We start from the raw sequence: 251,643 nt of genomic DNA, 5'->3' as shown, positions 1-251,643 counted from the left end.
TTGCTATGAGACTGGAAATTGAGCTCAGGTGCATCCTGTTTCCATTGATCGTCCTTGACATGTTTCTACAACTTCATTGGAGTCCACCTGTGGTCTATTCAATTGGTTGGAAATGATTTGGAAAGGCACACACGTCTATATATAAGGTCCCACAGTGCATGTCAGAGCAAAAACCAAGCCATGAGGTCGAAGGAATTGTCCGTAGAGCTCCATGACACGATTGTGTCGAGGCACAGCTCCGGGGAAGGGTACCAAAAAATGTCTGCAGCATTGAAGGTCCCCAAGAACACAGTGGCCACCCTCATTCTTAAATGGAAGAAGTTTGGAACCACCAAGACTATTCATAGAAACTGAAACCTGTTGAACGCTGAAACCTGAACTAAAGACCTCGGTATAAAAGGCAGCAGCTAATGGGGATCCATAATAAATACAAATACAAATAGAGATGGTCACCCGGCCAAACTGAGCAATCGGGGGAGAGGAGGCTGCTAAGGGGAGGACGTCTCATAATAATGGCCCGAATGGAATGGTACCATTCCTAACACTCCATAACATCCATTATTATGAGCCGTCCTCCCCCCAGCAGCCTACACGGGTATGTACAGTGCATTCGGAAAGTATTCAGACCCCTTGACTTTTTCCACATTTTGTTAAGTTACAGCCTTATTCTAAAATTGATTAAACAGGTTTTTTTTCTCATCAATCTACACACAATACCCCATAATGACACAGCAAAAACAGGTTTTGCTAATTTATATATAAAAAACTGAAATATCACATTTACGTAAGTGTTCAGACCCTTTACTCAGTACTTAGTTGAAGCACCTTTGGCAGCGATTACAGCCTCTTGGATATGACGCTACAAGCGTGGCACACCTGTATCTGTTATGTGCCAGCTGGGATTGTATGAATTGCAAAATATAAAAGATGTAACATACAGTTGAAGTTGGAAGTTTACATACACTTAGGTTGGAGTCATGAAAACTTGTTTTTCAACCACTCCACAAATTTCTTGTTAACAAACTATAGTTTTGGCAAGTCGGTTAGGACATCTACTTTGTGCATGACACAAGTCATTTTTCCAACAATTGTTTACAGACAGATTATTTCACTTATTATTCACTGTATCACAATTCCAGTGGGTCAGAAGTTTACATACACTAAGTTGACTGTGCCTTTAAACAGCTTGGAAATTTCCAGAAAATGATGTCATGGCTTTAGAAGCTTCTGATAGGCTGATTGACATCCTTTGAGTCAATTGGAGGTGAACCTGGATGTATTTCAAGGCCTACCTTCAAACTTAGTGCCTCTTTGCTTGACATCATGGGAAAATCAAAAGAAATCAGCCAAGACCTAACTGAAGTGGCGTTCCTAAAGTGGCGATCCTAACTGACCCAAGACAGGGAAATTTAGTTTAATGTATTTGGCTAAGGTGTATGTAAACTTCCGACTTCAACTGTATGTTAGTAGGTGATGTTATTCTTCAATAACACAAACCCCAAGGCAAATCGGGAGGGGGGTAGGTTTATTCAAATAGGACAAATCATGCTTGGAAGTAGATGGTCATTCTCCCCTGTCCTCAGTGATTCTCTCCAGCGATTCTCTCCAGTGGTTCTCTTCACAGAACAAAGGGACAGCATGTAGTTTTATAACCCAGCCCTAGCCTGTGGTTGACCAATTAGAATTCCTTGCAATAAAACTAGCCAATGGCCAAATAACAAGTATCCTATTTCAGAAGACATATTCCTCACGTCTCTGAACCATTGATCAATAATTCCCTATTACAGAAAAAACACTTTCCATTGATCGTTAGTTCTTGTCCTCTTGACCACTCATACTCTGTCTCTGCGTTGTGTATTTATCTTCGACATATTCTTACACATATCACATGAAATGGATGACATTGTACACCATTTTTTGGGACCGATTTTGGCTCGTGAGCTCTACTTTCAAAACTATTGGCTAAAAACAACAAGTAGAAAAAAGTAATGTTATCGACAACAAATTGCCTATAACAGACAATACATGTATTTATAAACACGAGGTTATGTAGAATACTATTAGATGTAAAATCCCTAGAGTTGACATTTTCACTGTATAGGATGGTTGAGAACAATCCTTTTCACACAGGTAACAACCAGCTTGATATTATCAAGGTTTATGTGACAGGAGTGTCTGGCAGATCTCACCTCTGACAGAGGGCACAGGCATGAAACTGGACGCCACCAGCACTTCAATATTCAGTAGCATCACTACCCGAAAGGCTACCCGGGCCTGTAGACAGACAGTACAAATGGTACTGTTACAGTATATGAGTTTAAAACCCCCGGAGCACAGCTAGTCAGTCCTGGTAAAGACATGGTGGGTTAATGTTAGAGGACCTCATGGTATGAGACCTACGACCATGCCTCAGGACTACCTGGCCTGATGACTCCTTGGTGTCATGCTGCTGCTCCAGTTTCAACTGTTCTGCCTTGCAGCTATGGAACCCTGATCTGTTCACCGGACGTGCCACCTTGTCCCAGACCTGCTGTTTTCAACTCTCTCTCTCTACCGCACCTGCTATTTCGACCTCTGAATGCCTGGCTATGAAAAGCCAAGTGACATTTACTCCTCATGTACTGACCGGTTGCACCCTCTACAACCACTGTGATTATTATTTGACCCTGCTGGTCATCTATGAACGTTTGAACATCTTGGAGAACTATCTGGCCTTAATGGCCATGTACTGTTAGAATCTCCACCCGGCACAGCCAGAAGGGGACTGGCCACCCCTCAGAGCCTGGTTCCTCTTGTCGTGTCTTTGGCTATGCCAGATTAAGTGATATGACATGCTATTCTATAAAATTATTTCTCTGTAATTAATTTCACCTGATTGAGCTAATCATGTAAATGTAATTACAGTAACTAGAGAGTCAGGCACCACAAAATAATATTTATAGAGCTGTTATCTTCTGAATAAACTCTTAAAGACCTAGTAATACAGTATTTTACATCAATAGCAGTCAATATCAACCGTCACCTTAATTCCATCTCATCTGAAAGTTGTACATTCTGTACGAACCCTGGCTAACAATTTGAATCAGCAATACAAAATTGGGTTTAATTATTTATTTACTAAATACCTAACTAATCACACAGAATTACACATACACATAATTAAATCATAACTTGATTACAAATCACATCATAAAGGAAAACGTCCCTAGCGGGCGGAACAAATATAACAGCTTGTTACACAAAAGAAAAGGGTCTGGGTTTGAGTGAAAGAGCGGGAAGACTGAGGAACAAAGGCGAAGCTGTGCTATCGTAAATACAGTATCTTATGCATTCTAAATGACCGCCCATTTGGAAAAGGAAAATGCAATAAATATTTACTCTGAGCTGCGCTCTGGTAGGTTGGTGGTAGATGGAAGGCCTTGTTGCCCAACCAAGTCCTTTGAAGAATGTCTCTGGCGGTCAATTGGATACGTTGTAGTAACGTCGTTGAGTGGTAGACGGGATACTCTGTCTGTTCCTCCCTAACCTGCGTTTGCAGCTGCGGTTGCTAACTCAACGGCTAGGACGTATCACTTCTGTAGTGAATAAGAGTTCAACGTTCATACCATTCGCAACCAAAGCTCACGCTGACGTTGGCTTCGTTCTGTAGTTATTATCGGAACCATTCTGACATAGGACCGTTGTCCTACATCCCCGGAACAGGAAGTTCTATTGTGGTCATGGCTTATATAGGAAGGGAGAAAAGGGGTGTGTTTCATAGTTTACAACCTCTGTCTCTTCACGTGGGTGGGCCACTGAGTGAGCAGCCCTATCTTATGAAAACCCACATCTCACATTTTAGAAGCTAAAATCACATTTCATCCCATCACAAATAATTTCATATTCAAACATTTATATTGAACAACAATTCCGTGTGAATCCGATAACTCTGATGTGTAGACTTTCCACTGTAGAGTTTATGTCATCTTATCATTGATGAGAATGTCTCAGATGACAACCGAACTGACATCATATTCATTAAGCATATGTTCCATTGGTCGGATTACCAGAATATAGTTAATTTCCCCTCACCTTCTGACGTTCCCAGAATCTCTATGTTAACCAAGGGTTTTGCAAATGTAACCTCAGTAGGGTAGAGAGAGGAAAAAGGAGGGAAGAGGTATTTATGACTGTCATAAACCTATCCCCCAGGCCAACGTCATGACACTCTCTAGGTTTCTTCCTAGGATCATGCCTTTCTAGGGTTTTTTTTCTAGCCACCGTGCTTCTACATCTGCATTGCTTGCTGTTTGGGGTTTTAGGCTTGGTTTCTGTATAGCACTTTGGGACATCTGCTGATGTAAATACATTTGATTGATTGATTAGGAAAGCGGGTCAACAACTGGAAGGTCAGCAAGTCTGACTGGAAAATCAAGTATTCTTCCTTGTGTTCTTACCAGGAAGTAGTGGTCAGTGAGCAGGATACAGGACTAGAAGAAACCAAAGCTGGGGGACAGGTCCTCTTGCAGAGTGAAGAGCTGTTCTCGAGCCGCCGACCACCCTGCCACGTCCTGACACACACACAGGTGAACATGCACACAGGTGCACACACACGCACATGCACGCACGCACACACACACAAAATAAGAGGCTGCATATTATCACCTGAACACCGACAGAACTAGTATTCCAAAGATCTCAGTAAATAATTTCTATAGTGTGCTAAATCAGGGTCACACAGAGTGTTTCTTGGTAGTTTTAAACAAATCTACTTTGAAACAAAAGTATAACCTCACACACATGGTTATGGGCTTAAAAAAAGAAGAAACATGTACCATGTCAGATTTAGTTTTTGAGTTTGCATACCGATATTACACTTTATATACACTTTATATACATCACAGACGACTGAAAAACACAGAATTTTTGGCTGTTTAAAAAAATATGTTTATTAATTATATAAAATTATAATAACAGTCCACCCTTGAGGCCACTAGAGGGCGATTTGGTCACTTGACTGCTGGAAAGGGCTACCAACAAAGGGATAATTATAGTCTTATATACAGTAAAATAGGATTGGTATTGTTACCTCCAGTTTGACTGTGACAGTGTGCAGCTCAGTGTCGCGTCTTTACTATCATTAAATGAAGACTTTTAGTTTTTATCAAAGATTCTCTGTAATTAGTATTACGCGATTAAACTGATTAATCATGTACATGTAACTGTAACTAACTAGGAAGTCGGGGCACCAAGGAAAATATTCAGATTACAAAGTAATATAACTTTTCAGATAATTTCATATCTGATCAATAGTCTTCTGATTAATGAATTATTCTTTACCTCACGTTAGTCTCATTCCAAACGTCGTAAATTGTTGGTTATCTGCACGAACCCAGTCTTCACTATGAGTTATCCATACATCAATTGTCTTAAATAATTTATTTACTAAGTAATTCACAGAAATGCATAAACAAACAGTAGATAGTTACACGGAAATAATAACGGAGTTTCCCTGGTGGGATAAACCGGCATCGCGGCTTGGTGTACAAAAGGGAAGTGTGGATCAACTGAGATAAGACAACACACAGTTGATAATTATAACAATTGAAATGTTAATCCTTTTCACATGAAGGTTCACTCATTCGGGAACAATTGCAATCAATTAATATATTTACGCTCAGTGTGTCGTCGGGGTCTCTGCTGAAAAGTTTGTTTCTGTTGGAGAGTTTGTCCACCCTCTCCGTGGTTAGAATGGATAGTTCAGAGTGACATTCATTCATGTCATTATGGATAGATGTTTCGGCGGTTGTCGGTCTTCCCGTTCAATGATACCGAATTCCTAGCTGCAGACTAGTAATTAATATCAAAGACTTGTTCTTATTCTGTCGGTATTGATAGTCTAATCAATAGTCTAATAGTTTAACCACGTGGGATGGTTAAAAGATTCAGCCATCTGGTCTCAAACCTTGGCCCTCTCGTTATTGAGGTAAGCTGGTCTGCAACCTTAGTCCTCTCGTAATTGAGAGCAACATGGTCTGTTGAGAAATTCTCAAAGTGGGGGTTTTATTCAGGAGTTGCAGAAAAAGGCTGTCTCATGACACCAGGTCTGAACTGGGCTCATGGGCGGTCCTCTGATATAGTTAAACTCCAAAGGGAATTGGAGTTTCCTTCATTAAACAGTCCAAAATCACATTACACAATTTTACAAACAGTATCATCTTCACTCATTAATCTTAAACAACAATTAGATGTAAACCTCATATCTGAGGCTATTATATAAACAGCATTATGGTAATTATGGTAATGTAATGTATTGTCTCCCATGAGTTTCACAAAATTGTACTAAACGGACCAGTTCGTAGCTGGATCCTTCACCTATCTTTTATACCTTCTCCAGAACATAAATGTTGTTTGGACCTCAAGTTCTGTGAGGTGGAAGAAATTCCTTTGTTCTCTATGAAAATTCACTCTCTCTATACTTTGGCCATGAGGAGATAATCTCCTCCAGGAATTTACGACCTCTCTCTGACCACAGCAGCCTGGGTGTAGCAGACAGGGAGAGGGGGGTGGGGCTTGCTGTACCCAAAGAGGGCAACGTCATGACACCAGTGAGGTAGCGTGAGGGGTCACATGGCACAACATACAGGGGCCCCCAGCCGACCGGCCTTTACCCAACTCCACTCCGTTAACAGTAACTTGAATCGCTTTGACTGGGGCATCTCTCTGACTAGGGCCAGAGAGACCATGGTTATGATCCTAATGGGACCAGAGATACTAGGCTTATGGTCCTGAGGGGACCAGAGAGACCAGGGTTATGGTCCTGAGTGGACCAGAGAGACCAGGCTTAGAATACAGTACAACATAGGGAAAGGTCATCAAACACATCTGCAGAGACAGGGGAGCCAACATGAAAAATGTCTGTCCACCTAACAGGTGACCTGACAGATGTGAAATGGAGAGCAAGGTGGACTCCCTGTAGCATGAGGTATAGTGGCAGGTCTATCACAACATCCTGAAGAGGTGTGACATCTGCTGAAACCATGCTGACTAATAGAAGCTTCCTCTCATATCCTCTTATTCATTTCTATAAAGAGGAAACCAAGAAGGTCCTATTAGGGTTGAGGGATTGTGTATTTATCTTCGACATATTCTTACACATATCACATGAAATGGATGACATTGTACACACACACAGGCAAAAATGACAAGGTTGTTATAACAACCATGAGACTTCCATAGTTACCAGATAGTAACTTGTTTCATGGGGTATTCTAACTTTTAGAAGTTGTTCTTTGTCCTAAACATATCCATATGGGATGAAATTGAAATGCTGTGCTGTATTGGGTGTTGGCATTAGAGATACAGTAACCAGGAGAGCAGGGAAACCAGATTGACTCAATAGAAACTTAACCCACAAACATTCTTCTGCTACCTAATCACCCCTCACAACCACACACACACACACCATTGCTACCTCATCACCCCTTTCACCCCTGGAGGAGGGGAGATAACAGTTGAAGTGGTATAGTGGCCAAACCAGATGGACTGGTTCCAGCTGTGGCTCTCAGTCCTGAAGGATGCCAACAGATCCATCTGGTACGGTCATGTATGGAGTTATATAAAGACATGCTGTAGTTATTATGCAAATAGGCTGTACGCAGGGGTGGGCAACTCCAGTCCTCGAGGGCCTGATTGGTGTCACAATTTTTCCCCAGCCCCAGCTAACATACCTGACTCCAATAATCACCCAGTCATGATCTTCAGTTTAGAATGCAATTTCATTAATCAGCTTTGTTTGCTAGGGAAGGAGATAAAAGTGTGACATCAATCAGGACCTCAAGGACTGGAGTTGCCCACCCCTGCGTAATGTCTGTCTTATTTATTTAAGTTAATGACATGGAGTAGGAATAGATTAGAGTGGAGTAGAAATATTATTCAGATGTGTTGAGCTAGCCTGGTCCCAGATCTTTACAGCCAACTTCTATGGTTGTTGTCATGCCAAACAGATCTGGGACCAGGCTAGTGTTGGGCTGGTTGTGGGCATCCTCTACCAGGTTGAGAATGCCAAATAAGTTGAACGGCCGCTTGGGTCCAGGGGTGATGGAAACATCAGCACAGATCAACCTGAGGGGGTCTTGACCAATCACTTTAGATCTTTTCACATCATATCTTGTTCAGAGCTGATCTGATTGGTCAGAAGACCAATTAGTAAAGAAAACAATATGAATTGGTCTGCCTGTGTGAACTGTTCTACCAACTGCCTGTTGGTAGAAAGCTAGACATGAATGTTGTATTGTAGATAATAGTGTTTGTAATTCAATACCAGTGGAGGGGCATTAAGCAGTGAAGTGACTGACTGCTCAGCTTTGAGGTGAAATTCACAAAGAATGCACATATCTGTAGGTCTGTGGTTTCTTTACCTCATTGTAGAATCTACTCCAGTCAACTGATTGGCCATGTACAAATATAGACATTTATCGCCCAATTCGGTGTAGACAGCCTGACACTGCCTTGGGGGTGTCATAGCTCTCCAGCACCCAGGAAGCTAAGCACGCCAGAGCCAGTCCGACAAGAAGTAGCGCTCCGAAGCGCTTGGGCATCCTGTAGTGACGAGAGGGCGGTGGGAATCTACTGGACAGAATACTGCCAGGACTGGCGAGAGCAACATGAACGCACGGTAGGCTAGCCACGTTAGCTACACATTAGCTACTAGTTGGCGTTCAGACCGTTTGATTTCCATTGGCGATCATAGCTAGATCGAGCTAACTGTTACACACGAAACGACTCCTCTCAAATTATGCTTTGATGTAGCTAAAAGGAAATACAACAGAGTTGTATACTGTACTGTCTTGTGCATGGATACGTAATCGATTAGTGAAATCCGGGATCCTTGGGATGTCTTTCACTTCTGAAAATGTATGCACAAATAGATAGGTGTAAGCACTGTGAGAAAATAGCACATGCTCATATAACAGGTCAGCAATAATCAAGTGGCAAGAATTTGAGGTAGATGTAGTTGTTTGGGATTGGCTCCAAAAACTATATGAGCAGTTTTGAACATTCTTATCAAGCTCCTTTGAAGTATTTACCCCTAAAAATATAAATTTCTTAGCTGTCAGCAAATGTTCAGTGAATAGTGGTTGTTAATGCAATAACTCTTTAAAATTGTGGTAGAGAGACAATACCAAAGCACACATGATATTGGCATGTTGCACCAAAATCTACAACGCTGTTTTATCTGGATCTTCATTGATGAAAACAATGACATGAAAATACACCAGAATAGAATAGAAGAGGTGACATTGTAATATGAGGTTTGCAAGACCTAGTAACAGTAACTAAAGTCCGGGAACTTCCTATGGAATATTGGGCGCGGCCATGTTCATGAAACATAATTACACTTGCACTAGCGCTTTAAATCACGAATGCGTTTACATAGCGAGCATGTTGCGAGGGGTATACGATCGTGAACGAGCGCGCAGTCAGGCTGGCTGATACCGTTAGTCACGTCTGGGATCTGCAGCGATAGAGAGAGAGAGAGAGAGAGAGAGAGAGAGATGCTGAGGTGACAGGGAGAGAGAAGTAGAAAAGGGACGATTAAATCAAACTCATTATGTCACTGCTGAATTCACATGTCTGTATGTAAACCTCAGCTGCAGAATCAACGTTGCATGCATAACGCGCCCGCTGCGGAATTCCACTCAATGTCTCAACATTCCGTCAAGACAAACATAGAGGATTATTTGTAACCACGCCCGGCTCCTTTCGGATCAAGGATCGGAGCGGTCAAGGTATGAACACCGCAGCTATGGAAACGGATACTGATAGCTAGCTAGTTAACATTGGCTGACGTCAACATGCACGAATGCAGTAGGCCACATTAGCTACATTTGAAAAGGACTGACGCAATGTATCATCGCTGCCAAGGTCGTCCCATAACTAGATGCATCGAGATTATATTTTAGAACGCAGTTTCCCCATAGCCTTAGTAGGTTGATTATCTTTATGCTAACCAATAGCTAAATGCAAAGAGGCACTCTAGTGTAGCCCGTGTGTGCAATCAATGTGCGTGTACGCGCAATCGTAAATCTGCTGTAGCAACGCTAGGCTAGCTACGCAGCTTCGTCAAGCAACACAGGCGCGGTGGTTACACATTGTAACACACCAATTACTTACTTATGTGGTTATTACTTTGTAACAGCTGACTGTTACTAGAGCGAATTTATATCGTGCATTGTCGTCATAACATTTTTATTCTGGTAATGCTAGTGGATATATTTGTCTCGAGCTTGTTCGTTTGCGGTATAGCAGCCCCAGTATGACAGCCAGCCATTTCTGTCAACAGACATTATTTTTGACAGTAACTCCATAGCTTTGTTTCCAATCACTCACGTCATATTATGGTTATGTTAAACTGACGCGCGTGTGTGTGTGTGAGAGAGAGGGAGTACTGTAGCTGCATAGTCATGTGTGGGACAGACAATACTTAATTCATAGCTTGTGATTCAAGATCCAGGGCAACTCATTAGTTGAGAAGAATAGCTTATCAACAGGCACATTTTACAGTACAGAATCTCACATACAATCAATACATTCTTTATACAGCAATTGAGCAATACAGTAGTCTGCAAGTACTTTAGTGAGGTTCAGATATTGAGAGACAACCCCAACGTCATTCACTACTATCATGCCTACTCACTTCTGACTGTATCACCATGCTCTCACGGGAGGCTCCAGGGCTAGGCTGCACATCTACCATTCCAGTGTTTAATTGCTATATTGTAATTACTTCGCCACCATGGCCTATTTATTGCGTTACCTCCCTTTTCTTACATAATATGCACACACTGTATATAGTATTTTTCTACTGTATTATTGACTCTATGTTTGTTTTATTCCATGTGTAACTCTGTGTTGTTGTATGTGTCAAACTGCTTTGCTTTATCTTGGACAGGTCGCAGTTGTAAATGAGAACTTGTTCTCAACTAGCCTACCTGGTTAAATAAAGGTGAAATAAAAAATAAATAAAATAGGCTTCGTGGCTAGGCTCCATGGCTAGGCTCCAGGGCTAGGCTCCAGGGCTAGGCTTCATGGCTAGGCTCTAGGGCTTTAAACAGAGAGATGACTGAACAGCCAGGCTCAGGCAGCAGCAGTTAGGGAATCAGACACTCCTTTAATCTCCAGAGGTCAGCATCCCAAATGGCACCCTATTCCCTACATAGTAGAGGTTGACCGATTTATGATTTGTCAACGCAAATACCGATACCGATTATTGGGAAGACCAAAAAAAGCAGATAGCGATTAATCTGGCATTTTTGTATATCATTTTTTACGTATGTTTTTGTAATAATGGCAAATACAACAATACTGAATGAACACTTTAATTTTAACTTAATATAATACATAAATAAAATCTATTTAGTCTCAAATAAATAATGAAACATGTTCAATTTGGTTTAAATAATGCAAAAACACAGTGTTGGAGAAGAAAGTAAAAGTGCAATATGTGCCATGTAAAAAATATATTGTTTAAGTTTCTTGCTCAGAACATGAGAACATATGAAAGCTGGTGGCTCCTTTTAACATGAGTCTTCAATATTCCCAGGTAAGAAGTTTTAGGTTGTAGTTAATGTCGTATTTATAGGGCTATTTCTCTCTATGCGATTTGTATTTCATATACGTTTGACTATTGGTGTCATGTATTGTCATGTTGTGTCTTGTTCCTGTTCTTTCTCTTCACCCTGTCTCCCTCTGCTGGTCGTATTGGGTTGCCTTCTCTTCCCCTCCTTCCCCCAGCTGTTCCTTGTCTTCTCTAACTACCTCGTTCACCCTTTTCCCACCTGTTCCCTTTTTTCCCTCTGATTGGGTCTCTATTTCTCTCTCTGTTCCTGCTTCTGTCTTTGTCAGATTCTCGTTTGAGTTTCTCATGCCAGAACCAAACTATCGTCTTGTTTGCTTCAACCTTGTCCTGTCCTGTCGGAATCTGCCTGTTCATCTGAGGCTACGTGTGATCAGGTACCTCTGTCCCCTACAACCCAGCTAATCCCCTCTGCTGCTAGAAGAGGACTCTAACCCAGCTATTCTCCTCTGCTGCTAGAAGGGGAACTCTTCTGTGATTTTCAGAAGGACTTTATGTTTCATTTGTCGCCCTCTCTGCGGGTTGTTTATTTTGCCATCATATCCATTTGAAGAGGATCTATGTCTTACCTGTGTTTCGACATTAAAGAACTCTGTTTTTGTTAAACCGCTTTTGGGTCCTCAATCACGTGCATGACAGAAGAATCTGACCAAGAATGGACCCAGCGACTTCGGATCCTCTCCACTCAGCCGTCGAGATCCAGGGAGCGATGCTAGGCAGACACGAGCAGGAATTGTCTGCTGCTCGACATACCGTTGAGACCCTGGCCGCCCAAGTCTCCAACCTCACAGAACAGATTCACCATCTCTGCCTCGATCCACCGGCCACTTCCAGGGCTTTCGAATCTACGGAGCCCAGAATCAATAACCCGCCGTGTTACTCTGGGGAGCCCACTGAATGCCGCTCGTTCCTCACCCAGTGTGATATTGTGTTTTCTCTCCAGCCCAACACTTACTCCAGGAGCACAGCTCGTATCGCCTACGTCATATCTCTCCTTACTGGACGGGTTCGTGAGTGGGGCACGGCAATCTGGGAGGCAAGGGCTGAGTGTACTAACCAGTATCAGGACTTTAAGGAGGAGATGATACGGGTTTTTTGATCGTTCTGTTTTTGGGGAGGAAGCTTCCAGGGCCCTGTCTTCCCTATGTCAAGGTAATCGATCCATAACAGACTACTCTATTGAGTTTCGCACTCTTGCTGCCTCCAGTGACTGGAACGAGCCGGCTTTGCTCGCTCGTTTTCTGGAGGGTCTCCGCGCGGAGGTAAAGGATGAGATTCTCTCCCGGGAGGTTCCTTCCAGCGTGGATTCCTTGATTGAACTCGCTATTCGCATAGAGCGACGGGTTGATCTTCGTCACCGAGCTCGTGGAGAGGAGCTCGCGTTCTCTGTTGCCCCCCTCTCCGCATCACTACCATCTTCCTCTGCCGGCTCGGGTGCTGAGCCTATGCATCTGGGAGGTATCCGCATCTCGACTAAGGAGAGGGAACGGAGAATCACCAACCGCCTCTGTCTCTATTGCGGTTCTGCTGGTCATTTTGTCACTTCATGTCCAGTAAAAGCCAGAGCTCATCAGTAAGCGGAGGGCTACTGGTGAGCGCTACTACTCCTGTCTCTCCTTCAAGATCCTGCACTACCTTGTCGGTCCATCTACGCTGGACCGGTTCGTCAGCTTCCTGCAGTGCCTTGATAGACTCTGGGGCGGAGGGCTGTTTTATGGACGAGACCTGGGCTCGGGAACATGACATTCCTCTCAGACAGTTAAGGGAGCCCACGGCCTTGTTCGCTTTGGATGGTAGTCCTCTCCCCAGGATTCAGCGTGAGACGCTACCTTTAACCCTCACTGTCTCTGGTAATCTTAGCGAAACCCTTTCTTTTTTAATTTTTCGTTCACCTTTTACACCTGTTGTTTTGGGCCATCCCTGGCTAGTTTGTCATAATCCTTCTATTAATTGGTCTAGTAATTCTATCCTCTCCTGGAACGTCTCTTGTCATGTGAAATGTTTAATGTCTGCTATCCCTCCTGTTTCCTCTGTCTCTTCTTCACAGGAGGAGCCTGGTGATTTGACAGGGGTGCCGGAGGAATATCACGATCTGCGCACGGTGTTCAGTCGGTCCAGGGCCACCTCTCTTCCTCCACACCGGTCGTATGATTGTAGTATTGATCTCCTTCCGGGAACCACTCCCCCCCGGGGTAGACTATACTCTCTGTCGGCTCCCGAACGTAAGGCTCTCGAAGATTATTTGTCTGTAGCTCTTGACGCCGGTACCATAGTCCCCTCCTCCTCTCCCGCCGGAGCGGGGGTTTTTTTTGTCAAAAAGAAGGACGGGTCTCTGCGCCCCTGCATAGATTATCGAGGGCTGAATGACATAACAGTGAAGAATCGTTATCCACTTCCTCTTATGTCTTCAGCCTTCGAGATCCTGCAGGGAGCCAGATTTTTCACTAAGTTGGACCTTCGTAACGCTTACCATCTCGTGCGCATCAGGGAAGGGGACGAGTGGAAGACGGCGTTTAACACTCCGTTAGGGCACTTTGAATACCGGGTTCTTCCTTTCGGCCTCGCTAACGCTCCAGCTGTCTTTCAGGCATTAGTCAATGACGTCCTGAGAGACATGCTGAACATCTTTGTTTTCGTTTACCTTGACGATATCCTGATTTTTTTCACCGTCACTCCAGATTCATGTTCAGCACGTTCGACGTGTCCTCCAGCGCCTTTTAGAGAATTGTCTTTTTGTGAAGGCTGAGAAGTGCACTTTTCATGCCTCCTCCGTCACATTTCTCGGTTCTGTTATTTCCGCTGAAGGCATTAAGATGGATCCCGCTAAGGTCCAAGCTGTCATTGATTGGCCCGTCCCTAAGTCACGCGTCGAGCTGCAGCGCTTTCTCGGCTTCGCAAACTTCTATCGTCGTTTCATCCGTAATTTCGGTCAGGTGGCAGCTCCTCTCACAGCCCTTACTTCTGTCAAGACGTGCTTTAAGTGGTCCGTTTCCGCCCAGGGAGCTTTTGATCTCCTCAAGAATCGTTTTACATCCGCACCTATCCTTGTTACACCTGACGTCTCTAGACAGTTCGTTGTCGAGGTTGACGCGTCAGAGGTGGGCGTGGGAGCCATTCTTTCTCAGCGCTCCCTCTCTGACGACAAGGTCCACCCTTGCGCGTATTTTTCTCATCGCCTGTCGCCGTCGGAACGTAACTATGATGTGGGAAACCGCGAACTGCTCGCCATCCGCTTAGCCCTAGGCGAATGGCGACAGTGGTTGGAGGGGGCGACCGTTCCTTTTGTCGTTTGGACTGACCATAGGAACCTTGAGTACATCCGTTCTGCCAAACGACTTAATGCGCGTCAGGCTCGTTGGGCGCTGTTTTTCGCTCGTTTCGAGTTCGTGATTTCTTATCGTCCGGGCTCTAAGAACACCAAGCCTGATGCTTTATCTCGTCTCTTCAGTTCTTCAGTAGCCTCCACTGACCCCGAGGGGATTCTCCCTGAGGGGCGTGTTGTCGGGTTGACTGTCTGGGGAATTGAGAGGCAGGTAAAGCAAGCACTCACTCACACTCCGTCGCCGCGCGCTTGTCCTAGGAACCTTCTTTTCGTTCCTGTTCCTACTCGTCTGGCCGTTCTTCAGTGGGCTCACTCTGCCAAGTTAGTCGGCCACCCTGGCGTTCGGGGTACGCTTGCTTCCATTCGCCAGCGTTTTTGGTGGTCCACCCGGGAGCATGACACGCGTCGTTTCGTGGCTGCTTGTTCGGTCTGCGCGCAGACTAAGTCCGGTAACTCCCCTCCTGCCGGCCGTCTCAGGCCGCTTCCCATTCCCTCTCGACCGTGGTCTCACATCGCCTTAGATTTTATCACCGGACTGCCATCGTCAGCGGGGAAGACTGTTATTCTTACGGTTGTCGATAGGTTCTCTAAGGCGGCTCATTTTATTCCCCTTGCTAAGCTCCCTTCTGCTAAAGAAACGGCACAAATCATCATCGAGAATGTTTTCAGAATTCATGGCCTTCCGTCAGACGTCGTTTCGGACAGGGGTCCGCAATTCACGTCTCAATTTTGGAGGGAGTTTTGCCATTTGATTGGGGCTTCCGTCAGTCTCTCTTCCGGCTTTCACCCCCAGTCTAACGGTCAAGCAGAACGGGCCAATCAGACTATTGGTCGCATCTTACGCAGTCTTTCTTTTCGTAACCCTGCGTCTTGGTCAGAACAGCTCCCCTGGGCAGAATACGCCCACAACTCGCTTCCTTCGTCTGCGACCGGGCTATCTCCTTTTCAGAGTAGCCTCGGGTACCAGCCTCCGCTGTTCTCGTCTCAGTTCGCCGAGTCCAGCGTCCCCTCCGCTCAGGCTTTTGTCCAATGTTGCGAGCGCACCTGGAAGAGGGTCAGGTCTGCACTTTGCCGTTATAGGGCGCAGACTGTGAGAGCCGCTAATAAGCGTAGAACTAAGAGTCCTAGATATTGTCGCGGTCAGAGAGTTTGGCTCTCCACTCAGAACCTTCCCCTTAAGACAGCTTCTCGCAAGTTGACCCCGCGGTTCATTGGTCCGTTCCGTATTTCTCAGATCATTAATCCTGTCGCAGTGCGACTTCTTCTTCCGCGATATCTTCGTCGCGTCCACCCGGTCTTCCATGTCTCCTGTGTTAAGCCCGTTCTTCGCGCCCCCGCTCATCTTCCCCCCCCCCCCCATCCTTGTCGAGGGCGCACCTATCTACAGGGTCCGTAAGATTTTGGACATGCGTCCTCGGGGCCGTGGTCATCAGTACCTAGTGGATTGGGAGGGGTACGGTCCTGAGGAAAGGAGTTGGGTTCCCTCTCGGGACGTGCTGGACCGTTCGCTGATCGATGATTTCCTCCGTTGCCGCCAGGTTTCCTCCTCGAGTGCGCCAGGAGGCGCTCGGTGAGTGGGGGGGTACTGTCATGTATTGTCATGTTGTGTCTTGTTCCTGTTCTTTCTCTTCACCCTGTCTCCCTCTGCTGGTCGTATTGGGTTGCCTTCTCTTCCCCTCCTTCCCCCAGCTGTTCCTTGTCTTCTCTAACTACCTCGTTCACCCTTTTCCCACCTGTTCCCTTTTTTCCCTCTGATTGGGTCTCTATTTCTCTCTCTGTTCCTGCTTCTGTCTTTGTCAGATTCTCGTTTGAGTTTCTCATGCCAGAACCAAACTATCGTCTTGTTTGCTTCAACCTTGTCCTGTCCTGTCGGAATCTGCCTGTTCATCTGAGGCTACGTGTGATCAGGTACCTCTGTCCTCTACAACCCAGCTATTCTCCTCTGCTGCTAGAAGGGGAACTCTTCTGTGATTTTCAGAAGGACTTTGTTTCATTTGTCGCCCTCTCTGCGGGTTGTTTATTTTGCCATCATATCCATTTGAAGAGGATCTGTCTTACCTGTGTTTCGACATTAAAGAACTCTGTTTTTGTTAAACCGCTTTTGGGTCCTCAATCACATGCATGACAATTGGATGTTCTTATAGGCACTATAGTATTGCCAGCCTAATCTTCAATGTTCTGTCATAATTCTGTACAATTCTGGCAAATTCATTACGGTCTAATTTAGGAAGGAATGGTCTTCACACAGTTTGCTTCGAGCCAGGCGGCCCAAACTGCTGCATATACCCTGATGCGAATACGCTTTTGTTAAATCATCACTCGTTTGGCGAAGTTGGCTGTGATTCGATGATAAATTAACAGGCACCACATTGATTATATGCAACGCAGGACAAGCTAGTTAAACTAGTAATATCATCAACCATGTGTAGTTAACTAGTGATTATGTTAAGATTGATTGTTTTTTACAAGGTAAGTTTAATGTTAGCTGGCAACTTACCTTGGCTCCTTGCTGCACTCGCGTAACAGGTGGTCAGCCTGCCACACAGTCTCCTCGTGGATTGCAATGTAATCGATTGTTATACAAACTTGAATCATCCATGGCGATTAATCGATCGACCTCTACTACATAGTGCACAATTTTTGTCCAGGGCTCATAGGGAATAGGGCACCATTTGAGTCACCCATAGAGGAGGACGTCTCTGCTCCAATAGACCAGGCTGAGGCTGCTCTAACCCACTAATGAATTAGATTAGCAAACATTGGAGGTGTTTCCCCTAGTTTAATGACTCCTATTTACCGTGTTGACTTGACACATGTTTGTGTGTGTGTGTGTGTGGATGTGTGACTGCTCAGACTAATAGGAATGGAAGTAGGCCTATCATCTCATCATGACTGCTTTATTACTGTGACATGCAGCCTAGTCTTCCAGCACATTTAAATATTCCCTTTATAGTGCACTACTTTTAACTGGGGCACATAGGGCTCACATAGGCCTACGCCTCAGCTGTCTTTAGCTATCATCTCCACAGGCCTAGGCCTCAGCTGTCATTAGCTATCATCTCCACAGGCCTAGGCCTCAACTGTCATTAGCTGTCATCTCCACAGGCCTAGGCCTCAACTGTCATTTGCTATCATCTCCACAGGCCTAGGCCTCAGCTGTCATTAGCTATCATCTCCACAGGCCTAGGCCTCAACTGTCATTAGCTATCATCTCCACAGGCCTAGGCCTCAACTGTCATTAGCTGTCATCTCCACAGGCCTAGGCCTCAACTGTCATTAGCTATCATATCCACAGGCCTAGGCCTCAACTGTCATTAGCTATCATCTCCACAGGCTACTTGACATTCCTTCTGCACACCCAGTGGTTAATGTTCTCCGTCACTGCGAAGGATTTCCGTCATATGGATTCTGAAGAGGTCTTTTTTGAGATCAGTGTCGATCCGCAACACGGGTTTGGATATGACATAGGCTAATCTAGACAGAAGCATGTCTGTTCTACAAAATATATTCCCAAATATTTTATTTTCTCTGTTACGATGTGGGCACTGAACTAACATGCATGATTGTTGATGACACTCCGATGTTCAGATGAAGGGAATTAAATAGTCTATAATGCGTACCACAGCAGCGCTCAACTCAGACAGCGGTGAGGAGCTTATTTTTGCCGCTGGCAAAGTCATTCAAAGGCTGTGATTTATCACTCAGGATAGAACTGTCCAGTGGTACTATTTATGCCATGTAATATTGTTATTAAAACTATAGTAGAATAGTTGACCACAACCCAACCAAGCCGCATTGCTTCTTAACACAGCGCACATCCAACCAGCCAGCCGCACCAATGCGCCGGAGGAAACACCGTGCACCTGGCCACCTTGGTTAGCGTACACTGCGCCCAGCCTGCCACAGGAGTCGCTGGTGCGCGATAAGACAAGGACACCCCTACCGACTAAGCCCTCCCTAACCAGGTTTAGTGGCCTCTCCAATGACCATGAGAGTTTAGTGGCCTCTCCAATGACCATGAGAGTTTAGTGGCCTCTCCAATGACCATGAGAGTTTAGTGGCCTCTCCAATGACCATGAGAGTTTAGTGGCCTCTCCAATGACCATGAGAGTTTAGTGGCAGAGTTTAGTGGCAGAGTTTAGTGGCAGTTACAAGTATGAAACTTAGAACTAATATGAAACAGACAATAACTACTTTGTAATTCTATAACATTGAAATTACTTGTTATAGGCCTACGTACACTAAATCCAAAGCACAAAAAACAGACAAGGAAATACATATAGTAAATTAGCTATATAAAGTCATGAAAATAAAGTGGATCCAATTCTTCTAGAAAGCAATCTTTGTTGGCCGAGCGATTTGGACCAGTATTTTGTTCAAAACTTCTATTCATAGCTGCCTTTTTTTTAGCTTCCTGTTCGATATTCTTCGTTTTCACCTCCCCCCCTTGAGAAGCCGTCTTTTATGCTAAAGCAATGAAATTAAAGCAATTAAATGTGTTTACAATGTAATGTAGCGTGCTCGGTGCGTTCCGTCTCTGAGCCAGGTAGTAGTAGTTCACATTACACATAAAAGGTTCTAGGCCTTGCTTTGTCCCACCCGGGTCAAGTGCATATCCCTGGAAAGCTTATCTCATTGGCTACAGTACTGTCAAGGTGCCATAGTAACCAATCCCCTGTGTAATGGATGCCTACAGCGCGCAAGCTGGCAACGTCATATTTGTGATGCGCAAAGATATAGTCACTCCGTGGACATTCAATGTTGCCATTAAGTCATACATCATTAGATAACATGGCAATAGGCTAGATTTGTTCCTACCAACCTAAGGATTCATTTGATACCCCCCCCTGGAGCTACAGTTGAAGTCGGAAGTTTACATACACCTTAGCCAAATACATTTAAACTCAGTTTTACACAATTCCTGACATTTAATCAGAGTAAAAATTCCCTGTCTTAGGTCAGTTAGGATCACCACTTTATTTAAAAAATGTCAAATGTCAGAATAATAGTAGAGAGAATTATTTATTTCAGCCTTTACTTCTTTCATCACAAGTACTTTTGTACTTGTTTCCTCCAGCATCTTCACAAGGTCCTTTGCTGTTCTGGGATTGATTTGTATTTTTCGCACCAAAGCACGTTCATCTCTAGGAGACAGAACGTGTCTCCATTTCTGAGCGGTATGACAGCTGTGTGGTCCCATGGTGTTTATACTTGCGTACTATTGTTTGTACAGATGAACGTGGTACCTTCGGGCATTTGGGGCCTTCGGGCTAGTGGTTAGAGTGTTGGACGGGCAAGTCTGTCGTTCTGCCCCTGAACAGGCAGTTAACCCACTAGGCCGTCATTGAAAATAAGAATATGTTCTTAACTGACATGCCTAGTTAAATAAAGGTAAAATAAATTTAAAAAAATGGAAATTGCTCCCAAGGATGAACCAGACTTGTGGAAGTCTATATTTTTGGATTCTGAGGTCTTGGCTAATTTCTTTTGATTTTCCCATGATGTCACAGACACAGACCAATAGCCAAGATACTCAGCTTTCCGCAGATACCCTGCTTTTGCAGATAGGGGCTACCGTTCTCATACCAGACTGAATTGAATAAAAAAATCTAATAGGATCCCCAAATATGGGGACTTTACATTTAAGAGGTTAAATTGAGCATTTCAGTTTTTCTACATAAAAATTACCCTGGGGAGGACACCGTACCCTCTAAGCAAGGAGACTGGAATTGATCAAACTCGCAGTTTAATACATGTACAATATAATCCTATTTCCCTAAAAGCATGATGGTCAGGACTTTCTGACATGAAAGAGGAGGTTAACTTGGCCCCAGACAATCAATCAGATCGATTTAAGTTTCAGTCATGGGATTATTTTAGCTTTAACCCTGTGTATATAGTACTTTACGTCAACAACAGATGTTGTACACCTGTTGTATTCGGCCCATGTGACAAATACATTTGATTTGATGTTAGTTCTGTGTTGAGGGAGCCTAAGTCAAAGCTATGTCTAAAGGTTTGGAACTTTCCATACAGTTTACATTTACATTTGAATAATTTAGCTGACACTCTTATCCAGAGATACTTACAGATACTTCATTAACTAGAGTTCATTATATTCATTATTATATTCAACAGACCACAGTGTATTGTGTTGGCGGTGGTGGTCTTATGTGTGTTCTGCCTCTCTCCCGGGCCTGTTGTTTAGGTCTCTACGGGAACCTGATGCCCGACCCAATCTAATACGGCTGGTGGTAGTTAGCAGGAGTGGTAGCAAAGGAAGACCCACAGTGAGCAGCAGTCCACCGCAGGCGGGATGAGTGCTGCAGCGATGGACCAAGCTGACATCCTCACTGTGCTTGTCCTGGTCAAGGAACGATGGAAAGTGGTATGTGTGTGTGTGTGTGTGTGTGTGTGTGTGTGTGTGTGTGTGTGTGTGTGTGTGCGCACGTGTGTGCGCACGTGTGTGCGCACGTGTGTGTGTGTGCGCGCGCGCGTGTGTGTTAGTGTGTGGAAAAAGTAACCAATTGTCAAACTTGAGTAAAAGTAAAGAGACCTTAATAGAAATGGACTCAAGTAAAAGTGAAAGTCACCCAGTAAAATACTAGTTGAGTAAAACTCTAAAAGTATTTGGTTTTAAATATACTTAAGTATCGAAAGTAAATGTAACTGCTAAAATATACGTATGTATCAAAAGTAAAAGTATGAATTATTTCAAATTCCTTATATTAAGCCAACCAGCAGGCACAATGTTCTTATTGTTATTTATTTACGGATAGCCAGGGGCACACTCCAACACTCAGACATAATTTACAAACTAAAGATTTGTGTTTAGTGAGTCCTCCAGATCAGAGGCCGTAGATGACATGGGGTGTTCTCTTGATACGTGTGTGAATTGGACCATCATCCTGTCCTGCTGAGCATTCAAAATGTAAAGAGTACTTTTGGGTGTCAAGGTAAATGTATGGAGTAAAAAGTACATTATTCTCTGTCGTAACCGGCCGCGACCGGGAGGTCCGTGGGGCGACGCACAATTGGCCTTGCGTCGCCCGGGTTAGGGAGGGCTTGGTCGGTAGGGGTGTCCTTGTCTCATCGCGCACCAGCGACTCCTGTGGCGGGCTGGGCGCAGTGTACGCTAGCCAAGGTGGCCAGGTGCACGGTGTTTCCTCCGGCGCATTGGTGCGGCTGGCTTCCGGGTTGGATGTGCGCTGTGTTAAAGAAGCAGCGGCTTGGTTGGTTGTGTATCGGAGGACGCATGACCTTCAACCTTCGTCTCTCCCGAGCCCGTACGGGAGTTGTAGCGATGAGACAAGATAGTAGCTACTACACAATTGGATACTACGAAATTGGGGAGAAAAAGGGAGTAAAATTCAAAAAAAAAAAAAAAAAAAATGTACATTATTTTATTGAGGAATGTAGTGAAGTAAAAGTTGTCAAAAATATAAATAGTAAAGTAAAGTACAGAAACTGCAAAAAAAGTACTTAAGTAGTACTTTAAAGTATTTTTACTTAAGTACTTTACACCACTGTGTGAGTGAGTGAGTGACCATTCTGTTATGCCATGTTTGTACCCCCTCAGTAACCACCAATTCATCACAACAAAGCTGTATTTGTTCTCAATGAATTGGCTCATGTCTTTGTCTTGTCCATCTCACCTGCTGACCTGGACAGGTTGGGGTCAGCTCCACGTGTGCAGTGCACATGCAGCTCCTTGCCACCAAGTGGACTAGAACTTAATAAAGCGAGAGAAGCTATTTGTAGCCACTCAGTGTGCTATTCCCAGCGCTATCCCCCTGGCTGCTCCTCTCTACCATGCTGTGGTGTGTGTGTGTGCCCGTGTCCCCCGGCCAGAGCTACCAGGGACAGGGTGCCATGTGAGGTTAGTGTAGCTGGGACTAGGACCTCTCCTGGGACTGGGACCTCTCCTGGGACTGGGACCTCTCCTGGGACTGTGACCTCTACTGGGACTGGGACTGAAACCTACTGGGACTGGGACTGAAACCTACTGGGACTGTGACCTCTACTGGGACTGTGACCTCGACTGTGACTGGGACCTCGACTGTGACTGGGACCTCTACTGGGACTGGGACTGTGACCGCCACTGGGACAGGAACATCTACTTGGACTGGGACCTACTGGGCTGGGACTGTGACCTCTACTGGGACTGGGACTTGGAATGGGACCTCTACTGGGACTGAGACTTCGACTGGGACTGGGAGGAGTAGGCAGGAGTAGGACAGCACCATGTCTACACTTCCTGTGTATATAGTATATAGTAAATATAGTAAATGTGTGTGTGTGTGTGTATATATATATATATGAATGAACAATGAACACTTTTATTTTAACTTAATATAATACATATTATGGGCTTTTGGATGGGTCTTAAGGTGATTTCACAGGTTGGTGGTATTTTTTGATTTAGCCGTTGCTGACCCCATGCTTACATCTTTATCACAAATAAGACACCTTGCAATTCGTTCCAGTCATTGGCAGCAGAGAACTGGAAGGAAAGGCGGCCAAAGTAGGCATTGGCTTTGGGGATGGATGACCAGTGAAATTCATTTTTAAATTCATAAAAAATTCTACAATGTGATTTTCTGGATTTTTTTTCTCATTTTGTCTGTCATAGTTGAAGTGTACCTATGATGAAAATTACAGGCCTCTCTCATCTTTTTAAGTGGGAGAACTTGCACAATTGGTGGCTGACTAAATACTTTTTTGCCCCACTGTATGTCTCATCAGGCTCAGGTAGCATCATGTTTGAATTGTCATGCTGGTCAAAGCTCCAATCAAATCCAGGCACATGTATATGCTTTATAATGCTTCTGAATGACACTTCCAGTTTTGGCGGGAAATACTGGGTTACCCAGGTGAAAAGTGATACCAGGAAATGATTCAACCCTAGCACTGACAGAGGAGCTGATGTTATGTACATCTGCCACTGCTAATCCCTTTGAGTTGAGCTGCTTGTGTCACACGTGTGTGTGTGTGTGTGTGTGTGTGTGTTGTTCGTGTTCGTGTGTGGATACTGATTAGAGATGAAGAAACGTAAATAGGAATGGGGGAGGAAGGTTGGATGGTGGGAAGATTGAAAAAGAAAAGAATCTACTAACCTATGTTTTTCACATTCCACTTTGCCTTGGGATGTGTGTATTTATTATTATTTTTTTTTACCTTTATTTAACTAGGCAAGTCAGTTAAGAACAAATTCTTATTTTCAATGGCGGCCTAGGAACAGTGGGTTAACTGCCTGTTCAGGGGCAGAACGACAGATTTGTACCTTGTCAGCTCGGGGGTTTGAACTTGCAACCTTTCGGTTACTAGCCCAACACTCTAACCACTAGGCTACCCTGCCGCCCCAATCTTTGTATAGACAAAGAAGATCGGCGGCGGTGGCTTTGGGGAGATCTACGAGGCGTTGGACCTGCTGACCAGGGTCAGTGTTGCTCTGAAGGTGGAGTCGGCACAGCAGCCTAAACAGGTCCTCAAGATGGAGGTGGCTGTCCTCAAGAAACTCCAGGGTAAACCCCAATTACATGTACTTAACCTTCCCTCTGACTTCAGCCCCCTAAACTCAACCATCAACCACCTGCCCTAAATTCAACCATCAACCACCTGCCCTAAACTCAACCATCAACCACCTGCCCTAAACTCAACCACAACCCATCTACCCTAAACTCAACCACAACCCTCCTACCCGAAACTAAACCACAACCCTCCTACCCGAAACTAAACCACAAGCCTCCTACCCTAAACTCAACCCCAAGCCTCCTTTAAACTCAACCACAACCCATCTACCCTAAACTCAACCACAACCGTCCTACCCTACCCTAAACTAAACCACAACCCTCCTACCCTAAACTAAATGTAAGGGGTAGAGGGCAGAGTGGGACTATGTCGGGGTAGAGGGCAGAGTGGGACTATGTCGGGGTAGAGGGCAGAGTGGGGCTATGTCGGGGTAGAGGGCATAGTGGGGCTATGTCGGGGTAGAGGGCAGAGTGGGGCTATGTCGGGGTAGAGGGCAGAGTGGGGCTATGTCGGGGTAGAGGGCAGAGTGGGACTATGTCGGGGTAGAGGGCAGAGTGGGACTATGTCGGGGTAGAGGGCAGAGTGGGGCTATGTCGGGGTAGAGGGCAGAGGCCTCTAGTTTGTTAGGCGGAAATAAAAGTTTTGACTTTGATACCTGCAATACCCCCAACATGTCTCCTCCATCCCCCAATATGTCTCCTCCCATTCCCCAACATGTCTCCTCCCATCCCCCAACATGTCTCCTCCCATCCCCCAACATGTCTCCTCCCATCCCCCAACATGTCTCCTCCCATCCCCCAACATGTCTCCTCCCGTCCCCCAACATGTCTCCTCCCGTCCCCCAACATGTCTCCTCCCGTCCTCCAACATGTCTCCTCCCGTCCCCCAACATGTCTCCTCCCATCCCCCAACATGTCTCCTCCCGTCCCCCAACATGTCTCCTCTCGTCCCCCAACATGTCTCCTCCCGTCCCCCAACATGTCTCCTCCCGTCCCCCAACAGGTCTCCTCCCATCCCCCAGCATGTCTCCTCCCGTCCCCCAACATGTCTCCTCCCATCCCCCAGCATGTCTCCTCCCGTCCCCCAACATGTCTCCTCCCGTCCCCCAACATGTCTCCTCCCATCCCCCAGCATGTCTCCTCCCGTCCCCCAACATGTCACCTCCCATCCCCCAACATGTCTCCTCCCGTCCCCCAACATGTCTCAACATTTAAAATGGCCAAAAAGAAACAAAAATAGCTTCTTAGCAAAGAGACATTTCTCAAGCAACATATATTTCCACACGATGAGGTTGGAATAACACCGTGATATTTTGTAAATGATGATAATGCTCTTTTGGTATAAGCGCTGTTTGAAAAGACTGCCTGTAATTTCAGCCTTTTTTGGTGGGATGGAGTTTTTGGAATGACTTGTGCCCTCAGTTAATTAATAGACCAATATGAAAGAGTTCCAAGAGAGTTCCTCTGACAATAACAGATCGTTTTCAGTTTTTCCCTTCCACTGAGACCACTTCTAAACAGTCCTTGCAGACTCTATTTTTGTTTATTTTTGGCCATTTTAATTGAAAACATTCACAGTAAAGTAATTAATTGTTACCCAGAAATGATTTGATTTTGAGATAAAAACGGCTGCATTGGACCTTTAAGATAGGTACCCCGTGATTATACTATGTCATAAAGGATGCTATGTTCTATTGTATCGTCCAGGTAAAGAACACGTGTGTCGCTTTGTTGGATGCGGCCGCAATGACCGTTTCAACTATGTGGTGATGGAGCTTCAGGTAAGGATGAGCCTCTTCATCACCTTGTGTGTTTAAACGTCTCTAATTCTCTATAGCGATGTCAGTGAGATGATGTGACTAAGTGTGAAGTGTTTGGAGTGATTCTGTAGGCTACGTGGGTGGTGTGTTTTTCAGGGGCGTAACCTGGCAGAGCTGAGGCGGAGTATGACGCGGGGCACGTTTACAGTCAGCACCACCCTGAGACTGGGACGACAGACACTAGAAGCTATAGAGAGCATCCACTCTGTTGGCTTCCTGCACAGAGACATCAAACCAGTGAGACAGGCAGGGAGTGTGTTTGTGAGGGTGTAGTGTGTGTGTGTGAGGGTGGAGTGTGTGTGTGTGAGGGTGGAGTGTGTGTGTGTGAGGGTGGAGTGTGTGTGTGTGAGGGTGTAGTGTGTGTGTGTGAGGGTGGAGTGTGTGTGTGTGAGGGTGGAGTGTGTGTGGAGTGTGTGAGGGTGGAGTGTGTGAGGGTGGAGTGTGTGTGTGTGTGTGAGGGTGGAGTGTGTGTGTGAGGGTGTAGTGTGTGTGTGTGTGTGTGTGTGAGGGTGGAGTGTGTATGTGCTTAGGGACTATATCTTTTTGGAATGAAGAGATCATCATCATCAGTAATTTGACATTTTCTTTCTGTGAAGGTGACAAGAATCAGACTATGATAGTTGCTATTAAAATCATTCCTCTCTTTTTCTTTATCTCTATCTCTCTTCGTCTTCTTCTTCACCTTCTCTCTCTCCTAGTCCAACTTTGCCATGGGCCGGTTCCCCAGTACCTGTAGGACCTGCTACATGCTGGACTTTGGCCTGGCACGCCAGTTCACTAACTCCTGCCAAGAGGTCCGACCGGTAAGTGTCTGTCCACATGTGTGGTTAGACACTGTGTTCCGGTTTCCCGGTATTAAGCTTAGTCCTAGACTAAAAAGCTTGCTTAATGGTGAATCTAAATTGAAATAGCTTTTTTAGTCTGGGAATAGGCTTCGATCTCTGTCCTGGAAACTGGTCATGTCTGTTTGTGTGCTATTGTCGTGTAATGTTTTACCTTGTTAGTCGTACAACAGCATGATGTGCAGTCTCTCTCTCTCCCCCAGCCTCGGCCAGTAGCAGGGTTCAGAGGCACAGTCCGCTATGCTTCCGTCAACGCACACAAGAACAAGGAGATGGGTCGGCATGACGACCTGTGGTCCCTCTTCTACATGCTGGTGGAGTTCATGGTTGGACAGTTGCCATGGAGAAAGATCAAAGACAAGGTAAGAATCTTATCTGAATTTTCCTTCCTGTACACCAACCAATCACCAGACTCAGCCAAACTAGTCAGGACATGACTCGTAATGGTAGCGTTAGCTAGGTACATGACTCGTAATGGTAACGTTAGCTAGGTACATGACTCGTATTGGTAACGTTAGCTAGGTACATGACTCGTAATGGTAACGTTAGCTAGGTACATGACTCGTAATGGTAACCTTAGTTAGGTACATGACTCGTAATGGTAACATTAGCTAGGTACATGACTCGTAATGGTAACGTTAGTTAGGTAACATGACTCGTAATGGTAACGTTAGCTAGATACATGACTCGTAATGGTAACGTTAGCTAGGTACATGACTCGTAATGGTAACATTAGCTAGGTACATGACTCATAATGGTAACGTTAGTTAGGTAACATGACTCGTAATGGTAACGTTAGCTAGATACATGACTCGTAATGGTAACGTTAGCTAGGTACATGACTCGTAATGGTAATGTTAGCTAGGTACATGACTCGTAATGGTAACGTTAGCTAGGTGCATGACTCGTAATGGTAACGTTAGCTAGGTACATGACTCGTAATGGTAATGTTAGCTAGATACATGACTCGTAATGGTAACGTTAGCTAGATACATGACTCGTAAAGGTAACGTTAGTTAGGTACATGGGTGCAGTGTTAGGTACATGACTCGTAATGGTAACGTTAGCTAGGTACATGACTCGTAATGGTAACGTTAGCTAGGTACATGACTCGTAATGGTAACGTTAGCTAGGTACATGACTCGTAATGGTAACGTTAGCTAGGTACATGACTCGTAATGGTAACGTTAGCTAGATACATGACTCGTAATGGTAACGTTAGCTAGGTACATGACTTGTAATGGTAACGTTAGTTAGGTACATGAATCGTAATGGTAACGTTAGCTAGGTACATGACTCATAATGGTGACGTTAGTTAGGTACATGACTCGTAATGGTAACGTTAGCTAGGTACATGACTCGTAATGGTAAAGTTAGCTAGATACATGAGTCGTAATGGTAACGTTAGCTAGGTCATGACTCGTAATGGTGACGTTAGTTAGGTACATGACTCGTAATGGTGACGTTAGTTAGGTACATGACTCGTAATGGTAACGTTAGTTAGGTGCATGACTCGTAATGGTAACGTTAGCTAGGTACATGACTCGTAATGGTAATGTTAGCTAGGTACGTGACTCGTAATGGTAACGTTAGCTAGGTGCATGACTCGTAATGGTAATGTTAGCTAGGTACATGACTTGTAATGGTAACGTTAGCTAGGTACATGACTCGTAATGGTAACGTTAGCTAGGTACATGACTCGTAATGGTAACGTTAGCTAGGTACATGACTCGTAATGGTAACGTTAGCTAGATACATGACTCGTAAAGGTAACGTTAGTTAGTAACGTTAGTTAGGTACATGGGTGCAGTGTTAGGTACATGACTCGTAATGATAACGTTAGCTAGGTACATGACTCGTAATGGTAACGTCAGCTAGGTACATGACTCGTAATGGTAACATTATCTTTGGTTAACTTGACTTGACTTGAGACTGACAGACTAACTCAATAACATGTCACAGCTCTGACGTCGCTGCATATGAATGTACTCATGCACGAGAGTACATCAAAAAATAGTTATAATATACACGGAGTATACCAGACACAAGCGCCATGCTCTACCAACTGAGCCATACTTCCATAACATGTGTGAACCCTCCCCAGGACCATGTAGTGAAGCTGGAGGACACCTATGACCACAGGCTCATGCTGAAACACCTCTCTCTCCATCTCTCCCTCCCTCCCCAGGACCATGTAGGGAAGCTGGAGGACACCTATAACCACAGGCTCATGCTGAAACACCTCTCTCTCCATCTCTCCCTCCCTCCCCAGGAGCATGTAGGGAAGCTGGAGGACACCTATGACCACAGGCTCATGCTGAAACACCTCTCTCTCCATCTATCTCCCTCCCTCCCCAGGACCATGTAGGGAAGCTGGAGGACACTTATGACCACAGGCTCATGCTGAAACACCTCTCTCTCCATCTCTCTCCCTCCCTCCCCAGGAGCATGTAGGGAAGTTGAAGGACATCTATGACCACAGGCTCATCATGAAACACCTCTCTCTCCATTTCTCTCCCTCCCTCCCCAGGAACATGTAGGGAAGTTGAAGGACACCTATGACCACAGGCTCATCATGAAACACCTCTCTCTCCATCTCTCTGCCTCCCTCCCCAGGAGCATGTAGGGAAGCTGAAGGACACCTATGACCACAGGCTCATGCTGAAACACCTGCCTGCTGAGTTCACTGTCTTCCTGGATCACATCTCTAACCTGGACTACTTCACCAAACCAGACTATCAGGTAAGATGGCAGATCTCTCTCCCTTTACCTACTCTATGTGTGTATACAGTATCTCTATCTTTTAACAGTTAGAACTAAGCATTTCGTTACAGTTCCCTGTGTAAATATACAGTAAGTCCCAGGACGTGTGTATGTAGTGTATGTTTTCAGACCGACTGATTGTCTGCATGACTGTATGACTGTCTGAGCCCTCTTTCTGGAGTACTGAGTATCCATCAGTCAGACAGTCAGTGATGTTGTACAAGCTGTTAGGTATCTCAGGATATGACATCATGTGACTTTCTGTTGTGTTGTAGCTGCTGTTGTCAGTGTTTGACAACAGTATGAAGACCTACAACGTGGTGGAGAATGACCCGTATGACTGGGAGAGGACTGGGTCTGATGGTACTCTGACCATCAACGCTACAGCCACCACACCACAGCACCACACGCGACTCACCCCAGCACACATGGGGTAAGAGACTGGGAACACACACACACACACACACAACACACACAGAGACTGGGAACACACACACACACACACACACACACACACACACACAGACTGGGAATCTTGAATGAACTGTTTAAAGGTCCACTGACTGTTCAGGGGATTTTTTGTCTATTTCACGATCACACACTTTTAACTTGTTTACCAGATTAATTAATTAATCTTCCAATTTAATTAATTAATCTACCTGTTGAATGAATGAATGAATGGTTGAATGTATCCACCCGTTGAATGGATGAATGAATGCATTAATGAATTAATTAACTGATGAATGGATGGATGACTTAGCGACATCAGAGTAACATTCACTCTATAATTTCAGCATGGCCAATGCATCCCTGATCCCTGGGGACCTGGCGAGGGAGAACACAGACGATGTTCTGCAGGACGAGCAGCTTAGTGACAACGGGGAGAACAACCCTCCTCCAGACCGACGCCCCGGATCCCCCAGCATGCCCCGGGCCAACCAGGAAGCTGACGTCTGGGAGGAGCTGGACCGTAACCGTAACCGCATCAGGACCGCTGTGTGGAAGGTAGAGAGGAGAACATACACACACCAGGGTTTCCATTAGCCGGTAATAGGCTAATTGCCCCCGGCTAAAATCCCGTTGCAAAATTGTTACGGTGAGTGAATGAGGACCCAAGAGCGAACTAACTTAAACAGAGCTTCTTTAATAACCAAACATAGGTAGGCTCAGATAGACCGGCAGATTCCGACAGGACAGGACAAGGTTACAGCAAACATGACGATAGTCTGGCTCAGGCATGAAACACAACAAACAAGAATCCGACAAGGACAGGAACAAAAACAGAGAGAGATATAGGGGACTAATCAGAGGGAAAAAGGGAACAGGTGGGAAACGGGGTGACGAGGTAGTCAGGAGGAGACAAGGAACAGCTGGGGGAAAGCGGGGGAGAAAAGGTAACCTAATACGACCAGCAGAGGGAGACAGGGTGAAAGGAAAGGACAGAAAGACACAACATGACAATACATGACAGTACCCCCCCACTCACCGAGCGCCTCCTGGCGCACTCGAGGAGGAAACCTGGCGGCAACGGAGGAAATCCTCGATCAGCGCACGGTCCAGCACGTCCCGAGAGGGAACCCAACTCCTCTCCTCAGGACCGTACCCCTCCCAATCAACGAGGTACTGGTGACCACGGCCCCGAGGACGCATGTCCAAAATCCTGCGGACCCTGTAGATGGGTGCGCCCTCGACAAGGATGGGGGGGGGGGGGGGAAGACGAGCGGGGGCGCGAAGAACGGGCTTAATACAGGAGACATGGAAGACCGGGTGGACGCGACGAAGGTATCGCGGAAGAAGAAGTCGAACTGCGACAGGATTAATGACCCGAGAAATGCGGAACGGACCAATGAACCGCGGGGTCAACTTGCGAGAAGCCGTCTTAAGGGGAAGGTTCTGAGTGGAGAGCCAAACTCTCTGACCGCGACAATATCTAGGACTCTTAGTTCTACGCTTATTAGCAGCCCTCACAGTCTGCGTCCTATAACGGCAAAGTGCAGACCTGACCCTCTTCCAGGTGCGCTCGCAACGTTGGACAAAAGCCTGAGCGGAGGGGACGCTGGACTCGGCGAACTGAGATGAGAACAGCGGAGGCTGGTACCCGAGGCTACTCTGAAAAGGAGATAGCCCGGTCGCAGACGAAGGAAGCGAGTTGTGGGCGTATTCTGCCCAGGGGAGCTGCTCTGACCAAGACGCAGGGTTGCGAAAAGAAAGACTGCGTAAGATGCGACCAATAGTCTGATTGGCCCGTTCTGCTTGACCGTTAGACTGGGGGTGAAAGCCGGAAGAGAGACTGACGGAAGCCCCAATCAAACGGCAAAACTCCCTCCAAAATTGAGACGTGAATTGCGGACCTCTGTCCGAAACGACGTCTGACGGAAGGCCATGAATTCTGAAAACATTCTCGATGATGATTTGTGCCGTCTCTTTAGCAGAAGGAAGTTTAGCAAGGGGAATGAAATGAGCCGCCTTAGAGAACCTATCGACAACCGTAAGAATAACAGTCTTCCCCGCTGACGAAGGCAGTCCGGTGACAAAATCTAAGGCGATGTGAGACCACGGTCGAGAGGGAATGGGAAGCGGCCTGAGACGGCCGGCAGGAGGGGAGTTACCGGACTTAGTCTGCGCGCAGACCGAACAAGCAGCCACGAAACGACGCGTGTCATGCTCCCGGGTGGGCCACCAAAAACGCTGGCGAATGGAAGCAAGCGTACCCCGAACGCCAGGGTGGCCGGCTAACTTGGCAGAGTGAGCCCACTGAAGAACGGCCAGACGAGTAGGAACGGGAACGAAAAGAAGGTTCCTAGGACAAGCGCGCGGTGACGGAGTGTGAGTGAGCGCTTGCTTTACCTGCCTCTCAATTCCCCAGACAGTCAACCCGACAACACGCCCCTCAGGGAGAATCCCCTCGGGGTCAGTGGAGGCTACTGAAGAACTGAAGAGACGAGATAAAGCATCAGGCTTGGTGTTCTTAGAGCCCGGACGATAAGAAATCACGAACTCGAAACGAGCGAAAAACAGCGCCCAACGCGCCTGACGCGCATTAAGTCGTTTGGCAGAACGGATGTACTCAAGGTTCCTATGGTCAGTCCAAACGACAAAAGGAACGGTCGCCCCCTCCAACCACTGTCGCCATTCGCCTAGGGCTAACCGGATGGCGAGCAGTTCGCGGTTTCCCACATCATAGTTACGTTCCGACGGGGACAGGCGATGAGAAAAATACGCGCATGGGTGGACCTTGTCGTCAGAGAGGGAGCGCTGAGAAAGAATGGCTCCCACGCCCACCTCTGACGCGTCAACCTCGACAACGAACTGTCTAGAGACGTCAGGTGTAACAAGGATAGGAGCGGATGTAAAACGATTCTTGAGGAGATCAAAAGCTCCCTGGGCGGAAACGGACCACTTAAAGCACGTCTTGACAGAAGTAAGGGCTGTGAGAGGAGCTGCCACCTGACCGAAATTACGGATGAAACGACGATAGAAGTTCGCGAAGCCGAGAAAGCGCTGCAGCTCGACGCATGACTTAGGGGCGGGCCAATCAATGACAGCTTGGACCTTAGCGGGATCCATCTTAATGCCTTCAGCGGAAATAACAGAACCGAGAAACGTGACGGAGGAGGCATGAAAAGTGCACTTCTCAGCCTTCACAAAAAGACAATTCTCTAAAAGGCGCTGGAGGACACGTCGAACGTGCTGAAGATGAATCTGGAGTGACGGTGAAAAAATCAGGATATCGTCAAGGTAAACGAAAACAAAGATGTTCAGCATGTCTCTCAGGACATCATTGACTAATGCCTGAAAGACAGCTGGAGCGTTAGCGAGGCCGAAAGGAAGAACCCGGTATTCAAAGTGCCCTAACGGAGTGTTAAACGCCGTCTTCCACTCGTCCCCCTCCCTGATGCGCACGAGATGGTAAGCGTTACGAAGGTCCAACTTAGTGAAAAACCTGGCTCCCTGCAGGATCTCGAAGGCTGAAGACATAAGAGGAAGCGGATAACGATTCTTAACTGTTATGTCATTCAGCCCTCGATAATCTATGCAGGGGCGCAGAGACCCGTCCTTCTTCTTGACAAAAAAAAACCCCGCTCCGGCGGGAGAGGAGGAGGGGACTATGGTACCGGCGTCAAGAGCTACAGACAAATAATCCTCGAGAGCCTTACGTTCGGGAGCCGACAGAGAGTATAGTCTACCCCGGGGGGGAGTGGTTCCCGGAAGGAGATCAATACTACAATCATACGACCGGTGTGGAGGAAGAGAGGTGGCCCTGGACCGACTGAACACCGTGCGCAGATCGTGATATTCCTCCGGCACCCCTGTCAAATCACCAGGCTCCTCCTGTGAAGAAGAGACAGAGGAAACAGGAGGGATAGCAGACATTAAACATTTCACATGACAAGAGACGTTCCAGGAGAGGATAGAATTACTAGACCAATTAATGGAAGGATTATGACAAACTAGCCAGGGATGGCCCAAAACAACAGGTGTAAAAGGTGAACGAAAAATCAAAAAAGAAATGGTTTCGCTATGATTACCAGAAACAGTGAGGGTTAAAGGTAGCGTCTCACGCTGAATCCTGGGGAGAGGACTACCATCCAGGGCGAACAAGGCCGTGGACTCCCTTAACTGTCTGAGAGGAATGTCATGTTCCCGAGCCCAGGTCTCGTCCATAAAACAGCCCTCCGCCCCAGAGTCTATTAAGGCACTGCAGGAAGCTGACGAACCGGTCCAGCGTAGATGGACCGACAAGGTAGTGCAGGATCTTGAAGGAGAGACAGGAGTAGTAGCGCTCACCAGTAGCCCTCCGCTTACTGATGAGCTCTGGCTTTTACTGGACATGAAGTGACAAAATGACCAGCAGAACCGCAATAGAGACAGAGGCGGTTGGTGATTCTCCGTTCCCTCTCCTTAGTCGAGATGCGGATACCTCCCAGCTGCATAGGCTCAGCTCCCGAGCCGGCAGAGGAAGATGGTAGTGATGCGGAGAGGGGGGCAACGGAGAACGCGAGCTCCTTTCCACGAGCTCGGTGACGAAGATCAACCCGTCGCTCAATGCGAATAGCGAGTTCAATCAAGGAATCCACGCTGGAAGGAACCTCCCGGGAGAGAATCTCATCCTTTACCTCTGCGCGGAGACCCTCCAGAAGACGAGCGAGCAAAGCCGGCTCGTTCCAGCCACTGGAGGCAGCAAGAGTGCGAAACTCAATAGAGTAGTCTGTTATGGATCGATTGCCTTGACATAGGGAAGCCAGGGCCCTGGAAGCCTCCTCCCCAAAAACAGATCGATCAAAAACCCGTATCATCTCCTCCTTAAAGTCCTGATACTGGTTAGTACACTCAGCCCTTGCCTCCCAGATTGCCGTGCCCCACTCACGAGCCCGTCCAGTAAGGAGAGATATGACGTAGGCGACACGAGCAGTGCTCCTGGCGTAAGTGTTGGGCTGGAGAGAAAACACAATATCACACTGGGTGAGGAACGAGCGGCATTCAGTGGGCTCCCCAGAGTAACACGGCGGGTTATTGATTCTGGGCTCCGGAGATTCGAAAGCCCTGGAAGTGGCCGGTGGATCGAGGCGGAGATGGTGAACCTGTTCTGTGAGGTTGGAGACTTGGGTGGCCAGGGTCTCAACGGCATGTCGAGCAGCAGACAATTCCTGCTCGTGTCTGCCTAGCATCGCTCCCTGGATCTCGACGGCTGAGTGGAGAGGATCCGAAGTCGCTGGGTCCATTCTTGGTCGGATTCTTCTGTTACGGTGAGTGAATGAGGACCCAAGAGCGAACTAACTTAAACAGAGCTTCTTTAATAACCAAACATAGGTAGGCTCAGATAGACCGGCAGATTCCGACAGGACAGGACAAGGTTACAGCAAACATGACGATAGTCTGGCTCAGGCATGAAACACAACAAACAAGAATCCGACAAGGACAGGAACAAAAACAGAGAGAGATATAGGGGACTAATCAGAGGGAAAAAGGGAACAGGTGGGAAACGGGGTGACGAGGTAGTCAGGAGGAGACAAGGAACAGCTGGGGGAAAGCGGGGGAGAAAAGGTAACCTAATACGACCAGCAGAGGGAGACAGGGTGAAAGGAAAGGACAGAAAGACACAACATGACAATACATGACAAAAATAATGCTTTTTTAGCCTATTCATTGATGGAAATACTAGTCGATGGAAATATATTTGACCGATCATGCTTATTGATCTATAGGCACATTTGCATAATTTAGTGGAATTAAATTGGCAAGTGTGTATTTCTGTTTGTCGCTATGTAGCCTATCTTATTAATCACACCTGTACAGCATACAGCATACAGAGCCTACATTTGAGTAGAAAATCTGTCAGACAGTGAGAGAGCTGCTGTTACAGCTTCTCAAACAGCTCATTCGTTGCTGCTGGAGTGAAACATGCTTTTATAAGACCAATCATTGCACAACAAATCTAAATGCAATCACGTGTTAAAAAAAAAAGTTTTCATGGCCACGATTAAAAATAGCAAATATTTTTATTTCTCAACTGGTAATTGAAACGTGCTTTCTATTCACGATTCAAGTGCATAGGCAGGGGTAGGCAGGATTCAGCGTGTCACAAACCACTTTACAATGAGCTGGAGGCCGTATGCATTTTGAAAACATGTACTTCATTGTTTGAAACTTTAAAGTTTTACTTGCTTCAAAGTAGCCTAGCCAAAATAATTTTTCTAAAGTCTTCCATATACCATTGAAACCATGTAGCCTATTTCTCTCATGTTCTTTTGGTTTTTAAATCACCTTTCTTTCATTGTCCAGTAGCCAAAGGCATTATCCTAGTCATATCAGCAGCCCATGATAGTTGTTGCCTCTTTAGATCTCACCTCTTTCGACATTTCGAACAGATATTTTCATCTCTGTCACATGTGTGGTGGGCTTTTGGCAATGGTGTTTTCCCGCTAACTGCATTATGGAACGATCATTTGCACGTAGCCTACCGACTTGTGTAGCCTACCGACTTGTGTAGCCTACCGACTTGTGTAGCTTACCGACTGTGTAGCCTACCGACTGTGTAGCTTACTGACTGTGTAGCTTACCGACTGTGTAGCTTACCGACTTGTGTAGCCTACCGACTTGTGTAGCTTACCGACTTGTGTAGCCTACCGACTTGTGTAGCTTACCGACTTGTGTAGCCTACCGACTTGTGTAGCTTACCGACTTGTGTAGCCTACCGACTTGTGTAGCCTACCGACTTGTGTAGCTTACCGACTTGTGTAGCTTACCGACTTGTGTAGCTTACCGACTTGTGTAGCTTACCGACTTGTGTAGCTTACCGACTTGTGTAGCTTACCGACTTGTGTAGCTTACCGACTTGTGTAGCCTACCGACTTGTGTAGCCTACTGCCTTGTGTATTCTACTGCCTTGTGCACATTGCTGCGTTTATAATGTGAAGAAATAAGTTTATCAACATTTTGAGCTAAATGTTCTGATCTGTTTCATCAGCCTCATTGCTTTTCTAAAGTATTTTAATGTAGCCTAGGACTATTGGTTGTATGAAATTGGCATCTATCATCACATAACTGTCCCAGAGTCTGTTTGGAATAGGCTATTTCTTTCTCGCATAGAACGTCAAGCTGACCAATAGAATAGGTCAACTTTTCTACTATGGGAGACAGCAGATTGACATAGGCTGGGGATTTTGCTGTACGTTGGCTGAAGGAAAGTACATGTGAACAGTCATTCTAACATCTCCAAACTGCGCATTGGAATTCAGTAAGAAGGATGCATCCCGTTGCACCCAATGCATATGGGTCCGGTACATTTCTCAAATGTCCAGTAAATTCAAATGCTGCCGGTCAAACGGAAACCCTGAAACACACACACCATGACGACTGAGTTCAACCATATATCACTCTATCCCCCGTTTCTCTCCCCACTAGGCAGCAACAGAGGAAGAGAACAGCAACAACCAGGGGGGTCTCCAGAGCCCGTATGCCAACCTCAGCCTGGGCTCCCCTGTCCGGGTACACTCTGAGATAGTGGGGGTGTCAGGACAGGATGGTGGTAGTCCTCTCCTCAGGAAGCTCCGTAACATCCACAGCTTTGAGCTGGACAGGAGGCTGACCCTGGAGACCAAGCCCAGTCCTGAACGGTTCATGGAGGCGTGGTCAGTACCCCCACTAACCCCCTGGCCTTCTATTCCTTCCATTCTACGCTAACATAACAACCAGGGACTAGATTCTACTGCAATTCAGTCTGTTCAGGATATTAATCAAGATGAACTAAAGTTCCTATACAATCATTTAAAAGGTTGTTTTAATGATGAATTAGTTTACTTCCTAAACTGACTGAATTTCAATGCAATAGACCTCAACCCTGCTATTGCTAACCCTGCTGCTAACAACAGCGCTTGTGCTACTGTACCAACCATCAATAGTACACTAACTACTATGTTATAATCTGCCATCGCCTGACCTGTTCAATCGGTCGGTGTGTCTCTCCAGCTCAGGGAATCAGCTGGAGGGCTGTGGGCAGCAGCAGGAGAAGGGCCTGGCTGTACCCACTGGAGGTGCCACAGGACCAGGGCGTGGTGGCACTGACCGAGTCTGGCACAACGACGAGGAGTTCCTATCCGGTGGCGGTGCCAGCGGTTCACCCAAACCCGTCTCCCCTCACTCCCACAGGTCTCTGGAACAGGGCGAGGGGGCCCCCAGCAGCGGAGGCTTCGTGGCCCTCAACCTGAGCTCCGGCCATGGGAAGGTTGACTCCAGGGAGTGGGTGATGATGGAGAGGCCCAGCGGGTCCCCAGGGACAGGAATGGGAGATAAAGCTACGACCAGCCCCTCCAAGGAGGAAGAAGAGGAGCTGCAGGTGCTGGAGGTACCCCTGGGGTCAGGAGAGGGGTCCACGGGGAACCCCAGTCCTGGTCAGATCCACGGGGACAGGAATGGGGACCTCCAGGGGCATCCAGGCGCCAACGGACGACCCCCCAGGGTGGACAGACTGGAACTGAGTGTGGGACCTACGGGAAGCCTGCCCCCCGTCACCCCCTCTAGCCCTGCTGATGCCCTGGCTGAGGGAGCACTCACACAGGTACGGACCTCACAGACTAGTATGACACAGTTCACTGTAAAATACTTCACTATTATATACCTCACAGTAAAATACTTCACTATTACATACCTCACAGTAAAATACTTCACTATTACATACCTCACTGTAAAGCACTTCACTATTACATACCTCACAGTAAAATACTTCACTATTACATACCTCACTGTAAATTACTTCACTATTACATAACTCACAGTAAAATACTTCACTATTACATACCTCACTGTAAAGTACTTCACCGGGGCGGCAGGGTAGCCTAGTGGTTAGAGTGTTGGACTAGTAACCGGAAGGTTGCGGAAGGTTGCGAGTTCAAACCCCCGAGCTGACAAGGTACAAATCTGTCGTTCTGCCCCTGAACAGGCAGTTAACCCACTGTTCCCAGGCCGTCATTGAAAATAAGAATTTGTTCTTAACTGACTTGCCTGGTTAAATAAAGGTAAAATAAAAAAAAAAAAAAAAAAATTACATACCTCACTGTAAAGTACTTCACTATTACATACCTCACTGTAAAATACTTCACTATTACATACCTCACAGTAAAGTACTTCACTATTATATACCTCACAGTAAAGTACTTCACTATTATATACCTCACAGTAAAATACTTCACTATTACATACCTCACTGTAAAATACTTCACTATTACATACCTCACTGTAAAGTACTTCACTATTACATACCTCACTGTAAAACATGTCACTATTACATACCTCACTGTAAAGTACTTCACTATTACATACCTCACTGTAAACATGTAACCAATACATTCCTCACTGTAAAACACATCACTATTGCATACCTCACTGTAAAACACTTTGGTATTACAGTACCTCACTGTACATTTCACCATAACACAACTCACGCAGGTCAAGACATATCATGCAATGTACACAGTAGGATACTACACTTTTACACAGAACTAGACACAGTAGGATACTACACCTTTACACAGAACTAGACACAGTAGGATACTTCACCTTAACACAGAACTAGACACAGTAGGATACTACACCTTAACATAGAACTAGACACAGTAGGATACTACACCTTAACACAGAACTAGACACAGTAGGATCCTTCACCTTAACACAGAACTAGACACAGTAGGATACTTCACCTTAACACAGAACTAGACACAGTAGGATACTTCATCCATCTGGATCATCAGTAGCATCTTACTGTAGTTTAAAGTAAAATGTGATCGTGATCACTTATGTCTGTGAGCTTGTTTCTTTGCTTGTGTGAGCTTGATAAAATGAAGGAAACTTCTCAGACAATGGTTTTGCATTATTTGCTCTTTATTTGCAACTTTCATTTGCTATGTTCAGTTTTTTTTCTGGGTTGACCGTTTATCAAAAGGTGCTATCTGAAGAAAGAGATAGTGATTCCTCAAGGAGACGTTTTGAGATCTCAGAATTCCTCCCACCTTTACACCCGCTCCCTTTAAGTTCTAAATATATGCTTAACTCCTCCCCCTCTCTCACCCCCACTCCTATCCACCCCTTTCTCACACTGTTCCTCCGCCATCCCACTCCGTCCTCTCCCCGACTTTACCTCTTCCCGCTCCGTCCTCTCTTCTTACAACTTTACCTCTTCCTGCTCCGTCCTCTCTTCTTACAACTTTACCTCTTCCTGCTCCGTCCTCTCTCCACAACTTTACCTCTTCCTGCTCCGTCCTCTCCACAACTTTACCTCTTCCTGCTCCGTCCTCTCTCCACAACTTTACCTCTTCCTGCTCCGTCCTCTCTTCTTACAACTTTACCTCTTCCTGCTCCATCCTCTCTTCTTACAACTTTACCTCTTCCTGCTCCGTCCTCTCTCCACAACTTTACCTCTTCCTGCTCCGTCCTCTCTCCACAACTTTACCTCTTCCTGCTCCGTCCTCTCTCCACAACTTTACCTCTTCCTGCTCCGTCCTCTCCACAACTTTACCTCTTCCTGCTCCGTCCTCTCTCCACAACTTTACCTCTTCCTGCTCCGTCCTCTCTTCTTACAACTTTACCTCTTCCTGCTCCATCCTCTCTTCTTACAACTTTACCTCTTCCTGCTCCGTCCTCTCTTCTTACAACTTTACCTCTTCCTGCTCCGTCCTCTCTTCTTACAACTTTACCTCTTCCTGCTCCGTCCTTTCTTCTTACAACTTTACCTCTTCCTGCTCCGTCTTCTCTTCTTACAACTTTATCTCTTCCCGCTCCGTCCTCTCTTCTTACAACTTTACCTCTTCCTGCTCCGTCCTCTCTTCTTACAACTTTACCTCTTCCTGCTCCGTCCTCTCCTCTCTTCTTACAACTTTACCTCTTCCTGCTCCGTCCTCTCTTCTTACAACTTTACCTCTTCCTGCTCCGTCCTCTCTTCTTACAACTTTACCTCTTCCTGCTCCGTCCTCTCTTCTTACAACTTTACCTCTTCCTGCTCCGTCCTCTCTCCACAACTTTACCTCTTCCTGCTCTGTCCTCTCTCCCCGACTTTACCTCTTCCTGCTCCGTCCTCTCTTCTTACTACTTTACCTCTTCCTGCTCCGTCCTCTCTTCTTACGACTTTACCTCTTCCTGCTCCATCCTCTCTTCTTACGACTTTACCTCTTCCTGCTCCGTCCTCTCTTCTTACGACTTTACCTCTTCCTGCTCCGTCCTCTCTTCTTACAACTTTACCTCTTCCTGCTCCGTCCTCTCTTCTTACGACTTTACCTCTTGCTGCTCCGTCCTCTCTTCTTACAACTTTACCTCTTCCTGCTCCGTCCTCCCTCCCCAACTTTACCTCTCATCACCTCTCTTAGCTCCCTACCTCTCCTCCATCTCTGCCTGAGGAGGTGTTGGCCAGGATGTCCAGTCCCCTGCTCCTGCGTTCCCCAAGCCCGCACACCCAGACCCTCCTCACCACCCTGTCGGACCCCCTGCACCAGAGGGACCCCCCAGGGATGAGTCACAGCTACTCAGCCGACCACCACAACCAGTACCTCCTCCATCCCACCTCCTCTTCCTCCTACCACGCCTCCCTACCGCCACCTCCTCACCCCGGCCTCGGTTCCGCCCGTAACCAATCACCCTCCGGGCGCAGGAAACTGCCCGCTATTCCGGCGGGCGCCGCCAGCAGCAAGTTCCCTTCCGTTATACGCATCACACGAGCCCAACTCCAGCAGGTGATTGATCAATCTACCCCTGGGCCACGAACCAATCAGACGTCTATCTATCTTGATCATAACACACCGCCTACCTAATTCCCTCCACTATTAGATACTTACTGTCTTTTTAAAATAGTTTGGTTGTTCTTTTTGTTTCCTTTTGCTGCTAGTGTGTTAGTTGTGCTGTGTTTTGTTGGGTTGTTGTTGTTATGGTTGTTATTGTGTTGAATTGTGGTGTTGTTGTGTTGTCGTCCGGCAGGGGGCTTTCTCCAGAGAAGAGCAGGCCATTGTGCTACAGACAAAGCATGCTCAGATCCATGTGTCCTGATGTCAGGGGAATAGTTAGGGTCATTTCCTTTACAATTCCTTTTCAATTCAGTAAATTCAGAGCGTGAATGAAATTGCAATTCCACTTTTCTTCATTGCAAGACAGGGACTTTTGTCTGTTGTTATTTCATATCCTCCTGTGTTCTCTCTCTTTTTTACTCAACCTGAACTGCTTTTTTACGGACCCTGACTTCCTGTCTCTTTTGTAAGCCCCTGATTAGTTGAGTGAATGTTTTTGTTGTTGTTGCAGATCTGGGTTAAATACGTGTCAAATACTTGAGTGGTGCTTGAGTAAGCATTCCAGGCACAATGGCATAGTCCCAAAAGTCCAAGCTAAATCAAACAGATGATAGATTTGACCCAGGTCCGTCTTGTTGCGCTTTTTTGATATCAACTAACAGCTTGACTGACATTGCCTTGATGATGCTGTGACATGTTATGATCATGTTATGATCTCCATTCAATATTTTCACATGATCTCTTACAATGCAATAATTTGACTCTATTTATTTGTTAACCTGCCCACTCTCTCTCTCTCTCTCTCTCTCTCTCTCTCTCTCTCTCTTTGTGTCTTTCTCCTTCCCCTGTCTCTTTCTTTCTTTATCTCTCTCTTTCTCCTTCCCCCCCCCCTCTCTCTCCCCCTTCTCTCTCTCTGTGTCTTTCTGCTTCCCCCACCCTTCTCTCCCTTTTTCTCCCTTTCCCCTCTCTCTTTAGCTGACAGCTCAGCAGTCCCCGTCTGGCTCAGACTGTGCTCCACAGGGCCTACAGCTGGAGAGACGAGAAGATGCAGCAGCTGAGGCCCAGCAGCCCCAGGATAATACTGCTACCACTGACATCTACATCCTGCCCACCCCTAGCCACACCCCTAGCCAGCCCGGCAGCCCCACCAGCCTGGATGACCTCCTGGCCGATACCCTGATCAACGGACGAGACACCCAGACCTACACCAAAGCCCACAGCCCTGTGCCAAGCCGAGCGTCCTCTCCTCGCTCCCCCCATTCTCCTCGCTCCCCCTGTTCTCCTCGCTCCCCCCATTCTCCTCGCTCCCCCCGTTCTCCTCGCTCCCCCCGTTCTCCTCGCTCCCCCCGTTCTCCTCGCTCCCCCCATTCTCCTCGCTCCCCCCGTTCTCCTCGCTCCCCCCGTTCTCCTCATTCTCCACGTTCTAATTCTCCTCGCTCCTCCCATTCTCCTCGCTCCCCCCGTTCTCCTCGCTCCCCCCGTTCTCCTCGCTCCCCCCATTCTCCTCGCTCCCCCCGTTCTCTTCGCTCCCCCCATTCTCCTCGCTCCCCCCGTTCTCCTCGCTCCCCCCGTTCTCCTCAATCTCCACGTTCTAATTCTCCTCGCTCCCCCCATTCTCCTCGCTCCCCCCGTTCTCCTCGCTCCCCCCGTTCTTCTCATTCTCCACGTTCTAATTCCCCTAAGTCCCCCCACAGCCCACTGTTCGGCCTAGTAAACGGCCATCTCTCTCCCCCAGCTAACGGCCAGGGAGACGTCAGTGGCTGTGGAGCCTTTCCAGAGCTCAAAGACCCTGAGAGTGACCAACCCCAGCCTGACAGGGGTGATGGGGTGGAGACCACTGACCAAACCCCAGCTCTGACCACCCCCTCTCCGCCACCCAGTCCCCGTAAGGACCCCTCCCGCAAGCTGAGCCGTATCCCCGTCCTGCTGGACCTTCTCCCCACCCCTGGCTCTGCCATGGAGAAGCTGCTCCAGAAGAAAGCCCCCCACCACCAGGGAGGAGGCCACCACCCAGCCCCCTCTCCCTCTATCTCCCACCGCGGCCCCGTCGTGGCCTCGCTCCCCCACGGGGACCAGCTGTCCTCCGCCTCAGACCACTCTGAGAAGGCCGATGAGTCGTTCCTGGGCTCTGACTGCCAGGGGAATGACGCCCCCTCCCTCTCCTCCTCTTCCAGCCCCCTGTTCCGTAAGAGCAAGATCCCACGCCCTTTTAACCCTACCAACCCGGCCCCAGAGCCGGAGAGTGCTGCACAGTACCTTCCACGCCCACCGCCGGGGAGACCACCCAGTCGGCTTGCAGCGGAGGGCAGGTAATAGGACTCTTCATGATTAGCTTTAATGACAGGTTTATCTCACCTTTATCATGGTAACCTGGTTCCGAGTCTGTTTGTGCAGCCTTGCCAACTCCTATGTTCATTGTCATGCCAATGTTTGGGGTTGGCAAGACAGCACCAACAGATCTGGGATGAGCCTCTACTATCATTAACTGAATTACATTCATCTACATGTTAAAGGTATATCTAAAGCTCTGAACTCATTCTCCTTCTTCCCAAAACCTCACCCCCTTCCTCCACCCAAGACTGAAGCGTTATCGTACCCGAGCGGGCAGCACAAGGGACTCAGACCTCCTGACCTGTCTGTCCCAGCTGATGCACCATGGTCAGGGTGGTGGATCTGCCCGCGGTTCCCCCCACCACGGGCACTCCTCAGCCCAGCTTGTAGGCTCCCGGATGGGCATGTGTAGCCTGACCAGCTCCCCCCACCACCATCACCACCGGAGCTCCAGTGCCTCCCCACGCAGCTGTTCCTCTCTACAGCGCTCTGTCTCCTCCTCCCCCTCTCGCCACGAACACCGCGGGGGAGAGCGAGGCAGAGGGGTTTGTTTCGGTCGCTCCTGTTCTCCTCCCAGCTTCTCTGGGTCCCCGCCTCCTCCCCGGCGCTCCTACCCCCACCATCAGGAGATTTGCTGCTGCCGCCAGGCCCGCACCGGCTCCCACCACCACCACGCCCTCAAGTGGAAAGTCTGCAGCCGCGAGGAGAGAGAGAGGAAGTGCTCCAGCAAGCTGAGCAGCAGATAGTGGGTCACTGCTCTGGCCCTGGTCCTAGCCTGACCCATAGAAACCCCTGGGCCCGTTTATTCAAGTCTCTCAGAGTAGGACTGCTGATCTACGATCAGTTTGGCCTTTTAGGTAATAATTAATACGATTACATGTACAATCGTATTCATTATGACCTAAAAGGTTAGACCGATCCTAGATCAGTAGTCTTATTGTGAGAGGCTTTACGAGTATGGCCTGGGAGTCAGTGTCGTTGCCACAGCAGAGGGTGGGATCAGGATGTTGATGCAGACCAAACGATCCTGCTCTGGATCAATGAAGACCTGAGGCTTCTGTCAGAGAATACTGAACATAATGTCCCCCCCTCTCCCCCCCCCCCCCCTCTCCTCCCCTGTCCCCCCCTCTCCTCCTTCACACTTTCTTCTCTAATTCCAACTATTTGGTCATTGTTTAGTCCCTAATTCATATGCCCACTTTAATAGTTCATACCTAATGCGAAAAGAATCTATGTGCATTATGCTATGTATAAGATGTTGGTGTTCTTGTGAGGTGTTTTCCCTCCTATCAGCAGTGAAGTGAACACACTTAGCCCTCATTCAGAATACCCTAGGTCAGTCAGTGGATGAGCACTCATTTATTCATCACTCACCAATTTAATATAGACTCAGTCTATTCTGTTTCCTCTGTACTGACCTGGGGAGTGCAAGGTATAGCAAGTCTACATTTATGGCCATGAAGCTCCAGAGAAATGTACACTATCTACAGAACCTATTTATTTACATCTTGACACACTTGTCACACCAGGTACACACTAACTGATGACATCATCGATTGATGTGTCCTCTCTCTCTCTCTCTCTCTCTCTCTCTCTCTCTCTCTCTCTCTCTCTCTCTGACTTCAGATGTACAGTGAGTGTCATTTATTTCTAAGGCATTTAAAGCAATCAATTGATCAATGATAGAAGTGATCAGTCTTTTGAGAAGGAAGTGATCCTTCCTTTAAAACAATCATATAAAATGTGTGTGTGCTCACACACGTACTTGTGCCTAATGTGTTGACTGATCTGGGGAATCTAAATGGCAAACTAAATGTGTGATTGAACACTAGTTACTGGACCATGATTCCCTTTGTATGCTCCTCTTCAGAATGGAGTCTGACTTTGTGTCCCAATTCTCTACCCTTCCTCCCTGGACTTAATAGGAAAGTAATGGTGTAAGAGATATGATGGCAACCCTCCCTAACCTTGCCCATGCTTACAACCATCCAATTCATTTAAATATATGGATGGAGGGGGGGGGGGGGGGCGGGGGGGGTGGATTGGGATGCCTGCTGAGGAGGATTGGGATGCCTGCTGAGGAGAATTGGGATGCCTGCTGAGGAGAATTAGGATGCCTGCTGAGGAGAATTAGGATGCCTGCTGATAACACTTATGGTACTCATTACCCACTACACTAGTGGTGAATACTAAGTTATTATTATCATTCATGTATAATGTGTGCCTTGCCTTGGCACTTTGAGCAGCTTCTGGTTTCACTGCAAAGTATGTTTCTCATTTTTATTCAAGGAGTCTAATAAGACTAATTTGTGCCAGCTGCAGACAGACAGTCCTCATCATGTGATTGTAGCAGTCTTATTCACTACAGACAGACAGTCCTCATCATGTGATTGTAGCAGTCTTATTCACTACAGACAGACAGTCCTCATCATGTGATTGTAGCAGTCTTATTCACTACAAGGAAAAGGAAGCCAAGTTAATGTTTTTATTTGATTTATTCAAATAACGATCATTGTTATTTATGATATTAAAAAAAGGAAATGTTTTAAACTAAAACGTAGATATCCTGTGTTGTATAAAGTTTAGGACAAGTCCAACATTTATGTCAAATAATATCATACTATTTATGTCAGTTTCCCTCCTCCAGTACCCCCAACAGCACACGTTGTTGTAGCCCCGGACAAACACACCTGATTTAGTTAATCGAGGGCGTGATGATGAGTTGACAAGTTTAATCAGGTGTGCTTGTCCAGGGCTACAATAGAAATGCGTACTGTTGTGGGTACTGGAGGACTGGAGGAGGGAAACACCGATTTATGTCATAAATATCCTATACCAAATCAATGTTTCAAACTTCCAAAGGATAAAAAACATGCGAAGAAGAATGTTGTCTTTGCTTTGTAATGACATGTTTTGTGCACTATTATTTCAAACAGTTAATGTATTGTTTGAGAACCGACCCCATTTTCTTTACTTCATAAAGATTCAATGAACACTCATTTAAAACCTCCCTCACCTAACATTGGTTCTACCTACTACACCCTCTCCCTTAGCCTGAAATCCAGAACCAGTTTTGTGCTGACATTCCACTCGTTGTACTCTGTGTCATTGTCAAGCATTGGCATGACAAGGAGTGGTATGATAGCAGAAACAGTGATACGCAGGCTACCTCTCCCCACCCCTCTGCTTGTAATACACTGTGATATAACTAACTCATGCTTCCAGCACTACTACGCCTTGCATGCGCTGCCTACCGAGAAAAACAATCAACCAATCAGTGAAGTAAGCAGCATACCAGTTCCCATAATGCACTGTGATTGTCTGAAAGGGACTTATGTTTGTTGGGTAGTACCACATGTATTTTGGTTGGAATATTTCATTTGCTTAGTTTTCCCTTTCGTCTCATGATCTCGTTCACTCTTATCGTCCCACTTGACCCACAGCATTGGTCTGGTTTCCTAGCTCTCCAATGCTCACATCTTAGGACTACTGTACTGACTCATTACTGATAAAAAAAAAAACTTCTGTATTTATTTTACATCTGTCTGATTGGCTTATTATCATGATGTGACACATGCATAGTATGGTCTGATTGGCTTATTATCATGATGTGGCACATGCATCGTAGAGTCTGATTGGCTTATTATCATGATGTGACACATGCATAGTATGAATAACGTGTAGAGGAAAATAATTGCCTTAATCTAAAGTACTTTTATCATACAACCATAATCTACTGTAATTCTGCAGTATGAGATGAACTATAATGATCTACTGTATGTCAAGTGAATTGTTTTATTGGTCCATTGTGGTAGATGGTATTGGTACCTGCCTACAGTCTGGTGACATTCCAGGTTGTTTACATTACAGACATGTTGATACAGATCTGATTGAACTAAGATAGCTACAAATGTGAAAGAGAGTAGTGTTTAACATTGCAGGAACCCCATCAATTACTTAATGATCTGTGCAAAGTGTAGGCAACCTCTCACAGAGCAATGTGTAGGCAGCCTGGAACGCCCCCTCTTTCTCACAGAGCAACATGTAGGCAGCCTGGAACACCCCCTCTGTCTCACAGAGCAACATGTAGGCAGCGTGGAACTCCCTCTCTGTCTCACAGAGCAACATGTAGGCAGCGTGGAACGCCCTCTCTGTCTCACAGAGCAACATGTAGGCAGCCTGGAACGCCCCCTCTTTCTCACAGAGCAACATGTAGGCAGCCTGGAACACCCCCTCTGTCTCACAGAGCAACATGTAGGCAGCGTGGAACTCCCTCTCTGTCTCACAGAGCAACATGTAGGCAGCGTGGTTCTCCCTCTCTGTCTCACAGAGCAACATGTAGGCAGCGTGGAACTCCCCCTCTGTCTCACAGAGCAACATGTAGGCAGCGTGGAACTCCCTCTCTGTCTCACAGAGCAACATGTAGGCAGCGTGGAACTCCCCCTCTGTCTCACAGAGCAACATGTAGGCAGCGTGGAACTCCCTCTCTGTCTCACAGAGCAATATGTAGGCAGCGTGGAACTCCCTTTCTGTCTCACAGAGCAACATGTAGGCAGCGTGGTTCTCCCTCTCTGTCTCACAGAGCAACATATAGGCAGCGTGGAACTCCCTCTCTGTCTCACAGAGCAACATGTAGGCAGCGTGGTTCTCCCTCTCTGTCTCACAGAGCAACATGTAGGCAGCGTGGAACTCCCTCTCTGTCTCACAGAGCAACATGTAGGCAGCGTGGAACTAGCTCTCTGTCTCACAGAGCAACATGTAGGCAGCGTGGAACTCCCTCTCTGTCTCACAGAGCAACATGTAGGCAGCGTGGAACACCCCCTCTGTCTCACAGAGCAACATGTAGGCAGCGTGGAACTCCCTCTCTGTCTCACAGAGCAACATGTAGGCAGCGTGGAACTCCCTCTCTGTCTCACAGAGCAACATGTAGGCAGCGTGGAACTCCCTCTCTGTCTCACAGAGCAACATGTAGGCAGCCTGGAACTCCCTCTCTGTCTCACAGAGCAACATGTAGGCAGCGTGGTTCTCCCTCTCTGTCTCACAGAGCAACATGTAGGCAGCGTGGAACTCCCTCTCTGTCTCACAGAGCAACATGTAGGCAGCGTGGAACTCCCTCTCTGTCTCACAGAGCAACATGTAGGCAGCCTGGAACTCCCTCTCTGTCTCACAGAGCAACATGTAGGCAGCGTGGTTCTCCCTCTCTGTCTCACAGAGCAACATATAGGCAGCGTGGAACTCCCTCTCTGTCTCACAGAGCAACATGTAGGCAGCCTGGAACTCCCTCTCTGTCTCACAGAGCAACATGTAGGCAGTGTGGAACTCCCTCTCTGTCTCACAGAGTAACATGTAGGCAGCGTGGAACTCCCTCTCTGTCTCACAGAGCAACATGTAGGCAGCGTGGAACTCCCTCTCTGTCTCACAGAGCAACATGTAGGCAGCGTGGAACTCCCTCTCTGTCTCACAGAGCAACATGTAGGCAGCGTGGTTCTCCCTCTCTGTCTCACAGAGCAACATGTAGGCAGCGTGGAACTCCCTCTCTGTCTCACAGAGCAACATGTAGGCAGCGTGGAACTCCCTCTCCGTCTCACAGAGCAACATGTAGGCAGCGTGGAACTCCCTTTCTGTCTCACAGAGCAACATGTAGGCAGCGTGGAACTCCCTCTCTGTCTCACAGAGCAATATGTAGGCAGCGTGGAACTCCCTTTCTGTCTCACAGAGCAACATGTAGGCAGCGTGGTTCTCCCTCTCTGTCTCACAGAGCAACATGTAGGCAGCGTGGAACTCCCTTTCTGTCTCACAGAGCAACATGTAGGCAGCGTGGAACTCCCTTTCTGTCTCACAGAGCAACATGTAGGCAGCGTGGTTCTCCCTCTCTGTCTCACAGAGCAACATGTAGGCAGCGTGGAACTCCCTCTCTGTCTCACAGAGCAACATGTAGGCAGCGTGGAACTCCCTCTCCGTCTCACAGAGCAACATGTAGGCAGCGTGGAACTCCCTCTCTGTCTCACAGAGCAACATGTAGGCAGCGTGGAACTCCCTCTCTGTCTCATAGAGCAGCTATGATGGGACTCATCCCAAGGCAGACACAGACGGTGTTCAGTCAGTCAGTTGCCTTAATCATGTGTTTTCTCTTGTCTTCCCCTGGCTGTGTGTAAAGCAAGGGATAACTGAACTGTGTCTGTCTGTCTACTCTGTGCTGAGGATCACTCCACTGCTTAGCCCCAACCTACCGTCAGGTTCCTCCCATAGGCTGTATAGGGTTCTCCCTTTCCCTCTTTGACAGGTGTGTTCAAATCAAATGTTATTTGTCACATGCGCCGAATACAACAGGTGTAGACTTTACTGTGAAATGCTTGTTTAGGAGCCCTTTCCCAACAATGCAGTGAAAAAGTAAGAATAATTAGCAAAATAAAAAAGGGAATAATGACACAATAAAATAACAGTAACGAGACTATATACAAGGAGTACCAGTACAGAGTCAGTGTGCAGGGGTACGAGGTAACTGAGGTAATATGTACATGTAGGTAGGGGTAAAAGTGACGAGGCAATCAGGATAAGATCATAAACAGATTAGCAACTGTGTGTGTGTGTGTGTCTGTCGTCATTATGCATGTGTGAGTGTGTGTGTGTGTGTGTGTGTTCTGCCTTTATAGATCTGTGGGAACTATTTCTCCAGCAAATTAGCATCAGATAGATTGCTTTGCTTTCTGTTGGCAGCTCTGTTCTTATTGGCTCGTTTGGCCCAATCAAGTTGTCCATTAACTGGACAGAATGCGTGACTTCAACGTCAGTAACAATTTGACCAGTGAGCTGTGTCTGGATTCTGGAATCAGAACCGAGGTTGAGTGTTGTAAGGGTTTTAAATTTCTCTTGGTTGTATGATAAAGGTCTGTTTTTACATCTAGAGATTGTGATGTAAACATCAATATAGTACCACACCAAGCAGTATTGCGATATCTTTTCAATTCTAGGCTATATTCGGTACTTCCATAAGCTAACTAACTGCAATTTTTTAATATAGAACTTTAAAAAGTGAAAAGTATTAATTTCAAAGATCATCTTGATGAACCATCACTTATTGCTTCAGTAATGGCTTCAGTAAAGAGCTAAAGGAATAAACAGTGATGCCAATAATCAATCCATTAATTATATTTGTATTTTATTGTTATTATTGCACAAACAAAGTGGTATATTGTTACTTTCCTCACTGAGATTTTGATTTGTCACTGGTGACATGGTGGTGGGATTGTACAGGTGTCACGAAGCTGTCATAGCATGCCTGTATCTGTGCTCCAATGATTGTACTCATTCATGGCCAGGCCACAGATACTGTGTTGTTGGAGGTTTTGGGACAATAGGCTAAACAGCTAAAAACAACATCAACAAACAACAAACAACAACAAATGGATATATTGGGTGTATGGATGCTAATTGTTGCCTTTGTTAGATATTTCTTGAAATGGTTCACGTTTTAGTCCTGTGGTGCAACGGTTTAGAAATATGTGTACAGTCAGAAGGAAAGACTGTAACAAGGGGAAGATCTACATTGTACATAACTGTAATTATTTATGTTTGTTTTATCGTTCATACCATATCAATGCCTTGTACAGTGTGTTTTTTTTTCTCAGTTAATTTAAAATTATTTTGTATTTTATTTTTATAAACTGGTTATAAATAAAATACTCATTCAGCATGCAGAAAATAACACACTTGACTTATTTATTTGAGAAGTGGTCTAGTGGTCTAGTAGATGATATTTCAACAGGTTCGATTTGACTTCTGGTTACACTTCATTCGAAAGGCACTCGCACATCTGACCTATCTTTTTTGCAGTGTCATGTTAACAGTTGAATAAAATTAGAAAAAATAAGGAACCCGCACACTGCTCTTGATAGTATCACTGCTCTTTCATAAGCTATACATATCGACCTCACGGCCTTCGTCAGAGCTTTACATATCGACCTCACAGTCTTCGTCAGAGCTTTACATATCGACCTCACGGTCTTCATCAGAGCTTTACATATCGACCTCACAGCCTTCATCAGAGCTTTACATATCGACCTCACAGCCTTCGTCAGAGCTTTACATATCGACCTCACAGCCTTCGTCAGAGCTTTACATATCGACCTCACAGCCTTCGTCAGAGCTTTACATATCGACCTCACGGCCTTCATCAGAGCTATACATATCGACCTCACAGCCTTCGTCAGAGCTTTACATATCGACCTCACAGCCTTCGTCAGAGCTATACATATCGACCTCACGGCCTTCGTCAGAGCTTTACATATCGACCTCACAGCCTTCGTCAGAGCTTTACATATCGACCTCACAGCCTTCGTCAGAGCTTTACGTATCGACCTCACGGCCTTCGTCAGAGCTTTACATATCGACCTCACAGCCTTCGTCAGAGCTATACATATCGACCTCACAGCCTTCGTCAGAGCTTTACGTATCGACCTCACGGCCTTCGTCAGAGCTTTACATATCGACCTCACAGCCTTCGTCAGAGCTTTACATATCGACCTCACGGCCTTCGTCAGAGCTTTACGTATCGACCTCACAGCCTTCATCAGAGCTTTACGTATCGACCTCACAGCCTTCATCAGAGCTTTACATATCGACCTCACGGTCTTCGTCAGAGCTTTACATATCGACCTCACGGTCTTCGTCAGAGCTTTACGTATCGACCTCACGGTCTTCGTCAGAGCTTTACATATCGACCTCACGGTCTTCGTCAGAGCTTTACGTATCGACCTCACAGCCTTCATCAGAGCTTTACATATCGACCTCACGGTCTTCGTCAGAGCTTTACATATCGACCTCACGGTCTTCGTCAGAGCTTTACGTATCGACCTCACAGCCTTCATCAGAGCTTTACATATCGACCTCACAGCCTTCGTCAGAGCTTTACGTATCGACCTCACAGCCTTCATCAGAGCTTTACGTATCGACCTCACAGCCTTCATCAGAGCTTTACATATCGACCTCACAGCCTTCGTCAGAGCTTTACATATCGACCTCACAGCCTTCATCAGAGCTTTACATATCGACCTCACGGCCTTCGTCAGAGCTTTACATATCGACCTCACGGCCTTCGTCAGAGCTTTACATATCGACCTCACAGCCTTCGTCAGAGCTTTACATATCGACCTCACAGCCTTCATCAGAGCTTTACATATCGACCTCACAGCCTTCGTCAGAGTTTTATGTATCGACCTCACAGCCTTCGTCAGAGTTTTATGTATCGACCTCACAGCCTTCGTCAGAGCTTTATGTATTGACCTCACAGCCTTCGTCAGAGCTATACATATCGACCTCACGGCCTTCGTCAGAGCTTTATGTATCGACCTCACAGCCTTCGTCAGAGCTTTACATATCGACCTCACGGCCTTCGTCAGAGCTTTACATATATCCTTCACGGCTTTCATCAAGGGCCTCCCGGGTGGCGCAGTGGTTAAGGGCAGCGCCAGCTGTGCCACCAGAGACCCTGGGTTCGCGCAGTGCACGCTAACCAAGGTTGCCAGGTACATGGTGTTTCCTCCCACACATTGGTGCGGCTGGTTCCGGGTTTGATACGCGCTGTGTTAAGATTGTGTATCGGAGGACGCATGACTTTCAACCTTCGTCTCTCCCGAGCCCGTACGGGAGTTGTAGCGATGAGACAAGATAGTAGCTACTAACAATTGCATACCACGAAATTGGGGAGAAAGAGGGGTAAAATTCAACAACAACAAAAAAACACTCAATCAGACATCTGAATTTCTCTTAAGAAAACCAAAAATATATTTAATAATTGGCTACAAAGAGATCTTTCTATACTTGGGAGAGTACTTCTGTCCAAGGCAGAGGGACTGTCTCGTTTTGTGTACCCCTCATTATCTTTGTGTAAATCCTTCTAATGGTAAAGAGATCAATAAGACCTTTCATCTGGAAAAATAAGTCTCACAAACATTAAAAAGTCGGTCCTTTCTAATAAAAGAGCTGAAGGCGGTCTGGAAGTGTTGGATTTTGTTGACATAAATAACACTTTCAAGATCAACTGGTTGAAAAGATCTTTGATCAATACTGATTCAATATGGTATTTAATTCCAAATCATTTATTTAATCATTTGGGAGGTCTTCAATTTTTACTGAAATGTAGTTATATTCCTGAAAGATGACCTGCTAAATTGGCTAGGTTTCACCAACAGGCTTTAATGGCCTACACAGTTTTTTCTCCTCATAAAGCTCTTTTGTGGAACAATTCAGACATAACTGTAAGGAATAGGTCATTGTTCTACCCCAGCTGGCATGAGAGGAATATTGACTTTGTCCTTGATATTTTAGACAACAAGGGTAATATTCTCACATGTGAACAATTTATAACATTGAAAGAGTTTCCAATACCTTTCAGAGAGATTATTTCTGTGATCAAAGCCGTTCCCAGTGGTCTAACTACACTAATGAAAACTCATCTTAGCATTGGTAATGATTACAAAATGTATCCAGAACTCAGATTGGAAGGCGTGGGCTTACTTGAGAAATCTTGTTGTAATAAATATATAAGACAAATTCTTCATTCACAAAACCAATTGGAAAAATGCATGGTTAAGGCCTTTCAAAAATTGTACACCAAACAAAGTTAAGGAAGTGCACGTTAAAACTTTACATAAGATATATCCATGTAATTCTATGATATCCACATTTGTGGATATTGATGATATCTGTGTTTTCTGTGAAAAAGGTGAGAATCTGTCTCACTTGTTCTTTGAATGTAAATTTGTGTCAGAATTTTGGGAAAATCTTGCAAAATATTTATTTACCATTATGAACAATACTCATGTTTTTGACATGAAAGATATATGTTACTATTGCAATGATAACAAGTCCATTGAAATTATTGTGATTTTTAAAAATTCTTGTTGCCAAATACTTTATACACAAACAAACATTTTAAAATTCTATTTTTTGTGTGTTTGAGTATTTTCTTGTTTATACCTGTTTTGTTTTGTTAGACATGTTTGATGTAGCACTGTAAGTTGATTTTTGTATTATGAATAATTTAAAACAATGATAGGGGGGAGACAAATCAAACCGAAAACTGCAGGCAAAAATGATTTCTGCTACTAAGATCAGTGAAATGTAGACTAAACTGACAACGGAGTGAAGAGCAGAAATCTCAACTAGCAAGCAAGTCGCAGCAATGAAGAACGCGAAGAAGGGGATCATTCTGGCAGAGGGGAGATTTTCGGCACAACACCTGCCTGCCCCAAGTCCAAGCAGGCAGCTTGCTAGTCAGTCAGCTGACAACTCGCTAGTTGTCCTATCAACTTCAGAATGCTGTAAATCAGGTCAGCATCATAGCTATTTAGAAAGGAAATTATTGCCTCGACATTGTCAAGCCCAGCTAGACAGCTGTCAACGTTTGCTGCTTGCTAGCTAACGGTGTCCACTTCAAGACATAGCTAGCTAGTTATTAGCTAACATCATGTAGCTAGATATTCTTGACATGTTTATAACTTGAATCACTTGAATACTTGCTTGTTGTGTGCATGCATGTTCTCATACATTTATCATACTGTTATCTGGCACAACAGGGCAGTGACACTTTGGCATGGCCTAAGTTACTGAAGATTGAAAGACAGGAGTTTGTTCCTGCGTGAGCAGAGCAGCTCTGCCCTCACCCATGGCCCTGCCACATCCGCAAAGACCCCCAGCCGCCCCACGGTATCCCAGCCCTCTCAGCAGGGGCCAGGCTTCTCCAATGAGCACAGGAGGGGCTGCAGATTGACCAGGCCTGGGACCGGTCCTCGTAGGGCAAGCCGTGTCCAGCTGTTCTTTCCCGCTCACTCCCTGTCCTCTGGGGCTGAGTGGGATACTACCCACCCACCTTCTTGGTCACACTACCTGAGTGGCGTCAGCCTAAGTGGGGTCAGTGCTCTCAGTAGTCCCTCCTTCAGTTCAGCCTGGAGACAAGCTCCAGCCTCCACCTCCAGGGCCACTCCCTCAGGACATCACTCTGCTCAGAGAGCAAGTCTGGGGAATTTCATGCTGTCCCCTCCAGAACTTCAGCACCAACACAGTCCCAGACCGGGGGTCCATCAGTAGCCGCAGGAGGAGCGCCAAGATGGGAATGGGAGGGCAGGGGAGGCAGGGTGGTGGGTTCCAGACTGAGAAGGAGGTCCAGGGAGATCTGATGGTGGGGAAGGAGGAGGTAATAAGATGGGGGACCCAACGCTGTTCCAGCTCAACTACAACAACCTGGAAGACTTCCCACCTATGGGAACGTTGCACGCCTCACCACCGTGAGTTTTATACTATTGGGCAATTCTACAGTAACGGAGTGATGCTGAGACTCATTTTTGTCTCACCTGTGAATTGCTGATAAAATCTTACTTGTATCAGATCAATCAAAACAATGTACATAACATACTGTTCTCTCTCCAGTAGACTGCAGACAGAACCATCACGGAGTCAGTGCAGAGCGGCCTCACTCCAGACCTAAGACTTTCACTTCCACCCCGTTCAGCACCAGGCCCTCCAGCCCTTCCCAGTCCCAGAGGCAGTCACTGGGGCCCTAAACGTCAATGTGGGCAGCCCCCCTCTGTCTGCAGGAGGAGTGAGAACTGCTAAAGAGAGAGAAGTACGTGTGGTGGCCCTTTCCTGCAGTCAATAATCTGAAAGTGCCCACTTTGACCTCACGACTGGAATGTTATCAATACACTTCATTCTTTTTTTCTTTTTTTTGAGCAAAAAATCTGGTGTTTCTATGTAAAAACACCTTTGTTAAATTTCAGTCTTCTGTGATGTATATGAAATGTAATATTGGGATGGAAACTCAAAATGTAATACATTTCAATGCTAAATCTGACATGGTACAGGTGTCTTCTTTTTTTAAGCCGTAGCCATGTGTGTGAGGTGGGTACTTTTGTTTCAAAGTAGATTTGTTTAAGACTACCAAGAAACACCCTGTGCGATCCTCATTTAGGCCACTGCAGTCAAAGGTTTCAAGGAGGTCCAGTCACCATTATAACACTCGCTGCCCTTGTCTTTCATCCAGACTATATGTTTTACTTCTGTTTCCCAATGTGTTCCAGGAGCTTTTCTTTGTGCTACAGCTGCTGACGTCTAGAACACCATCCGTCACAGAGGAAGAGGAGGAAGATCTAAGGCTAGAGAAGTCAGGTGAGAGGTGGGGATTCCTTCACAGGCCTACTAATCAGTATAGAGGTGTGAAGTGGATGGAGAGGGAATAGCATGATAAAAATAAACATTGTGGTTGATCTGATAAAAGTAAGATAATTAGTATGTTTTGTGTAATTCACATTTTATTTGTGTAGGTATTGTGTAATATTCTTTCTCTTTTAGGTCAGTTTATATAATGTTTTATTGGTGGAAATAGGACTTTGCTGACCCTTGAGTTATATTTGATCTATGCAGATGTCCTGGAAAGAGGTTACTACAGAAATATGCACAACTGTGTCTACTTCTCTGTCAGGGTGCTGGAGAATCAGTTTGAGTGAGTTCCCCCTTACTTCTTTATTGTCAAATGATACTGAATGTTTAAGACTTGAATCCTATGATAATGCTGCTCTGTATAATGTGTTTGTATATGTTTTACTGCAGCTGCACTCTTGGCTAGTTCTCCCTTGAAAAAGAGGTAGTTTGACATCAATGTGAGAACCTGCTAAAAGAAACCCCATCAGTCCTGAGACCCCAGCAAAAATAATATTTTTATTTCTCTGACGTTCATTGATCTGCATGTCCAGCCCTTATATTTAGCCTCACATTGAAGTGTTTTACCGTGTTCTTTTCAGGACAACCAGGGCTACAAGTGGAACACAAAACTATTTGACATAAACAATTGCAATGATGAGTTCTATTGAAAATTGTAAATAAAAAAATGTCAGCCAAAGCAAAAACCAGATAATACATTTATATGAATGCTAGAAATAAAGAAATTGTTTGCTCACTGGGAAATGAATATCCAACTTGTTAGGGACAACTGTGTGGAGTTTGGAGGTTGTGACAGCAACTATGTGAGCTTATTACTTACCGTATTATAGACACTATGTCCTGGTATTTCCTATTATCTATGTAGAAGAACCCCTTACAGAATTATAGACACAATGTCCTGGTATTTCCTATTATCTATGTAGAAGAACCCCTTACAGAATTATAGACACTATGTCCTGGTATTTCCTATTATCTATGTAGAAGAACCCCTTACAGAATTATAGACACAATGTCCTGGTATTTCCTATTATCTATGTAGAAGAACCCCTTACAGAATTATAGACACTATGTCCTGGGATTTCCTTTGATCTATGTAGAATAACCCCTTACAGTATTATAGACACTATGTCCTGGGATTTCCTATTATCTATGTAGAATAACCCCTTACAGAATTATAGACACAATGTCCTGGGATTTCCTATTATCTATGTAGAAGAACCCCTTACAGAATTATAGACACTATGTCCTGGGATTTCCTTTGATCTATGTAGAATAACCCCTTACAGTATTATAGACACTATGTCCTGGGATTTCCTAATTATCTATGTAGAATAACCCCTTACAGTATTATAGACACTATGACCTGGGATTTACTATGGTCTTCTAGATTAACCCCTTACAGTATTATAGACACTATGACCTGGGATTTACTATGGTCTTCTAGATTAACCCCTTACAGTATTATAGACACTATGTCCTGGGATTTCCTATGATCTATGTAGATTAACCTCTTACAGTATTATAGACACTATGTCCTGGGATTTCCTATCATCTATGTAGAAGAACCCCTTACAGAATTATAGACACTATGTCCTGGGATTTCCTATCATCTATGTAGAATAACCCCTTACAGAATTATAGACACTATGTCCTGGGATTTCCTATCATCTATGTAGAATAACCCCTTACAGAATTATAGACACTATGTCCTGGGATTTCCTATCATCTATGTAGAATAACCCCTTACCTTCTAATGACTCTTGTGTAGCTTGTGAGCGTTATAGGGAAAAACGTGAGTCAACTTTTTATAGATGGCTTTTTAATTGTTTCTATTAGGGCTGGGCGATATATCGAATTCATTTAATTGTGAACAGGCTGTTATTCAAACAGTTGGAGACAGACAGGAGGGTGTGTTCAGAACAGTTAAACTGTCCTACCTTGTTAGCAAGCAAATAGATCAAATTTAGCTGGCTACTCACTAGCACGTGGTCTTGCGCTTCAGAGATTGTTGATGAGATCTGTGTTAATGTTCTGGAATGCCTGCCTCAACAAGTTGGTCATTATCATTGGATGTGCATTGTTAATGGTCCTGGTTACATTTGTAACAAAAAAGGCATTTTCATCAACAGACATGAAAGCCATATCAGTGATTATTGCCCCAAAAAAAAGCACATTTAACTATTTTGATCAAAGTGTTAGTGGGTCTTATGGTTGTGGAAGGCTTATATTTAACCTGGGTATAATTTTACAAGCCCTGAATTCATTACATTATTCCTGACTGTTTGAAACGTAGTGTATTGACCTTTTAATTGTGCAACAATGTGTAATTAGAAAAATAATACAAAGAAATCAAGATATATATTCAACAAAAATGCAACAATTTCAACAAATTACATTTCATATAAGGAAATTGGTCAATTTAAATAAATAAATTATGCCCTAATCTTTGGATTTCACTTGACTGGGCAGGGGCGCAGCCTAGGTGGTCCTGGGTGGACATAGATCCACCCACCTGGGAGCCAAGCCCATCCACTGGGGAGCCAGGTCCCGCCAATCAGAATGAGTTTTTCCCCATAAAAGGGCTTTATTACAGACAGAAATACTCCTCAGTTTCATCAGCTGTCTGGGTGGCTGGTCTCAGACGATCCCGCAGGTGAAGAAGCAGGATGTGGAGTTCCTGGGTTGACGTGGTTACACATGGTCTGAGGAAGCCGGTTGAACTTAGTGCCAAATTATCTAAAAATGACTTTGGAGGCTGCTTATGGTAGAGAAATTAACATAAAATTCTCTGGCAACAGCTCTGGTAGACATTCCTGCAGTCAGCATGCCAATTGCACACTCCCTCAAAACTTGAGACAACTGTGGCATTGTGTTGTGTGACAAAACTGCACATTTTGGAGTGGCCTATAAAACAGTGTGTGGTTCTAACTGTGTCAAGCACATGAAGTATGTTCCATTTCTCTATCTGTGTTTATGTTGTATACAAATGTGTTATTATGTATCCACTGTTGTTTGCATGTGTATGTGTGTGCACAAGTGAGATGGTATCATGGTAGTATACTGTAGTATACATCTACATTGACTGTGTGTGTGTCTGTGTGTGTGTCACACCTGGGTGTCTGTGTGCCACCCAAGTGTGGGAGCTGGTCCACGGTGGAAAGAGGTTGCTGAGGGAGGGGCTGATCTCACCAGTGGCCAACCCTCTGAAACCCAAGGACTCCATCTGTGCTCAGCTCTGTGATGTGGAGCCAGCAGGCTCTGCCGAGAGATACCAGGTACACATACTCTATTTGTTGTAATGGCATCCAGAAGAACCTGCATGAAATAACCAAAGACGGCAAGATGCTGCCATTAATACTCATTGAGTGGGTTTATAGTGTTAGATTCGAATTCTCAGAGTAAAAAAATGATGAAAAAAAACAGTCTCTATCACTCCTCAGATACTACAGTATTACTTCTGATGTATCATGTCTCTAGTATAACAATGTTCCACGTTTTACCCAGAATCTAACAATAGTCTTATTTGTGTGTGTCTTTGACTATAGCCTCTTATGTATCTTCAGGTTCTGCAGTGTGAAAGGTTTGGAAGACTTCAGGGTGTTCCTTCCTGATGAAACTTCTCCTGCTGTAAGTCGATTCAGAGGTGCTCTTTCAACTCTTTCTGTCTAAATCAGTCGTTGCTGACGTGACGTTGCTAACATGCGTTGTCGCTCCTTCCAGATTCTCACCACGTCTGAGAACATCCAGTCTCGTCGCAGCTCAGTGCCCTCAGAGACTGGTGGTGTGGGTGGGGCCGAGGCTAAGACTGGAAGTGGGGCCGGTGCTGCGACGGCACCCAGGAGCAGCCACGGACACCAAGACAGGAAAAGGCAAGGAGGCTTTGACATTATTATGGTGATGATGGTTATTATGGTGATGATCGTTATTATGGTGATGATGGTTATTATGGTGGTGATGGTTATTATGGGGATGATCGTTATTATGGGGATGATCGTTATTATTGTGGTGATGGTTATTATGGGGATGATGGTTATTATGGGGATGATGGTTATTATGGGGATGATGGTTATTATGGGGATGATGGTTATTATGGTGATGATGGTTATTATGGGGATGATGGTTATTATGGGGATGATGGTTATTATGGGGATGATGGTTATTATGGGGATGATGGTTATTATGGTGATGATCGTTATTATGGGGATGATGGTTATTATGGTGGTGATGGTTATTATGGGGATGATCGTTATTATGGGGATGATGGTTATTATGGTGGTGATGGTTATTATGGGGATGATGGTTATGGTGATGATGGTTATGGTGTTGATGGTTATTATGGTGGTGATGGTTATGGTGTTGATGGTTATTATGGTGGTGGGGATGGTTATTAAGGTGTTGATAGTTATTATGGTTATGATGATGATGGTGGTTATTATGGTGATGATGGTTATTATGGGGACAATGATGATGGTTATTATGGGGATGATGGTTATTATGGTGGTTTGGTGTGGGTGTGGGTGGGTGGTGTCAGGGGACCTACCTGTGGTGTGGTCCCAGGAGGAGTGCAGTAGGCCAGAGCCTCCTGTTTCGGGTGCTGTACAGCCCCCAGTGACAATCCAAGCCCTGCTGGATCAGCTGGGGGTCTTGTGGGGAGGAGACTGTTGCTCCTCAGAACCCCTCCCCTTGTTCTTCATTGAGATCACACTCACTACTGTCCTCGGGGCCAGTGGCTCTGAAGTAAGCCTCATTTACCTTTTGAACATGTCTGTGGCTTAATATTCTACCAGTATACAAGCAGTATGTTACCAGTATTACCATTACAATGTATAACTATTACCAGTATATTACCATAACAATACAACTATTACCTGTATATTACCATACCAATATAACATTATTACCAGTATATCACCGTAACAATATAACAGTATTACCAGGATATTACCATAGCAATATAACAGTGGTGCCAGTATATTACAGTATTACCAGGGTGTTACCAGTAAATTACCATAACAATATAACAGTATTACCAAGGTATTACCATAACAATATAACAGTATTACCAGGGTATTAACATATCAATATAACAGTATTACCAGTATATTACCATAACATTATAACAGTATATTTCCATAACAGTAGTACCCGTATATTACAATAACAATATAACAGTGGTGCCAGTATATTACCAGTATATTACCGGGATATTACCATAACAGTATAACCGGGATATTACCATAACACTATAACAGTATTACTGGTATATTGCCATAACAATATAACCAGTATATTACCATAACACCATAACAGTATTACCAGTATATTACCATAACACTACTACCATTATATTACCATAACAATATAACAGTATTACTGGTATATTGCCATAACAATATAACCCGTATATTACCATAACACCATAACAGTATTACCAGTATATTACCATAACAACATAACAGTATTACCAGTATATTACCATAACAACATAACAGTATTACCAGTATATTACCGTAACAATATAACAGTATATTACCATAACACTATAACAGTATTACCAGTATATTACCATAACAACATAACAGTATTACCAGTATATTACCATAACAACATAACAGTATTACCAGTATATTACCATGCCAATATAACAGTATATTACCATAACAATACTACCAGTATATTACCATGCCAATATAACAGTATATTACCATAACAATATGCCAGTATATTACCATAACACTATAACGGTATTACCAGGGTATTACCAATACAACATATCAGTATTACCATGGTATTACCATAACAATAGAACAGTATTACCAGTATATTACCATAACACTATAACAGTGTATTACCATAACAGTAGTACCAGTATTTTACCATAACAATATAACAGCATTACCAGGGTATTACCAGTATATTACCATAACAATATAACTATTACCTGTGGTTTCCCCCAGATCAGAGCCATCCATGTTCTGTGTCATGTGCTTCTTTGCAGTGGAACAACTTCCTGTTCCTTGTCAGACAGCTGGTAGAGAGGGAGATTCTGGCAGAGGAGGAAGTGGTCCCAGTTACCCTGGCTAACAGAGTTAATTGAGAAGATTCAGCAGGAGTCTATCCCCACTTTCTCCTCCTCTTCCTCTTCTATGCCTCTGTTACAGTCTTCTTCTGCCCACACCTCCTCCTCCTCCTATTCTCTACCAATGTCTGAGTTCTACAACCACATGGACATCCTGCAGGTCTCACTGCAACCTGTAGAGGGAGCCAACTGACCACACAGACAGGCAACGGACAAAAAGTATCTCTGTTGGCCAACAATGCCCAGTCTTTTGAGTGAAAGGCTGACAGTAACAGGTGTAGCTGAACTAATGTACTCTGACCAGACCCTGTTGGGATTCCAGATTCCTGAGACAGGAAACATTATTTCCCTGTAATGTGGTTGGCTGGCACAGCCCTTATTGTCCTGTCTAGAGTTGCATAGGGAACCAGAAAGTCCTACTGATCAGGACAGGTGGTGCCACAAACCAGGGTTTATCATGGAGGTCGACTTTGCATTCTGATTGAAGGTGAGGGGTCCATTATCAATAAAGGGATAATGACATACTTGATGGACCAGCACTTTTAAAAAATAAACAGAAAAAACACAAAGAAAACCAAATCCTACCTCTTGGAGTTGTTGATTTGGGATTGGGTGGAGGAATCCATTTATGTTCACAAATCTCAAACAGGTAATAGTGTCATATCTCAAATTATTTCACTCCTGCTATACTGTCCATGTTTCACTGTGTGAGAGAGAGTACAATGCCTTAGACCTGCTATACTGTCCATGTTTCACTGTGTGAGAGTACAATGCCTTAGACCTGCTATACTGTCCATGTTTCACTGTGTGAGAGTACAATGCCTTAGACCTGCTATACTGTCCATGTTTCACTGTGTGAGAGTACAATGCCTTAGACCTGCTATACTGTCCATGTTTCACTGTGTGAGAGTACAATGCCTTAGACCTGCTATACTGTCCATGTTTCACTGTGTGAGAGTACAATTCCTTAGACCTGCTATACTGTCCATGTTTCACTGTGTGATAGTACAATGCCTTAGCCCTGCTATACTGTCCATGTTTCACTGTGTGAGAGTACAATGCCTTAGACCTGCTATACTGTCCATGTTTCACTGTGTGAGAGTACAATGCCTTAGACCTGCTATACTGTCCATGTTTCACTGTGTGAGAGTACAATGCCTTAGACCTGCTATACTGTCCATGTTTCACTGTGTGAGAGTACAATGCCTTTGATCTTAACTGGTGATTGCGTTCATGGATGCTTTCTGTGCATTTGTGATAAATAGTTTTGTTCATGTTGGACTTCAAGTATTATGATTGTCTGCTGCTTTTAAACTGTACATGTTTTATGCTGCATGTCACGTATTGAAATACAATAAATATATATTATTTAGAGCAAAAACATAGAACGTGTTCTGAGTTGGCCTATGCCGTTTAATTAAGACTATTTGGGGGCACGGGACTCCATTTTTCATTGTCATATTTGTCTTACTGTATGTCTCTGTAGGCCAACTGTATTTGCATGAACTATGGCATGAACACATTTTCATGAGCGATTGCAACCAGTTCCGAAATTTCAGATGCCCCCACATGTATTCTAATGGCAAGGCAAGCATCCTGTGCTCCGCCTCACTCAGGTCTATTTGTAGTGACTCCAGTTCAGTGTTCAGTGTTGTTCAACGGTCCGTTGAGCGTCGGGAAGAAGCGGGCTCTTTACTGGGAGAAATGGCTTGAATGACCGGCGAGTAAGACACATTTTCCCGTTTCATCGGGTGAATGTTTTAACTTTGGAGGTTTTAAATCCTGACGAATTGCCTTTACCAAGTAAGGAACTATGGCAAACGTGAAAGTCGCCATTCGAGTTCGCCCTCTCAACGCAAGGTTGGTAACGTTCAATCCAGTCTATTTCAATTCTACAGAGTCTCTATCAAAGTTGGACGAATAACTTTGATTAATATGCAAATGACTGGACAGATGATCTAGTCTATGATCCTTTCTAATAGATCATTGATATGATTAATTGTGCTGTTGTAAATTGTCAGTGTTGCTAAGCATGGTTATTGGGAAGCTCTGGCTGTGCGCTAGGCTATCGAGCACATCCAGTCGATCTCCTAGTCTACTTGTTGATACAATATATTTAATGAAATTATGATGCAAAGTAGATAGCCTATGTATGCCTCAAATTGGCATTACTACTGTACTGTGCTCTGTGCATACACCCTAGATCAGTTAGCAAGTTACTTCTTCAAAACCCATGATAGCCATGTACACTGACAGAATATATATATATATATATATTAGAATTAAATATATAATTTAAAAATAATTTTGACATTTTGAAAAATCGATTGGCTCTCTACTCACTCTGTTACTTTGCAATTACAATGCTACAGTTACACTATCGTAATTACAGTGTTCGTGTGTATTGCCTTTACATTTACATTTTAGTCACATAGCAGACACTCTAATCCAGAGCGATTTACTCAGTGCATTGATCTTTATGAATACACTTATTTTAGTGAATATACATCCTTTTCTTAATGTTAGCCGTCTGTTGTTATATCACACACAGTTATATCGCAATCTACTATGCAACCTTAATTGGTGAAACACTCATGGAAAAACGTTTAAAAAATATATTCTCAATTTTACAGTGCCATACAACAATATTGGGGGAGCTAGACTAGTGTAGTAAGCAGTGTGCCCCTACTCCACAATCACCCCCTCTCTATCCGCCCAAATGACAACAGTATACTGAGTTACCACCCTGCATCCCGCGGCTGGCTTGCCTCTGAAACTAAGCAGGGTTGGTCCATGGATGGGAGACCAGATGCTGTTGGAAGTGGTGTTGGAGGGCCAGTAGGCACTTTCCTCTGGTCTAAAAATAAATATTCCAATGCCCCAGGGCAGTGATTAGGGACATTTCCCTGTATAGAGTGCCATCCTTCAGATGGGACATTAAAGGGATGTCCTGACTCTCAGTGGTCACTAAAGATCTCATGGCACTTATCGTAAGAGTAGTGGTGTTAACCCTGGTGTCCTGGCTAAATTCCCAACCTGGCCCTCATACCATCATGGCCACCAAATCATCCCCATCTTCCAATTGGCTCATTCATCCCTCTCCTCTCCACTGTAGCTATTCCCCAGGTCATTGCTGTAAATGAGAATGTGTTCTCAGTCAATTTACCTAGTAAAATAAGGGTAAAATAAAAAATAAAAAAGCTATTTTAAGCGGTGGGGTTGTAGAGGTAAATTGAATATAAGTTGAACTGTATTTTGCCAGTGCATTTGCCCTAGCTATATAGTATAGTAATATAGGTCTAGCTATATAGTATAGTAATATAGTAAAGTAATATAGGTCTATCTATATAGTATAGTAATATAGGTCTAGCTATATAGTATAGTAATATAGTAAAGTAATATAGGTCTATCTATATAGTATAGTAATATAGGTCTAGCTATATAGTATAGTAATATAGTAAAGTAATATAGGTCTATCTATATAGTATAGTAATATAGTATAGTAATATAGGTCTATCTATATAGTATAGTAATATAGTAAAGTAATATAGGTCTATCTATATAGTATAGTAATATAGGTCTAGCTATATAGTATAGTAATATAGTAAAGTAATATAGGTCTATCTATATAGTATAGTAATGTAGGTCTAGCTATATAGTATAGTAATATAGTAAAGTAATATAGGTCTATCTATATAGTATAGTAATGTAGGTCTAGCTATATAGTATAGTAATATAGTAAAGTAATATAGGTCTATCTATATAGTATAGTAATATAGGTCTAGCTATATAGTATAGTAATATAGTAAAGTAATATAGGTCTATCCATATAGTATAGTAATATAGGTCTAGTTATATGGTATAGTAATATAGGTCTAGCTATATAGTATAGTAATATAGTATAGTAATATAGTAAAGTAATATAGTATAGTAATATAGGTCTAGCTATATAACTTAGTAATATAGTAAAGTAATATAGGTCTAGCTAAATAGTATAGTAATATTGGTCTAGCTATATAGTATAGTAAAATAGTATAGTAATATAGTAAAGTAATATAGTATAGTAATATAGGTCTAGCTATATAGTATAGTAATATAGTATAGTAATATAGTAAAGTAATATAGGTCTATCCATATAGTATAGTAATATAGGTCTAGTTATATGGTATAGTAATATAGGTCTAGCTATATAGTATAGTAATATAGTATAGTAATATAGTAAAGTAATATAGTATAGTAATATAGGTCTAGCTATATAACTTAGTAATATAGTAAAGTAATATAGGTCTAGCTAAATAGTATAGTAATATTGGTCTAGCTATATAGTATAGTAAAATAGTATAGTAATATAGTAAAGTAATATAGTATAGTAATATAGGTCTAGCTATATAGTATAGTAATATAGTATAGTAATATAGTAAAGTAATATAGTATAGTAATATAGGTCTAGCTATATAGTATAGTAATATAGGTCTAGCTATATAGTATAGTAATATAGTATAGTAATATAGGTCTAGCTATATAGTATAGTAATATAGTACAGTAATATAGTATAGTAATATAGTATAGTAATATAGTAAAGTAATATAGGTCTAGCTATATGGTATAGTAATATAGGTCTAGCTATATAGTATAGTAATATAGGTCTAGCTATATAGTATAGTAATATAGTATAGTAATATAGTATAGTAATGTAGGTCTAGCTATATAGTATAGTAATATAGTAAAGTAATATAGTATAGCAATATAGTATAGTAATATAGTAATATAGTATAGTAATATAGGTCTAGCTATATGGTATAGTAATATAGGTCTAGCTATATAGTATAGTAATATAGGTCTAGCTATATGGTATAGTAATATAGTAAAGTAATATAGTATAGTAATATAGGTCTAGCTATATAGTATAGTAATGTAGGTCTAGCTATATAGTATAGTAATATAGTATAGTAATATAGTATAGTAATATAGTAAAGTAATATAGTATAGTAATATAGGTCTAGCTATATGGTATAGTAATATAGGTCTAGCTATATGGTATAGTAATATAGGTCTAGCTATATAGTATAGTAATATAGTATAGCTATATAGTATAGTAATATAGTATAGTAATATAGGTCTAGCTATATAGTATAATAATATAGTCTAGCTATATAGTATAGTAATATAGTAAAGTAATATAGTATAGTAATGTAGGTCTAGCTATATAGTATAGTAATATAGGTCTAGCTATATGGTATAGTAATATAGGTCTAGCTATATAGTATAGTAATGTAGGTCTAGCTATATAGTATAGTAATATAGTATAGTAATGTAGGTCTAGCTATATAGTATAGTAATATAGGTCTAGCTATATGGTATAGTAATATAGTAAAGTAATATAGTATAGTAATATAGGTCTAGCTATATAGTATAGTAATGTAGGTCTAGCTATATAGTATAGTAATATAGTAAAGTAATATAGTATAGTAATATAGGTCTAGCTATATGGTATAGTAATATAGGTCTAGCTATATAGTATAGTAATATAGGTCTAGCTATATAGTATAATAATATAGTATAGTAATATAGGTCTAGCTATATAGTATAATAATATAGTATAGTAATATAGTATAGCTATATAGTATAGTAATATAGTATAGTAATATAGTATAGCTATATAGTATAGTAATATAGTATAGTAATATAGTAAAGTAATATAGGTCTAGCTAAATAGTATAGTAATATAGTATAGTAATATAGTAAAATAATATAGGTCTAGCTAAATAGTATAGTAATATAGTATAGTAATATAGTAAAATAATATAGGTCTAGCTATATAGTATAGTAATATAGTATAGTAATATAGGTCTAGCTATATGGTATAGTATTATAGGTCTAGCTATATAGTATAGTAATATAGGTCTAGCTATATAGTATAGTAATATAGTATAGTAATATAGTAATATAGTAAAGTAATATAGTATAGTAATATAGGTCTAGCTATATAGTACAGTAATATAGGTCTAGCTATATAGTATAGTAAAATAGGTCTAGCTATATAGTATAGTAATATAGGTCTAGCTATATGGTTTAGTAAAATAGGTAGAGGGCGAGAGAGAGGGAAGGGGAGAGTTAGAGAGGGAAGGGGAGAGAGGGAGAGAGAGAGGGAAGGGGAGAGAGGGAGCTGGAGAGGGAAGGAGAGAAAGGGAGCAAGAGAGGGAAGGGAAGAGAGGGAGATGGAGAGGGAAGAAGAGAGGTAGAGTTAGTGTGAAGGGGAGAGAGAGAGAGAGAGATAGAGAGAGGGAGAGTTAGAGAGAGAGATAGAGAGAGGGAGAGAGAGGGAGAGTTAGAGGGAGAGGGAGATGGAGAAGGAAGGAGAGAGAGGGAGAGTTAGAGAGAAGGGGAGAGGTGGGAGAGAGAGAGAAGGGGAGAGGTGGGAGAGAGAGAGAGAGAGGGAAGGGGAGAGAGCGAGAGAGGGGCGGAGAGAGAGAGCGAGAGGGGCGGATAGAGAGGGAGATGGAGAGGGAAGGAGAGAGAGAGAGGGAAGGGGAGAGAGGGAGAGAGAGATGGAAGGGGAGGGAGAGAGGGAGAGAGAGAGAGGGAAGGGGAGAGAGGGAGAGAGAGAAAGAGGGACGGGAAGAGAGAGGGAGGGAGATGGAGAGGGAAGGAGAGAGGGAGAGGGAAGGGGAACGAGAGAGAGAGGGACGGGGAGAGAGAGGGAAGGAGAGAGGGAGAGGGAAGGGGAGAGAGAGAGAGAGAGAGAAGGAAGGGGAGAGAGAGAGAGGGAAGGAAGGGGAGAGAGAGAGCACAGAGCGAGAGGGAAGGAAGGGGAGAGAGAGAGAGCACAGAGCTGGAGAGAGACAGACCAAAAGAGAGGACAGCACTAGCTACTACATGTTCTACACTGTGTTCAACCATTACAGAAATAGGCCTATTTCTATTTCTGTTTGCTTCAAAACAGAAGAGGTCTCGTTTTCTTTCCATCTCCTCTCATGCTGGTTGAGCTCCAGTTAGAAGGCGTCTCTCTGAGGTTGTAGTGGTTTAGGGTTGGGCCGTTGGGCCGATGCCTGGGTTGGCAAAATGATTCCCACGTGGTGGAGCATCTGCTTACTACAACTGATATCTACCTCACGTACAAACAGACAAACACAGGGACATACGCGCACACGCACACACATACACACACACACGCACACACACGCATGCAAACACACACACACACACACACACACACATACACACACACACACACACACACACACACACACAGTGAGAGACACACAGGCAGGCTTTTGTCCCAGAAAAGCCTTAAGCTTCATCGCCGAGGGACTCTTTGCTGGGTTCATTTTGGACTGTTTTCTTTTGAATAAGATCTGGTCAGTGGTCAGATCTACTCTGATTCAAGACTTTTGTGAATTCCCTTTCACACACACTTCATGTTACATCATGTGATAGTCTCATGTCACTTAACTAGATTTGCTAGATTTGTCTGTTGCCCCTATTCCCCTTTCAAAGTCACAACAACAAACTAGTTCAAACGTAGCCACAACAACAAACTAGTTAAAATGTAGTCACAACAACAACATTGTCACAACAACAAACTAGTTAAAACATAGTCACAACAACAACATTGTCACAACAACAAACTAGTTAAAACGTAGTCACAACAACAAACTAGTTCAAACGTAGTCACAACAACAAACTAGTTAAAACATAGTCACAACAACAAACTAGTTAAAACATAGTCACAACAACAAACTAGTTAAAACATAGTCACAACAACACTAGTTAAAACATAGTCACAACAACAAACTAGTTCAAACATAGTCACAACAACACTAGTTCAAATGTAGTCACAACAACAAACTTGTTCAAACGTAGTCACAACAACAAACTAGTTAAAACATAGTCACAACAACACTAGTTAAAACGTAGTCACAACAACACTAGTTAAAACGTAGTCACAACAACAACATTGTCACAACAACAAACTAGTTCAAACGTAGTCACAACAACAAACTAGTTCAAACATAGTCACAACAACAAACTAGTTCAAACATAGTCACAACAACACTAGTTAAAACGTAGTCACAACAACACTAGTTAAAACGTAGTCACAACAACACTAGTTAAAACGTAGTCACAACAACAACATTGTCACAACAACAAACTAGTTCAAACGTAGTCACAACAACAAACTAGTTCAAACATAGTCACAACAACACTAGTTAAAACGTAGTCACAACAACACTAGTTAAAACGTAGTCACAACACTAGTTAAAATGTAGTCACAACAACAAACTAGTTCAAATGTAGTCACAACAACACTAGTTAAAATGTAGTCACAACAACAAACTAGTTCAAATGTAGTCACAACAACACTAGTTAAAACGTAGTCACAACAACAAACTAGTTCAAATGTAGTCACAACAACACTAGTTAAAACGTAGTCACAACAACAAACTAGTTCAAATGTAGTCACAACAACACTAGTTAAAACGTAGTCACAACAACAAACTAGTTCAAATGTAGTCACAACAACACTAGTTAAAACGTAGTCACAACAACAAACTAGTTCAAATGTAGTCACAACAACACTAGTTAAAACGTAGTCACAACAACACTAGTTAAAACGTAGTCACAACAACACTAGTTAAAACGTAGTCACAACAACAAACTAGTTCACATGTAGTCACAACAACACTAGTTAAAACGTAGTCACAACAACAAACTAGTTCAAATGTAGTCACAACAACACTAGTTAAAACGTAGTCACAACAACAAACTAGTTCAAATGTAGTCACAACAACAACGTTGTCACAACAACACTAGTTAAAACGTAGTCACAACAACAAACTAGTTCAAATGTAGTCACAACAACAACGTTGTCACAACAACAAACTAGTTCAAATGTAGTCACAACAACAACGTTGTCACAACAACAAACTAGTTAAAACATAGTCACAACAGCAAACTAGTTAAAACATAGTGTTCATCTGGCAACAGTCATGAATCTAATAATGATAAGTCTCTAACAGTCATGAATCTAATAATGATAAGTCTCTGTAACAGCCATGAATCTAATAATGATAGGTCTCTGTAACAGTCATTAATCTAATAATGATAGGTCTCTGTAACAGTCATGAATCTAATAATGATAGGTCTATGTAACAGTCATGAATCTAATAATGATACGTCTATGTAACAGTCATGAATCTAATAATGATAAGTCTATGTAACAGTCATGAATATATTAATGATAGGTCTCTGTAACAGTCATGAATATATTAATGATAGGTCTCTGTAACAGTCATGAATATATTAATGATAGGTCTCTGTAACAGTCATGCATATATTAATGATAGGTCTCTGTAACAGTCATGAATCTAATAATGATAGGTCTCTGTAACAGCCGTTAATCTATTAATGATAGGTCTCTGTAACAGTCATGAATATATTAATGATAGGTCTCTGTAACAGTCATGAATCTAATAATGATAGGTCTCTGTAACAGTCGTTAATCTATTAATGATAGGTCTCTGTAACAGTCATGAATCTAATAATGATAGGTCTTTGTAACGGGCATTAATCTAATAATGATAAGTCTCTGTAACAGTCATGAATCTAACAATGATAAGTCTCTGTAACAGTCATGAATCGAATAATGATAAGTCTCTGTAACAGTCATGAATCTAATAATGATAAGTCTCTGTAACAGTCATGAATCTAATAATGATAGGTCTCTGTAACAGCCGTTAATCTACTGATGATAGGTCTCTGTAACAGCTGTTAATCTATTAATGATAGGTCTCTGTAACAGTCATGAATCTAATAATAATGATAGGTCTCTGTAACAGCCGTTAATCTATTAATGATAGGTCTATGTAACAGCCGTTAATCTAATAATGATAGGTCTCTGTAACAGTCATGAATCTAATAATGATAGGTCTATGTAACAGCCGTTAATCTAATAATGATAGGTCTATGTAACAGCCGTTAATCTAATAATGATAAGTCTCTGTAACAGCCGTTAATCTATTAATGATAGGTCTCTGTAACAGTCATGAATCTAATAATGATAGGTCTCTGTAACAGTCATGAATCTAATAATGTAGCAGCCGTTAATCTATTAATGATAGGTCTCTGTAACAGTCATGAATATATTAATGATAGGTCTCTGTAACAGTCATTAATATATTAATGATAGGTCTCTGTAACAGTCATGAATCTAATAATGATAAGTCTATGTAACAGTCATGAATATATTAATGATAAGTCTCTGTAACAGTCATTAATATATTCATGATAGGTCTCTGTAACAGCCGTTAATATATTAATGATAGGTCTCTGTAACAGTCATGAATATATTAATGATAGGTCTCTGTAACAGTCATTAATATATTCATGATAGGTATCTGTAACAGTCATGAATATATTAATGATAGGTCTCTGTAACAGTCATTAATATATTAATGATAGGTCTCTGTAACAGTCATGCATATATTAATGATAGGTCTCTGTAACAGTCATGAATATATTAATGATAGGTCTCTGTAACAGCCGTTAATATATTAATGATAGGTCTCTGTAACAGTCATGAATATATTAATGATAGGTCTCTGTAACAGTCATGAATATATTAATGATAGGTCTCTGTAACATCCGTTAATATATTAATGATAGGTCTCTGTAACAGTCATGAATATATTAATGATAGGTCTCTGTAACAGTCATGAATATATTAATGATAGGTCTCTGTAACAGCCGTTAATATATTAATGATAGGTCTCTGTAACAGCCGTTAATCTATTAATGATAGGTCTCTGTAACAGTCATGAATATATTAATGATAGGTCTCTGTAACAGCCGTTAATCTATTAATGATAGGTCTCTGTAACAGTCATGAATATATTAATGATAGGTCTCTGTAACAGTCATGAATATATTAATGATAGGTCTCTGTAACAGTCATTAATATATTCATGATAGGTCTCTGTAACAGTCATGAATATATTAATGATAGGTCTCTGTAACAGCCGTTAATATATTAATGATAGGTCTCTGTAACAGCCGTTAATCTATTAATGATAGGTCTCTGTAACAGCCGTTAATATATTAATGATAGGTCTCTGTAACAGTCATGAATATATTAATGATAGGTCTCTGTAACAGTCATGAATATATTAATGATAGGTCTCTGTAACAGTCATGAATATATTAATGATAGGTCTCTGTAACAGCCGTTAATATATTAATGATAGGTCTCTGTAACAGCCGTTAATCTATTAATGATAGGTCTCTGTAACAGCCGTTAATATATTAATGATAGGTCTATGTAACAGTCATGAATCTAATAATGATACGTCTATGTAACAGTCATGAATCTAATAATGATAAGTCTATGTAACAGTCATGAATATATTAATGATAGGTCTCTGTAACAGTCATGAATATATTAATGATAGGTCTCTGTAACAGTCATGAATATATTAATGATAGGTCTCTGTAACAGTCATGCATATATTAATGATAGGTCTCTGTAACAGTCATGAATCTAATAATGATAGGTCTCTGTAACAGCCGTTAATCTATTAATGATAGGTCTCTGTAACAGTCATGAATATATTAATGATAGGTCTCTGTAACAGTCATGAATCTAATAATGATAGGTCTCTGTAACAGTCGTTAATCTATTAATGATAGGTCTCTGTAACAGTCATGAATCTAATAATGATAGGTCTTTGTAACGGGCATTAATCTAATAATGATAAGTCTCTGTAACAGTCATGAATCTAACAATGATAAGTCTCTGTAACAGTCATGAATCGAATAATGATAAGTCTCTGTAACAGTCATGAATCTAATAATGATAAGTCTCTGTAACAGTCATGAATCTAATAATGATAGGTCTCTGTAACAGCCGTTAATCTACTGATGATAGGTCTCTGTAACAGCTGTTAATCTATTAATGATAGGTCTCTGTAACAGTCATGAATCTAATAATAATGATAGGTCTCTGTAACAGCCGTTAATCTATTAATGATAGGTCTATGTAACAGCCGTTAATCTAATAATGATAGGTCTCTGTAACAGTCATGAATCTAATAATGATAGGTCTATGTAACAGCCGTTAATCTAATAATGATAGGTCTATGTAACAGCCGTTAATCTAATAATGATAAGTCTCTGTAACAGCCGTTAATCTATTAATGATAGGTCTCTGTAACAGTCATGAATCTAATAATGATAGGTCTCTGTAACAGTCATGAATCTAATAATGTAGCAGCCGTTAATCTATTAATGATAGGTCTCTGTAACAGTCATGAATATATTAATGATAGGTCTCTGTAACAGTCATTAATATATTAATGATAGGTCTCTGTAACAGTCATGAATCTAATAATGATAAGTCTATGTAACAGTCATGAATATATTAATGATAAGTCTCTGTAACAGTCATTAATATATTCATGATAGGTCTCTGTAACAGCCGTTAATATATTAATGATAGGTCTCTGTAACAGTCATGAATATATTAATGATAGGTCTCTGTAACAGTCATTAATATATTCATGATAGGTATCTGTAACAGTCATGAATATATTAATGATAGGTCTCTGTAACAGTCATTAATATATTAATGATAGGTCTCTGTAACAGTCATGCATATATTAATGATAGGTCTCTGTAACAGTCATGAATATATTAATGATAGGTCTCTGTAACAGCCGTTAATATATTAATGATAGGTCTCTGTAACAGTCATGAATATATTAATGATAGGTCTCTGTAACAGTCATGAATATATTAATGATAGGTCTCTGTAACATCCGTTAATATATTAATGATAGGTCTCTGTAACAGTCATGAATATATTAATGATAGGTCTCTGTAACAGTCATGAATATATTAATGATAGGTCTCTGTAACAGCCGTTAATATATTAATGATAGGTCTCTGTAACAGCCGTTAATCTATTAATGATAGGTCTCTGTAACAGTCATGAATATATTAATGATAGGTCTCTGTAACAGCCGTTAATCTATTAATGATAGGTCTCTGTAACAGTCATGAATATATTAATGATAGGTCTCTGTAACAGTCATGAATATATTAATGATAGGTCTCTGTAACAGTCATTAATATATTCATGATAGGTCTCTGTAACAGTCATGAATATATTAATGATAGGTCTCTGTAACAGCCGTTAATATATTAATGATAGGTCTCTGTAACAGCCGTTAATCTATTAATGATAGGTCTCTGTAACAGCCGTTAATATATTAATGATAGGTCTCTGTAACAGTCATGAATATATTAATGATAGGTCTCTGTAACAGTCATGAATATATTAATGATAGGTCTCTGTAACAGTCATGAATATATTAATGATAGGTCTCTGTAACAGCCGTTAATATATTAATGATAGGTCTCTGTAACAGCCGTTAATCTATTAATGATAGGTCTCTGTAACAGCCGTTAATATATTAATGATAGGTCTCTGTAACAGCCGTTAATATATTAATGATAGGTCTCTGTAACAGTCATGAATATATTAATGATAGGTCTCTGTAACAGTCATTAATATATTCATGATAGGTCTCTGTAACAGTCATGAATATATTAATGATAGGTCTCTGTAACAGTCATGAATATATTAATGATAGGTCTCTGTAACAGTCATGAATATATTAATGATAGGTCTCTGTAACAGCCGTTAATCTATTAATGATAAGTCTCTGTAACAGTCATGAATCTAATAATGATAGGTCTCTGTAACAGTCATGAATCTAATAATGATAGGTCTCTGTAACAGTCATGAATATATTAATGATAGGTCTCTGTAACAGTCATGAATATATTAATGATAGGTCTCTGTAACAGCCGTTAATCTATTAATGATACGTCTATGTAACAGTCATGAATCTAATAATGATAAGTCTATGTAACAGTCATTAATATATTAATGATAGGTCTCTGTAACAGTCATGAATATATTAATGATAGGTCTCTGTAACAGTCATGAATATATTAATGATAGGTCTCTGTAACAGTCATGCATATATTAATGATAGGTCTCTGTAACAGTCATGAATCTAATAATGATAGGTCTCTGTAACAGCCGTTAATCTATTAATGATAGGTCTCTGTAACAGTCATGAATATATTAATGATAGGTCTCTGTAACAGTCATGAATCTAATAATGATAGGTCTCTGTAACAGTCGTTAATCTATTAATGATAGGTCTCTGTAACAGTCATGAATCTAATAATGATAGGTCTTTGTAACGGGCATTAATCTAATAATGATAAGTCTCTGTAACAGTCATGAATCTAACAATGATAAGTCTCTGTAACAGTCATGAATCGAATAATGATAAGTCTCTGTAACAGTCATGAATCTAATAATGATAAGTCTCTGTAACAGTCATGAATCTAATAATGATAGGTCTCTGTAACAGCCGTTAATCTACTGATGATAGGTCTCTGTAACAGCTGTTAATCTATTAATGATAGGTCTCTGTAACAGTCATGAATCTAATAATAATGATAGGTCTCTGTAACAGCCGTTAATCTATTAATGATAGGTCTATGTAACAGCCGTTAATCTAATAATGATAGGTCTCTGTAACAGTCATGAATCTAATAATGATAGGTCTATGTAACAGCCGTTAATCTAATAATGATAGGTCTATGTAACAGCCGTTAATCTAATAATGATAAGTCTCTGTAACAGCCGTTAATCTATTAATGATAGGTCTCTGTAACAGTCATGAATCTAATAATGATAGGTCTCTGTAACAGTCATGAATCTAATAATGTAGCAGCCGTTAATCTATTAATGATAGGTCTCTGTAACAGTCATGAATATATTAATGATAGGTCTCTGTAACAGTCATTAATATATTAATGATAGGTCTCTGTAACAGTCATGAATCTAATAATGATAAGTCTATGTAACAGTCATGAATATATTAATGATAAGTCTCTGTAACAGTCATTAATATATTCATGATAGGTCTCTGTAACAGCCGTTAATATATTAATGATAGGTCTCTGTAACAGTCATGAATATATTAATGATAGGTCTCTGTAACAGTCATTAATATATTCATGATAGGTATCTGTAACAGTCATGAATATATTAATGATAGGTCTCTGTAACAGTCATTAATATATTAATGATAGGTCTCTGTAACAGTCATGCATATATTAATGATAGGTCTCTGTAACAGTCATGAATATATTAATGATAGGTCTCTGTAACAGCCGTTAATATATTAATGATAGGTCTCTGTAACAGTCATGAATATATTAATGATAGGTCTCTGTAACAGTCATGAATATATTAATGATAGGTCTCTGTAACATCCGTTAATATATTAATGATAGGTCTCTGTAACAGTCATGAATATATTAATGATAGGTCTCTGTAACAGTCATGAATATATTAATGATAGGTCTCTGTAACAGCCGTTAATATATTAATGATAGGTCTCTGTAACAGCCGTTAATCTATTAATGATAGGTCTCTGTAACAGTCATGAATATATTAATGATAGGTCTCTGTAACAGCCGTTAATCTATTAATGATAGGTCTCTGTAACAGTCATGAATATATTAATGATAGGTCTCTGTAACAGTCATGAATATATTAATGATAGGTCTCTGTAACAGTCATTAATATATTCATGATAGGTCTCTGTAACAGTCATGAATATATTAATGATAGGTCTCTGTAACAGCCGTTAATATATTAATGATAGGTCTCTGTAACAGCCGTTAATCTATTAATGATAGGTCTCTGTAACAGCCGTTAATATATTAATGATAGGTCTCTGTAACAGTCATGAATATATTAATGATAGGTCTCTGTAACAGTCATGAATATATTAATGATAGGTCTCTGTAACAGTCATGAATATATTCATGATAGGTCTCTGTAACAGCCGTTAATATATTAATGATAGGTCTCTGTAACAGCCGTTAATCTATTAATGATAGGTCTCTGTAACAGCCGTTAATATATTAATGATAGGTCTCTGTAACAGCCGTTAATATATTAATGATAGGTCTCTGTAACAGTCATGAATATATTAATGATAGGTCTCTGTAACAGTCATTAATATATTCATGATAGGTCTCTGTAACAGTCATGAATATATTAATGATAGGTCTCTGTAACAGTCATGAATATATTAATGATAGGTCTCTGTAACAGTCATGAATATATTAATGATAGGTCTCTGTAACAGCCGTTAATCTATTAATGATAAGTCTCTGTAACAGTCATGAATCTAATAATGATAGGTCTCTGTAACAGTCATGAATCTAATAATGATAGGTCTCTGTAACAGTCATGAATATATTAATGATAGGTCTCTGTAACAGTCATGAATATATTAATGATAGGTCTCTGTAACAGCCGTTAATCTATTAATGATACGTCTATGTAACAGTCATGAATCTAATAATGATAAGTCTATGTAACAGTCATTAATATATTAATGATAGGTCTCTGTAACAGTCATGAATATATTAATGATAGGTCTCTGTAACAGTCATGAATATATTAATGATAGGTCTCTGTAACAGTCATGCATATATTAATGATAGGTCTCTGTAACAGTCATGAATCTAATAATGATAGGTCTCTGTAACAGCCGTTAATCTATTAATGATAGGTCTCTGTAACAGTCATGAATATATTAATGATAGGTCTCTGTAACAGTCATGAATCTAATAATGATAGGTCTCTGTAACAGTCGTTAATCTATTAATGATAGGTCTCTGTAACAGTCATGAATCTAATAATGATAGGTCTTTGTAACGGGCATTAATCTAATAATGATAAGTCTCTGTAACAGTCATGAATCTAACAATGATAAGTCTCTGTAACAGTCATGAATCGAATAATGATAAGTCTCTGTAACAGTCATGAATCTAATAATGATAAGTCTCTGTAACAGTCATGAATCTAATAATGATAGGTCTCTGTAACAGCCGTTAATCTACTGATGATAGGTCTCTGTAACAGCTGTTAATCTATTAATGATAGGTCTCTGTAACAGTCATGAATCTAATAATAATGATAGGTCTCTGTAACAGCCGTTAATCTATTAATGATAGGTCTATGTAACAGCCGTTAATCTAATAATGATAGGTCTCTGTAACAGTCATGAATCTAATAATGATAGGTCTATGTAACAGCCGTTAATCTAATAATGATAGGTCTATGTAACAGCCGTTAATCTAATAATGATAAGTCTCTGTAACAGCCGTTAATCTATTAATGATAGGTCTCTGTAACAGTCATGAATCTAATAATGATAGGTCTCTGTAACAGTCATGAATCTAATAATGTAGCAGCCGTTAATCTATTAATGATAGGTCTCTGTAACAGTCATGAATATATTAATGATAGGTCTCTGTAACAGTCATTAATATATTAATGATAGGTCTCTGTAACAGTCATGAATCTAATAATGATAAGTCTATGTAACAGTCATGAATATATTAATGATAAGTCTCTGTAACAGTCATTAATATATTCATGATAGGTCTCTGTAACAGCCGTTAATATATTAATGATAGGTCTCTGTAACAGTCATGAATATATTAATGATAGGTCTCTGTAACAGTCATTAATATATTCATGATAGGTATCTGTAACAGTCATGAATATATTAATGATAGGTCTCTGTAACAGTCATGAATATATTAATGATAGGTCTCTGTAACAGTCATGCATATATTAATGATAGGTCTCTGTAACAGTCATGAATATATTAATGATAGGTCTCTGTAACAGCCGTTAATATATTAATGATAGGTCTCTGTAACAGTCATGAATATATTAATGATAGGTCTCTGTAACAGTCATGAATATATTAATGATAGGTCTCTGTAACATCCGTTAATATATTAATGATAGGTCTCTGTAACAGTCATGAATATATTAATGATAGGTCTCTGTAACAGTCATGAATATATTAATGATAGGTCTCTGTAACAGCCGTTAATATATTAATGATAGGTCTCTGTAACAGCCGTTAATCTATTAATGATAGGTCTCTGTAACAGTCATGAATATATTAATGATAGGTCTCTGTAACAGCCGTTAATCTATTAATGATAGGTCTCTGTAACAGTCATGAATATATTAATGATAGGTCTCTGTAACAGTCATGAATATATTAATGATAGGTCTCTGTAACAGTCATTAATATATTCATGATAGGTCTCTGTAACAGTCATGAATATATTAATGATAGGTCTCTGTAACAGCCGTTAATATATTAATGATAGGTCTCTGTAACAGCCGTTAATCTATTAATGATAGGTCTCTGTAACAGCCGTTAATATATTAATGATAGGTCTCTGTAACAGTCATGAATATATTAATGATAGGTCTCTGTAACAGTCATGAATATATTAATGATAGGTCTCTGTAACAGTCATGAATATATTAATGATAGGTCTCTGTAACAGCCGTTAATATATTAATGATAGGTCTCTGTAACAGCCGTTAATCTATTAATGATAGGTCTCTGTAACAGCCGTTAATATATTAATGCTAGGTCTCTGTAACAGCCGTTAATATATTAATGATAGGTCTCTGTAACAGTCATGAATATATTAATGATAGGTCTCTGTAACAGTCATTAATATATTCATGATAGGTCTCTGTAACAGTCATGAATATATTAATGATAGGTCTCTGTAACAGTCATGAATATATTAATGATAGGTCTCTGTAACAGTCATGAATATATTAATGATAGGTCTCTGTAACAGCCGTTAATCTATTAATGATAAGTCTCTGTAACAGTCATGAATCTAATAATGATAGGTCTCTGTAACAGTCATGAATCTAATAATGATAGGTCTCTGTAACAGTCATGAATCTAATAATGATAGGTCTCTGTAACAGTCATGAATCTAATAATGATAAGTCTCTGTAACAGTCATGAATCTAATAATGATAAGTCTCTGTAGCAGCCATGATTATAATAATGATAGGTCTCTGTAACAGCCGTTAATCTATTAATGATAGGTCTCTGTAGCAGCCATGATTATAATAATGATAGGTCTCTGTAACAGCCGTTAATCTATTAATGATAGGTTTCTTTAGCAGCCATGAATCTAATAATGATAGGTCTCTGTTACAGTGGCCATGCTCTACCAACTGAGCCACATGGGACAAAATTATGGTTTTGTGTTCAACTAAAGTCTCTGTAGCAGCCATGATTATAATAATGATAGGTCTCTGTAACAGCCGTTAATCTATTAATGATAGGTTTCTTTAGCAGCCATGAATCTAATAATGATAGGTCTCTGTTACAGTGGCCATGCTCTACCAACTGAGCCACATGGGACAAAATTATGGTTTTGTGTTCAACTAAAGTATAACGATGTCTCCTCTCTTTCACAGGGAAAGCGTGGCTGGAGGGAGGCTAGCTGTCCAGGTAGAGGACAAGTTGGTGAGGATAAGGAATACCAAGGTGAGTGTATTATTACACAGATAAATGTTTAACTGTACAGATGCTATTGTCATCACCTCATCAGGTGTTATATGTGTTATACGTGTTAAGGGCAGGTGGGGGGCAGCAGGTCTCTGTGAGGAGGGAGTAGAAGGGGGCGTCTAGAGGGTGTCTTTTACTGTATCTCTGTCACACAGGATGTTTACAGTCAGGTCTGTCCACTTCCTGTCTGATTCCGCTGTTGTTTATTATGAGTGTGCAGAGCCTCACACAAACTCTGAGACACTGTTTAGAGGGAGGGACCTTCCTGACACACACACGTTCTAACAACACACACACGTTCCAACACACACACACGTTCTAACAACACACACACGTTCCAACAACACACACACGTTCCAACAACACACACACGTTCCAACAACACACACACATTCCAACAACACACACACATTCCAACAACACACACACGTTCCAACAACACACACACGTTCCAACAACACACACACGTTCCAACAACACACACACATCCCAACAACACACACACACATTACAACAACACACACATAACAACAACACACACATAACAACAACACACACATAACAACACACACATAACACACACACATTACAACAACACACACATAACACACACACATTACAACAACACACACATAACACACACATAAAAACACACATAACACACAAATAACAACACACACACACACATAACAACACACACATTCCAACAACACACACATAACACACACACACACGTTCCAACAACACACACATAACAACACACACACATTCCAACAACACACACATTCCAACAACACACACACATTCCAACAACACACACACACACATTACAACAACACACATTACAACAACACACACACATCCCAACAACACACACACACATTCCAACAACACACACACACACATTCCAACAACACACACACACATTCCAACAACACACACACATCCCAACAACACACTGTCTGTATTTGTCTCTAGTAGAAACCTATTGTAACACACTGTCTGTATTTGTCTCTAGTAGTAACCTATTGTAACACACTGTCTGTACTTGTCTCTAGTAGTAACCTATTGTAACACACTGTCTGTACTTGTCTCTAGTAGTAACCTATTGTAACACACTGTCTGTATTTGTCTCTAGTAGTAACCTATTGTAACACACTGTCTGTACTTGTCTCTAGTAGTAACCTATTGTAACACACTCTCTGTATTTGTCTCAAGTAGTAACCTATTGTAACACACTGTCTGTATTTGTCTCTTAGTAACCTATTGTAACACACTGTCTGTACTTGTCTCTAGTAGTAACCTATTGTAACACACTGTCTGTATTTGTCTCTTAGTAACCTATTGTAACACACTCTCTGTACTTGTCTCTAGTAGTAACCTATTGTAACACACTGTCTGTACTTGTCTCTAGTAGTAACCTATTGTAACACACTGTCTGTACTTGTCTCTAGTAGTAACCTATTGTAACACACTGTCTGTACTTGTCTCTAGTAGTAACCTATTGTAACACACTGTCTGTACTTGTCTCTAGTAGTAACCTATTGTAACACACTGTCTGTACTTGTCTCTAGTAGTAACCTATTGTAACACACTGTCTGTACTTGTCTCTAGTAGTAACCTATTGTAACACACTGTCTGTACTTGTCTCTAGTAGTAACCTATTGTAACACACTCTCTGTACTTGTCTCTAGTAGTAACCTATTGTAACACACTCTGTACTTGTCTCTAGTAGTAACCTATTGTAACACACTCTCTGTACTTGTCTCTAGTAGTAACCTATTGTAACACACTGTCTGTACTTGTCTCTAGTAGTAACCTATTGTAACACACTGTCTGTATTTGTCTCTAGTAGTAACCTATTGTAACACACTGTCTGTACTTGTCTCTAGTAGTAACCTATTGTAACACACTGTCTGTACTTGTCTCTAGTAGTAACCTATTGTAACACACTGTCTGTACTTGTCTCTAGTAACCTATTGTAACACACTGTCTGTACTTGTCTCTAGTAGTAACCTATTGTAACACACTCTCTGTACTTGTCTCTAGTAGTAACCTACGGTAATGGACAAAGTACAATGTGTACGTTTGGAGTTTTAAACTCTCAAGTCCCTGTATGTCTGTCTGTCTGTGTCCTTGTCTAACTGTCTGTCCATCTCTCCACAGCTGGATGGACGTCACGACGGCCCTGGGGAATCCAGGGAGAAGGTGCTGGAGTTTGGTTTTGACTACTGCTACTGGTCTGTTGCCCCAGAGGAACCACACTACGCCTCACAAGAAGAGGTAACGAGTCCTGAGACCTGAACTTTGACTGTAGTTCCTCGACTGTAGTTCCAGGTCCTGCCAAACCTGGGCCCTTCTGTACACCAACTCTTCAAACTCCCGCACCGCTAGAGATTCCACATCGGCTACAATTGTTTAGTTACGGTGTTTTTGTGTCATGTTGTGTGCCTGCTGGGTGAAGGCAGCCCCAGTCATGTGCGTGTCAGGCAGCCTGGCGACGTTGGGTAGGGTGTTCAATCACAACCACTGGGCCGTGTTCAATAGGGCATGCAAATGAAAACGAAAATTAGGGTTTCTATTTGTACAAATCTGTTCCGGTTTTCTTCCGTCGAAGGAGAGGAGGACCAAAATGCAGCGTGGTTATTTGTATACATCTTTAATAAAGATGAAAACACGAAAAATACAAAACAATACACGTACCGTGAAAACCTAAACAGCCTATACTGGTGCAAACTAACACAGAGACAGGAACAATCACCCACGAAACACTCAAAGAATATGGCTGCCTAAATATGGTTCCCAATCAGAGACAACGATAAACACCTGCCTCTGATTGAGAACCACTCCAGGCAACCATAGACTTTTCTAGACAACCCCACTAACCACAATCCCATGACCTACAAAAAACCCCTAGACAAAACACACCACATAAATAACCCATGTCACACCCTGGCCTGACCAAAATAATAAAGAAAACACAAAATACTAAGACCAGGGCGTGACAAAATCCAGGTAGTCACTCCCTGTTTTTTTCCCTTTGGTGCCTAATGAACATGACGCTCGTCTGAAGGAAGAGCCCAGGGGAATTAACACTGTCCCCCCCCACTAAAGGGATAGGATATCAGCTCCATCTGTTCTCCAGAGTTCTGTTGAGCATCACGTTTCCTTTTATGTCTCTGTGATTGGCTGATTAGATCTGTTTGTGTTTCTCTGATTGGTGGGTGCTACCTTTTTCCTGGTACTGAGCGGAGGAGGAGCCAGAATAAGACCCACCCCCTCGGAACACAGAGTAGTGGACATCGTTTCTCTTATGGCGCCATGGCAGGAAAATGTACTACAACATTGTGTCATGTTAGTTAGGGTTCCATTTATAGAACTCAAACTTGATGAATGCTGTATTGTCTTGTAGCTCTGATTCCCGGCTGATTTATTTACAAACCAACATTTCATCAAGGACAAGCTATGCAAGCAGTGTACCAACATGGGGAAAAAGCCTTCACCCACCCCGGCCTGGTCTAGATGTCCCACAGTGTTGTTCTGGTCTCTGTCAGTGGAGACTGTGGAGACTTTCTGCTTCTCAATTCAATTGAATGGCTTTATTGGCATGGGAAACATATGTTAACATTGCCAAAGCAAGTGAAGTAGATAATAAACAAAAGTGAAATAACAATAAAAATAACATTACACTCACAGAAGTTCCAAAAGAATAAAGACATTTCAAAGTACAAAAGGGAAAATAAATAAACATAAATATGGGTTGTATTTACAATGGTGTTTGTTCTTCACTGGTTGCCCTTTTCTTGTTGCAACAGGTCACAAATCTACTGCTGTGATGACACACTGTGGTATTTCACCCAGTAGATATGGGAGTTTATCAACATTGGGTTTGTTTTCTAATTCTTTGTGGATCTGTGTCTCCCCACTCTTTCTCTCTCTCTCTGTCTCTCTGTCTGTCTCACTCTCACTCTCTCACTCTCTCTCTCTCTCTCTCTCTCTGTCTGTCTCTCTCTCTGTCTCACTCTCGCTCTCTCTCTTTGTCTCTCTCTCTGTCTCTCTATTAAATAAAATTTAAATTCCCTATCACCCTCTCGCTCTCACTGTCACTCTCTCTCTCTCTCTCTCTGTCTCTCTGTCTGTCTCACTCTCACTCTCTCGCTCTCTCTCTCTCTCTGTCTGTCTCTCTGTCTGTCTCACTCTCTCTCGCTCTCTATCTTTGTCTCTCTCTCTCTGTCTCTCTATTAAATTACATTTAAATTCCCTATCACCCTCTATCGCTCTCACTGTCACTCTCTTTCCTCTCTTTTCTCTATCGACCCATTCTCTCCATCTGAGTTGTCGGGGCGGCCCCACCACTACATTCCTCTGGTGACTCGTAGTGGGCGAGGAGGAGGGCAAACATGGGCATGGGTTTTCTATTTAATTCTGTGGAGCATGGTCACTGGATCACAGGCTGACCTCTGAGGCCTGTGAGTGTGTGACTGTTCCACACAAACCCAGTCAGTGGCACCAGAGCCGACATTTATCAGTCACACGTCACAAATAGTTGCTAGGTCTACCCTTCTCTCTAGCGTCTGTCCCGAAGAATGTATAATATGTTTACATTGCTGTATGTTGACAAGTAAACTGCTTGTGTCAGGTGACTTAAGCCTAACACTATGGAATGGTCTAGAGGCCAGATAACAGATAGCCTGTGTTGTTTGTGCACTTTCACAAACCTTTATTGCCTTAGAAGTTTCAACTTTCCCCAGACTTTCACACACAGACGTAATTATTGAAAAATAATAGTTTTGTTTTCTTTCTTTATCAGTACCTTTCATGTAATAGACCTGCTCATCATTTCTACAGTCGTTAATTGCATTAAAAAAGTGTCACTATTTTAGATACGTGTTGTGTTTTTCTCAGGCACTATGTCAGTATGCTGTAGTGTAGTGTAGTTTTATGCTGTAGTGTAGTTTTGTGCTGTAGTGTAGTTTTGTGCTGTAGTGTAGTTTTATGCTGTAGTGTAGTTTATGCTGTAGTGTAGTTTTATGCTGTAGTGTAGTTTTGTGTTGTCTACCCTCCACTGCCCTGAACCTAAGTCCCTGTCACTAGCCGTCATACCACCTGTTACTCTACCCTGCACCTTAGAGACTGCTGCCCCTATGTGTTATGTTCGTCGATGGAAGGATCGGACCAAGGTGCAGGGTGGTAGGCGTACATTTTCATTTATTAGATGAACACAGAAAAAACAACAAATAAAAAACATGTCTAGTAGAGCTAAACAGCACAGCACCAAAAACAAGATCCCACAAACTACAGGTGGGAAAAGGCTACCTAAGTATGATCCCCAATCAGAGACAACGATAGACATCTGCCTCTGATTGGGAACCATATCCGGCCAACAAAGAAATAGAAAACATAGATTGCCCACCCTAGTCACACCCTGACCTAACCAAATAGAGAATTAAAAGGATCTCTAAGGTCAGGGCGTGACACTATGTATATAGTCATTGAACACTGGTCATTTTAATAATGTTTACATACTGTTTTACCCACTTTATATATACATTGTGCATTGGAAAAGTATCCAGACCCTTTGACTTGTTCAACATTTTATTACGTTACAGCCTTTTTATTAAATTGATTAAATCATTTCTTCCCCTCATCAATCTACACACAATACCAACCCATAATGACAAAGCGAAAACAGATTTTAAGAAATGCTTGCAAATTGAGCTCAGGTCTATCCTGTTTCCATTGATAATCCATGAAATGTTTCTACAACGTGATTGGAGTCACTCTGTGGTCAATTCAATTGATTGGACATGATTTGGAAAGGCACACCCCTGTCTATTTAAGGTCCCACAGCTGACAGTGCATTTTTTATACATTTTCTAATAAAAAAATATAAAAACTGTTTTTGCTTTGTCATTATGGGGAATTGTGTGTAGATTGATGAGAAAAAAAAAATAGAATCCATTTTAGAATAGGGCGGTAATGTAACACAATGTGGAAAAAGTCAAGGGGTCAGAATAATATCTGAATGCACTGTAAATACTGTATTCTAGTCATAGCTCATCCTGTATAACTACTGCTGTACACACCTTTTCTACTCATATACTGTCCATACTGTCTACACACCATCATATACACTGAGTGACCCAAACATTAGGAACAACCTAAATTTGTCGGGGCATGGACTCTACAAGGTGTTGAAAGCGATCCGCAGGGATGCTGGCCAATGTTGACTCCAATGCTTCCCACAGTTGTGCCAAGTTGGCTGGATGTCCTTTGGGTGGTGGACCATTCTTGATATACGCGGGAAACTGTTGAGCGTGAAAAACCCAGCAGCGTTGCAGTTCTTCACACAAACAAGTTTGCCTGCCTACCTTCATACCCTGTTCAAAGGCACTTAAATATTTTGTCTTGCCCATTCACCCTCTGAATGGAACACAGGGACTCCTGAGTGGCACAGCGGTCTAAGGCACTGCATCTCAGTGCAAGAGGTGTCACTATAGTACTTGGTTCGACTCCAGGCTGTATCCCATCCGGCTGTGATTGGGAGTCCCATAGGGTGTGATTGGGAGTCCCATCCGGCTTGGCCGGATCAGGCCGTCATTGTAAATAAGAATTTGTTCTTAACTGACTTGCCCAGTTAAATAAAGGTTAAAAAACATACGCAAGCGGTCTAAGGTACTGCATCACAGTGCTTGAGGCGTTACTACAGACACGTGTTCAATCCCAGGCTGTGTTACAGCTGGCCGTGACTGGGAGATCCATGAGGCGGCGCACAGTTGTCCGGGTTAGGGGAGGGTTTGGCCGGCAGGGATGTCCTGTCGCGCACTAGCGTCTCCTGTGGCAGGCCGGGTGTAGTGCTTGCCTGGTGCGTGGTGTTTCCTCCGACACATTGGTGTGGCTGGCTACCGGGTTAAGTGGGCATTGTGTCAAGAAGCAGTGTGGCTAGGCTGGGTAGTTTATTGGAGGTCGCACGACCTTCGCCCCTCCTGAGTCCGTACGGGAGTTGCAGCGATGGGACAAGACTAACTACCAATTGGATATCAAGAAATTGGGAAGAAAAAAGGGCAATTAAAAAATATATATTTGTATTTTTTTTTTACCCCTGTCTCACGGGCCGGATTGAAGTGCCCGGCGGGCCCCCCTTGCCATGCACAATGCCAAGCGTTGGCTGGAGTGGTGTAAAGCTCACCGCCATTGGACTCTGAAGCAGTGGAAATGTGTTCTCAGGAGGGATGAATCACACTTCACCATTTGGCTGTTCGACAGACGCTACCGGCCCAAATGCATAGTGCTAACTGTAGAGTTGGGTGGAGGAGTAATAATGACATAGGGAAGTCTTAATGCTACCACATACAATGAAATTGGTTCTCTAGATCGGTGTGGAAGAACTTGACTGGCCTGCACAGAGCCCTGACCTCAACCCCATCGAACACCTTTAGGATGAATTGGAACACCGACTGTGAGCCAGGACTAATCGCCCAACATCAGTGCCCAACCTCACTAATGCTCTTGTGGCTGGATGGAAGCAAGTCCCTGCAGCAATGTTCCAACAAGTGGAAAGCCTTCCCAGAAGAGTGGAGGCTTTTATAGAAACAAAGGGGGACCATATTAATGCCCATGATTTTAGAATGAGATGTTCAACGAGCAGGTGTCCACATACTTTTGCCATTTTGGCCATGTAGTGTAGCTCATTGTAATATTTTTTCTACTTTACATTGCATTTTAGTTACACTGTTGATACACACTGCATATTTATTTATAAACTGGATTCTTAACATAGACATATTTGTGGACTTTGTTGACATTTTACTACATTGTTAGGAGCTAGTTACATTAAAAAAAATCTGAAACCGCTATAACATCTGAAACTAAACTGTATTCACAACCAATAAACAAATAGATTTTTACTTTACTTTTCCTAAATGCAGCTTTACCCAACCAATGCCCACTGTTAGCCCAAGGACCCCATGCTATATGAGATAGTGTGTAGAAGTAGGGAAGTGAACTTAAGGGGCTGTTTTTCGGCTTTGGTGGTTTCTTAGAAGAACTGAAGAACTTCAACTGACGTCATAGCACACACACACACACACACACACACACACACACACACACACACACACACACACACACACACACACACACACACACACACACACACACACACTCACACAAGTTTTCCAGTCCAGGGGCTTGTGTAGAGTTGAGCAGGCCACATGAAAACCAAACCCAGCCACTGAAGTCAGACAACCGGATTAGTCATGGATTAGTAGACAGCTGCCTGCCTCCTTCTCCCCATCGCTCTCTCTCCCTCTATCTCTCTATTTCTCTCTCCCTCTTCTCCCCATCGCTCTCTCTCCCTCTATCTCTCTATTTCTCTCTCCCTCTTCTCCCCATTGCTCTCTCTCCCTCTATCTCTCTCTCTCTCTTTCTCCCTCTTCTCCCCATTGCTCTCTCTCCCTCTATCTCTCTATTTCTCTCTCCGTCTTCTCCCCATCGCTCTCTCTCCCTCTATCTCTCTATTTCTCTCTTCGTCTTCTCCCCATCGCTCTCTCTCCCTCTATCTCTCTATTTCTCTCTCCCTCTTCACCCCATCGCTCTCTCTCCCTCTATCTCTCTATTTCTCTCTCCCTCTTCTCCCCATCGCTCTCTCTCCCTCTATCTCTCTATTTCTCTCTCCCTCTTCTCCCCATCGCTCTCTCTCCCTCTATTTCTCTCGCCCTCTTCTCCCCATCGCTCTCTTTCTCCCTCCATCTCACTCTTTCTCTCTTCCTCTTCTCCCTATCGCTCTCTTTCTCCATCTCCCTCTTAGTTTTTCCTCTGCATTGACAGGCTCCAGGCTTACAACCTAAAGAGTATCCCAGTTACAAAACAAGCTCTTATAACCACCAGTTATCCAGTTATTAATTAATTAATCCTGGGTTGGCTCACTGGAGTGGACACCCCCCCCCCCCTCCCCCAGACACACACACCAACTGGACCTCCTTCTTCATCCTCCTTTCTCCTCCCCCTTCCTCATCTTTTTTCGTCCTTCTTCGTGTTTCCTCCCCTCCCACTTTCTCGTCTTTCCATGTTCTTCTTCCCCTTCTCCCTTGCCCCTTCCCTCTCCTTCCTCGTCCTTCCTAACCCTTCCCTCTCCTTCCTCGTCCTTCCTAACCCTTCCCTCTCCTTCCTCGTCCTTCCTAACCCTTCCTTCTCCTTTCTCTTTCTTCCTAACCCTTCCCCATCCTTCCTCCTCCTTCCTCGTCCTTCCTACCCCTTCCTTCTCCTTTCTCTTTCTTCCTAACCCTTCCCCATCCCTCCTCCTCCTTCCTCCACCTTCCTCGTCCTTCCTACCCCTTCCTCCACCTTCCTCGTCCTTCCTACCCCTTTCTCCTCCTTCCTTGTCCTTCCTACCCCTTCCTTCTCCTTTCTCTTTCTTCCTAACCCTTCGCCATCCTTCCTCCTCCTTGCTCCACCTTCCTCGTCCTTCCTACCCCTTTCTCCTCCTTCCTCGTCCTTTTTGTACCTTCCTCGTTCTTCTTACCCCTTCTTCCTCCTTCCTCGTCCTTCCTACCCCATCTTACCCTTTCCTCCACCTTCCTCGTCCTTCCTACCCCTTCTTCCTCCTTCCTCATCCGTCATACCCCTTCCTCCTCCTCCTTCCTCGTACTTCCTAACCCTTCCTCCTCCTTCCTCCTCCTTCCTCATCCTTCCTACACTTTCCTCGTCCTTCCTACCCCTTCCTCCTTCCTCGCTCCTTCCTACCCCTTTCTCCTCCTTCCTCGTCCTTCCTACCCCTTCCTCGTCCTTCCTACCCCTTCTTCCTCCTTCCCCATCCGTCATACCCCTTCCTCCTCCTTCCTCCTCCTTCCTAACCCTTCCTCCTCCTTCCTCATCCTTCCTACACCTTCCTCGTCCTTCCTACCTCTTCCTCCTTCCTCGCTCCTTCCTAACCCTTCTCCTCCTTCCTCGTCCTTCCTACCCCTTCCTCGTCCTTCCTACCCATTCCTCCTCGTTCCTCGTACTTCCTAACCCTTCCTCCTCCTTCCTCCTCCTTCCTCATCCTTCCTACACTTTCCTCGTCCTTCCTACCCCTTCCTCCTTCCTCGCTCCTTCCTACCCCTTTCTCCTCCTTCCTCGTCCTTCCTACCCCTTCCTCGTCCTTCCTACCCCTTCTTCCTCCTTCCTCATCCGTCATACCCCTTCCTCCTCCTTCCTCCTCCTTCCTAACCCTTCCTCCTCCTTCCTCATCCTTCCTACACCTTCCTCGTCCTTCGTACCCCTTCCTCCTTCCTCGCTCCTTCCTACCCCTTCTCCTCCTTCCTCGTCCTTCCTACCCCTTCTCCTCCTTCCTCGTCCTTCCTACCCCTTCCTCGTCCTTCCTACCCATTCCTCCTCGTTCCTCGTCCTTCCTACCTCTTCCCCTTCTTTCCTCTGTCTTCCTCGTCCTTCCTCCCCCTCCTCTTCCTTCCCCTCCTTCCTCACCCTCTCTCCTCCTTCCTCCCTCTTCCCCTTCTCCTGCCTCCCACTTCCTCCTCCTTCTATATTCTGCTTTCCTCTCTTCATTGTGAAGCATGTTTTAATTAATTTCATTTTTTTTCAAGAGAAGGAAAGCAAACCTCAAGCCTTTTGTCAGATGCCATTTCCTCTGGGCTGGTTGGACCTACACACACACACGCACACACACAAACACACACGCACACTCACACGCACACACACACAGACAGAACCTTCCTGTTGATGCAAGTGTTTAGTCTTTCCCTGTGTGTTTTGGTCATTTATTCTACAGACTCTGGTCCTTCTCCTCTGTTTCTGTTGGCTCTCTGGCTCAATTCTTTATGACCTGCTTGAATCTGGATCATCCGTTAGTCCAACCGTCCCATAATGCACTGCATTTCTTACCTTACTGTTCTGCTTTGTTGTCCACATACCTCCAGGTTTGCTGTGCCACCACACCTGTAGGCCAGGCAAGGGTTCTGTGATAGTAGGTTGTTGCAGTGAGAGCCCATTGTGGTCTTTCAGGGATGCTTTCTACACAACAGCAGGGATTTCCCTCTACCAAATAATTGTAATATGACGAGACACAATAGAGTGTTTCAGATGAGAGTATGTCAGGGCCAGTGTTATTCATATTCCATAGAATACTCCCTGCCTGTGGAACTCAAAATAGAGGTAATAGAGATTAGAGATTCTGTTTGGTAGTGAGGAGGGGGAGAGAGGGAGAGACGGGTACAGGGGGGAGACAGGAGTGAGGGAGGAGGGAGAGAGCAAGAGAGTCCAGGGTAAGAGGTGTTAGGGGGAGAAACAGATATGGGATCAGGCTAGTGCACTAATCAAACCACTAGGTTGTGGACTGCCCAGTACCACAGTTCTATTAATTAGTCCTGTCCCGTGGTCCTGTCCCGTGGTCCTGTCCCGTGGTCCTGTCCCGTGGTCCTGTCCCGTGGTTCTGTCCCGTGGTCCTGTCCCGTGGTCCTGTCCCATGGTCCTGTCCTGTGGTTCTGTCCCGTGGTCCTGTCCCGTGGTCCTGTCCCGTGGTCCTGTCCCGTGGTCCTGTCCTGTGGTTCTGTCCCGTGTCTTAGCTGAGATTCTGTATGGTTGTTTCTGTTATGGCATGTGGTCAATGGTAGTTAGATAAGACATGAGACTACTGGTACTAGCCGAGCTGGTCTCCATGTTCACTGACTGACTGACTGACCGTCTGACTGACTGGCTGACTGACTGACTGACCGTCTGACTGACTGTCTGACTGACTGACTGACCGTCTGACTGACTGACCGTCTAACTGACTGACTGACCGTCTGACTGGCTGTCTGACTGACTGACTGACCGTCTGACTGACTGACTGTCTGACTGACCATCTGTCTGACTGACTGGCTGACTGACTGACTGACCGTCTGACTGACTGGCTGACTGACTGACTGACCGTCTGACTGACTGACTGACCGTCTGACTGACTGTCTGACTGACTGACCGTCTGACTGACTGACCGTCTAACTGACTGACTGACCGTCTGACTGGCTGTCTGACTGACTGACTGACCGTCTGACTGACTGACTGTCTGACTGACCGTCTGACTGACTGACTGACCGTCTGACTGACTGACTGACCGTCTGACTGACTGACTGACCGTCTGACTGACTGACTGGCCGTATAACTGACTGACTGACCGTCTGACTGACTGACTGACCGTCTGACTGACTGACTGACCATCTGACTGACTGACTGACTGGCTGACTGACTGACCGTCTGACTGACTGACTGACTGACCGTCTGACTGACTGACTGGCTACACATCTCTGGTCAATATTGACCCTCTTAGCTGGTGGGAGAAACTTTGACGTTGTTGATTTTACCTTGTTGATTATTAACACAGTTCACACAAAGGGGCCTCATTGTCATTGAAACTGACCTCCTTACCTTTTGGTTATCATGTGAAGCTTATTGAAGTGGCTTTACATGGACTGTAATAAAATATTTGAGGGCTATATCCAACCATAACACCTTCCCTGGATTGGTGTAGATGTAACCGGTGTGAAATGGCTAGCTAGTTAGCGGGGTGCGCGCTAATAGCGTTTCAATCGATGACATCACTTGCTCTGAGACCTTGAAGTAGTTGTTCCCCTTGCTCTGTAAGGGCCTCAGCTTTTGTGGAGCGATGAGTAACGATGTTTCGTGGGAGGCAGTTGTTGATGTGTGCAGAGGCTCCCTGGTTTGAGCCCAGGTAGGGGCGAAGAGAGGGACGGAAGCAAAACTGTTACATAGATTTGAGGGCTATATCCAACCATAACACCTTCCCTGGGTTGGTGTAACCTATTCTTCTGTTGGTCATTAGGTTGGCTGAGAGCCTCTACAGGAGAGGAGGAACAATGTTTGATCCTGTGTGATACTGGCTCTGGATCAGGTTCCTGCTGCTGGTGGTGTGTTTACCTGGGCCTAGCCCGGGACCTCCTGGGCTGCTGGGTGCCATACATATCCGTAGGCCTGGGGTCTGGGCGGCGGGTACTTCTCCAACCCCCTGATCTCTCCCTGGCCGAGGGGAGGAAGGAAAACAATGCGCCCAGACTGGCTATGTGTCTACGTGTATGGAACTTTCTCCGGATCTCTGCACAATCAGATCCTTCTCCTCAGGGAGGTTTATTTTTCTGCCCAACAACTAGCTTTCAAATCCCCCACCGTTGCGGCCATGCCACCCGGCCTCCCGTCCTGCCACCCAGCCTCCCGTCCTGCCACCCGGCCTCCCGTCCTGTCACCCAGCCTCCCGTCCTGCCACCCGGACTCCCGTCCTGCCACCCAGCCTCCCATCCTGCCACCCGGCCTCCCGTCCTGTCACCCAGCCTCCCGTCCTGCCACCCGGCCTCCCGTCCTGCCACCCAGCCTCCCGTCCTGCCACCCGGCCTCCCGTCCTGTCACCCAGCCTCCCGTCCTGCCACCCGGCCTCCCGTCCTGTCACCCGGCCTCCCGTCCTGCCACCCGGCCTCCCGTCCTGTTACCCAGCCTCCCGTCCTGCCACCCGGCCTCCCGTCCTGCCACCCAGCCTCCCGTCCTGCCACCCGGCCTCCCGTCCTGCCACCCGGCCTCCCGTCCTGCCACCCAGCCTCCCGTCCTGCCACCCAGCTTCCCATCCTGCCACCCGGCCTCTCGTCCCTCCTCCTTGCTTTAGCAGGGTGTTTACTCTTAGTATTAACTGACTTCCTGACTCCCTGGCTTTGCTCCTTACCCAAATCCCCCACCGTTGCGGCCATGCCACCCGGCCTCCCGTCCTGCCACCCAGCCTCCCGTCCTGCCACCCGGCCTCCCGTCCTGTCACCCAGCCTCCCGTCCTGCCACCCGGACTCCCGTCCTGCCACCCAGCCTCCCATCCTGCCACCCGGCCTCCCGTCCTGTCACCCAGCCTCCCGTCCTGCCACCCGGCCTCCCGTCCTGCCACCCAGCCTCCCGTCCTGCCACCCGGCCTCCCGTCCTGTCACCCAGCCTCCCGTCCTGCCACCCGGCCTCCCGTCCTGTCACCCGGCCTCCCGTCCTGCCACCCGGCCTCCCGTCCTGTCACCCAGCCTCCCGTCCTGCCACCCGGCCTCCCGTCCTGCCACCCAGCCTCCCGTCCTGCCACCCGGCCTCCCGTCCTGTCACCCAGCCTCCCGTCCTGCCACCCGGCCTCCCGTCCTGTCACCCGGCCTCCCGTCCTGCCACCCGGCCTCCCGTCCTGTTACCCAGCCTCCCGTCCTGCCACCCGGCCTCCCGTCCTGCCACCCAGCCTCCCGTCCTGCCACCCGGCCTCCCGTCCTGCCACCCGGCCTCCCGTCCTGCCACCCAGCCTCCCGTCCTGCCACCCAGCTTCCCATCCTGCCACCCGGCCTCTCGTCCCTCCTCCTTGCTTTAGCAGGGTGTTTACTCTTAGTATTAACTGACTTCCTGACTCCCTGGCTTTGCTCCTTACCCAAACGTCTCTGCAGGAAGCAACAACCCAGTACACTGGCTGGGTGGCACAGCGTTGTGCCTGGCTGGACCTAATCTGGATGTACTGTAGTCCGACAAAACACTCCATGACACAATGTATCACACCGAGGACGCTAACTGCTCTCGCCCATGCCACCCAGCCTCCCGTCCTGCCACTCTCACCCATGCCCTCATCTTCTAACTGTAGCCCTTAAACGTTGAACTTAATAAACACTGCCTGTCGTTGTGTTGTTGTGACCCAACACTTTCCCATCTTTACTATATAGTAGTTGGGTTTGTGTGCTCTCCTGTAGGTGTTCCAGGACCTGGGAGTGATGGTGCTGGCTGGGGCGTCAGAGGGCTACAACGTCTGTCTGTTTGCCTACGGGCAGACTGGCACTGGCAAGACCTACACCATGATGGGCACACTGGTGAGGAGGGGATTATAACTATCATATGGTAACACTTGACTTAATGCAGGCATAATGCATTATGATGCAGTTATAATGTGTTGTAAGGAAATTGTTACCTATCATATCATCTGGAACATGGCTGTTGGCATTCTCCGCTCTGCTATATGTGTTGAAAGAAGACACAGTGTCAATGGAGTTAATGACTCTTCTCTTTCCCTCCCTCCCTCACTTCCTCCTCCTCCTCCTCTCAGGACTCCATGGGCCTGACCCCCAGGATTTGTCAGGTAAGGAAGTGGTCCTATAATTCAGTCTACAGGGTCCTGGTGTGGTAGTGTCCTGGTTAATGACCAGTTCTATCTGTCTGGTCTCTACAGGGCCTGTTCAAATCTGATGACACATTCCCCGAAGGACACAACTCAAGCAGGGTTGAGATCAGGTAAGAGGGGTCTGTGTGTTTGAGGTAAGAGGGAACATTGTGTTTGAGGTAAGAGGGAACATTGTGTTTGAGGTAAGAGGGAGCATTGTGTTTGAGGTAAGGGGGAACATTGTGTTTGAGGTAAGGGGGAACATTGTGTTTGAGGTAAGGGGGAACATTGTGTTTGAGGTAAGGGGGAACATTGTGTTTGAGGTAAGGGGGAACATTGTGTTTGAGGTAAGAGGGAACATTGTGTTTGAGGTAAGGGGGAACATTGTGTTTGAGGTAAGAGGCACATTGTGTTTGAGGTAAGAGGAACATTGTGTTTGAGGTAAGGGGGAACATTGTGTTTGAGGTAAGGGGGAACATTGTGTTTGAGGTAAGAGGGAACATTGTGTTTGAGGTAAGGGGGAACATTGTGTTTGAGGTAAGAGGCACATTGTGTTTGAGGTAAGGGGGAACATTGTGTTTGAGGTAAGAGGAACATTGTGTTTGAGGTAAGAGGAACATTGTGTTTGAGGTAAGAGGAACATTGTGTTGAGGTAAGGGGGAACATTGTGTTTGAGGTAAGAGGAACATTGTGTTTGAGGTAAGGGGAACATTGTGTTTGAGGTAAGAGGAACATTGTGTTTGAGGTAAGGGGAACATTGTGTTTGAGGTAAGAGGAAACATTGTGTTTGAGGTAAGGGGAACATTGTGTTTGAGGTAAGAGGAAACATTGTGTTTGAGGTAAGAGGAACATTGTGTTTGAGGTAAGAGGGAACATTGTGTTTGAGGTAAGAGGAACATTGTGTTTGAGGTAAGAGGAAACATTGTGTTTGAGGTAAGAGGCACATTGTGTTTGAGGTAAGAGGAAACATTGTGTTTGAGGTAAGAGGAAACATTGTGTTTGAGGTAAGAGGAACATTGTGTTTGAGGTAAGAGGAAACATTGTGTTTGAGGTAAGAGGCACATTGTGTTTGAGGTAAGAGGAAACATTGTGTTTGAGGTAAGAGGAAACATTGTGTTTGAGGTAAGAGGAACATTGTGTTTGAGGTAAGAGGAACATTGTGTTTGAGGTAAGAGGAAACATTGTGTTTGAGGTAAGGGGAAACATTGTGTTTGAGGTAAGAGGAACATTGTGTTTGAGGTAAGAGGAAACATTGTGTTTGAGGTAAGGGGGAACATTGTGTTTGAGGTAAGAGGAACATTGTGTTTGAGGTAAGAGGAAACATTGTGTTTGAGGTAAGGGGAAACATTGTGTTTGAGGTAAGAGGAACATTGTGTTTGAGGTAAGAGGAAACATTGTGTTTGAGGTAAGGGGGAACATTGTGTTTGAGGTAAGAGGAACATTGTGTTTGAGGTAAGGGGAACATTGTGTTTGAGGTAAGAGGAAACATTGTGTTTGAGGTAAGAGGAACATTGTGTTGAGTGATGGTCTGACTCCGACTTTCAGTGAGTGTATTATTTACTATCCTTCATCTGCAGTTTCCTGGAGATCTACAATGAGCGTGTTCGTGACCTGCTGCGTGGCAGAGAGCAGAAGAAGAAACCCTCCCTACGGGTTAGGGAGCATCCTGAGAAAGGACCCTATGTACAAGGTGAAGGACAGAACAAGTGTCTACTAACAAGTGTGTACTACACTTGCTAGCTGACAGCTGACAGATTTGAACTCACTCTCTGCCAATATTTTCCTCCTGTGTTTGTCTTCAGTTGTACAATTTGATTACCTATACATTTCTTGCTAATTTAATCGTGTTAATCTCACTCTTAACAACCAGAAAGTTATTCTTCTGCATGACTTCTCTCTCTCTCTCGCCCTCATCTCTCTCTCTCTCTTCCCCTTCTCCCTCTATTCCTTCAAGCCCAACATCCACTCATTGTCCGTGTCAGGAGATATCCCAGAGTATCACAGGAAGTGATGTCACTTCCTGGTGGCATTAAGAAGCACATTGCTCTACTCTACACACTGAACACATTGTAATGTTTGGTTCTCCAGAGTCCCTTTGTCTCTCTCCCTTTCCCAAACCCTAACCACCGTTAAGTCTCTTGGTCTAAGAAGCATTCTAAAACAGTTTCATCATCACTGACTTCTACATTTACTGCAGAAAAAGAATGATGTCATAATTTGGAAATTAGAAGTTGAGGGTTACTGTGGCTGTGACACAAAACGTATGTAGCTCTGTGCTGGGAGTTTTTTCTACTGACAAACCGGAATCCTGAGGCAACAAAACTTAGTTGCTCATCACTTCCTAATCCCACACCACTGCCATCTCAACCAGGGTTGTTTAATTAAAGATTTGTCGATCTGTCCTCTCCTCAGACCTGTCCCAGCATGTGGTGTCTGACTACAAGCAGGCGGTGGACCTATTGGAGGAGGGCATTGCCAACCGCATCACCGCGGCAACACACATCCACGACACTAGCAGCAGATCCCATGCCATCTTCACCATCCAGTACACCCAGGTGAGGTCACAACCCGGTGTCAATCCAGTCCCAGCACTTAGATTCACTCACCCAGGTCACGACCCTGTTAATTCACCAATCACAGTAGTTCTTACTGCAATTAAAGCATTGAAAAAGTATGTTTTTTTTGTCCCATATAGGCTATTCTGGAGGACAACCTTCCCTCAGAGATTGTAAGCAAGATCAACCTGGTAGACCTGGCTGGCAGGTGAGTTTGTTAAAGAGGTCGCCATGCTTATTCAGAATCAGAATCATCTTTATTCGCCAAGTACATACTCAGAATATTACTTGGTGATTTGGTACTGCTAGTGATAGACAACATTTAGAGACGGATATCAGCCTTATCATTCCAGAAGGTCTTTGTATGCATGACCAAGCTGCCCCCTAGTGGAGCTCTTCTGCCGCGACTGTGTGTTCACCGAGCCGGCACTTTCATTTTATCACAACACAGCTTTTCAGTAGATACCATTTCCATCACAGGAGGTTGGTGGCACCTTAATTGGGGAGGACTGGCTTGTGGTAATGAGTGGAGTGGAATTTGTGGAATGGTATCAAATACTTCAGACTCATGGTTTCCATGGTTTCCAGGTGTTTGATGCCATTCCATTTGCTCCATTCCAGCCATATTATGAGTCGTCCTCCCCTTAGCAGCCTCCACTGATTTCCAGTGTTGCGTTTCTCTGTAGACGATGTAATCTCCAGTGTGTGTTGTGTTTTATTGCTCTGAAAGTGAGAGAGCAGACCCCCACTACTGCAGAGACAGACTCACTGAGGGATCCAACATCAACAAGTCCCTGGTGACACTGGGTATCGTCATCTCTGCTCTGGGTAAATAAAGGGGACTTTTAATTACTGACTTTTATTCTCAAATCCCTTCAAATCCCATCTCTGTTGTTCCATCTCTTTGTCAGAATTTAGCTTATCGTACAAAATAACATACTGAACCAAAATGAACATATTTCATTCCTACCGGGTGAAATTAACATCTTTGATTCATACAGGGTGACATGAACATCTTTAATTCATACAGGGTGACATGAACATCTTTAATTCATACAGGGTAAAATTAACATCTTTAATTCATACAGGGTGACATGAACATCTTTAATTCATACAGGGTGACATGAACATCTTTAGTTCATACAGGGTGACATGAACATATTTAATTCATACCGGGTGACATGAACATCTTTAATTCATACAGGGTGACATGAACATATTTCATTCAGACAGGGTGACATGAACATATTTCATTCATACAGGGTGACATGAACATATTTCATTCATACAGGGTGATATGAACATCTTTAATTCATACAGGGTGATATGAACATCTTTAATTCATACAGGGTGAACATATTGATATGATATGAACATATTTAATTCATACCGGGTGACATGAACATATTTCATTCAGACAGGGTGATATGAACATATTTCATTCATACAGGGTGACATGAACATATTTCATTCATACAGGGTGATATGAACATCTTTATTTCATACAGGGTGATATGAACATCTTTAATTCATACAGGGTGATATGAACATCTTTAATTCAGACAGGGTGAACATATTGATATGATATGAACATATTTCATTCATACAGGGTGATATGAACATCTTTAATTCAGACAGGGTGAACATATTGATATGATATGAACATATTTCATTCATACAGGGTGATATGAACATCTTTAATTCAGACAGGGTGAACATATTGATATGATATGAACATATTTCATTCATACAGGGTGATATGAACATCTTTAATTCAGACAGGGTGAACATATTGATATGATATGAACATATTTCATTCATACAGGGTGATATGAACATCTTTAATTCAGACAGGGTGAACATATTGATATGATATGAACATATTTCATTCATACAGGGTGACATGAACATATTTCATTCATACAGGGTGATATGAACATCTTTATTTCAGACAGGGTGATATGAACATCTTTAATTCATACAGGGTGACATGAACATCTTTAATTCAGACAGGGTGATATGAACATCTTTAATTCATACAGGGTGACATGAACATCTTTAATTCAGACAGGGTGATATGAACATCTTTAATTCATACAGGGTGACATGAACATCTTTAATTCAGACAGGGTGAACATATTGATATGATATGAACATATTTCATTCATACAGGGTGATATGAACATCTTTAATTCAGACAGGGTGAACATATTGATATGATATGAACATATTTCATTCATACAGGGTGATATGAACATCTTTAATTCAGACAGGGTGATATGAACATATTTCATTCAGACAGGGTGAACATATTGATATGATATGAACATATTTCATTCATACAGGGTGATATTTGTAGATCATGTTCTCTAGAAGTATGCCTCACGTAACTGACCCAGTGCCCTACACTCTACACTGTGAGATGAGCCAAGCGAGACTACCCTACTTTTAACACAATCTGTTACACTGTCCCTGTATCTCTCCCTAACTCTGTCTCGATATTGTCCCTGTCTCTTGTCCTTCCCTCTCTCTACCTGTCCCTTTCTCTTTCTCTGTCTTTGTCTCTGTTCCTGTCTCTATAACCCAACCCTCCCCTTGTCTCTGTTCCTGTCTCTATAACCCAACCCTCCCCTTGTCTCTGTTCCTGTCTCTATAACCCAACCCTCCCCTTGTCTCTGTTCCTGTCTCTATAACCCAACCCTCCCCTTGTCTCTGTTCCTGTCTCTATAACCCAACCCTCCCCTTGTCTCTGTTCCTGTCTCTATAACACAACCCTCCCCTTGTCTCTGTTCCTGTCTCTATAACCCAACCCTCCCCTTGTCTCTGTTCGTCCCTCTCTAGCCCAGAACTCTCAGATGTCCAGTAGTTGTCAGAGCATCAACAGTGTGGCCAGTCACACCAGCTGTCTGTCTGGTGGTGGTGGTGGAGGAGGGAGAAGACACTGCTTCATCCCCTACAGGGACTCAGTCCTCACCTGGCTCCTCAAAGACAGCCTGGGAGGAAACGCTAAGACCATCATGATCGCCAGTGAGTTGTAGTCTCTTCCTACAACTGCCTTGTGGAACACTGCCACTGAGTCTGGCAAGCGAGACTATCCAGTCACAAACATTGGCTAAACATATTTAAGTAAACTAGTGGGACTAGAGGGAAGTACTTGATCAAATCAAAGTTTATTTGTCACGTGCGCCGAATACGACAGGTGTTCTTCACCTTACAGTGAAATGCTTATTTGATGTAATAGTGCCAATGTTTGTTGGACTTTGGAATTATAAGATGGACATTGTCTTTTTTCCAGACCAATAGTAGTTGTTGATATAGTCACAGAGGTTGTCATGGCTGTAGTGTTATTGTTACAGTATTGAGTCACAGAGGTTGTCATGGCTGTAGTGTTATTGTTACAGTATTGAGTCACAGAGGTTGTCATGGCTGTAGTGTTATTGTTACAGTATTGAGTCACAGAGGTTGTCATGGCTGTAGTGTTATTGTTACAGTATTGAGTCACATAGGTTTTCATGGCTATAGTGTTATTGTTACAGTATTGAGTCACAGAGGTTGTCATGGCTGTAGTGTTATTGTTACAGTATTGAGTCACAGAGGTTGTCATGGCTGTAGTGTTATTGTTACAGTATTGAGTCACAGAGGTTGTCATGGCTGTAGTGTTATTGTTACAGTATTGAGTCACAGAGGTTGTCATGGCTGCAGTGTTATTGTTACAGTATTGAGTCACAGAGGTTGTCATGGCTGTAGTGTTATTGTTACAGTATTGAGTCACAGAGGTTGTCATGGCTATAGTGTTATTGTTACAGTATTGAGTCACATAGGTTGTCATGGCTATAGTGTTATTGTTACAGTATTGAGTCACAGAGGTTGTCATGGCTGTAGTGTTATTGTTACAGTATTGAGTCACAGAGGTTGTCATGGCTATAGTGTTATTGTTACAGTATTGAGTCACAGAGGTTGTCATGGCTGTAGTGTTATTGTTAAAGTATTGAGTCACAGAGGTTGTCATGGCTGTAGTGTTATTGTTACAGTATTGAGTCACAGAGGTTGTCATGGCTGTAGTGTTATTGTTACAGTATTGAGTCACAGAGGTTGTCATGGCTGTAGTGTTATTGTTACAGTATTGAGTCACAGAGGTTGTCATGGCTGTAGTGTTATTGTTACAGTATTGAGTCACATAGGTTGTCATGGCTGTCATGTTATTTTTACAGTATTGAGTCACAGAGGTTGTCATGGCTGTAGTGTTATTGTTACAGTATTGAGTCACATAGGTTGTCATGGCTGTAGTGTTATTGTTACAGTATTGAGTCACAGAGGTTGTCATGGCTGTAGTGTTATTGTTACAGTATTGAGTCACATAGGTTGTCATGGCTGTAGTGTTATTGTTACAGTATTGAGTCACAGAGGTTGTCATGGCTGTAGTGTTATTGTTACAGTATTGAGTCACAGAGGTTGTCATGGCTGTAGTGTTATTGTTACAGTATTGAGTCACAGAGGTTGTCATGGCTGTAGTGTTATTGTTAGAGTGGTAAATGTGATTCCCTGTCTGTTGCAGCTGTGTCCCCATCCAGTAGCAGCTACAATGAGACTCTCAGCACCCTGCGCTACGCTGCTCACGCTAGGAACATCGTCAACAAGCCCAGGGTCAATGAGGTAAGGCTTCTGGAGATGTTGTTCTGTATTTGTGGGGCCATTGCCTTGTCATGTCATCCACTGCCTTTTATTACTGTGAGGTCTGAATTTGTTCAGTTGGGGACACCGTAGAGAAACGTTTCCAGATGAAAAGGGATGTCTTTCTACAGGATGCCAGTGTGAGGCTGATCCGAGAGCTACGTGAGGAGATAGACAGGCTGAAGAGAACGCTTCTCAGCTTCCAGATGGTACTTATCGTCCTGGATTATTATTAGGAATGGAATAATCTGAGATCACCTGGTTTTGATTTCAGATTATTAGTGCTAACTGCCTTCATGTTATTTGTCTTTGCTAAATTGACCAAAATGTGTTATTTCTCCTTTAATTCCATCGTAGCAACTGAATCCTAGCCCTTCTCTGAGTGATCAGAGAGACGGGAGTCTGTCTGACATCGTGTTGCAGAACGAACTAAAGGTAGAGTAACGATATATTAGAAATCTACTTGACGCTGCTCCAGAATTGTATTCTCCACTTTTACTTATTTTATCCTTTCCTGACATCACTACTCTCCACTATACCTGAACCTACTGTCTCCAGCTGAAAGGACTTTACATGAATGTTCTATTCAATCAATCAATCCTCTTCCATCTTCCAGGTGGATGAGCTGACGAAGGACTGGTCAGAGAGCTGGCGGGACAAGAAGGAGCTGTTGGAACAGTACAGTGTGGATATCAACAGAGACTGGGGTGGGTTCCTCATCCACTCCCTGTTACCACATCTCATTACCCTGGACCGGGACGTACTCAGCACCGGGGTCACCTTCTATCACCTCAGGGTATATACAATACACACTTTAGGATACTAATACATACTTCCTCATCCACTTCCTGTTACCTTCTATCACCTCAGGGTATATACAATACACACTTTAGGATACTAATACATACTTCCTCATCTACTTCCTGTTACCTTCTATCACCTCAGGGTATATACAATACACACTTTAGGATACTAACACATACTTCCTCATCCACTTCCTGTTACCTTCTATCACCTCAGGGTATATACAATACACACTTTAGGATACTAATACATACTTCCTCATCTACTTCCTGTTACCTTCTATCACCTCAGGGTATATACACAATACACACTTTAGGATACTAATACATACTTCCTCATCCACTTCCTGTTACCTTCTATCACCTCAGGGTATATACAATACACACTTTAGGATACTAATACATACTTCCTCATCTACTTCCTGTTACCTTCTATCACCTCAGGGTATATACATGTCACGTAGAGTAGGCCAGAAGGCTAAACTGGATAACCTAACCTCTATCAAAATAAAAAGATGGCGGAACCGCAAAAGTTCTTCTGTGCAAAGGTGTTTATTTACAAGTGATTCCGGAACAAAAAACAACAGTACTGCCATCAACGTCTACCTTATGGGACAGCTTAAAAACAATGCTGCCCCATCCACAGCTCAATCCAAAAAATGCCTTTCTAGAGACTGGAGAGAGGCTCCTTTTGTAGGGCTAGCCCCTCCCCTCAGAACAATTAACCCTAATTAATTAATCAATTAACAATACAAACCTACATTTTCCATGAACTAAACATACTAAAGGATATACATTGCAACACGGTTTTAAACAATATCACAACATAACATTTACAACATTACATCACTACTGACAATATCTTTCAATATGCATTAATGAGCCATTTGGGACAGGCACTATAAAGCCAACCCAATTCCCTTAGCTCGGGTCCTTTTCCAGCATACCCGGAAGCTACAGAGATGGAGAGAGAGGAACAGAACAAACAAACAATGCGCCCATCCACAACATTGATAAGTATAATAATTATTGTATCTCTCAAATATGAACATTGACAAGTGTGAAATGCATATACCAAGACAGAAGTTAAATTGTGTGTCGACCCACATTGTTAACTTATGGTATAATGGCGCAGAGAGGAGTGATGAATATGTGTGTGCGTTAAAGAACCAAATGCTGCCCGCGGCCAGTGACGGACTTCTACGTCACAATACAATACACACTTTAGGATACTAATACATACTTCCTCATCCACTTCCTGTTACCTTCTATCACCTCAGGGTATATACAATACACACTTTAGGATACTAACACATACTTCCTCATCCACTTCCTGTTACCTTCTATCACCTCAGGGTATATACAATACACACTTTAGGATACTAATACATACTTCCTCATCTACTTCCTGTTACCTTCTATCACCTCAGGGTATATACAATACACACTTTAGGATACTAATACATACAGTGCCTTGCAAAAGTATTCGGCCCCCTTGAACTTTGCGACCTTTTGCCACATTTCAGGCTTCAAACATAAAGATATAAAACTGTATTTTTTTGTGAAGAATCAACAACAAGTGGGACACAATCATGAAGTGGAACGACATTTATTGGATATTTCAAACTTTTTTAACAAATCAAAAACTGAAAAATTGGGCGTGCAAAATTATTCAGTCCCCTTAAGTTAATACTTTGTAGCTCCACCTTTTGCTGCGATTACAGCTGTAAGTCGCTTGGGGTATGTCTCTATCAGTTTTGCACATCGAGAGACTGAAATTTTTTCCCATTCCTCCTTGCAAAACAGCTCGAGCTCAGTGAGGTTGGATGGAGAGCATTTATGAACAGCAGTTTTCAGTTCTTTCCACAGATTCTCGATTGGATTCAGGTCTGGACTTTGACTTGGCCATTCTAACACCTGGATATGTTTATTTTTGAACCATTCCATTGTAGATTTTGCTTTATGTTTTGGATCATTGTCTTGTTGGAAGACAAATCTCCGTCCCAGTCTCAGGTCTTTTGCAGACTCCATCAGGTTTTCTTCCAGAATGGTCCTGTATTTGGCTCCATCCATCTTCCCATCAATTTTAACCATCTTCCCTGTCCCTGCTGAAGAAAAGCAGGCCCAAACCATGATGCTGCCACCACCATGTTTGACAGTGGGGATGGTGTGTTGCTTTTACGCCAAACATAACGTTTTGCATTGTTGCCAAAAAGTTCAATTTTGGTTTCATCTGACCAGAGCACCTTCTTCCACATGTTTGGTGTGTCTCCCAGGTGGCTTGTGGCAAACTTTAACCGACACTTTTTATGGATATCTTTAAGAAATGGCTTTCTTCTTGCCACTCTTCCATAAAGGCCAGATTTGTGCAATGTACAACTGATTGTTGTCCTATGGACAGAGTCTCCCACCTCAGCTGTAGATCTCTGCAGTTCATCCAGAGTGATCATGGGCCTCTTTGCTGCATCTCTGATCAGTCTTCTCCTTGTATGAGCTGAAAGTTTAGAGGGACGGCCAGGTCTTGGTAGATTTGCAGTGGTCTGATACTCCTTCCATTTCAATATTATCGCTTGCACAGTTCTCCTTGGGATGTTTAAAGCTTGGGAAATCTTTTTGTATCCAAATCCGGCTTTAAACTTCTTCACAACAGTATCTCGGACCTGCCTGGTGTGTTCCTTGTTCTTCATGATGCTCTCTGCGCTTTTAACGGACCTCTGAGACTATCACAGTGCAGGTGCATTTATACGGAGACTTGATTACACACAGGTGGATTGTATTTATCATCATTAGTCATTTAGGTCAACATTGGATCATTCAGAGATCCTCACTGAACTTCTGGAGAGAGTTTGCTGCACTGAAAGTAAAGGGGCTGAATCATTTTGCACGCCCAATTTTTCAGTTTTTGATTTGTTAAAAAAGTTTGAAATATCCAATAAATGTCGTTCCACTTCATGATTGTGTCCCACTTGTTGTTGATTCTTCACAAAAAAATACAGTTTTATATCTTTATGTTTGAAGCCTGAAATGTGGCAAAAGGTCGCAAAGTTTAAGGGGGCCGAATACTTTCGCAAGGCACTGTACTTCCTCATCCACTTCCTGTTACCTTCTATCACCTTAGGGTATGAGCACACACACATGAATACACAGACCACAATCATACACACACACACACACACACACACACACACACACACACACAACCACGGAACCATTGACATTCTTCTATACTACCTCTGTATATTCTGTTCTTGACTTTTTCTGACTAAAATGTCTCTCTTTTGGTCTTACATTCTGTTCTTCCTTCTCTCTGTTCTGCTCGCTGTACCAGATGCATCTCACTCCATCCTCTCTCATGTTTCTCCCTCGTTCCTGGTGTTTTCACTTCTCTAATGGCTGAATGTGATTGGATAAGAGGCATTCCGTTGTGAGGCGCTCAGGGGACGTAGCTACGACTGTCCTGATTCTGACAGCGGCTAGAATGTCTTTAGGCCTGGCGATTATACCACTGTATTTAAAGAGCGGAAACCACCTGGGAATCCATAGTGTTCCTGTAGTTACATAATATAGCCTTTTTTCCCACAAGATAGCATTTGATAAACAAATACTTGTTTTGCTGACAGGTAGCCTAAGTGTAGGGGTCAGAGTTTAAATGTAATTTAGCAGACACTCTTATCCATCGCAACTTACAGGAGCAGTTATGTGCTTTTCTCAAGACACATCGATAGATTTTTCACGTAGTCAGCGTTGGGATTTGAACCAGCAATCGTCCAGTTGCTGGCCCAACGTTCTTAACCGCTAGGCTACCTGACACCAGAGTTCTGTGGAAGTCATATTTTGACATAGTAGAACACTGTGTGTTAGTCATTTTATCTCAACCCAACTATTTCAACCCAACTGTGCGTTTGTTGATTTTTTTCCCCCTCAACAATCCACTGTTTCAATTCTCTGTCATTCTAAACTCTTGGCTGCCCTCTGTCTGTTGTAGGAGGGGGTAACAAGGATTGGACCTCAGGACAAACTGGTTGAATCACAAATAGGTAGGCAGATGTCATATAGAATTGCAACTTCAAATGTGTGTTTTATTTTTGAGTCATTGTGGTATGTATCTCCTCTCCAGACCTCCAGGGCGGCACCACCTGTGAGATAGAGAACCAGTCTGGGGTTGTGACCCTGAGGCCGCTGCCAGGGACTGTCTGCATGATCAAAGACAGGGAGGTGACGGAGCCCTGCAGACTGGCACAAGGTAGGCCCTCACCTGGTTCTCACACACGTTTTAATCCCTGGTTAAAGAGTTTCTTTCTCGTTACACTTCAGTTGACAGGGACAATTCAGTTAATGGCTTACAGTACACAAAGGAGCATTTAGACTAGCGCTTTGGGCCTCAACAACCACGTACATTTTTCAGTTTGTATCTCTCTCTCTCTCTCTCTTCAGGGACCTTGATCACACTTGGAGGTGTCCACAAGTTCCGTTTCAACCACCCAGCAGAGGCTGAGGTCATGAGAGAACGGAGACAGGTGGGTGCTACTGACCAGTAATGTGATTGTGAAGAAGCTCCTGATTTTGGGGGGATTGATTGGTAACTCATATTATCCGCTTGACAGGCCAGTGAAGGTGCACTGAACTGCAGCTACAATGATTTTCAAGCCTTGACCTCTGATTCCAGGTAAACACACACAATGAATGTAAACTCACCACCAACCACTGACAATCACAGGTCAGGAGCATCTTTGAATTCTGCTCACTACACATGTGCTAAAAAGATTCTGCTGAGTAAAGCCCCATTGGCCAAACCCTCCCCTAAACCGGACGACGCAGAGCCAGTTGTTTCTGCTGAGCTCCCATAGTAGACCCATTGCATACATATTTAATATCTAGTCTTTGTAGTACAACCTACTGATGGTGGAGGTGCAAGGGATAAAATGGTGAATGCTTCATGCATGTTGTTTATTTATATGAGAGAGAGAGAGAGAGAGGAAGAGAGAGAGAAAGAGAGAGAGAGAGCTTACTTCTGTGTCTACTACCTCTTAGTTATAGAAAGATATGTTTTGGTTTGCTCAGCTCAAATGTTTGTAGATCAAAAGGCAAATACTTGAAGAAAGGGGATAAAACACACTCACTGAAATATTCTTTCAGCTGAAATGTAAAAATGTTTTGCAGCAGAGGTCAAAATGAACAGATGTGTTGCGGCGGCAGACTCCGGCAGCGTTTGGAAAGCTGCAAATGAAGAGTAATATACAAAAAAAGGAGGAGTTCTTCATTAAAGCCTCTAGGGATCTGTGTTTGTAAGACATAGATATAAAAAGGCCCTCTGTGTAACAGCAACTTTTCTCTATCACCTTGTCTCTTAAATGGCTGTACGACTTCTAAACCAAGAAACCTCAGTTGACACACATCATGTCTGACCGCATTGAAGTGTCTGGCTACAGGGGACTTCTCATCACCTGGTCTGACTACAGGGGACTTCTCATCACCTGGTCTGACTACAGGGGACTTCTCATCACCTGGTCTGACTACAGGGGACTTCTCATCACCTGGTCTGACTACAGGGGAATTCTCATCACCTGGTCTGACTACAGGGGACTTCTCATCACCTGGTCTGACTACAGGGGACTTCTCATCACCTGGTCTGACTACAGGGGACTTCTCATCACCTGGTCTGACTACAGGGGACTTCTCATCACCTGGTCTGGCTACAGGGGACTTCTCATCACCTGGTCTGGCTACAGGGGACTTCTCATCACCTGGTCTGACTACAGGGGACTTCTCATCACCTGGTCTGACTACAGGGGACTTCTCATCACCTGGTCTGACTACAGGGGACTTCTCATCACCTGGTCTGGCTACAGGGGACTTCTCATCACCTGGTCTGACTACAGGGGACTTCTCATCACCTGGTCTGACTACAGGGGACTTCTCATCACCTGGTCTGGCTACAGGGGACTTCTCATCACCTGGTCTGACTACAGGGGACTTCTCATCACCTGGTCTGACTACAGGGGACTTCTCATCACCTGGTCTGGCTACAGGGGACTTCTCATCACCTGTTCTGATGTTGCTCTTGTGTTCTGTAATAATATTACCTTCAATTGTCTCTGACACTTTCCAACATAATAGCCACATAGACACTTCAGTAAATAGACCACAAATGTTCATTTTAAAGGAAATTCTACCCCATTTCTTTCCTGTATGAGGGTGAGGAAAGACATTTCCCTTGATTATTGCATCACAGTTCACACAATTATGACATGGAAAATTGCTTGAGGGGAGGGTAGATAGACAATTCTGATGGGGGTACATATTAATCTGAGCTTACCAGGCAGTCCCTTAGGTTTCTGGCACGTTTAAAAGTGAATTGAGGGATATTCTGAAAAGCCCCGCCCACAGAGGGCTCCCATACACGGAACATGCCAATGCTTTTTAATGGAGGATTTATCAGCCTGAGAGGGAGGGATATACGTAGAAGACAGACAGTAGCCTGATCATTAGGGGGGGCAGGTTTAGGAGTCAATAAGCTGTCCCGTGTAACATTACGTACTTTACAAACAAACTTATCCAACAACTTCTTATCATAACCCTTGGAGGCAAACCAATCGCACAAGGTGGTGGCATGTTTTTCAGCAATACATATTCTTCTGACCCTCAGCAGCTGGCTGTAAGGTAGACTATTATCTAAGAGTGTCACGTTCTGACCTTAGTTCCTTTGTTATGTCTTTGTTTTAGTATAGTCAGGGCGTGAGTTGGGTGGGTTGTCTATGTTTGTTTTTCTTTAATTTGGGATTTCTGTGTTGGCCTGGTATGGTTCTCAATCAGAGGCAGCTGTCAATCGTTGTCCCTGATTGAGAATCATACTTAAGTAGCCTGGTTTCACATTTGAGTTGTGGGTGTTTGTCTTCCGTGTCAGTGTTTGTTACCACACGGGACTGTTTCATTTATTCACGTTTATTGTTTTGTTCCAGTGTTCTGTTGTGTTTGATTAATCATTATGGACACTTACCACGCTGCGCATTGGTCCTCCGATCCTTCTCGCTACTCCTCCTCAGAAAAGGAGGACGAAAACCTTTACAAAGAGTAGACGGATGGTAACTTGAATAATGCAGGAGATCGTTTATATTCGTCTTCTGGCGATACAGTGGTCTGAAGTCCATTGTCTTTGCTAACCAGTACATCCAAAGAAGAAACAGTTTCCTCATTGGATTCCAGAGTGAATTTCATAGTAGGCAATCTGAAATGAATGTACAGTCTGAACTCTTTCAGTTCCTCATATGTCCCACTCCAAATGATAAAAAAACATTAATGTTGCGGAACCAACATTTCAAAAGGGGGAAAAATGCATTAACATTATAAACCAATCGTCAAACTTCCCCATAAATAAATGTGCGTAATTCGGTGGGAATGGGGACCCCATCGCAGTGCCCTGTGACTGGATGTAGAAAACATTCTCAAAGCCGTTTTTGGTTAACAACACTTGAGCCACGTAAAAAGTCAGCGGGAGGCCCATGTTCATCTCTCTTGTCTAACTCAAGTATAATTGTGTATAACTGTGTCATATATGTGTGAAATATTATTTGTGTATCTGTATGTGAACAGGGCTGGAGGAGAGGCAGTCCAGGGGCAGACGGGTGACCGTGAGGCTGAGGGTAAGGAGCCTCCCCCCAGGCAGCAGTGTGTTGTGGACCAGCTGCGGTGCGTGGAAGAGCAGAGGGGGTATGTGGAGTGTCTACGCCAAGAAATCCAGAATGAACAGAGACGAGCTGAGAGAGATCTAGAGAGAGAACAGGCCCATCTGAGACAACGACACACTGACAGTGAGTACACCTCTACTTAAATACAGGCTACAGTGCTAAATACATAGGATATACTTTGAGAGAATAGCTTAAATATTTATTTATTATATGTGTCTCTGTACAATTAAGTTATACAAGGAAATGATCACTTTTTGTATGTGCATGTTAAATATGCTCTGTTTTATCTGCCTTCAGTCCAGCAGTGGATCTTACAAGAGAAGCAGCGTCTGGCAGCTATAGCCTTAGAGGAAAGAGGAACTCAGGAGTTTAGTGTACAGACTGATCCTTTACAGGCTGATCCTTTACAGACTGATCCTTTACAGGCTGATCCTTTACAGACTGATCCTTTACAGACTGATCCTTTACATACTGATCCTATACAGACTGATCCTATACAGGCTGATCCTATACAGGCTGATCCTTTACAGACCGATCCTTTACAGACCGATTCTTTACAGACTGATCCTTTACAGACTGATCCTTTACAGGCTGACCCTTTACAGACTGATCCTTTACAGACTGATCCTTTACAGACTGATCCTTTACAGACTGATCCTTTACAGGCTGATCCTTTACAGACTGATCCTTTACAGACTGATCCTTTACAGACTGATCCTTTACAGACTGATCCTATACAGACTGATCCTTTACAGACTGATCCTTTACAGACTGATCCTTTACAGGCTGATCCTTTACAGACTGATCCTTTACAGACTGATCCTATACAGACTGATCCTTTAAAGGCTGATCCTTTACAGACTGATCCTTTACAGGCTGATCCTTTACAGACTGATCCTTTACAGACTGATCCTATACAGGCTGATCCTTTACAGACTGATCCTTTACAGACTGATCCTATACAGACTGATCCTTTACAGACTGATCCTATTCAGACTGATCCTTTACAGACTGATTCTTTACAGACTGATCCTTTTCAGACTGATCCTATACAGACTGATCGTATACAAACTGATCCTGCACCAGCTGATCCTATACCAACTGATCCTATACCAACTGATCCTATACCAGCTCCCATCCTAGACAGCCTGCTAACGGAAGATTCGGAAGGTTCTGATGAAGAGAGTGATCAAAGAGTTGCTCCACCCTCTAAAGTGGTTCTATACAGGAATAAGGTGGTTCAGGAGGAGTTGTCAAGACATCATACCCTGCGGCGCGCCGAGAGCCATGTTCGACACAAAAGGCTGCACTACCAGCTGGAGAGGATCGCTCGCAAGCGCCATCTACTGGACGCTAAGAGGGAACTGCAGAGGCTAGAGAAGGCCCTGCCACCTGGACTAGAGAGCCCTGTGTCTCCTGGCCTGGGGTCCCCCTCAAGGTCAAGAGGACATCAACCTGTTTTGCACAGGCATTCTGTCTCATCAGACCTGCTGTCCCGCTTATACCCCCAACACACCCCAATCTTCAGGTCAGCACAAGTAGGCTAGTCTCCCACATAGATATTTATTCAAGCTAATATTTATGTTGTAAATGATAATGTCCTTATCCCTTGTTTTGTTTTGTTTTCCCCAACAGCCACTTCCTGAAGAGAAACAGACTATCTGAACTGACATTTGGATCCATCTGTTCCAGACAATGGGTGTCTGATGAATGTCTTCCACGCGAGAGGACAAGGAGTCGCTCCAACACATTCTCCTCAGGAACACAACACAGTAGTCAGGTGCATGGGTACAGGAGTAGAGCAAGTTCCTCAGAGAACCTCAAGCCGCCTGTGAAGGAGGAGGCTCTAGTTCAGCCGCCATGCCATGAAAGACCAGAGAGGAAACCACTGCTTCCAAAACATGGACTTGAATTTACATTCAAGAACAATCAGAACCCATCACCATCACCAAATGGAGCGACCCCACAGTCAAGCAGTAATGTCATCATAAAGGGACCAACAGTTACAGTAAGCGAATCTATCAGTCAGACTCAGCGGGCTCCATGTCAGGGAGTGAAGAGCCTTCCCTGTGGTAGTAGCAAAGGCTTGGAAACGATCCAGAAGGTCTTATCACGCTCAGTCGGCCCTGGGATAAAGACACCGTTAGCCAGGGTGTTTAGAAAACCACCATCAGGGTTGAGTATTGGAGGCAGAGGGACCACGCCTAGTGGTAAAACACCAAGCCGATTTCACTGGAAACTAAAGCGAGGTGTAGAAGGCGTCAAGATGAGCAGGACGAAATGCACGATGAAAACAACTGTCTCATGTGAGGACCTTGATCAGAAGAATCCTTCACATGATTGTGGGTGGAGACAAAGACAGTGGCATAGTGCAGAGTCTCTGATGAACCAGACTAGCACCCTAAGGTGGGTGGAGAGACCGCAGGGACTGGGACTGGCAGGATTGGAGAAGTATGACGGTGAGGAAGAAGAAAAGGGGGAAGAGGAGGGTGACCAATCCTCAGACTGTGACAGCTTGTTCTCTGTGGACTCCCTGTCCTCAGTCTATGCTATAGCCCTGGCAGAGCAGCTGAAGCAGGAGAAGGCTATCCAGAGCGAAGGAGAGAGTGAAGACAGTCAGATGTCGAAGGACTCACTGGCTATGGAGAGCAGAGGGAAGCATATTGCAGCAAGGCCTGCACAGAGACGGACTGTGGTAGTACCCAGTCACTCTGTGGTGAGGGGTTGTCTCAATCCCTTGATTGGAAAAACTATAAACATGGCGTCGGAGATTCAGCCAACTGAAGAGGGAAGGGAAGACATTGGGAAACCTAATGAAATGCCAGCAGAGGCTTCCTGGAGCCATCATGGCGGTCCTAAAACCCGAGTCAATAAAGAAACCGGCGCAACAAGGGAATCACTGTACCAGAATCAGCCAGCAACAGAACCCAGGTGTAGGGACCCTGTATCAAAGCTGAGTGAAGAGCTTGGGCATGTCCACACCATGTTGACCAGCAGCCCTTGCTCTCTGAGCAGCTGTAGTGTGGGGGAACCAGAGAGTTTGCTCGTGCATACAGATGCATGGTCCTACACTGATGCAGCAGATAGTCCTAGGATCCTTAGGGACTCTGCCGTGTTGAGGAGGAGGATGGTATTTAGTCATGGTGCGTTGGACAGCAACAGTAGTCCCAGCCCCATCAGTGTGGATCTGTCTGACTGTCAGTGTGGATTTAGATCCACTGGATCCTATAGCGCTGCATCTACCGACAGCACAGAGTGCGAACATGTCACATTATCTTCAGAAGTGATGTTTGTGGGAGTAGCAGACCTAACAAACTACACCGATACTAGTTTGTCTACCTACAGTCATCTGTCAAAAGCCAGTCTGTTAACTTACCCTAAAACTGAAGGTGAGATGTTGAATGAGACACCTGCCATCCAAAGTGCCCCAAATAATTATTCTGGAGATAATGAACTATGCAATTTAGATGGAGACATGGAAGAAGTCAGAGAAGAGGAGTTTTGCGAAGCAAGCAATACCAAAGACATATCACTTGAAAGTGAGTTTGAAATTCTGCAAAAGCTTGAAACCAAAGTCACTGAGCAGGACTGCGTGTTGCCAGAGCAGGACTGTGTGTTGCCAGAGCAGGACTGTGTGTTGCCAGAGCAGGACTGTGTGTTGCCAGAGAATGACTGTGTGTTGCCAGAGCAGGACTGTGTGTTGCCAGAGCAGGACTGTGTGTTGCCAGAGCAGGACTGTGTGTTGCCAGAGCAGGAGTTTTTCAAAGTGTCTTGTAAAAATTCCATAAAGAAGAAGAAAGGCCTGCAGGACAGTTTCATTGGCAGCTTGAAAATTCCAAAGAGGAGCAACGGAGGGGACTTCGTAGCGTTGTCTACTGTAACAGTCAAGAACAGCCAGGAAGTTATTTCACCAGATGACAACAATAACACCAGTGAATTAAAAGATAAACAAACTTCCTCTGCAGTTGATTCATTTAAACTAAATCTGAGCTGCAATGAAGGTCACTTCAAACGAGATACCTACGCTTTAGTAGCAATGTCAGTGTCTGTGCACATATCCCATGAAAATCTCTCTCCATGTGGCCATAAAACCATTGACACAGGTGGCCATAAAGAGTCTCCTTTTGGAGAGAAGGCCGTTATTGAAAAGAGAAGAGAAGTAGAACAAGTTGAAGAAAGAGAATTTCAAGTGCGGGGTGAAAAGCTAAACTCAGAAAGCAAGAGAAGAGAAGTAGAGAATGTTAGATTGGGACATCACCATGGCGATAGTAACTGTAGTACATCAGACCACCGAATCTCAGAGGTGATGAAGGAGGATATGAGGATGTCATTTATAGATGGGGGTGGAGACAACAGTAACAGTGAACTGGACAGTCAAAGTAGTCAAATCCTTAATGCCTTGCCAACAAGTAATCCTAACAAATGCGATTCACCAAAAGGTCTACAAGCAGTGAAGGATCATCAAATAGCTGATGATCCACTGGTAATCATTAAGCCAGGCTCTTGTTCAACATCAGAAAAGTCTTGTATCGATTCTGAGATTCTAAAAATGGACAACACGACAGACATGGAAAACGTGAGCCACGGAAAGGTTCTTAGACTCTCTACTTCCATCAAATTAAATTCTATGAATCAACTAAGTTTGATAAGTAAAGAGAATGATCCAGACCATAGGACAAAGATCTCCTCGGAGTCCCAGTTAAGTAAAAGCTTTCAAGAGAACATGAGAGAAGTGCAACTGAAAAATGGAATAACTGATGTTGATGCAAGGGAATACAAGGGTCAGGATGCTTCTGGCTGTTCTGTCATTACACCGAATGCAAGTGTCAATTCTGGTGCAGCATCTTTAACCGTTAAAAGCCATGAGATCCAATTAAGTCTGGCATTGAACAACCGAGGGAAACCCGAATACATCAACAAGCCTGTACTGCTGCCAATGGGATGTTCTTCAATGTCTACTTCCACTTCCACTGCACCCAAAGAATTCTTACTTTCTCCAGGGAAAGTGTTTGAAAGGGATGTCCCTTTTTCACATATGGAGAACATAAAGAAACAAACAGGTCCTGAGAAGTATCATCCTCATCGTGCTTGTCTTAGTAATAACGATAAACAAACTGTCAGCCGGGCCGCTTCACCTGAGCAAAACCTGAAATCTAGTGCTCTACAACCTCTCCAGAACTGCCCAGGAACAGTGTCCTCAGTGACTACGCCACCCAATATGGCCTTTGCACATGCAAGGGACCTCATAATGGATTCAGAATATGAGGTTCAAGGCGAAAGCAAGAACCAATGCAAATTGACCTCAACGGGTGCAAGTGGACAACTTTACTTAAATGATTGTCATCGGCATGCAGCTGTAGATTCACTCTCTGATAAAATCGGGACTCAATGTACACCAGAAAACATTGAGAAGCACCACCACAGTCAACCACTCTCAAATAATTTCTGTGAATCACAGAAGCTACAGGAGAAAGGCAGAAAAAATCACATTGAGGTCAGAAATGAGCTCCAAAAAGACCCTCCCCATGCAACAAATCTGAGTCAGGAACTACCACAGTCAAAGTGCTCACTGAGTCAGGAACTACCACAGTCAAAATGCTCACTGAGTCAGGAACTACCACAGTCAAAATGCTCACTGAGTCAGGAACTACCACAGTCAAAGTGCTCACTGAGTCAGGAACTACCACAGTCAAAATGCTCACTGAGTCAGGAACTACCACAGTCAAAATGCTCACTGAGTCAGGAAATACCACAGTCAAAATGCTCATCTGAAACTCAGGTAGACAAATTTCATAAGACTTGTGTGACCATCGATCCTGATCCTAAAAATAAACATCCCAGTGTAAAACACAAAACATGTCATGTTGAAAAATGGCTGAAGACTCAGTGCAATGTGAGCAACTTTGCCTCTGACAATACCAAAGATTGCCAAATGGCTAAAAATGAAGAAGGGTCAAGGACTGATGGACCTCTGGCAAAATCTCCTGGAACCTTGTTTGATGTACCAAGTAAAATAAATAGTATTGGATCTTCTCCATCCCAAATAACACATGGAAGTAGTGATGCTAATGTGAAGATATTGGGTGACATTTGCAGAGATATCATGTCCAGAGAGGGAAATACCAAAACATCTAATTGCAGGCAATCTCATCAGTTCTGTGGCAGTAGTGTTGTTCATTACAAGAAGGGAAAGTCCAAGAGGTTCAGAAGGTCCAAAGCCCAGGCACCTCCTTGCTCATCCTCTGACTCCACACTCAAGTCTTCCTCAGATGAAGAAGAGAAAATCCCTCCCAGGTTGGATCAAAACAGGTCTTCATCAACAAGAATGAACTCAGGAACTCAAACTAATGGAAAATTAGAGGAGATGATTCAATGCAATGGTGGAGAAATTTCTCTAGTGAAAAGACAATCACCACAGTCAAAAGACAATCACACTATGGAAGCTTGTACTGACCAGACCCCATATAAATATGATGATAAAGCTGGAGTTGGCATCAGTTTGCGTCAGAAAGAACACAGTCCCAATGGACAATCACCACATATAGAGAAAATAACAAATCGGGAGAAAATCATGTCTTCCAGTATCAAAGAAACTGAGATGTCACACTACACACCAAAGACTCAAGATTTTCCAATGCATTTTGCCTCCAGCGACATCAATCCCTTTGCTCACCAATGGCAAGAAGAAGAGGCAAACCAAAGCTGCTACAAGAACCAGGTGTTTGGACGTGCCGCTGACATTTCTTGTAAATCACCGCTGCTGGATTCCACTACCAAACATATCACTAGATGCTGCAGTGTCGACAATGGTTTAAACATGCAGAACTCTCCTTTCAACTCCCACCTGAGCACTTACGCCAACAACAAGGGACTCTCCAGCACCCTGAGCAGCATGGAGGAAGATTTCAAAGATCAAACGTCCCTCAAAGCCCATCTGAAAGAACGTACTAACCAAGTCTCCGGTGTTGACGATCACAATCAACAAGTGACTCTGACCATGAGCTGTAACTCATCTTCTTGCTACAATGTATCTGGAGATCTTGGTAACAGCACTGGCCAGGTGGATGAGATCATGTTGGTTTATGACCCTTCAGAGCGGGCGTTTCAGGGTAACGGGTTTCAGAGGTCTGAAACAAACACCAGATGTGACCAGAGCACCCAGACAACCTTCACTCAAGAAACCACGACTCAGACAACGATCAACCATGGTGATCTACAGAGGAGAAACAACCGTCACAGAAAGAGCAGCACTCAGGTACCAGTGTTGCAGAAGACCACAGAGCCCTGTAGAGAGACCACCACATGGGTCAGCCTTCAGAACATGTCTGAGCATCTTTCACAGCTGATAGTAAACACGTCTGATCTTCTGGGGAATGTTCAGGGTATGAGGTCTGGCGAAAGCCTCAAACATAGCCTGATAAGAAATGTTAAATCTTCATCTCATCTGTACTCCTCCACAGATTGGATGAAGAGAGACTGCTCAACCAAAACTGCAGTAGATATTGGGATCCAGACCGAAAGGACTTTAACACCCGTTCAAGACAAAATGTCTATCCACCAAACTCTGTCCACAGACAGGTCCAAAGCCCATGAAGTTAATGTGATAGTCAAAGTGATTGGCTCAGAAGTTCTCACTGTGTCACAAGACAAAGGGCTTCCCCTTCAACATCAACTCAAGAAAAACCTGGATGATAATATTCAGAACATGCCTGACCTGCGACTCAATGGCTCCACTGTTAACCAAAGATCTATCTTGGAACCAGAGAGTCTCCCACACAAAGTCCCTTCCCTGGAGACTGTCCAACGCCACAATCATTCAAATCCTGCCATTCGTCATAGAAGCAATGAGGACTGCAATCCTGAAAGAGTGTCCTCCTCCAAAAGCTTGGGAGTATCTGAAGTCTGCCATAATTTGTCAGAAATACTCAGACCAGAAAGCCGTAATATCTTGAGAAGGAGTGACCCGGGAATAGGCTATAGAAAACAAGTGAGCTTCACAGACCGTGCATGCTCACCCATTCTCACTGTGGGTCCCAGGGCTGGTTCCAACCAGAGCAGAATAAAGTATTTACAGAGTCTCAAAGAAGAACAGAAGTTTGAGACGCAAAATAGAAGTAAACACCACATTTCGGACCAGTCAACACCTTGTTTAAGTTACGGCGGACACAACACATGCATGTCTTTCATAAAGAATGATAAGATATCAGGACATGACTCCCTTCATCTGTGTGAGAAGCCATGTGATAACTCCACCACAAAATCAATGGGATTGATATTCCTCGAGAATGTGAGTGCCCTCAGCCATTCAAGACCAAAAGGGTCTGATGGATGCTCAGAAAGTCTTAGTTCATCCGTCGACAATTACATCCACAATGAAACCAGCGTTGTCATCCAGGACGAAGAAAAGGAAATGAGCGTATGGCACAAAACCAGCCAACGTCCAATATGGTCCCTTCCTTCTGTTCTAAGCAGTAACAGAGTCGCTATGCAGAACCACACCTCTCTCGTCTTTAGTCAGACTGGTGAGTCCAAACACGAGGAGAAATCCTTCTCTACTTATGGAGATCAACTAAGCTACAGAAGACTTTCAATAGATTACCACAACAGTAGATCATCAGAGCATCCCTTGGAGCACTTCACTGGTGCTTATGAACATTCCCCTATCAGTGACAACACCATCCATGTTCAGGAGGATGACATGGTGTCGTTGGGCCCAAGCGAGTGCAACACAGACATTCTAGTGAACACCAACCCAGTCACCCACACTCCCAACTTCCAAAACTCCCCACATCAGCTAGATCACCAGCGGCTCCCTGAGGACCTACCTGTGCACAACAAGTTCACCAACTGGTCTGGTATCAGTCAGCATCCCTCTGAGATAGGACGGACTAATAGTTTAATGAAACCAGCCGTGTATCTACCTACTGGTCATGAAGCACAGAGGAACCAGCCAGAGTGGGCTGAGCTGGAGAGCCAGGAGTCAGAGTCCAACTTGAGTCCAGAGGCCATGTTCCATAAGGACAAGAAGACAAGAGAGATAGAGAGGCTACATAAAGAGCGCGAGCAGGTCATGGCTACGGTCCAACTGAACATGAACCCTCATCATCTGACCGTGGAGATGACTGAAGCCAAGCTGCACTACGGTCTGGGAGAGATGGACACGTTGTTAAAGATGCTGACATCTGGTGGAACCAAGGAGGAGGAACCGTCCCCTGTCCCTACCAAACAGCAGCTCTATGACCAGTAAGGTTAAATGTCCCTAAGGATGTGATTGTGTTGATATTATGATGTAATTAGATTAATTTAAAATTGTAGTTTATAAAATGTAAATGATTCCCTATGTTCCTCTTGTATCAGGCACCGGAGGAGCATTGAGAGTTTGAGAAAGGACAGGGAAGCTCAGCTTCAGACCTGCCGTAGGACTCGCAGCCTCAGCCCCAGCAAGCACCACTTCACCTGGTCCCCTCCTCAACCCAGATCCCCTCCTCAAAAAGACCCCAGAGTTTCAGCCCTGCCCAGTCGCTGCAGAGGCTACCTTCAACAGCTCCGTCAGGAGGTAGTGACGAGCAGGATGTAAGACACTCCACAATCCACACCAAATCACATTTTTGTTTGGATTATTTCTACATTGCTCAACGGTTTTCAATGTCCAATTCTCAAGTGTCTGAAGTGTAAAACATTTTGTGACAAATATTATTTTAAAAAGGACTTTATACAGTTGTTTATTGATTGATTCATCAATTGATTGATTGTAAATCTTCCTCATCTTTCCCCAGGATCCCAGATCCACCCAGAGGAGAGAGTGAATATCCCCCTGAGATAGAGCATCTTCTGCGTGACTACGGCCGTGCTCGTGAGGAGGCCATGACAGAGATAACCCGTGCACGGGAACGGCTCCGCGAGAGGACAGAGCAGGAGAAAAGACGGCTCCAGCAACAGACTCAGTCTCAGATGGTCAATGTTAGTCACAGCAAGAAGCCATAGTTTCACACTCCATAGACAGTTGAAAACCCAAGATGTGTTCAGCATTCTTTTATTTTTTCACATCGACTAGAAGGCGGAGCTCTTTTTCATGGATCCGGCACAAAGGACCATGAAAAAAAACTCACCTTATAGTCAGAGACTTACGTTGTCCTCGGATCAGTTGCTGTTTTCCTAAAACATCTTTCTCTCTTCTCTGTCTACTGATAATTTATTCACATTTAGGATGACTCGCGGTATTGGAAAAGAGTCAGCAGCAGTACACTGTGCACTGGGTCGAGTCTGAGCCTATCCTCTGGACCAACCTCTGGCTACAACAGTGGCAACACAGCTCAGCTGAGGGACGGCAGTAGACCCCCACTGACACAGGAGGTACTGTACTAGTCTTTGAAGATGTTTTTGCTTCTTTCTTAAGCCCAGGGACTGCACTTGAAAACAGGCACATTTACAGTAATGTTGATTCATTTGCACTGTCCCTGAACAACTAAATTCAATAAAGTACAGTTAATCCTAATGGCTGGTTCATAGTCAATTTGACAACAGGTCTATAGAGCACAACACTCTTAGAAAAATGGGTTCCAAAAGGGTTCTTCTTCCGCTTTCCCCATAGCAGAACCCTCTTTGGTTCCAGATAGAACCCTTTTTTTATTGGCAGAACAATTTTGGGTTCCATAAGGAATCCTCTGTAGAAAGGGCCCTACATGTAACCCAAAACAGTTCTACCTGGAACCAAAAGGGTTCTTCTACCTGGAACCAAAAAGGGTTCTTCAAATGGTTATTCTATGGAGACAGCCGAAGAACCCTTTTAGGCTCTAGATAGCATGTTTTTTCCCAAGTGTGAAGAATATTACATATATCTATGGACAGTCGGTAGACTTACTGTAAATTAACCTTAAGGGTATTGGAACTTACAGCAGACTATATTCACTATGGTGCAATGCATCAGACAATTGTTTATTCAAATCAAATCCAATTGTATTTGTCACGTAGACATGTTTAGCAGATGTTATTGCTGGTGTAGCGAAATGCTTGTGTTTCTAGCTCCAACAGTGCAGTAATATCTAACAATTCACAACAATACACACAACCTAAAAGTAAAATAATGGAATTAAGGAATATAGAAATATTATTCAGTGTGTCAATGTGTTTGTATCCATCCCTATTCAAATAGACCAGGAATAAATAAAGAGCCCTAATGAGTTCTCTGTTGTTTTTGTCTGGTGCCAGGTCACTGAGGTCCTGGGTGATGGGCTGAAGGTCAGGTCTCGCCCTCCCATCTGTGGTTCTCAGAGTGTGAAGACCCAGCGTGCCTGGCTCTCTGCCCAGGGTGAGGACTGACTCACCACCACAAGACAGCAACCACTCTCAACATCTTCATCACACGTTCAACTGACTCAAAAAGGCTGTTATTTAGCCAGTACAGGATCACTATGAAATGATAATAAGACATTCAAAGGGGGGGGGGGTCATACATGTATCGACCTCACGGCCTTCGTCAGAGCTTTACATATCGACCTCACGGCCTTCATCAGAGTTTTACGTATCGACCTCACAGCCTTCATCAGAGTTTTACGTATCGACCTCACAGCCTTCATCAGAGTTTTACATATCGACCTCACGGCCTTCATCAGAGTTTTACATATCGACCTCACGGCCTTCATCAGAGTTTTACATATCGACCTCACGGCCTTCATCAGAGTTTTATGTATCGACCTCACGGCCTTCATCAGAGCTTTACATATCGACCTCACAGCCTTCGTCAGAGCTTTACATATCGACCTCACGGCCTTCATCAGAGTTTTACGTATCGACCTCACAGCCTTCATCAGAGTTTTATGTATCGACTTCACCTCCTTCGTCAGAGTTTTACGTATCGACCTCACAGCCTTCGTCAAGCTTTACGTATCGACCTCACAGCCTTCGTCAGAGCTTTACGTATCGACCTCACAGCCTTCGTCAAGCTTTACGTATCGACCTCACAGCCTTCGTCAAGCTTTACGTATCGACCTCACAGCTTTCGTCAGAGTTTTACGTATCGACCTCACGGCCTTCATCAGAGCTTTACATATCGACCTCACAGCCTTCATCAGGGCTTTACATATCGACCTCACAGCCTTCGTCAGAGTTTTACATATCGACCTCACGGCCTTCATCAGAGCTTTACATATCGACCTCACAGCCTTCATCAGAGTTTTACATATCGACCTCACGGCCTTCATCAGAGCTTTACATATCGACCTCACGGCCTTCATCAGAGCTTTACATATCGACCTCACGGCCTTCATCAGAGCTTTACATATCGACCTCACAGCCTTCATCAGAGTTTTACATATCGACCTCACGGCCTTCATCAGAGCTTTACATATCGACCTCACGGCCTTCATCAGAGCTTTACGTATCGACCTCACAGCCTTCATCAGAGTTTTACGTATCGACCTCACGGCCTTCATCAGAGCTTTACATATCGACCTCACGGCCTTCATCAGAGCTTTACATATCGACCTCACGGCCTTCATCAGAGTTTTATGTATCGACCTCACGGCCTTCATCAGAGTTTTATGTATCGACCTCACGGCCTTCATCAGAGTTTTATGTATCGGCCTCACAGCCTTCGTCAGAGCTTTACATATCGACCTCACCTCCTTCGTCAAGCTTTACGTATCGACCTCACGGCTTTCTTCAGAGCTTTACGTATCGACCTCACGGCCTTCGTCAGAGCTTTACGTATCGGCCTCACAGCCTTCGTCAGAGCTTTACGTATCGACCTCACAGCCTTCGTCAAGCTTTACGTATCGACCTCACGGCCTTCATCAGAGTTTTATGTATCGACCTCACAGCCTTCGTCAAGCTTTACGTATCGACCTCACAGCCTTCGTCAAGCTTTACGTATCGACCTCACAGCGTTCGTCAGAGTTTTACATATCGACCTCACAGCCTTCGTCAGAGTTTTACATATCGACCTCACAGCCTTCGTCAGAGTTTTATGTATCGACCTCACAGCCTTCGTCAAGCTTTACGTATCGGCCTCACAGCCTTCGTCAGAGTTTTATGTATCGACCTCACAGCCTTCGTCAAGCTTTACGTATCGACCTCACAGCCTTCGTCAAGCTTTACGTATCGACCTCACAGCCTTCGTCAGAGTTTTACGTATCGACCTCACGGCCTTCGTCAGAGTTTTATGTATCGACCTCACAGCCTTCGTCAAGCTTTACGTATCGGCCTCACAGCCTTCGTCAGAGTTTTATGTATCGACCTCACAGCCTTCGTCAAGCTTTACGTATCGACCTCACAGCCTTCGTCAAGCTTTACGTATCGACCTCACAGCCTTCGTCAGAGTTTTACGTATCGACCTCACGGCCTTCATCAGAGCTTTACATATCGACCTCACAGCCTTCATCAGAGCTTTACATATCGACCTCACAGCCTTCGTCAGAGTTTTACATATCGACCTCACGGCCTTCATCAGAGCTTTACATATCGACCTCACAGCCTTCATCAGAGTTTTACATATCGACCTCACAGCCTTCGTCAGAGTTTTACATATCGACCTCACGGCCTTCATCAGAGCTTTACATATCGACCTCACAGCCTTCATCAGAGTTTTACATATCGACCTCACGGCCTTCATCAGAGCTTTACATATCGACCTCACGGCCTTCATCAGAGCTTTACGTATCGACCTCACGGCCTTCATCAGGTTTTTACATATCGACCTCACGGCCTTCATCAGAGCTTTACATATCGACCTCACGGCCTTCATCAGAGCTTTACGTATCGACCTCACAGCCTTCATTAGAGTTTTACGTATCGACCTCACGGCCTTCATCAGAGCTTTACATATCGACCTCACGGCCTTCATCAGAGCTTTACATATCGACCTCACAGCCTTCATCAGAGTTTTATGTATCGACCTCACGGCCTTCATCAGAGTTTTATGTATCGGCCTCACAGCCTTCGTCAGAGCTTTACATATCGACCTCACCTCCTTCGTCAAGCTTTACGTATCGACCTCACGGCTTTCTTCAGAGCTTTACGTATCGACCTCACGGCCTTCGTCAGAGCTTTACATATCGACCTCACCTCCTTCGTCAAGCTTTACGTATCGACCTCACGGCTTTCTTCAGAGCTTTACGTATCGGCCTCACAGCCTTCGTCAGAGCTTTACATATCGACCTCACCTCCTTCGTCAAGCTTTACGTATCGACCTCACGGCCTTCGTCAGAGCTTTACGTATCGGCCTCACAGCCTTCGTCAGAGCTTTACGTATCGACCTCACCTCCTTCGTCAAGACTGTCAAGAGCAGTGTGCGGGTTCCTTCTTTTTTCCTACTTTGTTTTTAATACCTATTATAACCATGTGTATTTCTTTTCTATTATGTATTTTCTAGATGTATGTCTGGAGCCTGGTGTGTCAGGGTATGACCCTCTGATGTCATCATCACCGTCATCTTCTACGAACCTACGACAGCGCACCTCCTCTTTTGGCTCCGCCTCGTCCATATCGACAGCCTATCAGGACTTCACTTCCTGTCTGCTTGGTCGAGCTATGGCTGAGGTACAATTCAAATAAACTTTATAGAATAACACAAGACAGCAAAATTACACATTTCCAATTTACCGTGGACTATGTACTTGTTTGTTGTTGCACGTTTGCTAAAATAAGAAACATGTTCTCACCTGTGCCCCAGGTGCGCTTGGCTGCTGCTAGTGACATGGGGAACCTGGTGATGGGGAAAGCTGCAGCTGGTTGGAGGTGAGTTGCATCATGGTTTCTCCTTTATTACATTCAGGTTAACCAATAGTAAACCATGTAATAACTAGCTACACTCCTAGCAGGTTGTAATGATGTGATTTCAACCGGCTTTTCCCACTGGTTTCAACCTTCCTGTCCTCTCTCTCTCTCTCTCTCTCTCTCTATCAGGTACCAGGGCGTGGAGCGAGGTGTCCAGGCCTTCTACAAGCCCTCCTCCAGCCCATCTGTGCACTGTTTCCTTGGGGCGGTGGAGCTGGAGAGGCCCCTGGCCAGCCTGTGGAGCATGGTCCGAGACCACTCCAAGACCCACCTGTACCATGAGGCTATCCGGTCTGCCTGGACACGACCACTAGATGACAGCACTCAGTTGGGTTAGTCTGCTGCCTGGAGTATAGCAGAGTTGGAGTTAATTCACTACTTAAAACTGGTGAAAGCCTTCAATGGGGCTGCCCATGCTAAAACACGCTTTGTAGCAAATGACCATCTATCTATCGCTATGAGTCAATTCCATTTCACTTCAGTCAATTACTTCCAGGAAGTAAACTGAAATTCAGATTTCAATTGTAATTTTTCCTCATGCTTTTCCATGTGTCTCTCCTCATCAGTCTACCTGCTGACAGACCCATCCAGCTGCCACCTCAAACAGCCCAGAGACTTCTGCTGCATCAGCACCCAGTCACAACAGGTCAGTAGGGTCAGAGTTCAGGGGTCAGTCAGGGGACCTGCAGCTGAATTCCAAGTTTCAACTTACCAAGTTCAAAGTTTCAACTTACCTGCTCCTTCTTACCAAGATTTGTTTTGAATGTTCAACTGGAATGAGGGGGACAGAAGACCTCCTCGTTTCAGGGGCAATGATAAAATGCATTCTTACTGTCCTATAGCTAGGGCCAGGAGTTTTCCTTGTCTACAGCAAGAGACTGACTACTAACTCAGTGCCCTTCTCTCTCTCTCCTAGGATGAGCTGTGTGTGCTGGCCATGCAGTCAGTCTTCGAGGAGTCTCTCCCTCGGCCCAGTGTAAAGGCTGTCCGAGGGGAGATGTTGCCTAGCGCCTGGGTCCTTCAGCCAATCACACGCCACGTCCGAGAGGTCGTCAGGGTCATCTACCTACTGCAGGTGAGATAGGAATCAGGTTACTATGACAACGTAAAGTGGTCTGAAAAAGCTATCAGTCAATCAATCAATCAATCAATCAATTCATCAAAATGATTCATCAATCCAGTTTTATATCAACAGATGTCAGAAAGTTCTTAAAATCAATCAATCAATTCATCAAAATGATTCATCAATCCAGTTTTACATCAACAGATGTCAGAGTTCTTAAGAGTACTTTAGATACAGATATGCCTAATGATTCCCCATCTCCATGTGGAATCTCTCTTCCTCTCTCTTTTAGTTTCTTCCTCCCCCTCTCTTTTCCATCCCTTCCTTGGCTCACTTTTTGTCCTCCTTTGTTTCAGGTGGACCTGGGCACTCCATACCTTCCTCAGAGACTGTTGGGATCAGTGGCTAGGAGACAGGCGTCCGTCCTGGCTGAGCTCGACTCACTTTTCTCTTTGTGAGACTGACAGCAGGGTCAGGGTCGTGTTCATTAGGCACCAAAAAGAAGAAAACAGACTGAAACGAGGAGGGACTAACTGGACTTTTCCAATAAGAAATGCACATTTTCTTTTTCCGTTGCAAAACATGTTGCTACAATGTGCCCCAATGAACACGACCCAGATCAGCTGTCCAATTAGAACACTGATTTCGTCTCTCATTGCAAAACTTTTTGCTATGGTGTTCCCTAAAGAACACGCCCCCAGGTTAATGGTCACACACGTAGCAGTGTGATATCATCTGATATGGGATCTGTCTCTATTGTAATTTGCAATTTATTTACTTGATTGTATCCTTATGAAGAGCACTGATGACATTGATTTTGTGATACTAAGTATCATGCAGCTTGTTCATATCGAAACATAACTGTGTTTTGTGTCTAAAATGGTTCATTGAAGACCTGTGTTTAATGTGTATGATTATACCAATCTTTTAAGTATATTGCCAAAGATTGAGTGGTCTAGACTGGCTGTCAGGGAGGGTTGAGGGTGTGGCTCCTATATTTGACCCATACAACACATCTTACTGTGTCACTGCAACTTCTGACCAGAGTAACACCAGGCCCTAAATGTTTACAATTACACATATTTTTCATAATAACACTGATTTATATCAAATGCAAAATGATCATTAGTCTCCTGTTGCTCATTGCTATGTTTAATCTATCTGTACGCCTCAGTTGTACTACTTCCCTAGTTACTGATTTATGATACAAAGTGATCATTTGTCTCCCATTGCACTGTCCTCCCAGTCTAAGAACTAACCACTTTTATAATGACCACTTAGTGACAGAATTGTTTTCTCCAGCATCCTGTGTTAACATCTCAAGGAACAGCACACTTTACCAAACTCACTACCCAACCTTTAAAAAGACATATTATGTGTTTTGTTGACTGTTCAGGACATTATTTTTCTGTAGTTGTAGTACTGCAGTGTCACAGTAAGATGGTCCACAGGGGAACCAAATAAGAAGGAACTGATATGAAGGATATTAACTCAGCAAAAAAAAAAAAAAGTCCCTTTTTCAGGACCAAGGCTATCAAAGATAATTCGTAAAAATCCAAATAACTTCACAGATCTTCATTGTAAAGGGTTTAAACACTGTTTCCCCTGCTTGTTCAATGAACCATGAACAATTAATCAACATGCACCTGTGGAACGGTTGTTAAGACACTAACAGCTTACAGACGGTAGGCAAATAAGGCACAGTTACGAAAACTTAGGACACTAAAGAGGCCTTTCTACTGACTCTGAAAAACACCAATAAAAAGATGCCCAGGGTCCCTGCTCATCGGCGTGGACGTGCCTTAGGTATGCTGCAAGGAGGCATGAGGACTGCAGATATGGCCAGGGCAATAAATTGCAATATCTGTACTATGAGACGCCTAAGACAGCACTACAGGGAGACAGGTCGGACAGCTGATCGTCCTCGCAATGGCAGACCCCTTGTAACAACACCTGCACAGGATCTGTACATCCGAACATCACAGGTACAGGATGGCAACAACAACTGCCCGAGTTACACCAGGAACGCATAATCCCTCCATCAGTGCTCAGACTGTTCGCAATAGGCTGAGAGAGGCTGGAATGAGGGCTTGTAGGCCTGTTTTAAGGCAGGTCCTCACCAGACATCACCTGCAACAACGTCGCCTATGGGCACAAACCCATCATCGCTGTTCCAGACAGGACTGACAAAAAGTGCTCTTTGATGACGAGTCGCGGTTTTGTCTCACCAGGGATGATGGTTGGATTCGTGTTTATCGTCGAAGGAATGAGCATTACACCGAGGCCCGTACTCTGGAGCGGGATCGATTTGGAGGTGGAGGGTCCGTCATGGTCTGGGGCAGTGTGTCACAGCATCATCAGACTGAGCTTGTTGTTATTGCAGGCAATCTCAACGCTGTGCGTTACAGGGAAGACATCCTCCTCCCTCATGTGGTACCCCTCCTGCAGGCTCATCCTGACATGACCCTCCAGCATGACAATGCCACCAGCCATACTGCTCGTTCTGTGAGTGATTTCCTGCAAGACAGGAATGTCAGTGTTCTACCATGGCCAGCGAAGAGCCCGGATCTCAATCCCATTGAGCACGTCTGGGACCTATTGGATCGGAGGGTGAGAGCTAGGGCCATTCCCCCCAGAAATGTCCGGGAACTTGTAGGTGCCTTGGTGGAAGAGTGGGGTAACATCTCACAGCAGAACTGGCAAATCTGGTGCAGTCCATGAGGAGGAGATGCACTGCAGTAGTTAATGCAGCTGGTGGCCACACCAGATACTGACTGTCACTTTTGATTTTGACCCCACCTTTGTTCAGGGACACATTATTCTATTTCTGTTAGTCACATGTCTGTGGAACTTGTTCAGTTTATGTCTCAGTTGATGATTATTGTTATGTTCATACAAATATTTACACAGGATGTTTCTTTTTTTGTAGAGTTTAGTTTCCACAGGGAAAGAACAATGAAGTAGCCTAGTTAACTGACAACCTATTTGTACTGAGTTTTATTTTGATCCATACTTTTGTAAGTGCCTTTTATTTGACATGAATGTATACCACCATGTCAATATGTATAAATATTTATGTTTTTATTATGTTCTTTATTTTAATAACATTATATTTGAATCCTAAAGAAATGCAAAGAGCATATTTTATTTTCCTGTATAAACTTGCCATTTAGTCTGTACATACTGAAAGCTTGTCGCTTCGTCCTTGGTCCTTGGTTTGGCTTTGTAAATATTATGTATATTAATTATAAAATGAATGTTATCCTGTTCTTGAGTAGGCCTATAGCCAATAGGCTATTTACGGTCTGTGAAACCTCCAGCGCATGTTTAATTTTTGTAATATATATTTTTTTTACTTTTATCACTTTTTCTCCCCAATTCCGTGTTATCCAATTGGTAGTTACAGTCTTGTCTAATCGCTGCAATTCCCGTACGTACTCGGGAGAAGCGAAGGTTGAGAATTGTGCGTCCTCCAATTCACAACCCAACCAAGCCGCACTGCTTCTTGACACAATACCCGGAAGCCAGCCGCACCAATGTGTCAGAGGAAGCACCGTGCACCAGGCAAGCACTACGCCCGGCCTGCCACAGGAGACGCTAGTGCATGATAGGACAAGGACATCCCTGCAAGCCAAACCTTCCCCTAACCCAGACGACGCTGGGCCAATTGTGCGCCACCCCATGGGTCTCTTGAACTTGAACCCAGAATCTCTCGGACGACGCTAGGCCAATTGTGCATCGACCCACGGACCTCCCGGTCGCGGCCGGCTGCGACAGAGCCCGGCGTGAACCCAGAGTCTCCTAGACCACTGCGCCACCCAGGAGGCTGAAATCTGAAGTTTACATACACCTTAGCCAAATACATTTAAACTCAGTTTTTCACAATTCCTGACATTTAATCAGAGTAAAAAGGTCAGTTAGGATCACCACTTTATTTTAAGAATGTGAAATGTCAGAATAATAGTAGAGAGAATTATTTATTTAAACTTGTATTTCATTCATCACATTCCCAGTGGGTCAGAAGTTTACATACACTCAATTAGTATTTGATAGCATTGCCTTTAAATTGTTTAACTTGGGTCAAAAGTTTCAGGTTGCCTTCCACAAGCTTCCCACAATAACTTGAGTAACTTTTGGCCCATTCCTATTGACAGAGTCAATAACTGAGTCAGGATTGTTGGCCTCCTTGCTCTCACACGCTTTTTCAGTTCTGCCTACACATTTTCTATAGGATTGAGGTCAGGGCTTTGGTATGGCCACTCCAATACCTTGACTTTGTTGTCCTTTGTTGTATTTTGCCACAACTTTGGAAGTATGCTTGGGGTCGTTGTCCATTTGGAAGACCCATTTGACAATTGTTGGAAAAATTACATGCACAAAGTAGATGTCCTAACTGACTTGCCAAAACTATAGTTTGTCAACAAGAAATTTGTGGAGTGGTTGAAAAACGAATTTGAATGACTCCAACCTAAGTGTATGTAATCTTCCGACTTCAGCTGTACACATATCCATGATGTTGTAACTTACTCAACATGATGTTCTTATTGAAGTCGTTTGTTGCAGCTCTCATGTTTATTTGTATAGTCAACAATGTTTTTCATCTGACCACAATCAATGAATCAGTACATAGTGGAGTGTCTGTAGGTCTACTGTATACTGGAGTGAATCACTGTAGTGTCTGAGTGAGGACTCGCTGGGGAGAGTAGTGGCAGAGTAGTTGAGATGACATTTCTGAAGGGGGCGGGGGCCGGGTGTTGGTGTGTTCCGATTAGATCTGAGCGATAGGGTTGTATACATTTGGCACAGAACGAATGAAAACAGACTGAAACAGGGAGAGGCTACCTGAACTTGTCCAATAAGAAACGCTAATTTTCCTTTTGTGTAGAAAAATGATTTGCTACGGTGTCTCCAAATGAAACGTTAGAGGAGGGAAGGGGGCGCACCCCCACCACACTGAAATGCTTCTTTAGATGCCATTTAAAGTCACCAGCACACGACAGGAATGTCGGGCCCCTGCGCACAGAGATTATGTACTAGACGTGTGTACTTTATTTTTAAAACATGGGGTGGGTCAAACGCTGGCTCGCTGGCTGACGGGAATGAAGAATGAGCGTGCTGTGTGCACAGTCGCAAGTTTTACAACCCCTTTCCCGACCTTGCCCGCTCTGGCTCTCCAAAACCGTTCCATCCAGGAGTCCACTGCCGTGACGAGGACTCGTCTAGTGATTCCATGGGATTATTAATGGGGTTTTAATTTGAGGGAAATACAAAGGTGTATATTTTCTTGAAGGATTATATCAAGCATAGGTGAGTTTGGTGGATAGGGAAAAGTTTCATAAATTCACACTGGTGAAATGTCTCCATTCTTTAAAACAAATTATGGGGAAATATGGTTACAGATGTTAGTGAGAATCTGCGTTTTTAAATATATTTATTGACATGGCGGTGGAATATTAGTGAGAATATTTTCTAAAAGTAGACACCAGTGGCTAATTTTGTTTACCACCTGTTGATCCTCAATGCAATTTTTTTTGAAGGACTTTCATTTCCTTTCAAATACCGCGATGGATAAACTGTTGTAGCCTACCTAACCTTGTATTCATTGTTAATTATTCTGACACAAGCGTATATTAGTATCACTTCCAACTCTGAAAGGCCTTCCTTGAAAGACCTTCATTCGGTAGGCTAGGCTACTCGTTAGTTAAGCGGGTGTAAGGTGAACTTTGAGTGCGCTCGCTATGGGGGGCTATGACAGTCTCGATGCAGACTTTGGTCGCGTCGCTCGCAGATCATTATTCTCTGTAGTGTTATCGGATACATACATTTGAGAGAGAGATTAATACAATATTATCTTAAAAGTTGTTGTCTGCTGGGCAGGAGGATATACTTTACTATTTAATCCTCTTCACCAATCCCCCTTGGTACTTAATTTAACATGAGGCCACAGAGAGCACTCTCCACTTCAAACGGTGTCCTTGGCACATAGCCTAAAATAATATAATATAATAATGCTATTTGGTTGCAGCAAAATGCACACAGACTAGGCATGTTGTTATCCTCTCTCCACTAGGAGGATTGCACTGTTATATCATCATATTGCTTACATTCTGCACTCTACATGAGTGGGAGACAATATTGGGGGAAAATAACTGTTCATATCAAGTTAACCTAATAGGGAAGGTCCAGGGCACTCAGTCCCTCTCTCCATCTCTCCATCTCCCTCTCTCCATCTCTCTCCCTTCTCTCTCCTCATCCTTTCACTGCCCTCTCTGTCTTCTCACCCTTTCACTGTCAACTCTCTCTTCTCACCCTTTCACTGTCAACTCTCTCTTCTCACCCTTTCACTGTCAACTCTCTCTTCTCACCCTTTCACTGTCAACTCTCTCTTCTCACCCTTTCACTGTCAACTCTCTCTCCTCATCCTTTCACTGTCAACTCTCTCTCCTCATCCTTTCACTGTCAACTCTCTCTCCTCAACCTTTCACTGTCAACTCTCTCTCTTCTCAACCTTTCGCTGTTATCTGTCTCTGTCTCTGTCTCTCTCTCTCTCTCTCTCTGCCAAACAAACACAAAGCAGAGTCACTACAGCTTCCTGATATCAGTGAATGAAAACAGCTGTGTGGTGTGACAGCCTTTGGTTTCGAATAATAGTGACTTTAGGTGAACAGCTTACATAGTTAAAGGAGAAATGTGAGCATGCCATGGAGCCTCTCCAGCAGTCTGGAATGTGTCCCAAATTGCACCCTATTCCTTATTAAGTGCACTACTTTTGCCCATAGGGCTTTGGTCAGAATTAGTGCACTATAGGACATTGGGTGCCATTTAGGATGCAAACTTACTGTAAACACACTCCAGGAATAGTTTACTATCGATCCCCTTTCTCCCTTTCCTCTTCCCTATAACCTCTACCAAGATCAAACTCATCCATTATAGCACTCCAAACCAGGTTTAGGATGACCAATGTAGTAGGCTACACATTGTGTGTGTAATATGTGATACTGTCATGTTTATGTCCCATAGATGAAGGTTAACTGCAATATTATTATTAAGGTCATTCTATTATAGTTCTATTAGGGACTGTGGGGGGGGGGGGGGGGAGAGGGTCTTAGTCCAAAATAGGGGAGGGTTGTCAAACATTTGTTGTTGCTTTGTGTGTTTTTTTATTGGGCACAGGGCAGGATATACATGATTTATATTCGCCATTTTGCAAGTTTGGACACACCTACTCATTTAAGGGTTTTTCTTTATCTTTACTATTTTCTACATTATAGAATAATAGTGAAGACATCAACAATAGGAAATAACATATATGGAATCATGCAGTAAACAAAAAAAGTGTTAAACAAATCAAAATATATTTTATATTTGATATTCTTCAAAATAGCAACTCTTTGCCGTGATGAAAGCTTTGCACATGCTTGGCATTCTCTCAACCAGCTTCACCTGGAATGCTTTTCTTAACCAGCTTCACCTTGGAATGCTTTTCCAATAGTCTTGAAGAAGTTCCCACATATGCTGAGCACTTGTTGGATGCTTTTCCTTCACGCTGCGGTTCAACTCATCCCAAACCATCTAATTTGGGTTGAGGTCGGGTGATTGTGGAAGCCAGGTCATCTGATGCAGCACTTCATCACTCTACTTCTTGGTCAGATAATCCTTACACAGTCTGGAGGTGTGTTGAAAAATAAATGATAGACCCACTTGGCGGATGGGATTGTGTATCGCTGCAGAATGCTGTGGTAGCCATGCTGGTTTAGTGTGTTTTGAATTCAAAATTAATCAATGATAATGTCACCAGCAAAGCACCCCCACACCATCACACCTCCTCCTCCATGCTTCACGTTGGGAACCACACATGTGGAGATCATCCGTTCACCTACTCTGCGTCAAACAAAGACACGCAGTTGGAACCATTCATCTCAAATTTGGACTCATCAGACCAAAGGACAGATTTCCACTGGTCTAATGTCCATTGCTCGTGTTTCTTGGCCCAAGCAAATCTCTTCCTCTTATTGGTGTCCTTTAGTAGTGGTTTCTTTGCAGCAAATCGACAGTGAAGGCCTGATTCACACAGTCTCATCTGAACAGTTGATGTTGAGATGTCTGTTGAACTCTGTAAAAAATGTATTTGGGCTGCAATTTCTGAGGCTGGTAACTCTAATGAACTTATCCTCTGCAGCACTGGTAACTCTGGGTCTTTCCTGTGGCCGTCCTCATGAGAGCCAGTTTCATCATAGCGCTTGATGGTTTTTGCGACTGCACATGCATAAATTTTCAAAGTTCTTGAAATTTTCCAGATTGACTGACCTTAATTTCTTAAAGTAATGATGGACTGTCATTTCCCTTTGCTTATTTGACCTGTTCTTGCCATAATATGGACTTGGTATTTTACCAAATAGGGCTATCTTCTGTATACCACTCCTACCTTGTCACAACACAACTGATTGGCTCAAACACATTAAGAAGGAAAGAAATTCCACAAATGTACTTTTAACAAGGCACACCCATTAATTGAAATGCATTCCAGGTGACTACCTCATGAAGCTGGTTGAGAGAATGCCAAGAGTGTGCAAAGCTGTCATCAAGGCAAAGGGTGGCTACTTTGAAGAATTTCAAATATAAAATATATTTTGATTTGTTTCACACTTTTTTGGTTACTACATGATTCCATATATGCTATTTTATAGCTTTGATCTCTTCCCAATTATTCTACAATGTAGAAAATAGTAAAAGTAAAGAAAAACCCTTGAATGAGCAGGTGTGTCCAAATTTTTGACTGGTACTCTATATAATGTCTTCCATATAGCCACATTTCCTCATCGGATTGCAGGCTTCTCCCCTATCAAGGTGTTTTGGTACTTCCCTTATGCACTACGCTTTTCCGCCCGCTTATTATACCACAGGTCAATATAGTCTACCAGTCAACTGTCTACCCTGCCCTCTATCCATAGTGACAATAGTGGCCGGTGGATCGTTTGTCCAGGTCTGCAATAGGTTAACTAGCAATCATACCATACATAGAATCATTCAAATCTTCACAAATGTTCAGTATACATCCACAAGATAGAGGAATGTCTGACAGGCAGTGGAGAGGCCAGGTGCATCATTACGCATGAAAGACATGCAGCTCAATAAGCTTCCCTATTGGTTTCGTTTAGAGACAATAAAATGATCCTAACTAGACTAGTTTACGGCACCACAATCCAATTCATAATTACATTATTGTTTTCAAGTAAGTACAATTGCGTAAACTTCTGAATAATGACACAAAAGCCCTGGTATTTGAAAGTTGAATTCCATTCATTCCATTTGGATTAGTTGTGGGTGTACTCTGGACAGATTACAGAAAGGCACAGTAGCAGGCCAGTCTGGCTGTAGTTTTGCTTCTGATACTGATGCGCTGTCTATTGTTGATCATCATTCTCCCAAGTCGTCCTATATAGTGTGGCCACATAGGCCTGTGCTCCCAGCAGGCCCAGTTATTCAGGAAAGCTTAACACACATTCTGCCTCCTTTCCGATCAGAGCGACCATTCCTCGACCTAGAACCTCCTAACGCTTCAATATAGCCTAAATATTTGTCGTTTAAGTTTTAAAATGTATTACCTTTTATGTGTGGCATAAACACATCTAGTCACAATGTTTTAATCTGATTAGGCTCCTTCAATAGTCTCCTGTAGGCTACCTGCTGACCCGCTCCACTCTAATATACAGCAATTCCAGCATTCAAACTACGCAACTGCCATTTGATGAATGGAAAGAGACATTGTTACAAAACACTCACGTTTAATGACATTCGAATATTGTCAAACCAAGCCTTCACTACTAAATAGTCCAGTTGTATGGTACAGTAGGTCCAGTTGTGTGGTACAGTAGGTCCAGTTGTGTGGTACAGTAGGTCCAGTTGTATGGTACAGTAGGTCCAGTTGTGTGGTACAGTAGGTCCAGTTGTGTGGTACAGTAGGTCCAGTTGTGTGGTACAGTAGGTCCAGTTGTGTGGTACAGTAGGTCCAGTTGTATGGTACAGTAGGTCCAGTTGTGTGGTACAGTAGGTCCAGTTGTGTGGTACAGTAGGTCCAGTTGTATGGTACAGTAGGTCCAGTTGTGTGGTACAGTAGGTCCAGTTGTGTGGTACAGTAGGTCCAGTTGTATGGTACAGTAGGTCCAGTTGTGTGGTACAGTAGGTCCAGTTGTATGGTACAGTAGGTCCAGTTGTATGGTACAGTAGGTCCAGTTGTGTGGTACAGTAGGCCCAGTTGTATGGTAGGACCAGTTGTGTGGTAGGTCCAGTTGTATGGTAAGTCCAGTTGTGTGGTATGGTAGGCCCAGTTGTATGGTAGGTCCAGTTGTATGGTAGGTCCAGTTGTGTGGTACAGTAGGTCCAGTTGTATGGTACAGTAGGTCCAGTTGTGTGGTACAGTAGGTCCAGTTGTATGGTACAGTAGGTCCAGTTGTGTGGTACAGTAGGTCCAGTTGTATGGTACAGTAGGTCCAGTTGTATGGTACAGTAGGTCCAGTTGTGTGGTACAGTAGGTCCAGTTGTATGGTACAGTAGGTCCAGTTGTGTGGTAGGTCCAGTTGTATGGTAGGTCCAGTTGTGTGGTATAGTAGGTCCAGTTGTGTGGTAGGTCCAGTTGTGTGGTACAGTAGGTCCAGTTGTGTGGTAGGTCCAGTTGTGTGGTAGGTCCAGTTGTATGGTAGGTCCAGTTGTGTGGTAGGTCCAGTTGTATGGTAGGTCCAGTTGTGTGGCATAGTAGGTCCAGTTGTGTGGTACAGTAGGTCCAGTTGTATGGTAGGTCCAGTTGTATGGTAGGTCCAGTTGTGTGGTAGGTCCAGTTGTATGGTAGGTCCGGTTATATGGTAGGTCCAGTTGTATGGTAGGTCCAGTTGTGTGCTAGGTCCAGTTGTATGGTAGGTCCAGTTGTATGGTAGGTCCAGTTGTATGGTAGGTCCGGTTATATGGTAGGTCCAGTTGTATGGTAGGCCCAGTTGTGTGCTAGGTCCAGTTGTATGGTAGGTCCAGTTGTGTGCTAAGTCCAGTTGTATGGTAGGTCCAGTTGTGTGGTAGGTCCAGTTGTGTGCTAGGTCCAGTTGTGTGCTAGGTCCAGTTGTGTGCTAGGTCCAGTCGGCAGTAGAGGACAATCTATAGATATTGACAGTCAATCAAATTAGGGATGAGCTCTTAGATCTCAGACTGTCCCCTGCGTTTAGGGAAGAAAGCATTTAGAAGGTACATAATGGTCTGTCCTGTCTGGTTTTTTATCCCTCTCTTTGATATGGCTTTTTCTTTACTCGCTATGTGACAGTTTCCCTGACACAGGTTGAGCCTATGTGAATTCTCATGCCTTTAAGTCCAGGACTAGGCTTAATCTGTGTCTGGGGAACATGGTCCAATGTGTTGGTCTCTACCAGATTTACACCATGCCAAGATGTCACAGACCTCACTCCAGCTGTTACCGATACACTTACACACACTGTGTGGGTCGTGAGTCTTCCTAACCACACCCATCTGCCAGCTCTCATTTCTCCCTCTCCACTTTCCATACCCCTTAGAAAATACAACCCCTCCTCCTCCTTCCTAGACAGTTACTGTGTTTACTCCGGGAAATCATTTCATTATCTTTGCAGCAGATATAGTTATGTAGACTTTATAACCTCTGTCTGTCTGTGACATTATCGAGGAACATTCTGTTCAGACATTGTTAGAGGCTCTTTGGCTCGTTGTTGAGGTGTTTTGTGTTTGATGAAAGCGCCTCATCAGGATTGCACACCCATTTGTCTGAGGGTGACACTGACAGAAACACTGACAGGTGTTTTAGGAATAGTTACAGATGGAGCATCGGCTGGCTGTGTTCTCAGATAGTTGCCATGGTTCCTCTGCTCAGTTGTGTTGTGTTTACCTAGAGATATATTACCTTTTGTGTTGGCCTTCATATTTCATACAAAGGGAGGTATGATATTTTTGCTAAATGTCTTCAAATTTCCATCTGTCTGTCTTGGTATTCCTTGGCAAGGTTTGATTGGATGCTGAATGATGACATCACTGCTGAATCAGATGTGAAGGAGTAACACAAGGTAGACAGACACTCACATCCACTAGACGTTCTACTGCATCTCAGTGCTAGAGGCGTCACTACAGACCCTGGTTTAAATCCAGGCTGTATGACATCCGGCCTTGATTAGGAGTCCCATACGGAGGCACAGAATTGGCCCAGCATCGTCCGGGTTAGGGTTTGGCCGGGGTAGGCCATCATTGTAAATAAGAATTTGTTCTTAACTGACTTGCCTAGTTAAATGAAGGTAAAATAATAACAAATAAAAGGTCAGAAATATGTGTCCTGTTTAATGATCCTACGCTACTGTAGCTGTGGTTGTCTAGAGAGGAATGTGGCCATGGCTTCAGTCTGTCAGGTAGTCAGGTGTCTGCATTGATATTAGTCACCGCTAAGATTCTTAGAGCATGTCATGCTCCATGCTCCATGCTCCATGCTCCATGCTCCATGCTCCATGTTCCATGCTCCATGCTCCATGCTCCATGCTCCATGCTCCATGCTCCATGCTCCATGCTCCATGCTCCATGTTCCATGCTCCATGCTCCATGATCCATGCTCCATGCTCCATGCTTCTTGCTCCATGCTCCATGCTCCATGCTCCATGTTCCATGCTCCATGTTCCATGCTTCATGCTCCATGCTCCATGCTCCATGCTCCATGCTCCATGTTCCATGCTCCGTGCTCCGTGTTCCATGCTCCATGCTCCATGTTCCATGCTTCATGCTCCATGCTCCATGCTCCATGCTCCATGTTCCATGCTCCATGTTCCATGCTTCATGCTCCATGCTCCATGCTCCATGCTCCATGCTCCATGCTCCATGCTTCATGCTCCATGCTCCATGCTCCATGTTCCATGCTCCATGTTCCATGCTCCATGCTCCATGTTCCATGCTCCATGTTCCATGCTCCATGCTCCATGCTCCATGCTCCATGCTCCATGCTCCATGTTCCATGCTTCATGCTCCATGCTCCATGCTCCATGCCATGACGAGTTGTCAGTTTGTCTCAGAGGAATCGATTGACGTTCTGGATATCATATCCAGTTAGGGCTAGTCTAGTGGCTGTGAGTGTGTCTGTGACGTCACATAGCATAGGGACATGCCTGCTCTGTGGGAGCTAGCCCAGGTTGTGTATTAGATGATAAGGAGATGCTCTGTGCTGTGGTCAGTGGGTGGAGCCAGCATCATGTCTGATAACATCACCCTACACAGGACTGATACAGAGAGGAGGAGGAGATGGAGGGAGACCTGGGCTTGTATGCACAAAGCCTTTCTGAGTAAAAGTGCTGAACTATGATGAGATCCTCCCCCTGTTATTCATTATGGTTTAAAAGGCACAACTGATCCTAGATCAGCCAGACTGACACCACTGTATACTACGTTACCCTAAGTAGGGCCCCTTCTCTAAATGGAAAGGAACAGTCATTCAGACCAGAGGTTGACTGTAGAGTGTCAGGGGAGGGGATCGGTGATGTGCTTTCTCAAACTTTACATCCACAGTGGAAACTGTACAGCTACACTCAGAAAGATTGGTTATAACTCAAGTTACTTATGCTGGGAGGGGTTTAAATCCTTGAGACACAGTCAGAGGTTTAGTATGTGTGATGTACATGTAACTAACTTTCTCCCAAATCCCCATTGACACCAGTGCATGATGATCTATGGAGAAGTTGAAGTTCCATGTGCAGAGATCTAGTCTGGACCTTCTAATACATATCATATCACTGGGTAGCTACAGGATTCAATACATTACATAACATTATGACTTTAGTTCTAATATCTGGTGTTTGTGCAGGATAGCAAAACACCAGACGAGGACACTCTCCCATATTCATTGAACTGTACAGACACATCCCTACACATGAAGTTAACCCAGACACACTAGCATTAAACTAGTAGAAACACACAGACCAAACACACAGTTGAAACGTCAACGAGTCCAGCGAGAGCGGTTTGGTTTGAGCCTATCATTCATCATGTTCCCCAGTAGAGACCGAGAGGTGGGAGAGGGGTGATGAAATAGGCATGCTGCACCAAAATAGATCTTAGTGGTTAACCTTCACCCGCCATTCCACACACGCACACACACATACGCACACATACAGGCACACACGCACACACACATGCACACGCACGCACCCACCCACCCACCCACCCACCCACCCACGCATGCGAACACACACACACACACACAGGTATGCACACACATACAGGCACACACACACGCACGCACGCACACACCCACCCACGCATGCGAACACACACACAGGTATGCACACACATACAGGCACACACTCACGCACGCACACACACACACACACACACACACAGGCATGCACATACATACAGGCACACACACACACACATTCACGCATAGACACAAGCACTCCACTGTGACAGTTGGGGGACATGTCATGCTAAAACTGGAGCCTGGGGAGGGATGAGGGAGTGGAGGGGTCATGTCATGCTAAAACGGGAGCCTGGGGAGGGATGAGGGAGTGGAGGGGACATGTCATGCTAAAACGGGAGCCTGGGGAGGGATGAGGGAGTGGAGGGGACATGTCATGCTAAAACGGGAGCCTGGGGAGGGATGAGGGAGTGGAGGGGACATGTCATGCTAAAACGGGAGCCTGGGGAGGGATGAGGGAGTGGAGGGGACATGTCATGCTAAAACTGGAGCCTGGGGAGGGATGAGGGAGTGGAGGGGACATGTCATGCTAAAACGGGAGCCTGGGGAGGGATGAGGGAGTGGAGGGGACCTAAAACCTAAATGGTATAGGTTCCTAGGATGTACAGTACCCGTAAAAAGTTGGACACACCTACTCATTCAAGGGTTTTTCTTTATTTTTACTATTTTCTACTTTGTAGAATAATAGTGAAGTCATCAAAACCATGAAATAACACATATGGAATCATGTAGTAACCAAACAGGTGTTAAACAAATCAAAATATATTTTATATTTGAGATTCTTCGAAATAGCCACCCTTTGCCTTGATGACGTCTTTGCACACTCTTGGCATTCTCTCAACCAGCTTCATGAGGAATGCTTTTCCAACAGTCTTGAAGGAGTTCCCACATATGCTGAGCACTTGTTGGCTGCATTTCCTTAATTCTGCAGTCCAACTCATCCCAAACCATCTCAATTGGGTTGAGGTCGGGGGATTGTGGAGACAAGGTCATCTGATACAGCACTCCATCACTCTCCTTCTTGGTCAAATAGCCCTTACACAACCTGGAGGTATGTTGGGTCATTGTCCTGTTGAAAAACAAATGATAGTCCCACTAAGTGCAAACCAGATAGGATGGCGTATCGCTGCAGAATGCTGTGGTAGCCAAGCTGGTTAAGTATGCTTTGAGTTCTAAGTAAATCTCTGACAGTGTCACCAGCAAAGCACCCCCACATCATAATACATCCTCCTCCATGTTTCACGGTGGGAACCACACATGTCTAGATCATCCGCTCACCTACTCTGCGTCTCACAAAGACTCGGCGGTTGGAACCAAAAATCTCAAATGTGGACTCATCAGACCAAAGGACAGATTTCCACCGGTCTAATGTCCATTGCTCGTGTTTCTTGGCCCAAGCAAGTCTCTTCTTATATTGGTGTCCTTTAGTAGTAGTTTCTTTGCAGCAATTCCACCATGAAGGCCTGATTCACACTGTCTCCTCTGAACAGTTGATGTTGAGATGTGTCTGTTACTTGAACTCTGTAAAGAATGTATTTGTTGTTTACAAATGCACTTGAAGTTTTTGAAATTTTCCAGATTGACTGACCTTCATGTCTGAAAGTAATGATGGACTGTTGTTTCTCTTTGCTTATTTGACCTGTTCTTGCCATAATATGGACTTGGTATTTTACCAAATAGAGCTATCTTCTGTCTGTATACCACCCCTACCTTGTCACAGCACAACTGATTGGCTCAAACGCATTAAGAAGGAAAGACATTCCACAAATGAACTTTTAACAAGGCACACCTGTTCATTGAAATGCATTCCAGGTGACTACCTCATGAAGCTGGTTGAGAGAATGCCAAGAGTGTGCAAAGCTGTCATCAAGGCAAATGTACTTTGAAGAATCTCAAATATAAAATATATTTTGATTAGTTTAACTCTTTTTTTTGGTTACTACATGATTCAATGTGTTATTTCATAATGTTGATGTCTTCACTATTATTCTACAATGTAGAAAATACTAACAATAAAGAAAAACTATTGAATGAGTAGGTGTGTCAACTTTTGACTGGTACTGTATGTTACAGGATTTCTTCCATTGAGATTTGTGTTTTATAGTAAATTCAGAACAGCTTCTCATTCTTCTGCGTGGATGAATGGTGTTGTGATGTTTTGGTTTGAAGTTGTTGTCAGTTATAATATACTGCTCAAAAAATAAAGGGAACACTTAAACAACACAATTTAACTCCAAGTCAATCACACTTCTGTGAAATCAAACTGTCCACTTAGGAAGCAACACCGATTGACAATAAATTTCACATGCTGTTGTGCAAACGGAATAGACAACAGGTGGAAATTATAGGCAATTAGCAAGACACCCCCCAATAAAGGAGTGGTTCTGCAGTTCCACTTCTCAGTTCCTATGCTTCCTGGCTGATGTTTTGGTCACTTTTGAATGCTGGCGGTGCTTTCACTCTAGTGGTAGCATGAGACGGAGTCTACAACCCACACAAGTGGCTCAGGTAGTGCAGCTCATCCAGGGTGGCACATCAATGCGAGCTGTGGCAAGAATGTTTGCTGTGTCTGTCAGCGTAGTGTCCAGAGGATGGAGGCGCTACCAGGAGACAGGCCAGTACATCAGGAGACGTGGAGGAGGCCGTAGGAGGGACACAACCCAGCAGCAGGTCCGCTACCGCCGCCTTTGTACAAGGAGGAGCAGGAGGAGGACTGCCAGAGCCCTGCAAAATGACCTCCAGCAGGCCACAAATGTGCATGTGTCTGCTCAAACGGTCAGAAACAGACTCCATGAGGGTGGTATGAGGGCCCGACGTCCACATGTGGGGGTTGTGCTTACAGCCCAACACCGTGCAGGACGTTTGGCATTTGCCAGAGAACACCAAGATTGGCAAATTCGCCACTGGCGCCCTGTGCTCTTCACAGATCAAAGCAGGTTCACACTGAGCACATGTGACAGACGTGACAGAGTCTGGAGACGCCGTGGAGAACGTTCTGCTGCCTCCTAATGCAAGACAATGCTAGACCTCATGTGGCTGGAGTGTGTCAGCAGTTCCTGCAAGAGGAAGGCATTGATGCTATGGACTGGCCTGCCCGTTCCCCAGACCTGAATCCAATTGAGCACATCTGGGACATCATGTCTCGCTCCATCCACCAACGCCACGTTGCACCACAGACTGTCCAGGAGTTGACGGATGCTTTAGTCCAGGTCTGGGAGGAGATCCCTCAGGAGACCATCCGCCACCTCATCAGGAGCATGCCCAGGCGTTGTAGGGAGGTCATACAGGCACGTGGAGGCCACACACACTACTGAGCCTCATTTTGACTTGTTTTAAGGACATTACATCAAAGTTGGATCAGCCTGTAGTGTGGTTTTCCACTTTAATTTTGAGTGTGACTCCAAATCCAGACCTCCATGGGTTGATAAATTTGATTTCCATTGATCATTTTTGTGTGATTTTTGTTGTCAGCACATTTGACTATGTAAAGAAAAAAGTATTTAATAAGAATATTTCATTCATTCAGATCTAGGATGTGTTATTTTAGTGTTCCCTTTATTTTTTTGAGCAGTGTACTTCGCAAGGCTCTCTGTGACAGTGTAACTGAGTAACACTTACAACTACTGCACTTTACAATCTTGACATGCTCATTTACCTTTCAACATTTATTGGTAATGGCGCTTTGAATAAAGATGTATATAAATCATTGTTAATTATTATCACCTTACAGTTTCCCTCTTCCAGACGTCCTGCCTGTGTGTGAGGTCCATACTGATCCTTCCATATCTCTCCCTCCACCACTCCTGCTCTCACTCCTCCTCTCATCTCCCTCCACCACTCCTGCTCTCACTCCTACTCTCATCTCCCTCCACCACTCCTCCTCTCCCTCCACCACTCCTCCGCTCCCTCCACCCCTCCTCCTCTCCCTCCACCACTACTCCTCTCCCTTCTCCTCTCCTCTCCCTCCACCACCACTACTCCTCTCCCTTCTCCTCTCCTCTCCCTCCACCCCTCCTCCGCTCCCTCCACCACTACTCCTCTCCCTTCTCCTCTCCTCTCCCTCCACCCCTCCTCCTCTCCCTCCACCACTACTCCTCTCCCTTCTCCTCTCCTCTCCCTCCACCACCACTACTCCTCTCCCTTCTCCTCTCCTCTCCCTCCACCCCTCCTCCGCTCCCTCCACCACTCCTCCTCTCCCTTCTCCTCTCCTCTCCCTCCACCCCTCCTCCGCTCCCTCCACCACTACTCCTCTCCCTTCTCCTCTCCTCTCCCTCCACCCCTCCTCCGCTCCCTCCACCACTACTCCTCTCCCTCCACCACTCCTCCGCTCCCTCCACCACTCCTCCTCTCCCTTCTCCTCTCCCTCCACCCCTCCTCCGCTCCCTCCACCACTACTCCTCTCCCTTCTCCTCTCCCTCCACCCCTCCTCCGCTCCCTCCACCACTCCTCCTCTCCCTCCACCACTCCTCCGCTCCCTCCACCACTCCTCCGCTCCCCCCACCACTCCTCCGCTCCCTCCACCACTACTCCTCGTCCTCCTCTCCCTCCACCACTCCTCCGCTCCCTCCACCACTCCTCCTCTCCCTCCACCACTCCTCCTCTCCCTCCACCACTCCTCCGCTCCCTCCTCTCCCTCCACCACTCCTCCGCTCCCTCCACCACTCCTCCACTCCTCCGCTCCCTCCACCACTCCTCCTCTCCCTCCACCACTACTCCTCGTCCTCCTCTCCCTCCACCACTCCTCCGCTCCCTCCACCACTCCTCCGCTCCCTCCACCACTCCTCCTCTCCCTCCATCACTCCTCCTCGTCCTCCTCTCCCTCCACCACTCCTCCGCTCCCTCCACCACTCCTCCTCTCCCTCCACCACTCCTCCTCTCCCTCCACCACTCCTCCGCTCCCTCCTCTCCCTCCACCACTCCTCCGCTCCCTCCACCACTCCTCCTCTCCCTCCACCACTCCTCCGCTCCCTCCTCTCCCTCCACCACTCCTCCGCTCCCTCCACCACTCCTCCTCTCCCTCCACCACTACTCCTCGTCCTCCTCTCCCTCCATCACTCCTCCTCGTCCTCCTCTCCCTCCACCACTCTTCCTCCTCCTCATCTCCCACCACTCCTCCTCATCCTCCTCTCCCTCCACCACTCTTCCTCATCCTCCTCTCCCTCCACCACTCTTCCTCATCCTCCCCTCACTCCACCACTCCTCTTTCTCCTTTCCCAGAGCAGCTGAAGCGGTCTCCAGCCCCCAATTACCTCACTGAGCCACCGACCCCACCGCCACACTGGCTGCAGCCATGACGTCCACCACGGACTTTGACAATGTTGAGATCACTCAGCAGTACAGCCGCATCAACACACGCTTCGAGCTGCTAGAAGAGGAGCTGGACAATGACAACAGCTCTGCAAGACTGTTTGAGAGGTCACGCATCAAAGCCCTCGCAGGTGACCTAGGGATCAAACATGGGGCGGGCTGGGGTGTGTTCTGTTGGATGGGGTCATTCTCTGTCACCTGTCTTGAATTCAGCCTTCAAATAAGAACATGTGAAAGGTGGCATTGGCAGAATACTGTCTAGGCTTGTTTGTGCTATGTGGTGTGTTTTATAAAGCCTACCTGATAGTTTTGAGCCTCATATCATCATGTCTGAGTTTGTCTGCACACACATCCCCCAGCAGAGCAGCTGAGACTGATCATACACTCTCTCTCTCTCTCTCTCTCTCTCTCTCTCTCTCTCTCTCTCTCTCTCTCTCTCTCTCTCTCTCTCTCTCTCTCTCTCTCTCTCTCTCTATCCAATTCAAGGGCTTTATTGGCATGGGGAACATATGTTTACATTGCCAAACAAGTGAAGTAGATAACAAACAACTGAAATAAACAATAAAAATGAACAGTAAACATTACACTCACATTTCAAATGTCATATTAATCTCTCCTCTGTCTCTCTCTCGCTCTCTCGCTTTCTCTCTCTCTCTCACATACACACACACACCACACACCTCTAGAGTTGCTGGGATCATTTGCACATTTCCAGAATGCTCCAGTGTGAACGATGTGGACAGCTGCCCTCCCTTAAGTTCTGGTAAAACGTAGTGCAGTATATAGGGAATAGGCTTCCTTTTAGAACGCAGCCCATGTCTGCCTCCAGCCCCCATAAGTGGTACGCTAATGGGAGAGAGTGTGTGGTTATTGGATGTCAAGGACTCTACTTTATTTTGGCCATTGGCTGTACTGATCTCTATCTCTCTTTAGCGTTCTCTTTCAAGCTGGTGGTTGTTCCCAGTCTGTCTGTCTCTTTGAAAGAGGAGAGAGCCTCTGTGTGGGAGCCAGCTAGCTGGTGTTATGTTGCTGTACTGATGTCTCTGTAATGCAATCAGAGTTCCCTGTCACAGACAGAGAGGGAGGGAATGAGAAAGAGGGAGAGAGAGAATGAAAGAGCGAGGGGAAGAGAGAGAGAGGGAGAGAATGAATAGGAGGGAGTAATGGCTTCTTTACACATCAGTATTGCTGTACGGGTTGTGAACAGAGTATGATCTATGTCTACTGTATCATCATACACATACAGTACATTCTCATAATCTCCTCCAATTTTGGGAACCCCTTCTCTGATCCACTTTGGTGTATAGATATTCACCCACTGACTAAAACATGTATGATCACTGAGTCATGTAAAAACAATAAGCCCTCCATCCTACACTTCCCATGGTTATTTCATGGCTGTGTGGGGAGGAGAGGAGATGCACAGCCTTGTCAGGAACACACATGTGAAGCCTGGGACATATTGTATGCATGGCTGGTGCGCTGGAGAAAGAACCACTCGGCTGAGGTGAGTGGAACGAAGTGCGGGATGCGGGAGTGCGGGATGCGGGAGTGCGGGGTGCGGGCAGGTCATCTGTGATTCAAGTCAGTATTCGGGGTCAGTCCATGTCTGAGGACATACGGAGATGTAGGAAAACCAGCCACTAGGGACAACAATGAGCACAGTTTTCTTCAAGTACTGTAGTTTTTAGTTTTGCCAGGACAGTGCGGATGTGGATGGTGGAGAGGCGTAAGCATCTGCCTCTCATTCCAAAGGTTGCATGTTCAAATCCAGCGATAGAGAGTTATTTTTTATATTTTTGTTTTAAGCCTATCCTTAACCCTTACCGTTAAACATTCACAGTTAATGCCCAACCTTAAGAATTTGGAGTTGATGCCTAAACTTAACCTTAAACACTTCTAAATTTGACATTTGATAAACATGGATGAACGTCTAATTCTGACATGAGACTGTGAGAGCTTGTTGGAGAGAGAGAGCGAACGAGCGCAACATCAGCGCTGAAGTGAGGAGAGTAAGGGAGGAGGGGGAGAGAGAGAGAGCGAGAGCAACATCAGCGCTGAAGTGAGGAGAGTAAGGGAGGAGGGGGAGAGAGAGTAAGGGAGGAGGGGGAGAGAGAGAGAGCGAGCGAGAGCAACATCAGCGCTGAAGTGAGGAGAGTAAGGGAGGAGGGGAGAGAGAGAGAGCGAGCGAGTGAGAGCAACATCAGCGCTGAAGTGAGGAGAGTAAGGGAGGAGGGGAGAGAGAGAACGAGCGAGAAAGGGAGGGAGAGAGGGATGAGAGAGAGAGAGCGCAGCATCAGCGCTGAAGTGAGGAGAGTAAGGGAGGAGGGGGAGAGAGAGAGAGAGAGCGAGAGCAACATCAGCGCTGAAGTGAGGAGAGTGAGGGAGGAGGGGGAGAGAGAGAGAGAGCGAGAGCAACATCAGCGCTGAAGTGAGGAGAGTAAGGGAGGAGGGGAGAGAGAGAGCGAGCGAGAGCAACATCAGCGCTGAAGTGAGGAGAGAGAGTAAGGGAGGAGGGGAGAGAGAGCGAGCGAGAGCAACATCAGCGCTGAAGTGAGGAGAGAGAGTAAGGGAGGAGGGGAGAGAGAGAGCGAGCGAGAGCAACATCAGCGCTGAAGTGAGGAGAGTAAGGGAGGAGGGGAGAGAGAGCGAACGAGAGCAACATCAGTGCTGAAGTGAGGAGAGTAAGGGAGGAGGGGAGAGAGAGAGAGCGAGAAAGGGAGGGAGAGAGGGATGAGAGAGAGAGAGCGCAGCATCAGTGCTGGAGTGAAAACAGAGAAGGAGTGTGAAAGAGAGACAGAAAGAGAGAGGGCGGGCACAGGAGAGAGTGCCAGACTGGAGAGGTAGAGGGAACAAAGAGTGAGATCGAGAGAGAAAAGAGGAGAGAAGTGGAGATAAGTGGAGTGCTGCTGAGCACCTCTCATCCCAGCTCTCCGCTCCAGACTCCCTCCATCGTTGGACTCAGGACTCAAGATGAGCAGCCCGTCTCCATGTCTGTTGCGTGCTGTCAGCCAACCTCGGCTTCGAGAGGTCAAGATCAGCCTGAAGACCAGGGAGACTCGGGAGACAAACAGGGAGACGTCCACGCCCCTCAGATCCATTGGTGTGACCCTGGGGAGGGACAGGGACAGTTACAGAGAGGCCACCAGGGACCGGACCATCACCCCAGGGAAAGAGACCCCGCTCCGGGCCACTTTGAGCAGCAGCAACCGCAGCCGGAGCACCCCACCCGTCCACAGAGCCCAGAGGAGGGCAGCGAGGGGTGATGGGAGAACCACCAGGCAGGAGACAGAACACCAGCCTGAGAGGAACGGGACCCTCCGGGTCATACCCACGTCTGGATCTAGAGACCCTCATCCTCTGGGACTGGGTCTGGGTCTCTCCCCCATCTCCTGTTTCTCCTCTTCCTCCTCCACCTGCACCCCTGCCAGACGTCAGCAACGCCATGCTCCCTCTCCCCCTTGCCCAGCTTCTCCCCCCACCACCTCCTCCTCAGGCAGGAGTATGAAGAAGGCGAGGTGTCTGAGCTACAGCACCTCCAACATCTGCTTCAACTCCATCCTGGATGGACGCTTCAGGCAGCTGCAAGGTAAACTACTGTCCAGGCTGATCTGAGGCTGGGGGTGGTGATGGTGTTGGTGGGATGGATGCTTCATGCAGCTGCAAGGTAAACTACTGTCCAGGCTGATCTGAGGCTGGGGGTGGTGATGGTGTTGGTGGGATGGATGCTTCATGCAGCTGCAAGGTAAACTACTGTCCAGGCTGATCTGAGGCTGGGGGTGGTGATGGTGTTGGTGGGATGGATGCTTCATGCAGCTGCAAGGTAAACTACTGTCCAGGCTGATCTGAGGCTGGGGGTGGTGATGGTGTTGGTGGGATGGATGCTTCATGCAGCTGCAAGGTAAACTACTGTCCAGGCTGATCTGAGGCTGGGGGTGGTGATGGTGTTGGTGGGATGGATGCTTCATGCAGCTGCAAGGTAAACTACTGTCCAGGCTGATCTGAGGCTGGTGGTGGTGATGGTGTTGGTGGGATGGATGCTTCAGGCAGCTGCAAGGTAAACTACTGTCCAGGCTGGTCTGGGGCTGGGGGTGGTGATGGTGTTGGTGTTGGTGGGAAGGATGCTTCAGGCAGCTGCAAGGTAAACTACTGTCCAGGCTGGTCTGGGGCTGGTGGTGGTGATGGTGTTGGTGGGATGGATGCTTCAGGCAGCTGCAAGGTAAACTACTGTACAGGCTGATCTGAGGCTGGAGGTGTTGAGGGTGTTGGTGTTGGTGGGATGGATGGATGCTTCAGGCAGCTGCAAGGTAAACTACTGTCCAGGCTGGTCTGGGGCTGGGGGTGATGATGATGTTGGTGGGATGGATGCTTCAGGCAGCTGCAAGGTAAACTACTGTCCAGGCTGGTCTGGGGCTGGAGGTGGTGATGGTGTTGGTGGGATGGATGCTTCAGGCAGCTGCAAGGTAAACTACTGTCCAGGCTGATCTGAGGCTTGGGGTGGTGATGGTGTTGGTGTTGGTGGGATGGACGCTTCAGGCAGCTGTAAGGTAAACTACTGTCCAGGCTGATCTGAGGCTGGGGGTGGTGATGGTGTTGGTGTTGGTGGGATGGATGCTTCAGGCAGCTGCAAGGTAAACTACTGTCCAGGCTGATCTGAGGCTGGGGGTGGTGATGGTGTTGGTGTTGGTGGGATGGATGCTTCAGGCAGCTGCAAGGTAAACTACTGTCCAGGCTGATCTGAGGCTGGGGGTGGTGATGGTGTTGGTGGGATGGATGCTTCAGGCAGCTGCAAGATAAACTACTGTCCAGGCTGGTCTGGGGCTGGGGGTGGTGATGGTTGTTGGTGTTGGGTCCACAGTCCACCCTCTCTCACTTAACTTTAGGGTTAGTCTTGCAGTGATGGTGGTATGTCCAGTTCCTCCCCTCCCACCTCTCATCTCCAACAATACAGAGGTTAAAGAAGTGAACACAGTTTCCCAGGGTACCCTTCCCATCCCTCTCTCTGTGTTCGGGACAGATTTAGGTCAAGGAGGGGTTGATGGGGAGGTCTGGCTTGCGATGCGAGCGAGCGTGTGGGTGGTTTGATTGCTCCTGCTGTCGTGACGAGCTGGAGAGTCAATGGAAGTGCCGTGACATTCCACTGTGTAGTGGCACTTTAAAAAAAAAATGTATTTGTATTTATTTATTTTCAGGAAGCAGAGGCTATGTTCCAACTGTTCACTGAGTTTGATCTGAATATTTCATGAAGCAAACTCCTAAAAAGGTTGTACTGTGTTTTCCTTTCCCCCTGCCATTCAAGGCAGGCCGGTGCTGTAATATTTTATTTGTGGAATTAGGGTGGGATTGATTATGTATTAACGCTATCTTATTACCTGTCTACCGCCCTTACCACTCACCTTGTACTCACCAACTATTTTCACCTGACATTATCAAAATATGATGTAACATAAACACTAGCTACAGTATTCATTTGGTTTCTTTTCTCCTGATGAGCCATGTGACTCTCCTAGGCTCTTCAGACACTCTATGTTCAGATAACTGTGTGGAACATCTATTAAATAATCCATCCCCTCCTTTCCTCCTCTCCTCATAACTTCCATCTTTTCTCTCCGTTATTCGATTTTCTAAGAGAGCAGTTGTCCATCACTCTTGAATTTACATTAGCTTTTGCTAGCCAGCTCCCTGATGACAGGAACACATTAGTGAGGATGAGAGAGGAGGAGAGGAGGACATGAGGAGAGGAGGACATGAGGAGAGGAGGAAAGGAGGACATGAGGAAAGGAGGACATGAGGAGAGGAGGATATGAGGAAAGGAGGACATAAAGAGAGGAGGACATGAGGAGAGGAGGACAGGAGGAAAGGAGGACATGAGGAGAGGAGGACAGGAGGACATGAGGAGAGGAGGACAGGAGGAAAGGAGGACATGAGGACAAGAGGACAGGAGGAGAGGAGGCCATGAGGACAGGAGGCCATGAGGACAGGAGGAGAGGAGGACAGGAAGAGAGGAGGACAGGAGGACATAAGGAGAGGAGGACATGAGGAAAGGAGGACATGAGGAGAGGAGGAAAGGAGGACATGAGGAGAGGAGGACAGGAGGAAAGGAGGACATGAGGAGAGGAGGAAAGGAGGACATGAGGAGAGGAGGACAGGAGGAAAGGAGGACATGAGGAGAGGGGGACAGGAGGAAAGAAGGACAGGAGGAGAGGAGGACAGGAGGAAAGGAGGAAAGGAGGACAGGAGGAGAGGAGGACAGGGGGAAAGGAGGACATGAGGACATGAGGAGAGGAGGACATGAGGAGAGGAGGACATGAGGACAGGAGGACATGAGGACATGAGGAAAGGAGGATATGAGGACAGGAGGATATGAGGATATGAGGACAATAGGACATGAGGATATGAGGACAGGAGGACAGGAGGAGGAGAGGACAGGAGGACAATAGGACAGGAGGACAGGAGGAGAGGAGGACATGAGGACAGGAGGAGAGGAGGACAGGAGTAATAAGAAAGGAAGCCAGCCTCTACTGTCCAATGATTCAGTGGATTCTGAAACCCATGATGTAATCAGGCACTGTCTGCTGTCTCTCTCTCAATTCAATTTAAATGTCTCTCTCTCTCTCGCTCTCTCTCTCTCCTCTCTCTGTTTCTGTTTATCTCTTTATCATCTCTACTGCTTCATATTAATTTAAGATTTGTTAACCTATGTCTTTGTTATTCCATCATTCATCTTGTCAGTATTATGTCTTTCTGTGTTATCTCTGTGTTATCTCCATGTTATCTCCATGATATATATGTGTTATTCTGTGTTATCTCTGTGTTATTCTATGTTAGCTCTGTGTTATCGCTGTGTTATTCTGTGCTCTGCTAACAGTATGCCATTCTGTCTTTGTTCTGTGTCTTTGGGTGTCTGTTACAGTACCAATGTATCATAAATTGTACCTTTCTGCAATACATTGCTTATTTACCTCTACTTTGTCTCTGTCATCTCACCCTGCTCCCATGCCAAACTCCTGCAGCAAGCTCCTGTGTAGAGTTGAAATAATGTCATTCTAAAAAGTTTCCCGCACTGCCTGGGTAGGTGTTGCTTAGCTGTGCTGGGTGCATCTGCTGCCCTGGTGTGTCTCTGTCAGTCTGTCCTCTCATCAACCATGCTCCGAACCAGACCCAGACTCCTGCCGCACTCTTCCCATGATCTAAACTGGTCAGGTTGCCAGGTTGTATTTTGGTTATAGAAGGTTGTATAAAGGTTTTTGGGGTAAACAGAGGGGGAGACAGCAGGAAGGGTGGACGACGTGGGAATGTTCAATCTCCCACAACCGATCTCTGGTGGGGAGTAGTATATATGTGACTAGCCAGGAATAGCCACGGTTAGCCAGGGTTAGCCACGGTTAGCCAGGGTTAGCCAGTGTCGTGTCTTTGGCTATGCCGGATTAAGTGATATGACATGCTATTCTAGAAAATCCTTTCTCCGTAATTAATATTACCTGATTGAGCTAATCATGTAAATGTAATTAACTAGAGAGTCGGGCACCACAATATAATATTTATAGAGCTGTTATCTTCCGAATAAACTCTTAAAGACCTAGTAATATTTTACATCAATAAAAGTCAATATTAACCATCACCTTAATTCAGTCTCATCTGAAAGTTGTAAATTCTTGGTTATCTTCATGAACCCTGGCTAACAAGTTGAATCAGCAATACAAAATTGGGTTTATTTATTTACTAAATACCTAACTAATCACACAGAATTACATATACAAAGAATAAATCATACCTTGATTACAAATTACATCATAAAGGAAAACATCCCTAGCGGACGGAACAAATATGACAGCTTGTTACACAAAGGAAAAGGGTCTGGGTTTGAGTGAAAGAGAGGGAAGACCGAGGGACACAGGGAGAAGCTGTGCTATCATAAATAGAGTATCTGATGCATTCTAAATTACCGGCCATTTGGAAAAGGAAAATGCAATAAATATTTACTCTGAGCTGTGCTTCGATAGGTTGGTGGTAGATGGAAGGCCGTGTTGCCAAACCAAGTCCTTTGTCCTTTGAAGAATGTCTCTGGTTGTCAATTGGATATGTTGTAGTAACGTCGTTGTGTGGTAGACGGGATACTCTGTCTGTTCTTTCCTAGCCCACGTTTGCAGCTGCTGTGGCTAACTCAACGGCTAGGAGGTATCACTTCTGTAGTGAATAAGATTTCAAAGTTCATACCATTCGCAGCCAAAGCTCACGCTGAGGTTGGCTTAGTTCTGTAGTTGACATGTTAGTCCTTTTAACGCAGAGGCTGCAGACTTCACGTACTTGGAACACATAGTTACATTTTCGTCAAGGCTTTATATAGTGGAGCGAGAAGGGTATGTTTGAAAAGTTTTAGAACCCACGTCTCTTCACAGGGGCGGGCCACTGATTGAGCAGAGCCCTAACCTTATGAAAACCCCAAATCTCTCATTTGGAAGCTAAAATTACATTTCATCTCTTCACCAATAATTTTATATTCAAACATTTAAATTGAACAATTTAATGTGACTCCGATAACTACAATGTGCAGACTTTCCACTGTAGAGTTTATGTCATCTTATCATTGATGAGAAGGTCTCAGATGACAACCGAACTGACATCATATTCACAAGTACCACCGCATATGTTCAGTTGATCGGATTACCAGAATATAGTTAATTTCCCCCCACCTACTGATGTTCCCAGAATCTCTATGTTAATGTCTCTGTCCTGACTTCTGTAGATCCTTTGTTGTGTTGTGCCTTCTGTCTGTTAGATGTCATGTTGTGTTGGGTTGTATTTGGGTTGAGTTGTGCCCTCTGTCTGTTAGATGTTGTGTTGAGTTAAGCTGAGTTGAGCTGGGTTGTAGTTGTAATGGGTTGTAGTTGGGTTGGGTTGGGTTGAGTTGTGCCCTCTGTCTGTTAGATGTCATGTTGGGTTGTATTGGGTTGAGTTTTGCCCTCTGTCTGTTAGATGTCATTGTTGTGTTGGGTTGTATTGGGTTGGGTTGGGTTGGGTTGTGCCCTCTGTCGGTTAGATGTCATGTTGTATTGGGTTGGGTTGAGTTGTGCCCTCTGTCTGTTAGATGTCATGTTGTGTTGAGTTAAGCTGAGTTGAGCTGGGTTGTAGTTGTAATGGGTTGTAGTTGTGTTGTGCTGTGCTGTAGTTGTGTTGGGTTGTAGTTGTGTTGGGTTATAGTTGGGTTGTAGTTGTGTTGGGTTGTAGTTGTGCTGTAGTTGTGTTGGGTTGTAGTTGTGTTGGGTTGTAGTTGTAATGGGTTGTAGTTGTGTTGGGTTGTAGTTGTGTTGGGTTGTATTGGGATGGGTTGGGTTGTATTGTGTTGAGTTGTGACCTCTGTCTGTTAGATGGCATGTTGTGTTGAGTTGTGTTGGGTTTTAGTTGTGTTGGGTTATAGTTGTGTTGGGTTGTGCTCTCTGTGTGTTTTTGTGTTGTAGTTGTGTTGGGTTGTGCTTTCTGTGTGTTGTGTTGTAGTTGTGTTGGGTTGTGCTCTCTGTGTGTTTTTGTGTTGTAGTTGTGTTGGGTTGTGCTTTCTGTGTGTTGTGTTGTAGTTGTGTTGGGTTGTGCTCTCTGTGTGTTTTTGTGTTGTAGTTGTGTTGGGTTGTGCTTTCTGTGTGTTGTGTTGTAGTTGTGTTGGGTTGTGCTTTCTGTGTCTTGTTTTGCTATATTCTCTGTTGTTGTGTTGTATTTTCTGTGTGTTGTTTTGCTGTATTCTCTGTGTGTTGTTTTGTTGTATTATCTGTGTGTTGTTTTGCTATATTCTCTGTGTGTTGTTTTGCTATATTCTCTGTGTGTTGTTGTGTTGTATTTTCTGTGTGTTGTTTTGCTATATTCTCTGTGTGTTGTTTTGTTGTATTTTCTGTGTGTTGTTTTGCTATATTCTCTGTGTGTTGTTTTGTTGTATTTTCTGTGTGTTGTTTTGCTATATTCTCTGTGTGTTGTTTTGCTATATTCTCTGTGTGTTGTTGTGTTGTATTTTCCGTGTTGTTTTGCTGTATTCTCTGTGTGTTGTTTTGTTGTATTCTCTGTGTGTTGTTTTGCTATATTCTCCGTGTGTTTTGTATTCTCTCTGTGTTGTTGTGTTGTATTTTCTGTGTTGTTTTGCTATATTCTCTGTGTGCTGTTTTGTTGTATTCTCTGTGTGTTGTTTTGTTGTATTCTCGGTGTGTTGTTGTGTTGTATTTTCTGTGTGTTGTTTTGCTATATTCTCTGTGTGTTGTTGTGTTGTATTCTCTGTGTGTTGTTTTGTTGTATTCTCTGTGTGTTGTTTTGCTATATTCTCCGTGTGTTTTGTATTCTCTCTGTGTTGTTGTGTTGTATTTTCTGTGTTGTTTTGCTATATTCTCTGTGTGTTGTTTTGTTGTATTCTCGGTGTGTTGTTGTGTTGTATTTTCTGTGTTGTTTTGCTATATTCTCTGTGTGTTGTTTTGTTGTATTCTCTGTGTGTTGTTTTGTTGTATTCTCTGTGTGTTGTTGTGTTGTATTCTCTGTGTGTTGTTTTGTTGTCTTCTCTGTGTTTTGTTTTGCTATATTCTCTGTGTGTTTTGTATTCTCTCTGTGTTGTTGTGTTGTATTTTCTGTGTTGTTTTTCTATATTCTCTGTGTGTTGTTTTGTTGTATTCTCTGTGTGTTGTTTTGTTGTATTCTCGGTGTGTTGTTGTGTTGTATTTTCTCTGTGTTGTTTTGCTATATTCTCTGTGTGTTGTTTTGTTGTATTCTCGGTGTGTTGTTGTGTTGTATTTTCTGTGTGTTGTTTTGCTATATTCTCTGTGTGTTGTTTTGCTATATTCTCTGTGTGTTGTTTTGCTATATTCTCTGTGTGTTGTTTTGTTGTATTCTCTGTGTGTTGTTGTGTTGTATTCTCTGTGTGTTGTTGTGTTGTATTCTCTATGTTTTGTTGTGTTATTCTCTGTGTGTTGTTTTGTTGTATTCTCTGTGTGTTGTTGTGTTGTATTCTCTGTGTGTTGTATTCTCTGTGTGTTGTTGTGTTATATTCTCTGTGTGTTGTGTTGTATTCTCTGTGTGTTGTGTTGTATTCTCTGTGTGTTGTATTATCTGTGTGTTGTTGTGTTGTATTCTCTGTGTTAAGGTCTTGTGTTTAGCCACGGTGCAGAGGCTGCTATAGTCTCTGGTGACAGACAAACTGTTACATAAGTGCACACGGTAGATTTGGTTCTGGCTGCCAAAACTATACCTGTAGGTTACACAACCAGTCCTGCCTGCCCCCAAGGACCATGCCACTATGACGCAGGCTAGAAGCATGGGCAGCTGGTGCTCAGTGGGACTGCCAGACAGGGCTGTGGGAAAACCGCCTGGCTCTGGCTCTCTCTGGCTCTCTGGCTCTCTCTGAAACTCTGGCTCTCTCTGGCTCTCTTGCTCTCTCTGTCTCTCTCTGGCTCTCTCTGGCTCTCTCTGGCTCTCTCTGGCTCTCTCTGGCTCTCTGGCTCTCTCTGGCTCTCTCTGGCTCTCTGGCTCTCTCTGGCTCTCTCTGGCTCTCTCTGAAACTCTGGCTCTCTCTGGCTCTCTGGCTCTCTGGCTCTCTCTGGCTCTCTCTGAAACTCTGGCTCTCTCTGGCTCTCTGGCTCTCTGGCTCTCTGGCTCTCTGGCTCTCTCTGAAATTCTGGCTCTCTCTGGCTCTCTGGCTCTCTGGCTCTCTCTGGCTCTCTGGCTCTCTCTGACTCTCTCATACAATATGTTGCGAATTTTCATAGGAGAACCCTTTGAAGAACCCTTTTCCAGGACACCTACACCACCTGATGTCAGAGGAAGGCCATAAAGATCATCAAGGACAACAACCTCTCTGGCTCTTTCTGGCTCTCTCTTGCTCTCTCTGACTTTCTCTGGCACTCTGGCTCTCTCTGACTCTCTGGCTGAGTAAAGAGAAAATCTATCAGCATAATCATGTGGCTTGTGGCTCACTGGAGTCAGAGAGTGGACGGACGGACGGGTCTGGAGACCAGGGAGGAGTAGCAGCATGTCAAACACATGTCAGCCTTGTTGTTGTACTGAGACAGCCTTGGTCTGGCTCGGAGGACGATGCCAGCCTGGAGAGTGTGTACACTCAAACACACCAGAGTATTATTCAGCCTTGTTGTTGTACTGAGACAGCCTTGGTCTGGCTGGGAGGACGATGCCAGCCTGGAGAGTGTGTACACTCAAACACACCAGAGTATTATTCAGCCTTGTTGTTGTATTGAGACAGCCTTGGTCTGGCTGGGAGGACGATGCCACATATCCCTAAGGATCCCTACGGGTCAAAATTAGTGCACTACGTAGGGAATAGGGTGTCATAGGGCTCTGGTCTGAAGTAGTGCACTATGTAGGGAATAGGGTGTCATAGGGCTCTGGTTTGAAGTAGTGCACTACGTAGGGAATAGGGTGTCATAGGGCTCTGGTCTGAAGTAGTGCACTATGTAGGGAATAGGGTGCTATTTGGGACGCAGGTGGTGCCTTTGTTTTGCATGTTTTAACTGTCATTACTTTTTAAATGATTTTGGGGAGGTTCCACATGGATGTTGTGCAGTAGGCAGTGTAGCTCTTTGTTATTTACCAGTGAGGAGACAGAATGGGACATGACTCATTTAACGATACTGCCTAGTCTCTTATGGAGTACAGGACTGTATAACATGGCCATAGATGACAGATGTGTTACATTTTCACAATGCATAAAATAGATAAGAGAGCAATGATACAGGCTACCCCTTTTTATGTCATTCACCTTGCCCTCTCCTTTAGTTGCATGTTCTCCTTCTTCCTCCCTTCTTCTCCGGGTTATCTCTCTCTCTCTCTCTCTCTCTCTCTCTCTCTCTCTCTCTCTCTCTCTCTCTCTCTCTCTCTCTATCTCTGTCTTTCTGTCTCTCTGTCTATCTCTGTCTATCTCTGTCTCTCTCTCTCTCTCTCTCTCTCTCTCGCTCTCTCTCTCTCTCTCTCTGTCTCTCTCTCTCTCTCTCTCTGTCTATCTCTGTCTCTCTGTCTCTGTCTCTCTCTCTCTATCTCTCTCTCTCTCTCTGCCTCTCTCCTCTGTCTCTGTCTCTGTCTATCTCTGTCTCTCTCTCTCTCTCTCTCTCTCTCTCTCTCTCTCTCTCTCTCTCTCTCTGTCTCTGTCTATCTCTGTGTCTCTGTCTCTGTCTCTGTCTCTGTCTATCTCTGTGTCTCTCTCTCTATCTCTCTCTCTCTCTCTCTCTCTGTCTCTCTCCTCTCTGTCTCTGTCTATCTCTGTGTCTCTCTCTCTATCTCTCTCTCTCTGTGTCTCGCTCTATCTTTCTCTCTCTCTCTGTCTCTCTCCTCTCCTCTCTCTCCTCTCTCTCTCTCCTCTCTCTCTCTCTCTCTCTCTCTCTCTCTGTCTCTCTCTGTCTCTCTCTCTCTCTCTCTGTCAATTCAATTCAATTCAAGGGCTTTATTGGCATGGGAAACATGTGTTAACATTGCCAAAGCAAGTGAGGTAGATAATATATAAAGTGAATATATAAAGTGAAATAAACAATAACAATTAACAGTAAACATTACACATACAGAAGTTTCAAAACAATAAAGACATTACAAATGTCATATTATATATATTCAGTGTTTTAACAATGTACATATGGTTAAGGTATACAAGGGAAAATATATTAGCATAAATATGGGTTGTATTTACAATGGTGTTTGTTCTTCACTGGTTGCCCTTTTCTCGTGGCCACAGGTCACACATCTTGCTGCTGTGATGGCACACTGTGTCTGCCTACGGCGGCCTTTCTCAATAGCAAGGCTATGCTCACTGAGTCTGTACATAGTCAAATCTTTCCTTAATTTTGGGTCAGTCACAGTGGTCAGGCATTCTGCCACTGTGTACTCTCTGTGTAGGGACAAATAGCATTCTAGTTTGCTCTGTTTTTTTGTAAATTCTTTCCAATGTGTCAAGTAATTATCTTTTTGTTTTCTCATGATTTGGTTGGGTCTAATTGTGCTGATGTCCTGGGGCTCTGTAGGGTGTGTTTGTGTTTGTGAACAGAGCCCCAGGACCAGCTTGCTTAGGGGACTCTTCTCCAGGTTCATCTCTCTGTAGGTGATGGCTTTGTTATAGAAGGTTTGGGAATCGCTTCCTTTTAGGTGGTTATAGAATTTAACGGCTCTTTTCTGGATTTTGATAATTAGTGGGTATCGGCCTAATTCTGCTCTGCATGCATTATTTGGTGTTCTACGTTATACACAGAGGATATTTTTGCAGAATTCTGCGTGCAGTCTCAATTTGGTGTTTGTCCCATTTTGTGAAGTCTTGGTTGGTGAGCGGACCCCAGACCTCACAACCATAGAGGGCAATGGGCTCTATGACTGATTCAAGTATTTTTTTAGCCAAATCCTAATTGGTATGTTGAAATTTATGTTCCTTTTGATGGCATAGAATGCCCTTCTTGCCTTGTCTCTCAGATCGTTCACAGCTTTGTGGAAGTTACCTGTGGTGCTGATGTTTAGGCCAAGGTATGTATCGTTTTTTGTGTGCTCTAGGGCAACAGTGTCTATATGGAATTTGTATTTGTGGTCCTGGTGACTGGACCTTTTTTGGAACACCATTATTTTGGTCTTACTGAGATTTACTGTCAGGGCCCAGGTCTGACAGAATCTGTGCATAAGGTCTAGGTGCTGCTGTAGGCCCTCCTTGGTTGGTGACAGAAGCACCAGATCATCAGCAAATAGCAGACATTTGACTTCGGATTCTGATTCTAGTAGGGTGAGGCCGGGTGCTGCAGACTTTTCTAGTGCCCGCGCCAATTCGTTAATATATATGTTGAAGAGGGTGGGGCTTAAGCTGCATCCCTGTCTCACCCCACAACCTTGTGTGAAGAAATGTGTGTTTTTTGCCAATTTTAACCGCACACTTGTTGTTTGTGTACATGGATTTTATAATGTTGTATGTTTTACCCCCAACACCACTTTCCATCAATTTGTATGGTAGACCCTCATGCCAAATTGAGTCGAAGGCTTTTTTGAAATCAACAAAGCATGAAAAGACTTTTCTGCCTTTGTTTTGGTTTGTTTGGTTGTCAATTAGGGTGTGCAGGGTGAATACATGGTCTGTTGTACGGTAATTTGGTAAAAAGCCAATTTGACATTTGCTCAGTACATTGTTTTCATTGAGGAAATGTACGAGTCTGCTGTTAATGATAATGCAGAGGATTTTCCCAAGGTTTCTGTTGACGCATTTTCCACAGTAGTTATTGGGGTCAAATTTGTCTCCACTTTTGTGGATTGGGGTGATCAGTCCTTGGTTCCAAATATTGGGGAAGATGCCAGAGCTAAGGATGATGTTAAAGAGTTTTAGTATAGCCAATTGGAATTTGTTGTCTGTATGTTTGATCATTTCATTGAGGATACCATCAACACCACAGGCCTTTTGGGTTGGAGGGTTTTTATTTTGTCCTGTAACTCATTCAATGTAATTGGAGAATCCAGTGGGTTCTGGAAGTCTTTAATAGTTGATTCTAAGATCTGTATTTGATCATGTATTTGCTCTCTCTCTCTCTCTCTCTCTCTCTCTCTCTCTCTCTCTCTCTCTGTCTCTCTCTCTCTCCTCTCTCCCTCTCTCTCTCCTGTCTCTCTCTCTCTCTCCTGTCTCTCTCTCTCTCTCTCCTGTCTCTCTCTCTCTAGTCTCTCTCTCTCTCCTGTCTCTCTCTGTCTCTCTATCTCTCTGTGTCTCTCTCTCTCTGTCTCTCTCTCGCTGTGTCTCTCTGTGTCTCTCTGTGTCTCTCTGTCTCTCTCTGTCTCTCTCTGTCTCTCTCTGTCTCTCTCTCTGTCTCTCTTTCCTGTCTCTCTCTCTCTCTCTATCTCTCCTGTCTCTCTCCTGTCTCTCTCTCTCTAGCTCTCTCTCTCTCTCTCTCTCTAGCTCTCTCTCTCTCTCTCTCTCTCTCTCTAGCTCTCTCTCTCCCTCTCTCTCTCTAGCTCTCTCTCTCCCTCTCCCTGTTCTCCACAGCCTGAGGGCCTGAATCATTTATAGAACAAGACATTAAGGATGCAGTATTTTGCACTGTTATATTTGGGACCAGGGATAAACATGGTACAAGCATTAGGGGAAGGAACACATGCAGGCAAGCAGGCCACACGCACACGCACACACACACACACACACGCACGCACACATGCACACACACACAAGCACTCACGCACAAACCCATACACACACACACACATTTACACATTTGCACTTGACTGAGTCATATACAGCACAATGAAATTACTTTAAGCACATGGATATTGGTTGTTGAGTAGGAGGCACATCTGTCAGTGACTTCGTCCCAAATGGCACCCTATTCCCTGTGTAGTGCACTTCTTTAGACCAGAGCCCTAATGTGCCATTTGGGACGTAGGCAGTGTTGGAGGCTTTAATGTGTGACTGTGAGCTCCTGCTGCTAACCAGTAGGGAGACATAATGCCACCAGGTGGGTAGTAGTCAGCCCAGGCTGGTCTCATAGATTAGACGTAATATAGTAAATGAAAATCCAGGACACTCAAATTACGATGATATGTTACGTTTGGCATGGTTACATACAGTACATAAGACAGAAGGTTACTTAATTAAGGCAAAAATGAAAGGAGGGTGGTTGGTCGGGTGGATGGGTGGGCGTACGCTCTTAGAAAAAAGGGTTCCAAAAGGGTTCTTTGGCCATCCCCATAGGAGAACCCTTTCTGGTTCCAGGTAGAACCTTTTCGGGTTCCATGTAGAACCCTCTGTGGAACCAAAAGGGTTCTTCAAAGGGTTCTCCTATTAAAATTCGCAACATATTGTATGAGTTGCAATTCGTAACATATTATACGAAATTGATGATGGGCTACCACAAATTAATACACACAGTACCAAACGTAACATATCATACTAATTTCGGTGTCCTGGATTTGTATTTACTATGATACGTCTACCCATGAATCCAGGTTGGTAATACATAAGTCACAGTGCTGCTGACATTCTTACGCTCAGACTAGGATCATACTTTAAAGACTACTTACAAAGGCCTTGTGGATTCTCATGTCTATTCTCAAGCTTCAAAAATGAATTGCACACTCATGCACACACACACACACATTTTCATACATCATACACTCCACAGTGTTGTGCCTAGTGGTGCTTGTTTGAATGATTCCCAAATAAGTAAAGCAGTAACTAATAGGTTATTGCTGTGTTATTACTGTGTAATCTGGTGATATCTGAGCTAGTTCCCTGTATTCTCCTCCTCTAGATGAGCGTGAGGCGGTCCAGAAGAAGACCTTCACTAAGTGGGTCAACTCCATCCTGTCCCGGGTCAGCTGTCGTATCTCTGACCTGTACCTGGACCTCAGGGATGGACGCATGCTCATCAAACTACTGGAGCTCCTCTCTGGAGAGAAACTGGTACGTGGGTATATGTGTGTAGTGTGTGTGTGTGTGTGTGTGTGTGTGTGTGTGTGTGTGTGTGTGTGTGTGTGTGTGTGTGTGTGTGTGTGTGTGTGTGTGTGTGAGAGTCTTTGTGTGTGTGTGTGTATATATGTGTGTGTGTGTGTGTGTGTGTGCGTGGGTGTGAACAGTGTGTATGTCAAAATCAAATCAAATCAAATGTATTTGTCACATACACATGGTTAGCAGATGTTAATGCGAGTGTAGCGAAATGCTTGTGCTTCTAGTTCCGACAATGCAGTAATAACCAACGAGTAATCTAGCTAACAATTCCAAAACTACTACCTTATACACACAAGTGTAAAGGGATAAAGAATATGTACATAAAGATATATGAATGAGTGATGGTACAGAGCGGCATAGGCAAGATGCAGTAGATGATATAGAGTACAGTATATACATATACATATGAGATGAGTAATGTAGGGTATGTAAACATTATATTAAGTAGCATTGTTTAAAGTGGCTAGTGATATATTTTACATCAATTTCCATTATTAAAGTGGCTGGAGTTGAGTCAGTGTGTTGGCAGCAGCCACTCAATGTTAGTGGTGGCTGTTTAACAGTCTGATGGCCTTGAGATAGAAGCTGTTTTTCAGTCTCTCGGTCCCTGCTTTGGTGCACCTGTACTGACCTCGCCTTCTGGATGATAGCGGGTGAACAGGCAGTGGCTCGGGTGGTTGTTGTCCTTGATGTTGTCCTTGATGCCTTCCTGTGACATCGGGTGGTGTAGGTGTCCTGGAGGGCAGGTAGTTTGCCCCCGGTGATGCGTTGTGCAGACCTCACTACCCTCTGGAGAGCCTTACGGTTGTGGGTGGAGCAGTTGCCGTACCAGGCGGTGATACAGCCCGACAGGATGCTCTCGATTGTGCATCTGTAGAAGTTTGTGAGTGCTTTTGGTGACAAGCCAAATTTCTTCAGCTTGTCACCAAAAGCACTCACACGTGTGTGTTAATTTTTATGTATTTGTGTGTGTATGTGTGTGTGTATGTGTGTGTGTGTGTGTGTGTGTGTGTGTGTGTATGCGTTTGAACAGTGTGTATTTATGATGTGTGTGTGTGTGTGTGTGCGTGTGTGTGAACAGTGTGTATTTATGATGTGTGTGTGTGTGTGTGTGTGTGTGTGTGTGTGTGTGTGTGTGTGAACAGTGTGCATTTATGATGTATTGTATGTGTGTTCTGTAGCTTTTCTTTGTCCATGTTATGACAATGGTCTGATGATCCAGATCAGTGTGGAAGTACTCCAGTCACATTTATCAAGTATTCAGACCCCTTGACCTTCTTCCACATTACAGCCTCAAGTCTTCTTGGGTATGACGCTACAAGCTTGGCACACCTGTATTTGGGGAGTTTCTCCTCTCAAGCTCTGTCAGGTTAGATGGGGAGTTTTGCTGCACAGGTATATTTAGGTCTCTCCAGAGATGTTCGATCAGGGTTAAGTCCGGGTTCTGGCTGGGCCACTCAGAGACTCGTCCCGAAGCCACTCCTGCGTTGTCTTGAATGTGTGCTGAGGGTCGTTGTCCTGTTTGAAGGTGAACATTCACCCAGTCTGAGGTCCTGAGAGCTTTGGAGCAGGTTTTTATCAAGGATCTCTCTGTACATTGCACCTTTCATATTTGCCTCTATCCTGACTAGTCTCTCAGTCCTTGCTGCTGAAAAACATCCTCACAGCATGATGCTGCCACCACCATGCTTCACCATAGGGATGGTGCCAGTTTTCCTCCAGACGTGACACTTGACATTCAGGCCAAAGAGTTCAATCTTGGTTTCATCAGATCAGAGAATCTTGTTTCTCATGGTCTGAGAGTCTTGTGCCTTTTACTGAGGAGTGGCTTCCATCTGGCTTGATTGGTAGAGTGCTGCAGAGATGGTTGTCCTTCTGGAAGGTTATCCAATCCCAACAGAGGAACTCTAGAGCTCTGTTAGAGTGACAATCAGGTTCTTGGTCACCTCCCTGACCAAGGCCTTTCTCCCCTGATTGCTCAGATTTGGCCAGGCAGCCAGCTCTAGGAAGAGTCTTGGTGTTTCCAAACTTCTTCCATTTCAGAATGATGGAGGCCACTGTGTTCTTGGGGACCTTCAATGCTGCAGACATTTTTTGGTACCCTTCCCCAGATCTGTGCCTTTGACACAATCTTGTCTCGGAGCTCTACGGACAATATCTTTGACCTCATGGCTTGGTTTTTGCTCTGACATGCACTGCCAACTGTGGGACCTTATATAGACAGGTGTGTGCCGATCCAAATCATATCCAATCAATTGAAATGACCACAGGTGGACTCCAACCATGTTGTTGAAACATCTCAAGGATGATCAATGGAAACAGGATTTACCTGAGCTCAATTTCAAGTCTCCATACTTATGTAAATAAGGTGTTTCTGTTTTTAATATTTTATTAATTTGCAAAAATGTCTAAAAACCTGTTTTTGCTTTTTCATTATTGGGCATTGTGTGTAGATTGCTAAGGATTCTTTTATTTAATCCATTTTAGAATAAGTCTGTAACGTAACAAAATGTGGAAATAGTCAAGGGGTCTGAATAATTTCCAAAGGCACTGTAAATAGCCACACACTACTATTATCTCCCTCTCTCTCCCTCTCTCCCTCCTTCCAGCCCAAGCCCACTAAGGGCCGTATGCGGATCCACTGTCTGGAGAACGTGGACAAGGCCCTGCAGTTCCTCAAGGAGCAGAGGGTCCACCTGGAGAATATGGGATCACACGACATCGTCGACGGCAACCACCGCCTCATCCTGGGACTCATCTGGACCATAATTCTCAGATTCCAGGTGAGTTAGGATTCTTCTTCTTCTAACTATCCACTTAAACAACACAGGTTACAAAATTACCTCAATTCTGTTTGTGCTTTATAGCCAACTTCTATGTCCCAAACTGATCTGGGATCACCAGCTTAGGTGATCTAATCACTAAAGACAACACTGGTTGAACAATGAACTAGAATTCAACATAAATCCCCTCTACCTGGAGCTGTATACAGTCTGGTTTCAGCCAACAGCCATCATTATCTGGTGTTAAAATTAAAACATCCCAAACAAAACACCATGTCTGTTTGATTCTTTTATCTGGGCTGATACAGTGTTTATTTTTAATTTGACATTGTACTGTTATTTTTAGCTTTGCTAGTTCAAACAATATGGCCTAGTTGCTGCATTATTCACTCCATCAAGGAGGAGAGGAGAAAATAGGGAAGAGTTGACTAGCTAGCCTCTGTCTGCATCCCTACGTAGTGTCAGAACAAACAGAGGAGAAGAGAAGCAAAGTGGTGCTAAATTTAGCCTCTGAGGAGCCGTACGTCTCACAGATAGAATCCCTGTTTTAATTACTGACAGTGTGTTGGTAGTTGGTGGGAAGATGGTAACCTTGATCATTTACAGATTTAACATGCCCCGCTCTATCAATTTAACCAAGGTTTCAATTAGATACTAGATCTAGTATTAGCCTCTTTTTTAAAAAACCTTATTTTAACTTGTTTTACCCTCATTACTAATAAAATATACTCTTCATATTTCAGCCTAAAATAAGAAATAGACAGTTTATGTCTAAACATTCTCCTATTCTAAAATATACAGTATGTACACTATACACTGCATGTTGTCACGGTTGTGTGGAGAGACGGACCAAGGTGCAGTGTGATTAAAGTTCCACATCTTTATTTACCCGAAACTTCCAAACAAAAAGAAACAAACAACGAACCGTGACATCGGAGGTGCCATATGCACTAACTCAAAACAATATCCCACAAAACACAGGTGGGAAAAAGGCTACCTAAATATGATCCCCAATTAGAGGCAACGATTACCAGATGCCTTTAATTGGGAACCATACCAAGCACACCAACATAGAAATAAATATACTAGATCACCCCCTAGTCACGCCCTAACCTACTACACCATAGAGAACCAAGGGCTCTCTATGGTCAGGGCGTGACACATGTCAAATACGCGGAACACAACAGGTGAACACAACCTTACCGTGAAATACTTACTTACTTACTTACTTACTTTTTTTTAAGTAAGTAACAAAATCTTTTTTTAGGGCCTTCCTCTGACACCGCCTGTTATAGAGGTCCTGGATGGCAGAACGCTTGGCCCCAGTGATATGCTTGGCCCTATGCACTACCCTCTGTAGCACCTTGCGGTCGTATGCCGAGAAGTTGCCATACCAAGTGGTGATGGTGCAGCTGTAGAACTTTTTGAGGATCTGAGGACCCATGTCAAATCTTCAGTGTCCTGAGGGGGACTACTGGAGAAGGAGGACCAAGCACGCCCCCATTCTCATCGACGGGGCTGTAGTGGAGCAGGTTGAGAGCTTCAAGTTCCTTGGTGTCCACATCACAAACAAACTAACACGGTCCAAGCACACCAAGATAGTCGTGAAGACGGCACGACAAAACCTATCTCAGGAGACTGAAAAGATTTGACATGGTCCTCAGTTCCTCAAAAGGTTCTACAGCTACAGCATCGAGATCATCCTGACTGGTTGCACCACTGCCTGGTATGGCAACTGCTCAGCCTCCGACTGCAAGGTAATACAGAGGGTAGTGCGAACGGCCCAGTACATCACTGGGGCCAAGCTTCCTGCCATCCAGGACCTCTTTACTAGGCGGTGTCAGAGGAAGGCCCTAAAAATTGTCAAAGACTCCAGCCACCCTAGTCATAGACTGTTCTCTCTGCTACCGCATGGCAAGTGGTACCAGGGCGCCAAGTCTAGGTCCAAGAGGCTTCTCAACAGCTTCTACCCCCAAGCCACAAGCCACAAGACTCCTGAACATCTAATCAAATGGCTATTTGCATTGCCCCCCCCCCCCCCCCCCTTTTACACTGCTGCTACTCTCTGTTATTATCTATGTATAGTCACTTTAACAACTCTACCTACATGTCCATATTACCTCAATTACCTCGACTAACCGGTGCCCCCGCACATTGACTCTGTACCGGTACCCCCTGTATATAGCCTCGCTATTGTTATTTTACTGCTGCTACTCTCTGTTATTATCTATGTATAGTCACTTTAACAACTCTACCTACATGTCCATATTACCTCAATTACCTCGACTAACCGGTGCCCCCGCACATTGACTCTGTACCGGTACCTCCCTGTATATAGCCTCCACATTGACTCTGTACCGGTTACCCCCTGTATATAGCCTCCACATTGACTCTGTACCGGTTACCCCCTGTATATAGCCTCCACATTGACTCTGTACCGGTTACCCCCTGTATATAGCCTCCACATTGACTCTGTACCGGTTACCCCCTGTATATAGCCTCCACATTGACTCTGTATCGGTACCCCCTGTATATAGCCTCCACATTGACTCTGTACCGGTTACCCCCTGTATATAGCCTCCACATTGACTCTGTACCGGTACCTCCCTGTATATAGCCTCCACATTGACTCTGTACCGGTTACCCCCTGTATATAGCCTCCACATTGACTCTGTACCGGTTACCCCCTGTATATAGCCTCCACATTGACTCTGTACCGGTTACCCCCTGTATATAGCCTCCACATTGACTCTGTACCGGTTACCCCCTGTATATAGCCTCCACATTGACTCTGTACCGGTACCCCCTGTATATAGCCTCCACATTGACTCTGTACCGGTTACCCCCTGTATATAGCCTCCACATTGACTCTGTACCGGTACCCCCTGTATATAGCCTCCACATTGACACTGTACCGGTTACCCCCTGTATATAGCCTCCACATTGACTCTGTACCGGTTACCCCCTGTATATAGCCTCCACATTGACTCTGTACCGGTACCCCATGTATATAGCCTCCACATTGACTCTGTACTGGTACCCCCTGTATATAGCCTCCACATTGACTCTGTACCAGTACCCCCTGTATATAGCCTCCACATTGACTCTGTACCGGTTACCCCCTGTATATAGCCTCCACATTGACTCTGTACCGGTTATCCCCTGTATATAGCCTCCACATTGACTCTGTACCGGTACCCCCTGTATATAGCCTCCACATTGACTCTGTACCGGTTACCCCCTGTATATAGCCTCCAAATTGACTCTGTACCGGTTACCCCCTGTATATAGCCTCCACATTGACTCTGTACCGGTACCCCCTGTATATAGCCTCCACATTGACTCTGTACCGGTTACCCCCTTTATATAGCCTCCACATTGACTCTGTACCGGTACCCCCTGTATATAGCCTCCACATTGACTCTGTACCGGTTACCCCCTGTATATAGCCTCCACATTGACTCTGTACTGGTACCCCCTGTATATAGCATCCACATTGACTCTGTACCGGTACCCCCTGTATATAGCCTCCACATTGACTCTGTACCGGTTACCCCCTGTATATAGCCTCCACATTGACTCTGTACCGGTTACCCCCTGTATATAGCCTCCACATTGACTCTGTACCGGTACCCCCTGTATATAGCCTCCACATTGACTCTGTACCGGTTACCCCCTGTATATAGCCTCCACATTGACTCTGTACCGGTTACCCCCTGTATATAGCCTCCACATTGACTCTGTACCGGTACCCCCTGTATATAGCCTCCACATTGACTCTGTACCGGTTATCCCCTGTATATAGCCTCCACATTGACTCTGTACCGGTACCCCCTGTATATAGCCTCCACATTGACTCTGTACCGGTACCCCCTGTATATAGCCTCCACATTGACTCTGTACCGGTTATCCCCTGTATATAGCCTCCACATTGACTCTGTACCGGTACCCCCTGTATATAGCCTCCACATTGACTCTGTACCGGTACCCCCTGTATATAGCCTCCACATTGACTCTGTACCGGTTATCCCCTGTATATAGCCTCCACATTGACTCTGTACCGGTACCCCCTGTATATAGCCTCCACATTGACTCTGTACCGGTTACCCCCTGTATATAGCCTCCAAATTGACTCTGTACCGGTTACCCCCTGTATATAGCCTCCACATTGACTCTGTACCGGTACCCCCTGTATATAGCCTCCACATTGACTCTGTACCGGTTACCCCCTTTATATAGCCTCCACATTGACTCTGTACCGGTACCCCCTGTATATAGCCTCCACATTGACTCTGTACCGGTTACCCCCTGTATATAGCCTCCACATTGACTCTGTACTGGTACCCCCTGTATATAGCCTCCACATTGACTCTGTACCGGTACCCCCTGTATATAGCCTCCACATTGACTCTGTACCGGTTACCCCCTGTATATAGCCTCCACATTGACTCTGTACCGGTTACCCCCTGTATATAGCCTCCACATTGACTCTGTACCGGTACCCCCTGTATATAGCCTCCACATTGACTCTGTACCGGTTACCCCCTGTATATAGCCTCCACATTGACTCTGTACCGGTTACCCCCTGTATATAGCCTCCACATTGACTCTGTACCGGTTACCCCCTGTATATAGCCTCCACATTGACTCTGTACCGGTACCCCCTGTATATAGCCTCCACATTGACTCTGTACCGGTTACCCCCTGTATATAGCCTCCACATTGACTCTGTACCGGTTACCCCCTGTATATAGCCTCCACATTGACTCTGTACCGGTTACCCCCTGTATATAGCCTCCACATTGACTCTGTACCGGGTACCCCCTGTATATAGCCTCCACTTTGACTCTGTACCGGTTACCCCCTGTATATAGCCTCCACATTGACTCTGTACCGGTACCCCCTGTATATAGCCTCCACATGGACTCTGTACCGGTTACCCCCTGTATATAGCCTCCACATTGACTCTGTACCGGTTACCCCCTGTATATAGCCTCCACATGGACTCTGTACCGGTTACCCCCTGTATATAGCCTCCACATTGACTCTGTACCGGTACCCCCTGTATATAGCCTCCACATTGACTCTGTACCGGTTACCCCCTGTATATAGCCTCCACATTGACTCTGTACCGGTTACCCCCTGTATATAGCCTCCACATGGACTCTGTACCGGTTACCCCCTGTATATAGCCTCCACAATGACTCTGTACCGGTTACCCCCTGTATATAGCCTCCACATTGACTCTGTACCGGTTACCCCCTGTATATAGCCTCCACATTGACTCTGTACCGGTATCCCCTGTATATGGCCTCCACATTGACTCTGTACCGGTACCCCCTGTATATAGCCTCCACATTGACTCTGTACCGGTTACCCCCTGTATATAGCCTCCACATTGACTCTGTACCGGTACCCCCTGTATATAGCCTCCACATTGACTCTGTACCGGTACCTCCCTGTATATGGCCTCCACATTGACTCTGTACCGGTTACCCCCTGTATATAGCCTCCACATTGACTCTGTACCGGTACCCCCTGTATATAGCCTCCACATTGACTCTGTACCGGTTACCCCCTGTATATAGCCTCCACATTGACTCTGTACCGGTACCCCCTGTATATAGCCTCCACATTGACTCTGTACCGGTACCTCCCTGTATATGGCCTCCACATTGACTCTGTACCGGTTACCCCCTGTATATAGCCTCCACATTGACTCTGTACCGGTTACCCCCTGTATATAGCCTCCACATTGACTCTGTACCGGTATCCCCTGTATATAGCCTCCACATTGACTCTGTACCGGTACCTCCCTGTATATAGTCTCCACATTGACTCTGTACCGGTACCCCCTGTATATAGTCTCCACATTGACTCTGTACCGGTACCCCCTGTATATAGTCTCCACATTGACTCTGTACCGGTACCTCCCTGTATATAGCCTCCACATTGACTCTGTACCGGTACCTCCCTGTATATGGCCTCCACATTGACTCTGTACCGGTACCCCCTGTATATAGCCTCCACATTGACTCTGTACCGGTACCCCCTGTATATAGCCTCCACATTGTCTCTGTACCGGTATCCCCTGTATATAGCCTCCACATTGACTCTGTACCGGTACCTCCCTGTATATAGCCTCCACATTGACTCTGTACCGGTTACCCCCTGTATATAGCCTCCACATTGACTCTGTACCGGTACCTCCCTGTATATGGCCTCCACATTGTCTCTGTACCGGTATCCCCTGTATATAGCCTCCACATTGACTCTGTACCGGTACCTCCCTGTATATAGCCTCCACATTGACTCTGTACCGGTTACCCCCTGTATATAGCCTCCACATTGACTCTGTACCGGTACCTCCCTGTATATAGCCTCCACATTGACTCTGTACCGGTACCTCCCTGTATATAGCCTCCACATTGACTCTGTACCGGTACCCCCTGTATATAGCCTCCACATTGACTCTGTACCGGTACCTCCCTGTATATAGCCTCCACATTGACTCTGTACCAGTACCCCATGTATATAGCCTCCACATTGACTCTGTACCGGTACCTCCCTGTATATAGCCTCCACATTGACTCTGTACCGGTACCCCCTGTATATAGCCTCCACATTGACTCTGTACCGGTACCTCCCTGTATATAGCCTCCACATTGACTCTGTACCGGTACCTCCCTGTATATGGCCTCCACATTGACTCTGTACCGGTTACCCCCTGTATATAGCCTCCACATAGACTCTGTACCGGTACCTCCCTGTATATGGCCTCCACATTGACTCTGTACCGGTACCCCCTGTATATGGCCTCCACATTGACTCTGTACCGGTACCTCCCTGTATATGGCCTCCACATTGACTCTGTACCGGTTACCCCCTGTATATAGCCTCCACATTGACTCTGTACCGGTTACCCCCTGTATATAGCCTCCACATAGACTCTGTACCGGTACCACCTGTATATAGCCTCCACATAGACTCTGTACCGGTACCTCCCTGTATATAGCCTCCACATTGACTCTGTACCGGTACCTCCCTGTATATAGCCTCCACATTGACTCTGTACCGGTTACCCCCTGTATATAGCCTCCACATTGACTCTGTACCGGTTACCCCCTGTATATAGCCTCCACATTGACTCTGTACCGGTTACCCCCTGTATATAGCCTCCACATTGACTCTGTACCGGTTACCCCCTGTATATAGCCTCCACATTGACTCTGTACCGGTTACCCCCTGTATATAGCCTCCACATTGACTCTGTACCGGTTACCCCCTGTATATAGCCTCCACATTGACTCTGTACCGGTTACCCCCTGTATATAGCCTCCACATTGACTCTGTACCGGTTACCCCCTGTATATAGCCTCCACATTGACTCTGTACTGGTACCCCCTGTATATAGCCTCCACATTGACTCTGTACCGGTTACCCCCTGTATATAGCCTCCACATTGACTCTGTACCGGTTACCCCCTGTATATAGCCTCCACATTGACTCTGTACCGGTACCTCCCTGTATATAGCCTCCACATTGACTCTGTACCGGTACCCCCTGTATATAGCCTCCACATTGACTCTGTACCGGTTACCCCCTGTATATAGCCTCCACATTGACTCTGTATCGGTACCTCCCTGTATATAGCCTCCACATTGACTCTGTACCGGTTATCCCCTGTATATAGCCTCCACATTGACTCTGTACCGGTACCCCCTGTATATAGCCTCCACATTGACTCTGTACCGGTTACCCCCTGTATATAGCCTCCACATTGACTCTGTACTGGTACCCCCTGTATATAGCCTCCACATTGACTCTGTACCGGTATCCCCTGTATATAGCCTCCACTTTGACTCTGTACCGGTACCCCCTGTATATAGCCTCCACATTGACTCTGTACCGGTACCCCATGTATATAGCCTCCACATTGACTCTGTACCGGTTATCCCCTGTATATAGCCTCCACATTGACTCTGTACCGGTACCCCATGTATATAGCCTCCACATTGACTCTGTACCGGTTACCCCCTGTATATAGCCTCCACATTGACTCTGTACCGGTTACCCCCTGTATATAGCCTCCACATTGACTCTGTACCGGTTACCCCCTGTATATAGCCTCCACATTGACTCTGTACCGGTTACCCCCTGTATATAGCCTCCACATTGACTCTGTACCGGTTACCCCCTGTATATAGCCTCCACATTGACTCTGTACTGGTACCCCCTGTATATAGCCTCCACATTGACTCTGTACCGGTTACCCCCTGTATATAGCCTCCACATTGACTCTGTACCGGTTACCCCCTGTATATAGCCTCCACATTGACTCTGTACCGGTACCTCCCTGTATATAGCCTCCACATTGACTCTGTACCGGTACCCCCTGTATATAGCCTCCACATTGACTCTGTACCGGTTACCCCCTGTATATAGCCTCCACATTGACTCTGTATCGGTACCTCCCTGTATATAGCCTCCACATTGACTCTGTACCGGTTATCCCCTGTATATAGCCTCCACATTGACTCTGTACCGGTACCCCCTGTATATAGCCTCCACATTGACTCTGTACCGGTTACCCCCTGTATATAGCCTCCACATTGACTCTGTACTGGTACCCCCTGTATATAGCCTCCACATTGACTCTGTACCGGTATCCCCTGTATATAGCCTCCACTTTGACTCTGTACCGGTACCCCCTGTATATAGCCTCCACATTGACTCTGTACCGGTTACCCCCTCTATATAGCCTCCACATTGACTCTGTACCGGTATCCCCTGTATATAGCCTCCACTTTGACTCTGTACCGGTACCCCCTCTATATAGCCTCTACATTGACTCTGTACCGGTTACCCCCTGTATATAGCCTCTACATTGACTCTGTACCGGTTACCCCCTCTATATAGCCTCTACATTGACTCTGTACCGGTTACCCCCTCTATATAGCCTCTACATTGACTCTGTACCGGTACCCCCTGTATATAGCCTCCACATTGACTCTGTACCGGTACCCCCTGTATATAACCTCCACATTGACTCTGTACCGGTACCCCCTGTATATAGCCTCCACATTGACTCTGTACCGGTACCCCCTGTATATAGCCTCTACATTGACTCTGTACCGGTTACCCCCTCTATATAGCCTCTACATTGACTCTGTACCGGTTACCCCCTGTATATAGCCTCCACATTGACTCTGTACCGGTTACCCCCTGTATATAGCCTCCACATTGACTCTGTACCGGTACCCCCTGTATATAGCCTCCACATTGACTCTGTACCGGTACCCCCTGTATATAGCCTCCACATTGACTCTGTACCGGTACCCCCTGTATATAGCCTCCACATTGACTCTGTACCGGTACCTCCCTGTATATAGCCTCCACATTGACTCTGTACCGGTTATCCCCTGTATATAGCCTCCACATTGACTCTGTACCGGTTACCCCCTCTATATAGCCTCTACATTGACTCTGTACCGGTTACCCCCTCTATATAGCCTCTACATTGACTCTGTACCGGTACCCCCTGTATATAGCCTCCACATTGACTCTGTACCGGTTACCCCCTGTATATAGCCTCCACATTGACTCTGTACCGGTACCCCCTGTATATAGCCTCCACATTGACTCTGTACCGGTACCCCCTGTATATAGCCTCCACATTGACTCTGTACCGGTACCTCCCTGTATATAGCCTCCACATTGACTCTGTACCGGTTATCCCCTGTATATAGCCTCCACATTGACTCTGTACCGGTTATCCCCTGTATATAGCCTCCACATTGACTCTGTACCGGTTACCCCCTGTATATAGCCTCCACATTGACTCTGTACCGGTACCCCCTGTATATAGCCTCCACATTGACTCTGTACCGGTACCCCCTGTATATAGCCTCCACATTGACTCTGTACCGGTACCCCATGTATATAGCCTCCACATTGACTCTGTACCGGTTACCCCCTGTATATAGCCTCCACATTGACTCTGTACCGGTTACCCCCTGTATATAGCCTCCACATTGACTCTGTACCGGTTACCCCCTGTATATAGCCTCCACATTGACTCTGTACCGGTTACCCCCTGTATATAGCCTCCACATTGACTCTGTACCGGTATCCCCTGTATATAGCCTCCACATTGACTCTGTACCAGTACTACCTGTATATAGCCTCCACATTGACTCTGTACCAGTACTACCTGTATATAGCCTCCACATTGACTCTGTACCGGTACCACCTGTATATAGCCTCCACATTGACTCTGTACTGGTACCCCCTGTATATAGCCTCCACATTGACTCTGTACCAGTACTACCTGTATATAGCCTCCACATTGACTCTGTACCAGTACTACCTGTATATAGCCTCCACATTGACTCTGTACCAGTACTACCTGTATATAGCCTCCACATTGACTCTGTACCAGTACTACCTGTATATAGCCTCCACATTGACTCTGTACCGGTACCACCTGTATATAGCCTCCACATTGACTCTGTACTGGTACCCCCTGTATATAGCCTCCACATTGACTCTGTACCAGTACCACCTGTATATAGCCTCCACATTGACTCTGTACCGGTATCCCCTGTATATAGCCTCCACATTGACTCTGTACCAGTACTACCTGTATATAGCCTCCACATTGACTCTGTACCAGTACTACCTGTATATAGCCTCCACATTGACTCTGTACCGGTACCACCTGTATATAGCCTCCACATTGACTCTGTACTGGTACCCCCTGTATATAGCCTCCACATTGACTCTGTACCGGTACCCCATGTATATAGCCTCCACATTGACTCTGTACCGGTACCACCTGTATATAGCCTCCACATTGACTCTGTACCGGTACCCCATGTATATAGCCTCCACATTGACTCTGTACTGGTACCCCCTGTATATAGCCTCCACATTGACTCTGTACCGGTTACCCCCTGTATATAGCCTCCACATTGACTCTGTACCGGTACCCCCTGTATATAGCCTCCACATTGACTCTGTACCGGTTACCCCCTGTATATAGCCTCCACATTGACTCTGTACCGGTTACCCCCTGTATATAGCCTCCACATTGACTCTGTACCGGTTACCCCCTGTATATAGCCTCCACATTGACTCTGTACCGGTTACCCCCTGTATATAGCCTCCACATTGACTCTGTACCGTAATACCCTGTATATAGCCTCCACATTGACTCTGTACCGGTTACCCCATGTATATAGCCTCCACATTGACTCTGTACCGGTACCCCCTGTATATAGCCTCCACATTGACTCTGTACCGTAATACCCTGTATATAGCCTCCACATTGACTCTGTACTGGTACCCCCTGTATATAGCCTCCACATTGACTCTGTACCGGTACCACCTGTATATAGCCTCCACATTGACTCTGTACTGGTACCCCCTGTATATAGCCTCCACATTGACTCTGTACCGGTACCCCATGTATATAGCCTCCACATTGACTCTGTACCGGTACCACCTGTATATAGCCTCCACATTGACTCTGTACCGGTACCCCATGTATATAGCCTCCACATTGACTCTGTACTGGTACCCCCTGTATATAGCCTCCACATTGACTCTGTACCGGTTACCCCCTGTATATAGCCTCCACATTGACTCTGTACCGGTACCCCCTGTATATAGCCTCCACATTGACTCTGTACCGGTTACCCCCTGTATATAGCCTCCACATTGACTCTGTACCGGTTACCCCCTGTATATAGCCTCCACATTGACTCTGTACCGGTACCCCCTGTATATAGCCTCCACATTGACTCTGTACCGTAATACCCTGTATATAGCCTCCACATTGACTCTGTACCGGTTACCCCCTGTATATAGCCTCCACATTGACTCTGTACCGGTTACCCCCTGTATATAGCCTCCACATTGACTCTGTACCGGTACCCCCTGTATATAGCCTCCACATTGACTCTGTACCGGTTACCCCCTGTATATAGCCTCCACATTGACTCTGTACCGGTTACCCCCTGTATATAGCCTCCACATTGACTCTGTACCGGTTACCCCCTGTATATAGCCTCCACATTGACTCTGTACCGGTTACCCCCTGTATATAGCCTCCACATTGACTCTGTACCGTAATACCCTGTATATAGCCTCCACATTGACTCTGTACCGGTTACCCCCTGTATATAGCCTCCACATTGACTCTGTACCGGTACCCCCTGTATATAGCCTCCACATTGACTCTGTACCGTAATACCCTGTATATAGCCTCCACATTGACTCTGTACCGGTTACCCCCTGTATATAGCCTCCACATTGACTCTGTACCGGTTACCCCCTGTATATAGCCTCCACATTGACTCTGTACCGGTACCCCCTGTATATAGCCTCCACATTGACTCTGTACCGTAATACCCTGTATATAGCCTCCACATTGACTCTGTACCGGTTACCCCCTGTATATAGCCTCCACATTGACTCTGTACCGGTACCCCCTGTATATAGCCTCCACATTGACTCTGTACCGTAATACCCTGTATATAGCCTCCACATTGACTCTGTACCGGTTACCCCCTGTATATAGCCTCCACATTGACTCTGTACCGGTTACCCCCTGTATATAGCCTCCACATTGACTCTGTACCGGTTACCCCCTGTATATAGCCTCCACATTGACTCTGTACCGGTTACCCCCTGTATATAGTCTCCACATTGACTCTGTACCGGTTACCCCCTCTATATAGCCTCCACATTGACTCTGTACCGGTTACCCCCTGTATATAGCCTCCACATTGACTCTGTACCGGTACCTCCCTGTATATAGCCTCCACATTGACTCTGTACCGGTTACCCCCTGTATATAGCCTCCACATTAACTCTGTACCGGTACCCCCTGTATATAGCCTCCACATTGACTCTGTACCGGTTACCCCCTGTATATAGCCTCCACATTGACTCTGTACCGGTTACCCCCTGTATATAGCCTCCACATTGACTCTGTACCGGTTACCCCCTGTATATAGCCTCCACATTGACTCTGTACCGGTTACCCCCTGTATATAGCCTCCACATTGACTCTGTACCGGTTACCCCCTGTATATAGCCTCCACATTGACTCTGTACCGGTTACCCCCTGTATATAGCCTCCACATTGACTCTGTACCGGTTACCCCCTGTATATAGCCTCCACATTGACTCTGTACCGGTTACCCCCTGTATATAGCCTCCACATTGACTCTGTACCGGTTACCCCCTGTATATAGCCTCCACATTGACTCTGTACCGGTACCCCCTCTATATAGCCTCCACATTGACTCTGTACCGGTTACCCCCTGTATATAGCCTCCACATTGACTCTGTACCGGTTACCCCCTGTATATAGCCTCCACATTGACTCTGTACCGGTTACCCCCTGTATATAGCCTCCACATTGACTCTGTACCGGTTACCCCCTGTATATAGCCTCCACATTGACTCTGTACCGGTTACCCCCTGTATATAGCCTCCACATTGACTCTGTACCGGTATCCCCTGTATATAGCCTCCACATTGACTCTGTACCGGTTATCCCCTGTATATAGCCTCCACATTGACTCTGTACCGGTTACCCCCTGTATATAGCCTCCACATTGACTCTGTACCGGTTACCCCCTGTATATAGCCTCCACATTGACTCTGTACCGGTTACCCCCTGTATATAGCCTCCACATTGACTCTGTACCGGTTACCCCCTGTATATAGCCTCCACATTGACTCTGTACCGTAATACCCTGTATATAGCCTCCACATTGACTCTGTACCGTAATACCCTGTATATAGCCTCCACATTGACTCTGTACCGGTTACCCCCTGTATATAGCCTCCACATTGACTCTGTACCGGTACCCCCTGTATATAGCCTCCACATTGACTCTGTACCGGTACCCCCTGTATATAGCCTCCACATTGACTCTGTACCGGTTATCCCCTGTATATAGCCTCCACATTGACTCTGTACCGGTTACCCCCTGTATATAGCCTCCACATTGACTCTGTACCGGTTACCCCCTGTATATAGCCTCCACATTGACTCTGTACCGGTTACCCCCTGTATATAGCCTCCACATTGACTCTGTACCGGTTACCCCCTGTATATAGCCTCCACATTGACTCTGTACCGTAATACCCTGTATATAGCCTCCACATTGACTCTGTACCGTAATACCCTGTATATAGCCTCCACATTGACTCTGTACCGGTTACCCCCTGTATATAGCCTCCACATTGACTCTGTACCGGTACCCCCTGTATATAGCCTCCACATTGACTCTGTACCGGTACCCCCTGTATATAGCCTCCACATTGACTCTGTACCGGTTACCCCCTGTATATAGCCTCCACATTGACTCTGTACCGGTACCCCCTGTATATAGCCTCCACATTGACTCTGTACCGGTACCCCCTGTATATAGCCTCCACATTGACTCTGTACCGGTTACCCCCTGTATATAGCCTCCACATTGACTCTGTACCGGTTACCCCCTGTATATAGCCTCCACATTGACTCTGTACCGGTACCCCCTGTATATAGCCTCCACATTGACTCTGTACCGGTACCCCCTGTATATAGCCTCCACATTGACTCTGTACCGGTTACCCCCTGTATATAGCCTCCACATTGACTCTGTACCGGTACCCCCTGTATATAGCCTCCACATTGACTCTGTACCGGTACCTCCTGTATATAGCCTCCACATTGACTCTGTACCGGTACCCCCTGTATATAGCCTCCACATTGACTCTGTACCGGTACCTCCCTGTATATAGTCTCCACATTGACTCTGTACCGGTTACCCCCTGTATATAGCCTCCACATTGACTCTGTACCGGTACCCCCTGTATATAGCCTCCACATTGACTCTGTACCGGTACCCCCTGTATATAGCCTCCACATTGACTCTGTACCGGTTACCCCCTGTATATAGCCTCCACATTGACTCTGTACCGGTACCCCCTGTATATAGCCTCCACATTGACTCTGTACCGGTACCTCCTGTATATAGCCTCCACATTGACTCTGTACCGGTACCCCCTGTATATAGCCTCCACATTGACTCTGTACCGGTTACCCCCTGTATATAGCCTCCACATTGACTCTGTACCGGTACCCCCTGTATATAGCCTCCACATTGACTCTGTACCGGTTACCCCCTGTATATAGCCTCCACATTGACTCTGTACCGGTTACCCCCTGTATATAGCCTCCACATTGACTCTGTACCGGTTACCCCCTGTATATAGCCTCCACATTGACTCTGTACCGGTTACCCCCTGTATATAGCCTCCACATTGACTCTGTACCGGTATCCCCTGTATATAGCCTCCACATTGACTCTGTACCGGTTACCCCCTGTATATAGCCTCCACATTGACTCTGTACCGGTACCCCCTGTATATAGCCTCCACATTGACTCTGTACCGGTACCCCCTGTATATAGCCTCCACATTGACTCTGTACCGGTACCCCCTGTATATAGCCTCCACATTGACTCTGTACCGGTACCCCCTGTATATAGCCTCCACATTGACTCTGTACCGGTTACCCCCTGTATATAGCCTCCACATTGACTCTGTACCGGTTACCCCCTGTATATAGCCTCCACATTGACTCTGTACCGGTACCCCCTGTATATAGCCTCCACATTGACTCTGTACCGTAATACCCTGTATATAGCCTCCACATTGACTCTGTACCGGTTACCCCCTGTATATAGCCTCCACATTGACTCTGTACCGGTTACCCCCTGTATATAGCCTCCACATTGACTCTGTACCGGTTACCCCCTGTATATAGCCTCCACATTGACTCTGTACCGGTTACCCCCTGTATATAGCCTCCACATTGACTCTGTACCGGTTACCCCCTGTATATAGCCTCCACATTGACTCTGTACCGGTACCCCCTGTATATAGCCTCCACATTGACTCTGTACCGGTATCCCCTGTATATAGCCTCCACATTGACTCTGTACCGGTTACCCCCTGTATATAGCCTCCACATTGACTCTGTACCGGTTACCCCCTGTATATAGCCTCCACATTGACTCTGTACCGTAATACCCTGTATATAGCCTCCACATTGACTCTGTACCGGTTACCCCCTGTATATAGCCTCCACATTGACTCTGTACCGGTTACCCCCTGTATATAGCCTCCACATTGACTCTGTACCGGTTACCCCCTGTATATAGCCTCCACATTGACTCTGTACCGGTTACCCCCTGTATATAGCCTCCACATTGACTCTGTACCGGTACCCCCTGTATATAGCCTCCACATTGACTCTGTACCGGTACCCCCTGTATATAGCCTCCACATTGACTCTGTACCGGTACCCCCTGTATATAGCCTCCACATTGACTCTGTACCGGTACCCCCTGTATATAGCCTCTACATTGACTCTGTACCGGTACCCCCTGTATATAGCCTCCACATTGACTCTGTACCGGTACCCCCTGTATATAGCCTCTACATTGACTCTGTACCGGTACCCCCTGTATATAGCCTCTACATTGACTCTGTACCGGTACCCCCTGTATATAGCCTCTACATTGACTCTGTACCGGTTACCCCCTGTATATAGCCTCCACATTGACTCTGTACCGGTTACCCCCTGTATATAGCCTCCACATTGACTCTGTACCGGTACCCCCTGTATATAGCCTCTACATTGACTCTGTACCGGTTACCCCCTGTATATAGCCTCCACATTGACTCTGTACCGGTACCCCCTGTATATAGCCTCCACATTGACTCTGTACCGGTATCCCCTGTATATAGTCTCCACATTGACTCTGTACCGGTTACCCCCTGTATATAGCCTCCACATTGACTCTGTACCGGTACCCCCTGTATATAGCCTCTACATTGACTCTGTACCGGTTACCCCCTGTATATAGCCTCTACATTGACTCTGTACCGGTTACCCCCTGTATATAGCCTCCACATTGACTCTGTACCGGTACCCCCTGTATATAGCCTCCACATTGACTCTGTACCGGTACCCCCTGTATATAGCCTCTACATTGACTCTGTATCGGTACCCCCTGTATATAGCCTCCACATTGACTCTGTACCGGTTACCCCCTGTATATAGCCTCCACATTGACTCTGTACCGGTACCCCCCTGTATATAGCCTCTACATTGACTCTGTACCGGTTACCCCCTGTATATAGCCTCCACATTGACTCTGTACCGGTTACCCCCTGTATATAGCCTCCACATTGACTCTGTACCGGTTATCCCTGTATATAGCCTCCACATTGACTCTGTACCGGTTACCCCCTGTATATAGCCTCTACATTGACTCTGTATCGGTACCCCCTGTATATAGCCTCCACATTGACTCTGTACCGGTTACCCCCTGTATATAGCCTCCACATTGACTCTGTACCGGTACCCCCCTGTATATAGCCTCTACATTGACTCTGTACCGGTTACCCCCTGTATATAGCCTCCACATTGACTCTGTACCGGTTACCCCCTGTATATAGCCTCCACATTGACTCTGTACTGGTACCCCCTGTATATAGCCTCCACATTGACTCTGTACCGGTACCACCTGTATATAGCCTCCACATTGACTCTGTACCGGTTACCCCCTGTATATAGCCTCCACATTGACTCTGTACCGTAATACCCTGTATATAGCCTCCACATTGACTCTGTACCGGTACCCCCTGTATATAGCCTCCACATTGACTCTGTACCGGTACCACCTGTATATAGCCTCCACATTGACTCTGTACCGGTTACCCCCTGTATATAGCCTCCACATTGACTCTGTACCGTAATACCCTGTATATAGCCTCCACATTGACTCTGTACCGGTAGCCCCTGTATATAGCCTCCACATTGACTCTGTACCGGTACCACCTGTATATAGCCTCCACATTGACTCTGTACCGGTTACCCCCTGTATATAGCCTCCACATTGACTCTGTACCGGTTACCCCCTGTATATAGCCTCCACATTGACTCTGTACCGGTACCCCCTGTATATAGCCTCCACATTGACTCTGTACCGGTACCACCTGTATATAGCCTCCACATTGACTCTGTACCGGTTACCCCCTGTATATAGCCTCCACATTGACTCTGTACCGTAATACCCTGTATATAGCCTCCACATTGACTCTGTACCGTAATACCCTGTATATAGCCTCCACATTGACTCTGTACCGGTACCCCCTGTATATAGCCTCCACATTGACTCTGTACCGGTACCACCTGTATATAGCCTCCACATTGACTCTGTACCGGTTACCCCCTGTATATAGCCTCCACATTGACTCTGTACCGGTTACCCCCTGTATATAGCCTCCACATTGACTCTGTACCGGTACCCCCTGTATATAGCCTCCACATTGACTCTGTACCGGTACCACCTGTATATAGCCTCCACATTGACTCTGTACCGGTTACCCCCTGTATATAGCCTCCACATTGACTCTGTACCGTAATACCCTCTATATAGCCTCCACATTGACTCTGTACCGTAATACCCTGTATATAGCCTCCACATTGACTCTGTACCGGTTACCCCCTGTATATAGCCTCCACATTGACTCTGTACCGTAATACCCTGTATATAGCCTCCACATTGACTCTGTACCGTAATACCCTGTATATAGCCTCCACATTGACTCTGTACCGGTACCCCCTGTATATAGCCTCCACATTGACTCTGTACCGGTACCACCTGTATATAGCCTCCACATTGACTCTGTACCGGTTACCCCCTGTATATAGCCTCCACATTGACTCTGTACCGGTTACCCCCTGTATATAGCCTCCACATTGACTCTGTACCGGTACCCCCTGTATATAGCCTCCACATTGACTCTGTACCGGTACCACCTGTATATAGCCTCCACATTGACTCTGTACCGGTTACCCCCTGTATATAGCCTCCACATTGACTCTGTACCGTAATACCCTCTATATAGCCTCCACATTGACTCTGTACCGTAATACCCTGTATATAGCCTCCACATTGACTCTGTACCGGTTACCCCCTGTATATAGCCTCCACATTGACTCTGTACTGGTACCCCCTGTATATAGCCTCCACATTGACTCTGTACCGTAATACCCTGTATATAGCCTCCACATTGACTCTGTACCGTAATACCCTCTATATAGCCTCCACATTGACTCTGTACCGTAATACCCTGTATATAGCCTCCACATTGACTCTGTACCGTAATACCCTGTATATAGCCTCCACATTGACTCTGTACCGTAATACCCTGTATATAGCCTCCACATTGACTCTGTACCGTAATACCCTGTATATAGCCTCCACATTGACTCTGTACCGTAATACCCTGTATATAGCCTCCACATTGACTCTGTACCGTAATACCCTCTATATAGCCTCCACATTGACTCTGTACCGTAATACCCTGTATATAGCCTCCACATTGACTCTGTACCGTAATACCCTGTATATAGCCTCCACATTGACTCTGTACCGTAATACCCTCTATATAGCCTCCACATTGACTCTGTACCGTAATACCCTGTATATAGCCTCCACATTGACTCTGTACCGTAATACCCTGTATATAGCCTCCACATTGACTCTGTACCGTAATACCCTGTATATAGCCTCCACATTGACTCTGTACCGTAATACCCTCTATATAGCCTCCACATTGACTCTGTACCGGTACCACCTGTATATAGCCTCCACATTGACTCTGTACCGGTACCCCCTGTATATAGCCTCCACATTGACTCTGTACCAGTACCCCCTGTATATAGCCTCCACATTGACTCTGTACCGTAATACCCTGTATATAGCCTCCACATTGACTCTGTACCGTAATACCCTGTATATAGCCTCCACATTGACTCTGTACCGTAATACCCTGTATATAGCCTCCACATTGACTCTGTACCGTAATACCCTGTATATAGCCTCCACATTGACTCTGTACCGTAATACCCTGTATATAGCCTCCACATTGACTCTGTACCGTAATACCCTGTATATAGCCTCCACATTGACTCTGTACCGTAATACCCTGTATATAGCCTCCACATTGACTCTGTACCGTAATACCCTGTATATAGCCTCCACATTGACTCTGTACCGTAATACCCTGTATATAGCCTCCACATTGACTCTGTACCGTAATACCCTGTATATAGCCTCCACATTGACTCTGTACCGTAATACCCTGTATATAGCCTCCACATTGACTCTGTACCGTAATACCCTGTATATAGCCTCCACATTGACTCTGTACCGTAATACCCTGTATATAGCCTCCACATTGACTCTGTACCGTAATACCCTGTATATAGCCTCCACATGGACTCTGTACCGTAATACCCTGTATATAGCCTCCACATGGACTCTGTACCGTAATACCCTGTATATAGCCTCCACATGGACTCTGTACTGGTACCCCCTGTATATAGCCTCCACATTGACTCTGTACTGGTACCCCCTGTATATAGCCTCCACATGGACTCTGTACCGTAATACCCTGTATATAGCCTCACTATTGTTATTTTACTGCTGCTCTTTAAATATGTATTTATTTTATTTCTTATTCATATTTTTTATATATTTTAATTTGATATCAAATGTTTTTCTATTTGTTGCTTATTTTGTCTAATATTTTATTTTTTTAAAGTTAATATTTGTATAACATTTTTTTAGCTGCCTTGTTGGTTTAGAGCATTTCACTTACAAGCCTGTGGTATTCGGCACGTGACAAATACGATTTGATTTGAGTTGAATAGGCGTTGTTGTGGCTCTTCACAACCGTCTTGGTGTCCGGCAACATGTAGGTTGTGTTATGTCTGTTTGGTCTCCACGTAAGAACTATCTAGTCTAGTGTAAATTCCATATTCATTACTGTAGTTGACTCTCTGTCCCTCCTGTCCCTGTCCGACAGATTCAAGACATTGTGGTGGAGATGGGACAGGCAGACGGGACTCAACGGGAGAGCCGCACAGCCAAGGACGCTCTGCTACTCTGGTGCCAGATGAAGACTGCCGGGTGAGTAAAAACAGACTAATCCAAAGCAATTTCCAGAAACTGTCAGTATTGAAAGAGAAACTTGGTGGCCCATGTGACAATAGAACCCACATAAAGAAATAAGAGGCCCACACACAGAATATTGCTACTCCCCCCCTCCCCTATATACAACACTTCGACATATAGGCCTTCAAAAGTCTTTGTCAGGTCAGTAGAACCCACAGCCCTGATCTTGCCAACACCATGCTCTCACTCACTGAGACATTGGAACCACAAAAGGATCACTGATCAGGGTTGCTTGGAGCCAGGTTCATTAGGGATCAGTGTATGTTATTAGTCCTGTTAGCTACTGGGATCCGTTTGGGATTGAGGTCAGTCCGTGACATTGACTCTTTGTCCGTCCTGTTTCTACAGATATCCAAACGTAAACATCACCAACTTCACCACCAGTTGGAAAGACGGAATGGCGTTCAGCGCTCTCATACACAAACACAGGTAAGATAGAATCACATATCATCCACAATAGCTGTGCTAGAATGATGCCATTGGTTACGACCTGGTTGTAACAGAACCATATACACTATATATATATACAAAAGTATGTGGACACATTCAAATTAGTGGATTCGGCTGTTTCAGTCAGACCCGTTGCTGACAAGTGTATAAAATCAAGCACACAGCTATGCAATCTCCATAGACAAACATTTGCAGTAGAATGGCCTTACTGAAGAGCTCAGAGACTTTCAACGTAGCACCGTCATAGGATGCCACCTTACCAACAAGTCAGTTTGTCAAATTTCTGCCATGCTGGAGCTGCCCAGGTCAACTGTAAGTGTTGTTATTTTGAAGTGAAAAAGTCTAGGAGCAACAACGGCTCAGCCGCGAAGGGTTAGGCCACACAAGCTCATAGAACGAGACCGCCGAGTGCTGAAGCACGTAGCGCGTAAATATAATTTGTCCTCAGTTGCAACACTCACTACTGTGTTCCAAACTGCCTCTGGAGCAACAGCAGCACAAGAACTGTTCATCGGGAGCTTCATGAAATGTGTTTCAATTGCCGAGCAGCTGCACACAAGCCTAAGATCACCATGCACAATGCCGAGCATCGACTGAAGTGGTGTAAATCTCGCTGCCATTGGACTCTGGAGCAGTGGAAACGCGTTCTCTGGCGTGATGAATCTGGCTTTACCATCTGGTGGTCCAACGGATGAATCGAACGAACTTAGTTCCGTGAAAGAAATCTTAATGCTACAGGATACAATGACTTTGTAGGCGATTCTGTGCTTCCAACTTTGTGGCAGCACTTTGGGGAAGGCCCTTAACTGTTTCAGCATGATAATGCCCCTGGGGTTCAAAGTGAGATCCGTACAGAAATGGTCTGTCGAGATCAGTGGGGAAGAACTTGACTGGCCTGCACAGAGCCAGGTCTGACTTTGGCAGCCTTTCTCAATAGCAAGGCTATGCTCACTGAGTCTGTACATAGTCAAAGATTTCCTTAATTTTGGGTCAATCACAGTGATCAGATATTCTGCCACTGTGTGATCTCTGTTCAGGGCCAAATAGCATTCTAGTTTCCTCTGTTTCTTTGTATTTTTTTTTCCAATGGGTCAAGTAATTATCTTTTTGTTTTCTCATGATTTGGTTGGGTCTAATTGTGATGCTGTCCTGGGTCTTTGTGGGGTCTGTTTGTGTTTGTGAATTTAGCCCCAGGACCAGCTTGCTTAGGGGGCTGTTCTCCAGATTAATTTCTCTGTAGATTACGGCTTTGTTATGGAAGGTTTGGGAATCGCTTCCTTTTAGGTGGTTGTAGAATTTAACGTCTCTTTTCTGGATGTTGATCATTAGCGGGTATCGACCTAATTCTACTCTGCATTCATTATTTGGTGTATTATCATAATACACTGAGGATAATTTTGCAGAATTCTGTATGCAATGTCTCAATTTGGTGTTTGTCCCATTTAAAAAAATGGTGGGCAGACCCCAGACCTCAAAACCATGAAGGGCAATGGGTTCTATAACTGATCCTCATTGTTATGTCTCTCTCTCTCAAGGCCAGACCTGGTGGACTATAGTGGCCTGAAGAGGTCCAATCCAACCCATAACCTTCAGAATGCCTTCAATGTAGCAGAGCAGACGCTTGGAGTAACAAAACTGTTAGACCCTGAAGGTGAGTTACAATGTGCTGTTCCCTCATCTAGAACTAAGAATCGGTTTCCTGGACCCAGATTAAGCCAAGTCATGGACTAAAAAGCATACTCAATGGAACATCTCAGTAGAAAATCCTTTTCAGTCCAGAACCCTCTGCTCAAGGTGATCTTCTAGTTCTGACTGTCTGTCTGTATTACAGATGTGTTCACAGAGAACCCAGATGAGAAGTCCATCATCACATATGTTGTGGCTTTCTACCACTACTTCTCCAAGATGAAGGCATTAGCGGTGGAGGGGAAGAGAGTTGGCAAGGTGAGGATGGAATAAATAATGCACTGGGTTTGTGTGTGTAACTGGTGTGTGTGTGTGTGTGTGTGTGTGTGTGTGCGTGTAAATCCGTGCATGCATTGTTTCATGTGACAGTATTACATCCTAGTGTTTGAGTAACCTAACCCTCTGTATCCATCCTCTAGGTACTAGACCATGCCATAGAGACAGAGAAGATGATTGACAAGTACGAAACCCTGTCGTCAGACCTGCTGACATGGATACAGCAGACCATCATGATCCTGAACAACCGTAAACTGGCAAACTCTCTGACCGGGGTCCAACAGCAGCTCCAATCCTTCAACTCCTACCGCATAGTGGAGAAACCACCCAAGTCAGTCACATCAACCTGCCGTATTACTATGGCTCAACTAGGGTTGCACAATTCCAGAAACGTTCCCGAAAAAAAAATCTAGGTTTTCCAGAAAACCTTCAGGATTCTTGTAACTTCGAAACTGGGAATTTCCCCCATCTTTTAAAATAAGACATTCTTGTTCTGGTTCTGACACATCGTTTATTGTTTTGTCTGTGATGTTCCAGGTTCCAGGAGAAAGGTAATCTGGAGGTGCTGCTGTTCACCATCCAGAGTCGTATGAGAGCCAACAAGCAGAGAGTCTATACCCCCAAGGAGGGGGCTCTAGTGGCTGATCTCAACAGGGTAAGGAATATAAGCTTGCAGGAATACTAAAATGGGAGGTAAGTTTAATCTAGTGGGCTGGTTCAGAACTTACTTACGCTATGGGGCGTCATCAGAATGCAGGAATGGAGAAGACCGAGGCAGTAGATTGAGTACTGGGGGAATTATTCATGAACAAAGACACAAGAATGACTGAATCCTAACAAAGCCCTATAGTAGCCTGCTGACAGTGAAATAAACTGTCCCTGTCTGTGCATCTCCTCCTCATGGACTGCACCGGATTTGCCAGTTCTTGCTGTGAGATGTTACCCCACTCTTCCACCAAGGCACCTGCAAGTTCCCGGACATTTCTGGAGGGAATGACCCTAGCCTTCACCCTCCAATCCAACAAGTCCCAGACGTGCTCAGTGGGATTGAGATCCGGGCTCTTCGTTGGCCATGGCAGAACACTGACATTCCTGTCTTGCAGGAAATCACTCACAGAACGAGCAGTATGGCTGGTGGCATTGTCATGCTGGAGGGTCATGTCATAACTGTGACCTTAATTGCCTACCGTCTGTAAGCTGTTAGGGTTCTAACGACCGTTCCACAAGTACATGTTCATTAATTGTTTATGGTTCATTGAACAAGCATGAGAAACAGTGTTTAAACCCTTTACAATGAAGATCTTTGAAGTTATTTGGATTTTTATGAATTATCTTTGAAAGACAGCATCCTGAAATGGGGATGTTTCTTTTTTTGCTGAGTTTGTAATCAACCATGTTGTCCTCTGCAGGCCTGGGAGCATTTGGAGTGGGCTGAGCATGAGAGGGAACGTGTCCTGAGAGACGAGCTGATTCGTCAGGAGAAACTGGAGCAGATGGCCAGACGCTTCGACAGGAAGGCTTCCATGAGAGAGACCTGGCTACTGGAGAACCAGAGACTGGTGGCACAGGTAAATGTCCGCTATTATGAACTGGGTGGTTTGAGCCCTGAATGCTGATTGGCTAACAGCCGTGGTATATGAGACCCGTAACATGTCCACTATTATACACTTGGTGGTTCGAGCCCTAAATGCTGATTGGCTGGCAGCCATGGTATATCAGACTTAACATGTGCACTATTATACACTGGGTGGTCAGAGCCCTGAATTCTGATTGGCTGACAGCTGCAATTCACCTGAACATAGACAGCACATAAAAACATAACAAAACAGACATCCACTGTTCATTTTGGGGCCAATTCAAAGCTGAGACAAGTGCATGCAACTTGGACCTTTGCGTAAATCATTAATTGATGTCAGTGGGATACTTGTGTGAAAACTTGCACAGATCTCAAGTCAGAATACTTACCTGCCCCAAATATTAAGATAGACATATATAACAGTCTCTTCACATCTGCATTACCTTCCACCTTCAGGACAACTTCGGCTACGACCTGCCGGCGGTAGAGGCCGCTAAGAAGAAGCACGACGCCATCGAGACGGACATCGCTGCCTACGAGGAACGCATCCAGGGCATAGTAGCCATCTCCAAAGAGCTGGAGTCTGAGCGTTACCACGACACCAAGCGCATCGACGTGCGTAAGGACAACATCCTGAGGCTGTGGGATTACCTACAGGAGCTGCTGAAAGCTCGCAGGGCACGACTGGACAAGAACCTCACCCTGCAGAGGATCTTCCAGGAGATGTTGTACATCATCAACTGGATGGATGGGATGAAGGTACAGTGATAATAGTAGTAATACTAATAATACACATAATACAATAACAATATGGCCAAAGGAACTTACAAAATGGAAGATATTGACAGTGATGCATACTGTACTTACCTGGCCCCCTCTTACTATACCTGGCCCCTGCTGCAATCAAACCCATAACCCTGGTGTTGCAAGCTAACCCATAACCCTGGTGTTGCAAGCTAACCCTTAACCCTGGTGTTGCAAGCTAACCCATAACCCTGGTGTTGCAAGCTAACCCACAACCCTGGTGTTGCAAGCTAACCAACAACCCTGGTGTTGCAAGCTAACCAACAACCCTGGTGTTGCAAGCTAACCCACAAACCTGGTGTTGCAAGCTAACCCATAACCCTGGTGTTGCAAGCTAACCCACAACACTGCTGTTGCAAGCTAACCCACAACACTGGTGTTGCAAGCTAACCCATAACCCTGGTGTTGCAAGCTAACCAACAACCCTGGTGTTGCAAGCTAACCCATAACCCTGGTGTTGCAAGCTAACCCACAACACTGGTGTTGCAAGCTGACCCACAACCCTGGTGTTGCAAGCTAACCCACAACCCTGATGTTGCAAGCTAACCCATAACCCTGGTGTTGCAAGCTAACCAACAACCCTGGTGTTGCAAGCTAACCAACAACCCTGGTGTTGCAATCAAACCCACAACCCTGGCATTGCAAGCTAACCCACAACCCTGGCGTTGCAAGCTAACCCACAACCCTGGCGTTGCAAGCTAACCCACAACCCTGGCATTGCAAGCTAACCCACAACCCTGGCGTTGCAAGCTAACCCACAACCCTGGCATTGCAAGCTAACACTGATTAAAGTGGATTTAACAAGAGACATCAATAAGGATCATAGCTTTCACCTGGATTCAACTGGTCAGTATGTCATGGGAAGAGCAGGTGTTCTTAATGTTTTGTATGCTCAGTGTATTTGCATACAGTGTATAACTGCAGAAATACTTTCCGATAGTTTCCCCCCTGCTCAAGCAAGCTATGCTACAACATTCCTTTGCTAGTTTTGGCCCATCTCAATCAACTAACCTCCTTGCCACCCCACACTTCTGTGCCTGACCTCCCCTCCCCCTCCACCTCTCCCCCTGACCCCTCACCCCTGACCTCTGACCCTGTGGCATGTCCCCAGGCTCGGCTGCTCTCCCCTGACTTTGGGAAGCACCTGTTGGAGGTGGATGACCTGCTCCAGAAGCATGCTCTGGTGGAGGCCGACATCACTGTGCAGGCAGAAAGAGTTCACGACTCTAACGCGGCTGCTCTCAAGTTTGCCAATAGAGATAGTAAGTGAAGTGCCAGGAACATTCCTATACCGTCTACTGTCCCTCTCAGCTACCTGTTATGTACTCGGGCCGTACATATCATCTAACAAAAGATGTTACATTCAATATTTTTTTAAGTATACCTTCATGTAAAGTGTAACCCAAAATACTATAGATCTTCATGTAAAGTGTAAACCAAAATATATCTTAATGTAGTGTTACCAAAATATATCTTCATGTAAAGTGTAAACCAAAATATATCTTCATGTAAAGTGTAACCCAAAATATATCTTCATGTAGTGTTACCAAAATATATCTTCATGTAGTGTTACCAAAATATATCTTCATGTAGTGTTACCAAAATATATCTTCATGTAGTGTTACCAAAATATATCTTCATGTAAAGTGTAACCCAAAATATATCTTCATGTAGTGTTACCAAAATATATCTTCATGTAGTGTTACCAAAATATATCTTCATGTAGTGTTACCAAAATATATCTTCATGTAGTGTTACCAAAATATATCTTCATGTAAAGTGTAACCCAAAATATATCTTAATGTAGTGTTACCAAAATATATCTTCATGTAGTGTTACCAAAATATATCTTTGTGTAGTGTTACCAAAATATATCTTCATGTAGTGTTACCAAAATATATCTTCATGTAGTGTTACCAAAATATATCTTTGTGTAGTGTTACCAAAATATATCTTCATGTAAAGTGTAAACCAAAATATATCTTCATGTAGTGTTACCAAAATATATCTTCATGTAAAGTGTAAACCAAAATATATCTTCATGTAAAGTGTTACCAAAATATATCTTCATGTAAAGTGTAAACCAAAATATATCTTAATGTAGTGTTACCAAAATATATCTTCATGTAAAGTGTAAACCAAAATATATCTTAATGTAGTGTTACCAAAATATATCTTCATGTAAAGTGTAAACCAAAATATATCTTCATGTAGAGTTACCAAAATATATCTTCATGTAAAGTGTTACCAAAATATATCTTCATGTAGTGTTACCAAAATATATCTTCATGTAAAGTGTTACCAAAATATATCTTCATGTATAGAGTAACCCAAAATACTGTAGATCTTCATGTAAAGTGTTACCAAAATATATCTTCATGTAAAGTGTAAACCAAAATATATCTTCATGTAAAGTGTTACCAAAATATATCTGCATGTAAAGTGTTACCAAAATATATCTTCATGTAGTGTTACCAAAATATATCTTAATGTAGTGTTACCAAAATATATCTTCATGTAAAGTGTAACCCAAAATATATTTGAATGTAAAGTATAATCCAACTCTTGTGGTTAGAGTGACCGCCCTGAGATTGGAAAGTGGGGGATCCATTATCACTGCATGTCATGTTTTTACCCACCTCCCCCCTCTCTCTCCCAGGCTACAAGCCCTGTGACCCCCAGGTGATTAAGGACCGGGTGCAGCACCTGGACCTTCATGTAAAGTGTAACCCAAAATATATCTTCATGTAGTGTTACCAAAATATATCTTTGTGTAGTGTTACCAAAATATATCTTCATGTAGTGTTACCAAAATATATCTTCATGTAGTGTTACCAAAATATATCTTTGTGTAGTGTTACCAAAATATATCTTCATGTAAAGTGTAAACCAAAATATATCTTCATGTAGTGTTACCAAAATATATCTTCATGTAAAGTGTAAACCAAAATATATCTTCATGTAAAGTGTTACCAAAATATATCTTCATGTAAAGTGTAAACCAAAATACATCTTAATGTAGTGTTACCAAAATATATCTTCATGTAAAGTGTAAACCAAAATATATCTTAATGTAGTGTTACCAAAATATATCTTCATGTAAAGTGTAAACCAAAATATATCTTCATGTAGTGTTACCAAAATATATCTTCATGTAAAGTGTTACCAAAATATATCTTCATGTAGTGTTACCAAAATATATCTTCATGTAAAGTGTTACCAAAATATATCTTCATGTATAGAGTAACCCAAAATACTGTAGATCTTCATGTAAAGTGTTACCAAAATATATCTTCATGTAAAGTGTAAACCAAAATATATCTTCATGTAAAGTGTTACCAAAATATATCTGCATGTAAAGTGTTACCAAAATATATCTTCATGTAGTGTTACCAAAATATATCTTAATGTAGTGTTACCAAAATATATCTTCATGTAAAGTGTAACCCAAAATATATTTGAATGTAAAGTATAATCCAACTCTTGTGGTTAGAGTGACCGCCCTGAGATTGGAAAGTGGGGGATCCATTATCACTGCATGTCATGTTTTTACCCACCTCCCCCCTCTCTCTCCCAGGCTACAAGCCCTGTGACCCCCAGGTGATTAAGGACCGGGTGCAGCACCTGGACCTGTGTTACCAGGAGCTGTGTGCCCTTGCGGCCCAACGCCGCGCTCGCCTTGAGCAGTCCCGACGCCTCTGGAACTTCTTCTGGGAGGTAGGTAGTTGAGAGGCTGGAAAAAAGGGCTCACAACTGGAGGGCTGTGCCCTTGAGCAAGGGACTTAACCCCTAAAGTACTCCACTGGTGCTGCACTGCAGAGGACCATGTCCTCCAAACTCTCTCTCTCTCTCTCTCTCTGTGTGTGTGTCTGTGTATGTGTGTGTCTCAAGGCGTTTGGGATAAAGGAAAAATACAAACGTTAGTGTATCTGAGACAATTGACAATAAAGTATATTATGTCTTATCTCAGATGGCCGAGCTGGAGAGCTGGATCAAGGAGAAAGAGCATATCTTCTCCTCGCTGGACTACGGCAAGGACCTGACCAGTGTGCTGGTCCTGCAGAGCAAACACAGTGCCTTCGAGAACGAGCTGGGGGCTCGCCGTGCACACCTGCAGCAGATACTGGATGAGGGTGATAAGATGATCCAGGCCAGACACTTTGGGGCACCCCAGGTCAGTTGGTAGAGGGTGCTGGGCTTAGGTTGTAGAGTGTGGCACTTGCAACGCCAGGGTCGTGGGTTTGATTCCTGCTGGTGTCCCCGTTACTTAAATGTATGCATGCAGTACTTTAAGTCGCTTTGGATAAAATTCTAAATGAAATCTATTTTATTATTGTATATATTAGGTTGGGGATTGCATGGAGGACGTGAGGCGTCAGTGGCAGCAGCTGGAGGAACTGGCAGCGTTCAGAAGGCAGAACCTCCAGGACACCCAGAGGTTCTTTCAGTTCCAGGGAGAGGCTGAAGACCTGAAGGCCTGGCTGCTGGATGCCAAGAGGCAGATGACTAGTGATGACATGGGCCATGATGAGTATACCACCCAGAGGCTGCTGAAGAGACACCGAGACCTCCGGAACGATGTCGCCAGGAACGGAGCCACCATCGATGCTCTGACCAAACAGGTGAATGAATGAACTGACTGACAGAATGGCTGATTGGGGATGTGTCTGAAACGGCACCCTATTCCCAGGGCAAGTAGTTTACTATGTAAGGAGTAGGGTACCATTTCGGACTCACCTTGGTTTGTTTTACTGTACTACTTAACGGTGCAGTTACTACATCTGTTTTTGGATTTAAAAGTGAATGATATGCACCCATCAATTCTTGAAGAATATAACTTATAAATGCCTCATGAGCTTAGTTGAAATATAGTACAAAATATAAGCTGGTTTTACTCCAATGTTTGTAAACAAAGTAAAACGTAAACAAACACTGTATAGCCTAAAACATAGTTAAAACTATAATGTTGATATCATGGATGGTCAGTACTTGCTTCCACAGCTCTGTCTTTGAATTTGAGAGTGGTTACATTTCTCCAGCAATGTAGGTATTCGGCAAATACACTTTAAAATACACTTGAACTTGACCAGGCGGCGGCGCTACCCGAGGAGCTGCGCAACACGCCTGACATCCAAAGACGCCTGAAGGACATCAGAGACCTGTACATGGAGCTGATGTCCCTGTGTGACCTGAGGCAGAGGAAGCTGGATGATGCCATGGCCCTCTACACCATCTTCAGTGAGACAGACTCCTGCGAGCTGTGGATGGGCCAGAAGGAGACCTGGTTGGTGGGGCTGGACGTACCGGAGAATCTAGAGGATCTGGAAGTGGTGCAGAACAGGTACAAAGCACAGTTATGATACAGTATGAAGGTTGGAGAGGAAGTGGTGCAGAACACGTACAAACCAGTCTGCTTACATTGCAGACAAATTGCACAGATTATCAGATCGTATCATATTGTTTGGGTCCCTGCAATGTTAAGCACGACTTCCACATTTGTAGAGATCTGACACAAATCATATGTGTATATTTGCTCTAATGCAGTGATCCTCAACTGGTGGCCCGCAGGCCCGAATTTGGCCCATGTTTTCAGAGTAAAAAAATATAGATTCTTTAAATATTTGTTTTAATTGTTTGACATGTAGACTGTAAAAACACCACCAAATCAGCTCCAAGTGATTTTTATTTTGGAAATCTGCTCCAAAGTATTCCCATGCATAATAGAGATATACAATGTACTGTGTGTGATCGTATACTAATGTATGCAAGGTTTGAAAGGATTATGTTTTAGTCAAATATTATATCTGTTTGGGCTTCTTGCGATCAATTTGCAGTCCGTGGTTGATGAGCCCTGCTCTACTGCACAATGTATGATGTATTGATTACTATGTTTTCTCTTCTTAGGTTGAGTATTCTTGCTTCAGATATGGCTAATGTCCAGACGCGTGTTGATGATGTCAACAAAGCAGTGAAGCAGCTTGAGGACAGCAGACACCCGTGTACCAAAGAGGTGAAGGAATGCCAGTTGAGACTTAATAAGAGGTGAGACTCTTCTTCTTCTTCATATTATTTATCCATAGTCCACAGTCTTTCCTCCTTGCGTTAATAATATTGACTCTCTCCTCTGCTTCTCTTCTCTTTCAGGTGGGAGGCCTTCAAGGCCATGGTTGTGGACAAGAAGCGTAAGGTGGATTCAGCTCTCAGCTACCACAACTATGGACTGGAGTGTGACGAGACAGAGGCCTGGATCAGGGACAAAACCCGGGTCATCAAGTCTACCCAGGACCTGGGCAATGACCTGAACGCTGTGATGACCATCCAGAGGAAACTCTACGGCATGGAGCGGGACCTGGCTGCCATCGAAGACAAGCTCAACTTCCTGAGGAGCGAGGCGGACCAGCTGGCCAAGGACCACCCAGACAACGCTGCAGACATCCTGTTTAGGAGAGCCGAGCTGGACGCAGCCTGGGATAACCTGAGGGCCACCCTGAAGGACCGGGAGGTGTGTTTTTTGTGTGAGTGTGTGTGTGTTTGCTATCTGGAGTTGATCCCCTCAAACAACAACAAATTGACTATTAAAGTTGTATTGAATTGTAGGACTCTCTTGGAGAGGTGTCCAAACTGCAGACCTTCCTACAGGACATGGATGACTTCCAGTCCTGGCTCTTCAAGACCCAGAAGGCCGTGGCATCCGAGGACTTGCCTGAGACCCTGCCCCAGGCTGAGCAGCTGCTGAACCTCCACGATGATGTATATGATGAAATGGATGCTCATGAGGAGGACTACCACAAGGTTAGTTTCAGTTTAGGATTTAAACTACAGTTTACACAAAGTCCTAACACACCAATACAAAGCAAGGGTAGCCCTTTACACTCATACCTTTATACAGATTGAAGATGGCAGATTTGGACACTGATAAGCACCTATTTTGGAACACAGTGGCTGTACAGTAACATGCTATACATGATGTTAGAGCTCTGGCTCTGCACTTCACAGCTCTCTATGGGTTTTGACTGACAGACGTTCTGAACTTGAGTACCGCATGTGACATATACAGGGTCAATGTTTATGATCTCTATGGTTTGAGGTATAGTAAGGATTAGCATGGGTAACCTTACTGTATAAAATGACAAAACCCCGGGAAATTCATTTTAACATCCCAATGTCGACAATAATGAAATTCCATAAAATAGGCTATACAACATGCACAGCATCAGATTAGCCAAAAATGTAATAGCACCGTTGGATGGAGCCGAGCACACACCCTGGATGGAGCCGATCAGACGCCCTGGGTGGACCCGATCAGACGCCCTGGGTGGATCCGAGCAGACGCCCTGGGTGGATCCGAGCAGACGCCCTGGGTGGATCCGAGCAGACGCCCTGGGTGGATCCGAGCAGACCCTGAAGTAGCACGAGGACTTTGTCGCATGGAAGCCTTTAGCGTATTTACTTGACGCAAAGTCACCATAAGTTCAAATCATATGCATAATTGACAGTGCTGGACTGCACATGCAACCCGAATGCAGTTAATAAACCCAACAGGAAACCCCTACAGTATAGCCTATAAAAGAACATGTGCCTTTTTTAGCTGTCATTGTGCATCTTCAGACAGTCACAAATTTGATAGACCTATGTACAATTCACTACATAGGGCCTAGGCATCTCTGCCACAGATGTAAAGTCTGTTAACAATTCAGTGGCAAAAATACTATCTTCTCCTGTCCTATAGAGCCTAGGCTATTTTCCTATCCAGTCTCATTCCCACTGAAACCCCATATCATGACTCCTGCCTCACATGAAAATTCCTAACTTTATTTTGTAATCCATAGGTTGTATTATCAAAGCACATCTCTCACAAATGCATGTTAAAATCCCACTATAACATTTATCCCGCTTCTCTGTGCTGTCTTGTTCTCATTTGGGCAGCAAGTACATGTCCAGCAGCATACCACCCTGCATCCCAGTGCTGGCTTACCTCTGAAGCTAAGCAGGGTTGGTCTTGGTCAGTCACTGGATGGGAGACCAGATGCTACAGGAAGGGGTGTGAAAGGGCCAGTAGGAGGCACCCTTTCCTGGTCTCCAGGGCAGTGATTGGGGACATTTCCTGGTGTAGGATGCTGTTTTTCAGGTGGGATGTTAAACAGGTGTCCTGACTCTCTGTGGTCACTAAAGACCCCATTATTGTAAGAGTAGGGGTGTTGACCCTGGTGTCCTGGCTAAATTCCCAATCTGGTCACCTAATCATCCCCAGCTTACAAAAGTGCTTTCCTCCTCTCCCATGTAACTATTTTTGTTGCTGGAAATGAGAATGTGTTCTCAGTCAACTAACCGGGTTATATAAAATTAAAATAAAGAACTTTGGTAGAGAATGTGTGATCAACAAACAGAATGTAAATATGGATATTTTTTTGAAAGAGTTGGTCCCCGTTAAGATAGGTCTACCTTGATATTTAAACTCTTTCTACTCTTCATCTCCCCCTAATTCATGAGCTGATCTGTACAATCATCAACTACTTTTTATTATTGCTTTTTATTTTAGTCTACTTGGTAAATATGCTCTTCTAGTAAATATGTTATTTTAGTCTACTTGGTAAATATGCTCTTCTAGTAAATATGTTATTTTAGTCTACTTGGTAAATATGCTCTTCTAGTAAATATGTTATTTTAGTCTACTTGGTAAATATGCTCTTCTAGTAAATATGTTATTTTAGTCTACTTGGTAAATATGCTCTTCTAGTAAATATGTTATTTTAGTCTACTTGGTAAATATGCTCTTCTAGTAAATATGTTATTTTAGTCTACTTGGTAAATATGCTCTTCTAGTAAATATGTTATTTTAGTCTACTTGGTAAATATGCTCTTCTAGTAAATATGTTATTTTAGTCTACTTGGTAAATATGCTCTTCTAGTAAATATGTTATTTTAGTCTACTTGGTAAATATGCTCTTCTAGTAAATATGTTATTTTAGTCTACTTGGTAAATATGCTCTTCTAGTAAATATGTTATTTTAGTCTACTTGGTAAATATGCTCTTCTAGTAAATATGTTATTTTAGTCTACTTGGTAAATATGCTCTTCTAGTAAATATGTTATTTTAGTCTACTTGGTAAATATGCTCTTCTAGTAAATATGTTATTTTAGTCTACTTGGTAAATATGCTCTTCTAGTAAATATGTTATTTTAGTCTACTTGGTAAATATGCTCTTCTAGTAAATATGTTATTTTAGTCTACTTGGTAAATATGCTCTTCTAGTAAATATGTTATTTTAGTCTACTTGGTAAATATGCTCTTCTAGTAAATATGTTATTTTAGTCTACTTGGTAAATATGCTCTTCTAGTAAATATGTTATTTTAGTCTACTTGGTAAGCATTTCACTGTAAAGTTGACACTTGTTGTATTCGGCGCATGTAACAAATACAGTTTGATTTGATTTGACTTTACTTTTTTTGGACAACTTTTAATATTACTTCACTACATTCCTAAAGAAAATAATGTCTTTTTTACTCCATACATTTTCCCTGATACCCAAAAGTACTCGTTACATTTTGAATGCATACTGGACAGGAAAATGGTCCAATTCACACACTTATTAAGAGAAGATCCCTGGTCATCCCTACTGCCTCTGATCTGGCAGACTCACTCTAAACACGTGCTTGGTTTGTAAATTATGTCTGAGTGTTGGAGTGTGCCCCTGGCTATCTGTAAATAAAAAAAATAAACATTGAAATGGACGTCTGCTTTGCTTAATATAAGGAACTTGAAATTAGTTCTACTTGTACTTCTACTTTTTTCACTTAAGTATATTTAAAACCAAATACTTATAGACTTTTACTCAAGTAGTATTTTACTGGGTGACTTTCACTTTTACTTGAGTCATTTTCTATTAAGGTATCTTTACTCTTACTCAAGTATGGCAGTTGGGTACTTTTCCCACCACTGGCCCTGCCCTGGGTTGTTCTGAACAGAATGAGTCTATATTCGTCCATTGTGAAGAACATAGTTGGGTACTTTTCCCACCACTGGCCCTGCCCTGGGTTGTTCTGAACAGAATGAGTCTATATTCGTCCATTGTGAAGAACATAGTTGGGTACTTTTCCCACCACTGGCCCTGCCCTGGGTTGTTCTGAACAGAATGAGTCTATATTCGTCCATTGTGAAGAACATTTGCAGCGGTGCACCTGAATGCTTGACTCCTTTCTATGTGCACCAAAGTTATACATCTGTTCTCTGAATTGCCCTGTGAAAGCCTATCACTGTGAGATCATACTTTATAACTTAGCTAGTCATGTTGGCAATAGAACAATCTTTTGAATGATGCCCACCTGACCAAGATTGTGATTTATAATGGGCAGTTTTTGAATAAACTACAACAGTAATTGTGTGATGGCGGGGATGCAGGGCTGTGTTCCAAACAAAACAACTACAAGTGTACTTGTTCTAGTTCCTCAATGGCACAGCTAGGAGAGATCAAAAACTAAGCTTATAATTTAACTATTTTTTTTGTCATAAAAGTGCATTAGAATGTCCTAGGACCTGTGCACATTTTGGAGAGGTGCTTGGCCAGTTGGAGACACCAGTTAGACCTCTCACTCAAACCCTTGTCATTTTTTGGTCTTATCTACCCCACATTTTCCCGGAATATTCTTATCATGTTACTGAATTTATCCAGATTTCGTTATTAACAAATGCGGTAAAGTACAGTAAATGTCAAATCGACATAAAATCAACAGTGTGATGTTTGGATTCAGTCTTGTGTCAGGTGAACTGTTGTGTCCTCAACTTTGGTCTAATCATTTTCTCATCATCTCCAAACTGTTCCCTTTCAGTTGCTACCATGCTTATGAATATGCATTTCACATTTCTTCTGTAAGAACATTTACAATTTAGCCTTATCCAAAAAAGAGTTATAGATTGAACAGCGGGTTCACAACAGTTAGGAAAATGTACATATTACAAAAACGTATTTGATGTGGAACAGCAAGCATAACTCAATCTAATTCAAGTCAATTCAATTTATTTCAGGTGAGGGACACGGGTGTGGCGGTAACCCAGGGCCAGCTGGACGACCCTCAGTACCAGGAGCTGGACAAGAGGCTGAAGGGTCTAGACCGCGGCTGGGACGAGCTCCACAAGATGTGGGACAGCAGGAAGGGCTTCCTGGACCAGGGCCTGGGCTTCCAGCTGTTCATGAGGGACACCAAGCAGGTGGAAACCATCCTCAACAACCAGGTAAGATAACTTGTTCTCATTGACTTACGTAGATAAATAAAGGTTTCCAAACATCCTCAAACACTAGATAAGATTAACCAATGTTGTGATACCAAGTCGTTATTGTAAAAGATCATTTGTTCTCAGTGATTTGCCTGGCTAACTAAAGGTTTACAACAACCAGGTAAGAAGATACAAAATATTTAAATGTTTTCTTCCATAAGCATTTCCCTAATGTATTTGTATTGTGGGTTTTACTGTGAGTGCTGGAGTGAGTAAGATTTTCTATGTATTCATTACACATGGCCCGAGTTGTGGAGTAATGGATTACAAAAAAACTGCAATCCGTTACGTTACCAGCAAAAATATTGTAATCAGATTACCAATACTTTTGAAAAACTAGATGATTAATTCTAGGATTACTTTTCATTTCAGAAAGGATGTTTGTGGAAAAAATGACATTCAAATCAGCATTGAAAAAGGCTCAAGTTTAAGTTTGTTCCTCCTGAGTGAGTCTGACCACAAGTCAGAGACCAAAATGAAGACACACCAAATGTGTTTGATGGATCGTGGGAAAAGAGTAGGAATAGATTTATATAGGCTACAGTCCAAGCTATGTCTTCCAATGGTGCCACTGCCAGAGGTGGGACCAAGTCATTGTTTTACTAGTCTCATGTAAGTCTCAAGTCTTAGCACTCAAGTCTCAAGTCCTAAACTATCTATATATTTATTACTTTCCAAATAAACTTTATATTTCCATGGAAATACATGGGTAGCCATGAGAAAGACCCCCCCCCCCCCCCAATAGTGATCGACTATTGAGGATTGCTATGGGGCGCAATCGGGTGATGTAGGCTTGTACACAATTGCTCAATCTTGGGTGCAATGATCACGTTCCTGCACTGACTGACTGTGTGGAGGCTCATTGATTTAACGTTACGTTAGCCTACATGATACACCAGTAAAGTAATAAATTATATAGCTGTCGGCCATATTAGCCACGACTTACCGTTCTTTGTGCAGCTTCAAATGTCAAACAAAGTTGGAAACTGTTACGCCTCCGTCTGTCATTTTCTTCCTGCATGTTTTGTAAGTTGCTGTTCAAGTCAAACTGTAATCCGTTAAATGAAGAGTTGATGCTGCACACTTTTTTTAATAGCATAATTTTTAATATTTGGGCTTGAGGGTATCACGTCAGGTTGAGTCATAAGGCTCAAGTCCAAGTCAAGTCACCAGTCATTGGTGTTAAAGTCGAGTTGCGAGTCATCATATTTGTGACTCGAGTCTGACTCGAGTCCAAGTCATGTGACTCGAGTCCACACCTCTGGCAACTGCTGTCAGCATCCAAAGATTCAACTTGAATAAACGTTTGGAGGTAAGGACGACATGGGCTATACATTTAGCACTTATTTTTATATCTACATAGCACATTGATGTGAATCACACTGCTGCTCTCTCATTTAACTATTTGCGCCTCATGGATTGTGGCTTTTATGGATGGCTGTTCACAAATGTATATGTGTATTTTAACCCAATAATTGTTTAATTGAAGTTTAAGCTGCCTATCAATCATTGTCCCAGCCTATGGATTCAAAGTTTGAGGGAGTTCCTCTCTTCTACACTCCTCTGTAGAATTGTGCTCCATACTATCAACAACTAAGTTTATTGTTTATTGCTCGATGTAATTTGTGCTGATTCCCCCCAAAATCCATAAGCCTAACGGACACATGCTCAAACTCGTACACTTTTGATAGACTTACATAAGCAATCTGTAGTTGATACATACATTTTTGTTCTTATAAATGAATGATTTAATTTTTTAAATGTTTTTTTTATTTAACTAGGCAATTCAGTTAAGAACAAATTCTTATTTACAATGACGGCCTACCCCATCATAAACCTGGACGATGCTGGGCCAATTGTGCGCCACCCTTTGGGACTCCCAATCATGGCCGGTTGTGATACAGCCTGGAATCAAACCAGGGTGTCTGTAGTGACGCCTCTAGCACTGAGATGCAGTGCCTTAGACCGCTGCATCACTCTTAAAGGGAAAGTAATCCGATTACATTCCTCAGGTTGGGTAATCCAAAAGTTACATTGCTGATTAGCATTTTGGACAGGTAACTAGTAACTGTAATGGATTACATTTAGAAAGTAACCTACCCAACCCTGCACATGGCAAATAAGGTGAACATTTGAAACATGGAATGTAAATGGAGTTAAAAATCCAATGAAAATGGATAGCTGTACAGCAGAAAATAAACTATGTGACTAAAACACTGATTTGTTTGTGACTGTATGGCTACTGCAATACACACTGCCAAGCCTGACACCCTGGACGGAGCAGATATTTGATTCATTGTTTGTCACTCTGTGGCAGGAGTACACTTTGGCCCACACAGACAAGCACGACACCCTGGATGGAGCCGAGCAGGCCCTAAAGAAGCACGAGGACTTTGTCTGCACCATGGACGCCAACATGGAGAAGCTTGCCAGCACGCTTGAGGGGGGACAGAGATTGGTGGACAGTGGGAACCTCTACTCCCCCAGGGTCCAAGACAAGATGGACTCCATCCATGACAGGTCAGTCTTTTTCTGGTATAACATTTGCTTAATTACTTTAATAATGAAAATGGGAAGCAAAATCACCCTACAAATGAAATCAGTTTTCTTCTAAAAGACAGGACAGTTGAAAATAAATCAAATAAAACATCTTAGTATATTATCCATAAATGAATATAAATGGCCCCCTCTTTTATTATTTTGATTCGAGTGTCAGTCATGGGTTTACAATGGGTCACCCTCTATCTGTACTTCCACGGAGAAAATCTCTACACTACACTACCTGACCCATTGACTTTTACTTGTTCCCCAGGAGCAGCTTGGTCTGTTCCCTCAGTAGTGAGTGTTAAGCACATAGAGTAGTTCAGCTAACTATTATCCTGCCACTCTGAGGAGTATGAAACACATAGGTTGTCTCCCAAATGGCACCCTATTCCCTACATACTGTAAGTGGACTATAAAGGGAATAGGGTGCCATTTGGGATACAAACATACTATAGAGTAGTTCAGCAAGCTATTATCCTGCCATTTTGAGTCGGCTAGGTCAGCAATACATCACTACATTGAGCAAGTGGATGCTCTTTCTCCCATTAACGTACGCCATCACCATCTGATCCGATTCCACTCTAAGGGAGACAGGAGGGGGGCACCAGACACCTGCTATGATGGGTATTGATCCCAGAGAGAGTGCTCTTCGCTGTGTTGCTTCAAAGAGCAGGGGCTGTAATTGGAAAGGCTCAGTAGGGGATTGCATGTTTTTTACTTCTGAAGGTAAACACCCCACCATCGGTCTCTGTTTTGGCGACCTTGGTCGTATTCATTAGGCACCAAACGAAAGGAAATGGGCTGAAACAGAAAGGGACAACCTGGAATGAGATATGCTCATTTTCGTTTTCTGTTACAAAATGGTTTTATAATGCTTTCCGTTGTGTGCCCTACTGAACACAACCTTGCGGATATGGGAGTGAGTGTAATGTGTTATTCTGTGTCTCTGTGTGTTTGATCTGCAGGTACAACAAGAACCGAGGCAAAGCCAACGAGGTGACAGGGATCCTCAAGGATAACCGTGATCTTCAACACTTTCTGCAAAACACTCAGGATGTAAGTTATTTTATTTATTTTCTGGGGACACGATAGATAGATGTGTTCCTGTCTACTTCTTACTAGTGTTCTTGTCTGTGCTGACTCTGTATTGCTCTCCCTCTCTCCATCCTCTACCTCTCCTCTCTCCACCTCTCCCTCTCTCCACCCTCTACCTCTCCTCTCTCCACCTCTCCCTCTCTCCATCCTTTCCTCTCTCCACCTCTCCTCTCTCCATCCTCTCCTCCTCTCCTCTCTCCACCTCTCCTCTCTCTCCACCTCTCCTCTCTCCACCTCCCTCTCTCCATCCTCCACCTCTCCCTCTCTCAATCCTCTCCCTCTTCACCTCTCCTCTCTCCCTCTCTCCATCCTCCACCTCTCCACTCCCTCTCTCCACCTCCCTCTCTCCACCTCTCCCTCTCCACCTCTCCTCTCTCCCTCTCTCCCTCTCCACCTCTCCTCTCTCCCTCTCTCCCTCTCCACCTCCTCTCTCCCTCTCTCCATCCTCCACCTCTCCTCTCTCCATCCTCCACCTCTCCTCTCTCCATCCTCTACCTCTTCTCTCTCCACCTCTCCCTCTCTCCACCTCTCCTCTCTCCACCTCCCTCTCTCTCTCCTCTCTCCACCTCTCCCTCTCTCCACCTCTCCCTCTCTCAATCCTCTCCCTCTCCACCTCTCCTCTCTCCACCTCTCCTCTCTCCCTCTCTCCATCCTCCACCTCTCCACTCCCTCTCTCCATCTTCCCCCTTCCTCCCCCACTTCCTCCTCCACCCGTCATCCATCCTTCTCTCTATCTCTCCAGCTGACTCTGTGGATAAACGAGAAGATGTTGACTGCTCAGGACGTGTCGTACGACGGAGACAGGAACCTTCACACCAAGTGGAAGAAGCATCAGGCCTTCATGGCTGAACTGGCCTCCAACAAAGACTGGCTCAACAAGATAGACCAGGTGTGTGTGTGTGTGTGTGTGTGTGTGTGTGTGTGTGTGTGTGTGTGTGTGTGTGTGTGTGTGTGTGTGTGTGTGTGTGTGTGTGTGTGTGTGTGTGTGTGTGTGTGTGTGTGTGTGTGTGTGTGTGTGTGTGTGTGCGCAAGGTGACATATCTACACTGAGCTAGTCAGAGCCTGTTCTCTACTCTCTCCACTGTAGAATCAGTTACTGTTTATCCTTGCTACAGTGCCTTGCGAAAGTATTCGGCCCCCTTGAACTTTGCGACCTTTTGCCACATTTCAGGCTTCAAACATAAAGATATAAAACTGTATTTTCTTGTGAAGAATCAACAACAAGTGGGACACAATCATGAAGTGGAACGACATTTATTGGATATTTCAAACTTTTTTAACAAATCAAAAACTGAAATATTGGGCGTGCAAAATTATTCAGCCCCTTTACTTTCAGTGCAGCAAACTCTCTGCAGAAGTTCAGTGAGGATCTCTGAATGATCCAATGTTGACCTAAATGACTAATGATTATAAATACAATCCACCTGTGTGTAATCAAGTCTCCGTATAAATGCACCTGCACTGTGATAGTCTCAGAGGTCCGTTAAAAGCGCAGAGAGCATCATGAAGAACAAGGAACACACCAGGCAGGTCCGAGATACTGTTGTGAAGAAGTTTAAAGCCGGATTTGGATACAAAACGATTTCCCAAGCTTTAAACATCCCAAGGAGCACTGTGCAAGCGATAATATTGAAATGGAAGGAGTATCAGACCATTGCAAATCTACCAAGACCTGGCCGTCCCTCTAAACTTTCAGCTCATACAAGGAGAAGACTGATCAGAGATGCAGCCAAGAGGCCCATGATCACTCTGGATGAACTGCAGAGATCTACAGCTGAGGTGGGAGACTCTGTCCATAGGACAACAATCAGTCGTATATTGCACAAATCTGGCCTTTATGGAAGAGTGGCAAGAAGAAAGCCATTTCTTAAAGATATCCATAAAAAGTGTCGTTTAAAGTTTGCCACAAGCCACCTGGGAGACACACCAAACATGTGGAAGAAGGTGCTCTGGTCAGATGAAACCAAAATTGAACTTTTTGGCAACAATGCAAAACGTTATGTTTGGCGTAAAAGCAACACAGCTGAACACACCATCCCCACTGTCAAACATGGTGGTGGCAGCATCATGGTTTGGGCCTGCTTTTCTTCATCGGGGACAGGGAAGATGGTTAAAATTGATGGGAAGATGGATGGAGCCAAATACAGGACCATTCTGGAAGAAAACCTGATGGAGTCTGCAAAAGACCTGAGACTGGGACGGAGATTTGTCTTCCAACAAGACAATGATCCAAAACATAAAGCAAAATCTACAATGGAATGGTTCAAAAATAAACATATCCAGGTGTTAGAATGGCCAAGTCAAAGTCCAGACCTGAATCCAATCGAGAATCTGTGGAAAGAACTGAAAACTGCTGTTCACAAATGCTCTCCATCCAACCTCACTGAGCTCGAGCTGTTTTGCAAGGAGGAATGGGAAAAAATGTCAGTCTCTCGATGTGCAAAACTGATAGAGACATACTCCAAGCGACTTACAGCTGTAATCGCAGCAAAAGGTGGCGCTACAAAGTATTAACTTAAGGGGGCTGAATAATTTTGCACGCCCAATTTTTCAGTTTTTGATTTGTTAAAAAAGTTTGAAATATCCAATAAATGTCGTTCCACTTCATGATTGTGTCCCACTTGTTGTTGATTCTTCACAAAAAAATACAGTTTTATATCTTTATGTTTGAAGCCTGAAATGTGGCAAAAGGTCGCAAAGTTCAAGGGGGCCGAATACTTTCGCAAGGCACTGTATATGCCACATGCTATAATAAGTCAGAATGTTGTCCCCTGAACGTCACCTTCTATCATCATCCTTGCTCTTCATAAAGGCTTCTAGACAAACTGGCTTCTGTTTCTGTTTACGTGATTAAAATAATAATGTAAAAAGTAAGAATCAATCAATCAATCAAATGTATTTATAAATCATTTTTTACATCATCCGATGTCACAAAGTGTTACACAGAAATCCAGCCTGAAACCCCAACAGCAAGCAATGCAGATGTAGAAGAACGGTGGCTAGGAAAAACTCACAGGGCAGGATATCCTGTTTCTGTAGCATGTACTGGACATTAGTCTATCATGGTAATCATATAGTGTATCCCATCATAATCCTTATCATCCATGTACCCTGCTTGTCATCCACAGGAGCTGATGGATTCTATAAAAAGTAAGAATGTTTCTCCTGAATGTGGCCTTTCTAATCTCCCCTTGTTGTCATCAACATCCACACAGGAGGGTCAGGAGCTGATGGACTCCAAACCTGATTTCGAGCCAATCGTGACGGTGCGTCTGGCCAGGCTGCATGAGCTGTGGGACAAGCTGGAGTCCACTGCCGAGGACAAGGCCCGTCTGCTGTTTGATGCTAACCGCTCCGAGCTGTTTGACCAGAGTCAGGCTGACATGAAGAAGTGGCTGGCTGAGCTGCAGAAGGAACTACAGGGAGACGACGAGGTCAAGGACCTCACCAATGCCAACATCCTGCTGAAAAAGCACCAGGTATGTGTGTGTGTCTGTATGGAGGGGGGTGTCTGTGTGGAGGGGGGTGTCTGTGTGGAGGGGTGTGTCTGTGGGGAGGGGTGTGTCTGTCAAAAGTTGTGTCTGTCAAAAGTTGTGTCCTATGTCTGGCTAGCCTCTCTAACCCCCCTCACACCTCCAGCAAACAGAGAACCACGTGCGTGACCGAGCCAGGGAGCTGGAGGATCTCCAGGAGGCTGTCCAGAAGCATGGTGGCCCGGCCGGGAGCAGGGAGGACCAGCCGGAGCTGGAGGCTGAGCAGCAGGCCATTCAGAGGGACTTCCAGCAGCTCCTCACCCCCCTGGCCCAGCGCAGGGGCAAGTTGGAGGCAGCCAAGGCCGTGCATCAGTTCTACCGGGACCTGGCTGATGAGATTGTGAGGATGCCTTTCAGCTTATTGTCAACCCCATTATACTGTAGTATTGTTTTTACTATCTGAAACCTGTCAGAATGCTTTCTCAGATAATTGCTGACATGAACACTGTGTTATCCTTCACTGCTCTCTCTCTCTCTCTCTCATTCTCTATCTTTCTCTCTCTATCATTCTCTATCTTTCTCTCTCTATATATCTTTCTCTCTCTCTCTTTCTCTCTCTCTGTCTTTCTCTCTCTCTCTTTCTCTCTCTCTTTCTCTCTCTCTTTCTCTCTCTCTCCATCTGTCTTTCTTTCTGCCGGTCTATCGTAGCTCTGGGTAGAGGAGAGGTTGCCCCTTGCGATGTCAGATGAACATGGCAGCAACCTCCAGACGGTCCAATTGCTGTTGAAGAAGAACCAGACGTTACAGAGGGAGATGAAGGGCCACCAGCCGCGGGTGGAGGAGGTGTTGGAGCGTGGCCGGAGGATGGCATCAGCCGCTACAGAGGAGGGCGGGCCGGAGGCAGAGCGTATTGGAGAGCAGGTGTGCACACACACACCAGTGGTGGCTGCTGAGGGGAGGGCAGCTCATAATAGTGACTGGAATGGAGTCAATGGAATGGCATCAAACATGTGGTTTCCATGTGGTTGATAACATTCCATTCAGGCCATTATTATGAACCGTCCTCCCATTAGCAGCCTCCACTGACACACACACACACACACACACACACACACACACACACACACACACACACACACACACACACACACACACACACACACACACACACACACACACACCCACACACACACACACACACACACACACACACACACTCCCTTTCATATTTCCTTCAACCCTGATTATCGGTTTGTTTTGAGACTGTGTTTTCTTTGTGTTCTATATTGTAAAGCATCTGTATAAAGGGCTATAGAAAACCTGTGTATCGCTTTGATTCCAGGTGAAGGAGCTGAAGGAGGTGTGGGCCAGGCTACAGGAGGAGATGGCTAAGAGGAGAGACCGGCTGAATGGATCTAACCGGGCCCATCAGTACTACAACGATGCTGACGAGGCAGAAGCCTGGATAGGAGAGCAGGAACTCTACATGATTGCTGATGACAAGGCCAAGGTCAGGATGGAAGGGGAGAGGAAAGGAGGGGAGAAGGGGAGAGGGGAGGAGAGGAGAGGAAAGGGGAGGAGAGGGGAGGAAGGGAGGAGAGGAGAGGGGAGGAGGGAAAGAGAGGAGAGAGGAGGTGAGAGGAGGGAGGAGGAGAGGAGGCAGAGGCCTGGATAGGACAGCAGGAACTCTACATGATTGCTGATGACAGGTCCAAGGTACTATTCACAAAAAATGTTTAGAACTATCAGGTAGCTCTATTGATTAATTTGAGAGTGGTTTTTATTTCCCTTTATAGCAAACCAAGTGGTGGGGATGCTGTTTGGCTGAAAAACAAATGACAGGTTGTGACTTTAAAGTGTTCATTTGTTCTCCACCATTCGCCAGGATGAGCAGAGTGCCATGTTGATGTCGAAGCGTCACCTGATAGTGAAGCAGGCTGTAGATGTCTACTCAGACTCCATCCAGAAGCTGTCTGACCGTGCTCAGAAGATGCTGAATGAAGACCACCCTAATGGGTGAGTGCAACCCAGACACCAGTCTGTCAGTCATCTTACCTTGTGTATTACGATGTAGCTTGTCACCTTCTCTGTAGGCCTCAGAGTATTCAAGACTATGTTGCATAAATGTATTAATCAATTTTTCGAATTGGTCTCTTGTTTCTCACTATGTAACAGTATATTTGAGAGAGGGAGGGTGTGGTTATGATTGTGTCTCTAACCAATCAACGATCAGACAGCTATGAAACAGTAAAGCCATGATGCATGATGATGACATGTCTCATCTTGTCAGTCACTCTCTCTTTCTCCTCTCTCTATCCTGATCTCTCTCTCTCAATTCAATGATCTCTCTCTCTCAATTCAATTCATGTATCTCTCTCTCAATTCAAGTATCTATATTTCTCTTCTCTCCTCCCTCTCCCTCTCTGTCTCTCATTCTCTTTCTCTCTCGCTCTCTCTCCCCACAGTGAATCTATCATCCGTCGCCAGGGCCAGGTGGATAAACAGTACGCTGGTTTGAAGGACTTGGCAGAAGAACGCAGGAGGAAGCTGGACCATGTCTATCATCACTTCCTGCTGAGCCGAGAGGTGGAGGATCTGGAGCACTGGATCGCTGAGAGGGACGTGGTGGCCTCCTCACAGGAGATGGGACAGGACCTGGACCATGTTACAGTGAGGAGGGAGGGAGAGGATGGCAGGGAGGGAGGGCTAGGACCTCTGGAGGGCTTCAATGAGCTTCCCAGGGGTACTGAAGCTGGGGGAAAACTAACAAATAAATGTAAAGTTCTAGGTAGCTGAAGGGATAGAGAATGGTCCAAGCATGAAGTCCCACCTTGTATTAGTTCTCTCTGTAATATTCTGTATTCTTATGACGTATATCCACGCTCTTATAATTGCTTTATTATCTTCACATTTTTAAGATGATTTTATTTTCCGTTTCCTTCTCCAAATCAAAAACGTCCAGATCCTGAGGGACAAGTTCCGTGACTTTTCCCGGGAGACAGGGATGGTGGGACAGGAGCGGGTGGACTATGTGAACCAGACGATAGATGAGCTGATCAAGGCGGGCCACACGGAGGCTGCTGCCATGGCTGATTGGAGGGACAGCGTCAACGAGAGCTGGGCTGACCTGCTGGAACTCATAGACACCCGAGTTCAGCTCCTACAGGCCTCCCACGACCTGCTCAAGTCAGTCTGCACACAACCTGCTCATGTCAGTCTGCACACAACCTGTTCATGTCAGTCTGCATACAACCTGCTCAAGTCAGTCTGCACACAACCTGCTCATGTCAGTCTGCACACAAATGACGGCAAATGGTTCATCAATGCCACTAACTGTTTTTGGCTTTGTATGCCTAGGCTCCAAAACAAGACAAACACAAAAAAAACATTTAGACATTTCATAGATGTTTGAGATCTGACTTCTGACAGATGAAAGTAGATTATATTTGTACACCACAGTGTGGTCTGATGGGTCAGCTGTAACAGAATGTCCTGGTCGTTCTCAGGTACTTCGATGATGGGAAGGAGCTGGTGTCTCAAATCCAGGAGAAACTAAATGAGATTCCTGCTGACCTGGGAGAAGACTTCAGCAAGGCAGATACCTTCCACCGCATGCACGCCGCCTTCGAGAGGGACATCAGCGCCCTGGGAAAACAGGTACACCTTAACCCCATACTGCCTGTTTGGCCTGGAGTTGAGAGGTCTACAGGAGAGGCAGCATTAAGACTAAGAGATATTATGCTGACTAGAGATGGCGCTAGTGTACAGCCATGTACAGTTGTGGCCAAAAGTTGAGAATGACACAAATATACATTTTCACAAAGTCTGCCTCCTCAGTTTGTATGATGGCAATTTGCATATACTCAAGAATGTTACGAAGAGTGATAAGATGAATTGCAATTAATTGCAAAGTTCCTCTTTGCCATGCAAATGAACTGAATCTCCCCCCAAATATTTCCACTGTATTTCAGCCCTGCCACAAAAGGACCAGCTGACATCACGTCAGTGATTCTCTCGTTAACACCGGTGCAAGTGTTGACAAGGACAACGCTGGAGATCACTCTGTCATGCTGATTGAGTTCGAATAACAGACTGGAAGCTTCAAAAGGAGGGTGGTGCTTGGAATCATCGTTCTTCCTCTGTCAACCATGGTTACCTGCAAGGAAACACGTTCCGTCATCATTGCTTTGCACAAAAAGGGCTTCACAGGCAAGGATATTGCTGCCAGTAAGATTGCACCTAAATCAACCCTTTATCGGATCAAGAACTTTAAGGAGAGCGGTTAAATTGTTGTGAATAAGGCTTCAGGGCGCCCAAGAAAGTCCAGCAAGCGCCAGGACCGTCTCCTAAAGTTGATTCAGCTGCTGGATCGAGGCACCACCAGTACAGAGCTTGCTCAGGAATGGCAGCAGGCAGGTGTGAGGTGGAGACTTTTGAAGGATGGCCTGGTGTCAAGAAGAGCAGCAAAGAAGCCACTTCTCTCCAGGAAAAACATGAGGGACAGACTGATATTCTGCAAAAGGTACAGGGATTGGACTGCTGAGGACTGGGGTAAAGTCGTTTTCTCTGATGAATCCCCTTTCCGATTGTTTGGAAAAACAACATCCGGAAAAACACTTGTCCGGAGAAGACAATGTGAGCGCTACCATCAGTCCATGCCAACAGTAAAGCATCATGAGACCATTCATGTGTGGGGTTGCTTCTCAGCCAAGGGAGTGGGCTCACTCACAATTGTGCCTAGGAACACAGCCATGAATAAAGAATGGTACCAACACATCCTCCAAGAGCAACTTCTCCCAACCATTCAGCATGATGGAGCACCATCATAAGGCAAAAGTGATAACTAAGTGGCTCGGAGAACAAAACATAGATATTTTGGGTCCATGGCCAGGAAACTCCCCAGACCTTAATCCCATTGAGAACTTGTGGTCAATCCTCAAGAGGCGGGTGGACAAACAAAACCCCATAAATTCTGACAAACTCCAAGCAATGATTATGCAACAATGGGCTGCCATCAGTCAGGATGTGGTCCAGAAGTTAATTGACAGCATGCCAGGGTGGATTGCAGAGGTCTTGAAAAGGAAGGGTAAACACTGCAAATACAGTGCCTTGCGAAAGTATTCGGCCCCCTTGAACTTTGCGACCTTTTGCCACATTTCAGGCTTCACACATAAAGATATAAAACTGTATTTTTTGGTGAAGAATCAACAACAAGTGGGACACAATCATGAAGTGGAATGACATTTATTGGATATTTCAAACTTTTTTAACAAATCAAAAACTGAAAAATTGGGCGTGCAAAATTATTCAGCCCCCTTAAGTTAATACTTTGTAGCGCCACCTTTTGCTGCGATTACAGCTGTAAGTCGCTTGGGGTATGTCTCTATCAGTTTTGCACATCGAGAGACTGAACTTTTTTCCCATTCCTCCTTGCAAAACAGCTCGAGCTCAGTGAGGTTGGATGGAGAGCATTTGTGAACAGCAGTTTTCAGTTCTTTCCACAGATTCTCGATTGGATTCAGGTCTGGACTTTGACTTGGCCATTCTAACACCTGGATATGTTTATTTTTGAACCATTCCATTGTAGATTTTGCTTTATGTTTTGGATCATTGTCTTGTTGGAAGACAAATCTCCGTCCCAGTCTCAGGTCTTTTGCAGACTCCATCAGGTTTTCTTCCAGAATGGTCCTGTATTTGGCTCCATCCATCTTCCCATCAATTTTAACCATCTTCCCTGTCCCTGCTGAAGAAAAGCAGGCCCAAACCATGATGCTGCCACCACCATGTTTGACAGTGGGGATGGTGTGTTCAGCTGTGTTGCTTTTACGCCAAACATAACGTTTTGCATTGTTGCCAAAACGTTCAATTTTGGTTTCATCTGACCAGAGCACCTTCTTCCACATGTTTGGTGTGTCTCCCAGGTGGCTTGTGGCAAACTTTAAACAACACTTTTTATGGATATCTTTAAGAAATGGCTTTCTTCTTGCCACTCTTCCATAAAGGCCAGATTTGTGCAATATACGACTGATTGTTGTCCTATGGACAGAGTCTCCCACCTCAGCTGTAGATCTCTGCAGTTCATCCAGAGTGATCATGGGCCTCTTGGCTACATCTCTGATAAGTCTTCTCCTTGTTTGAGCTGAAAGTTTAGAGGGACGGCCAGGTCTTGGTAGATTTGCAGTGGTCAGATACTCCTTCCATTTCAATATTATCGCTTGCACAGTGCTCCTTGGGATGTTTAAAGCTTGGGAAATCTTTTTGTATCCAAATCCGGCTTTAAACTTCTTCACAACAGTATCTCGGACCTGCCTGGTGTGTTCCTTGTTCTTCATGATGCTCTCTGCGCTTTTAACGGACCTCTGAGACTATCACAGTGCAGGTGCATTTATACGGAGACTTGATTACACACAGGTGGATTGTATTTATCATCATTAGTCATTTAGGTCAACATTGGATCATTCAGAGATCCTCACTGAACTTCTGGAGAGAGTTTGCTGCACTGAAAGTAAAGGGGCTGAATAATTTTGCACGCCCAATTTTTCAGTTTTTGATTTGTTAAAAAGGTTTGAAATATCCAATAAATGTCGTTCCACTTCATGATTGTGTCCCACTTGTTGTTGATTCTTCACAAAAAATACAGTTTTCTATCTTTATATTTGAAGCCTGAAATGTGGCAAAAGGTCGCAAAGTTCAAGGGGGCCGAATACTTTCGCAAGGCACTGTATTGACTCTTTGCATCAACTTCATGTAATTGTCAATAAAAACCTTTGACACTTATAAAATGCTTGTAATTATACTTCAGTATTCCATAGTAACATCTGACAAAAATATCTGAAGACACTGAGGCAGCAGACTTTGTGAAAATTAATATTTGTGTCATTCTCAAAACGTTTGGCCACGACTGTACAGTTCAAGTTATATCAAGGTGAGTAATCATATCAAGATGTATTTATACAGCACATTTCAGACATGAAATGCAACTCAATATGCATCATGGAAAAAACGAATGAAAACGAATGAAAATAAAAGCTGAAATATTTACTACACAATAAACATGAGGATAAAAAAACAGCAACAATAAAGACTGAAAAGCACCCCGAGGTAAAGCAAAGCTAAAAAGGTACACCGCAGTGTGTTCTGATGGGTGGAGCTAAAGACAGCGTTTGTTTGTGTATGGCATGCAGGGCTCCCTGTAGCAACACATTGCAATATCCCTGAACCCCAGTTGTGATTGGAGTTGTTCAAATCCGGCTCAAAGGGCCATAAAGAAAAGAACAGCATCTAACTTAGAGGGCATGAAAGTCTTCTACATTCAGGTTTCTCTCTGTCACCACCATAGTATAACAGTATCATTTTTTATAGATATAGAAAAAGCACCTCCACCTCCCTCCTTCTCCCCCACAAGGTGCAGCAGTTCCAGGAGACAGCGGCCCGTCTGCACGCCCAGTATGCTGGGGACCAGGCTACAGAGATCCAGGCCCAGGAGAAGGACGTGGTGGAGGCCTGGAAGGCTCTTCTGGATGCCTGTGACGGCCGCAGGAAACGCCTGGAGGAGACAGCTGACAAGTTCCGCTTCTTCACCATGGTCCGAGACCTGATGGCCTGGATGGAGAGCACCATACAGCAAATAGAGACACAGGAGAAACCACGGTAAACTCTTGTGACCGACTGTTGACATAAATTCTAGCTAGCTAGTGCAACCAAGACTGCGGGGGGAGGCAAGGAGGTCCCATGTCTCCGTTGGAGCCAGGTGTTGGCAACACCACAGTTGTGGGTTTAATTCCCGCTCGTACTGAATATATGCATAGAAAAGCATCTTCATGACTACACAATAGGAAACGGAGGAGAGTGGACAGGCAATATGGAGGGGTGAGGGGATGGAGAGAGAGAGCGATAAAGTTAGATGATAACCTTTCTACCTCTCCCCAGGGACATGCCATCAGTAGAGCTGCTGTTTGGGTGACAGGATGGAGAGATAGAGGGATGGAGCGATAGAGGATAGAGGGAGAGAGAGGGTGGAGAAAGAGAGCAGAGAGAGATAGAGCGATAGAGGATAGAGCGATAGAGGATGGAGAGAGAGAGAGGGTGGAGAAAGAGAGCAGAGAGAGATAGAGGATGGAGAGAGAGGGTGGAGAAAGAGAGCAGAGAGAGAGAGCGATAGAGGATGGAGAGAGAGAGAGGGTGGAGAAAGAGAGCAGAGAGAGAGAGCGATAGAGGATAGAGCGATAGAGGATGGAGAGAGAGAGGGTGGAGAAAGAGAGGGTGGAGAAAGAGAGCAGATAGAGGATAGAGGATGGAGCAATAGAGGATGGAGCGATAAAGGATGGAGCGATAGAGGATGGAGCGATAGAGGGTAGAGAGAGAGGGTGGAGAGAGAGGGTGGAGAAAGAGAGCAGTGAGAGATAGAGGATAGAGCAATAGAGGATGGAGAGAGAGAGAGAGGGCGGAGAAAGAGAGGGTGGAGAAAGAGAGGGTGGAGAGAGAGAGTGTGGAGAGAGAGAGGGTGGAGAGAGAGAGGGTGGAGAGAGAGGATAGAGAGATAGAGAATAGAGCGATAGAGGATGGAGAGAGAGAGGGTGGAGAAAGAGAGCAGAGAGAGATAGAGAATAGAGCGATAGAGGATGGAGAGAGAGAGGGTGGAGAAAGAGAGCAGAGAGAGATAGAGGATAGAGCGATAGAGGATGGAGAGAGAGAGAGGGTGGAGAAAGAGAGCAGAGAGAGATAGAGAATAGAGCGATAGAGGATGGAGAGAGAGAGAGTGTGGAGAAAGAGAGCAGAGAGAGCGATATAGGATGGAGAGAGAGAGCGTGGAGAAAGAGAGCAGAGAGAGATAGAGCGATAGAGGATAGAGCGATAGAGGATAGAGCGATAGAGGATGGAGAGAGAGAGGGTGGAGAAAGAGAGGGTGGAGAAAGAGAGCAGATAGAGGATAGAGCGATAGAGGATGGAGAGAGAGAGGGGGGAGAAAGAGAGCAGAGAGAGATAGAGAATAGAGCGATAGAGGATGGAGAGAGAGAGTGTGGAGAAAGAGAGCAGAGAGAGCGATATAGGATGGAGAGAGAGAGGGTGGAGAAAGAGAGCAGAGAGAGATAGAGGATAGAGCGATAGAGGATAGAGCGATAGAGGATGGAGAGAGAGAGGGTGGAGAAAGAGAGGGTGGAGAAAGAGAGCAGATAGAGGATAGAGCGATAGAGGATGGAGCGATAGAGGATGGAGCGATAGAGGATGGAGCGATAGAGGGTGGAGAGAGAGGGTGGAGAAAGAGAGCAGTGAGAGATAGACGATAGAGCGATAGAGGATGGAGCGATAGAGGATGGAGCGATAGAGGATGGAGCGATAGAGGATGGAGCGATAGAGGATGGAGCGATAGAGGATGGAGCGATAGAGGGTGGAGAGAGAGAGTGGAGAGAGAGGGTGGAGAAAGAGAGTAGTGAGAGATAGAGGATAGAGGATGGAGAAAGAGAGAGAGGGCAGAGAAAGAGAGGGTGGAGAAAGAGAGGGTGGAGAGAGAGAGGGTGGAGAGAGAGAGGGTGGAGAGAGAGAGGGTGGAGAGAGAGGATAGAGAGATAGAGGATAGATCAATAGAGGATGGAGAGAGAGAGAGAGGGCGGAGAAAGAGAGGGTGGAGAAAGAGAGGGTGGAGAGAGAGAGGGTGGCGAGAGAGAGGGTGGAGAGAGAGAGGGTGGAGAGAGAGGATAGAGAGATAGAGAATAGAGCGATAGAGGATGGAGAGAGAGAGGGTGGAGAAAGAGAGCAGAGAGAGATAGAGGATAGAGCGATAGAGGATGGAGAGAGAGAGTGTGGAGAAAGAGAGCAGAGAGAGCGATATAGGATGGAGAGAGAGAGCGTGGAGAAAGAGAGCAGAGAGAGCGATAGAGGATAGAGCGATAGAGGATGGAGAGAGAGAGGGTGGAGAAAGAGAGCAGATAGAGGATAGAGCGATAGAGGATGGAGAGAGAGAGGGGGGAGAAAGAGAGCAGAGAGAGATAGAGAATAGAGCGATAGAGGATGGAGAGAGAGTGTGGAGAAAGAGAGCAGAGAGAGAGCGATATAGGATGGAGAGAGAGAGGGTGGAGAAAGAGAGCAGAGAGAGATAGAGGATAGAGCGATAGAGGATAGAGCGATAGAGGATGGAGAGAGAGAGGGTGGAGAAAGAGAGGGTGGAGAAAGAGAGCAGATAGAGGATGGAGCGATAGAGGATGGAGCGATAGAGGATGGAGCGATAGAGGATGGAGCGATAGAGGATGGAGCGATAGAGGGTGGAGAGAGAGGGTGGAGAGAGAGGGTGGAGAAAGAGAGCAGTGAGAGATAGAGGATAGAGCGATAGAGGATGGAGAGAGAGGGTGGAGAAAAAGAGGGTGGAGAAAGAGAGCAGATAGAGGATGGAGCGATAGAGGATGGAGCGATAGAGGATGGAGCGATAGAGGATGGAGCGATAGAGGGTGGAGAGAGAGAGTGGAGAGAGAGGGTGGAGAAAGAGAGTAGTGAGAGATAGAGGATAGAGGATGGAGAGAGAGAGAGAGGGCGGAGAAAGAGAGGGTGGAGAAAGAGAGGGTGGAGCGATAGAGGGTGGAGAGAGAGAGGGTGGAGAGAGAGGATAGAGAGATAGAGGATAGAGCGATAGAGGATGGAGAGAGAGAGGGTGGAGAAAGAGAGCAGCGAGAGATAGAGGATAGAGCGATAGAGGATGGAGAGAGAGAGGGTGGAGTAAAAGAGCAGAGAGAGAGCGATATAGGATGGAGAGAGAGAGGGTGGAGAAAGAGAGCAGAGAGAGATAGAGGATAGAGCGATAGAGGATAGAGCGATAGAGAGTGGAGAAAGAGAGGGTGGAGAAAGAGAGGGTAGAGAGAAAGAGAGCAGAGAGAGATAGAGGGGGGTCCGCTCACCAACCAAGATTTCACAAAATGGGAGGAACACCAAATTGAAACTCTGCATGCAGATTCCTGCAAAAATATCCTCAGTGTACAATGTAAACACCAAATAATGCATGCAGAGCAGAATTAGGCCAATACCCACTAATTATCAAAATCCAGAAAAGAGCCGTTAAATTCTATAACCACCTAAAAGGAAGCGATTCCCAAACCTTCCATAACAAAGCCATCACCTACAGAGAGATAAACCTGGAGAAGAGTCCCCTAAGCAAGCTGGTCCTGGGGCTCTGTTCACAAACACAAACACACCCCACAGAGCCCCAGGACAGCAACACAATTAGACCCAATCAAATCATGAGAAAACAAAAAGATAATTACTTGACACATTGGAAAGAATTAACAAAAAAACAGAGCAAACTATAATGCTATTTGGCCCTAAACAGAGTGTACACAGTGGCAGAATACTTGACCACTGTAACTGACCCAAACTTAAGGAAAGCTTTGACTAGGTACAGACTCAGTGAGCATAGCTTTGCCATTGAGAAAGGCCGCCGCAGGCAGACCTGGCTATGTGCACACTGCCCACAAAATGAGGTAGAAACTGAGCTGCACTTCCTAACTTCCTGCCAAATGTATGACCATATTAGAGACACATATTTCCCTCAGATTACACAGATCCACAAAGAATTTGAAAACAAACCCAATTTTGATAAACTCCATATCTACTGGGTGAAATACCTCAGTGTGCCATCACAGCAGCAAGATTTGTGACCTGTTGCCACAAGAAAAGGGCAACCAGTGAATAACAAACACCATTGTAAATACAACCCATATTTATATTTATTTATTTTCCCTTTTGTACTTTAACCATTTGTACATCGTTACAACACTGTATATATATAATATGACATTTGTAATGTCTTTATTGTTTTGAAACTTCTGTATGTGTAATGTTTATTGTTAATTTTTATTGTTTATTTCACTTTTGTACATTATCTACCTCACTTGCTTTGGCAATGTTAACACGTGTTTCCCATGCCAATAAAGCCCCTTGAATTGAATTGGATTGAATAGAGGATGAAGAGATAGAGAAAGAGAGTACAGTGAGATAGAGGATGAAGAGATAGAGGATGGAGAGAGAGAGAATGGAGAGAGAGAGTATGAGGAGATAGAGAGAGAGTACAGCGAGATAGAGGATGAAGAGATATATAGGAAGGAGAGATAGAGGATAGAGATAGAGGTTGGAGAGATAGAATAAAGAGAGAGAATGAAGAGATAGAGGAAGGAGAGAGATATAGGAAGGAGAGAAAGGAAAGAGAGAGGATATAGATAGAATAGAGAGAGATAGAGGATGAAGAGATAGAGAGTTAGAGGATAAAGATATATATGATGGAGAGTAAGAGGGTGAGAGATAGAGGCTAGAGAGAGCTAGAGTTGAGAGATAGAGTCTGGAGAGATAGAGGCGGGAGAGATGGAGAGATAAAGGCTGGAGGGATAGAGGATGCAGAGATAGAGGTTGGAGATATAGGATGGAGAGAGAGGTTGGAGAGATAAAGAGAGAGAGAGAGAGAGAGAGAGAGATAGAGTAGAGAGATAGAGGATGGAGAGAGATGATTGAGAGATAGAGAGAGGGTGAGAGATAGAGGGTGAGAGAGTTAGAGGATGAAGAGATGGAGAGAGAGTGATAGAGTAGAGAGAGATAACGATGGAGTGATAGACGATAGAGAGATAGAGGATAGAGTAGAGAGAGATAGAGGATGGAGAGATAGAGGCAAGAGAGAGTTAGAGGATGAAAAGAGAGGATGGAGAGATGGAGAGAGAGTGATAGAGTAGAGAGAGATAACGATGGAGTGATAGACGATAGAGAGATAGAGGATGGGGAGATGGATAGAGTAGAGAGAGATAGAGGATGGAGAGATAGAGGCGGGAGAGATAGATGCAAGAGAGAGTTAGAGGATGAAAAGAGAGGATGGAGAGAGATATAGGAAGGAGAGATAAAGGAAGGAGAGAGAGGGATGAGAGATAGAGGCGAGAGCGAGAGGCTAGATCGAGTTAGAGGATAGAGAGATATAGGATGAAGAGAGAGGCTGGAGAGAAAGAGGCTGCTGGAGAGAAAGGCTAGAGAGATGGAGGCTGGAGAGATGGAGTGATAGAGAATGGAGAGATAAAGTTAGATGATAACAGGTTGTTTCTACCTATCTCTCCTCAGGGATGTGTCATCAGTAGAGCTTCTTATGAAGTACCACCAGGGGATCAGGGCTGAGATCGACCAGCGTGGACCAAAGTTCTCTGACTGTGTGGCGCACGGCAAGGCTCTGCTGGCATGCAAACACAAATACTCTGCTGAGGTGAGGAACACCAGGACTCTAATTCTTTGCATCCTATCTCCTCGCCTTTGCCTTCCCTCAGACCTTCTCCTCCAATGTGTTTTGAGAAGGAGGCGAGGAGAGAGTATGCAAGGAATCAAGGAAAGGAATTGTGAAAGACCCTGGGGCCACTTGACATTTTTTCGGATACAGTATGTGGCTTTTTCTATATCTTGTGACTACCTCATTTAAACACTGAACTCAATTGACCATCCATGTTGCTGTCATCCGTGTTCTCCCTCAGATCAAGGAGAAACTGATCCAGCTGATGGAGAAGAAGAAGGAGATGATGACCAAGTGGGACGACCGATGGGACTGGCTCAGGCTCTGTGAGTACAACAACAACCACAATGACAACAACAACAACCATAATGACAACAACAACCACAACGACAACCACAATGACAATGACAACCACAATGACAATGACAACCACAATGACAACGACAACCACAATGACAACAACAACCACAATGACAACAACAACCACAACAACAACAACCACAATGACAACAACCACAATGACAACAACAACCACAATGACAACAACAACCACAATGAACACAACCACAATGACAACAATAATCACAATGACAACAACCACAATGACCACAATGACAACAACCACAATGACCACAATGACAACAACCACAATGACAACGACCACAACCACAATGACAACAACAGCCACAATGACAACAACAACCACAATGACAACAACAACAACAACCACAATGACAACAACAACCACAATGACAACAACCACCACAATGACAACAACAACCACAATGACAACAACAACCACAATGACAACAACAACAACCACAATGACAACAACAACAACTACAATGACAACAACAACAACAACCACAATGACAACAACAACCACCACAATGACAACAACAACCACCAAAATGACAACAACAACCACCACAATGGCAACAACAACCACCACAATGACAACAACAACCACCACAATGACAACAACAACCACCACAATGACAACAAAAACAACCACAATGACAACAACAACCACCACAATTACAACAACAACAACCACAATGACAACAACAACAACCACAATGACAACAACAACAACCACAATGACAACAACAACCACAATGACAACAACCACCACAATGACAACAACAACAACCACAATGACAACAACAACAACCACAATGACAACAACAACCACCACAATGACAACAACAACAACAACAACCACAATGACAACAACAACCACAATGACAACAACAACAACCACAATGACAACAACAACAACCACAATGATGACAACAACCACAATGATGACAACAACCACAATGACAACAACAACCACAACAACCACAATGACAACAACAACCACAATGACAACAACAACAACCACAATGACAACCACAACAACCACAATGACAACCACAACAACCACAATGACAACAACAACAACCACAATGACAACAACAACAACCACAATGACAACAACAACAACCACAATGACAACAACAACAACCACAATGACAACAAAAACAACCACAATGACAACAACAACAACCACAATGACAACCACAATGACAACAACAACCACAACAACCACAATGACAACAACAACAACCACAATGACAACAACAACAACCACAACGACAACAACAACAACCACAATGACAACAACAACCACAATGACAACAACCACAATGACAACCACAATGACAACAACAATCACAACAACCACAATGACAACAACAACCACAACAACCACAATGACAACAACAACCACAACAACCACAATGACAACAACAACTGCTGTACATTCCCTTTTTCCTTCCGTCCTCATACTGTAGTCTATAGATCAGCGTGAACACAGAAACACCAGACCCGGGCCCAAATAGCATACTTACACATTTGTCTTATTTGTGCCCAAGTGTTGGAGGTGTGCCAGTTTGCGCGGGATGCCTCAGTGGCGGAGGCGTGGCTAGTGGCTCAGGAGCCATACGTGGCCAGTAAGGACCTGGGACAGACTATAAACGAGGTGGAGAAACTACTGAAGAGACACGAAGCCTTCGAGAAGTCCACTGCCACCTGGGAGGAACGCTTCTCAGCCCTGGAGAGACTTACTACGGTATGTGGTAGAAAGGATTGGGTGTGTATTTGTGTGTGTTTGTTTGTGTGTCTGTGATCTGTGTAAAGCTTCATCCTCATTTGGCAGTTTTTTCTGATGTCACCATTTTCCATATAAACAAGTACAGTATACAGTATGGGTCTATCCATTACCTGTTTTTGGGCGAAAGTTAGTTCTCACATTCTCTCTCTCTCTGTCTCTCTGTCTCTCTGTCTCTCTCTCTCTCTCTCTCTCTCTCTGTCTCTCTGTCTCTCTCTCTCTCGCTCTCTCTCTCAGTTGGAGCTGCTAGAGTTGAGGAAGCAGCAGCAGGAGATACAGCAGTTTGTAACAGAGGAGCAGAAGCGTTCACAGATGGAGAGCAGGAGAGAAGACACAGGATTTGCAGAGGATTCCTCCCAGCTCTACACCATCGAGGAGCAGACACTGGTTAGTACTGAGCTAATGTGTACTGACGAAGTGACCCTCTCTGACCATATCCATTCTGTCCTGCTCTCTGTCCATGAGTCCTCCGATCTTTCTCTCTCTGTCCATGGATGGCATACATAAGGATATTATGGGCTAGATTTAATCAGAATGACATCTGTTGTTTTGGCAGTGTCAGAGGTGGAACTGCATTGGAGTTGTCAAATCCACAAGCGTCTCTTTGTGCTACCTTATTGCGGACACTGCCATTGGATGCAATGAAACCACACCTGACTATAATCTGACAAATTCCATGCAGCCACGTTAGAAATTCAAACACTCAAATTAGACCAGGGATGGATGTCAGACTTTTTCGCCATCCCTAGCAAACACCGCTGATTAAATTTATGACATTTTAAACGTAAGAACATGATTAGTTGATTATTGGAGTCAGGTGTGTTAGCTGTGGCTCGGGCAAAACTGTTACACCAATCAGGCCCCCGTGGACTGGAGTTGCCCATGAATGAGGCTAACACTTTACAAAAAGGTTCATTTATAAAGGATTTATAAAGGGGTTATAATGACATTATTAACCTTTTTTTTAAATCATTTGTAAATGCATTTGAAAAACATGAATAAAAACGTTATATGGCATTGGTCAAAACAGTGCAATAACTAGTCAGTGTTTGCCAAGTAGTGAGCCAATATTTACCTCCAGTTATTAACCATTTATAAATGAACTTATAAATTATCATAAGATGAATGTTTATGTATCATCTTGGAACCTTATTTTCAATAGTTGCACAGTTGAACAAGTTATTTTCTCATGTTTGGGTGTGATGAATTGGTACTCTGTCCCAGGAACGGAAGAGGTTGGTTTTCATGATGTGTCTTGATCCACCTTTGAAACCTGTTACCCCTTACCAGATTATATCAACACCATCACTTCTCTGTGATTGTGATAGTCCAAGTATAATCAACGCAGTGGTGTGAAATGGTGACCGTAATACCATTGTGAGAGGTATCCTCTCACACAACGCTTAATGTTTTGGTCTTCATACCCACCATTCATTGACTGAACATGGTTAACAAAGTGTTGAATCTTCTCTCGTGTATGTAGTCAAATCAAATCAAATCTTATTTTTCACACGCACTGAATGCATTTCCCCTTACTGTGAAATGCTTACTTACAAGCCCCTAACCAACAATGCAGAGTAAGAAAATATTTAATAAATAAACTAAAGTTAAAAAGAAAGTAACACAATAAAATAACAATAATGAGGCTATACACAGGGTTGAAAGGGTCAATGTGCAGGGATACGGGTTAGTTGAGGTAATTGAGGTAATATGTACATGTAGGGAGGGGTAAAGTGACTGTGCATAGATAATTAACAGTGAGTAGCAGCAGCACAAAAAAGGGGGTTAATGTAAATTGTCTGGGTAGCCATTTGATTAACTGTTCAGCAGTGTTATGGCTTGGGGGTAGAAGCTGTTCAGCAGTCTGATGGCTTGGGGGTAGTAGCTGTTCAGCAGTCTGATGGCTTGGGGGTAGAAGCTGTTCAGCAGTGTTATGGCTTGGGGGTAGTAGCTGTTCAGCAGTCTGATGGCTTGGGGGTAGAAGCTGTTCAGCAGTCTGATGGCTTGGGGGTAGTAGCTGTTCAGCAGTGTTATGGCTTGGGGGTAGTAGCTGTTCAGCAGTGTTATGGCTTGGGGGTAGTAGCTGTTCAGCAGTCTGATGGCTTGGGGGTAGAAGCTGTTCAGCAGTCTGATGGCTTGGGGGTAGAAGCTGTTCAGCAGTCTGATGGCTTGGGGGTAGAAGCTGTTCAGCAGTGTTATGGCTTGGGGGTAGTAGCTGTTCAGCAGTATTATGGTTTGGAGGTAGAAGCTGTTCAGCAGTCTGATGGCTTGGGGGTAGTAGCTGTTCAGCAGTGTTATGGCTTGGGGGTAGAAGCTGTTCAGCAGTCTGATGGCTTGGGGGTAGAAGCTGTTCAGCAGTGTTATGGCTTGGGGGTAGAAGCTGTTCAGCAGTCTGATGGCTTGGGGGTAGAAGCTGTTCAGCAGTCTGATGGCTTGGGGGTATAAGCTGTTCAGCAGTGTTATGGCTTGGGGGTAGTAGCTGTTCAGCAGTATTATGGTTTGGAGGTAGAAGCTGTTCAGCAGTCTGATGGCTTGGGGGTAGAAGCTGTTCAGCAGTCTGATGGCTTGGGGGTAGAAGCTGTTCAGCAGTGTTATGGCTTGGGGGTAGAAGCTGTTCAGCAGTCTGATGGCTTGGGGGTAGTAGCTGTTCAGCAGTGTTATGGCTTGGGGGTAGAAGCTGTTCAGCAGTCTGATGGCTTGGGGGTAGAAGCTGTTCAGCAGTGTTATGGCTTGGGGGTAGAAGCTGTTCAGCAGTCTGATGGCTTGGGGGTAGAAGCTGTTCAGCAGTGTTATGGCTTGGGGGTAGAAGCTGTTCAGCAGTGTTATGGCTTGGGGGTAGAAGCTGTTCAGCAGTCTGATGGCTTGGGGGTAGAAGCTGTTCAGCAGTCTGATGGCTTGGGGGTAGAAGCTGTTCAGCAGTGTTATGGCTTGGGGGTAGTAGCTGTTCAGCAGTATTATGGTTTGGAGGTAGAAGCTGTTCAGCAGTCTGATGGCTTGGGGGTAGAAGCTGTTCAGCAGTCTGATGGCTTGGGGGTAGAAGCTGTTCAGCAGTGTTATGGCTTGGGGGTAGAAGCTGTTCAGCAGTCTGATGGCTTGGGGGTAGTAGCTGTTCAGCAGTGTTATGGCTTGGGGGTAGAAGCTGTTCAGCAGTCTGATGGCTTGGGGGTAGAAGCTGTTCAGCAGTGTTATGGCTTGGGGGTAGAAGCTGTTCAGCAGTCTGATGGCTTGGGGGTAGTAGCTGTTCAGCAGTGTTATGGCTTGGGGGTAGAAGCTGTTCAGCAGTCTGATGGCTTGGGGGTAGAAGCTGTTCAGCAGTGTTATGGCTTGGGGGTAGAAGCTGTTCAGCAGTCTGATGGCTTGGGGGTAGAAGCTGTTCAGCAGTGTTATGGCTTGGGTGTAGTAGCTGTTCAGCAGTATTATGGCTTGGGGGTAGTAGCTGTTCAGCAGTGTTATGGCTTGGGTGTAGTAGCTGTTCAGCAGTGTTATGGCTTGGGGGTAGAAGCTGTTCAGCAGTCTGATGGCTTGGGGGTAGAAGCTGTTCAGCAGTATTATGGTTTGGAGGTAGAAGCTGTTCAGCAGTGTTATGGCTTGGGGGTAGTAGCTGTTCAGCAGTGTTATGGCTTGGGGGTAGTAGCTGTTCAGCAGTGTTATGGCTTGGGGGTAGAAGCTGTTCAGCAGTGTTATGGCTTGGGGGTAGAAGCTGTTCAGCAGTCTGATGGCTTGGGGGTAGAAGCTGTTCAGCAGTGTTATGGCTTGGGGGTAGAAGCTGTTCAGCAGTGTTATGGCTTGGGGGTAGTAGCTGTTCAGCAGTGTTATGGCTTGGGGGTAGAAGCTGTTCAGCAGTCTGATGGCTTGGGGGTAGAAGCTGTTCAGCAGTCTTATGGCTTGGGGGTAGTAGCTGTTCAGCAGTGTTATGGCTTGGGGGTAGTAGCTGTTCAGCAGTCTGATGGCTTGGGGGTAGTAGCTGTTCAGCAGTCTGATGGCTTGGGGGTAGAAGCTGTTCAGCAGTGTTATGGCTTGGGGGGTAGAAGCTGTTCAGCAGTATTATGGCTAGGGGGTAGAAGCTGTTCAGCAGTCTTATGGCTTGGGGGTAGTAGCTGTTCAGCAGTGTTATGGCTTGGGGGTAATAGCTGTTCAGCAGTATTATGGCTTGGGGGTAGTAGCTGTTCAGCAGTGTTATGGCTTGGCGGTAGAAGCTGTTCAGCAGTCTGATGGCTTGGGGGTAGAAGCTGTTCAGCAGTGTTATGGCTTGGGGGTAGAAGCTGTTCAGCAGTGTTATGGCTTGGGGGTAGTAGCTGTTCAGCAGTGTTATGGCTTGGGGGTAGTAGCTGTTCAGCAGTGTTATGGCTTGGGGGTAGAAGCTGTTCAGCAGTATTATGGCTTGGGGGTAGAAGCTGTTCAGCAGTGTTATGGCTTGGGGGTAGTAGCTGTTCAGCAGTGTTATGGCTTGGGGGTAGTAGCTGTTCAGCAGTATTATGGCTTGGGGGTAGAAGCTGTTCAGCAGTGTTATGGCTTGGGGGTAGAAGCTGTTCAGCAGTGTTATGGCTTGGGGGTAGTAGCTGTTCAGCAGTGTTATGGCTTGGGGGTAGTAGCTGTTCAGCAGTGTTATGGCTTGGGGGTAGTAGCTGTTCAGCAGTGTTATGGCTTGGGCGTAGTAGCTGTTCAGCAGTGTTATGGCTTGGGGGTAGTAGCTGTTCAGCAGTGTTATGGCTTGGGGGTTAGTAGCTGTTCAGCAGTGTTATGGCTTGGGCGTAGTAGCTGTTCAGCAGTGTTATGGCTTGGGGGTAGTAGCTGTTCAGCAGTGTTATGGCTTGGGGGTAGTAGCTGTTCAGCAGTCTTATGGCTTGGGGGTAGTAGCTGTTCAGCAGTCTTATGGCTTGGGGGTAATAGCTGTTCAGCAGTGTTATGGCTTGGGGGTAGTAGCTGTTCAGCAGTGTTATGGCTTGGGGGTAGTAGCTGTTCAGCAGTGTTATGGCTTGGGGGTAGAAGCTGTTCAGCAGTGTTATGGCTTGGGGGTAGTAGCTGTTCAGCAGTGTTATGGGTTGGGGGTAGTAGCTGTTCAGCAGTATTATGGCTTGGGGGTAGAAGCTGTTCAGCAGTCTGATGGCTTGGGGTAGTAGCTGTTCAGCAGTATTATGGTTTGGAGGTAGAAGCTGTTAAGGAGCCTTTTAGACCTAGACTTGCCGTGCGGTAGCAGGGAGAACAGTCTATGACTTGATTATCTCAGATTATTGAATGTTTATCTGAACAGAAGCTGTTCAGCAGTCTTATGGCTTGGGGGTAGTAGCTGTTCAGCAGTGTTATGGCTTGGGGGTAATAGCTGTTCAGCAGTATTATGGCTTGGGGGTAGTAGCTGTTCAGCAGTGTTATGGCTTGGCGGTAGAAGCTGTTCAGCAGTCTGATGGCTTGGGGGTAGTAGCTGTTCAGCAGTGTTATGGCTTGGGGGTAGAAGCTGTTCAGCAGTCTGATGGCTTGGGGGTAGAAGCTGTTCAGCAGTGTTATGGCTTGGGGGTAGAAGCTGTTCAGCAGTCTGATGGCTTGGGGGTAATAGCTGTTCAGCAGTATTATGGCTTGGGGGTAGTAGCTGTTCAGCAGTGTTATGGCTTGGCGGTAGAAGCTGTTCAGCAGTCTGATGGCTTGGGGGTAGAAGCTGTTCAGCAGTGTTATGGCTTGGGGGTAGAAGCTGTTCAGCAGTATTATGGTTTGGAGGTAGAAGCTGTTCAGCAGTCTGATGGCTTGGGGGTAGTAGCTGTTCAGCAGTGTTATGGCTTGGGGGTAGAAGCTGTTCAGCAGTCTGATGGCTTGGGGGTAGAAGCTGTTCAGCAGTGTTATGGCTTGGGGGTAGAAGCTGTTCAGCAGTCTGATGGCTTGGGGGTAGAAGCTGTTCAGCAGTCTGATGGCTTGGGGGTAGAAGCTGTTCAGCAGTGTTATGGCTTGGGGGTAGTAGCTGTTCAGCAGTATTATGGTTTGGAGGTAGAAGCTGTTCAGCAGTCTGATGGCTTGGGGGTAGAAGCTGTTCAGCAGTCTGATGGCTTGGGGGTAGAAGCTGTTCAGCAGTGTTATGGCTTGGGGGTAGAAGCTGTTCAGCAGTCTGATGGCTTGGGGGTAGTAGCTGTTCAGCAGTGTTATGGCTTGGGGGTAGAAGCTGTTCAGCAGTCTGATGGCTTGGGGGTAGAAGCTGTTCAGCAGTGTTATGGCTTGGGGGTAGAAGCTGTTCAGCAGTCTGATGGCTTGGGGGTAGAAGCTGTTCAGCAGTGTTATGGCTTGGCGGTAGAAGCTGTTCAGCAGTGTTATGGCTTGGGGGTAGAAGCTGTTCAGCAGTCTGATGGCTTGGGGGTAGAAGCTGTTCAGCAGTCTGATGGCTTGGGGGTAGAAGCTGTTCAGCAGTGTTATGGCTTGGGGGTAGTAGCTGTTCAGCAGTATTATGGTTTGGGGGTAGTAGCTGTTCAGCAGTGTTATGGCTTGGCGGTAGAAGCTGTTCAGCAGTCTGATGGCTTGGGGGTAGAAGCTGTTAAGGAGCCTTTTAGACCTAGACTTGCCGTGCGGTAGCAGGGAGAACAGTCTATGACTTGATTATCTCAGATTATTGAATGTTTATCTGAACAGAAGCTGTTCAGCAGTCTTATGGCTTGGGGGTAGTAGCTGTTCAGCAGTGTTATGGCTTGGGGGTAATAGCTGTTCAGCAGTATTATGGCTTGGGGGTAGTAGCTGTTCAGCAGTGTTATGGCTTGGCGGTAGAAGCTGTTCAGCAGTCTGATGGCTTGGGGGTAGAAGCTGTTCAGCAGTGTTATGGCTTGGGGGTAGAAGCTGTTCAGCAGTATTATGGTTTGGAGGTAGAAGCTGTTCAGCAGTCTGATGGCTTGGGGGTAGTAGCTGTTCAGCAGTGTTATGGCTTGGGGGTAGAAGCTGTTCAGCAGTCTGATGGCTTGGGGGTAGAAGCTGTTCAGCAGTGTTATGGCTTGGGGGTAGAAGCTGTTCAGCAGTCTGATGGCTTGGGGGTAGAAGCTGTTCAGCAGTCTGATGGCTTGGGGGTAGAAGCTGTTCAGCAGTGTTATGGCTTGGAGGTAGTAGCTGTTCAGCAGTATTATGGTTTGGAGGTAGAAGCTGTTCAGCAGTCTGATGGCTTGGGGGTAGAAGCTGTTCAGCAGTCTGATGGCTTGGGGGTAGAAGCTGTTCAGCAGTGTTATGGCTTGGGGGTAGAAGCTGTTCAGCAGTCTGATGGCTTGGGGGTAGTAGCTGTTCAGCAGTGTTATGGCTTGGGGGTAGAAGCTGTTCAGCAGTCTGATGGCTTGGGGGTAGAAGCTGTTCAGCAGTGTTATGGCTTGGGGGTAGAAGCTGTTCAGCATTCTGATGGCTTGGGGGTAGAAGCTGTTCAGCAGTGTTATGGCTTGGGGGTAGAAGCTGTTCAGCAGTGTTATGGCTTGGGGGTAGAAGCTGTTCAGCAGTCTGATGGCTTGGGGGTAGAAGCTGTTCAGCAGTCTGATGGCTTGGGGGTAGAAGCTGTTCAGCAGTGTTATGGCTTGGGGGTAGTAGCTGTTCAGCAGTATTATGGTTTGGAGGTAGAAGCTGTTCAGCAGTCTGATGGCTTGGGGGTAGAAGCTGTTCAGCAGTCTGATGGCTTGGGGGTAGAAGCTGTTCAGCAGTGTTATGGCTTGGGGGTAGAAGCTGTTCAGCAGTCTGATGGCTTGGGGGTAGTAGCTGTTCAGCAGTGTTATGGCTTGGGGGTAGAAGCTGTTCAGCAGTCTGATGGCTTGGGGGTAGAAGCTGTTCAGCAGTGTTATGGCTTGGGGGTAGAAGCTGTTCAGCAGTCTGATGGCTTGGGGGTAGAAGCTGTTCAGCAGTGTTATGGCTTGGGGGTAGAAGCTGTTCAGCAGTCTGATGGCTTGGGGGTAGAAGCTGTTCAGCAGTGTTATGGCTTGGGGGTAGAAGCTGTTCAGCAGTCTGATGGCTTGGGGGTAGAAGCTGTTCAGCAGTGTTATGGCTTGGGTGTAGTAGCTGTTCAGCAGTATTATGGCTTGGGGGTAGTAGCTGTTCAGCAGTGTTATGGCTTGGGTGTAGTAGCTGTTCAGCAGTGTTATGGCTTGGGGGTAGAAGCTGTTCAGCAGTCTGATGGCTTGGGGGTAGAAGCTGTTCAGCAGTATTATGGTTTGGAGGTAGAAGCTGTTCAGCAGTCTTATGGCTTGGGGGTAGTAGCTGTTCAGCAGTGTTATGGCTTGGGGGTAATAGCTGTTCAGCAGTATTATGGCTTGGGGGTAGTAGCTGTTCAGCAGTGTTATGGCTTGGCGGTAGAAGCTGTTCAGCAGTCTGATGGTTTGGGGGTAGAAGCTGTTCAGCAGTGTTATGGCTTGGGGGTAGAAGCTGTTCAGCAGTGTTATGGCTTGGGGGTAGTAGCTGTTCAGCAGTGTTATGGCTTGGGGGTAGTAGCTGTTCAGCAGTGTTATGGCTTGGGGGTAGAAGCTGTTCAGCAGTATTATGGCTTGGGGGTAGAAGCTGTTCAGCAGTGTTATGGCTTGGGGGTAGTAGCTGTTCAGCAGTGTTATGGCTTGGGGGTAGTAGCTGTTCAGCAGTATTATGGCTTGGGGGTAGAAGCTGTTCAGCAGTGTTATGGCTTGGGGGTAGAAGCTGTTCAGCAGTGTTATGGCTTGGGGGTAGTAGCTGTTCAGCAGTGTTATGGCTTGGGGGTAGTAGCTGTTCAGCAGTGTTATGGCTTGGGGGTAGTAGCTGTTCAGCAGTGTTATGGCTTGGGCGTAGTAGCTGTTCAGCAGTGTTATGGCTTGGGGGTAGTAGCTGTTCAGCAGTGTTATCGCTTGGGGGTTAGTAGCTGTTCAGCAGTGTTATGGCTTGGGCGTAGTAGCTGTTCAGCAGTGTTATGGCTTGGGGGTAGTAGCTGTTCAGCAGTGTTATGGCTTGGGGGTAGTAGCTGTTCAGCAGTCTTATGGCTTGGGGGTAGTAGCTGTTCAGCAGTCTTTTGGCTTGGGGGTAATAGCTGTTCAGCAGTGTTATGGCTTGGGGGTAGTAGCTGTTCAGCAGTGTTATGGCTTGGGGGTAGTAGCTGTTCAGCAGTGTTATGGCTTGGGGGTAGAAGCTGTTCAGCAGTGTTATGGCTTGGGGGTAGTAGCTGTTCAGCAGTGTTATGGGTTGGGGGTAGTAGCTGTTCAGCAGTATTATGGCTTGGGGGTAGAAGCTGTTCAGCAGTCTGATGGCTTGGGGTAGTAGCTGTTCAGCAGTATTATGGTTTGGAGGTAGAAGCTGTTAAGGAGCCTTTTAGACCTAGACTTGCCGTGCGGTAGCAGGGAGAACAGTCTATGACTTGGGTGGCTGGAGTCTTAATTTAAACATTTTTTTTACCCCTTTTTCTCCCCAATTTCGTGGTATCCAATTGGTGGTTACAGTATTGTCTCATCGCTGCAACTCCCGTACGGTCCCGTACGCGATGGGACAAGGACATCCCTGCCGGCCAAACCCTCCCCTTACCCGGACAACGCTGGACAAATTGTGCGCCGCACCATGGGTCTCCCGGTCGCGGCCGGCTGCGACAGAGCCTGGACTCAAACCCAGAATCTCTAGTGGCACTGCGATGCATTAGACTACTGCGCCACTTGAGAGGCCCTGGGTGGCTGGAGTCTTTGACAATTTTTAGGGCCTTCCTCTGATACTGCCTGGTATAGAGGTCCTGGATGGCAGGAAGATTGGCCCCAGTGATGTACTGTGCCGAATGCACTACCCTCTGTAGCACATTGAAGTTGCCATACCAGGTGGTGATGCAACCATGCTCTCAATGGTGCAGATGTATAACTTTTTGAGGATTTAACTTCTTGGTGACAGGGGGGCAGTATTGAGTAGCTTGGATGAATAAGGTGCCCAGAGTAAACTGCCTGCTACTCTGTCCCAGATGCTAATATATGCATATTATTAGTAGTATTGGATATAAAACACTCCAAAGTTTCTAAAACTGTTTGAATGATGTCTGTGAGTATAACAGAACTCATATGGCAGGTGAAAACCTGAGACAAATCCAACCAGGAAGTGGGAAATCTGAGGTTTGTAGTTTCATTTAAGTGATTGCCTATCCAATATGCTGTGTATATGGGGCCAGATTGCACTTCCCAAGGCTTCCAGCAGATGTCAACAGTCTTTAGAAAGTTGTTTGAGGCTTCTATTGTGGAAGGGTGTCAAATAAGAGCTGTTTCAACAAGTGGACTAGGCTGAGGCCAATCAGTTGTTTACTGCTCTGTCACGCGGGTGCGCCGTGCCTTCTTTTTCCTCTGTAATGAATACGCTTTTGTCCTGTTGGAATATTATTGAAGATGTATTATAAAAAGACCCTAAGGTTGATTGTAAACATCGTTTGACATGTTTCTACAAACTGTAATGGAACTCTTTTGACTTTTCGTCTGGATTTTGCGCTCGCGCATTGTGCCTTTGGAATAGTGAACTAAACGCGCAAACAAAACGGTATTTGGACATAAATATGGACGTAATCGAACAAAACAAACATTTCTTGTGGGAGTCCTGGGAGTGCATTCCGATGAAGATCAGAAAAGGTAAGGGAAGATTTCTAATGCTATTTATGACTTTTGTTGACTCCACAACTTGGCGGGTAACTGTATGGCTTGCTTTTGTGGCTGAACACTGTTCTCAGATTATTGAATATTGTGCTTTTGCCAAAAAGCTTTTTTGAAATCTGACACAGCGGTTGCATTAAGAACAAGTTTATCTTTAATTCTATGTAAAACATGTATCTTTCATCAAAGTTTATGAGGAGTATTTCTGTTATTTGATGTGGCTCTTTGCAATTTCTCCGGATGTTTTGGAGGCATTTCTGAACATGGCGCCAATGTAAACTGAGATTTTTGGATATAAATATGAACTTCATCGAACAAAACATACATGTATTGTGTAACATTGAGTCCTGGGAGTGTCATCTGATGAAGATTGTCAAAGGTTAGTGATTAATTTGATCTATATTTCTGCTTTTTGTGACACCTCTCTTTGGTTGGAAAATGGCTGAATGCTTTCTGTGACTAGTTGCTGACCTAAAATAATGATATGTTCTGCTTTCGCCAAAACACTTTTTTGAAATCGGACACTGTGGTTGGATTAACGAGAAGTGTATCTATAAAATGGTGTAAAATACTTGTATGGTTGAGGATTTTTATTTATGAGATTTCTGTTGTTTTGAATTTGGCGCCCTGCACTTTCACTGGCTGTTGGCGAGGTGGGACGCTAGCATCCCGAACGATCCCAGAGAGGTTAAGGACCCATTAATGCCTATAAGTATATCTAAGCTCTGACTGAACTCTCAAATCATCTATAAATGATTTACCCACATGTATAACTGCTAAAAGTATACTGTACCATATTTTTATAGTGACAGACAAAACATTTATAACTGCTAAAAGAATACCTTATTTTAAAGTGGCAATCCACTGGCTATTAACAAAGGAGTTACCAACATTGCTAACTGCTGAAAAGATACATTTAAAGAAAGTGAAAGCCTACTTACCATTTATTAATGAGTTAGACTTGGTATTCACACCCCTTGACTTATTCCAAATTTAGCTGTGTTACAGTCTAAGTTCACACCTGGATTTTACAATATTTGCAAATTATTATTATTTTTTAACCCTACACAGCTACACAAACTAGTTTTCCTCTGATTTTTCCTGTGCTAAGCACTATTCATTTTCTTTTTGTCCTATGACAAGCATACCCATAACATCATGCAGCCACCACCATGCTTGAAAATATGAAGCGTGGTACTCCGTGATGTGTTTTGTTGGATTTGCCCCAAACATAACACGTTGTATTCAGGACATAAAGTGAATTACTTTGCCACATTTTTTGCAGTTTTACTTTAGTGCCTTATTGCAAATATGTGTATTTCTTTTCACTCTGTCATTTAGGTTAGTATTGTGGAGTAACTATAATGTTGTTGATCCATCATCAGTTTTCTCCTATCACAGCCATTAAACTCTAACTGTTTTAAAGTCACCATTCTCCGTCAACTGAGTTAGGAAGGATGTCTGTATCTTTGTAGTGACTGGGTGTTGATGGACGATACAAAGTGTAATTAATAACTTCACTATGCTCAAAGGGATATTCAATGTCTGCTTTTTAACATTTCCTCCCATCTACCAATAGGTGCCCGTCTTTGCAAGGCGTTGGAAAACCTCCTTGGTCTTTGTGGTTGAATCTGTGAATCTGTGTTTGAAATTCACTGCTCGACTGAGTGACCTTACAGATAATTGTATGTGTAGGGTACATAGATGAGGTAGTCATTCAAAAAGCATGTTAAAAACTATTATTGCACATAGAGTAAACTTCCGGCGCCGACAGAGATGGCCGCCTCGCTTCGCGTTCCTAGGAAACTATGCAGTGTTTTGTTTTTTTACGTGTTATTTCTTACATTAGTACACCAGGTCATCTTAGGTTTCATTACATACAGTCGAGAAGAACTACTGAATATAAGATCAGCGTCAACTCACCATCAGTACGACCAAGAATATGTTTTTCGCGACACGGATCCTGTGTTCTGCCTTTCACCCAGGACAACGGAATGGATCCCATGCAGCGACCCAAAAAAACGACTCCGAAAAAGAGGGAAACGAGGCGGTCTTCTGGTCAGACTCCGGAGACGGGCACATCGTGCACCACTCCCTAGCATTCTTCTCGCCAATGTCCAGTCTCTTGACAACAAGGTTGATGAAATCCGAGCAAGGGTAGCATTCCAGAGGGACATCAGAGACTGTAACGTTCTTTGCTTCACGGAAACATGGCTCACTGGAGAGACGCTATCGGAGGCGGTGCAGCCAGTGGGTTTCTCCACACATCGCGCCGACAGAAACAAACATCTTTCTGGTAAGAAGAGGGGCGGGGGCGTATGCCTTATGGCTAACGAGACATGGTGTGATGAAAGAAACATACAGGAACTCAAATCCTTCTGTTCACCTGATTTAGAATTCCTCACAATCAAATGTAGACCGCATTATCTACCAAGAGAATTCTCTTCGATTATAATCACAGCCGTATATATCCCCCCCAAGCAGACACATCGATGGCTCTGAACAAACTTTATTTGACTCTTTGCAAACTGGAATTCATTTATCCGGAGGCTGCATTCATTGTTGCTGGGGATTTTAACGAGGCTAATCTGAAAACAAGACTCCCTAAATTTTATCAGCATATCGATTGCGCAACCAGGGGTGGAAAAACCTTGGATCATTGTTACTCTAACTTCCGCGACGCATATAAGGCCCTGCCCCGCCCTCCTTTCGGAAAAGCCGACCACGACTCCATTTTGTTGATCCCTGCCTACAGACAGAAACTAAAACAAGAGGCTCCCGCGCTGAGGTCTGTCCAACGCTGGTCCGACCAAGCTGACTCCACACTCCAAGACTGCTTCCATCACGTGGACTGGGACATGTTTCGTATTGCGTCAGATAACAACATTGACGAATACGCTGATTCGGTGTGCGAGTTCATTAGAACGTGCGTTGAAGATGTCGTTCCCATAGCAACGATTAAAACATTCCCTAACCAGAAACCGTGGATTGATGGCAGCATTCGCTTTGATTTGATTTGATTTAGAGTGAGTCCATGCAACGCATGTGACTTGTTAAGCGAATTTTGACTCTTGAACTTACTTATTGACTCAAGACATTTCAGTTTTACATTTTGTATTACACTGAACAAAAATATAAACGCAACATGCAACACTTTCAAAGATTTTACTGAGTTACAGTTCATATAAGGAAATCAGTCAATTTAAATAAATTCATTAGAACATAATCTATGGATTTCTCATGTTATGGATGTGTCACTGCACTCCTAAATGATCTCACCGTTGCCCTTGGTTCTAAGCAATGTTGACTTGGCCAAAGCTTTTGATACAGTAGACCATTCCATTCTTGTGGGCAAGCTAAGGGGTATTGGTTTCTCTGAGGGGTATTTTTCCTAGTTTGCTAACTACCTCTCTCAAAGAGTGCAGTGTATAAAGTCAGAACATCTGCTGTCTCAGCCACTGCCTGTCACCAAGAGAGTACCCCAAGGCTCGATCCTAGGCCCCATGCTCTTCTCAATTTACATCAACAACATAGCTCAGGCAGTAGGAAGCTCTCTCATCCATATATATGCAGATGATACAGTCTTATACTCAGCTGGCCCCTCCTTGGATTTTGGGTTAAACGCTCTACAGCAAAGCTTTCTTAGTGTCCAACAAGCTTTCTCTGTCCTTAACTTTGCTCTTTACACCTTCAAAACAAAGGTCATGTAGTTTTGTAAGAAGAATGCCCCTCTCCCCACCAGTGTTATTACTACCTCTGAGGGTTTAGAGCTTGAGGTAGTCACCTCATAGAAGTACTTGGGAGTATGGCTAGACGGTACACTGTCCTTGTCTCAACACATATCAAAGCTGTAGGCTAAGGTAAAATCACATCTCTTTCACCCCAGCTGCCAAACTAACCCTGATTCAGATGACCATCCTACCCATGCTAGAATATGGAGGCGTAATATATAGATCAGCAGGTAAGGGTGCTCTCGAGCGGCTAGATGTTTTTTACCATTTGGGCATCAGTTTTGCCACCAATGTTCCTTAAAGCACACACATCCCTGGGTCGCTCCTCTTTTCAGTTCGCTGCAGCTAGCAATTGGAACGAGTTTAAAAATGAATAACAAATCTTCATTCAAAGACTCAATCATGGACACTCTTACTGACAGTTGTGGCTGCTTCGCCTAATGTAATGTTGTCTCTAACTTCTTGCCTTTGTGTTGTCTGTGCCCAATAATGTTTTGTGCTGCTACCATGTTGTGTTGCTTCCATGTTGTTGTCATTTGGTCTTGCTACCATACTGTGTTATCATGTGGTCTTGCTACCATGCTGTGTTGTCATGTGGTCTTGCTACCATGCTGTGTTGTCATGTGGTCTTGCTACCATGCTGTGTTGTCATGTGGTCTTGCTGCCATGCTGTGTTGTCATGTGGTCTTGCTGCCATGCTGTGTTGTCATGTGGTCTTGCTACCATGCTGTGTTGTCATGTGGTCTTGCTACCATGCTGTGTTGTCATGTGGTCTTGCTGCCATGCTGTGTTGTCATGTGGTCTTGCTGCCATGCTGTGTTGTCATGTGGTCTTGCTACCATGCTGTGTTGTCATGTGGTCTTGCTACCATGCTGTGTTGTCATGTGGTCTTGCTACAATGCTGTGTTGTCATGTGGTCTTGCTACCATGCTGTGTTGTCATGTGGTCTTGCTACCATGCTGTGTTGTCATGTGGTCTTGCTACCATGCTGTGTTGTCATGTGGTCTTGCTGCCATGCTGTGTTGTCATGGGGTCTTGCTACCATGCTGTGTTGTCATGTGGTCTTGCTGCCATGCTGTGTTGTCATGTGGTCTTGCTACCATGCTGTGTTGTCATGTGGTCTTGCTGCCATGCTGTGTTGTCATGTGGTCTTGCTGCCATGCTATGATTTTGTCTTCGGTCTCTCTTTTTGTAGTGTTGTGGTGTCTCTCTTGTCATGATGTGTGTTTTTGTCCTATATTTTTTTTTTTGAACGCAGCCTTTTGGTAGGCCGTCAATGTAACTAAGAATTTGTTTTTTACTGACTTGCCTTAAAAATATTTAGTTTCAAACGACATCAAAACAAAACAAAGCAAAACACATCATTTGAGTTGACCATTAGTCTGAAAACCAATAATGTTTCTTCCTGGGACAGGGCAACAATGCATCACACCCAAAAGTGAGAAAATATATATTTTTTGAACTGTATAACCATTTCAAATAAGTTTGCATCATGATAAATAAGGGTTCACTATAATACACATTTGTAAGGGCATTTATAAAGGGTTAATAGCTGGAGGTAAATAGTGGCTCACTATTTTGGCAAGCACTGACTGGCTATTGCACTATTTTGGCAAGCACTGACTGGCTATTGCACTATTTTGGCAAGCACTGACTGGCTATTGCACTATTTTGGCAAGCACTGACTGGCTATTGCACTATTTTGACCAATTCGTTATAACCGATTTATTAATGGTTTATAATTAATTTACAAATGATTAAACAACCATTAATAATGTAATTACAAACCCTTTATAAACCCTTTACAAAGAGATCTTTATTGTAAAGGTTTACGGAAAGGGGTCATTTCAAACATAGAGCCAACACTTTCTAGTGGCATTTCTGAATTTCTAACGCAGTAGGGATAGTAAGGAAGGGAGTGGTTTGTGACACACAAGAGCAGCCGCTCACCGATTGGTCAGCTCATACAGCAGTTACACCTCCAAAACATCTGGTATGCGGAATGTCGGCCAATGCTGATTAATGCTGATTACCGCTCAATCTGATTGAATCCAGGCCCATTTCTCTTTCCTATATGTACGTTAAAATTGATTGTAAATATATCATACTCAATTCTCCTTCCCAGTCTGCCTCTGGAGCAGTGGAGGTGGAGCCCAGTTTGGGTCAGTTGGAGGGAACAGCGGGTGACTCTACAGTGCCCATGGTCTCCGAGATGCAGGATGCTAGCTCTCTGGAGCTGCTGGATGCCTCTGTGTCAGGACAGACCCCCAGGGAGGGGGAGCCCCGGGCCGCCACCCTACCTGCTGACCCCCTCAGCCCTAAGGCTGTGCTGCAGGAGGGCATGCTGGGACGGAAACACGATCTAGAGGCTGCTGGGAAGAAGGCTTCCAACAGGTAGAGACACTCACACCCTTAAAGAGCATGGTTATTGTTGCTATGGTTAGGCTTAAAATGGTTGATTTGCGTAGAATTAAGGCTGCACATTTTGCCAGTTATTTTGTATAGTTTGGGGTAATGAAAAAAGGTACTCACTCCAATTACAGTAGGTAGGATGTAAAGGATAGCTCATGATACTACCTCCAAATAATTCAAATAGTTTTGGGTAAGCTTGGGTTGCGTATGTATCTGCTTAAGGTGTTTTCCATCAAAATATGTCTGTGCTCCTGTCTTCTCACAGGTCCTGGAACAACCTGTACTGTGTGCTGAAGCCTGGTCAGCTGTCTGTCTATAAGGACGCCAAGAGCTTCGGCCATGGCTCCACCTACCACGGAGAGGACCCTCTGTCGCTCGGCAACGCCAAATGGGAAGTCCTGAACAACTACAAGAAGAAGAAGCATGTATTCATACTGAGGTGAGGAACGTTAGTGTTTTAGGGTACGTAAACTCAGCAAAAAAAGAAATGTCCCTTTTTCAGGACCCTGGCTTTCAAAGATATTTCGTAAAAATCCAAAGGACTTCACAGATCTTCACTGTAAAGGGTTTAAACACTGTTTCCCATGAACATGCACCTGTGGAACGGTCGCTAAGACACTAACAGCTTACAGACGGTAGGCAATTAAGGTCACAGTTATGAAAACGTAGGACACTAAAGAGGCCTTTCTACTGACTCTGAAAAACACCAAAAGAAAGATGCCCAGGGTCCCTGTTCATCTGTGTGAATGTGCCTTAGGCATGCTGCAAGGAGGCATGACTGCAGATGTGGCCAGGGCAATACATTGCAATGTCCGTACTGTGAGACGCCTAAGACAGTGCTGCAGGGAGACATGACGGACAGCTGATCGTCCTCGCAGTGTATCCGAACATCACATCTGTGGGACAGGTACAGGATGGCAACAACAACTGCCCGAGTTATACAAGGAACGCACAATCCCTCCATCAGTGCTCAGACTGTCCGCAATAGGCTGAGAGAGGCTGGACTGAGGGCTTGTATAAGGCTGTTGCAAGGCAGGTCCTCACCAGACATCACCGGCAACAATGTTGCCTATGGGCACAAACCCACCGTCGCTGGACCAGACAGGACTGGCAAAAAGTGCTCTTCACTGAAGTGTTGCGGTTTTGTCTCACCAGGGGATATGGTCAGACTTGCGTTTATCGTCAAAGGAATGAGCGTTACACCGAGGCCTGTACTCTGGAGCGGGGATTGATTTGGAGGTGGAGGGTCCGTCATGGTGTGTCACAGCATCATGGGCGGTGTGTCACAGCATCATCGGACTGAGCTTGTCATTGCAGGCAATCTCAATGCTGTGCGTTACAGGGAAGACATCCTCCTCCCTCATGTGGTACCCTTCCTGCAGGCTCATCCTGACCTGACCCTCCAGCATGACAATGCCACCAACCATACTGCTTGTTCTGTGCGTGATTTCCTGCAATACAGGACTGTCAGTGTTCTGCCATGGCCAGCGAAGAGCCCGGATCTCAATCCCATTGAGAACGTCTGGGACCTAAGTCTGGGACCTACGAAATGTCTGGGAATGTGCAGGTGCCTTGGTGAAAGAGTGGGGTAACATCTAACAGCAAGAACTGGCAAATCTGGTGCAGTCCATGAGGAGGAGATGCACTGCAGCACTTAATGCAGCTGGTGGCCACACCAGATACTGTCTGATACTTTTGATTTTGACCTCCCCCTCTTTGTTCAGGGACACATTATTCAATTTCTGTTAATCACATGTCTGTGGAACTTGTTCAGTTTGTCTCTGTTGTTGAATCTTGTTATGTTCATACAAATATTCTACATGAAAATAAACGCAGTTGACAGTGAGAGGATGTTTCTTTTTTTTTGCTGATTTTAGTTCACACTCTCTTACCACGCGTTTGGTTTAAACTGAATTGTCTTCCCTCTTGCTGTCTATCTTCCAGGCTGGGTGACGGTAGTGAGTACCTGTTCCAGTGTAAAGACGAGGTGGGTTCTTCACGCACTTCTTTTTTTTATGATGTGTATTTTCTTCATCTGGTTTTGTCACACAAGAATGTCATGGGTTCTCATTACAGGGTTACAGTTACACGTCAGTGTCCTACGTTACAAAGTGGCTCAGTGACTCGTGTTTGCATCTCAATGTGAAAAAAACTGTTTGCATGTTCTTCACAAAGAGGGCAACAGATGCTACTGAGCCAGATGTCTATGTGTCAGGGGAGAAGCTCCAGGTGGTATCCGATTTGAAGTACCTTGGCATCATACTTGATTCCAACCTCTCTTTTAAAAAGCATGTGAAAAAGGTAATTCAAATAACCAAATTCAACCTAGCTAATTTCCGATTTATACGAAATTGTTTGACTACAGAGGTAGCAAAACTGTACTTCAAATCTATGATACTCCCCCACTTAACATACTGCTTGACTAGTTGGACCCAAGCTTGCTGTACAACATTAAAACCTATTCAGTCTGTCTACAAACAGGCTCTCAAAGTGCTTGATAGGAAGCCCAATAGCCATCATCATTGTCACATCCTTAGAAAGCATGAGCTCTTGAGTTGGGAAAATCTTGTGCAATACACCGACGCATGTCTTGTATTCAAGATCCTTAATGGCCTGGCTCCCCCTCCACTCAATATTTTTGTTAAACAGAAAACCCAGACATATGGCAGCAGATCCACAAGGTCTGCCATGAGAGGTGACTGTATAGTTCCCCTAAGGAAAAGCACCTTTAGTAAATCTGCATTCTCTGTGAGAGCTTCCCATGTCTGGAATACACTGCCATCAGACACACATAACTGCACCACATACCACACTTTCACAAAATGCTTGAAGACATGGCTAAAGGTCAATCAGATTTGTGAACATGGTCCCTAGCTGTGTGTTGCCGCTTTCCATGTTGTCTGTTGTCTGTAGCTTGTGAGGTGTGGAAACACTTTGTTGCTTTTATGAATTTTGTCTTGCTGCTTTTTGTTTTATGTTGCTCTGTCTGTATGCTACGTCTTGCTTGTCCTATGTTGCTCTGTCTGTATGCTATGTCTTGCTTGTCCTATGTTGCTATGTCTTGCTTGTTCCATGTTGCTATTGTCTATATTGTAATTGTTTTTAATAACCTGCCCAGGGACTGCGGTTGAAAATTAGCCGGCTGGCTAAAACCGGCACTTTTACTGAAACGTTGATTAATGTGCACTGTCCCTGTAAAAAAAGAAATGAACTCCATAAACTCAAACAGCAGTAATGCACTTTGGAATATAATCATTAACACACATGAAATATCCAAACATACGTTCAACAATCACACCACAGTACTGCACTGTAATGCATTTAAAATATCCATACTGTATACAATATTACATTATCCTACAATATAATATCACACACATTCTGTATCCTATCTGGTAATAATAGACTGTGTTAAGACACGGCAGCTTGACCCAGATCCCCAACCACTGGCCCAGATGCTCAACCACTGACCCAGATCCCCAACCCAATCACTGACACAGGATCTGGTCTGACCAATCGATAGACCACTGTGGCAAAAGATCAGACTTCACACAGTTCTCCATAATATATCCGTTAATCAACAAGTCATCAAAATACAGATCTCATTGCTGTTGGTCCATTTGAATATAAGCGTCCGGCACTTTCTGCAATGGAATCATGGATGTGTAAATGCATTACATCTGTACATTTATTACGAATGTTAATATTGGGGGGACCTTAACCCCAACACCCAAATTCATTGAAATATATTCAACGTAAATGTATGGTTATTTCAGGAGGAACTGGGGCGTTGGACCCAGGCCATAGAGAAAGCAGTGAAGCCCCTGGCACAGGAAGAGGCGGAACCCTCAGGGTCTGCAGGGGTCCGGGCCCGCAGCCTGCCCCCTCCTTCCTCTTCTACCACCCTCACCACACCAGAGCCAGCGAAAGACAAGAAAGACAAGGAGAAGAAGGGCTTCAGTCGGTTTGCCAATAAAAAGTGAGGATGGACAGACTGACTATATTGCAGGTCTCGGGGCAGAAGAAGTTTTACTGTACAATCAGAATGAATTTGATCTTATAAAGATTTGCTTTTTTACTTTGAAATAGATGAGATATAGTTTAGATTTAAACCTCTGCTGCCTGTATTAAAGCCAGGGTAACAACATTTTTCTTTCTCTTTATGACAAAATATGCTCAATTCAAATAGCTAAATAAAAGCACAGGAATGCTCTTTTCACACTCAACCAAAGAATGTTTGTAAAATTCATTATTTTCCTTTTACAATTGTTTCCCAACTTTGCTTTAGATAAAAGCATGCTTGTATGATTTGTATTACAAACACAGTATGACTCATAAGAGTACTTTTGTTGATTAATCTGCCTTATATTCCTATAAAATGGTTGTGAATTGTTATACTGTGGTTTGAATTTGGTGCTCTTATTATCATAGAATCATCAGGATTGGGTGGCTAGGCTTTTTAAAAGAGCTTTGTAAATTATGTTTTAACTAATGAATTGATAGGCCTAGTGTTGCCTGAAAGAGATTGAGACATTGTACAGTGCTGTACAGTACCTGCATGCACAGCAAGTACAACTGCAAGTATGCAAACTAATTGTCCTATGCACTGTGAAGGCAAAATAATGCTGCTGAAATTGGCAGTTATAGACTGTTTTAACTGAGATAATGAAAGTAACACAATTGAAAGATGATTATGCTATCTTGTTATTGACCTGCTATTACCTTAAACATAACGCAATCACTTTCAAACATGACTTTTACCAGAACAATGGCCATCTCTGAGAACTTGAAATAGCTCATACCTAACACTTGTTTATCGAATCTCGAATTTCATATCTGTTCATATACAGTATATAAAAAAAAATGCATGAATCATGTTTTTTGTAATTTTTTTGTGTGGTGTTCGGGTCTGTGGGACCCATTTTCAATGTTTACTCAAAGACATACTTTTTTCAACCTGAGACTCATTGGTCTTGGCTCATTTTCGGTGAAGAACATGTAAAATAACACATTTTCATTGAGTGCACACTGTGCACCCCCCTACACATGTATATTATATATGTGGTGTTTGGGTCCACAGGACCCGAGGGTAATAAAAGTATGGAAAAGTGTGTGTGTGTGTGTGTGTGTAGGTGAAAAGAAGTAAAAATTTAACAAAAAGGTTTGTGTGTGCCTTCACTCGGTCTTCATCCTCCCTGGGCCTGCTGTTTCAACATAGCCTGTCTGTCTCCCTGCCTGTCTGCTGCTTTTCTCGCACTACCCTTTGTAGTGTGTGAAACTACACAATGTCTTACGGGAACCTTCAAAATGTATGTATGGCAAAAATATTCTCTGCTCAGAGGGCCTAAGGAGAGAGAGAAGCTAGTGTGGATATTTTTTTATTTTACCTTTATTTAACTAAGTCAGTTAAGAACAAATTCTTATTTTCAATGACGGCATAGTGAGTTAACTGCCCTTGTTCAGGGGCAGAATGACAGATTTTTACCTTGTCAGCTCTGGGATTTGAACTTGCAACCTTTCAGTTACTAGCCCA

The 251,643-nt window shown here is 44.6% G+C and overlaps 4 protein-coding genes and 1 long non-coding RNA gene across 11 annotated transcripts; 4 read left to right on the top strand and 1 right to left on the bottom strand.

Annotated features, from left to right (window-relative positions):
- The first annotated feature begins 8,541 nt into the window (after positions 1–8,541).
- LOC110505829 (tau-tubulin kinase 2) lies at positions 8,542–47,370 on the top strand. Of its 3 annotated transcripts, none has more exons than XM_090221265.1 (15): positions 8,542–8,656; positions 21,148–21,327; positions 24,316–24,463; positions 26,177–26,250; positions 26,386–26,526; positions 26,988–27,092; positions 27,335–27,493; positions 29,748–29,873; positions 30,170–30,327; positions 30,689–30,899; positions 37,800–38,026; positions 38,364–38,952; positions 41,750–42,112; positions 43,136–44,469; positions 44,739–47,370. In XM_090221265.1, exons 2-15 carry the CDS (start codon positions 21,256–21,258, stop codon positions 45,235–45,237), a joined length of 4,206 nt encoding a protein of 1,401 aa, XP_090077391.1. In that variant the 5' UTR covers positions 8,542–8,656; positions 21,148–21,255; the 3' UTR covers positions 45,238–47,370. The 3 variants fall into 3 exon arrangements, with proteins under 3 accessions (XP_090077391.1, XP_036818626.2, XP_090077392.1); XM_036962731.2 differs by lacking the exon at positions 8,542–8,656 and adding an exon at positions 9,396–9,770; XM_090221266.1 differs by lacking the exons at positions 8,542–8,656; positions 41,750–42,112 and adding an exon at positions 9,396–9,770.
- Positions 47,371–59,508: 12,138 nt separating this feature from the next.
- Positions 59,509–63,898, bottom strand: LOC149972141 (uncharacterized). 2 transcript variants are annotated; one of them, XR_016492049.1, is made up of 3 exons: positions 63,648–63,897; positions 62,247–62,458; positions 59,509–61,021 (listed from the first exon to the last, which is right to left on the bottom strand). It is a non-coding gene; the product is annotated as an uncharacterized LOC149972141 (long non-coding RNA). The 2 variants fall into 2 exon arrangements; XR_016492050.1 differs by lacking the exon at positions 59,509–61,021 and adding an exon at positions 61,036–61,529 and having other exon boundaries at positions 63,648–63,898.
- Positions 63,899–65,342: 1,444 nt separating this feature from the next.
- Positions 65,343–133,164, top strand: LOC118944354 (stAR-related lipid transfer protein 9). Of its 2 annotated transcripts, XM_090221261.1 has the most exons (32): positions 65,343–65,645; positions 83,203–83,272; positions 85,460–85,576; positions 98,023–98,139; positions 98,373–98,405; positions 98,496–98,557; positions 100,004–100,116; positions 100,839–100,981; positions 101,122–101,189; positions 101,712–101,809; positions 103,823–104,008; positions 105,537–105,634; positions 105,784–105,861; positions 106,010–106,087; positions 106,269–106,448; positions 110,441–110,492; positions 110,573–110,698; positions 110,890–110,972; positions 111,060–111,121; positions 114,046–114,263; positions 114,438–115,668; positions 115,776–123,383; positions 123,498–123,713; positions 123,917–124,100; positions 124,347–124,493; positions 125,349–125,448; positions 128,509–128,675; positions 128,809–128,873; positions 129,042–129,244; positions 129,479–129,558; positions 129,829–129,987; positions 130,332–133,164. In XM_090221261.1, exons 1-32 carry the CDS (start codon positions 65,599–65,601, stop codon positions 130,431–130,433), a joined length of 12,291 nt encoding a protein of 4,096 aa, XP_090077387.1. In that variant the 5' UTR covers positions 65,343–65,598; the 3' UTR covers positions 130,434–133,164. The 2 variants fall into 2 exon arrangements, with proteins under 2 accessions (XP_090077387.1, XP_090077388.1); XM_090221262.1 differs by lacking the exons at positions 114,046–114,263; positions 114,438–115,668; positions 115,776–123,383; ... (8 more) ...; positions 129,829–129,987; positions 130,332–133,164 and adding an exon at positions 111,832–112,525.
- Positions 133,165–134,935: 1,771 nt separating this feature from the next.
- On the top strand, positions 134,936–251,270 carry LOC110505825 (spectrin beta chain, erythrocytic). 3 transcript variants are annotated; one of them, XM_090221264.1, is made up of 43 exons: positions 135,071–135,282; positions 149,432–149,652; positions 149,747–149,751; positions 152,464–153,110; positions 166,750–166,901; positions 169,556–169,729; positions 190,682–190,785; positions 191,179–191,259; positions 192,816–192,931; positions 193,112–193,224; positions 193,386–193,573; positions 193,780–193,897; positions 194,652–194,810; positions 195,275–195,577; positions 196,734–196,884; positions 199,200–199,339; positions 199,593–199,796; positions 199,969–200,244; positions 200,713–200,963; positions 201,527–201,664; positions 201,767–202,124; positions 202,220–202,414; positions 206,647–206,853; positions 209,213–209,415; positions 210,405–210,495; positions 211,277–211,423; positions 213,750–214,013; positions 214,174–214,407; positions 214,716–214,928; positions 215,350–215,517; positions 215,893–216,023; positions 216,473–216,677; positions 216,970–217,193; positions 217,514–217,664; positions 221,413–221,657; positions 227,088–227,226; positions 227,489–227,573; positions 229,167–229,363; positions 229,640–229,789; positions 245,824–246,092; positions 246,376–246,549; positions 248,055–248,097; positions 249,887–251,221. In XM_090221264.1, the coding sequence occupies exons 2-43, from the start codon at positions 149,599–149,601 to the stop codon at positions 250,091–250,093; spliced, it is 7,674 nt and encodes a 2,557-aa protein (XP_090077390.1). In that variant the 5' UTR covers positions 135,071–135,282; positions 149,432–149,598; the 3' UTR covers positions 250,094–251,221. The 3 variants fall into 3 exon arrangements, with proteins under 3 accessions (XP_036818859.2, XP_036818858.2, XP_090077390.1); XM_036962964.2 differs by lacking the exons at positions 149,747–149,751; positions 152,464–153,110 and having other exon boundaries at positions 134,936–135,282; positions 149,437–149,652; positions 249,887–251,270; XM_036962963.2 differs by lacking the exons at positions 149,747–149,751; positions 152,464–153,110 and having other exon boundaries at positions 134,967–135,282; positions 249,887–251,270.
- On the top strand, positions 227,579–228,490 carry LOC149972140 (uncharacterized; the record flags this gene model as incomplete). The annotated part of the gene is made up of 1 exon (XM_090221519.1): positions 227,579–228,490. A coding segment is annotated over one exon (912 nt), but the record flags the coding sequence as incomplete, so codon positions are not given.
- Positions 251,271–251,643: the final 373 nt, after the last annotated feature.

The sequence above is a fragment of the Oncorhynchus mykiss genome, chromosome 25 (genome assembly GCF_057628025.1).
Source record: "Oncorhynchus mykiss isolate SJ-2025 chromosome 25, ASM5762802v1, whole genome shotgun sequence".
Taxonomy (NCBI): domain Eukaryota; kingdom Metazoa; phylum Chordata; class Actinopteri; order Salmoniformes; family Salmonidae; genus Oncorhynchus; species Oncorhynchus mykiss.
Note: the sequence above shows the minus strand (reverse complement) of the source record. Positions and strands in the feature narration are given on the sequence as shown.

Excerpts from the sequence above, each read along its gene's own strand:
- LOC110505829 (XM_090221265.1), top strand. The coding sequence starts at position 21,256 with ATGAGTGCTGCAGCGATGGACCAAGCTGACATCCTCACTGTGCTTGTC. Across the intron at positions 21,328-24,315 it reads TCAAGGAACGATGGAAAGTG|ACAAAGAAGATCGGCGGCGG; the intron begins GTATGTGTGTGT and ends ATCTTTGTATAG. Across the intron at positions 27,093-27,334 it reads CCTGCCAAGAGGTCCGACCG|CCTCGGCCAGTAGCAGGGTT; the intron begins GTAAGTGTCTGT and ends TCTCTCCCCCAG.
- LOC118944354 (XM_090221261.1), top strand. The coding sequence starts at position 65,599 with ATGGCAAACGTGAAAGTCGCCATTCGAGTTCGCCCTCTCAACGCAAG. Across the intron at positions 101,810-103,822 it reads TATCGTCATCTCTGCTCTGG|CCCAGAACTCTCAGATGTCC; the intron begins GTAAATAAAGGG and ends GTCCCTCTCTAG. Across the intron at positions 129,245-129,478 it reads AGATGACAGCACTCAGTTGG|TCTACCTGCTGACAGACCCA; the intron begins GTTAGTCTGCTG and ends TCTCCTCATCAG.
- LOC110505825 (XM_090221264.1), top strand. The coding sequence starts at position 149,599 with ATGACAACAGCTCTGCAAGACTGTTTGAGAGGTCACGCATCAAAGCCC. Across the intron at positions 194,811-195,274 it reads ACCAGAGACTGGTGGCACAG|GACAACTTCGGCTACGACCT; the intron begins GTAAATGTCCGC and ends TTCCACCTTCAG. Across the intron at positions 196,885-199,199 it reads CAAGTTTGCCAATAGAGATA|GCTACAAGCCCTGTGACCCC; the intron begins GTAAGTGAAGTG and ends TCTCTCTCCCAG.